At 39.8% G+C, this 288,358-nt stretch overlaps 4 protein-coding genes across 5 annotated transcripts; 3 read left to right on the top strand and 1 right to left on the bottom strand.

The window, feature by feature from the left end:
* The first annotated feature begins 1,234 nt into the window (after window positions 1-1,234).
* Window positions 1,235-44,114, top strand: SLC5A12 (solute carrier family 5 member 12). Its single transcript, XM_080688451.1, has 15 exons — window positions 1,235-1,890; window positions 5,818-5,883; window positions 7,132-7,183; window positions 8,037-8,104; window positions 12,263-12,417; window positions 12,521-12,661; window positions 16,718-16,847; window positions 18,068-18,156; window positions 22,611-22,723; window positions 27,217-27,284; window positions 29,769-29,855; window positions 38,436-38,602; window positions 40,120-40,223; window positions 41,415-41,542; window positions 43,624-44,114. Exons 1-15 carry the CDS (start codon window positions 1,552-1,554, stop codon window positions 43,774-43,776), a joined length of 1,860 nt encoding a protein of 619 aa, XP_080544577.1. The 5' UTR covers window positions 1,235-1,551; the 3' UTR covers window positions 43,777-44,114.
* Window positions 44,115-56,950: 12,836 nt separating this feature from the next.
* ANO3 (anoctamin 3) lies at window positions 56,951-265,329 on the bottom strand. Of its 2 annotated transcripts, XM_080642758.1 has the most exons (27): window positions 265,128-265,329; window positions 217,360-217,554; window positions 216,247-216,318; window positions 205,852-205,970; window positions 170,926-171,084; window positions 165,357-165,457; window positions 160,949-160,993; window positions 158,006-158,137; window positions 154,884-154,990; window positions 154,011-154,066; window positions 150,956-151,077; window positions 148,243-148,377; window positions 142,184-142,280; window positions 132,085-132,145; window positions 97,663-97,745; window positions 97,106-97,246; window positions 96,309-96,473; window positions 85,602-85,638; window positions 82,084-82,195; window positions 81,245-81,302; window positions 77,173-77,270; window positions 71,553-71,686; window positions 70,696-70,848; window positions 70,014-70,161; window positions 63,455-63,535; window positions 63,172-63,277; window positions 56,951-59,644 (listed from the first exon to the last, which is right to left on the bottom strand). In XM_080642758.1, the coding sequence occupies exons 1-27, from the start codon at window positions 265,171-265,173 to the stop codon at window positions 59,462-59,464; spliced, it is 2,946 nt and encodes a 981-aa protein (XP_080498884.1). In that variant the 5' UTR covers window positions 265,174-265,329; the 3' UTR covers window positions 56,951-59,461. The 2 variants fall into 2 exon arrangements, with proteins under 2 accessions (XP_080498884.1, XP_080498885.1); XM_080642759.1 differs by lacking the exons at window positions 205,852-205,970; window positions 216,247-216,318; window positions 217,360-217,554; window positions 265,128-265,329 and adding an exon at window positions 194,549-194,647 and having other exon boundaries at window positions 56,957-59,644.
* Window positions 125,195-130,672, top strand: MUC15 (mucin 15, cell surface associated; the record flags this gene model as incomplete). The annotated part of the gene is made up of 3 exons (XM_080640165.1): window positions 125,195-125,864; window positions 128,176-128,325; window positions 130,512-130,672. The coding sequence occupies 3 exons, from the start codon at window positions 125,195-125,197 to the stop codon at window positions 130,670-130,672; spliced, it is 981 nt and encodes a 326-aa protein (XP_080496291.1).
* Window positions 136,260-139,157, top strand: LOC308258195 (E3 ubiquitin-protein ligase BRE1B-like; the record flags this gene model as incomplete). The annotated part of the gene is made up of 1 exon (XM_080688479.1): window positions 136,260-139,157. The coding sequence occupies exon 1, from the start codon at window positions 136,347-136,349 to the stop codon at window positions 139,155-139,157; it is 2,811 nt and encodes a 936-aa protein (XP_080544605.1). The 5' UTR covers window positions 136,260-136,346.
* Window positions 265,330-288,358: the final 23,029 nt, after the last annotated feature.

The following is a 288,358-nucleotide window of genomic DNA, read 5'->3' as shown; positions in this document are numbered from 1 at the left end:
AGACTAAACAAATAATCAAAGGTTTGTTCAGTTACCTGGATGTCAAAAGCAAAAATAGAGTTTCTTATGTTTGATAGGAAATGTTTCTGGCCTTGGGCATAATCGGTAATTTTTTTTCTTCTTTTGCTTTTTAAATTATTGTTTTAATTTTCTACAATGGCTGTTATTCATTACACTCTATTGACCAGGACTTGTGCCTCTGTCTTCAATGTCTTCACACAGACATACATATAGAGATTCTTTAAAATAGGTGTGGGTACTTGTAGATTACAAAGTGAGTACCAAGGAAGGTTGCATCCTACAGGAGTTGGGTGGAGGAGCAAGAAGTGTGAGTCAGGAAAGGCTTCCAGGAGCACAGGAGACATGAACTAAATCTTGTGGCATCGATAGGCTTTGCTGAGGTGGGGCTGGGAAAGACCATTGAGAAGGAAAGAGAAGCAGAAACAACATTGAGCAATTGCCACCAACGGCTTGCTGAGGGTACTTCAGAGCAATCAACAGAATTTATCAACAGAGCAGAAACAAGTATTGATAACCGGATTTCCACCTTCTCTCATTTGTCTTGGCCCTAATTCTAACTAAGCCTTTAGGTGCAAGTATTGTAAATTGGTCAAAATGAAGGAGAGATGGAGATCAAGCTGAGGACTACAAATAATTTATTAATTTTTGGTAAGTCTATTTTTTGAAGCCTAGGCTCAAGAGGGAATCAATTGTTAAGTTCAGTATGCTTTGCAGTAAGCCAATAAGGTAAATATTATTTTTTCATTTTAAAGATCAGATAAAAAAGGAAGAGGAAATTTGAGACACGTAAAGACTCATAATAACCTTGTAGGAGCATTATTCTCTTGATCACATGAGTCTCAGAAAGGTTAAATGATTTGTTAACAACATCAGAGCTCACTGAAGCTTCAGCCAACTTGAGCAAAGGTCTCCTGATTCCTCGGTCTTTGCTCCTTTCCCTCCACACTCACTGCCTCAGGCAATTGCAGGTTCACATCCTCCACCCTTCCTCACTCAGGACTAAGACACCACTGAGGGGGTTGTGTTTGCATTTTACAGATTCCATTTAACTAATTTAAAATGCTGAGGTGGTCAACCTGTATCACCTCTGTTTCCCAGTAATGTTTAACCTTAAGTTTTTTTTTTTAATCTAGGAGATAAAAGAGCATGTTATCTGGCAAGTCCATTCCACCTCCAATCCCCCACCCCCACCTCCCACTAGGTTATTAATTTCAGAACACATCTGAATTCTTTCTCTGTGGCATATGCTTGAGTAGAGGAACAGACAGCTCCCGGTCAGGGGCAGATTTCAAGTTCTCATCTGTTGGTACCTACACCATTACCAGATTCCTCTCTGTAGTCAACCTTTGAGATCTTCCCTGAGTACAACTTGATGTCTGAAGATCCACAAAGGTGTCTCTGGTCATCGTTCTCTTCACAGAATTAGTCTGCTCTCTCAGCAAAGCATCTGCTGTACTGAGCTTTGCTTCTGGAAGCAACTTTTCCCTGAGACCTGGTTGAAAGCAATTCTCTGGTGTCAAACTTCCCGGCATGGAGGTGAAGAACTTTGCGGTTTGGGATTATGTCGTATTTGCAGCCCTCTTTATCATTTCTTCTGGAATTGGGGTGTTCTTTGCTATTAAGGAGAGAAAGAAGGCGACTTCAAGGGAGTTCCTGGTTGGGGGAAGACAAATGAGCTGTGGTCCCGTGGCGTTGTCTCTGACCGCCAGCTTCATGTCAGCTGTCACTGTCCTGGGGGCCCCTTCCGAGGTCTACCGCTTTGGGGCCTCCTTCACACTCTTCTTCATTGCGTATACTTTTGTCATCATCTTCACATCAGAGCTCTTTCTGCCTGTGTTCTACAGATCTGGCATCACCAGCACTTATGAGGTAAGACAACTCTCCCCTTATTCTTTGTTTTGGGAGGAGGTGCTATTTTCTCTCCACTTGATCAATCTTTTGTTGTTTTTGCTTTTTTCTCTAATAATACACATCCTCTTAATGATAATATGTGGTAATTGAAGAATACTCACTTATTTTTAGGAAAAAATATTACAGTGCTATTGGGAAAATCTTAAGCTTTGGATACAGACACACCTGTCCTTTCTTCTGTAGAACGAAGTCATGGAGTCAACCCCAGGAGGCTATTTCAATGATGAAATGAGAACCTGTGTATGACTACTGAATGCATTGCCTAACTTTTAAGAGCTTCTCAGTGAGAGAGCTAAAGTTGTTATTTGTATTATTATTAACATATTCTGAAAAGCACGCAGAACGTATATCATGAATATTGTCATTTTCCGTGGGAAAGCAGAGGTAGTACAGGTGAATGACTTATGTATAGTGAGTAAAGCCTACTGTGAACCCATTTTGTCCGTATCTCTTTCCATCAGATAGTAGAGTTGAGCACTCTAATACAAATTATTACTATGCTCCAGTTTTTAATGGGGAAATGAGAATGTTTCTAAAAATTAGAAAGTATTTTAATGAGAAAGAATTGCTCAATTGTACAAATATGGGGATTATTTTAATGAGAGGAAATGAGGTAGTCATGTTTTGACTTTGCAATAATTCTTAAGAAAAATATCAAATTAAAAATTGAATTTGCACATCCAATATTTGTGATAAATATTAGTTTCTATGAAAAAAGTGTTTATTTTCCTTATCAAACATCCTTACTAAGTCACAGCAGAGGACTCTTAACAGAAGAGGAATGTTTTTCTTTTTTTTTTCAATTTTGTAAGCTAAATGATTATTAAATTAGTATAGAAATAGAAAAATATTTACAATATTAGTGCCTCCATGGGACAAACATGGGTTGAAGAAGCTAATTACTTCTTGTTTTAAAATATATTTACATATGGGAATGCTTATAGGATTATAGTATATAAACTTAATTTACAAAGTTTGTTGCCCTCTACATATTTTTAAATTCTCCAGTAGTAAGAAATCAAGGTTATGTAAAGTACATATAAAGTTATTTTGGGATTGTCTCTTGCTCTGTAAGAACTGGCAGTATGGCATAGGGATTTAGAGTATGGACTCCAGACTCAAGTCTATTTGGCTTTGAATACTAGCTCTGCCACGACTTTGGGAAAATGACTTAATTTCTCTGTACTTGATTTTTACATATGTGAAATAGTGATGATAAAATCACCTATCTCAAAGGACATCTCTGAGGAGTAAATGCAAAACCTTTATTATTTTTTTTATTTTTTCAATTACAGTTGATATTCATACGCAAATACTTTTAATACATCCTGGCAAACAGTAAATGCCACATAAAAGTTTTGTATTATTATTGTTGTTGTTGGTACTGTCCCCACATTTATATTATGACTTAGTCTATCTATTGAAGCTTGAATTTGTTTCTTTGTTCATCATCCATTCCCTGTTCCTGACCCATAAATATTCTTTCTGGGATCTTTTAAAGCACTAAATATGGGAGGGGGTAGAGTCTATTTCCCCAGCTCTTGGTCTTGTGATTTGTTTTGACCAACAGGATGTGGCAGAAATGATGTGTGTAGCTTAGGCTTCATTAGGCTCAGAGTTTCTGCCTTTGTTTTCCTGGAATGCTGTCTTGACATTGCTATGCCAGGAAGCTGTTGCAGCTGGTCTATCTTCTGGAGCATGAGTGGGAACACAGATGGAAAAAGACACCCTAATCACCAGCCACTGCCAACTAACAACCAGAGGCTTTAGTGAGGCCATCTTGAATCTTCTCACCCAGCTGATCTTCCAGTTGATTTCAACGCCATGAGAGCCCAGGGGAAACAAGTAGAGGAATCACTCAACAGATATTCAAAATTATGAGAAATAATAAATCCTTGATTTTTAAGCCCATGAGTTTTGGGGTGGGTATTAGATGGCAGTAGCCAACTGATTTAAATGCTTTGATATACAGTGGGATTTCAAGACTAAGATATGCCATCTGTGCTACTTTATCACAATCCTGAGCCCTGTCAAAGCATAAGGAATTGTTCTCACCCTCAAGTTATATGTTAGGTTCCACTCATTTGCAATATCATACATTTTCATCATCTCCACTTAGTTTATAATTTGTCTCATCATACTGTCTCCTCTTCAATTAATGTTATTTTTTTTCTTTTTTTATCACACACTAATATATCCAGTTTGTTATTATTTACATTTAACACTAGTTTAGAGACTGGTGTCTGGTTTACATACTTTCTCATTTTTTTTGGACTTATCAAACTAAATGGCTTCTAAACTCCTTTCTCTTCAATTCAAACTTTTTTGTTGTAAGAATACACAGGATATTACTTCTGTATATCTTCTTTTATAGTGGTTTTAATCATTATAGATTACTTTTTTAGTAATTTTTTTTCCTTTTTATTTCTCTTTAAGTTAAATTTGTGGTATCATAGCAATTATATTTAAATTTTGAGAAATTAGATGGACAAGTATATGATATCACCATTGAATCTTATTTTAGCATAGTAAATGATATTACAAAATCTTTGTTGTGAAATAGATATTTAGGGTCTGATAGGGTCTTAACCAATGTTATGAAGCCTTTTAGGTCATTGTAAGGATTGACTTTTACTGTGATACGGGTCATTACCATATTTGTGCAGAGGAGTGAGATGATGGGATTTGTATTTTGAGTGTTACACTACCTGGATGTTGAGAATTATTATAGGGTTTTAACTGCTGAAGTAGGGGGTCTAATTAGTAGGGTATTGCTATAATCTAGGCAAGAGATGATGGTATTATAGTGGCAGCAGAGTAGATAATGCAAATAACTGTTTTGAAATTGGGGCGTAGGCCCATGATTATCTTATGAACTGGATGTAGACAGTGAGAGGGAGTGAGGAGTAACCATGCTCCATGTTATGTGGGCTTGAACCAACATGGAAAGTTGACTTGCTATTTCCTGAGATGGAAAAGAATCTGACCAAATCAGGTTTGGGGTTTTGAAAATAATCAAACATGATGTTAAATGTTACCTCTGCAAACCCAAAGCATGCAACTTTTCTGTTGAACTTTCATTTCACTTTTGACTGCAGGAATAGCTACAGACACAGCAAAGATGGCCATTGAATGCTCTGAATAAGTCAATACATTCTTTCATATGTGAAATTATACAGTTGGAACAGTTTCTCTTATTTCATGGATGAGAAACCAGATGCTTAGATCAATGAGTGAGGTAGTGACAAAGCTCAAAGTAGAATTCAAGGAATCTTTATTTATCTAGTTATTTTTTTTCATGTATCTTTTTCTCCATAGTGTCTTTATAGTTTTACTAAGATAAGAAAAGCATGGATCAGACAATAGAGGGTTTGGAATATAAAGCATCCACAATGCAGAATAAAGATTTTGAGAAAAAGAGGGACATAAGCAGAGTTCCATTAAGAGAAGCAATGTGGCTTGATGTGTGGTTGATAGAATGCTGGGAAGGATTGGAATTCAGATCAGTTATGGAGCTACTACTCTAGTCTGTAAAAGATGAAATAAAGACCTGAAGTGAATTTTGGAGCAATGGGTACATAAAAGGTGACGATGGCTTTAGTATATCCAGTAGGAAAATCCTGAGTAGTAAGCCAGAATGCTCATATTTTTTTTTTCTTTTTAAGCAACCTACTTATCTTCCCTGACTATCTTGAGAAGCTTGAACAAGTATTGAGCTTTAATATATATTTGACTTTAAAGAATCCATATTTTTTCTTGTTCTGCCATGTATATAGCATAAAAACACACAATAAATCCAAAGCACTAAACTCAAAGGAATAACAAAAAAAGAAACTTCTCTATGTAAGACTCACTGACTCTTTGCACTTTCTTTATTCTCTCTAGTACTTACAACTACGATTCAACAAAGGAGTTCGCTATGCAGCAACAGTCATCTACATTGTGCAGACGGTAAGGATAAGGGCGGCTACAAATGTGGAATTGTGGGTGAAAAGATGCAGGTTAGTTTACTTCAGGGCATAGTTAACTCAATTAAGAGAGAAATTTGATACTAAGAAGAAACTAATTTCTCTTAAGGTTAACACTTTTGAGATATGTGATTACATGTAGTTATCCATTGCATATACCCCATATATACATACAAATAACAGCAAACCAATGTATATCATGAACAACAAAGAAAAAATAAAGTATTTTCTTAATATTTACTTCAACTATTTTTTTTTTAAATCTGAATACGTTGCTTTGGATATGAAGATATGAAATGGTCTGTTAATTGATTAAGAAAAAAACCTAGTTAACTGATTTGAATCAGAAATACTCGTTTTGTTGAAAATTATTTGAAGACAATATTTCCAAACCAGTACTCCCACTTTCCCCTTCTGGACTGCTCTCCTCCCTCCCAGGCTCTGGGGTGCCCTCATGCAGCCTCAGCTTGCATGTGGCACACCTTTGGTGAGTTTCCTACTACTCACCAAGCATGTTCTGCTGAAAGATAACCTTCTTCCTGTTTCTTAATCAAAAGTCCCATTCACACAGGCTGAAGGATTTGAGAGAAATAAAAGGATGAAAAGAATGATCTACGATCTGTTCATAGGTGTTTGCCTTTTACAGCCCTCACATAAATCTCTAGCTGGTGAGATTTCATTTAAAATGAAATGGCACTGCGCCCACTTCCATCAGTGCAGTGGTCGCAGTTCTGGGAGTTAGGAGCTATACTCATTGTGCAAATGACCCACGTCATTAGTCTTCTCTGCACAGTACTTCCTCCTCACAGATGCTTTCCATCTTCCTAAAATCCATACTTTACAAACTGCTAAAACATATTTGTGTCATTGTGATATGTGCAGGAGGGAAGAGGGGGAGACGGGGAGAGGGGGAGAGAGGGAGAGTGAATAAAAAACTTAACTTGAAGCCCATTTTTCTACCCTTTAGAAACACACCAGATCTAGCTATGAAATCCCAAAATCTGCAACAATCTTAAAAAGCCCAACCCTATTATTCTTCCACCTAGCACTTATATCCCTTCTGCAAACAAGTTACAGTGGTCAGCAACTTTCAAATTAGAGTGGATGGGAATGAAATGCTTGGTGAACAAGTTGAAGGAAATTCATTTCTAAGGTCGATAAAGGACTTTCTAGGCAGCTATTCTTCCCATGTCACCTCCCAGTGTTTGCCTCATGCTTGTTTCTCCATCAGATTCTCTACACAGGAGTGGTGGTGTATGCTCCTGCTCTGGCTCTCAATCAAGGTGAGTTATCAACATTTCCCTGGGTACATTCCCCCGCTGTTGTGCCTGCATTCTGGCCTTGAGAAATATGCATAAAACATCCTGGGAAGACATGCCTGTGTTTGGGGTGCCCTGAATTACTGTGGGAGTCACAATATAAACCTCTAACAGTTGAACATTGAAAGTAATGCAAACAATGAGTTACCTGATTTTGCCCACATGGTCCAGAACACACAGTTTAATTGATTGTTTGTAATCACTATAATGATGGGAGCTTTGGTATTATACACGCACAACCACTACGTAAGATCATCCATAATACGGGGTGATTTCTCAGTGGTTTCATGAAGCAGATAATCTGAGTATAATAATAAACGGTGCTTGTAGGAATTACTTCAATATTTATTCTTGACCTTTGTTGAGAGAATAGAATCGCAGAAACAAAAAGGAAAAAGAAAGTAAAATCAATTTTATAATGGCATCTATGATATTTGGAAGTTCTCAGTATTCAATTTAATCATGCTATCTGCTTATATTCAGAAATATCAGTTCATGGCTGATGTTTATTTGGTTTCGAAGTACTCAGAGTAACTTAGAAACAAAATACAAATCCTTGCTGCATATCAGAAGCTTCAGAATTTTAGGAAGAAAAAGTTGGCTTTTAACATTACTTGAAATTTATGGACTCAATGAAAGTATAAGAATGTAATAAAATAATCTTTGTCAAAGTGAGAACATTCAAGAGAAAACTCTAATTTGCTTTTCCTTAGCCCACAAAGAACACTGACAAAAATATTGTTACTTTTTACTTGTAAAGCTTACTCTTCTGCTTTTCTCAGAAAAACTTCTTTCAATATTCTTTCTCCTTTTGTAGTGACTGGGTTTGATCTCTGGGGCTCTGTGTTTGCAACAGGAATTGTTTGCACATTCTACTGCACTCTGGTAAGTATCTAGCTATGAAAAAGGATTTAGCGCTATCTCCTAACACAGGATAAGGGCAAATCTCCAGCAGCAGGACATCTAAATATAGAAATTTCTATTCTAAAATTAAGTGCAAGTATGCTTGCTTATCTGTTACCGTTTCCTGAGGAAAGTGCTGATGTTTTATTTAAAACTATTTTTGGTACAACCATTAGTGGAATTTAAGCTCTGAGCTCCTTTGAGAAAGCCACAGCTAAGAGGAGATTCATTGATTAGGTGACCAAATGCAATTTCTTTTTTATTTCTTAATACTTTTTATTGATTTCAGAGAAGAAGGGAGAGGGAGAGAGAGATAGACATATCAATGATGAGAGAGAACCATTGATCGGCTGCTCCTGCATGCCCCCTACTGGGGGTGAGCCTGCAACCGGGGTATGTGCCCTTGACCAAAATCGAACCCAGGATCCTTCAGTCCGTAGGCCCATGCTCTATCCACTGAGCCAAACTGTCTAGGGCCCAAATGCAATTTCTGAGAAAAACACAAATTGCTCAATTATAGTGATTATATACCATGGTTAGAGTTTATAATTCACTGTGTAATGGTTGAGAAATACAAAATGCATATATGAGTAAGCAAGGATGGCTGGTATTTTGTAAACATGAGCATTCCACAGCTTGCTTTTATCTCTTATTCGTGGAGCTACTATGATAACATTTAACATTTAGCTTTACACATGCTCAGTCTTTAACCAAGAAACCTGGTTGTTATTGGCAACATTTATATAATTGCTATAATGTATTTAGTTCAACAAACTTTCATTGAGCACCTATTATTTGCTATGCCCTGCCATGGGAACCTTTTTTCTTCTAAGCCATTGACATCATATACAGAGGCTATAAGTATCCAGCTAAGAATGCAACAATGGGTCCTAGGTAGCTGGATTCTCTTTCCTCCTTTTTGTAGAGAACAGTAAAGTACTTGTTATATTATCGCATAGCAGACCTACATGTATTTTGGCATTATGTGCATACCACATACTCTTTTAACATATATCATGAGAATATGCAACTTTTAAATTAATTTATTTTTATTGTGGAAAGTATTATAGATGTCCCCCTTTTTCCCTCCTATTGAGCCCCTCCTCCCTGCTCCCACTCTTTCCCCAGAATATACTATTTTAAAATGCCCTTATCTCTCTTTTATCATATTTGCAAATCTCACCAGTTGTTTACACTACAAAGTTTCCATTCTGTTCTTTCTACCTTCCATTCCAGACACATTTCTCCCTAAGTTAAAAATAGACTCCTGCTCCTTAAGCATCTGGCTTTATCTGAGATTAGTTGCTCTGAGGTACCTGCCTATACAATGATGAGGAGATACAGTGCTAGGGATGCTAAAGAATGACTTCTTAGCAACAACAGTGGAAGACAGAAAGAGTGGAATAACATCTTCAAAGCAGTGAAATAAAACAATTATCAACCTATAGCTGTGTATTTAGCAAAATGATATCTCAAGAGCTGACTATCAAGAACCAAGAAAATTTACCACCCCCCAGCCAGTGTGGCTCAGTGGTTGGGCATTGACCTATGAACCAGGAGGTCATGGTTCGATTCCCAGTCAGGGCACATGCAGAGGGTTGCAGGCTCTATCCCCAGTGTGGGGAGTGCAAAAATCAGCTGATCAATGATTCTCTCTCATCACTGATGTTTCTAGCTCTCTCTCCTCTCCTCTCCCTTCCTCTCTGAAATCAATAAAAATTTACTTAAAATAAAAATTCATGGCAAAATTTCAAGGGAACTCATTTAAATAAAATGATCAAAGTGGAAAAATGGAATTCAAACAAAGCAAAACCTCAACTGATTTAAGCAAGAGAAGAAAAGAGAAAAAAAAAAAAAAACACAGAAAAAGTAGAACAAATAGAAACCAAAAAGTAAGATGTCAGGAACAAGTCAGGATAGTTTAATCATCACCGTAAATTAAAATGAACTAACTGGACTACTAAATTGGTGTCAGTTCTTCCCTCTATCCTGCAAGCTTCTGGAAGATTAAAACATCCATTTCTTCATGCCACTTGACTGACCTAATTCTCCCCAATGTTTACAGGATCAAGCATAAGCTTCTTAGCCTAGTGTTGAAAGTCTTTCCTTATGTGAATAAATCCGCCCTTCTAATCTCTTCCCACCACACCTCTGTCCCTTCGCCACACTGTGGCCAGGTTAGCGGCTCCAGCGTCTAAATGATGGGTTCTTTAACACGTTTGCTAATGCATATCGCAGTCTCTTTACACTGCTGATCCCATGGCTGCATAGCAACCGGGGAAGATATTAAAAGACTAAGAAGTGATTCCTGCTGCCCAGGGGCATGCCCTCTAGTAACATAAGCACTGGTTGCAGTCTGGTAAAAGCCATCTAGCAAAGTAAGCAACACAGGCTGACTGAATATTTAAGAGACACTCATGGTACAATGATGAAGCCTGTCATCTTTTCACAGAAGTTCTTGCCACTCTGGAGGAGTAACAGGGGAAGATAATTCTATTTTTTTATTGTTAAAAATACCACATGCTTTCATGATCATAGTGCTATTCATTTTCAAAGCTCTTTTATTTTTATTTATCTATTTTTTATATCTTTATTATTGAAAGTATTACATATACCCCCCCTTTCCCCCCATTAACCCCTTCTAGCCTGCCCCCACCCCCAGTCTCAGGCTTCAACACCCTATTGTCTGTGTCCATGGGTTATGCATGTATGCATACAAGTTCTTTGGTTGATCTCTTCCTGCCCACTTACCCCTGCCTTCCACTTCATTCAATCTTTCCTAATTTGCTTGTTCCACCTTCACCATTGTTCTGAAGGACTTTATACCTAGATAATTCCAGCAGCCTCTTTCTTTCCTGTTTTCTTCTGGTCCACATGTTCTCAACTAGATAAGTACATTAGATTCACTTGGGGATTGTTCAAAAAACACTGAGGACTGATTTCTACCCCAGACCTCAATCCCCCCCACCCCCGGGGATGGGGCTCAGACATTGTTTTTTGTTTGTTTGTTTTTAGTTTCTCCAAGTGACTCTAAAGAGGAGCCAGGTTTGGTAATCCCCTTTCTAACCTCTTGTCCAATCACACTGTGTTAGATGCATCTTCCTGACACTCTAGTTTGCTCACCTCACTATTTGACCTGCCTCCTGCTCTTAAAATTCCTTTCTCCATTAATATCCAGATTCTATCATTCCTTCCTAGTTCTTCTTTTCTTTCTAACTATTCTACCATCTCGGCTTTCCAAAATGTATTCACTGTCACTACAAAAGAAAAGAAATCTCAGATTGCACAGGTCAGACATGGGTGATCATCCTCAATTTCCTCCCTTTCTCCTCACATGTATTCAATTAATCACAAGCTATGTTGGTTGTACCTCCCAAATATCCTTGTAATCAACTTCTACTTCTTCAATTTTAGTCATTTTGCACATGGACTACTGAAATAAACTCTGAGTTGGTCTCTCAACTCCTTTTCTCCTGTGGTCCTTGCAATCTCTTGTCCACACAATCATCACCGCAACTACTGTGAAACAAACAAAAGCTTTCATTATATAAATCTATTTAATGTTCTCTTATTGCTCTTGAGAAATCATTTAAGTGGCCTTGTCAAAATCTGGCCTCTAGCAGATTCAGCAACCTCCCTTTGGGCATTCTATATATTCCTCAATCTGTGCATTCTAGCTGTCTTACTTCTTCAGGCAGCTTCTCCTTGCTTCACACATGCTGCTCCCCTCTCCTCATTGTCCTCTGTCCTGATAAATTCCTACTCACTCTTCAGAATTTACCTCTAATGACACTTTCACAAGACCAGGTCAGAACTCCCTGCTCTATGCTTTAATAGGAACCCTTCCTTTTTAATTGCACTTTCCACAATTTTAAGTAAAATGTTGCATTATTGTCTAGTATCTGCTTCTCCCACTGGACCCTAAACTCTGAAATTAATGAAGAAATCTGTCTCTCTTCATACCATGCATAACATCAAAGTTGGCACATAGAAGGGGCTCAGCAACTGTGCTGAAAAAAAGAAAGAAGAAAAAGGAGGAAGGAAGAGAGAAGAAAGAAAAAAATGTGGATCATATTTACATATTTGGTGGAAGGTTGCAGGCTTCATTTTTAGAACTGTCACCCATTCTCTCCATTTCAGGGAGGACTGAAGGCGGTGGTGTGGACAGATGCATTCCAGATGGTGGTCATGATTGTGGGCTTCTTAACAGTCCTCATTCAAGGATCGGCTCAAGCTGGTGGATTTCACAATGTGTTAGAGCAATCAACAAATGGGTCTCGTCTACATATAATTGAGTATGTCCAATGCTACTTTTTCCATGTTTTATAAAGATTTAGTTGCATGACCTAATCCCCTAAAAAAAAAATCTTTGTTCACTCACTTCTCTCTGCCTCGTAGCTTTGATGTCGATCCTCTGAGGCGGCACACTTTTTGGACCATCTCAGTGGGAGGAACTTTTACGTGGCTCGGGATCTATGGAGTTAATCAGTCAACCATCCAGCGATGCATTTCTTGCAAAACAGAGAAGCATGCCAAGCTGTAAGTTATGAATAAAGAAACATCTCTGTGTTTTCTCTGGCCTTATTGGGTACTCATCATATGCTTCCTAATGCTGTGTGTGTAGAAAAGAAACAGAGAAACAGAAAGATTCATTTACTCCTTCCAACAATATTTTGGAGCATGCATTACTATTCCCATCTCAGCAAGGAAGTGGTAGAGCTAGAGTTTGACTGTAATAGTCTGTCTGCCTTTGCTCTCCATCATTTTCTGCCTCCATTTATTGAGAAATTACTAGGTTAAATTAGGTGTGGGTAGTGGGTAATGCAGAGGTAAACAGCACAGAGGTAAACTGTATTTCTTACAGTTTCTGTGATGAGTTGACCCTTACCACTGATTTGATTCAGCATGGATATACCTTTAACATTTCCAAGGAGACACTGAAAAAGAAGACAACCCCAGGTAATGAGGCAGGTCAGAATGGGGCTCTCAGTGCTCCAAGTCCTGCCAGGATATCCCTGCCAGGCCTGCTCACTCCGAAGGACTCCAGCAGGCACACAGCTTGTCACGCCTTTTCCAGGCCCTGAGAGCCAGCTCCCTGCTCTCCAGTGGGGACCAAAGAAAGGTACACACTGATGTGAAACTGGAACTAGCATAGCTTCGGAAAGATACATTTCATCCCCATTGCTGCTGTCCAAGGTTCCAGACTCCCCGGGCTTGTCAGGATGCTCTCAACTTTTCTTAGAGTGAGAAACAGTCACTATGAATATTCCTGCAACTGATTTGAAAGTACTTTCAGTGCACAGTTTCTTCTGTAGACTGAAAAAAAGATAAAATTGCCTGGGCATGGTTTACCATGTTGTGACTTGCATTCTAAAAGGGAATATACCGCTTTACATATCTCACACATTCTCAGAAGTGAAAGTATTATCTAGTGTTTCAGCAATTCACTAGTAAGATATTTATATCCTACTAGAGGCCCGGTGCACAAAATTCATGCACGGGGGAGGGGGGTGTCCCTCAGCCAAGCCTGCACCCTCTCCAATCTGGGACCCCTCGAGGGATGTCCGACAGCCCGTTTACCGGGATTGGGCCTAAACGGGCAGTCGGACATCACTCTCACAATCCAGGACTGCTGGCTCCCAACTGCTCGCCTGCCTGCCTTCCTGATTGCCCCTAACCGCTTCTGCCTGCCAGCCTGATCACCCCCTAAACACTCCCCTACCAGCCTGATTGATGCCTAACTGCTCCTCTGCTAGCCTGTTTGCCCCTAACTGCCCTCCCCTGCAGGCCTGGTCCCCCCCAACTGCTCTCCCCTGCAAGCCTGAGTCTCCCCAACTGCCCTCCCCTGCAGGCCTGTTCACCCCTAACTGCCCTCCCCTGTAGGCCTGGTCCCCCCAACTGCTCTCCCCTGTAGGCCTGGGTCCCTCCCAACTGCCTTTCCCTGCAGGCCTGGTCGCCCCCACTTCCCTCCTCTGCTGGCTTGGTCACCCCTAACTGCCCTCCCCTCCAGGCTTAATTGCCCCCAACTGCCCTCCCTTGCAGGCCTGGTCCCTCCCAACTGCCCTTCCCTGCTGGCCTGATCATCCACAACTGCCCTCCCTTGCAGGCCTGGTCCCTCCCAACTGCCCTCCCTTGCTGGCCATCTTGTGGTGGCTATCTTGTGTCCACATGGGGGCAGGATCTTTGACCACATGGGGGCAGCCATCTTGTGTGTTGGAGTGATGGTCAATCTGCATATTACTCTTTTATTAGATAGGATAGATGCCTGGTGCATGGGTGGGGGCCAGCTGATTTGCCCTGAAGGGTGTCCTGGATCATGGTGGGGGTTCCCTTGGGGTGTGAGGCGGCCTGGGAGAGGGGCCTGTGGTGGTTTGCAGGCCTAGCCATGCCCCCTGGTGACCCAAGCAGAGGCCCTGGTATCTGGGATTTATTTATCTTCTACAATTGAAACTTTGTAGCCTGGAGCAGAGCCAAGCCTTCTGCTTGCTCCGTGGCGGCAGCCATTTCTATTGGGATTTATGTATCTTCTATAATTGAAACTTTGTAGCCTTAAGTGGAGGCCTGGGCTGGCCAGGGTGTGCAGAAAGCTTAGCTTCCTCTATCGTTGGGGGCAACCCTAGCCTCCTGCTCTTTACAGCTCCGTGGCTGCCACCATTTGTGTTTGGATTTATGTATCTTTTATCATTGAAACTTTGTAGCCTTGAGTGGAGGCCTAGGCCGGCAAGGGCAGGCGGAAAGCTTGGCTTCCTCCATTGCCGGGGAAACCCAAGCCTCCCTCCTGCTCTCTGTGGCCGTAGCCATCTTGGTTGGGTTTATTTGCATATTCGCTCCTGATTGGCTTGTGGGCGTGGCTTGTGGGTGTAGCGGGGTGATGGTTAATTTGCATATTACTCTTTTATTATATGGGATGATAATAAATAGTATTAACAAATCCTCTACACACATGATCATCACTTTATCAAATAGCTGATATTCTGAAAATGTATTTAAGATCAAATGTGTCTTTGATCTTGATATTCACATAAAATTAACAGTTGTTTAAAATTCTGCTTTAAATTGAACTAGAATTGAAGGTATAGTTTATCTGTTAACACTACTAGTAGGAAGTGGTGCTCTGAGGGTAGGAGGAGTTGATGTAGGTTATCAGAACCCTTCCCAATACCATCCCATCTCCCAGCTAAGATGAGCACATCCAAGCACAGTCACTTATTTTCCATTCCCATTGCCTTTGTTTACTTTCTTTATATTTCTTATCACATCAAAGATAACCTCATTTATTTAATTGATGTCAGCAGTTATTACTTGCCTCCAGTCCCAGAATATCTTGTTCCGTGAGGGTGGTTTCTGTGTGCTCACTGCTCTATCCCAAGTACTCAGAAGAAGCTGGCACACCAAGTTGCCTGGATAGAGGAATAGTGAGAGCACAACCAGTGCAATTCCTAAGTATTGGTCACCTTATGTATCAATTGTATCTCCAAAAGGCTATCTCTAATTCAAGCCCAGACCAACAAGAACAAACAAATAAAACTGAAAGGTAAGGTAAACATTGTTAGATTACTCCCAAAGAAGCAACTTTTGAGATAAGACCCTTTGCTAATGTAAATCATGTAAAATAAAAAATCTTCAATGGGATAATTATTTAACATATTTGCTAAATAAATTTAGCAAATTTATTCACAAATATATATTTTGATCTAAGGGTTTTGTGAAAGTCAGGTGTAGCTGTACAGCACAGGTTTTAGGGGACTTTGAAATGAATGTGTGTCCTTACAGTTCAAAGTGGATGGATTTAATTCCCTTCAAACAATGAGTGGTTCCAAGAAAAGGCTCAGTGTTGCTCTCCTGGTCCCTGCAACTAGAGACAGATTGAGATTTATTTTCTCAGACCAATGTAAGGTTAGCCTACCTTCAAGTCTCCTCTGAGATTAAGAAAATGAATAATTGACTTTCAAAGGTCAGTAATAAACACAAAATAACCACAGAATGCTGCAAAATTATATGCATAATTATCATTAAACATATCTGTGCATCACAGAATAAAACAAATTGCTCCAAAAAAACATAGGTAAAATGACCCTGGGCTTTTCATACTTTCTGTTGTCTCTTTAAAAAACACTTCCAACTTTCATCTGAATTAATTTCCAAAGTGTGTATTTCCAAAACTTGTCTATGCCTACATTTATCCTCTTATCCCTCTGGAAGGAAATATGTTAAAATGTAAGTTGACTTTTTGACAGTTTTGTTAATTGAGTGGAAGGAACATCACTTGAAGCTATATATGAGTGATTGTTATGTGAAATTTCTTCTAAGAAAATAGATCTCACACCACACATTGAGGTCTTGCAGAAAAACTCCCAATTACAAAAGAAAATCCATCAAAAAGCTATTTCATTCAACTTTTGTAATCAGTCTAAAAAATGTAATGTTCTCAAACACACAGAAAAGCAAAAATATAAGATGTAATCATTTTTGAAGACTGTAGAATTTTATTTTTAAGCAAAAAGGTACCCCAAAGTTCTACTGTGAGTGTGTGGTGATGACCTTCCCAATGATATAGCATAGAGACTACCAATAGGCCTATTTGTTCTTTTCTAGAGCCTTGTACTTCAACCTGTTGGGTCTCTGGATTATTCTGGTGTGTGCTGTCTTCTCTGGCTTGATCATGTATACCTACTTCAAAGACTGTGACCCTTGGACTTCTGGCATTATCTCAGCGCCAGACCAGGTACATGTTCCCTTGGGCTGTGGCAATGGCCGAAATGAGCCTATTTCTAACCATTGGTGGGTAATGTGAGGTCTTTCTCTTTTTCACCTGGATCTATAGCCACTTTCCACACCCCAAAAACTAGATGCCTTTCCTCTCCTTTTGGGTGATATTACCACATATGAGGTTCTAATATAAAGGAATAAACATATAAAAAGAAGGTACCTCACCTTGCCCTTGAAGACAAGGCCATGAACTAGGACAAGGCTGAGGAGAAGAGGAAGGTGGGATTAATGAACGGGTTTGGTTGTCAATGCTACCAAAAGGTTGTGGGTTCAATTCCCAGGCAGGGAACATGCCTAGTTTGCAGGTTCAGTTCTGGCTAGGGCATGTGTGGGAAGCAACAGATAGATGTCTCTCTCTCTCTTTCTATCTCTTTCTCTCCCCCTTCTTCTCCCTGAAGTCAATAAACATATCCTCAAGTGATGATTAAAAAATTATTCAAAAATATTTTTAAAAACCTCCCTTTGTGGACAATATGATCCCTTAAATATTCAACTGTCTTACTGTATCCTATACAGGCTTCTCTCTTACAAATCTAGCTACAGAGTAGAACCATAACACCTAGATTCTCTGAAGACCTGGGGTTTTTGTTTTTTGTTTTAAAATATATTTTTATTAATTTCATAGAGGAAGGAAGAGGGAGAGAGAGATAGAAACATCAATGATGAGAGAGAATCATTGATCGGCTGCCTCCTGCATGTCCCCCACTGGGGATAGAGCTCACAACTGGGGCATGTGCCTGGGAACCGAACCATGATCTTCTAGTTCATAGGTCATTCCTCAACGACTGAGCTATGCCAGCCAGGATAAAGACCTGTTTTAAGCATTTGTTTCTAGGGTTTAATTGCTAACTTTAATAGTAAACAGAAAATATCATACTTTTCAAAAAAAAAGAAAAAAAAATTAAGTTTGTGAACCTTCTAAATTTTGTCCAGCCCTTTTTCCTAATACTGTCTCTTTTCTACCCCTTCCCCACCCATATAGCTGAACCTCAGGTACAAGGAGTTGGATGGATCATAACCTCATTTGCTAGTATGCAGCTACCTTAGTCCAGGCAAACTCCTCTATTATTATTACTTTTGCATTTTTTTCACCTTCTTTTGCTAAAAAGCTACATTCTCACATTTCAGACACTGCTGATGAGACCACTAATCCTATCTTGTTTGCTTCCTCTTCAGCTGATGCCATACTTTGTCATGGAGATATTTGCCACAATGCCTGGGCTACCAGGACTTTTTGTGGCTTGTGCCTTCAGTGGAACTCTGAGGTTAGTGCTGTGATGATAATGACGGTGACTGCGAGGATGATAAGGGGATGGTGGTAGTGATCACTAGTATTTACTGAATACTTACTGTGTGCTAACTGCCTGGCTAAATGCTTTATTTGTATTTGCTCATTAGTTGCCACACTTTACATGCAACTGAAACTACTCTTTTTTTTATATATATTTTATTGATTTTTTACAGAGAGGAAGGGAGAAGGAGAGAGAGTTAGAAACATCGATGAGAGAGAAACATCGATCAGCTGCCTCCTGCACACCCCCCACTGGGGATGTACCCACAACCAAGGTACATGCCCTTGACCGGAATCGAACCTGGGACCCTTCGGTCCGCAGGCCGACGCTCTATCCACTGAGCCACACTGGTGAGGGCGAAACTTTACTCTTATTATCCTCAGTTTATAGATAAGAAACTGAAATTTAGCAAGGTAGCTAAAACTTACCCAAAGGGTCCTAGTAAACTGCAGAGGCAAGATGTGAGGCTAGGTCTGAGCCCACACTAGACCTCTCTGGTTATTTTCTCAATCATGTCTGATGCCACTCTCCCACAATTTCACATCACCTTATCACAAGGCAGCTCACTCGGTGGCATTTATCATTCAGCAGATCTATCCTTTGCAATCTATTCTCCCCATTTTCAATAGCACACTCAGGCAGCTAATAACTCCCATCCTCCACATGTAGACATTGTTCTAAATACAAAATTATTCATACATTTATTCAGACACATATTTTAGAAGGTTTATACCAGGTATTATACCTGACACAGTTGAAGACTGTGGAGATGTAGGGATACTGCACAGAAACAAGACTGACATTGCCCTTATATGGAGTTTGCATTCTAATTGACGTGGAAGATAGACAATATAAAAGTGAGCAAAATAAACTAGATATAGTTTGATAATGACAAATAATTTAAAGGAAATAACAGAGTGATATCTGAGAGAGAGGTGAGGCCTGGGGGTTCTATTTTTAATAGGGTCTTTAGGGATCTCCCCTTTGAGTCGGTGACTTTTGTGTTGAGATCTAAAGCATGTGAAAAAGCCAGCTATTGAAGAGCATGGGCAGGAACCTGTACAGGCAGGTAGAAGAGTGAATTCCAAAGTCCCTCCCCATCCCCTGAAGAGAAACTGCATGAAATATTTTAGGAATGAAGAGAAGAGTTAAAGCATGAGACACTGGGAGGAGAGGAGAGCAGATAGGGATGAGTTTGAATTGATGAACAGGCATCAGATCATGGAGAACCTTCATGAAATGGTAGAGTTGGCATTTCAAATGAAATGGGAAGGCATTAGGTTTGAAGCAAGGGAGTGAGTGATGTCACACAGTTAAGACTCAGTTTTCCTTGTGGGGAAGGGACTATAATAAAAGCATGAGTGGTGCAAGTGAGTGACCTGTTAGGAGGCATTTGTCTTAATTCACATGAGAGATGATAATGATTTGGAGGGGCAACCGTGTTAGGAGCAGTACTCTAAAACAGTCAGATAGTGTCATTACTTTCCTTTGAGCCAGACCCACTGCCTTCCTCCACATGTAGACATTATTCTAAATACAAAATTATTCAGACAAATATTTTAGAAGGTTTATATTATATCCCTTTATGAATCAGAGACTCAGCTGGTGGGAAAAGTCTTGTTTTTTTTTTTTTTCTTGGAGCTCAATTGCAAAGAATCAATTACAGGATTGTTAAAGGCCAATTTTAACATAGTTAATTTATCAGGGTCAAAATTCTAGCAGTATCAGATCATAAAAGTAAAAATTTTATATCTTATACCTCAAACCCCTTGTCACAACTATATTAACTACATCACTATATTAATCAGTGTTAATGATTTCTTATTAACAAATCAGAATTTTTTTACTTATGTGAACATATATACCTTTTAGTGTACAAAAAAAGAGATCATATTGTATATACTGTTTCTTTTTTCAGAACATTTAAAAATATTTATTGAATTTATTGGGGTGACAATGGTTAATACAATTATATAGGTTCAAGTGTACTATTTTTTTTTGGCAAGCTGTTACTTTCATTTATTTTTTTAAATAAAAAAATAAATTATTCGCCACCACTGGGGCTCCAGGGAAGTTGTCAGGCCCGCACCACACTCACTAGGCACCTGCAAAAACCCACTGTCAGTGGCAAACTGGCTTTTATTAATTAAAAAGTTTTAACGTTGACATTATTTCAGATGATACCCTTCCCCTCACCCCCTTTTCCTACCTCCACCCACCCTTCCTCTCCCTCTCTTGGCCTTCACCCAACTATTGCCCTTTCTTTTTCACAGCCAAGTAGTATTCCATGGTGTAAATGTACCACAGCTTTTAAAAAATATGTTTTTATTAATTTCAGAGAGGAAGATAGAGATAGAAATATCAACAATGAGAGAGAATCATTGATTGACTGCCTCCTGCATGCCACCCACTGGGGATCGAGCCCGCAACCCAGGCATGTGCCCTGATCAGAAGTAAACCCTGACCTCCTGGTTCATGGGTCAACACTCAACCAATGAGCCACACCAGCCGGGCTACCACACCACAGCTTTTTTATCCACTCATCTACTAATGGGCACTTGGGCTGCCTCCAGATCTTGGCTATTATAAATAACACTGCATGAACATAGGGGTGCATATGTTCTTTCTGATTGGTGTTTTGAGGTTCTTTGGATATATTCCCAGAAGTGGTATCCCTGGGTCCAAAAGCAGTCCCATTTTTAATTTTTTGAGGACCTAGAACTATTCAAATTGAAATGAGTGGCTCTATTATTCTTCATTATCAAAGAAGAAAAAGGTTGAATTTTCTTTCATACCTTTGGCGCAGCTATAGCAAGTCTTCAAATGTGCAATGGAGGATAACAAAATAACTACTCATGAACGTCCATGGAAAACTGAAAATAGCTGGCCAGGCTTCATTCATCAGCTTGTTTCTGTTCCAGAACTTTGGTTCGTGGTTGTGATTTTGCACCATGTGAATGTAATATGGTTATCTATTCTCTGGCCAAGATATTCCTGGTCTCTATAAGGAATTCAATAAGATTCCATGTTATTCCAAAAGAAAACCACAACTTTCAGGTCCTCTGTCATCTAAGTGCGTTTTAGGGCCATACAGCTGAATTCTGATTGGAAAGCCAGAGCTTTCATGAGTTTAGGTCTTTGGCTCCACCCCAGTCTTACCCTTTGTCTTTTATTTATTTTTTTTTAAATTTCTTTATTGATTAAGGTATCACATATTTGTACTCATCCCCCCATTCCCTTCCCAAACCCTTCCCCACCCATGCCCCCACCCCTCCCCGGTTAGCCTTATATGCGTGCATACAAGTCCTTTGGTTGATTTCTCCCCCTTACCCCCACCCTCCCCTACCTTCCCTGAGGTTTGACAGTCTGATCGATGCTTCCCTGTCTCCGGGTCTGTTTTTGTTCATCAGTGTATGTTGTTCATTATGTCCCCTGACCCTTTGCCTTTTACTCCCTTACTAATTAATGTGAGCCACTCTCATGGCTCCAGATAGTTGAATGCAAGAAGCTTTTAGGAATTTAAATGTAATTTTCTTTTTGTTTTAGAACATCATTTCCCTAATTTGCATGGGTTTCTTCAGTGCTTACCTTAACCATCAATTCCTAAGGGGAGAATTTCCTAATTTCATATTGTTTCATTTGTAACAGTTTTTACAGTTGTTATCAATTACTTAATTGGTTGTTAAACTTCCCAGTGGCCAAATGAAGTGGGAGATCTTTGTCTTTCTTGTTCACTATTGTATGCCTAGTACCCACCATGAATAAACAGATGCATGAACGGTATATATATTTTTTAATATATTTTATTGCTTTTTTACAGAGAGGAAGGGAGAGGGATAGAGAGTTAGAAACATCGATGAGAGAGAAACATCGATCAGCTGCCTCCTGCACACCTCCTACTGGGAATGTGCCCGCAACCAAGGTACATGCCCTTGACCGGAATTGAACCTGGGACCCTTGAGTCCTCAGGCCGACGCTCTATCCACTGAGCCAAACCGGTTAGGGCTGCATGAACGGTATTGATAATTGAATTAATTATTACTGAACGGCAAAGTGAACTGACACCTGGGTTAGGGTAGTCACCACTCCTTGCTTTAAATCCAATCTAAGCTGTCCCCACCGTGCCATACCCAAGCAAACACCCACATGCACAATCTCTGTTACTCTCTGCTAACTCGTTTAATATCTTGTTAAAAGAAATTAGTGGGAGTTAAAACATGGAAACCTCGCTTTTTCAGTGGACTTTGTGGGAGGATTAAAAGAGCATTAAGCACAGAAGCCGCGTTGAAGAGTGAGTAGATAGGCCATGTGGTTCCCCTGGAGTCCTGTTTTCCTAGAGCCCTTGTCTGTTTGCCCTGGAAAACAGGGCACGCTGGTGGCTTAGCTTTATTTACTTGGACTCTGTTCTCGCTTTTCTCTCCCTGTAGCACTGTGGCTGCCAGCATCAATGCCTTAGCAACAGTGACCTTTGAGGATTTTGTCAAGAGCTGTTTTCCCCATCTCTCCGACAAGCTGAGCACCTGGATCAGTAAAGGCTTATGTAGGTATAGCCAGGGGATCTTCATTCCATGTCACGAAATGTACATGTGGTACATGTCAAAATCCTGCACATGCTATTCAGGACACATGAGAAATCTCACATATAGATTCTTATACTTGCAAAGAGACTGGGAGGGTACCAGCTAGCTTACCTTTCACCATCCTTATTTTTGACCTTCCTTTGTGTTTAGCCTACATTTCAGATTCACCACATCAACACCTTTTGATTATGCTATGCATTGTTCATATTAGTTCCTCTACATGGGAAGATATTCTGCTCACTGTGGCCAGTCCCTCTCTAAAATCAAATTCTTTTCTAAAGAATCCTTTATTACTCAACTCCCAGTAACCTCACCTTAAATAAGAATTTCTCTTTGTTTAATTGTAAAATTGCATATTACATTTTTAATCACAATAACACTTATTATCTTGAATATAGTTTTATACATTTTACTTCTAAGTATAAACAAGCTATTTGCTTATTTACTTATAAAAAATGTAGGTATTTTGGAAAACATATGAACTTAAAAAGTTATAGCTACCTAATTGTGTCACCATTTTTTAGCTTAAAATTTAAAAATGTTTCTATTGTTATTATTTTTTAAACAAAAACAGTGGCTCTTCGTGTGTAGTTTTTCTTTCAGATTAACATTAAAATAATATATTACATGTTACCTAACTGCACTCTACCCCATGGTATTGCATTAAACCTGAAAATGTATTTGGGAAGAATTGACATTTTTGTAAATTTTACATCTAAATAATAATTTATTTTTTCCATTTAATAATATAACAATTTTGATCCCAGATATTAATTATACCCATGTCTTTTTCCCTCCTGCTTGACCCCCTCTCCTCTCCTCTTCCTCTTCTTCTTCTTCCTCCACCTCCTCTTTCTCTTCTTCCTTCTTTTTTTCTTCTTTCATTGATGTTATCAATGAGATGCTTTTCCCATATTTCCTAAACTGCTTATGATCAATGTGGAAAAGCTATAGCTTTTTGTTTTTTTTTATAAAGCATATATATTGCCATTTCCCCAACTATTATTGATTTTCAAAATTTCAATTGGTTTTCTAGTAAGTATGGTAATTGCCTGCTAATATTGGTAGTTTAATCATCTCCTTCTTCTCAAATGTTCTTCTCATTTGGGTTGTTTGTTCTCTATTTCCTTCAGTGTTTCTTCTACTTCCAAAACATGGCTCTTTTCCTCTGCACACTTAAAGAAATCAAGTTTTTTTCTGTCAATTTTGAGTTCTCCACAAAATAAAGTTTAACAATAATAATTTTAATTGTGCTATTTGTGTTTGTTCCTTACATTTTACTTTCTTATTTTTAATAAGAATTAAGTCATGCAGCAAGGTTTGGATACTTTTACCATGAATTCCCAATATATATGCCACCTGAATTCTCCATTAATACGTTTCCAAACTTACTTTTTCACATATCCATCTAGATCTTTAACCATTCATTAATCAGCATGTTAAAATACATTTCCCCTAAAATTTTGTATTCATATTATTAACTAGAATTCAATAACTGCTTAAAGTTATCTTTAATGCAAAATATATCTTTCATTCTACAATGAAATGGACACACGTTAAGTATATGTTTGCTAAGTTTTGACATATTCATACACCTGTGCGATCCAGCCATTAAAGATGTAAAGCATTAGCAGAACCCTGGAAAGTCTTCTTTTGCTCATTCCAGTCAATCCCTGCTCCCATTCCCCTCCAGAGGCAGCCATTATTCTGATACTTCCTCTTCTAGAATTTCACATAAATGGAATCACACAGTCCACACACTTTTTGTAAGACTCCTTTCGCTCAACATAATATTTCTGAGTTTAATCCATATTTTGTTTGTGTACCCATGGTCCATCCCTTTCCATGCTGAGTAGTTTGAAATTGTATGGATGTACCACAGGTTTTAAAACTTCTACTTCTATTGGTGGACCTGGGCTATTTTAGTTTGAGGTTATAGTAAATAAAGCTGCTATGAATACTTTTGCACAATCTTTTTTTTGTTGTTTTGTTTTGTAAATACCTAAGGGTGGAAGTGCTTGATCAACTATCATGGTTTCTATTTTCTTGTGTTCCTTCTTTATCACTCCTGGATCCATCTTCACCTATATGTATTGATGTTGCACCCTGTCTTGATTTTTTTTTTCATCTCATTTGTTTCCTCTTGCCTTTTTCTTATTTGCTTCATTGAGTTTACATATTTTTGCATCATATTGAAATTGCAAAACAGTTTCTAAATACTTTTCTTTCCTGGTTCTTAAGGTAAATTATTTCCATAAAGCATAGTCTTTACTTGAGTACTTAGATTAATATATTTATTCCCTTGTTTGACAATATTTGTGATGAATCGCATATATTTTGTTTCTTTTTACTTATGCTTGAACAAGGAGAGATCAACACTGGTCAGACACTTTTATCTGGTTAGTTGAATTGCTTGGCTCTATTTACTATCTTGCATAATGAATTAGATATAATAACAGGTGTGTGGGCATTGCTCCCAGTATGATCCCAATTTCTAGCAGACATTTATGAGTGTGCTGGATTGAGGTACAAGTTTCTTTAGGCCCATGGTTTATTGTCTGATCCTCTGGGCTGATGCAGTACTGGGAAAACCCACAGCATTTGCTGCAACTGTGGAGTTTTCTTTCCCTCTCACATTTGCTGCTTTGTCTGTGGGTCCATGTACTCCAGGTCTCTACAGAAACCCCAATTTCCCTAAACTCCCTGAGTTGCAGGTTGCTATTGATTGCAATCTGGTGGAAGTATAAAGATTTTTGAGATAGGAGGCTGGATCAATTCTCTAGTCAGCACAAAATTGCAGAACTCTTGGGTTGAGGGGTAGCTGCCTAGATTCTCACTTGAACACGTAACTGTTGGTCTAGCAAAAGGGTATTGATTAATAGTCGAGAGGAAACATATCTTTGGTTATTTTCCTCAGGAAGATAATATTGTCCTCATTCATAAAACAACACAGAATCAGGGCACACATTGTTTTCTCCAATCTAATCTATAATCTTTAATGATAACAGAAACAATTTTAGAATTTTGAAATGTGTTTATTGATCAAATTTGGTTTTAGTGTTTTGTGACTTTCCTTATTTTTCTGTGTCAGATTGAGAAGTTGGGAAATACAGCATAAAAGTTGCCAATCTGATTTAATTTTGAGTGAGTTTCTGATCATAGCTATCATGTACTAAACCTGAATATACTAGTTATAACAATAAGTAATAATAATGGCAAACACATAGTACTTGCCTATGTATCAGACACTATTAGATATATATTAATGTATTTACATGTAGTCCCTTTTTAGAATGAGAGATCCTTAGGGCAGGTGTCAAGTTCTGACTGTATAGTTCTGGCTTCTAGTAAAGTGCCTGACAAAATTGAATTAATAGTCACATTGGAAACTGAGCTAGATATTTAGCTGAGAGAGAATTTGAAACAGAATGAGCAAAATCATTTTCTCGCTGTTGCTGTCATTGTGTTTCCCTCCAGGTCTATCTCCAACTCTGTGTCTCTCTCCCTCTCTTTTTTAGTTTATGGGATTCAAATCTACTTTTAAGGTGATTTTTAAACAAAGATGCACTAAAAATATATTTTTAAAAGATGATTTAAAAGAATACATCTTCTTTAAAAGATGACGAAGACGTATATGCCGATTCATTCAGCAAGACCCTATGATGCTAGAGGCACCGTTGAAGGAGTTTCAGAGCATGGTACCCGATGGCCTTTACAGTTCTCCAACATAGATATGCAAAACAATAATTCATTATGCAATATAGCATTACCCTTACCCAGAAGTTTTGACTTCAAGTTAAAGACATTAATACATTATTAAAATGTTTTTTAAATGTTTTTCCCTAAGGCAGTGGTCGGCAAACTCAGTCAACAGAGCGGCAAACCGCGGCTCGTGAGCCACATGTGGCTCGCGAGCTGCAGTTTGCCAACCACTGCAATATACCATAAGGACAGTATGCATAAATCCTATTGGGAAATAGACCAGAAAACTTTCCAGATTTGTAAAACCTCTGAGGTAAAATATATAGATATTTAGTGATTTTCAAGTTGAAAAACTATCAGAATCCCAGAGAGGTTAGTAACTTCTTCAGGTGATTGCTGGTTGGTCAAACTGAAATTAGTTCCCACTAATTTAGTCTGGATTAGCCTCTGTGAGCGCCCTTTGCACAGTTTCATGTTGCTTTCACATGACAGTTTTCTTCTTGAGTCCTGGATAGAAAAGTACTTGACACTAGTTAGGTTCTAGCTCTTTGTGCCTGACCTAGGAGAGCTAGTTCTGGGGAGAAAAATCTCCTCAATGCCCCTCCTGGGGCTTGTGAAGCCTGAGAAGGGAGGATGGTTCTCACTGGCATCCCTTCCGATAGGGCCTGGTCAGAGGGACTCCTGGGCAGGAGCTAAAGGAACCCCTCAAAGCCAGTTTGGATGATGGTAACGAGGTGTTTTTTCCTTTCAGGTATCTTATTTGGCGTGATGTGTACCTCCATGGCTGTGGCCGCGTCCTTCATGGGCAGTGTTGTGCAGGTAATGAAAGAGGGAAAAGACACATTTATTTCATAGCAACATTTAACCCACGTCTTTGCTAATGTTTTGCCTATTCCTCCAAGCCGCTCTCTGAGGCCGGGTCCAAATTAGACATGCATGTAAAATTTCAACCAAAATTACCTGCAGAAGAGGAAACTATTGAAAACTAATAATGGACTCAGGTACACAGCTGTGTGTGTGTGCACATGCTCACTGCCGGCATGATAGTGCCTGTGTATGTTCAACAAAGCCAGGGAACAAGGCTGTAGGTTGACAGCAAATTGATTTAATGAAAATCTTTTGCCAGTTCTCTGGGCTCAATACCTTAGAGACTAAGAGATGTGGAAATGCATTTGTCAAATCCCCTTAGTCTGCAAAAGGGAGCCATAAAAGTGGGATATGGGATATGAGTGAATAATGGCTTCCCCACCATACCCCAACTTAGTGCTTTAACATTCTTGAGGTGTTCTGGATGAGAGGTCAGAGGTGGGGTAACAGACAATCATTATCAAAATACAATTGCGCCTGGCCACTGTGATTCAGTGGTTCATCGTCAACCCATGCATGGTTTCATTCTGGTCAGCGCACATGCTTAGGTTAGGAGCTCGATCCCCAGTAGGGGCCATGCAGGAGGCAGCTGATCAATGATTTTCTCTCATTGTTGATGTTTCTATCTCTCTTTCTCCCTTCCGCTCTCTGAAATCAAGAAAAAATATATTTTTTAAAAATTTAATACAATTGCTCAAACAGCTGATCAACTATGTAAGATATAAAATATGTTTTAGGTGTATTTATTTGGTACATTATATAAAAACTTTTTGGTAAGATAGAAAATACAAACAAATCAATGAGTTCTTAGCTTGAGAAAATCTATTTCTACAAATCAAAGTTAACTGTGCATACACACACACACACACACACACACACACAGGTCTTTTTGCATGTAATTTTATTTTTAACAAAATCCAACAACTTTTATTGTTTAAAGTGTTACATGTCTCCTTTTTTTCTGATTAACCCACCACTCCTATCCCCGAGGGCAAGCCCCCACTGCCCCAGTGTCTGTGTCCATTGGTCATGCTAATATGCATGCATACAAGTCCTTTGGTTGATCTCTAACACCCCTAGCCCCCCGCCTTCTCTCTGAGTTTGGATGGTTTGCTCAGTGCCACCTTGTCTCTGGATCCATTTTTGTTCATTAGTTTATGTTGATCATTATATCCCACATATGAGTGAGATCATGTGATATTTATCTTTCTCTGTCTGGCTTATTTCACTTAGCATCATGCTCTCCAGTTCCATCCATGTTATTGCAAATGGTAAAAGTTCCTTCTTTTTTATAGCAGTGTAGTATTCCATTGTGTAGATCTACCAGTTTTTTCAATCCACTCATCTGCTGATGGGCACTTAGGCTGTTTCCAAATCTAAGCTATTGTAAATTGTGTTGCTATGAACATAGGGGTGCATATATCCTTTCTGATTGGTGTTTCTAGTTTCTTGGGATATATTCCTAGAAGTGGGATCACTGGCTCAAATGGGAGTTCCATTTTTAACTTTTTGAGGAAACCCCATACTGTTTTCCACAGTGGCTGCATCAGTCTGCATTCCCACCAGCAGTGCACGATGGTTCATTTTTCTCCACATCCTCACCAGCATTTGTCATTTGTAGATTTGTTGATGATAGCCATTCTGACAGGTGTGAGATGGTACCTCATTGTCGTTTTGATTTGCATCTCTCAGATGATTAGTCACTTTGAGCATGTTTTCATATGTCTCCTGGCCTTCTGTATGTCCTCTTCTGAAATGTGTCTACTTAGGTCCTTTGCCCATTTTTTGATTGGATTGCTTATCTTCCTTTTGTTAAGTTGTATGATTTTCCTATAAATTTTGGAGATTAAACCCTTATTGGAGATAACATAGGCAAATATGTTCTCCCATTCAGTGGGCTTTCTTGTTATTTTGTTGATAGTTTCTTTTGCTGTACAGAAGATTTTTATTTTGATGTAGTCCCATTTGCTTATTTTCTCCTTAGTTTCCATTGCCCTAGGAGCTGTATCAGTAAAGATATTCCTACGACATATGTCTGTATTTTTATTTTTTTTACACAATGTTTATCATTGAGTCCAGACGGGAGAAATTATTTCCAGAAAGCATGTGATTAATGAATGGCACGTCAAGACTAGGACTGAATTTGTTTTACATATATTTTTTATTGATTTCAGAGAGGAAGGGAGAGGGAGAGATGGAAACATCAATGATAAGAGAGAGTCATTGATCGGCTGCCTTCTGCATGTCTCTTACTGGGGATTAAGTCCACAACCCTGGCATGTGCCCTGACTGGCAATCCAACTGGTCATAGTCCAATGGTCTACCACGGAGCCACACTGGCGGGGCAAGACTAGGACTGTATTTTATTCCAAGTTCAAGAAAAAGGTGGTCCCCCATGGTATATGAAGTCATGATTTTGATGTGCTTTCTCCACAGGCTGCGCTCAGCATCCACGGCATGTGTGGGGGGCCGATGCTGGGCTTGTTCACCTTGGGAATCGTCTTTCCTTTTGTGAACTGGAAGGTAAGGATCCTGCACTTCTCTCTTCTCTCAAATTATCCTAGTAATTTGTCTTTGCCAGGAAAAACAAAACAAAACACAACACAGTGGCTTCTTTCCATGGAGCTAAACAAAACCAGAGCTCTCCTATCTCTGACTTCAGTGAAGCCATTTAGAAGCAGAAAACAAAGAAAGAGATACTGAAATACCAAATTCATGGCATCAAAGCTGATTATTTTTTAAAATATATTTTTATTTATTTCAGAGAGAAGAAGGGAGAGGGAGAGAGAGATAGAAACATCAATGATGAGAGATAATCATTGATTGGCTGCCTCCTGCACTCCCCTACTGGGGATGGAGCCCACAACCTGGGCATGTGCCCTTAACCAGAATTGAACCCAGGACCCTTCAGTCTGGAGGCTGACACTCTATCCACTGAGAAAAACTGGCTAGGACCCAAGCTGATTCTTTAGGGTTGACATTGTCTTCCCTAAAATAAGGGCTCACCAAATGAAATTTAAAACATACATTAAATTCAGAAATTGTTTTGTTAAAACACAATCTTTAAAACTTCAAAAATACAGGCAGTCCTCCAATTATGTTGGACTCGACTTACATCGTTTCATGGTTACGTCACCATCTCCCATTTATTTATAAAAAAAAAAAAAGTTCTATCATTTCAACATATGTACATATGTGAGCCGCGCCAGCACAGCCAAGGGTTTGGTGAGCCTGAGGGAGGGCGGGCGAAGGATGAAGAAAAGACAGACAAAGAGAATAAGCTGGGTCTAGGTGGATCTTCTGTGCCTGGCTGAGACCACAGAACAGATCCAGACTGCAAGCTGATGCTTTATTTTATAGTCAGAGGTAAACAAGGTAATTTACAATGTTCTTGTAAGTTTCACTTGTTTTGGCAGCACTTGCTGCACCTCCCACAGCCCATTAGCTACCCAGGAAAGATCTAGGGAGCAGTCACAAGGTCAAGCTTAATTATGCTAAGAGGGCTGTGCCCCCTAAGCTGGGACTTGTTTGCTGCTTTGCCAGCAGGTCAGTCCGAGGCTTAACCCTATAACTGCTCCCTATCTCGCCCTTCTTTTAATTTTAAGCTACTAATAATGGAAGTAAAACTTAAACATCAAGAACAAAGTTCTGACTATTAAAATATTAACAAAACAATGCCAATGCAAAACCCAATAACAAAACAATGCAAATGCAAAACCCAGACATGGCTATTAATAAAACAATGCCAATGCAACACTATAATAATAGAGAAATCAAACTATAGTAACATTTTTCTACTAAATGAAAGTTTCTTTTGCTGATTTACTTGGAGTCCTTGGACTTGGCTGCGCAAGAGTTTGCAGAAGTCTGGCAGCTAACCAATGCTAGCATGGCCAGAAACATGATTGAGGGAGTAGCTTCCACTTCTTGCTTTTCTGCCATCTGCTGGGGCTCAGTTGTTAACTTCTTCAGCTGACCCCATGTTGGCACCTTGGTCTTTTGTATAGCCTTCGTCATCTTCCTTTTCCGCTTTGCTGTCATCGGGGCAACTCTCAGTCTTTTGAACGATGGGACAAGGAGCTTCCCTGGGTCCATTGTGGTGACGTACGTAACGCTCTGGCACCCAAATTGGCTGCACTGCTCCTTCTGGAAAGATACAAACACAACCTCTTCCCCACATCATTACTGGATCTGGTCCAAATCATTGTCCAGTTTATGCATCCTTCCATTGGGCTAACCCCGTGGAGGCTATTGTACAGGAGGCCAGATGCCTTTTGGCTGCTGTATGACCCTCTGCATTGCTATTCAAAAAATTTAAAATATAAAGAACATGACTGAGTTTGTTTGGAGGTGACACATAACATCCGTCTCCCCCTTTCTGTTTTAGTAATTGCATTTTAAGAGTACGATTTGCTCTTTCCACTATCGCTTGACCTTGAGGGTTGTAAGGGATACCAGTTTTATGACAAATTTGATATTGCTGACAAAAATGTTGAAAAGCAGAACTAGTGTATGCGGGTCCATTGTCTGTCTTTAGCTCTAAGGGAGGACCTAGTACCGCAAAGGCAGCTAGGCAATGATTAATTACATGCTTGGCACTCTCTCCCGTTTGGGGAGTCGCAAAGATAAAGTGGGAGCAGGTATCTACATTAACATGTACCCATCTATGCTTCCCAACTTCCGGTATGTGGGTGACATCCATTTGCCAAATTTGATTAGGTTTAAGACCCCTAGGATTAACCCCCAACGATTGTACAGGGCAATGAATTACACACTGAGAGTACTGCTTAACAATTTGATGAGCTTGCTCCCTAGAAATATGGAATTGTTTGCGTAAGGCAGCAGCATTTTGATGATGCAAAGCGTGGGAGGACTAGGCAAGAGAAAATGGGGTAGCCTCTTGCATTACAGCAAGGAGGCGATCAATAGCATCATTGCCTATAGCTAATGGACCAGGGATACCTGAATGAGATCGGATATGACCAATAAAGCAGGGAAATTGTCATTCTCTAATGACTTTTTGAAGGTTGAAAAATAAATGAAAGAGTTCCTCTGAATTAGTGTGCCCTATAGTAGCCGTTTCAATCAGTTTGGCCATACTTACCACATAGGCACTATCACTATATAGGTTAATGGGCTCCATAGCAAAATCTGTCAAGGCATAGATAAGAGCTTGTATTTCTACCTGTTGTGCTGAAATATAAAGAGTTTGAAGGACCTTTGCATCTCTGCTGCAGTAGTATCCAGCTTTTTCAGAACTGGATCCATCTGTAAAAATGGTTAATGCCTGAGGTATAGGTTGTGACTTCACTATCTTTGGGAAGCTGAAGATAGTAACTGAGAGAAATTGTAAAACCTTATTTGCTGGATAATGGTTACCAACCTGTCTGGAGAAATTAGCAAGTGCAACTTGCCAATTTGTTGATTGTTTCCAGAGCCAGTCTTGCTGTATAGCTCTAAATGGCACTACAATAAGGTCAGGGTCTTGGCCCACTAATTGGCCTGTTCAAAGGCAGGCTCCAGCTATTAGCTGGGAAACTGAATCATGGACAGGAATTAATAACTTAGTTGGAGAATGAGTCAAATATAGCCATTCAACAACTCCAGGAGCTTGCCAAATAACCCCAGTGGGTGTATGTGTCATAGGGAAAATTAAAACCTGTAAGGGAAGGGAGTAATCAATTCTAGTAAGTTGTGCTGAACTTAAGGCATCCTCAACTTTATGTAAGGCTGTCTTGGCTTCCTCTGTCAAGCAGCATGGGGATGATGGAGATGAATCTCCCCTTAGTATATGAAATAAAGGGCTTAAGTCAGCAGTGGTTAATTTTAAAGCAGGTCGAACTCAGTTAATATCCCCTAATAATTTTTGGAAGTCATTTAATGTAAGTAAAGTGTCAGTCCGAATTTGAATTTTCTGAGGTTTTATTGTTTTCCCCTCAATACTGCTGCTAAGATAAGATGTCCTTTGAACTTTTTCGGGTGCTATGCATAATCCAGCACAATGCAGGGAATCCTGCAAATCTATATAGATATTATTTAGATGCATTTTATTTTTATGAGCTAAGAGAATGTCATCCTTATCCTATATAATAAAAGAGTAATATGCAAATTGACCATACATCTGCCACACCACAAGCCACGCCCACCAGCCAATCAGGAGGGAATATGCAAATAAACCCAACTAAGATGGCTGCAGCCACAGAGAGCAGGAGGGAGGCTTGGGTTTCCCTGGCAATGGAGGAAGCCAAGCTTTCCGCCTGCCCTTGCCAGCCCAGGCCTCCACTCAATGCTACAAAGTTTCAATTATAGAAGATAAATAAAACCCAACAGAAATGGCAGCAGCCACAGAGCTGGAGAGAGCAGGAGGCTAGGGTTGCCCACGGCGATGGAGGAAGCCAAGCTTCTGCAGCCCTGGCCTGCTTTGGCCTCTGCTTAAGGCTACAAAGTTTCAATTATAGAAGATACATAGGTCCCAACAGAAATGGCTGCCACCCCAGAGCGAGCAGAAGGCTTGGCTCCACTCCAGGCCACAAAGTTTCAATTGTAGAAGATAAATAAATCCCAGATACCAGGGCCTCTGCTTGGGTCGCCAGGGGGCATGGCCGGCCTGCAAACCACCACAGGCCCCTTGCCCAGGCCACCCCACACCCCAAGGGAACCCCCACCCTGATCCGGGACACCCTTCAGGGCAAATCAGCTGGCCCCCACCCGTGCACCAGGTCTCTATCCTATCTAATAAAAGAGTAATATGCAGATTGGCCATCACTCCAACACACAAGATGGCTGCCCCCATGTGGTCAAAGATCCTGCCCGTATGTGGACATAAGATGGCCACCACAAGATGGCCAGCAGGGAGGGCAGTTGTGGGTGATTAGGCCAGCAGGGGAGGGCAGTTGGGAGGGACCGGGCCTGCAAGGAAGGGCAGTTGGGGATGATCAAGCCTGCTGGGGAGGACAGTTAGGGGTGACCCGGCCGGCAGAGGAGGGAAGTTGGGAGTGACTGGGTCTGCAGGGAAGGGCAATTGGGGGGGACCCATGCCTGCAAGGGAGAGCAGTTGGGGGGTACCAGGCCTGCAGGGGAGGGCAGTTAGTGGTAACCAGGCCTGCAGGGGAGGGCAGTTAGGGGCAAACAGGCTGGCAGGGGAGCAGTTAGACATCAATCAGGCTGGCAGGGGAGTGGTTAGGGGGTGATCAGGCTGGCAGGCAGAAGCAGTTAGGGGCAATCAGGAAGGCAAGCAGGCAAGCAGTTGGGAGCCAGCAGTCCTGGATTGTGAGAGGGATGTCCAACTGCCCATTTAGGCCCGATCCCCCGGGGATCGGGCCTAAACGGGCAGTCAGACATCCCTCGAGGGGTCCCAAATTGGAGAGGGTGCAGGCCGGGCTGAGGGACACCCCACCCCTGTGCACGAATTTCATGCACCAGGTCTCTAGTAATGAATAATATAAGCCTCGGGATATTTTTTCCTTATAGGATGTATGGCTGCAGCCACAAAATCCTGACATAAGGTAGGACTATTGGCCATGCCCTGGGGCAATACTTTAGCATATCTCCACCCCCATCATCCCAAACCCACCTGTGCTGTTCCCTTCCGTCCTCCAATTCTTGCTCATATTTGGGAGAAAGCACATCGCCCAGAGGGCTCTCTCCCACAGGAGCTGTAGCCCCAGGGACTGGAGGAGGCAGTGGAGACCTTTGGCAACCTTCCCCCATCTGTTCTGATTCCCCTGCCCCATTCCTCCACTCCCCTTCTGGAGTGGGCTCTAGGCAGTCCCGAATCAGGGACCACAGAATGAAAGTAGAGGCAGGCATTTCCTCTGGACCTTCAGCTATATAATGATCGTGAAGTTGTTTTCCTATCTTCTCCCATGCCTCTATATTTACCTTTCCTTCCTCAGAAAACCACGGGCAGGTTTTACTGACAAAGTCCAAAAAACCGAAAAGCTGTTCCTACCTCACAGAACAGCCCCTTGCTTGGAACATAGCCTTAAGCATGGATACGCATACATTCTTTCCCTGCGATCCTGAATTTCCCATGTTTTACACCTAGCTAGTACTACACCAGTACCTTACTTACTGCATGTGCACGCCTTGGGGCCTCCTTTCACCTGACAATTGCAGTTCCCTCACACTCAGGTCCGCGCTGAGTGCCACTAGGGCCGAACTCAGCCCTGTGTTGGGCGCCACTTGTGCTGCGCCAGCACAGCCAAGGGTTCGGCGAGCCTGAGGGAGGGCGGGCGAAGGATGAAGAAAAGACAGACAAAGAGAATAAGCTGAGTCTAGGTGGATCTTCTGTGCCTTGCTGAGTCCACAGAACAGATCCAGACTGCAAAGCTGATGCTTTATTTATAGTCAGGGACAAGCAAGGTAATCTACAATGTTCTTGTAAGTTTCATTTGTTTTGGCAGCACTTGCTGCACCTCCCACAGCCCATTAGCTACCCAGGAAAGATCTAGGGAGCAGTCACAAGATCAAGCTTAATTATGCTAAGAGGGCTGTGCCCTCTAAGCTGGGACTTGTTTGCTGCTTTGCCAGCAGGTCAGTCCAAGGTTTAACCCAGCCATGGGCAAACTACGGCCCGCGGGCTGGATCCAGCCCATTCGGCTGTTCTATCCGGCCCGCGAAGCCAAAAGAGCAGAGGGTTCTCTTGCTCTCCACTCCGCTCCTTTACTTTGAATTTATATTAGTTCACACAAACACTCCATCCATGCTTTTGTTCCGGCCCTCCGGTCCAGTTTAAGAACCCATTGTGGCCCTCGAGTCAAAAAGTTTGCCCACCCGTGGTTTAACCCTATAACTGCTCCCTACACATATGTGCTTTGTGTTTCTTATTATTTACCACAAGTAAAGGTAAGGAATTGTTATCTTTCTTTTAAATTTTTTTTACTGTTTCACTTCATTACTGCTGTGCATGTGCTCCATGTGAGTGACGGAGGTGCTTATGTAGGTGGGTTCCAACTTACAGTGAAAATCGCGTTATGTTGCACAGTAGGAACAGATCTCCAGCGTACCCCGAGGACCTACTGTACATGTAAATGTTTTCTATATTTGTACCTAAATTATAACTAATTTAAGTTAATGCACTAATTTAAGGAGGGAAGAGCCCTGCATACTCTGAGAGCTGAATCTTCTTGTTTTGGCTAGCTGACAAACTAATAGGTTGTCTTTAAGTAAATATTGGTTGAGTGACTGTGTAGTAAATATAACTCAAAATGAACATTTATTTGGAAAAGTAATATAAAATATTTAAAATTTAAAAATATTTAACATATTTTAAATATAATCTTTTCAATGTAGCATGTTACTGTTTTTTTAATTATTATTGCCATTTATTCACATATATATATGAAGTTTTAGAAAGTCTGCAGAAAACCTGACTCTATGCATATTTTTAATATACTATGGGTGCTCAAGAAAACCTGATCAAATGGTATACCTAATTAGATCTTTGTGGCCACCTGACTATTCTAGATAAATCTTTGAGGCTAGGTAAAGAGAGTGGACAGGAAGGAACATTTAGGAATCTGTACTACTTCCCCTTCAGTCTTGTTAGAAGACACTTTGTTTTCGTCAACTTTTCTGATATCGAGGTTGACAAGCATAGGTATGTCCTTGGAGAAACAGGTGGGAAGGCAATTTCTTAGCCACAAAAGAACTAATAACTAGCCACATAACACTTCAATGCATTCTAAACATTAATTTGTTATGTATGTTAGTGAATTATGGTCCTTCTATTTAGTTGGGCAATGACTTTTTGAAGGACCTTCTTTTTACCTTGTTCTAGATAAAAAATAATAAATACTATAAATTGTTATCACCTCTCCCCTCGCCAATGGCCATGGCGGATCCTACCAATCAATCCTGGCTCTCTCTCCACAGAATGTGGATGCAACCTCAGAATTCTTCTCAGCATGGCTTTCAAGACAGCTCCTTTAAGTCAGCCAGGGTTGAACTTTCTATTGAAGTCCATTCACCCTTTACTGGTAGGTCTGATAGGCCTCAGCAAGCTGCACTTTTCAAGCCAAATCCAGCCATCTTCCTGTTTTTGGTGTGGCTTGCAAGCTAAAAATGATTTGACATGTTTAAATTGTTGGAAGGAAATCAAAAGAAGAATGTCTCATGACACATGAATATTACATAAAATTTGAATTCCAGTGCTCATGAATTTTACCAGAACACAGCCAGTCTCCTTTGTTTGCATATTGTCTATGGCTGGTTTTATGCTAAGTGGCAGAACCCAGTGGTTGTTACAGTCCTGCATGGTCCTCAAAGCCTAAAATGCTATTAGCTGGCTTTTTATAATAGAAGTTTGCAGACCTCTAGTCAGACCAAGGCACAACTATTCAAATGGCATACATTACTTTGTTTTCTCAAATAATGGTGAGAGGAACATTTCAGTGCTGTTATTGGAGAAGCTTTATTCTGAGTAAATCAAGAAGCCAGCAAGATGCTTTCTCTTGCAGAGAAGTCTCAGCTATCCAGGAGAGCCAGGAGCACCCAGATTTTGTTTACCAGGGGTGTTGGTCTCTGCTCAATTGCCTCCTTTACAAAAAAAGGTGACTTTTCACTGTTTAGCAAGAAATATAACCCTGCAATGAATGGGCTAGTAAATACACATGCTAGAACTTACACTCAACACTCCAAACCTGGGAATCAGACTCTGCCAGAGACACTTGGAAGAGCATATGGGAGTGGAGCTTCTGTATTCTAGCTCATAATGACTATTAATGATAAATTACTGCAACTGTCTCCATTATCTGAAGTTTTCCAAAACTTCTGAAACTCAGCTACTGGGAACTGAGGTTTCAACAGTGTTTTAAGTGAGTGATAAGTGAGAGGAAGAAGCCAAATGGAGAGAAGCAAATTCCTGCTAGGAATCGAAATATAATAATCACTATAAAATTATCCAGTGTTTTCATTTAAGGAACAAGTTATTTCTAAATAAAGCGGTGTCGAGGGAGTTGGAAGGAAGGCAATTTGAGTGCGTTGTTTCCAGAATGTGTGGCTAAGATTTGGGTGGAAAGCCAGAATCTCCAAAGCACAGTGTTCCTCACCTCATTATGCATTCAATGGCTTTGCCGTTAACTTTTCCTTTCCTTCATCAAGGGTGCACTAGGTGGCCTTCTGACTGGAATCACCTTGGCATTTTGGGTGGCCATAGGGGCCTTCATTTATCCAGCACCAGCCTCCAAGACGTGGCCCTTGCCTTTATCGACAAACCAGTGTGTCCCATCAAATGTGACGGAGTTAGTGCCTCCAGCGCTATCCAGCAGGTATGGTGACTTTGAAGGCAGAGGTAAATCCCAGAGGGTGGGTCACCATGCTAAAAGAAGGAGCAAGACAAGACCAATATGCTTTCCTGTGAGACTCCCCCTGGGCAGCACGCAGCATTGAAATCCATGATTTCTGTAGATATTCATTGCTCTACATTCCAGTGTGGAGCAGTAAAGGTGGCAGAAGGGTTAGCTGGAGTATGAGTGCAAATTAGAAAAAAATAGTGAAAAGTTTGAAAATAGAATATGAAGATCACAGGTATTTTTAAAAGAATAAATGCTCAGAGTAGAATAGGTTTGTGGGCAAGGTGGAGAATGATTGTGGACATACTGAGATAGGAGCAGTGCTGAAAACTTACAGTTTCTAACTCAAACTGTACAGGCGTAGCAAAGGGTTGTCTTCTCTATTTCTAGCTGGGACACGTAATTTAAAATACCAAAATATGGGAGATAATGTAGTGCAGGGAGAGGACCATGGACTTCGAAATCAGAAATATCTGGGTTTGGATTTTGGTTTTATGATTTATCCATGCTGCACAAGTTAGTAATTTGTCATGTCTTGATTTCCCACAGTCCTTAGAGAAGGTAATAATTACTTTACTGGGACTTTGATAGGATTAAACAATATTAAATCACATTACATTTATATCTCTATATTAAATTATATCTGTCTATTAAATTCTAGCTATCATTTATTTATCTATCTATCATCTATCTATTTATATACAGTGAGAGAGAATCAGAGAGGAAGAGAGAGAGAGCCAGGGGCACTGTACCTGGCTCTAGTAAGTGTTCATTCTCAAATCTAACTGTGCTCCTGAGGAGGTGGTCCTTTCTATATAATGTATGAGAACTCCATTATCTTGCTGTTATTTGCCTCTGAGTGTCATCTAGTTTAGAGCTATTCTGTCCACAAATCTTATGGACAAGCAATTTTTATAGTTCCCAGGTCTACCATATTGTTTCTTTCTTCCTGCCTATGCTTATAGTATCCTCTTTTCTTTCCTTAGTTAATTCTTAACCATTCTTTAAAAATAAACTAAGGTGTCATTTCACACACCACCCTGGGTTTTATACCCTTTCTAATGCTCCCAGAATCCTCTGTGTCTATTCTACCAAGGCATTGCCACTCCATTTTATGATTGTTAACTCCTATATATAATATAGACCGTGGCTTGCTCATCTTTTAATCTTTAGTGCCTGTGACAAATTCTGACACTAAATCTGGGTTTAGTAAATGTCTGAAGAATAAATAATAGAAAAGAAATGGAAGGCATAGGTCTCACTGTAATCGTAATCCAGTGGCAATATTTGTAATCCCGGGATAGATGGGATACAAAGCACAACTTGTCTAGCTTTGAGTTTTAAACAAAATAATCAAATGGCAAAAAGTTAAGCTTTGGGGTTTTGAGCGATGCCAGGCCTTAAAATGAACCCTTAGCAGTTCTCTAAGTCACCGTGAATGGTAACTTCAGAACCCACAGAACCGGTGATGTGCTGTTGTCCTTCCTCCACAGGCCTGCGATCGCTGACTCCTGGTATTCGATCTCCTACCTTTACTACAGTGCAGTGGGCTGCCTGGGATGCATTGCTGCTGGAGTAATCATCAGCTTCCTCACAGGTTGGGTACCTGGGGCTTCTCTTTGGGGCCAAGGAAGACATGGCCTAGTTTCATGCATTGGGGGTCTTAGTGGCTGGCTAACTGGTGTGATTTTGGATCCACCACAAAAATCCCCTCTTCCTAGAGAGATATATATCTACTCTCCAGACTAACATGTAAAAAAATCCCTTTTTATATGCATTATTAATCATATGTATCTAATGATTAATAATGATTCATGTATATAACATATATATGATTAGCAATATGTAACATCTATACTAATAAAAGGGTAATATGCTAATTAGACTGGGAGACCTTCCAGACATCCTTCCGGATAAAGCCAGGGTGGCGGGCCTGAGGTAGAGGCAATTAGGGGCGATTAGGCCAGGAGGGGAGGGCAGTTGGGGGTGATCAGGCTGGCAGGGGGGGGCAGTTGGGGGAGATCAGGCCAGCAAGGGGGGGCAGTTGGGGGTGAGGAGGCCAGCTGGGGGGGCAGTTGGGGACAAGCAGACCAGCAGGCAGAGTGGTTAGGGGCGATAAGGAAGACAGGCAGGTGAGCAGTTAGGAGCCAGAGGTCAGGAATTCTGAGAGAGATGTCTGACTGCCAGTTTAGGGTTGGACATCCCCTGAGGGGTCTCAGATTGGAGAGGGTGCAGGCCGGGCTGAGGGACACCCCACCCTGTGCACAAATTTTGTGCACCGGGCCACTAGTCCTATCCTAATATATAAAAACCCTGGGTCCATCACATCTGCAACGACCGGGAGGCTCAAACATTCACCAGGCTGCGCATGCAGCAAGTGATCAGGCTGAACTGCTGACCTCTCAGAGAGAGAGAGAGGTGGGGCTGATCAGCAGTGGCAGCGGCTGCTGGTGAGGCTGGGAGAGAGAAGCAGGGTGATCAGACCCTGCTTCTCTCTCCCTTGCCAGCAGACAAGCCTCTCTCTCCAAAATAACCATTTTAACATAAATGTGTTCTCTCTGTTTAACTCTATAGCCAGGAGCTTACCTGACCTGGCAGCTTGTGGATGTTTAAAAACCAACTCCCACCACTTTGAGCAGTGACTAATGTTTGTCTATTAACTAGTCAGGCCTGATTTTACCTTACACTAAGTCATGACCTGCTTCTCAAGTTGATGACCTGCTCCTCAGTCCTCAAAGGAAGTCCTGGAAGGGCACAACCACCTAATCCATCTCTTCTTCATTTATAGGTCACCAGAGTGGCAAAGATATTCAACCAATGCTAATCAGACCCGTCTGCAATCTATTTTGCTTTTGGTCTAAGGAATATAAAACACTGTGCTGGTGTGGAGTACAGCATGACCGTGGGACAGAGCAGGTGAGCTGATGTTTGAGCTTCTGGAAAATAGACACTGGCTCAAAGGGATTCCCTTTTGCCCCTTTAAACCATCTGCACAGGCAGGCGTGGGGAGGGAAGGCAGTGAGTGTTACAACCTGAAGGAATCTGGGTCTCAACTTCAGTTATCTCAGCCAATTAGCGTTTTTTTTTTTACAGCTTTTATTTATTTACTAGAGGCCCATTGCACGATATTCGTGCACTGGTAGGGTCCCTAGCAGCTGCCGGCTGCCGACCAGGTACTCCCTCCCTTCCCCCGGCTGCAACCGGAGCGTCCCTCCCTTCCCCCAGCCGGCCCTGCCCCCTGGTTGAACTCCCAGACAACTCCTGGTTGAGGGGACAATTTACATACTAGGTTTTTATTATATAGGATTTTTATTGATTTCAGAGAGGAAGGGAGAAGGAGAGATAGATAGAAATATCAATGATGAGAGGGAATCATTGATTGGCTGCTTCCTGCACATCCCCTACTGGGAATTGAGCCCGCAACCCGGGCATGTTCCCTTGACTGGAATCGAACCTGGGACCCTTCTGTCCACAGGCTGACGCTTTGTCCACTGAGCCAAACCAGCTATGGCTCAGCCAATTAGCTTTCAAGCAAGTAATTGTGTTGTAGCTAAATGTGCCTCTGGGCTAAATTGTTGTCTTTGCAAGTGATCTATTTCCAAAATTCCTTTGAACCCTCCTGAGGGTGAATTGTAGGAAAAATATAAAAATGAATGCCAGAAAAGGAATAAAATGGGAGCACCGTCTCATATAGTGGTGAAAAGTATGGGCTTTGGAGTCAGCCCTGGGTTTAACCCTGGTTCCATGTCTTACTTTCCTTGGATAAGTTAACCTCTCTGAACTTCAGCTTTTATCTTAGAACTGGGGTGCACTGTGCAGCACAACCTGGGCACAAACATGGCTAGTTCCATGGAGCGTGAATATAAAGTAAGATTTATTGGGGGCACTTCTTAGGTTCGAGAAGCAGCAGCAGGATACACAACTGCTCTCACCCCACTGAGAACTGTGTTTTGGCCACGCAGGGCTAGAGACACTTTGACAAGTGCAGAATCTTGTCGGGGAGCAATGTTTCCCGTTACATTTGTGGCTGGTCTTATGGGTGTCTGTCCTTTTAGCTTGACTAATGGCAGGCATGTTGTATTTTTTTTTCCTTTTTAGATAGAGCTTATTATCATCCTTTTAGTCCCAGACATTTCATTCTTTCAGCATTCTAGGAGGGGGACTCCTCACCCTTATCACATCACCTAAGGTGTCGCTTGTTCTCCTTTCCCCCAAACACTGTAGTAACATGTCCATGAAGTAAAGCCGAGCTGAATAGTTACCTCAGTAAGGAGCGCACCACCTGGACAGGGGTTACAAATGGGAAGGGAACCTATTCGGCTGAGGAGGCAGCTGGTTGAGCAGTTTATTGTTTGGATGAGTAGATTTTGAATAAGTTCTAGAAGGAAAGAATCAAGTTATCGAGTAGTTTATATATTTATCTTCCTGGGCAAGACTTTCTTGAAATAAATGATAAGTCCTGTTGATGCAGGCAGCTCCTGGTCTCAAGGCTGAGTTAAGAGTGGGAGGGAACATGTAACATGTCACTATTAGGCTCCACTGCCAAAGAGTATCATCGAGCAGCCTCTGTATAGGAGCATCTGTATACAGGTACCCAGTTATGCCCCCACCATACCACTATCCGAGACACAGGTTCTCTCTCCTCGGGAAGTAATGCCACTATGTCACAGGTTTGCTTAATAAGATATATATATATATATATATATATATATATATATATATATGTTTTCACACAACACACGACATATTGTAAATGCTCACTAAATTATTCTTTTTGATTTTATCATCATTAGAAATAGTACCTACATGGATCGAGGCATCAAAGTTATCAATTAGAAAGTGCCTTGGATCAGTTAATTGTGCTACTTTCATATTTACCAATATATATCATTTTTTTTAAATTTTTTTGATCGGGGAGGCCTAAGTAACAGTCCCCTGATTTGCTTCGGAATACATTAAGACGATTTCACTAATATGTGTCTTTTCCCTTTCCGCAGGAAACCCTTGAGAATGGCAGTACCTGGAAACAAGGAACTAAATCTGTCTTACAGAACGGACTCAGGAGAGAAAGCCTGGTCCACAGTCCAGGCTACGATCCCAAGGACAAAAGCTATGACAATGTGGCATTTGAGAAGATTACCCATTTCTAAGGCAACACGTGCATGCGTGTGCACACAAACACACACATACACACACGTGGACCTACGTAGTCCACATACTTCTTTCTTATTGGTTAGTAGACTTGTGTAGTTGCCATTGCTAGAAGACAAGGATGTCTAATGTCTATTTATAACTTATTTATAACCTCAAATAAAATGACTGTTTCCCGGGATATTCTTTGGAAGACCCAAATTTTCAGGTGAGAAAAAACAACCAAGCCTTAAGTGTCCTGGCGACGTCCTTCTTGAATAAATTAAGATTGGATTTCATCATAGTACAAGAAATCATTCTGTTTGCTTTGTGAATATTAAACTCCTCTTTTCTTGGTAGATTTTTAACCATCAAATATCTTGGAGTTTACAGGCAGAATGAGGAAGGGAATATGCATATTAAATGCTTCTCTGTCTCAGATGATAAAACAAGGGCATGGCATCCACCTGAACCCCCATAAGTCACATATACACAGACACATTTCATATACCCCCATCCTGTAGCTTCAGGTGCAACTTATAGCTGCTATTAGCACCCCTGCCACACTCACATTTTTAAGTTCTCTTCCAGTCATCCCTGCTACTACAGCTGTCCTGACCAAGCCTTAAAACAACTGTGGTCAGCCCAGGTGAGATGGGAATGCCTGGCTAGTGAAAGCAATTATAGATATCCTTCTCCCTTTGGGTATTCAGTGTAGTATTTTTTTTTTTTTTTTACTTTTTACCTTTTTTTTTTCTTTTTTACCACCTTACAATGAAAAATTGACTCCGTGCTCAACAAGAAGTGTCTTTCTCCAGAGCTAAAGAAGAAATGTCCAATAGGAAATTGTTAGAACAGTATCGTGTAAGAACCTTGCAAATAGTTTGCCAGCCCACAGGAGATTTCACTAGCCTTAGGTATTTCTTTGATGACAGTTTTTATATCCTGCTCATTTTGCTCACACATGCAAACTCAATGTGTTCCATCAGGCGAGGGTAGTAGAAGCAAAGATCTTAATGGTTGAACTCTAACAAATAATTTTTAAAGTTCTGGAGGAAGAGGGGACTACAAATCAAAAGGTGAATTAATAAATGGAGACACAGTGAAAGCTCTTTGGGAGGAGGAAAAGAAAATCCTTAAAAGGTAAGAAAACAACAACAACAAACCAGTGCCACCGGGGTTAGATCAGAGGAAAGACAGTAGGACACAAATCAACGTCTCAGTATCAGGTATACTGGGGCAGATGTCAGACATTTATTTTGGTGGCCAAGTAAGATCAAGAGGCCTAGAAACAGTATGTCAGCAAAGTAAGAAAAATGGTTCAAATAGGTAATGGTAAGCACTCCCAAAGGCTGTGTTATCTAAATGTTACCCAGGAGAAGGAAACCTTAACAGAAGCATCAGATAGAGAAAATTATGTAACCAGTATTTATTATTAGAGAAGATCAAAAAGGGTGGGGGAAATCAATAGAGGAACAAAACAACAACAACTAGTGTTTATAAGCCACAGCTCAATGTTTGTCTTCTCTTCCTCCACTCTCAAGTAGGCGAGGAGAATAGAGGGAGGCAAAGAGAGAATTGTGCATTAGTTTATAAGAGAGAAGAGAAAAAATACATTTGGAAAAAGGTGGAAGGAAAAAAAGGGGGAGGTATGTTTGGGAAAATATCTGAAAAAGAGAAGGAACTGAATTTCTAGAAACATTTTGAGGTCCAGTAAGCTAATGAATGTGTTGATCTAAAGATCTGCAAATTGAGAGTTGCAATTATTTTCCAAATGACTTAGTTAGAACATTCCTATGAGTTATATCTTAAAAATTTAAGGTGAATGTTGAAATCTGGGCTAAACCTCATTGGGCTATATATTTGGAATATATTTCAAGATTTTGAACTTTCACTTGGAATTGAACAAAAACAAAATGTCCCATGTAGTCTTTCTTTTCACTCACAAATTCTCTCACAACTTTTGCTCACAAATTATCCTACAGATATCTCAGCCCTTTTTAGGTCAGTACTGGAAAATACTAGGTTAGGACTTTCTCAGAAATATTTTGAAGATCCTTTTTTTCAGTAAAAAATTCTCTTACCTGGAATTTTATCAAAGAACAAATTGACTTACAAATGTAAGATAGTATTATATTATTATATACTAGAGGCCCGGTTCACAAATTTGTGCATAGGTGGGGTCCCTCGGCCTGGCCAGTGATTGGGGCCATCGGGGCCGATCTGGGCCATCTCGCCCAGTCCCAATTGGGACTGATCGGGGCTGGCTGGCCGGGGGGAGGGGAGAGGACTGCAGGGAGGGTGGCTGGCTGGCTGGGGGATTGGACCACAGGAGGTTGGCTGTGGGAGCACACTGACCACCAGGGGGAAGCTCTTGCGTTGAGCATCTGCCCACTGATGGTCAACATGCATCATAGCAACCATTAGACTAGTCATTCGACATTGGGATGTTCAGTCGTTCGGTCGCTTATGCTTTTATATATATACTAGAGGCCCGGTACATGAAATTCGTGCATTGGGGCGGGGGGCCCTCAGCCCAGCCTGCACCCTCTCCCATCTGGGACCCCTTGAGGGATGTCCGACTGCCCGTTTAGGCCCGATCCCAGTGGGACATCCCTCTCACAATCCTGGACTGCTGGCTCCCAACTATTCACCTGCTTGCCTTCCTGATTGCCCCTAACTGCTTCTGCCTGCCAGCCTGATCACTCCCTAATCACTCCCCTGCCAGCCTGATTGATGCCTAACTGCTCCCCTGCAAGCCTGTTTGCCCCTAACTGCCCTCCCCTGCAGGCCTGGTACCCCCCAACTGCTCTCCCCTGCAGGCCTGGGTCCCCCCCAACTGCCCTTCCCTGCAGGCCTGGTCCCCCCAACTGCCCTTCCCTGCAGACCCAGTCACTCCAAATTCCCTCCTCTGATGGCCTGGTCATCCTTAACTGCCCTCCCTAGCAGGCTTGATCGCCCCCAACTGCCCGCCCTTGCAGGCCTTGTCCCTCCCAACTGCCCTCCCCTGCTGGCCTGATCGCCCACAACTGCCCTCCCTTGCAGGCCTGGTTCCTCCCAACTGCCCTTCCCTGCTGGCCATCTTGTGGTGGCCATCTTGTGTCCACATAGGGGCAGGATCTTTGACCACAAGGGGGCAGCCATCTTCTGTGTTGGAGTGATGGTCAATCTGCATATTATTCTTTTATTAGATAGGATAGAAGTCTGGTGCATGGGTGGGGGCCAGCTGGTTTGCCTTGAAGGGTGTCCTGGATCAGGGTGGGGGTTCCCTTGGGGCGTGAGGTGGCCTGGGCGAGAGGCCTGTGGTGGTTTGCAGGCCCGGCCATGCCCTGCGGCGACCCAAGCGGAGGCTCTGGTATCTGGGGTTTATTTATCTTCTACAATTGAAACTTTGTAGCCTGGAGTGGAGCCAAGCCTTCTGCTCGCTCTGTGGTGGCAGCCATTTTTGTTGGGATTTATGTATCTTCTATAATTGAAACTTTGTAGCCTTAAGCGGAGGCCAAAGCAGGCCAGGGCTGCAGAAGCCTGGCTTTCTCCATCGCCGCGGGTGACCCTAGCCTTCTTCTCTCTCCAGCTCTGTGGCTGCCGCCATTTCTGTTGGGATTTATCTTCTATAATTGAAACTTTGTAGCATTGAGTGGAGGCCTGGGCCAACAAGGGCAGGCAGAAAGCTTGGCTTCCTCCATTGCCAGGGAAACCCAAGCCATCCCTCTCACAATCCAGGACTGCTGGCTCCCAACTGCTTACCTGCCTGCCTTCCTGATTGCCCCTAACCACTCCCCTGCCAGCCTGATTGATGCCTAACTGCTACCCTGCCAGCCTGTTTGCCCCTAACTGCCCTCCCCTGCAGGCCTGGTCACCCCTAACTGCCCTCCCCTGCAGGCCTGGTCCCCCCCAACTGCTCTCCCTTGCAGGCCTGGGTCCCCCCAATTGCCCTTCCCTACAGGCCCAGTCACCCCTAACTTCCCTCCTCTGCCAGCCTGGTCACCCCAAACTGCCCTCCCCTGCAGATTTGATCTCCCCAAACTGCCCTCCCTTGCAGGCCTGGTCCCTCCCAACTGCCCTCCCCTACTGGCCATCTTGTGGTGGCCATCTTGTGTCCACATGGGGGCAGCCATCTTTGACCACATGGGGGCAGCCATCTTGTGTGTTGGAGTGATGGTCAATTTGCATATTACTCTTTTATTAGATAGGATAATTCTTGGAAAATGTCAATGTCATTATTTTCTCCTCCATTCCAATCTCCTGACCAAATCAGTCTAGATTTGCAAACACCCGTGTAAATAACAAACATAAGCCCACTTTTCTACTCCTCATTTTTTGTGTTTGAAATGTCAGCCCTCTTCAGAAAACATTGTCAAGCTTATAAACAGTTGGCTACTTAATCACAACAGAGTCCTCACTTAGGGTGTGAGTGTATCAATCAGTGCCTCTCTCATTAGACTCTTTGGACAAATTAGAAAAATCCTTCCCTATGCTAGAAAATGTTAGTTGATATTGCTATTTTTGCATATCAATAGGAAATTTAAGATACATAGCTTTTTCATAGAGGACAGGGATACTTCTGAATTTAATGCTATCGATATTAATAAAAGGGTAATATGCTAATTAGACCAGATAGACCAGATGTCTTCCAGCCATCCTTCCAGACAAAGCCATGGTGGCAGGGGCCGAGGCAGAAGTGGTTAGGGGTGATCAGGCCAGCATAGGAGGGCAATTAGGGCAATCAGGCAGGCAGGGGAGCAGTTAGGGGCATCAGGCAGGCAGGCAGAGTGGTTAGGAGCCAGTAGTCCTGGATTACGAGAGAGATCAGGCCTAAACTGGCAGGTGGACATCCCCCAATGGGTCCCGGATTGGAGACGGTGCAGGCTGGACTGAGGGACCCCTCCCACCATGCACAAATTTCGTGCACCAGGCCTCTAGCCTATATATATATAAAGGCAGCTACTGTAATGTCCATAACAACCTAACAACCCGTCACTCTGATGCCCACTGTGGCCAGCGAACCGGCCTGATCAAGGGGTGGGCCGGCGGCCAATCGTGCAGTCCCTCCACCCTGCCGGTCGGCCCCTGATTGAACTCTCCCACCCCAATCAAGAGTGGGGCCTGCCAGCCAAATACCCCCTCCCATACCCACCCTCCCCCCCCCCCCCGCCAGCTACGCCCCAGATCAGCCTGCCCCACCACAATAGGCCAACAGCCCCGCCCCTGATCACAACCCTCCACCTCAATAGGGGGCGAGGCTGGGTGGCTAACCTCCTATAGTCCCTCCCCCTGACTGGCCATGCCCCTGATGGGTCCCCACCATGCTTATTGGCCCTCAGTTCCTCCCCCTGGCCATTCTGCCCCTGATCGCCACCCTTCCTCAATAGAGGGCAGGGCTGGCCAGCCAACCTCCTGCAGCTCCTCCCCCCAAGCTGGCCACTCCCCCAATGAGTCCCCACCACCCTGATCGGCCTTCAACCCCTCCTCCTGCTGGCCTCACCCCTGATCACCCCCCCACACCTATCAGGGGCAGGGCTGGCCAGCCAACCACCCAGGACCTCTCCCCTAGGCCCCTGATCAGCACCCCCACCCACCACATTTGGGGGCAGGGCCAGCCAGCCCACTGCCCACAGCCCCTCCACATGGCTGGCCCTGCCCCCAATCGGACCCCCATCCCCAATCAGGGGCGGGGCCCCTGGCCAATTGCCTGCAGCCCCTTCCCACAGCCAGCTGGGCCTTGATTAAGGGCCCTGATTGGGCCCTAATCCAGGTGGGCCAGCCAGCCAACCTCCTGCCATCTCCTCCTCCCTACAGGCCCAGCCCCTATCTGCCTTGATTGGGGCTGGGCCAGCTGGACCACACCCATGCACGAATTTGTGCACTGGGCCTCTAGTCTATATATATATAAAGCCAGCAACCATAACGCTATAACGATCAGAGTGAACAGTTACTATGACACCCACTATGACCAGTGAACTGGCCAGATCTGGGGGTGGGGCCTGCCAGTCAACAGATGCTCCCCCCATCCGGCCCCACCCCGGACAGCTCCCCCCACCCCAATAGGGGGCTGGCTGGCCAACCTCCTGCAGCCCCTCCACGCATCTGGCCCCACCCCCAATGGACTCCCACCACCCCCATAGGCCCTCAGCCCCTCACCTCGGCCAGCCCCACCCCTGATCAGCCTCTCCCACCCCATTGAGGGCAGGGCAGCCAGCCAACCTCCCCACGGCTGCTCCCCCCAGCTAGCCTCGCCCCTGATAGGCCTCTCCTACCCCCATCTCCCATGGCCCCTCCACCTAGCTGGCCCTGCCTCCACCCCATGAAAGGTGGGGCAGCCAGCCAACTCCCTCATGGCCCTTCCCCCCAGCCAACCCTGACCCTGATTGCCCCCTGCCCCAATATTGGGTGGGGCCAGCTGGCCAACCTCCTGCAGCCCCTCCCCCCAGCTGGCCACACCCCCAATGGGCTCCCAACAGCCCAATCAGCCTGAAGCCCCTCCCCCAGCTGGCCCCATTCCTGATTGGCCTGTCCCACCTCATCAAGTGTGGGGTGGCCGGCCCAACCTCTAACAACCCCTCCCCATGACTGCCCCACCCCAGATGAGCCCACACCACCCTGATAGGCCCTCAGACCCTCCCCCTGGCCAGCCCCACCTCTGATCACTCCCCTACCCCAATAGGGGGCAGGGCCATCTGGTGAACCTCATGCAGCCCCTCTCCCCACATGGCCCCACCCCAGGTATTCCCCCCCCCCACAGCCTGATCAGGTACAGGGCCAGCCGGCCAACCACCCACGGCCCCTGCCCCCCAGCCACTGGCCCCTGATCAGCCCCCTCCACCCTATTAGGGGGCGAGGCTGGCTGGCCCACCACCTACAACCCCTCCCCACAGTTGGCTCCACCCCCAATCAGGCTGCAGCCTCTCCCCACAGTCAACTCTGCCTCCAATCAGTCCCCTCCACACCAACAGGGGATGTGTCTGGCCAGCCAAACTCTCACAGCCCCTCCCCCGGATGCTGACCCCTGATCTCCTCCCCCACCCCATTCAGGGGTGGGGCTGGCCAGCCCACCACCCACAGCTCCTCCCCACAGCTGGCCCTGCCCCCAATTGGTCCTCTCATCCCAATCAGGGCCAGGGCCCACCGGCCAATCACCTGTGGCCCCTCTCCACAGGCAGCCTGGCCAACCTACCATCTCCTCCTCTGGACAGGCCCAGTCCTGATCTGCTGATTGGGGCTGGGCTGGCTGGCCCCACCTGTGCGTGAATTCATGCACTAGGCCTCTAGTATTTATATAAGTAGTCAATTTTAGGAAAAGTGCCTATAGAATGAGCATCCTATATAATAAAATCCTAACATGCAAATCGACTGAATGGCAGAACAACTGGTCGCTATGATGTGCAATGAACACCAGAGGGCAGATGCTCAATGTAGGAGCTGCCCCCTGGTGGTCAGTGCGCTCCCACGGGGGGAGCACTGCTCAGCCAGAAGCCAGGCTCATGGCTGGCGTTCACATTGGCGGTGGCAGGAGTCTCTCCCACTTCTGCAGCAGCACTAAGGACTCCTTGGGGGATGTCCACCTGCTAGCTTAAGCCCACTCTGCGGAGCAGGCCTAAGGCAGCAGGTGGACATCCCCCAAGGGGTCCTGGACTGTGAGAGGGTGCAGGCTGGGCTGAGGGACCCCCCCTCCAGTGCACAAATGTTGTACACTGGGCTTCTAGTAGATATATAACTAAGCTATGAAATTATTTTAAAAGTAAGTTCAGATTGAAGTGCATTCAAATGATCAATGTGAATATTCTTTACAGGATTAGGAGTAGGATGCAAAATAGTTATCCAGGCTAAAATATTTTATATTAACTTAATAGATTAAGGCAGGTCTACCAAGTTACCAAGTAAACATGACAAAATAAGGTTTACTTATTTCTTAGTGTTTTGAATAGTGCCTGTAATATGGGGGCTACCCAGGGCTAAGGACAAATGTGTGTACACACACACAAGCATTTACACAGAAGTTACCATTAAGAGAATTTTATGAGTTAACTAGAAGCCCGGTGCACAAAATTCATGCATGGGGGAGGGTTCCCAAAGCCCAGCCTGCACCCTCTCCAATCCAGGACCCCTCGGGGATGTCCAACTGCCGGTTTAGGCCTAATCCCCAGGATTGGGCCTAAACCGGCAGTCAGACATCCCTCTCACAATCCACGAGTGCTGGCTCCTAACTGCTCACCTTCCTGCCAGCCTGATCACCCCTAACTGCCTCTGCCTGCCGACCTGGTCGCCCCCAACTGCCCCCCCACCAGCCTGGTCACCCCTCACTGCCCCCCTCTGCTGGCCTGGTCACCCCTAACTGCCCCCCCCCCCGCCACCGGCCTGGTTGCCCCTCACTGCCACCTACCCTGCTGGCTGCGATCAGGGCCATCTTTCCCTGCTGCCCACAGCCGGCCCCACCCCACACCACCACCCAACCCCCATTCCCCTTTCATCATCAGGTGATCGGTGCCTGACAACCAGGGGAAGGGACTGAGAGGTTGGTTGTTCCCGCCCGATTGCCAGCTCCGTCCCCATTGCGGGTTGCTCTCTGTATGTGGGGCCACTGGAGGGGTGGGGGCCTTGGCCTGCTCCCTCTACTCACCTCCGGTTCGCCATTTGCCATCAGGCGATTGGAGCCTGCCAGCCAGGGAAAGGGCCCAAGAGGTGGTCAGTGCACCTCAATAGTGACTGGTCCAGCAGTAGTTCTGGTTGTTCCCCCTTTAGGGTCAATATGCATATTACTCTTTGATTATATAGGAATACAAGCCTGGTGCACAGTTGGGGACCCGCTGGCCTGCCCTGATGGGGGCCCCGGATCTGGGTGGGGGTGTCCCCGCTAGGGGACATGGCTGATCTGGGCAAGGGGCACCAGCATTTTGCAGGCCAGCCACGCATCCAATGGGGTTGGGGGTCCTCACTGGGGGTGAAGCCAGCCTGGGTGAGGGGCCGCTTGTGGTTTGCAGGCCAGCCATGCCCCCGATCGGGGTGGGGGACCCGCTGGGGAGGTGAGGCCAGCCTGGGCAAGGGGCCGCGGTTTGACAAATGAAGAAAATAAAACTATTTCTTTTGAATGTTAAAAGACGAAAATTGCGGTTTTGCAGTCAGAAAGAAGACAGGGTGTGTGCACAGCAGATACTGAAACAGAATCTGCAAATCAGATATTTTTTGGGGTAGGAAAGTCCCTATGTCCCTTCCACTATCCCCAAACATTGCTTCCCCAAATCTTGGCCATCAGATTTTTCTGACCAATCTGTCTCTTCTCACTTAGGAAAAATAATAATTAAAAAAAAAGTACATTGTGTTAAAATCAGTGGGGAAAGTCTGCCAATACTACTTGTTAAAATTTGGCCTAAAATGATCACCTAGTACAGTGGTCGGCAAACTCATTTAGTCAACAGAGCCAAATATCAACAGTACAACGACTGAAATTTCTTTTGAGAGCCAGATTTTTTAAACTTAAACTTCTTCTAACGCCACTTCTTCAAAATAGACTCGCCCAGGCCGTGGTATTTTGTGGAAGAGCCACACTCAAGGGGGCAAAGAGCCGCATGTGGCTCGCGAGCTGCAGTTTGCTGACCACGGACCTAGTAGAGGGTGGCATGGACATTGACAAAATAAATATAAAGGTTTTGAGGCAGCTTGAATACCACATGGGGCTAGCCATTCACATGACATTGTTTTTCTGGGGATTATCTAAGTAGGTCTCACTAAATTTATTTTTCAACTAGTATTAGGAAAGTTTCACTTTTTTGAAAAGCAAAGAGCAGAGGCAATGCTTTTCCCTTAGAGATAATGAGAATGGTGAAGGAAATAAATATTCTTAAGACGTCTATACAAGTGGATGCTGACAATCTCACCCCCCTCCTTCCTAGGGAAAGGTACAAAACAGCATCCCCATAGCAGACTATCTAGTGTACTCAAGACTCCCACTCCGGGCCGCTGTACACACAACGGGAGGCTTTCTGGAGGGAGAATTGTGCTAGGTACATACTGGTAGTCATAAAGCAGCAAGATTGGATGTATAAGCTTCGTCTCCCTGGGAGTAGATTTTGATGGTACAAGAAATTGGATCTGTGCGAAATATGAATCTCTTCTCTACCAACCTGTCTGCTTTCATTTTACTTTCCAGAAAAAGATGCCTTAATGTAGATGTGTCTAGGATGCCGTGGCTATAATACTTTGCTCTCTAGAAAGAGAACCATCACATGTGGTCATGGGGGTGGTTTTACAGATGAACCCAGACGGCAAGTTCAATTGATGGTAACATATCACTATAGCAAATACATTCATCCTAGCTAACAGGAACCTAGGCTGGTCACCATTCAAGTAAAAACCCAACCAACCTTCCCTTTGGACTCCGTATTGTTGGCATATTTCACTCTGAATAGAAATGACTGTAGGGAAATGTTTACCTCAGAAGCTGGGTTTCTCAGGGCCTTCCAAAGGTTCTTTTCTGAGCTACTGAGAATACCAAAAATGAGGTAAGATGTTAATGAATTCCCTGGATATAACCTACAACTATTTTCAAAGTCTGTTATAATACTGTGATTTGGGAGGAAATGGAATGGAAATACTTGATGATACTTGAGAGTAAGTGTTCACTGGCTTTACACACGGAAAGATATGCCTAGCAATGTATGTGAATACACACACAAACCACACACCCTGGGCCTATGTCTATCTGCCCCAAATTGACGGACTAATCAATTCGGCTATATAAGTTGAGTAACTCATTAGGCAATTTCAATTTTCAATTTTGAATATCAAGTAAAGAAAAAAAATGGTCAATTTGTTAGCCTGCTGTTGACAGTTGGCGATGGTGCCCTTAAACGCATGCCCTCCTCACTCCGCTTGAACTATATCTGTGCTAAAATTCCTGTCCTGAAGAGATTTTGATGATAATTAGTACAGTGAAAAAGAAGCATTGTTACCCTTGTAAGAACTAAGCAAGCTTCCTCTCCCATCTGTTTCTAGCACACATAAAATAAATTGATCCTTCTATGAGGATCAATATGATACTACACTGCATTTTCATAGGCATATGTCTTGATGATAATGAATTTATCAGAAGACAAAGTTTTTAAGAGGGGAATAAAGAGCTTGCAAGAACAAGAAGCTACTGCCTTGCAGAGCTAAAGAATGAGTAATCCCTTCTCCCCACATATACTCATCAAATCCCAACTTAATATTTAAAGATCAAGTAGAATTAAATTTGACATGCAAATCATAGAAAAAATATCACATGATAATTTATTGAGTGAGAAAGATTCCTTTTCATTCCATTTTACAACTGATTGTGCTGAGAGCTGTTAGGAGAATGTGCAGCACTTGGAAGTTGTACCCCATGCAGTCACTCAGCAGCATTTTGTCTAAAAGCGCATGCACAGGCTCAGACAATTACAAATGATTTCTGTTACAGTCACAACGATTTTCCACACACAGTACTGTGAAAGCACTTGGGCTTTGAACAACTTGTCAAGGTTGATACATGCATATTTGTAATAATTTCCTTGAAAAGACAACAATTTAGAATATGAAAATATATAAGCAGCATTCATGTAATACAGAATTCCTGAGAAGAGTGTGTGCTATATAAATCTTTGAGAAATAATTTGTATTCATATGAAAACCATGATATAAAACATTTCTCTCAACTAAAGCAGAGTGGTCTATAACTAACATACTGGCAGGGCTGTCAACTTGTCAACCATGATGAAGGCATAGCTAGATTTTTACTGCATTGTTTCATAAAAGGAAAATTCCAGATACTTTTTCATTGTTTCTCTAAATTCCCAACATTTTAAAAAAGATCAGAAAAGGCATTTTCTAAATCAATGAATTATATTTTTTATTAAATACTAGAGGCCCAGTTCATGAATTTGTGCACGGGTGGGGTCTGGCCAGCCTGGCCCCAATCTGGGTAGATCAGGGCCGGGCCTGTTGGGAGGAGGAGATGGCGGGAGGTTGGCCAGCCAGCCTGCCCTGATCTGGGTCCGATCAGGGTCTGGTCGGCTGGGGGGAGGGGCTGTGGGTGATTGGCTTGGGGGCCCCACCCCCAATTGGTGTGGGGTGCTGATCAAGAGCCAAGCTGGCTGGGGGTGGGGCCACAGGTTGATCAGGGTGGTGGGGGCTGATCGGGGATGGGGCTGGCTGTGAGGAGGGGCAGTGGGTTGGCCTATCCACCCCCAAATAGGGTGGGGGTAGCTGATTGGGGGCCAGTGGCCTGGAGGAGGGGCCATGGGTGGTTGGCAGGCTGGCCCTGCCCCTGATGGGGTGGGGGGCTGATCTGAGGTGGGGCTGGGTGGGGTGAAGGGCTGCAGGTGGTTGGCTGGCTGGCCTGCCCTGACCAGGGCCCAATCAGGGAGGGGCTGTGGGTGATTGGCTTGTGGGCCCCACTCCCAATTGGTGTGTGGGGGGCTGATGGGGAGTGGAGCTGGCTGGGGGAGGGGCCACAGGTTGATCAGGGTGGTGAGGGCTGATCGGGGATGGGGCTGGCTGTGGGGAGGGGCTATGGGCAGTGGGCCTGCTGGTCCGCCCCTGAATGGGGTGGGGGGAGCTGGTTGGTGGCCAGTGGCCTGGGGGACGGGCCATGGGTGGTTGGCAGGCTGGCCCTGCCCCTGATCAGAGTGTGGGGGGGCCTGATTGTGGGTGGAGCTGGCTGGGGGGGGGAGCCACAGAATGATGGGTGTGGTGGGGACCCATAGGGGGTGGGGCTGGCTGGGAGGAGGGGACGCAGGCAGTTGGCCAGCTGGCCCTGCCCCTGATGGGGTGGGGGGGCCAATCTGGGGTGGGACTGGGTGGGGGGAGGGGCTGCAGGAGGTTGGAAATCTTTTCCCATCCCCTATTGGGGTAGGGGGGGGGCAATCAGGGGAAGGGTCCTCCAGGGCAAGGGGCTGTGGGCCAATTGGTGTGGTGGGGGCCCATCGGGGGTGGGTGGGGGGGAAGGGCCACGGGGGGGTTGGCCAGCCACCCCACCCTCAAGCAGGGTGGGAGAGTCTGATCAGGGGCAGGGCCGGCTGGGGGGAGGGGCCACGGGAGGTTGGCCAGCTGGCCCTACCCCCTGATCAGGCCAGTTCGCTGGCTGCTGTGGGCGTCATAGCAACCAGTTGTTCCAGTCGTTCTGGTGTACTGGTCGCTGTTTTTTTATATATATAGATACCTTTTTATTTTTCATATTTTCTCTCTAGCCAATCAATGTGATTTTAAACTTTTATGGTGTTTATATAAAAACTAGAGGCCCAGTGCACAAAAATTGTGCATGGGTGTGGTCCCTAAGCCTGGCTGGTGATCAGGGCTGATCATGTTCCCTGCCTTCTCACCTCGTGCCCTCCTTTCCTTGCTGCCCACATCCACTGCCACCCATCCCTGGTTCCCCATCCCAGCCCAGAGCCCCGGCCCCAATCAGGTGATTGGGGCCTGTGGGCTGAGGGCAGCTCCTGCATTGAGCATCTGCCCCCTGGTGGTCAGTACGTGTCATAGTGACTGGTCATTCCATAGTAACAATTGCTTAGGCTTTTATATATATAGATAACCCAGAAAGAGAAGAATTCTTAATGGCACGGCTATCAATATTCTTTGCTCTACTATAAGATAAATGTCTTTGTCATGTGTCCCTAATTTGGAAAAGACATTTATGTCTTTAACGGGCATAGAAAGTATTTATTCTCAGGCATGTGTATACATTTAACTAAGAAAGAAGAGGAAATGCAGATGCTATGACAATGGAGGAGTTTAAAACTCCTTTGTGTAGTTAGTGGAGTTAGTTGCTGATAACCAGGCAGCAGAAACAGAACATCTGTGGAATCTGAATGGAAGAGAACCATGTGGCCAAGGGCATGTGAAAGACATTTAGAATCTGAGGCACTTCCTCTTGCTCCAAATCAGAAGACAAGTAAGGAAGTGAACATTTTTGTCAAAAACCAACCAACCAACCAAAAACTATTATCAGCTTTTCCCCAGAGGAAAGAAGAAAAAGTCATTTTTTACAGTGTTAGAATTATAAAAAATAGTTACCTAGTAAGAGAAACTTAATAATTTTCTTATTAGAGAAAACCTAGCATATATACAACATAGCTTTATTTCCATTGTGTTTAATTTGGCCTTTATGAATTTTGGAAAATATTGTGCTCGGTTTAATTGGACAAAAAATTAATTGGACAAATAATAATAATCACATGTATGTATAAATGTGTATGTATTATTCCTCACCTCATTCCCAGGGAAGTAAAACTGAGATTAGCTTTGACTGATTTGCAAGAAAAAGTATCTTGAATTCTACCATACATTTCCTTAATTCAACTCTTCTCTTTCTTCTCTTGGTGCCCCCATAGCTTATACCTTCACCAGACATTCTGTAGTTCAGTGTCCCATCCTTCCAACCTCATCCATCTGTGAGCAGTCACACTCACTGATACAGAGTTGACATTGAAAGAGCAACTCCACAACAAAGCAAATCTTTCACAATTAATTTGTCTTTGTTTCTAGAGTTTTCAAAAATAAACCAAATCAATCTATCAAAGAAATAATATCAGAAAACTCCCTTTAGTAATGAAAAGAGAATAAAACTCAAAAATATGTGTGCCATTTTTACAAATAATATAAATTTATATTCATGCATTGTTTTCATTAGCCCATGAGCAAGAGTGCACATTGTTGGAAAAGCATAAGAGTTGCAAAGCATCTGGCTTCTGTTTTCCTGAATAACAAGTCACAATGGTGTACGATGAAACTGGTCTCAGAGCTGCATAAACTAACTTGCATTACATATTGTCAAGGTGCAAAGGTACAAGGAAAACTAAAATATTTACAGCATTTCAAATTATTCTGTGGGAGTTGATGTCATGAATCAGAAAGGGAAAAATTAAATATACGATAAAATAACCTTCCATGGTTAAATATGAATTAGTATTATTCTAAATGATACGAGAATAAACATCCATATTTTATAAGTATGTGGCTCTTTTGGAATTTAGTAAAAAAGAAATCTAGTGCAACTGATTATGCCAGAGATACAACAGATTTGAATAGAATCTTATTTCAATGAATGGTATTCTTTTTAGAATCTCAGATTTTTGGTTCAATAACTAAAGCTGATGAGCAACTCCTCAACTGCATAGTCAATGTAGAGCAGCATAAATTTCCTGTGGCACAGATCCATAATCTCAGCAAGAAACAAGGGACATTCTTGTGAACCTGTAAACTGAAGGGACATGGATTTCTGGCAACAAAGGCAACCACTGATTTTAGTCATTTCTTAGGAGCATCTCAACTCAAGCTAAGGTTCCAATGTCAGATTAGCATGTGAGCAAAAGCCACACAATACTTTAAGTCATGCCTGGCTTGTGAGCATTTACATGGAAATCTGTCTCTGGAAACCTCACCATCGCCCTTTTGGATTACGCTGGTGGAAGGTGGAGGTCTCCAAACACACAATTCCCTGAGGCTTCTTCTGAGAATTAGATCCTGGCTTCCTACAGTGTCAACCTAATCATTTTTAATGTCCTGAGTCATCTTTTTATTTTCCCTGGAAGCTTGGATACTCTAAATCCAAGAGATGGCTCTGATGCATTTCCAAGTATAATATTAGACACATGTTTTGGCAGGAATGTTTTCCTCCTAGCTCCCACCTAGACTTTGAAGTTGCTATCATTCCCACTGATGGCATTGCCCCCACTTGGCAATAGGTATCTACTAAGGCCATTCATGGTGAACAGGGTGACCACTTTTTCTCCGCTGTTGTTGCAAATGCTCTAGCTCAGCTTCATACATCATTTCTTGGACTAAGTACTTTTCCCGTCGTATTCGGTCATAAAGGTTCTTCGGTACATCTGGAATCAGGTATGCAATGAATGACTTGATCCCAAACACAAGGTGCTGTAAATTGAAGAAGAAAAAGTACACTTTTCAAAGATTCTGAAATGCCAACTATAAATCAGAAAAATCATGAGCAATGTTGCATTTGCCTTACAATCAAGCATCAAAACTCAGTATGTATCATCTAGAATATTAATATTTTAAAAGTTACATTGGGAATACTACTGTTGCCTTATATCCCATAGGTATTAAAAGGAAACAAATTTATTTTCCCTTTTCACTGCCACGGTTGATATCACCTTTTAAACACTGAATAAATCTTAAATTCTTTTATATAAAATCTTTACACACCATGCAATGCTATTATGACATGCATTGTCATACACAGATGAGAAAGATCACATCCAGGGAAAACCCATGTCCCATGGATGGTAATCCACAGCCTTCAGACTGAGAGAATACAGTCTGCCTGTGATGCTGGGATTAGACTAAAACTTCAGCATGTGCATTTTTCAGAGCTTTTACTCTACTAAGTTCTATATCATTATAACAGCTTTAAAATTTTTTATGTCTGTTGCACAATCATTCTATGATAAAAGTATTTTAAAATGAAGACTGACAAAGTATTATATATAAAAATCAGGAGCAAAAATCAAAAGGTAATATGCTGTGGTTAAAAGCACAGATGTTGCTCCAGCTGGTTTGGCTCAGTAGATAGAATGTCAGCCTGTGGATTGAAGGGTCCCAGGTTTGATTCTGGTCAAGGGCACATGCCCAGGTTGCGGGCTCAATCCCCAATAGGAATTATGTAGAAGGCATCCAATCAATGATTCTCTCTCATCATTGAAGTTTATATCCTTACTAGAGGCCCAGTGCATGAAATTTGTGCATGGGGTGGGGTATGTCCCTCAGCCCAGCCTGAATCCTCTCCAATCTGGGACATCCCTCTAACAATCCAGGACTGCTGGCTCCCAACCGCTCGCCTGCCTGCCAGCCTGATTGCCCCTAACTGCTTCTGTTTGCCAGCCTGATCACCCCTTAACCACTCCCTTGCCAGCCTGATCGACGTCTAACTGCTCCCCTGTCGGTCCAACTGCCCCGAACTGCCCTCCCCAGCTGGACTGGTCACCCCTTACTGTCCTCCCCTGCCAGCCTGGTCCCCCTCAACTGCCCTCTCCTGTAGGCCTGGCCCCCCCAACTGCCCTCCCCTGCAGGCCTGGTCCCCCACAACTGCCTTCCCCTGCAGGCCTGGGTCCCCCACCAAATGTCTTCCCCTGCAGGCCTGGTTGCCCCTAACTGCCATCCCCTGTGGCCCGGTCACCCCGAACTGCCCTCCCTTGCTGGTCCAGTCACCCCTAACTTCCCTCCCTTGCTGGACTGGTCACCCCTAACTGCCCTCCCCTGCCAACCCAATTGCCTCTAACTGCCCTCCCCTGCAGGCCTGGACACCCCCAACTGCCCTTCCCTGCAGGCCTGGGTCCCCCACAAATGTCCTCCCTTGCAGGCCTGGTTGCCCCCAACTGCCGTCCCCTGCAGGTCCAGTCGCTCCCAACTGCCCTCCCCTGCCAGCCCGGTTACTCCTAACTGCCCTCCCCTTCTGGCCTGGTCACCCCTAACTGCTCTCCCATGCTGGCCTGGTCACCCCCAACTTCCCTCCCCTAAAGGCCTGGGTCCCCCCTAACTGCCCTCCTCTGCCAACCCAGTCACCCCTAACTGCCCTCCCCTGCAGGCCTGGTCCCTCCCAACTGCCCTCCCCTGCTGGCCATCTTGTGGTGGCCATCTTGTGTTCACATGGGGGTGGCCATCTTTGACCACATGGGGGTGGCCATCTTGTGTGTTGGAGGGATGGTCAATTTGCATATTACCTCTTTATTATATAGGATATCCCTCTCCCTTCCTCTCTCTGAAATCAATAAATATATATTTTAAAAAAAGAGAAATGTGATTTGGGGTTCAAGTCAAGAACCCTGTAAAAAAAAAAAAGTACAGATGCAGAATAAGACTGCCTATGTCTGAACCCTACTCTGACACAGCTGTGCAACTTTCTGCAAATCACCTGTTCTCTGTGTATCACTTCTAAAGCAGTGATAATAACAGCATCTCTTTTTTTTTTTTTTAAAATATATTTTATTGATATTTTACAGAGAGGAAGGGAGAGGGATAGAGAGTTAGAAACATCGACGAGAGAGAAACATCGATCAGCTGCCTCCTGCACACCCCCTACTGAGGATGTGCCCGCAACCAAGGTACATGCCCTTGACTGGAATCGAACCCGGGACCCTTCAGTCCGCAGGCCGACGCTCTACCCACTGAGCCAAACCGGTTTTGGCAATAACAGCATCTCTTAATGGTTTACATAAAGATTAAATGAGTATAAGCACTACTTAAATATAACATACTAGAGGCCCAGCATGTGAAATCATGTGAGACCCAGAACTCCCGGGCCGTGGGACCCCAGACTCCCTTCCACCATTGCTGCAGGACCCTGGACTCCCTCCCTCTAGTGCTGCAGGACTCTGGAGTCCTGCCAGCTGGTGCTGTGGGACCCCAGAGTCCCGCCTGCTGCAGCCACCACGGGACCCATCAATGCACCTCCTGGTGAGTCGGTCATTGGTCGTTAGGGCGTTACGGCCAGAGGCCTTTTATAATATAGATTATTATTATAAATGTATCCTCTTTTTTTTCCCATGAAGAAAAGTAGATCTTTCAGTTTCTCGGGAAAGAAAAAAATCTGATATTGATAGAGTTAGCTCGATCTCTGGAAAAGAACTTCTTTACCTAAATGACTTTGTGGGAAGGAAGAAATCAAGACACTTTTAACTGAGTCCCAGGAAACTGCATTGCACAGTGGGTCATAGTAAGCAGGGTATATTTTCCCATAGAAAAGCAGGTCCTCACTATCCTTTTCTCTCTCTGATTTTGGCCATAGGAAACATATGCATGCAAAATTTGTCCATAGCCCTCAGTGGTACCTTAGAGAATAGATAATATATTCCGGTGCTAAACTCTTCACTGTATTAATTCAGTAGTTGTTTTATACTGAAAAAGGCAATAATTCTGTAGCTTCTCTAAAATTTCTTCATGGGTCTACAATTTAATATTGTTGCATGACTCTGATAATAAAAATACATGCACTTTTTATAAAAGCGTCTTCAGGTATAACTGACTGAATTATGTGATGTCCCTTATAAACTATACAGGATCAACTGTAATTAGAGTTTTTTTGTTCAGAAAATAAGTTTTTCCATACTAATGAATAGATATGAATTATTTTATCAGATGATGAAAACCAACCTTTTCTTTTTAAATTTTGTGCTAGGAGGCTCAAAACTAAGTTTTCAGTTAAGCTATGAGTAGCTTATTTTATCCTAGTTTTCTGGTACACAAACCCTCTAACCCACCTTCTTACATTATTGAGCTCTTGCTGTTTTGTGCTTGTTACAGTGGTTTCATTGTATCTGAACCTTTCACTAAAACATACTCAATTCTCTTTTTGGAAGTCAGTGAGTAACTTACTTCAAAGAGGCAACTAATATATCAGTTGGAAAAGTGTCTACCTATAGTTATTTTACCAGTTTGTGACTAACCTCAAACACGATAATGAAGGCCAGCCGAGCAGCGAGGATATGCCAGTACTGTAAGGTGAACTCATAAGGCTTGGAACTCCAAGGGGGACCTCTGTAGTCTCGGTACCTAAAATCCACAAAAACAAAAATACTTTGAAGAACAGAGATAAAAGTGTGGAGGTCCCAAATGTTCTTGGTTTGCCAAAACTCCAAAATGACAGTTTAAATGAGCTCATCAGCATTTAGGGGGAAGAGATGGAATGGTGAAAGCAAGAATAAAAGTAACTGATTTATAAGTCAGTACCTGCAATAACCAGATTTTCCCAGGCCAAGCTCACTCAGGTCAAAGAAGGATAGGCTATTGTTGACATATCCCTTTAAACAACTGGAAGAAAAGGAAAGCATCCTGTGATTCAGAGATTCATAAACTTCTAGTCCAATTTCAATTACAAATGACAGCATTTAACAGATATCATCATGCCTTTCATTCTAGTTTTAAATTCCTAGTGTCTCAGCTCTGATTCTATTGCCTAACTCCCATCTATACTAATAAAAGAGAAACATGCAAATTGACCACCACTCCGCTACACCCACCAGCCAATCAGGAGGGAGTATGAAAATTAGCTCAACAAAGATGGAAGTGGCCACATAGCTGGAGTGAGCAGGAAGCTTGGGTTGCCCCCAGCAATGGAGGAAGCCAAGCTTCCTGCCCACCCTGGCTAGCCCTGGCCTCCCTCAAGGCTACAAAGTTTCAATTATAGAAGATAAATAAATACCAGATACCTGCTTCCAGCTAGCCCTGGCCTCCACTCAAGGAGGCGCTGAAAAAAAAAAAAAAAAAAAAAAAAAAAGAAAGGAAAAAAGGAGGGGCTGGGAGTCTGGGAGTCAGAGGGCATAGACAGCCTGAAAACAACCCTCAGCTCCTCACCCAGGCTGGCCACACTCCCATGAGGTGAGGGTCCCCACTGGGGGGCTTGGCCAGCCTGCAAACAACCATCATCCCCTCACCCAGGCTGGCCAGGCACCCCAGTGGGGACCCCCACCCTGAAGGGGGTGTGGCCAGCCTGAAAATGGCCATCAGCCCTTCACCCAGGATGGCCAGGCACCCCAGTGGGAGCCCCCACCATGAAGGGGCTGTGGCCAGCCTGCAAGCAGCCATCAGCCCCTCACCCAGGCTGGCCAGGCACCCCAGCAGGGACCCCCACCCTGAAGGGGATGTGGCCAGCCTGCAAACAACCTTTAGCTCCTCACCAGGCTGGCCATGCCCCCCTTGCAGGGATCCTCACCCCCTGGGGGCATGGCCGGCCTGCAAATCACCACAGGCCCCTTGCCCAGGCTGCCCCACACCCCAAGAGAACCCCCACCCTGATCCAGAACACCCTTCAGGGCAAACCAGCTGGCCCCCACCCATGCACCAGGCCTCTATCTATACTAATAAAAGGGTAATATGCTAATTAGACTGGGAGACCTTCCAGGAGAACTTCTGGACGTTCTTCTGGACAAAACCATGGTGATGGTGCCGAGGTAGAGGTGGTTAGAGGCCAAGAGGTGATGGCAGTTGTGGGTAATCAGGCTGGTGGAGGGTGGGTCTGTTGGGGGTAAGCAGATCAGCAGGGGGGCCAGTTGGGGATGAGCAGGCCGTCATGGGGGTCAGTTGGAGGTGATCAGGACAGCAGGGGGGGACTGTTTGGAGTGAGCAGGTCAGCATGGGGGCAGTTGGGGGCGAGAAGGCCGGCAGGGGAGGCAGTTATGAGTGAGCACACTGGCACGGGGGGCCATTGGGGGTGATCAGGCTGGTGGGGGGGCATGTGGGGGCAAGCAGGCTGGTGGCAGGGGGAAGTTGGGGGCGAGCAGGTCAGCAGGCAGAGTGGTTAGGAGGAATCAGGCAGGCAGGTGAGCAGTTAGGAGCCAGCAGTCCCGGATTGCAAGAGGGATGTCCGACTGCCAGTTTAGGCCCAATCCCTGTAAAATGGCAGTAGGAAATCCTTCGAGGGGCCCCAGATTGGAGAGGGTGCAGGCTGGGCTGAGGGAAACCCCCTCGCCATGCATGAATTTATTTCGTGCACTGGGTCTCTAGTCTATAATAATAAAAGTGTAATATGCAAATAGACCAAACAGCCAAACAACCTTCTGGATGACCTTCCAGAAGAAGCCAGGGCTGTGAGGGCTGAGGCAGCCACCATGCTGCAAGGACCAAGCCCCTTGCATGAATTTCATGCACCGGGCCTCTGGTCCTATATAATAAAAGGCTAATATGCAAATCGACCAAATGGTAGAACCATCAGTTGCTATGAGGCGCACTGACCACCAGGGGTCAGATGCTCAATGCAGGAGCTGCCCTCTGGCGGTCAGTGTGCTCCCACAGGGGGAGCATCACTTAGCCAGAAGCTGGGCTCACTGCTAGCAAGTGTAGTGGTGGTGGCAGAAGCCTCTCTCACCTCCACAGCAATGCTAAGGACCCCTCCAGGGATGTCCCCGGGGAGCAGGTCTAAGCCAGCAGGTGGACATCCCCCAAGGGGTCTGAACTGTGAGAGGTTGCAGGCTGGACTGAGGGACCGCCCCCCGCAGTGCACAATTGTCATGCACCAGGCCTCTAGTTACATCTATAATTAATGAGACAGACTAATTTTCCCACCAATAGTTTCTATCTTACACTTTCATTTGGCTTATATTTAGTTAGTGTTTACTATGCACTAGGCATTGTGGTAATTACTTCCTATGGATTGAAACTCTATAAATATGTTTTATAAATATGCCTGTAATACTATTTGGTTAATTATAATTAAGTGGCCAATCAATAAACATGTCTACTTTTGATTTATTTATTAACTCATTCAATACATATTTATTAAAAACTGCATTTTGTTAGAAAAATTCTAGATGCTTGGTATTCAACAGTGAACAAACAGGTAAAAAGCCCTATCTTGGTGGTTAGATATTAAATTGTGGTCAGGGTTTTTAAATAACCTGAGGATATATATATATATAGTCTTAATCTCCATCATGTAAATTAAAGAACTAAGGTTTACAGAGACTAAAAAACTTTATCTAGGTCTGTAATTCTTAAAAAAATTTTGGTCTCAGGTATCCTTTATATTTTTAAACATAAAATCTCAAAGACCTTTTTTTCTTATGGGTATATCTGCTGACTAGAGGCCTGGTGCACGAAATTTGTGCATGGGGTGGTGGGGGGAGTTGTCCCTCAGCCTGTCCTGCATCCTCTTACAATCCAGAACCCTTGGGGGATGTCCAACTGCCAGGTTAGGGCCGATATGAGACTGGGCCTAAACCAGCAGTTGGACATCCCTCTAACAATCTGGGACTGCTGGCTCCTAATTGCTTGTCTGCCTGCCTGCCTGATCACCCCTAACCACTCTGCCTGCCTGCCTGATTGCCCCTAATTGCTCACCTGACTGCCTGCCTGATGGCTCCTACCTGCTCTTCTGCCTGCCTGATCTCCCTTAACCACTCACCTGCCTGCCTCATCGCCCCTAACTGCTTGCCTGCCTGATCACCCGTAACCACTCTGCATGCCTGCCTGATTGCCCCTAACCACTTCTGCCTCAGCCCCCGCCACTGTGGAAGGACGTCTGGAAGGTCGTTCAGCTGTCCAGTGTAATTAGCATATTATGCTTTTATTATTATAGATATTTAACACATTAGAAATTAAAACTGAGAAATTTAGAAAATATGTCTCTAATAATTAATTTAAAATAGCTATCAACTCTATTGTAAGTTAATAGAAATAATACATTTTTAAGAAAAAATAGCTATATTTCCCAAGAGGAAAAATGTAGTGAAAAAAAGGTATTGTTTTACATGTTTATAAATTTCTTTAATGCCTATCTTAATAGAAGACAGCCAGATTCTCATATCTGTTTCTGCAGTTAATCTGTTTCATTATGGTTTGTGGGTTGAAGAGTAAACAGAGAATCTGTCTTCAAAAATATAAATAGTTGGGTAAAGGAGGACTATTTTAATAATACTTCAAATAATTTTCAACATTTTTCTTGGATATTATACCAAAGCTCTACATCTGGTCATTTCTTATAATTTAGTTACACTGTGGAATCTAAACATATCAATAAAGTTTCCATATGTCATTTATATTAAAATCCATAGGTCTATCTTGAACTTTTAATTTTTTACCCATAAATGATTTTGTAACATCCAATATGGTCATTTGGAAAAATTTATTCCCTCAATTATGTAGATCTTCCAAATGTTGATATACTCTTACTATAGGCTATGAAACATCACAACTATTAATACTACCATTGATTTTTATTAGAAAAAAATCTGACTTCTGGGAAGCTTTCAAGATCACAGTGGTAGATAAAAGTTATTCAAAAATCAAATTTTCACTTCAAAGTTTGAACTTTATTAATGGTAACAAATACTGTCAATTATTTTCTTTAAAAGGATAAGATAGTTTTGTGCATTTTATAAAAGAGTGTCTACTAAATACCCACATCTGAGTAATCATAGTTTGGCTATCCTTATTTCATACTAAAAAAAAATTTGTTGAGTTTTTAGCTCTAACAAGCACAGGGTATTTTTCTTTGAGGTGATAATCTCACTTTGATACGTAACAGAAGTGCTTCATGCACACTTTGCATTTTGTCATATAGAATATTGAAAAGAAATTTATTCCAGAGTAGAGATTTGATAAAATTAATAGTTACTACTTTTTCATCAAAGAATTTCTAAAATTTCTCACTGGCACTTTTTTTTAAAAATATATTTTATTGATATTTTACAGAGAGGAAGGGAGAGGGATAGAGAGCTAGAAACATCGATGAGAGAGAAACATCGATCAGCTGCCTCCTGCACACCCCCTACTGGGGATGTGCCCGCAACCCAGGTACATGCCCTTGACCGGAATCGAACCCGGAACCCTTCAGTCTGCAGGCCGACGCTCTATCCACTGAGCCAAACCGGTTTCGGCTCACTGGCACTTTTAAAATGGTGATTATATAGTTGTGAGAAATACCATCTTTACTAGTACTCCTTGGTGCCCCTGCCTTGAGTTAGAAAAATGTATCCCCATTGCTCTTACATCACCAGTGCAAAGATTAATATAGTGAGAAAAGGAAGTTATGTCTTAGTATTATTATTAACATAGTATTGGCCTCATGGAACCTGAAAGAGATCTGCAGAGCCCACATTGAGAGCCACTTTCTCAGGGTAACAGTTGTTAGAACTCAGATTCAAATGCACACCTATCTTATTCCAAACCTGGAATTCTTAATTATAAGGCACACTGGCTTCACTCCCTTACCTATCCTAGACCTCATAATTTATCATTTCTATTGTTATCGGGACAATATCCTCCACTTCATTGCCCTTTTATCCTTTGTCACTTTGTCCTGAAAATTTACAATCTGAAAGAATTTACTCCAATGTAACTGCTAAGCATAGCTAGGAAAAATTAAACAACAGGATGACCCTAAGTATATGTAGTTTCAACTTCACATAAGCTCTCCACATCTCTTGAACTTATTCTACATCCTTAGTAACAGTCAAGATGAAGAAAGGGTCAGGTGCTATCTACTTGAAAGGCAGGTCCTGAAAGTTCACAACCAATCTCATTTTCTTTGCCTCTAGGTGGCAGTAAAGACACCAGCAAATGATGCTTCTAAGAGCTGTTAAACATGTCCACACATTTTAAATCTGCTTCTAGAGCATTTTGAATTAAAAAAAAAAAAGAACATTTTTGGTTTTTCACTATTAATAGTACAACCACTTTATATTTATATAGTGCTTTACAGTACATAAAATGTTACCTTAGACATCATTTCATAATCATAGGTCCAGATTGATGAATAAAAGGTAAAGTTAGAACCTGAACCTAGGGTGTTAGACTTCAAGTTGAAATACCTGGAAAAGGCTCTGAAATATAAAATAAAATCTCATGCCTTTATTACCTTTCTTTGAAAAACTGAACTGTTTATGTTTAGTAAGGCACTGCAGGGTTCTGAGAAAACGTCATCAGTTCATCAGCAGATCTAAGGGCTGATTTTGCGCTAAATCAGGGCTCAGCCTATTGGGGCACATGCCCTGCATCTAGATAAGACACATCCCCCAAACCTCTCCTGAAGGCAGAAGGAGAAATAGCTTCTCCTATCACTACTTTGTCTCCTATCACGACTCCCACACCTAAGGCTAATCTCCTCCTAAAACTCAGTCTCTTTTATTTTCCCCAATACCTGCATTCAAGGAGGACGGAGCTGAACACCCTATAGCCCTTGAAGCACTGGTTCTAAACTGGATGACTTGGTCCCCCAGGGGACATCTAGCAATGCCTGTAGACATTTTTGATTGCCACAACTTGGGGAACAGGGAGGTTGCTACTGTTAACTACTGGGTTAGGGCCAAGGCTGCTGTTAAACATCCTATGATACACAGGACAGCTCTCTGTAAATTACTTTTGAAAAATCTCTAGTCATAGAGCTGACGGTTCCTTCAGCTTCTGTATGTCCCCACCAACTAGCTTTATTCCCTTCAGCAATTTCTTGAACCAGAGTGGGCCTCAATTTCCCCATCCACATAGTCAAAAATTGCACTGGATGATTTCTAAGGTCTCTTCCAGTTCTAAATTTGACTTCTAAATACGCTATAACACTTTAAAACAATAGTTTGATGTGTGATGCATTTATAAGTGAAAAACATAGAGATGCTAAAGTTATTTGCTGTAAAACAGTTGTTCTTTTTATCCCACTTGATTTCATCTAATAAACACATTATAACTGCAATGATCAGAAACATTGCCCCGATGGTCACAGAACAAAACTGCCCAATAAGTTCCCATTTTAATTGCAAACATAAAATATATTAGAAGAATGCATAAATTTCAATCTTACTTTTCACCATATTCAAAATGACCTGCACAGGGGCCATATTTGTATTCATAGACAAAACGTGGGATGTAATCAGATGTAATAGCAATTACAAATGCATTGGTGATCACAGCCAGTATACCAATTCCTTCAAGAATTCCATACCAGATACCTATTTGGAGAAAGATTAAAGATAGTGAATAAAGTAAAATAAAAATAAAACCCTTTCATCAATCTTATTTTGAAAAGAATGTTTTATTTATGTTGGAACCAGAGCTCAGTCTATTATAGCATTTCACTGCAGATTAAATAACTACTGAATGCTTTGGCACAGAGGGAAGGTAGACTCCCATCTTGAAAGATTTGAAAATTAAAATATCATTAGGAATTGGCTCTTGTCTGTAATAATGAGACATAACAGTTGCTTCAGAGCCTAATTAGAACTTACTGAAGGAATACAAATAAACAAAAATCTTTAAGTTCTACAATCATTGGGTAAAGTATGAAATGTGTGTATTCGCTATGGGTTTTGCCTTTATCTTTGTCAAATACCTTTTTAAAGTAAAAATACAAAAATACCTAATTTGGTATCAGTTTTGTTAGGGCTGGAAAGGAGCCCTACCAATAGAAACCTGCGTGGTGTTAAATAAGATCTAGCCACCTCTTGTCTTTGCAATGCCAAAACCATTTAATTCCTGAATCTTACCTATGTCAGTTGCTCTGGCCGGCAGAGGCCTCCGCCACTGGGTGACAAATTTGTATGCATCCAGCCTGATTTCAATGATGTTGTTTAACAAAGCCAAAAGAGGGGCCAGAGGAAAAGCCGCAACAAATATGGTGGTAAAACCAAATTGCAAAACTGTAAAGGGAGAACATTAGAAAATTAGTAATGTAAACAGTGTCATTTATTGAATTCCTTCATTGTGCAATATTAAGTGATTTACATAAATTGCCCTTAATCTTTTCAACATCTCTACAAGGTAAATATGTTTACACCACTTTAGAGCTGAGAAAACTAAAGCTCATATGCGTTCAGTAAATTTGCTAAAGGGTAGATAACTAAACAATGTTAAAACCTGCATTAAAATTCAGATCTCAGTAGACTGAAAATCTATGTTCTTTTCACCTTTGTATACCATGTAGCATAAAGAAGGAGTAATGACAAAAGAAGTGGAAATCAAAGAGGCCTTGAAAAATGCTTAGCTCTAGAAGGGACCCAAAAGACCTAATCTTGCCCTCTCTTTGTATAGATGAGAAAACTGAAGGCCAGAGAAAAAGCAAATGCTCCTTTAAAATATGTGCTCAAAAGCATGTTGATTTACTATGAATCTTCATTTTGGTTAAATATTATGGCTGGCAAATGTTATGAGGACAACATGTGGTAGACTTCCAAGGGCACTACTTTCATATCTTCTCTAGTTCTGTTGAGATAAAGTTGCAGATGTGCTTTAGAATGCTGGGTTAGAAAGGAGAGAGATGGCTTTCTCTCTTGAACAAAGCCTGCGTGAAATAGAAAACTAGTATCAGAAGGCCAAATAGCTCTGTAGAAGGTTCTCTCCTTACCCATTTCTAAGTATTCATCCATTAGTCCGTGAATATTCATGGGCTGCAGATTCCAATCATTTTCCCACTGAGGTATAGAAGCATCTTGTATTCCCCGCCTGATTTTATGTCGTGACCACCAGTTCTGGATCAACCTACACCACAGAGCAGACAAAGGACTTTTGAGCTCTTTTTTTTAAGTATTTGATGAGTAATTTATAGTATACTAGAGGCCCGGAGCATGAAATTCTTGCAGGGGGGAGGGGTGGGGTTCCCTCAGCCCAGCCTGCACCCTCTCCAATCAGACATCCCTCTCCCAATCTGGGACCGCTGGCTCCTAACTGCTCACCTGCCTGCCTGCCTGATTGCCCCTAACCACTCTGCCTGCCTGCCTGATTGCCCCTAACCCCTCTGCCTGCCTGCCTAATTGCCCCTAACTGCATCTGCCTGCCTGCCTGATTGCCCCTAACCACCTCAGCCTGCCTGCCTGATCAACCTTAACTGCTCCCCTGCTGGCCTGGTTGCCCCCAACTGCCCTTCCCTGCCGGCCTGGTTGCCCCCAACTGCCCTCCCCAGCCGGCCTGATTGCCCCTAACCCCTGCTGGCCTGATCTCGCCCCCAACTGCCCTCCCCTGCCTGCCTGATCACCCCTAACTGCCTCTGCCTTGGCCCCCACCACCATGGCTTTGTCCAGAAGGAAGTCAGACGTCTGGAAGATGGCCGGTCGACCCAGTCTAATTAGCATATTACCCTTTTGTTAGTATAGATTATATAGGATAGGATTGCTTAAATGGTGGGGAAAAGCCTTTTTCAGCAGGAGGAGATGCCCTTGGCAGACAAAAACACATAATCCCTGTATCTGGACTGATAGCCAGCCATATGCACTATACTGCCAAACCACTCATTAAAAAATTGAACTGCTTCCTTACACCTTACACCAAACAGCTGTTGCCCCTTAAAACCTCTCCTCAGCCCCAACCTTAGGTTCTGCCTTTACAGTTCACTCAGATTAGGTTCTAATTGGTTGATTTCTATGCCAATCAGCATCAGAAGCTCCACCTCCTAGGCAGCCATTGGCTCCTCACAGTTCACCCAGATTTGGTTCTGATTTGTTGGTTTCTATGCCAGTCAGTGTCTCTGGGCCTATCTCTGGTCCTATTTCTGGGCCTGATCCACAGCCGCCATGGCAGCTATGGATCAGGCCCTGCTTCTCTCTCCAGGCCTCTCTCTGGGCCTGATCCACAGCCTCTCCCTCTCTCTCTCTCTCTCTCTCTCTCTCTCTCTCTCTCTCTCCAGGTCTCTCTCTCTCTCCAGGCCTCGCCAGCAGTCACGGCAGCTGCTGATCAGTCCCCGCCTCTCCTCTCTGGGCCTCGCCAGCAGCTGTGGTGGCTGCAGATCAGGCCTTGCCTCTCTCTCCAGGCCTCTCTCTGGGCCTGATCCTCAGCCGCCATGGCAGAGGCATGGAGGCCTAATGACCTTGCTGTGCCCACCTTGCCCCATCCACCCCTGTGCTGCCCCACCCACCCACTGGCTGTCAGCCTTGCTGTGATAGGAGCCTGTGGGCCATGGGGGAGGGACCTAATGATGCTCTATGCACTTCCTGGTGACCAGTAATCTGTTCGGTTGTTTAGGTCGTGACGGTCCCTGGTCTTTTATAATGTAGACTAGAGACCCAGTGCACAAAATTCATGCATGGGTGGAGTCCCCAGGCCTGGTGGGCGATCAGGGCCAATCAGGGCCAGGCTGATCAGGGCACGAATGCCCCAGCGGGGTCAAGAGGAGGTGACAGTCACTGGGCTGGGTGTGGAAGGAACAGATGCCAGATGCTGATGCTGCCCTGGGCACCCTGCCACCCCATGGTTCCCCGCCTCCCCCCTTCCTCCTTCCCTCAGTGCTGCACTACCACTGGGGGCCTGCTGGCCAGGGGAGGGATGGGGGAAGAGGCCAGGGGAGGTTTTGATCCCCAGTTGGGAACATGCCTGAGGCCGCCAATCAATAATTCTCTATCATTATTGATGTTTCTATCTCTATATCCCTCTCCGAAATCAATCAAATATATATATTTTAAATGCAAGGTTTTTAGAGGAAGAAAGGTAGGGCAAGGGAGCTATTGACAGGGGGGCATTTGAGATCTTGCTCACATTTCAAATAGGATAACATAAGGTGGTCCTCAGGGGGTGACAGGTGAGGAGTGGCAGTGGGTGAAGCAGGGCACTGTGGTCTGAGGAATGGGCTGTAATGACTGGGAATGTCTGTGACAGTGACACTGAGCGTGTATTGGGGCCATCGCTGGGATCATTCATCCCTAAGAGGTTTTGATTCCAGATGGGAGGAGAAACACGGAGATCAACAGGCCTTTCTTAGCCTAGAAGGTGAGGCAGGTGGCAGGAGTGGGCTGCCCTGCTTCCCTACAAATGTAAACACACAGTGTAACTGCACATGGATGTCAGTCAGCAGCCAAACCAATGCCCAGCCAGCCCTGGTGGCTGTGTCCTGCCACACTCTGGCTGTGCTGCAGTGCTATTGGCTGGGAAGGCTGAAGCCACGCCTTCAAGTGTACGTAGTATATGAAGGGGTGGGAAGGAAGCCAGAAGCTGGAAGTCAGAGCTGAGGAGGCCCAGCAGCACTGCCTCCGCCATGGAGATGGAGGGGGAGCAGCTGTCGGTGTGACCGGCTTTAGAGTCGGAGGGGCTGTGCTTCCTGCACATCACCAGTGAGTCTCCATGAGCCCATGGTGTGCCAGCCAGGCTGGGTGGGGCCTGGGGAGGCCTTTCCCTCCTGGAGCCATTCTTCCCAGGGTGGCGGTGTTTTTTTTTATTGGAAAGCAAGCTCTGGGCTTGTGGTTCCTGGGATCCCTGGGCCATCGTGTGCACCTCCAGGCCTCACTGCGCCCCCCTCCTCCTCTTCCTGTGTTGAGCGTCTGGTCCCTGGTGGTCAGTGCACATCATAGTGACTGGTGGCCTGGTCAACTGGTCATTCTGGTCATTCCACCATAATGGTCACTGGGCTTTTATTATATAGGTTAGCATCAATTACCCTAAAACTACACTAAACATTCCTGGGAACTGAAGGTATTTGTATGGTCTCATCTTTCAATTTAGCATGAGAGAATAGGCCTCAGCCTTCCAGAACTCTCCTAGATCCTATAAACATCTACATATTTATCTAGGACTTGATCTTCCATACATTTAGATGCTTTCTGATATTGATTAGACAAACATTTATTTATATGACTGCTTCCCACCCCTCATCTATATAAATAATTAAATTCCTATGTTGCCTGCTGTGATTGCATCTGAGCCCTTCATTTCTCATAACCCCAAATGTTCTGGGCTATGCTTTCTGAACATGAGTAAGAGCATGTTTCACATTAAAAGAAAAAAGAGAGAGAGAGAGAGAGAGAGAGAGAGAGAGAGAGAGAGAGAGACCTAGAGAGAGTTTCAAGACATGCGGTTTCTAGTCCCTATCCTTCAATCATTATGTGGTGAGTTTTAGCAAGTCACTTCACTTCTCTGAATTTATAAGGTGAAGGGTTTGGGCATTAGTGATTACGTTCTGTTACTATAGTGAATGATAATTTACAAACAATTGGTGTGTGTCTGAATTCATTTCTCAGATTTGTAAAGAAAGTAACAATACTCTTTCCTAAGCCCAGGGACAGTCTTGAAATTAAGTGACTCAGAAATATCCCAATATGTACATACTGTGGGCTTTTGGGTAATGAATTATTTTAAATTAGATGAAAATAATCTCTGAGATGAGCTAAATTTCACAGGACTTGGTAAACAGTACACAACTCTCAATTTTCATTAAGTGTGGACCTAGAACTTCAGTGGGAGTTGGAAGAACCACAGGTAGACCCAAACGTCAGGCAATGCTTCAATATGTGCCCCATGGGGGCTGCCTCTGGGAGCCCATGAAGATAAAACAGGGGATGGAGGTTAGAATTGAGGCAGGTCTGCTTGCTTCTTTTATTTATTTCAGTTCTGCTTAAGATTTGACTTGAAAAAAGAGAACTGTGGTTAAAAAGTTTGAAAACCATGCTTTAGTGACTGGTTTACCCCTGTGAAATTTTCTTCAACAATGTCTTTGCCCAACTGTTGGACAAACACCAAATAAGATTTCCCTTGTCATGGTACCTTTGGCGCTTGATATGCATAATCCAGGTTGACAACTGGGCAAGGCCTTGGTAAAAATGTGCTGTTCAAAGTACATGGCTGATACAGAAGTCTAGGACAATGAGTACAATAGAATCATTCTTCATACTAAATTACTACACCACCGTGATGGTGTTTATAAAGTACTCACAGCATGTCAGATCCTGTGCTAGGCAATTAATACCTAAATTTCTCAGGCATTTTAAAATGATACTCCCCAAACCATAGGTTTCAAAGAGATGAGCTAAGGACAGGAAGGGATATGAAGAAAAGACTAGGCTTCCCAATCCTCATCTCCTATTCTGTCTTCATTTAGAAGAGATTCATTTAAATGTGTTATAAAAATCTCTTCACAAAAGGTATGTCACTTATTGACAGTTAATGAGCATTGGGTCATCTCAATTAATCTTCATAAATCCCCTATATTACAAATAAAAATAATAACATCTCAGTAAGGTCAAGTAAGTTATAACTTTAGCAAGGGGCAGAGAAGAAATTTGAACAAGGTCTCAGTAATTTCATACTCCATGCTCTAGGACCACTTGGAATTTAATACAATACTTTATGCTTGATTTCAGGGTTAATATCACCTCTCCAGGCCCAGGGTCTCTGCTGAGAAATGTCCTGATGCCATTTGTGGACCAGCAGGGAGAAAGAATCATGGTATAATTTGATGACTAATCCTCAACTATTTTTATATCATCTATCAGCTAACCAGTTCTTCCCTCATCTTCAGGAAATTCCTCAGAATAATCTTATTTCTAATCTTGATTTACCCAAAGCTTACATACAAAATTGTTTAAGATACACTGTTTCACTGTATTCTGCAGGATAATCTTTAGTAGATGTAAGAGTGGGGATTCAGGATCCTTCCATGTCAGCAATTCAGACAGTTAAAACTTACCTAAAGGGACAAAAAAGTGGTATTGATCAGATGTTATCACAATCAGTCTTGTTCTAATGATGTGTGTGTGTGTGTGTGTGTGTGTGTGTGTGTGTGTAGCAAAGAGTACAAACCTCATCCATCCATGAATTTATCTTTGTTTTACTCATTTTTTGAGGGAGGATGTGTGGAAATGGAGTCTCTATTACACAATAACTGTCTTGGTCTTTTGATAACCAAAATAAATCAGAAAGTTATTTTTGTCCTCAAGAACCTGTACTATCAATAATGTTTTAAGAATAACAAGTGTTTTAATATGTTGCTCAGAGTACCAGTTACTCTATGGTGTATATCTATTTGTATTTCTTTAGTCCTTAAAATTGTTCTTGAGGTAGCTATAGCTGTTGATCCCCTTGTGGAAATCTAGAAACTGAGGCTCAGAAAACTTTACTAACATATACACAGTCACACATTCAGTGAGAAGCACAGTAAGAACTGAACCCTCATCTAACTGCCAAGCCCAAATTCTTAAGAACTGTCCCCACTACCTCCATCTTCTTTGTAACTATATATAAGGCAATTTTAAAAACAAAGTGCTCACGGATATCCCAATTCCATGAAGTTGTTCCATATTTGCTTCAAAAACATGATAACACCCATCTGGAGGCAGAGGTCTATCAAGCAGCCACTAGGATGACACTGAAACAGAACGAGAACAGCAAAGATCTTGCTTTTCCCAGTTGTCTCAAGCATCCCCACCTTCAAATTGTAAAGCAAATTCTTAGGCCAGGTCACACTAACTATCTCAAGATGAAGACACTTGATCGGGGAGATTTTAGGATTTATATTGGGATTTTAATCAAAATTATAACAGCAATAACATCAAATATAACTTTTAATAAGCACATACTATCTGCCAAGCTCTGTGTTAGGCATGATCACCTTCAATAAATGTTCTGGAATACTACCTATCTATTCACAGTCAGGAGATGGACAAATATTTTCTTTTATGGAAAATGCTTATATTCTTTTTAAATAACATTTTTATGTTAGAAAACTTTAAATTTGTCGAACATTTGTAAACATGATACAGAGAGTTCCCTCCATTGTCCCTAATACTACCAAGGTATATTCGTCAAAACTAAGACACCAACATTAGTACAATGCTATTAACTAAACTCTAGACTTGATTTAAATTTTTCCATTTATATCCTATTGACCCAGGATACGCAATGAATTTATTTGTCATGTATTACCCAGTCTCCTCTGATATAGACAGTTTATGAGTTTTTTATCCCTTGATACTTTTAAGGACTGCTAGTATCCTGAGGGAAAATCCCCCAATCTGGGTTTTTCTAATGTTTTCATATGTTGAGACTGTGGTTATGTGTTTCAGGGATGAAGGTAGATCACAAAAGTCAAGTGCCATTTTCATCAAATCCCATTAGCAGCTACATGATTTCCACATGATGTCACTAGTGGTATTTTATTAACCTTAATCACTAGGTTGATGTAATAGTGTTTTTCAGGTGTTTCTACTGTAAAGTTACTCATTTTTTTCTTTTCCCTAATCTTTTCTTTAGAAGTAAGTCACTAAGTCTAGCCCATTCTCAAGATGAGGGAATATCTAAATATATTAGAAACATTTTTAAGTGATAAAAGCATGCCCCAAAATAGTTTGTCAGTATGATCTAGATTTTGCCTTGTGATCCTCTGCATTTTTAGATGTTCAACAAAAGTTAGCATTAGACGAAATTGGGCACATTCAGGGTGGTACTGCATTAACAAAACAGAAACAGATTCATGGCAATAGACTCACGGATACTGCCTGGGTGAAAAACTGAATGGATTAAGCAAAAACCAAACCAAAACAAAAAAAAAACAAAAAACAAACAACAACAAAAAACCATAGACACAGACAACAGTATGGTGATTACCAGAAAGAAAGGAGGGTAAGGGTAGGTAAAAAGGTTAAAAGGGAAATAAATGGGGATGGAAGATTTGACCTTGGGTGGTGAACACACAATTCAATATACAGATGACATGGAATTGCACACTTTGAAACCTATATAAATGTCAGCCCAATAAATTCAATAAAAATTAAAAGAAAATTCTACCTCTTAAAAAAAAGTTAGCATTAGAAACCCACACAAACAAACATGTGATTACAATGAACAGAGCAATCCAGGTGTTATGCTTGAAAACTATGCACTACAGAAGACATTTGGGTAGAAAAACACGAGTCCGTTTCTTTGGAAATGGGTTCATGTCCTGCTCATAAAGATGATAGACTCTACAGCTTTGATCCAGTTTCTATTTCTATCAAGTAGGTACCAGTGGGACTTCAAAGAGAACAAATAATTAGGACAGGAAGAGCCTGCTTTTCCAGTTTCAGCACAGTAATTTAAAACTCCCTATCTGAGTCAGAGATAGGGTTTGCCAGTGGTAATTTTTATTATGTGAAAAAGTCTCAATTTTCCCATCCAAGCATGCCCCTTCTTTCTAGGATGAATTTAGGACCCCCTGAACTCTGCCACATGTATACGATAAGTGGGTAGGTAGAATGTCTGAGGCAGAATAATTACTAAACTACAGAAGCAGATCACAGATCACAGCTGCAGGCTGAAACTTCATTTTTGCAGTTTCAAAGAGGTAAATTAACTTGTCCAAGGTCATGCAGTGGTGACTGGTAGTGTGGGAATAGAAGCCTTAGTCTCATTGCACCCTAATCCACTGCTTTTTTATATAATGCTAAGGGTGAATTCTGTTTACCATATGTGTTTGCTGCCTTGAGGGGCTGGTTTAGAAAAGCCTATATTTAGAAAGAGTAAATGAGCAGGCAGGAGACCCAGGCTTTGATTCACATTGTACCACTCAAATTTCTATGACCATGGACAACCCAAAGAAAGCTGGGTTGCCCTAACCGGTTTGGCTCAGTGGATAGAGCGTCAGTTTGCGGACTGAAGGGTCCCAGGTTTGACTCTGGTCAAGGACGTGCACCTTGGTTGCTGGCACATCCCCAGTAGGGGGTGTGCAGGAGGTATCTGATCAATGATTCTCTCTCATTGATATTTCTAACTCTCTATCCCTCTCCCTTCCTCTCTGTAAAAATCAAGAAAATATATTAAAAAAAAAGAAAGCTGGGTGCCTTCATCAATTTATAAGAATGTTTCTATAATTAGAGGCAAATTATATAACTTCTCTAAGCTTTCTCTAACAGAATTCTTGTGAGAAATAAATGAATTAATGTATGTAGAACACTTGAAAATGATTGCTGGAATGTGCTGGCATATAGTAAGTCCTAAATAAAAGTTAGCCATTATTAACATTTTATGTAGATTTACATAAAATCTTATGTGAGATATTTTATAGCTCTTCATAAATATCCTAAATTGTAGTATAGTACTTTTTCTCTCTCTTTATAATGGCTCCCATTATTTGTGCCAGGGGCTTTACATGCATGATCCAATTTAATCCACTTATCACCAATACTACTAAAATAGCCATTAACATCAAAATTTAAAAAAGAATAAACCTGAGACAGAAATAGTTAAGATCATGCATCTGGGTGGGACAGAATTAGTATGTAGACTGTCAGACTGGAAAGACAAAATATTTATTACATATTATGGTTATGCTCTTTTCTTTGACACTATTAACATCAAAGGAAAGGAACTTCATTTGTATACCCCGTATTACCCAGCAGAGGCCTAGATTAGCATATGTGTCAATAAATGCTTGTATAGCTGAATTCAGAGGGTCAGTTCTTACCTTCCATTATATATACTTTTTATATCTATACTTCTAGGATTTTTAAAGTTTATCACAAACCCCAATTTTTTATTGCACAGATTTTGTTTTTAAAATAAATAATCCTTTGTTGAAAAATATGGCCTCTATCTATGTCATATATTTATATGGTGGAAAATGTCTTGGATGGCTATAAAACATTTTTCCTGACACTAGTATTATAATTATTTCCTTGGGACTCTCAAAGAAGAATAATGGCTTCTAATAATTTCACAAGGATATCTAATTAAACAAAATTATTGGTGGCACCAAACATACAGATCCACCTGCCTATAGCCACTCTATTCCCCACACTACCCTTGCTAACTTCAGTTGGACTCCTGGAAAAAAGTAAGCATTAGTTCCCAAATTGGATAGATGGATAGTCTTTTAGCAGATTTAGTCATTATTCTGAGCTATGAAAGAAAACTGCAGGTTAGATTTGGGGGCTTCCCCAAAACCTGGGATATTGAATAGCCTTAGTCTGCTATTGGCCAATAGAATAATACCTGGGTAGCTATGGAGACAGAGCATTGATAAATATCAACTACAATTTATAGAGTATCTACCACAGGGGTTGTGCTAATTCTGTTACATAAATTATTTCTTATCTATACTAGTAAACAGCTTTGCAACCTAAGTATTACTGTTACCAATTTACAGATAAGGAGAAAGATATTCAGAGAGTTTAAATGAAGGGCAAAGAATTAATAAGTAACAAGGTTAGCATGTGAGCCCAGTTTTCTATAATATACAGCATATGTTCCTAGAAAGTTTTAGGTTTTCTCAATGTAATCCCTTCTACCTTCTCTCTCCTGTCCCTCCCACAGTCATTGGCTCACATCCATGCATATCCCCACACCCACCCTTACAAGGTTACTTACTTCCTCCAGTCTCCACCGGTTAAAAAGTTTATTGTAATTTCCTGGGTGGCCTACAAATCTGTAAAAAGCCATTTTAATTTGTTAGCATTTATGTGGGTTGACTGAAGAACATCTAATGCATCACAAGTGCATGTGTGGGTAGACATAAAGGTTCATTGGTGCAACTTGTTCTTAAGTGGTTGACTTAGGCTAAGCTTACACATCAAAGTACCTGACATGAAAAGGAAAAAGTGATGTGTGAATTCAATACCAATGGGTTGAGAAAGTACAGAGAAACCAACTGAATGGATTTTTCCACTTTCACCTGTAGAGTTTTAATGTCTGGTTGACCGAGTTAAAGAATATTAACATAATGGGCTAAATAATCTAATTTAAAATGTTTCTAGCTTCAGTATGTTTCCTTGGCACTGGCTGGAGTGTTAATCATATGGCAAACCAGAACCAATAATTTAATATGATTTGTTTCCATTTTTTTTTTGCAGCAAAAAATAGAAAAAAAATGTTCACATGATTGGTAGAAGAGGTTTCCACACTAAGGCGCTGTAACCTAGGGTTATTCAAAATTCATATTCTTATTTAACAAAACCATTACTGATGACAGGATAGTCATAATTCAACCCATGTAGGTATATAGGTTTTATTCTTTTATGCCAACTTTAGTTGGTAGCGGCAGCTGGAAGTACTATCCTGAAATCTTTTGACTCAAACATGTGAAGACTGATTAGCCCAGTTTTCCATGGCTGGGGAATCAGAAAGTGTCCCTTTGTTAACAAATTGGAAGTGGAACTGTTGAGAGTCTTTTTCACTCTATAAAGATGATGTATATAAAGCTGACTTACCTCCCCAAAAAGAAAGCGATATAGAAGATAGAACTGTTTAAGTTAACAAACTGGAAGAGGAACATCTTCAGGGCAAAACTGTTTTCCCATTCAGATTCTGTTCGAGGATATTCTAAAAGGAACATAGAGTTTGTTTACACAGATGAGGTGAATGACAAAAAAATGTGGACACAGAATCAGAAGCCCCATGTTTAAGTTCTGGTTCAGTCATTTGCTAGTTCTGTGAGGCACTCCGTAAAATGCCTGTCGAATGTGAATGACAATATATGCTGTACAGAGTTGATGAAAAGGACCAATGAGATCATCTGCAGACTTTCCCCAAAGCTCCAAAAACATGATGCCTGATATTAATATCTACAGGTTTTTAGGATTCTCTCTGTTGTTCTCATTTAACCATAAATATTAAATCAGTCTTTCACCCTGTCTAACTAAATTGTCCATAGAGTTCTTTGAAGGATGAATATTTCCTACGCAGACTTAGTGAATTGTTAAAGAGAAAAAAGAGGGCTACATCCGTCAGAAGAGCTGAGTTCTTATCTCAGCTTTATACCCAACTGCTGGTCATCTCAGGCAGGTCTCTTCATATTTTCTGCAATAAGTTTTATCATCTATGAAATAAGGAATTTACATGAGATGATTTCAAGAACCCTGTCAACTCTCACATGGTATGGATCTAGAGCTCTTAAAACAAAACAAAAGATAATGAGAGAGATTGGATGAAGATGGCAGCATGAACAGTCTCTGCTCCTTCCCAGTATCCAAATATATGACAGAAAACATCCTATCTAATAAAGAGGAAATATGCTAATTGACCCTCACACCATTGCAAAGATGGGGCGCACACAGCCAATAAGGAGAGAATATACTAATTGACTGTCCCACCCTCAAAGATGGTGGCACCCACAGCCAAAAGGAGGGAATATGCTAATTGACTGTCCCGCCCTCAAAGATGACAGTGCCCACAGCCAATAAGGAGGGAATATGCTAATTGACTGCCACACCCTCAAAGATGGAGGTGCCCACAGCCACAAGATGGAGGCACCCAGTCTCCTCAGCCCCCCAGCTGCCCAGGGCCAGCCTGAGGTACAGGCAAGCCTTGGATGGTGGCTGCCCAGCCGCCCAGGGCTGCCCGAGGCTCAGGTAACCAGGGCCGGCGGAGGCTTGCGCTGCCGGCAGTGGAAGCAGCATAGGTGTGATGGGGCATCGCCTTTCCCTGATCACTGGGTCACCTTCCGCCCCTGAGGGCTCCTGGACTGTGAGAGGGAGCAGGCCAGGCTGAGGAACCCCCCCCCCACCCCCGCCGCCTTGCTCTAGTGCATGAATTTTCATGCACCGGGCCTCTAGTATATATATACCTCTAAAATACTATAATATAATTGAAGAATTCAAGAAAGGTAGAAAATTAGATGGGATCTAATTTAAGAAAAAAAATCACGCCAAAATATAGGCAAGAGTCAATCACAGAATAAAGAGGGAATAGGTCCCAGAGAACTTCAAGTCCAAAGGGAGTAGGTTGCAGAAATAGAAGGGTCTGTGTGGCATCCACAGAGTGACTGGTGGTGGGCACTGTGACAGCGCTCAGGAAAGCTGACAGTTCCTCAGAGGAGTATGTACTATGGTATTCCTGATTCTTTGCACAAATACTGTTCTGTTTCATACTATTAATTAAGGTACCCCAAACCACTTCCTTATTTGCTGCCATCCTAGGTATACGTTCTTTAAAAGAAAATGAATATAGGTAATCAGAGCTGGAAGAATGCTTTGAGACAATCCAGTTCAATTGCTTCATTACCCAGCTGAAGATACTTTAGCTCAGATAATGAAATGTTATTCCCATTTATGGAGCACTTGTCATGTATCAGGCAGCCAATCTACAACAATGATGAATAGGATCTGTTCTCATTCTCATTTTCCCAATGAGGAAATTGAGACTCAAAAAGAGGAGGCGGAACAGAGGGAAGAGAAGGAGGGGGAGTAGGAGGAGAAAGAATGGGGAGAGGAGAAAACTTGCTCATAGTCACATAATGTCCTAGTGATATAATCATTTAGCTCTAGAGCATGAACTAGGGCCCAGTTGTCCCCTCTATACAATTTTCTTCTATTATCACTTGTCCTTGTAACTACATTACAGGAGAAGTAATATATTATGGTGGAGTTATATAGTTACTCCACCATAGTTAAGTGGAGTGTGTCACATCTGCATTTACATTCTACTTACTTAATTACCTTGTTTCACAATCCATAAAATAAGGATCCTACTGTCATAGATATATGGTTACAATAAAACAAAATGATGACTGAGAAGTGTTTAGTACAATGCCTGGGATCCGGTGAGTTCTCAAACAATAAAAGATAGCTACTCAAATAGCTCTGTAATAAAAATTCTGCCCCCCAAACTGAAGGATCAAACATCAAGCTAAAACACAGGAGAAAAAAAATAACTTTCTGACATACAAGGTCTCAAGAAATTTAGTTTCCAGGGAGCAAGACAAGGAATAAAGCCAAGACAGATGGTGACATAGGATCCTGAAAGTAGTATCTAACTGAAAAATAAAGGTAAAGGAATTCCCAGAGTGCTGATGAAAGCAAGAGTAGATTTTGCTGACCACAAGCCTAGAGGGTAACCCATTGAGACGGGAGTAGACAGTGGGTTCAGGAAGGATAACTCTAAGAAGAAAATAAAATGAGCAGAATTCTTGATATTTTTTAGTATATTTCGAGGGAATTTAGAGTTGAGGCAGAAAGTTTGGGATAACTAAAGAAAAATATGTAGAAAATTAGGCAAAATGTGCTGTTTTACCATGCCTTACTTAGATAGGAAAACAGAAATATAGACACAATGACGTGAACATCAATAACTAATCTGGCTGAAAATGCTGATGTGTACTTCCTTTGGAAGGAGGAGAAATAACAGTTGTGTATACAGGTGATGGATAGGGAAGTATGTGAAGACAAGACACTGCAGGGAACATTATGACCTAAGTTGTCTTTGTAATTGGAAGGCAATAGCTGCCTAAAGCAGAAAAATCCAAGAATGGCAGTAGAGGCCATGTTATTTAGAAATAGGGTAGGGCATACAAAAGAAACTGATAAAATTGGTAAAATGTGATCTGTTGGGGACATAAAAAATAAGAATGGGTAATGCGGCAAAGGACAGGTTTTCACTATAAATCTTTTAATATTATTTTGCCTTTAAATTGTATACATGAACAATAAATAAATAAATGTATAAATAATGTACATGCTATAAAATATTTTGAAAAAAATAATATTGGGGTGGAAAAACAAAGAACTGAAAAGGTAGAGGAGCAAAACATTTCAATGTAGGAAGAACCAAATTTGCTAATTCTCTATACTTACTCAATATAGTTCAATATCCTATGGCACTTATTTCACTTTTATTGACAATTATATAACTGAAGTTGATATTAAAAATACTAAAGTTCATAAACCATCTATAAGCTGATAGGCCCTAATAAAGTATTCTTCTAGAAAGGAGTGAAGAAAAATAGACTTACCTAAATTAGTGAGAAGATAAGCAATTTTTTCATAAGCCTGTAATAAGAGAACAATAGTTGCTATTATTGTTTTCTTTAGAAAAGACTGTATTTACATAATCAAAGAGTATTCTACAAAGTATCTACATTTTTATTAACTAAAAGCATGTTTTTAGGCTAGTGCTTTACATATACACATACAATGCATGTGACATAAAAGTGTTGTAAATATATGTATATATACAGTCACATTTGATTTCTGAAATAACAAAGTCATTTTTGGTAGCTATTGTTATTCCCATGTTATAAATAAAGGAAATGAGACTGAGGTTTGATTACCAAATTATATGTACTTTTTTTTACTACACTGGCAGACTAAGTGGAAGCTTTAATATTGATAAAACATTTTCCAAACTATGACAAAGACAGTGTGAAAATTTGTATTTCTAAAGAACAAAACTGGTTTGGTAGTTATTTGAAACAAGATTCATAAGTCAAATCTGTTTAATCTATAAGCAAGCCAGACACATGCACAACAGATTTTTATAACATTTTTCATCTTCTGCCACCTTCTCCCTGCCCCGACATGCTTTGTCCATGACTCATGCAGACTCAAGAAAACACCCTATATAATAAAAGCTTAATATGCTAAGTGTTCGGTCATCTGGTTGCCATTCAACCAATCAAAGCATAATATGCTAATGATATACTAAGGCTGCTCAACTGCTCGCTATGACGTGCACTGACCACCAGGGGGCAGACACTCTGACCGGTAGTTAGCTTGCTAATGGGGTTTGGCCGATCAGGACTGAGCGAGATGGGCTGGACATGCCCTGGAGCCCTCCCATGGTCCCTCCCTGGCTGGCCAGCGTCCCGCATCCCTCCCTGGCCCCGATTGTGCACCAGTGGGGTCCCTCAGCCTGGCCTGTGCCTTCTCGCAATCCGGGCTGAGGGAGACCCCCCCCCCCGAAGTGCACGAATTTCGTGCACTGGGCATCTAGTGTTTTATGATAGTCCAAGTAAATATAGTTGGGAAAATACATTTTCTACAGACAGTAGGGTATTATGTGTTTGTGGATATATGTGTTTCCATGTAAATATTACTATGTAACCCTGTAATTCTACAAATTATTCTTTAAATTTCAATAACCCTGCTTGTGGTCATGCAAAATTAAAAGGTAGTTATCTGGACACTTTAAAAGTTGTTCACTTCCCCCTGCCTGTTCTTTCAATAGAACTATTGTGACTATTCATCTTAGTCATGATTCAAACCTACTTTGTCCTAAGATCTAAAGTGTTATGTTGAGATTGAAAGATTATATTGAGTACAATAATCTCATTCTATCTCTTGTGTAGGTGCTTTGTTTTTTTTATTATCTGAAGTATACACACAAGTAAATTTTAGGACAAGATTAGCTTGAATTCATGAGCACCTGATTGCAAAATATTATTTTCCCCACCTTATTTATCAAGTCAAATGATTATAGAAGAATCTCCAAAAAATGTAAGATTTGTCAATCAATAAATACTACCTAAGTGGTATTGTGCCTCTCTCACTGATTTGAGTACCCTCCCTGGGTTTGGAAGAAAATTTTATTTAAATATCTGCCATACAGAGTATTTGCCTGGCGCCAAGCAGTTCTTTATGTATACTATAATTTGCTAGTCCTTATAACAATTTCATCAAATAGGTCTAGTGATCCCATTTTACAGAAGAGGAAACCAAGGTTTCAAATATCAGGTTCCTTGCCTGAGATAACACTACTAAGGAAGTAACAAAGTCAGGATTTGCAAAATGGCTCCCTTGTCCCATCTGTGCTATCTATGCCTAGTCACATAAACTATTTCAGATTTTTGTTCTAATTCTTAGCACATAGAACCTGTCTGCAGGCCTGGGATGGCGATGTCTGAAGCTGATGCCCCAAGGAAGCACAGAAATGTTTGGAAGAATGTAATAAATCACAAAAGATGCTCAGCCACTTCTGGAAATATTGCTCTTGTGAAGCTCTCTGGGGCACTTTGGAACCTGCATCTTCCAAGGCCCAGATGCTATCTGGCTGGCACCAGCATGAGGATGACTCACAAAATCTGGCCATGCAGAGTGACTGGCAAACTCTGAAACCACCACAAAGTGCAGGAAGAGCCATAATGTGAACACATCCAACTGTATGGTGCATGATAGTGTGGTGAAGGCCTGGGATGAGGGGCGAGGGTAGGCTAGAAGGGGTCAATGGGGAAAAGGGGGGGGCATATGTAATACTTTCAATAATAAAGATTTAAAAATAAAATAAATAGTAAACAGTCATTGAACAGTGAAAAAGAAGGAAGAAAGAAAAGAATAAAACAAGTGTAGAACTCCTTAATATGCCACTTCACAACAACCTTGTCCTTTCCTTGTCCAATTGGTCAGGAGATGAACATTACGATAGAAAGATATGAGGGAGTCAAGCAAAGATCGGTACCAAGTTCCTTGGAGACCCAGGAACAGCAGGTGCAAATACCCTGAGACAGGAATGCACTTGGTGTGTTTAATGAAGGGCATGGAAGTTAGAGAACAGCAGTGGAGGCAGTAAAGAAGCAAAGTAGGAAGAGATGAGTCAGAGGATCCTCAGAGGGAAACAGTATTTCAGGGCCTGGGAGGCCATGGTAAGGATTTTCATTTTGAGCTTCCCACTAATGCTTTGTTTTGAAGTGTTATGCACAAATCAGTTGAGAAAAATAAGAATGGCAAAGGCAGGGAAAGGACAAGGTTGTCCTTCTTTCTTTCTTTCTTTCTTCCTTCTTTTTCACTGTTCAATGACTGTTTACTATTTATTTTATTTTTAAATCTTTATTATTGAAAGTATTACATATGCCCACCCTTTTCCCCATTGACTCCTTCTAGCCTACCCTCGCCCCTCATCCCAGGCCTTCACCACACTATCGTCTGTGTCCATGGTTTATGCATAGATGCATACAAGTTCTTTGGTTGATCTCTTCCCACCCACCCACTACACTTGTTTTAGTATTCTTTGTTTCTGAGTTAGAGTCTCACCATCTAACCTTCACTGTGAAAATAAGCTCCAAATAAACTTTCACAAAATCAAAAGGAGATTGCTTTTCCTGAGTAATGCACCTTTTTGAATTTCTAGAAAGTATGGACATAGACATGAACAAATTAAGCAAATACACTTTTTAAAGAGCCAGCCATTTCATTAAAGGAGTCAGTTGGCATCACCTTCTTTCTAGATTAAGATGTGTGGCCCAACTCTTTGATCCACCCTATTCCCTAATAACCTGCATTGTAATTGGTCACCAGTGGTAACCAGGTGTTAAGGAAAATTAGGTACATTTTGAGATCTTCAGTGATTAGGCCCATGAAAGAAACAGGAATGTATGCTCTGGATTCTAGAGATGGAAAGAGATCAATAATGTGGGAGAGTCCAGAACTAGCACAGACTACTTACATTAGCCAAATGTATTTAGGGCTTTTTGTTGTTGCTGTTAGAGTGCACACATTACATGTTACATGCATTCTAAAGGAGCTTATTCTTTTATTGACCATGTTGAAATGGCTTGGTTGGCTTAATCCCAGATATTTCAAACTACAAGAGTACTTCTACTGTGACTACACATTAATCATGAGACCAGACAGCTGTAACCTATTCTTAAGTTAATTAGGGTATAATTGACAAGCAACAAGAATATACATTTTGGAATAATTGCACATTTTAATTTTTCATTAAAATCTTCTTGGAAATATTTTCTGATATGGTAACATTTATGTAACAGTAATCTTGCTACCTTTAAATAACACAGCATTTTCATGGGTGGCAAAATAAAGAAGAAAAAAGATGGGATTAATAAAGAGCAACTCATGGTTTCAAATTCTGCCTTTGTGGGATTTTAACTATATGCCTACTAAAGGGATGTTAAAAATAATAAGAGTTTTGATTATTGTTAAATTATTACCAATTATCTTTGGAAATGCGGTGTCTGACCTTGGCTATGTATCTAAATTACTTAGATCCCTTGAATCATTGATTTTCTAATGCTATTTTAGGGTCAGAATGAATCAGAATCACTTGTATTTTTTAAAATATAGATTGCCTAGCTCCACAAAGGAGATTCTGAATGGAACTTGGGATCTGTCATTTTGCAAGTGACTCAGCTAATTTCAAGCGTAGTAAGAGCAGAAAACGTTCCTTTAGATACTCTCCTGATCTTTAAGATGGACTTGTAATCAAATTTTGATTATTTTAGCCTCTATTTTTATCCCAAATATTTACTTAGGGATACCATCATGTATCTTTCTTAAATCTTAAGATAATGTATATTCTTTGGTTATTAGTTTGAATAAAAATAATGAGTGCTGCAAACTTGGAAGACACTGAAAACATAATTTCAATAATAAATAATTTTGAACACATGAAATATTCAAGATGCTAGGATTTTTGGAGAATAAAATAATTAAAATTTATTCAAAAATATATTTTAAATATAAATTGCCTAGGCCAGTGGTTGGCAAACTGCGGATCGCAAGCCACATGCGGCTCTTTGGCCCCTTGAGTATGGCTCTTCCACAAAATACCACGGCCTGGGTGAGTCTATTTTGAAGAAGTGGCATTAGAAGAAGTTTAAGTTTAAAAAATTTGGCTCTCAAAAGAAATTTCAGTCATTGTATGGTTGATATTTGGCTCTGTTGACTAATGAGTTTGCCGACCACTGGCCTAGGTAGTAGGCAGGGATCTGGAGATACAAAAATGAGGAAGCTACTAAGAAGCTTACACCCTGACAGAGGCAGAGAGGCATGCCTGTAACAGAAGAGTATTCACAAGAGGGATTGTTTCCTTCCACCAGAAGAATCTGATAAGGAGGGAGAATAGGCATGTCCACCCACCTTGAGAGGAGAATGTACACAAAGAGAGATTATTCAGTTCTACACACGAGATTGAAAGAAAACTTTATTGAGGAAGTGATTCTTAACTAGAATTTTCAAAGATGAAGGGGTATTCTTCAAGGAGTCAAAAGAAAAAACACAAAACAGCAGATAGAAGAAACACTGTGAACTAAGAGACAGGGTTGTAAAATAGCAGAATGCCAGGGAGCAAGTAGAGTGGTTTTGTAGCTGTAGTGCAGCCCATGAAAGGGAGGGAGAGACATTCCTTTGGACAAGAAGATAAAGGAAGGATGGCTTTAAATAATGGAGGGACTCGTGTGCCGTGAAAATGAATTTAGAATTTCTATCAGAGGCAATGGCAATCTGTGGATCAGTTTCAATTACAAAATAAAATGATCAAATGCAGTTTAGAAAGAGCCTTCCAACAGTAAAGTGCTAGGGAGAAAGAAAGAGTTGAAAACAGAGACAGGAAGACTAATCAGTTATAAGGCTGTTGCACCAATCCAAGCTAGAAATGTCCCAAGTAGTAGTGAGGATGGTGAGCAGGGAGTAGATAAGAGAGATGCTACAGAAGCAAAATTTACAACAGTCACTGATATGATGAAGGAGACAAAAGAAATGCATGAAGAATGACACAAGGTTTCTGCCTTTGTCCATTAAACATTGAAAGTTCCTTATTTAAAAATAATTGTTTGGTTGATTTAAACTATTTTGCCAAGCCTACATGCCATAATTACATGAATTATAGCTGAAAAGCATATTAGATTAATAAAATATTTTTACTGAGGCCAAGTTCCTCATTTGAGGAATATGGAAGCACAGGGATCACAAAGTCGAGCTATTAAAAAACAAAAAGCTGTATATTTAGTGTTGATTCAAAAATAACAAGTAGCATTTGGTTTTCTAGGTGAATCTTTTTGGTGGTACAAATTTTTAAAGAGTCTGGCATTTTGATATTAATTATTTTAATGTATACATATTTAAGCCCTGAAATTAATCCTGCGTACTCAGGTGAGTCAGAAGGGCTGTTTAGTAATCTGTGAAGTATCTTAACATCCTGAGTAGGGAGGGAATGTATAAATTCAGAAGAGCATTATTGTTTTACACTGATGAAATCTGAGGAATATGACATTCTTTTCACATTTGTTGAGTTGGCATTGAGTTCACTTCTTTTATGCTAAATTCATTTTTAAATCTTCTGAGTTATTTAAGAGCAAAGAAGTATTTATGGTCTATTCCACTTTCAGTCATCTTTTAAACATTGTGCTGAAATGCCTAACAAACATTTAGTAAAAAAAAAAAAAAAAAGAAAAAGAAAAAGACACATGACAATAGTATGGTGATTGCCAGAGGAAGGGGGATGGGAGGTGGGAGGAGGTGGAAAAAGGTAAAGGTGGGGTGGATAAATGGTGATGGAAGGAGACTTGACTTGGGATGGTAAACATACAATACAACATAAAGGTGGTATGTTGTAGAAGTGTATACCTGAAACCTACATACTTTTATTAACCAATGTCACCCCAATAAATTCAATTAAAAAAAAAAAGGAAAGTCAGCCCTGTCTTCTCTTAGCAACTATGGATGATTGTTACAGCACTAGGCAGTTACTCCTATCTTTAATTAAATAGAACTAGTGGAATTTTGAGGATCTGAAAAGATTGTTTTTACAACTATCTTCACCTCCCTATTGAGGTCTTATTTCCACAAGTAGAGATACACTCCATTCAGCTCAGTCTTTGTTATCTGAGAAATGTGATTGGTGATTAAGAAGCAACTGGAATAACATAAAATAAGAGTCTGGAACACAATGGAAACCTCAGCCAAATTTCAATTTTTGCAATAGAAGTGCCTTTTAAATGGAAAATGTTTAAAGATAAAAGTTTCTATTTTTTCAAATTCAGATCTGATCATGACAAGTTCTTCAGTTTAACTGAAAAGAAGTTGGGTGGGAACTAAGGCTTGAACCCTGGATCTGCAGGTTCTGTTCCCAAAGCTGTCATGCTTGCTTTCCCAAGCAAAAGTTAATTAACCACATTTGGCTTCTTGTCTTGTCTGTGAAATATTTTCCTTCTTCAAAAATATTAGGCCAGTTCATTAATTCACTCAAGATGTTTTTGAAGATCAGTAGGTCTTTGGAACAAATTGTCAAACACAGGAACACAGAGTTCTCTTTTGAAGATGGGGAATAAATAGACATGAAACCATTAACATTGATTATCTTCAATGGGTACAATTAGTTTATGGCAGGAAGGGAGGTGAGTGGCATTTTGGATCAAGTCAAGTGACTCCTTAATATTTTTAATGTTTTTGTACTGTTAATAACAATATATCTGTAATCCAAAGTTAAGAAAAGATAAAAATTATAGACTTTAAAAAGGAACAAGTAGGAAGACTAAAAACTAGCATAATAGTTATGCTTCTTATATGAACTAATTACAATTTCAAATTTCCTTATATTTAGACATTTATTTGATAAAGAGACATAATACGACAACTTTTTTGTGCTCTTTTCACAGATCACTCTGAGTGCTTAAAGCTTCATGAATCAGTAATAGATAACATTTAAAGAAATAAGAGTGAGAACTTATATATAAATGCAGAGGTGGTCTGAAGAATTTAAAAAGACCAAAGGAAAAATTATCAGCATTTCTATCTCATGGACTTAAGGGACATAAACTAACTTTATTATTTAAAATGAGAAAAATGGGGAAATAAAGAAAATGTTGGTATTTTGAAAGAAAGGAAATAAGAATACAGACTTAAAAATAAGAATAAATATTTAAAATAATTAAAGGCAACAAATAGAAAGTTAACATTTCTTGATCTATTTTTCTAATATATTCTATAAATATATTCCATAAATATATGTTTCATAGACACTTCTTGCAATTTCAAGACAAACAGCATGTGCTTCTGTGCCTCTTTATATCTGTAGGTTGAATTTCTTCAAATGATGATCCACTTTCTGCAAGTATCCTCTCTTCTTCCCTTTGAGTCTCTGATCCATTATCACAACCCCTGCTGCCCCCGCGCCCCCAATTTCAGATGCAGTTGATGGCTTCCTTCTTATCTTACTTAGGGCCTTTTGTGCTTCAACTGTGAGGCAATCTTCACTGTGCCTTGGTTCCTATTTTTCCACTAGTCAATAAGATAATGGGTAGCAGCACTATGACCAGTCATTTTTATGTCAACCAACTTACTAAGGATAATAAATGGATTCAGGTTAAGATCAGGCTGGCTGACAGCTGGTGTTGCCTAGAAATAAACACATCAGCCACTTAGCTTCCTTTTCCTCAGATAATGGCGCTCTAACCACAATCAGATCTGTCTACTGGAAAACCCTCATAATATACTGATATTGTTAGAAATGAGATCTTTCACATCTACCATAAGAGTATTATCATAAGTATAAGAATCTAAAATGTCTATGCGATGATGAATGGTCCTCCTTCAATGAGGTAACTTTGAGCAATGTACAACCTATACTATCATATAAGCCTCCCAGTCCCAGTACTATATTTTTTTTTCAGTGTTTATTGTTCACTTTATGAGCCAAGGGCAAAAACTAAAATACTATATGATTTGTTTTAAGAAACTGTAAACATTCTCATTTACAAATGAAAATGAACATGAAGAAAGCAGACTCCAGTGGAAGATATTAACTATAACCCTTGTGTTAAAACTTACACATTGATTACAGTGACTAGTCACTTTTCTCTTAAGGCCTTCTCTGATTATTTGTTTTTAATATTTTATTGATTTTTACAGAGAGGAAGGGAGAGGGATAGAGAGTTAGAAACATCGATGAAAGAGAAACATCGATCAGCTGCCTCCTGCACACCCCCTACTGGGGATGTGCCTGCAACCAAGGTACATGCCCTTGACTGGAATCAAACTTGGGACCCTTCATTCCGCAGGCCAATGCTCTATCCACTGAGCCAAACCAGTTAGGCCTTCTCTGATTATTATTATTATTTTTTTTTATATTTTATTGCTTTTTTACAGAGAGGAAGGGAGAGGGATAGAGAGTTAGAAACATCGATGAGAGAGAAACATCGATCAGCTGCCTCCTGCACACCTCCTACTGGGGATGTGCCCGCAACCAAGGTACATGCCCTTGACCGGAATCGAACCCGGGACCCTTCAGTCCGCAGGCCAACGCTCTATCCACTGAGCCAAACCGGTTAGGGCCTTCTCTGATTATTTTTAAGTTAAATAGCAAATGGTCCTAATCCTCTCCAGGCTAAATAAACATGTAATATCAGTGTCAATCCATATTTGGCACTAAATGCTTATTACTGGTATGTAATATCAACATCATTATTGTAGTACTGCTAACCTATTTACACAAATTTACACAATATACTAGCATTGACACTTAATATATGTATGATTTGGAGCAAGTTTTTAAGCTTCCCAAATCTCAGTTTCCTCCCTTACCTAATGGAGAGAATATCGGCCTTATGGTGGTGTTGGATGAATTAAAGATATCCTAAATGTGCCAATCAGTATCTCCTGTCTTCAGACACAGAGAAAATAGAATGCCATCCATAAACCTTGCTAAAGAGGTAGGCCTAGGCCTAATGTTACCCTCTCAGCTATAGACCCTGGTTCACACCTCAAACAGTGTATATAATCCTATTCTATAAAAGCCTAATATGCTAAGTGTCTGGTTGTCTGGTTGACCGTTCAACCAATCAAAGCATAATATGCTAATGGTATGCTAAGGCCACTCAACTGCTCGATATGACATGCACTGACCACCAGGAGGAAGATGCTCTGACCAGCAGGTGAGCTGGCTGCTGGGGTCCTGCCGATTGGGACTGAGCAAGATGGGCTGAACACGCCCTGGAGCCCTCTCGCCCTTCCTGGCTGGCCAACCTCCTGTGTTCCTCCCCGGCTCCAATCATGCACCAATGGGGTCCCTCGGCCTGGCCTGTATCCTCTTGCAATCTGGGACCCCTCAAGGGATGTCGGAGAGCCGGTTTCAGCCCGATCCCACAGGCCAGGCCAAGGGATCCCACTGGTGCATGAATTCGTGCATGAGGCCTCCAGTGTTAAATAAATCAGGTGCTGTCTTTGAGAAAGTAGCACATTGAAATAACTGGATGATCCATGTTAAATAAATTACAGAAAGCTGATCATTATGGTCATGTAGTTAGAGCCAAAGAAGAAAGCATGATGATGCCACAGCACACTGGACTATGAGAGAAAGACAGGGCATGGCTAGGCAAAGACAGTTATCTTCCTGATAGAGCAGAGTAGACATGCAAATAGAAGCATTGACAACAGGAGAGAGAAAAGTGGGGGGGAGAAAAGAGAGGGGAGAGGGGAGAGGGGAGAGAGGGGAGAGAGAGGAGAGAGAGGAGAGAGAAAGAGAGAGAGGAGAGAGAGAGCGGAAAGAGAGGAGAGAGGAGAGAGAGAAAAAGAAAGAAAAATGCTAGTCCCCGAGAAAGAAAAATGGAGTAACCCTTCACTTTCAAGATGTTCCTTTACCTTTCCAATAAATTTTCCTCTGAGTTTGAATCTGTTGGAATGGTTTTCTAATTAAAAAAATTCCTTACTTGAGTGAAAGGAAGATAGTATCTTTCTAGCACACACTAGACATTTAGCATTGATCACCAATTAAACTATAAACTCAAGGGAAAGGAATTTTGATATTACAACTTTTATTTATTTTAATTTAAAGGAATCTGAACCATATGGATAAAATATTTTCTACTAAACTGCATTGTCTTTGCCAGAGATGTGGCTTGCTCTTATTTTGGCTTCCTGTAAATACAATCTAAGTATAAAGGAAACATAGACCTCTATCCTTTTGCACATATTGAAAAATTGTAAACACTTACAAGATTCAGGGCCATGATGATTACAAAATTGATACAGACAGCAGCAGCAGATGTTGCAAACTGCCAGTGTTGTTTGATGAAATTCCACTTGAATGATGCAAACTGTTCCATGACAACCAGGCGATACACCACAACTGCAAACACTGCAGTGATCACCAAAGAAATCTACAACATGGAAGACCAGAAGAGACAACCAAATTTTGCATCATTAACAAAACAAAAGCAAAATCATAGATCCAATACACTGCCCCCAGAGCTAAAGAAATTTATTTTTCTAAAAATGTATATATAAATTTAATTTTTCTTTTAAGGAACTAAGTTACTTGAGCATCAAAATAAGTAGCATAAGATTTAAGTTGTTGTAGTGTAATACAATTACCACACTAAAATGCAAACTTTGTTTTAAATTTCACTATTAAATGGAATATTTCATTTTAAAACAAGATGACTAAATTATCAGGGCAACTCATATAATTTCCATTTTACCTTAGATGATCTCTGTTTTTCCCATAGAGTGTTTTACGTAACACGTTAAGCGCCCAGTCAGTCACCGGTGACTGACACTATACTTTCTATCCGGAAGACAAAACAGGCTGGGTGGTTAACGTGTTAAGAATATGCACAAACTCCCTTTGTGACCTGCTGTAGTTTTATTTTGTTTAATAGTGTGTATTGCCAAAGTATTGAACAGGATGTGGTTTCTTGCAGCATCTGAGTCACAAAATGAGTGGGCATCCTAGAACTTCCTTCTAACCTTGGAATCCCACAACATTCTGATATTAATGGTTATACTTTACCATGAAGAATATTCCTGATATAGAAACAAGAAGACGACTGACTTTGTCTGAAGAAGGCTGATGTGGCTCAGGTTTTCCACTAATGGGATTCACTCTCTCCATCTTGTAATACTTTGCTTCAAACTGGGGACGAAGTGTTTCCTATGAGAGAAACTTACAGTTACCTAAATATCAAAGTGAAAAAATGTCTAAAACTCTGAGTTCATACAACATTCTTGCATTTTGGCCTACTTTTATATCAAGTCTTGGCAAAGAAGCATATTTTGAAAAATAAGATGCAAATGACTTTCCAAATAACCCTAAGTTATATTTTAATTAGCCCAAGTTTCCAGGAATAGAGTTTAAGAAAATATCAAAGAAATGTTTTGAAAAAAATTACATGATCTCATCATTGATCTTTTTTTTCTTCATTAAATAAGAAATCTTGTTAGTCATAAAGCATCAAGGGAAAGTCTAATTGTGTTTAGCTGCTTCCACTTCAGATGTTAAGAGCAATGAACACTTGTCTGCAATATTTGTATCCCAGTTTCCTTATCTTCTGTTTCCTAACATTTTACCTCTTCTTCTTCCCATTCAATAAGGTCCCAAGTATAGGTCAGTGTACTTCTTCTTCTTTTCCAAAACTCCAGGAAGACTGTGGCTATAAATAATAACAACATTATTATAATTATTTACCCAACTGCATTATGTTCTTTCATCAGTGCTCTTCTCCTCTGGACTGATGCATTTTCACCATATTATTGAATTATTAAAATTAATGAAATTCACAGTAAATTCATTCAACTGGAATTTTGTTTTCTCTTGCCCTGTTCTTCCTGTCTCTGTACACTGCATTCCTAGAGAGGAAGTAATTTTTTCATTGGATTAAATAAGTAGATTTTTGTTAGCATGACCTATCAAAGTGATGCTATGAGAGGTCAATATTAGTGAACAAATATTTATTGATCTTTTTGACTTGTACATGCTTATTCAAAATTATCTAAAAGACCTAAATAAAGCCTTCTCCAGGAATGACAATAAAGGCCAGACGCTTCTTCCCCAAGATTCTGAGAGGAGAGGTATAAGATGGGGGAGAGAGAAAAAAAGAACAAGGTTATCATGTCTCAGGCAACTTCTGCTCAACAAGTAGGGTGCTATGCATTAATCTGAGCTTGCAGTTTGGCCAAAAATAGGTATAATTGATACTGACAGCAGGTATGCTTTTAGTGTTACCCATTACATTATTACGCTCTGGAAACAGAGAAATTCTTGACTTCTTCCAGAAAAAAAAAAAAAAAAAAGATAAAAAAACAGTTCTTGCCCTAACCGGTTTTGCTCAGTGGATAGAGCATTGGCCTTCGGACTCAAGGGTCCCAGGTTTGATTCTGGTCAAGGGCATGTACCTTGGTTGTGGGCACATCCCCAGTAGGGAGTGTGCAGGAGGCAGCTGATTGATGTTTCTCTCTCATCGATGTTTCTAACTCTCTCTCCTTCTCCCTTCCTCTCTGTAAAGAAATCAATAAAACATATTTAAAAAAAACCCAGTTCTTACGTTTCAGAACTCTTAAAGGTTATCCAATTAACTACAAATTTATCAAATATAAAAATCTCTGGACATTCAAAGTAAAGGGTAATCACTGGGCTGATATTGCTGCTAAGTTAGCAGCATTAAAACAATTGCATCCCCTAATGAAAACTATGCCACTAGTTGAAACAAGTGGGGATATAAAATACAACATTATGGAAGCATACTATTTAGCTGTTCAACAAAACAGCAAGAAATGGTTAGGAAAAGGCTATAAATTTCACTCTAAAATAGGGGTGGGGAACTTCTGGCCTGTAGGCAGTATAATGCCCACGAAATCATTTGTTCTGGCCTTGTCAAGCCATGAGGGGCGAGTTAATTAAATGTTTGACCAAAAATAGCGGGCTAATTTTTAAGCTGATAATTTTGAATTGCCCATAAATGATGTTATCAAAATCCAAATGGCCCTTGGCAGGGAAAAGGTTCCCTACCCATTCTCTAAAAGAAACTGATGGGTAGGTCCAAATGACCTACCATTCCTCCCTGATTGCATACAATATCATATGTTACAACATGTATATGACTTACTTTATTGGGACACTCAACTGACAAAATGGTTTCTTAGGGAAACAATACTACTGAAAGCCATCGCCAAGATAGCTTCCTAGTTATACAACAAAAGCCAAATCTGGCTAACGTACAACCCGGGAAAGCCCATTCATACCTGTATGGGGCGTTTTCCCTTGTGCTAATGCCCCGTTGAGGACTGGCAAATCAACTTTATTCAAGGATACAAATACATGTTAGTAATGATTTGTACGTTTTCTCTGTGGGTGGAAGCATTCCTATGCTGCAGAGCCATAGCCTTAGTAGTAAGTAAAGTAACTCCTAGGACAGCTTTCCTACTTGGGGAATCCCCTCAGAGCTCCATAGTGACTGGGGAACTCACACTATAGGACACATTATTCAATGTTTGTAAGATCTGGCTGATTTGTAACATTTCCATTGTGCATATCATCACCAGTCCTCCAGTCTCACAGAGTGACTAACTGGGTAATTAAAAGTCATCTGACAAAACTGGTGTACTAGTAGGCTTCCAATCTGCCTTGGCCTAAGGCTTTTCCCTTGGTATTGTTCAACCTAAGATCTACTCTTTTCAGCAAACACAGACTGTCTCCTTTTGAAAGTATTACCGGCAGACTAATGCGATTAGATCAAGGAATGTATGCACTTGAACTGCTTAAAGGAAACCTCCTGATTTACTGTAAAGAATAGCAGGGCCCTTAAGATTAACTCTTATAGGTTACCCAATTAAGTACAAATTTATTAAACATAAAAATCCCTGGACATTCAAAGTAGAGGTAATCACTTAAAGAAAGCTCCTGGAGCCCTAGCCAATTTGGCTCAGTGGATAAAGTGATGGCCTGTGGACCACAGGGTCCTGGGTTCAATTCCAGTCAAGGGCAGGTACCTCAATTGAAGGCTCCTCCCCGACCCAGGCCCTGGTTGAGGCTTATGCAGGAGGCAACCAATTGATGTGTTTTTCTCACATTGATGTTTCTCTCTGCATCAATGTTTCAATATTTCTCTGTGTCTTTCCTCTCTCTTCTATTCTCTCTAAAAATCAATGGAAAAATATCCTCAGAATCTTTCCATTACACACTTCTGGGAGATGGAAATCTGTATCATGATCTCCAACCCAGAGCTTATGTCTATTAAAAATACCATCTCCATAAAGATGTCCTTTAGCCCCGATGGAAAGGGCCATATCAGATATTACTAATTAGCCCATTTGCCACTAAACTTAAGGGTACTGACTTACGGATTCATGTTTCTCATTTAAAAAGTACCCGCACACCTGAGTGGTTATGTCAGCCTACTGGGTATCTTAAACAGAAAATTTTTAAACAATCTAAGACTAACACTAGAATTCTCATTCTGGGATCAAAGCAGATGGCACCTGATATAGATGGTTCTCCCAAGACCCCAGACCAGGCCAGCCATACATGATGCCATCCAACAACTCTTACACTTGGTCTTCCTTTTGATCACTTTTGTTCATTTACTAATACTACTATCACAACCTAATTTTTGCCCGAACAAAACTCCTAAGAAAGCATTATTCATTTTCATAGTTCTTCAGTCTAATTTCAAGATGAACATACTCAGAATCTTATGTCTGCTTACTGCAATGACTATTCTAGTTGCCCTTCAACACCCTTTTGGTTCCACTGTCCAACAATTAACCAACAGTGCCAATTTAACTCACAGTTGGATACGCACCCAAGCTAACCATACTTATGATAAACCAGATCAATGGCTTGGCCCTTATGCCTTGAAAGCGTACAAAACCTAACTGGAAATAACACTGAATTTCAAGTCCTTCTTTATTCTCAATCCTCTGTGGTAGGTAAGTGTGTATGATTTATAGTAAATACAGTGAGAAAAGTTAGAGCCTACCCTCAGGTATGAAGTTCTTGGTCCATCTAAATATACTCAAATTCTAATAACAAAATAAAACATTACACTGCCCTAAGTCATCAGCAAGATTTGTCCCAATTGCTCACATTTTGCTCCTGGATTAAATAGTAGATTCTAATAAATAAGTTAGAGATTCTAGATTTGATATGGAGTGTTAAAAATTTTAAGGCTTCAATTCAGTCATTTTGTTCTCCCAGAAGAGTATCATGAATATAACCCCATTCTTGATAGAAGAGAATGAGAAAAGGTGTTGAACTGGTAGCTCATTGAGTATTGACTAATGGGTTTGGAAATTTCAAGGAGAAAAGAGAATTTGTCAAAAACTCCATGGGTCTGCGACTTAAAAATATGTCTATAAACCATGAAAGTGGCAAGAAAACATATTAATTTTATTATAATTGCTGGTGACAAGTTTTGTATGCATAGTTAACTCTGGGATCCTGGCTGGACAAGATGGTCTCTGAAGCAAGTAGCAGATTGAAAGAATAGAGGAGCATCCAATCAGGTTTCCGCAGGGGTGAGATTGTGGGGAGGGTGGAAGAGCTGGAGAAGTGAAGCAAGATTTACATAGTTTTAACACCACAGAGCTTTAAAAATATCCCAATGCCCATACTACATCTTAGAGCAATTAAATCAGAATCTCAGGACAAAACCCAGCATCAGTTTATTTTTAAAGCTCCCAAAGATTCCCAATGTTCAGCCAATGTTGATAACCACCTCCTAGGAGGAAAAGCAGTCATGATCATGAAAGAGGTGAAAAGGAAATTAGTCATGGTTACTGAAGCAGTAGAACGTTAACACTAACATTGTTTAGAGTCAAGCTGTAAGAAATAATGGCTGTTGTTCTCTTTTGATTTCCAACTATTTATAAAGCATTTTAACACTCATTTTAGATATATTACTTCTAATATCTATCACAGTCATTCTCAAAAACTAACAAAAATATAAATAATAACATGTAACAAGTAAATATGAGATGTGCCATAAAATGGCTATTATTATCCTTAAGATTAATTTAAGATTAAAAATTTGGGGTTTTGAGAGGTTAGCAGATTTGCTAAACTCACACAGCTGATTGGAACCTAAATCATTTTAACTAAAAAATTCATGCCCTTTGTATCATACCACAGTGTCTTCCTGGATGTTCATGGATAGAGTTGAGATTGGAGATGCTAATAGGTGGAATGAGGATTTGAGAGAAAGCTGTGAAAGTCTTCAAGAAATAAGTATCCTGGAGATTGGCAGATGTGAAATGTAGAGAGAGTAGTAGAAATGGAAGAACATGGGGTTCAAAAGATAGAACTATAATATAGTAGTAGGGCAAAGAACAATAGCTCAGAATGAGCATGATGATAGAGACTGTGGGATGGTGAAGAGGAAAGGAAACATATTAAACTTACTTAATATTATTTAAAAATGCTTTAAAAATAAAGTATATAAAGTGAAATTTATTTCACTTACAACGAATGAAGTGTCAATACAGATATAGATGTAGATAAACTAATAGAAATACATACATAATATGTATATATAATCCTAGCTAATAAAAAAGTAAATGCAAATTAACCATCACTCCACTACAACCACAAGCCACACCCACCATCCAATCAGGAGCAAGTATGCAAATTAACCCAACCAAGATAGCTGCAGCCACAGAGAGCAGGAGGCTTGGGTTTCCCTGGCAATGGAGGAAGCCAAGCTTTCCGCACACCCTGGCTACAAAGTTTCAATTATAGAAGATAAATAAATCCCAACAAAATGGCTGCTGCCACGGAGCAAGCAGGAGGCTTGGCTCCACTCAAGGCTACAAAGTTTCAATTGTAGAATATAAATAAATCCCAGATACCAGGGCCTCTGCTTGGGTCGCGGGGGCTTGTGGCCGGACTGCAAACCACCACAGGCCCCTTGCCCAGGCGGCCCCATGCCCCAAGGGAACCCCCACCCTAAACCAGGACACCCTTCAGCAAAAACCAGCCGGCCCCCACCCAAGCACCAGGACTCTATCCTATCTAATAAAAGAGTAATATGCAGATTGACCATCACTCCAACACACAAGATGGCTGCCCCCATGTGGTCAAAGATCCTGCTCCCATGTGGACACAAGATGGCCACCACAAGATGGCCAGCAGGGGAGGGCAGTTGGGAGGGACCAGGCCTGCAAGGGAGGGAAGTTGTGGGTGATCAGGCCAGCAGGGTAGGGCAGCTGGGAGGGACCAGGCCTGCAAGGGAGGGCAGTTGGGGGCAACCAAGCCTGCAGGGGAGGGCAGTTAGGGGTGACCAGGCCAGCAGAGGAGGGAAGTTGGGGGCGACCGGCTGGCAGGGGAACAGTCAGGCATCAATCAGGCTGGCAGTGGAGTGGCTAGGTGGTGATCAGGCTAGCAGGCAGAAGCAGTTAGGGGCAATCAGGAAGGCAGGTGAGCAGTTGGGAGCCAGGAGTCCTGGATTGTGAGAGGGATGTCCGACTGCCCGTTTAAGCCCGATCCTACTTGGATCGGGCCTAAATGGGAAGTTGGACATCCCCTGAGGGGTCCCAGATTGGAGAGGGTGCAGGCTGGGCTGAGGGAGATCCCCCCCTGCCGTGCACAAATTTTGTGCACCAGGCCTCTAGTGTATAATAATAAAAGTGTAATATGCAAATTGACCAAATGACCATGCAGACGTCCTCCCAGATGACCTGCTGGACAAAGCCGGGGCTGTAGCTGTGGGATCGAGACAGCCCCTGCAGCTTCAAGGGAGGGATTGAGGCAGCCGCCGCAGCTGTGAAGGCCTACTCTTGCATGAATTTCAAGCATTGGGCTTCTAGTATATTATATATGATATGTTATCAATATATATAAAAAGCCAGCGACCGTAATGCCATAACGGCCGGTCACTATGATGCCCACTGTGTCCAGGGAACTGGCCTGATCAGGTACATATGTCTCTTTTTTTTCCCCATTGACCCAAGAGCTCTCTACATGGTTAAATGAAGCGGATCCCTGGCCAGCATTGCCGCTTTACTTATTCCTGTGCTCAAACCTGCTCTTTTCCCATTCTTCCCAGCTACTGTTCTCAAAAGAATCCTTTAGTAAGTACTGCCCACTACCAGACTCTCCCACCCTGATCAATGGTGGGGCCAGCTGGCCAAACACCCTACCCCCTTACCCCCACCAGCCCTGCCCCCGATTGGCCCACCACACCATGATAGGCCTGCAGCCCCTCCCCCCGGGTGGCCCCATCCCTGATTGGCCCCCATCCCAATAGGGGGTGGGGCTGGCTGCCCAACCTCCCACAGCCCCTCACCCTGGCTGGCCCAGCTCCCTATGGGCCCCCACCACCCTGATTGGTCTGCCCCTCCTCCCAGCCAGCCCCGCCCCCTATTGGGGTGGGGGGTGATCAGGGGTGGGGCTGGTTGGCCAACCACCCATGGTCCCTCCTCCAGGCCATTGGCCCCCTATCAACACCCCTCACCCCATTCGGGGGTGGGGCTGACCAGACCACTGCCCACAGCTCCTCCTCATGGCCAGCCACACCCCCCAATCGGCCCCCCAACCCCAATCGGGGGTGGGGCCCATGAGCCAATTGCCCGCCATCTCCTCCTCCTGACAGGCCTAGCCCAGATCTGCCCAGATTGGGGCCAGGCTGGCCAAACCCCACCCATACACGAATTCATGCACTGGGCCTCTAGTAATATAATCTATACTAATAAAAGGGTAATATGCTAATTAGACTGAGAGACCTTCCAGGAGACCTTCCAGACGTCTTTCAGGACAAAGCCATGGTGATGGGGCCGAGGCAGAGGCAGTTAGGGGCTATAAGGCCAGGAGGGGAGAGCAGTTGGGTGTTGTGGCGAGCAGGCCAGCAGTGGGGGGGGAAGTTGGGGGCGAGCAGGCTGGCAGGGGGGACAGTTGGGGGCGAGCAGGCCGGCAGGGCAGTTGGGGGTGAGAAGGCTGGCAAGGGGCCACTTGGGGGTGAGCAAGCTGGCAGGCAGAGTCATTAGGGGCGATTGGGCAGGCAGGCAGGTGAGTGGTTAGGAGCCAGTGGTGTCGGATTGCTAGAGGGATGTCCGACTACCACAGGGATCAGGCCTAAACTGGCAGTTGGACATCCTCTGAGGGGTTCCAGATTGGAGAGGGTGCAGGCCAGGCTGAGGGACACACCCTCCCCCATGCACAAATTTCATGCACCAGGCCACTAGTATAATATAATTAATTTAATATAATATAATATAATATAATATAATATAATATATATAATATCATATCTACACTAATAAAAGAGAAACATGCAAATTAACCATCACTCCGCTATGCCCACCAGCCAATCAGGAGGGAATATGCAAATTAGAAGGAGAAAGATGGCAGCCGCCCAGCTGCTCCAGGCATGGAGTGGTGGAGTGACTGGGCGGGGCAGGACGCCTGCTATGAGAGGTAGGGTGCAGGGAGGAGCGAAGGGAGTGGACTCTGGCCTCAGCGAAGATGAAGACTGCAGACTCCAGTTGGAGTCTGCAGTGAAGCAGTGAAGCAGTGAAGACGAAGAAGGCAGACTCTGGCTGGTGTCTACAGCAAAGGTGGCAGACTCCAGCTGGAGTGAAGGCCTGGGTCCCAGGTGCCAGAGGAAAACCGGTGCTGGAAGCCAACGGAAGTAAGGCCTATTGCACAAATCTCTTCATGCAATGGGCCTCTAGTAACATAATATATAGATAGATTAGATATATCATAGTTATAGATACACAATGCCAAAAGGAATATACCAAAGTGTTAATACTGTGATAATTACCTGTGGATTATGGAACACTTTGTATAAAGTATACATTATCCCTGGAGTACCCACTGCCTGTTTTTTTTTTTACCATTCTATGTGGAAAGTTTAGCAACTGTTCCCGTTGGTCCCATGAAACTGGATTGAGGGTGGCGTTGGAGGATAAGAGGCCTCAGTGGGGAAGGACAGTTTGTTATCAGGTGAAAGCCAAGTTTCACATGAGTCATGGAGGTAGAAGGAATATTGTGAAAAGGTTAAAGACGACACTTCTGTTCCTTAGCAACCATACATTGTATTTATTTTTTCATTCCTGCCTTTCTGACTATGACAAACTTTTTTCAACATAAAGAAAAAAAATCCAAAGATGCACATGCTTCATCCATCCAGTCCTTGTACGTCTGTTTCCTCATGTCTATTCCCAGTGGCTTTCCTTTGTGATTAACGTCAGTGGCATAGAGGAACAGAATCATATGGTCATGCATGTAAAAGAGTTCAGATTCCATATGCTGTTTGCTCCAAGTTGTTTATTTAAATTTACAGAAAACAAGGCCCAGAGTGGTTGACATTAATCACTGACCTTGTCCAGAAATCTGCAACACTTCATTACACTTGTTCCCATACTTGCTTTTTCTTACACTGGAAGGTAGGTTTCCTCAAGTGCCTTTTTTCCCTCTAGCATTTCGAGTTGTTGGCACACTGCAAATGCTCAATGAATGTCAGTTCAATCGAACTGATTGACTAAGTCGAATCCAATTACTGTGACTGTAACTCCTGGTCAAGTCTTCTTCCCATTAGTCCAGAGCTTTTCAAGTTAGGCCCCCATAGAATGTCACTGAAGATATACAAAGGGGGCCTCACCAGAGAAGCCCCGTATTTATGTGTTGCATATATTGATGAAGTTCAATTTTACTTGGAAAAATAATGATTAATTTAAAAGCTTGAAAATGAATTCCCCATACTTAGGCATGGGGGGGGGGGTGGTATGTCATGGAGGGATGGTGCAGGGGAAAGAGGTCAATTCCAATTCCAAACACAAATGAATTTAAATATGTTTGAATATGGAGAACAAAAAGGAATTCCAGGTATTGTTTTCATCAGAAGAGATAAAGATTTGAAGTCTTCCCAAAACAAGGCCCAGCTGAATCAACAGTTTCTCAGAGCAACAACTCTGAGACTGCCAATTTGGATAACACCCAGACACTACTAAAGACTCACCTCCATTTCCCGGATTAATTTTCAGCAACATCCTCAAGCATACTTCTGCTTTCCAAAACACATGGTATTGCAACATCACCATACAGGAGGTAAAAATAGAAATCTCACTAAACAGGTTCGACAATTAGCAGGGGGGCTATGAAACTGGAACATTTTAAATTGTCATGCCTGAGGAATGTTACTGTTGATTTTTCTTTTGGGGGGTTAATACCTTACAGGCGTGAAATTAATGGAGTTCTGCACATGATTATAGCATAAGCTAGTCAATATAAGGAGCCTCTAAATATTTGTGAGGCTGCAGGTTTTGAATATTTGAGCTGAACTGTACTTGACAGTCACACATGTCTGGTTAAATTTCCTCTTTTTCTAAGAATATGGGCTCTCTCTCTAACTTTACTTCCAATTTCCTTTCCATCCTTCTTCCTCTGCAACAACATTAAATATGAAACAAATAACTAGCTTCTAAGATCATGGTATCACCAGCATTTGAACCTTAAACACCAAAAATCTTCACCAATTCCTAAAATCAGACTTAACATTTTTCCTCCCTAATAAAATTCACTTAGAAATAACAAGCTACATGTAAACAGCATCATGTTATATTAAAACAATGAGAATTTGCACCACAGTCTTGACCAGAGGAGACTCAAGTTTTATGTGAAGGATCTCACTAAAGCTAACTCTTCCAGTTGTAACCACGCAGAAATTTCATTTCTTCAATATGACCTTTTCTTCTTTCTTTCATTTTGATTCAACCTGGCCATACCCAGCATCATGACTCACCTGCATCCTCCACCCTTGCATGTCCACTCCCTTAACCATTAAGCCCTCAGTACAATGAGATTGTGATCAGTATCAAATAATCTTTAGAATAAAGCCTTGGTTTGTTGACCCCAGTGACAGAATTTCCTTCAAGCTAGAGATAACATCTAGGCTTCAATTGTGTTTCAGCTCCCAACCTAGGAAATCAGCCAAACCAGATGAAGCTACACCATGGCTGACATCAGGACTATTGATCAACTATCCCTACCCTAGCATGATCAATCTGTAGAGACCACAACCCTATGGCAGGTTACTGGTTTAATGTACTTATTCAAAGCAGAGGATTTACAACCACCCCAGTCATTCTTTTTAAAGGTTTTCTCCAGATTCAGCACAAAAGATATTTTTCTGTAGTTACAAACAAATGCTTTCAGTATTCTCTACAAAGTATTTAGGGCTATATAGTCCTTTAAATGGATGTGAAAGCCACTTGTCATTGTTATTTGCTGCCAGTAAACTTGATTTCAAAATCTTCTTCAGGTCATGAAAAAGTTTTCTTTTTCTCTGCCCCAGATTTTGAACCAAGGAACAAATCCAGATTCTTCAGAGTGGAGAGACCTAGCATAGGCATTTCATTCACCCTCCCCTCACTCTGCCCCTCTCCAGGTCATGGCTCAGTGCAGTAAACAATTAGCAAATCAACTCTGTGCACTCTTGCTGCTGAGGTTGTTGTTTAACTATTATAACTTTCTAACCAGAAAGAAACAAATTAGAGATTCTAGAATTTTCTAATAATCTGACTTAATATATATTTTTAGAAAACATTAATAAATCACTTGGATTTTTTCTTAATGGTGGCAAAATAAGTTATAATATTATCAATCTGCTAGTTTTTGTCATCTTTATATTATACTAGAGGCCCGGTGCACGAAATTCATGTACGGGGGAGAGGGGTGTCCCTTAGCCCAGCCTGCACCCTCTCCAATCTGGGACCCCTTGAGGGATGTCCAATTGCCCATTTAGGCCTGATCCCAGTGGGACAGGCAGTCGGACATCCCTCTCACAATCCAGGACTGCTGGCTCCCAACTGCTCGCCCGCTTGCCTTCCTGATTGCCCCTAACTGCTTCTGCCTACCAGCCTGATCACCCCCTAACCACTCCCCTGACAGCCTGATTGATGCCTAACTGCTCCCCTGCCAGCCTGTTTGCCCCTAACTGCCTTCCCCTGCAGGTCTGGTCACCCCTAACTTCCCTCCTCTGCCAGTCGGGTCACCCCTAACTGCCCTCCCCAGGAGGCTTGATCGCCCCCAACTGCCCTCCTTTGCAGGCCTCATCCCTCCCAACTGCCCTCCCTTGCTGGCCTGATCGCTCACAACTGCCCTCCCTTGCAGGCCTGGTTCCTCCCAACTGCCCTCCCCTGCTGGCCATCTTGTGGTGGCCATCTTGTGTCCACATGGGGGCAGGATCTTTGACCACATGGGGGCAGCCATCTTGTGTGTTGGAGTGATGGTCAATCTACATATTACTCTTTTATTAGATAGGATAGAGGCCTGGTGCATGGGTGGGGGCCAGCTGGTTTGCCCTGAAGAGTGTCCCGGATCAGGGTGGGGGTTCCCTTGGGGTGTGACGCAGCCTGGGCGAGGGGCCAGTGGTGGTTTGCAGGCCTGCCATGCCCCCCGGCGACCCAAGCGAAGGCCCTGGGATCTGGGGTTTATTTATCTTCTACAATTGAACTTCGTAGCTTGGAGTGGAGCCAAGACTTCTGTTCGCTCTGCGGTGGCAGCCATTTCTATTGGGATTTATGTATCTTCTATAATTGAAACTTTGTAGCCTTAAGAGGAGGCCAAAGCAGGCCAGGGTTGCAGAAGCTTGGCTTCCTCCATCACTGCGGGCAACCCTAGCCTCCTGCTCTCTCCAGCTTCGTGGCTGCCGCCATTTCTGTTGGAATTTATTTATCTCCTATAATTGAAACTTTGTAGCATTGAGTGGAGGCCTGGGCCGGCAAGGGCAGGCGGAAAGCTTGGCTTCCTCCATTGCCAGGGAAACCCAAGCCTCCCTCCTGCTCTCTGTGGCTGCAGCCATGTTGGTTGGGTTTATTTGCATATTCCCTCCTGATTGGCTGGTGGGCGTGGCTGGTGGGCATGTAGAGAAGGTACGGTCAATTTGAATATTGCTCTTTTATTAGATAGGAGGATTTATGCCTGGTTGTATCTTTAACTTAAGCCCATATAAAACTGATTACATAATTGATAAATTGGTCAACCATAATCTAAAGAGGTTATACTCTGTAACTAAGTTAGGGTTCTAGAATAAGGAAACATGTAACAGTGTACTCCATCATCCAGGAATGAATCAGTCATGTGTAATTCCCACACAACAGAATATCTTGTCTTTGCTAAAGAGAGCAATATTATTTGCTGCTACTTGGGTGATAGGAATAAAAGGCTTCACTTCAGAACTCATCTGTGCAGGAACCCAGAGGAAACCCAGAACTCTCCATCTTGGCAAGATGTCCCCGTACCCATATCCTACACACACCTTTATGTCCTGTCTCACTCACACTTGGATCCACCAATATTAAATCACTGTGCTCTTCAACTGTACTCATATCAGCTACCTCAAGAAGACCAAAATTTTCACATCATCCCTTACCCCTCAGATTTTAATCCTCTAATTCTAGGGAAATGGGGTTTGCCTCTGTGAACATCCCCACTCCTTCCAACACTTTGAGATACTTTCACTATGTCCTCTTTTACTCAGTCATCAATAGCAAAGTCTTTTTTGTCCCCTCACCTTTTTGCTCTAACTGAAACCTGAGATGCTCCTGAAACCCCACTTTCCACGTGGCATTCTTAGCTGGTGGCTATTTGTCTCCCACACTAATAGGTACTGAAGATGAGGTAGTGAATTTCTGGTTCCTCATTGATACTTCAAGATCATTTTTCTCTCTCCTCCTTCAAGATTCAGAGATTTGAGTTCAGACTATGAATCCATACTTCTTACTATCTCTTTTTGTGGAAGTCATCTAATACTTTCTGGGGACACTTCCCAAAACTTTTCTGAAGATTTTTAAACTGTTGACTTACTGCAACTGTTACCAACATGGCTCACAAAATAATTCTTGGCAATTATGATAATATGCAGGTAATCTTTCTAGGACCTTGGCTTCTCAGTTCTTTGATTTCTACCCTCAAAGTTAGTTTCTCCTACTATACATCACTCATGTAATTCTCTGGCATACTTTTGATCAATAACTACACCCCCTGCTCCTACACACATAATATCCAATTACCTTATCACCCTGACTGTAATCAAACCTGGGACCCTTTGGTCTGCAGTCCAACGCTCTATCCACTGAGCCAAACTGGTTAGGGCATGACTGGTCTTATTTTAAACTGATTTGAGTGGATCCTGAGTCTTCCATGATGTCATCCTTTCTCTTATCTCTTAACATCCAGCACCTACAATCCTCTCACTCTCAGTTGCAATTTTGCTATCTATCTCATTAAAAATAAAGCAAAAGAAATATACCCAAACTATATCTACCCACTTATCTGTACTTGTGTCTATTGCCTCTTATTTTCACCTGCTAAAAAAAAAAAAAAAAGATTTATGCATCTCCAGCTAAATTCAGCTCTTCTTATCAACTAGCTTCCCTCTCTTATCACCTGCTAAAGAAAACTGGTCATATAAATATGTCCAAGGAATAGCTTTAAGTAAAGTAAATAAATAAATAAAATAAAAAAGGCAGCTTTCAGATCTGCATGAGCCAAAAATTAGAAGAATATTCTAGGTAGAAGAAAAGTGAGCTAGCAGATGTCTTATCCTTGGTATATTCTTATTATTTTTTGGTTATTATTGTTAAATGTATTTATTTGTTGATATATAAATTCACTCATTTATTCATTCATTTATACATTTATTGAGCATTTAGTCTTTGCCAGGAATTATTCTAGCTCTGTGGATAAAGTAATGAAGAAAACAGGCAGAAAATGCTTGCTTTCATGAGCTTTCTAGTACAGGAACAATAAATAACAAAATAAGAAAGAGAGTATGCCACCTGGCAGTTAAGTGCTGTGGGGAAATTAATGCAGGGGAAAGAGATAAGATAAGCCTTTAAATTTATTTCCATTCTATTTCTACCTCAGAATACTATCCTATATAATAAAAGCCTAATATGCTAAGTGTCTGGTCGTCCAGTTGGCCGTTCAACCAATCAAAGTGTAATATGTTAATGATATGATAAGGCTGCTTAACCACTTGCTATGATGTACACTGATCACCAGGGGGCAGACGCTCTGACTGGTAGGTTAGCTTGCTGCTGGGGTCCGGCTGATCTGGACTGAGCGAGATGGGCCAGACATATGCTGGAGCCCTCCCATGGTCCCTCCCCAGCTGGCCAACCTTCCATGTCCCTCCCCGGCCCTGATCATGCACTTATAGGATCCCTTGGCCTGGCCTGCACCCTCTCGCAACTGGGACCCCTTAGGAATGTCAGAGAGCTGGTTTTGGCCTGATGGCAGAACAACCAGTCACTATGATGTGCACTGACCACCAGGAGGCAGATGCTTAAGGCAGGAGCTGCCCCCTGGTGGTCGGTGAGCTCCCACAGGGGGAGCACCGCTCAGCCAGAAGCCAGGCTCACATCTGGCAAGCACAGCGGCAGTGGTGGGAGCCTCTCCAGTCTCTGTGGCAGCGTGAACGATGTCCAACTGACAGCTTAGACCTGGGGAGCAGGCCTAAGCCATCAGTCAGACATCCCCCAAGGGCTCCCAGACTGCAAGAGGGCAAAGGCCAGGCTGAGGGCTCCCCCCAAGTGCAGAAATTTTGTGCACCGGGCCTCTAGTCTATATATATAGAAGCCTAAGTGACCAGCCAACCGGTCAGTAGCTATGACACGCACTGACCAAGAGGGGGCAGATGCTCAATGCAGGAACTGCTGAGCTGCGGTCACTTGGCAGCAGTGGTTCTCGGGTGACACACCAAGAACCAGAGAGAATGGTGTCCAATTCCGGGGTGTGTCACCTGAGAATTGCCCTCTCACAATCCAGGTCTGCTCAGGAGATGTCAGAGAGCTGGTTTCGGCCCAATCCCCACAGGCCAGGCCAAGGGACCCCACTGGTACAAGAATCCATGCACTGGGCCTCTAGTCCTTTATATTTATGTCTAAAAGTGCTTACTGATTATCTTGTCATACTTCTCTGAAACAAAGACTATAGAGATTAAAATTATTTTTTAAATCTCTTGTGTACATGAGGCTCTTTAAAAAACAATTTGGATATACTTATCATTAAAATCCAATATAATAAAAGCCTAGGTGGCATCACGCCCTCATGTGACTTCCTCACATCATCACAAGATGGCCACCCCATGTCATCACAAGATGGCTGCCACAAGATGGCCACCACAAGTTGGCCATCAGGGGAGGGCAGTTGGGGGCAACCAGGCCGGCAGGGAAAGGCAGTTGGGGGTGAGATCAGGCTGGCAGGGGAGGGCAGTTGGGGGCAACCAGGCCTGAAGGGGAGGGCAGTTGGGGATGACCAGGCTGGCAGGAGAGGGCAGTTGGGGGCGATCGGGCTAGCATGGGAGAGGGCAGTTGGGGGTGATCAAGCCAGCAGGGGAGCAGTTAGGTGTCAATCAGGCCAGCAGGGATCGGGCCTAAACTGGCAATCAGACATCCCCCAAGGGGTCCCAGATTGGAGAGGGTGCAGGCTGGGCTGAGGGACACCCTCACAATGCACGAATTTTGTGCACCGGGCCTCTAGTTAATAATAAAACAATATAATTTATTCTAAAATTTAATAAATATTAAACATAAAATCTAAGATTTTATTATAAAAATATCTCTTAAGGATATCATGTTTGTTTTTCAATTAATTCAGGTATCTTTGGATACCTTTTAGTTCTTATTCCAATGAGATAGGTTTCAGCATCAATTCTATTCTAGTTCATTGTATTTATGAAGACATTTACTAAGAAAACATGTTGATATAAATGTGTTGATAGGAATGCAATAGGTTTTGCTATAATTATGTCATTCACTTCCTTGAACCATGGCTGAATTAAAGTTTGTATGGGATTTAGCAGATTTACAAGATTTCTTTAGCTCCCCATTTGTACCCATGAATATATGTATATTCTATATGACAACGTCTACTTAATAAAGGGCATAGATTTAGAAAGCTTTTAGTGGTAAAAATGGAGTTTTTAACTTTTTCATAAAGTTAGTCAAATGAAGAAGACCATATTATAACACCATGTGACTTAATAGGAAAAATATAAGCTTGTTTGTTGAACAACTATTAGGTGAGAATGACCCCTCTATTTCTCTTCACACAGAATACTGAAACAACTATTATCATCCCTAAAGAAATTTTCTAGTCATCAATTTCCATTGTATTTATAATGAATATCATAAAATATATAACCATTGTTATTTATTTTTTATTAATCAAATATGTCTTTGTTACTTAGGGTCCATGCTCCAATATAGATAAAAAAATATGAATTTAGTTTATATTCTGTTTCAAACTCATCACATGCTATTAATGAATTTGATCTATGGAAACAGATTCCCTGTGTATGACATCAGCATCAGGCATACTATACTACAGGATTTAAAAAAATAAAAATAAAAATAAATACCATCTTAAATATAGAACAATGTTTTGATTTTGAGACATGATCCCAAACTACTCTGGTTCTATTTTCAGACCCATCAGTGACAATATGTGTTTCATGTTCTGGAAAGTCCACTTGCGAGTGGTTCCACCATTTCAGACAAAGAGAAGGTGTTTCTTCTTCCAATATGTATTGTGAGACTTAATTAATGGGTGTGAAGCAGCTGGTGAGTGCCAGATGTAAAGCACCACAGAAGGTAATGACAAAAGAAAATATGTAAGCATTCCACTACATGTCATCTCAGCTGCTTGTGTTAATCTGTCAAAACAAGATCCAACATGGGAATAGTTTTCCTAGAACATGGTATGTATCTGGAAATGTATCGAAGTGAGACTTGTTTGCTTGCTAAGAAAATACTTTTTAACTTCAACTTAGGTGATTTCAAAAAGGTTTCTGATTACAACTAAATGAGCAAAGTAATAACTAAGGCATTAAATTTACCCATAGTTTGCATTTTTAACTTTCTTCCAGTATGCTCATAACAGCAGGGTAAATGGGGTCTATCTCTAGGGTCAGTTCTAATCATTTGGTTATGATTGTCAGGAGGGCAATGATGAAAAGGATTCTGAGGCCATAGGGCAGTGAAGGCAGAAAACTCTAGCAAAATTGCTTTGTAATTTCTATGTTTAGTATAGGCCATAATTAATGGTCAAGTCAGAAAATGGTAATGATATTCATATATGTACCTGGGAAAACTCCTAAGGGGGTGGCACACCCAATCCTGCCACGTCATGTTTGGTTCTTTAAGTACGGACACAAAATATGTTTTCAGTTGAATTTTTTTCCTAGTAACTGACTGATCTGAAAAGAACCAATTGAATTCTATTAAGCCATTGCTTAGTAACCAGCTGTTTGATTAAATTTAATTTGCTTTTATTCATACCAGTGCAGTTACAGCTTAAATATCCTTTGAGTGAACATTTTTTTTAGGGGTTGGCTTAATTTATAATCAAACTCTAAAAGGGCCTTTGGGCTTCAGAAAATTGAAAACTATAGAATTACCTTGTTCTTTCCTGGGGCCAATTAACTGGGCAGATTCTTTGCATTCAACTCGAAGCTCCTGGACCTTAGCTAAAGTTTCATTTTCTCTCTCAGCAACTGGAAACCTATCTCCTTGCACAACAGAAACTAAGCATGAACCTCAGGCATACTGAGTTGAACAGACCTTGGCGCCAGCCCCCAAATATTGATGTGCAGAATATCCCAGAAAGCGCAGTTTCACTCTTCTCCCTTTCATAAGCCTTGAAAGGAAGTGAAGGAAGTGTGCCAGGTTGTTATTCAACTCTCGTATTTAATCAAGCATTACCTGGGCACTTCTGAAACTCTCCAGCTTCTGAATTGAGAGTAAAAGCAGAGAGAACACAGGATGGAAACCACTTAACCGAGAAAGCTCCCAGGATTACTCAGGATCATGTGGCCATTTTGAGACTGGCTCAGGTACTCGCCAGACTTCTGAAAGTCAGCAACAAACCCCATCTCAGTTCTGGTGATTATTTCTAACTTAAAGCTTACAGCTTTCAAAAGGATCCCAGTACACATCAATTCACTTTGTGTGAAGTGTAACTCTCTCTAAAACTGATCTGACGGCACTGCAGACCAGGCTCCTTGCTGCTGAGCCCACTGCGTTTTCTCCACTCAGGTTTTAAGTTCACAAATAAAACATCCTTCCATGGGAAAGAAAGATTTGTTTCTGAGTCAAGAGAACGACATGCAGCCAACACACAGCAACAGGTGTAGGGTGTGACTCCTTTTGGTTTCCTCACCTGCAAAGTGGGAACCCAGCATGGGTCAGAAATTCCTGATACACCAGGGACGTTACCAAAGTCTTTGTCCTTTTTTCACTTAGGGCTAGAAATAAATGCCCCTTGTTTTGCCACCGCTTAAGACAACTAGCCTGCCCTGAAATCAAAACAACCAACCTATGAAAGCTGGAGGGTTGGACTTATTTTTTTTTTTAAGGCCTGAATGGAGGTGGTATCTTCATGCTGACAGCTGAGAAGCAGGTCAGTCAGGTTCTTGGGTGCTGCATTACACAAGCAAGATACAGCCAGCTCCTCCTAATTTTGTTTCTCTGGCACCCTCCTGCTTAGTGGGACGGCGCCACACTTAACCCATCTGCGTTCTCTAATGCACGGCAGACTCATTTTAGCCAGGACAGCTGTGACATTTCAGTTCCTGTTTGTAAACACCTCCTAGACTTGAAGGTAAGTTTGTGCTGGGTGCTGGGTTACACAGAACCCCTCCCTCCCCCAACCCCGTGTCTGTCTGTCTGCCCCTCTCTCTTTCATTGATTTTCCAAAGAGAATAAAAATGAGCTCAACTTTTGTCAGAACAGTCTGGGAGAAGTAGCTACAAAGACCTTTGTAAAGACAGGTAGCTATTTCATTTAGTAATTACCTTCAAAATGAGCATTTGCACTGTCAAGTTAGTTAACTTTAAGAATTACTGCCAAACTTGCTAGATGACAAAACCAACTGAAGAGCAAAATGAAAACATTACTTAAAACATACATGACTAGGAGAGTCTTCAGGTCATATCTTAGTAAAAGTTTTAAAACATTTAAAGTGGAAATTGTAGCAGGAATAGAAATTGAATATTTAGATTTAAATTATGCAGTTGGGCTTCAAGGTTGTTGCTAAAGTGTTAGAATATGATGGTTAAAACAACAATTATCTAATACAATGAATTACATTCCCCAAGATTTTCTTTAAAGACTGGCAAAATATTGTGTATGTACTTTTACTTAGCGTGGTGGGTACACATGTCCACCACTCACTGGAGATAGAAAGGCCAAGTCAGTTGCTACAGAAGGCATCCCAGGGAAGAAAGACGTAAATACAGTTTCTTAAAATTGGTTTCAGTTGTAGCTATGTAAGGTTCCTAAGTGAGATGTCGGTTTACGGTTCACCCACCTTCTATTTGATGCATAGAGGCTGTTTCTCTAGACAGTGAAACGTAACAGAAGGCTGCGAAGCCCGTGCTTGAGAATCTGGGTCCAGAATATTTCTTTTGGAGACATGATCATTCTTTCTTTCTAGGCATGATACTTTTTTACCTAATTATTTCAGTATTGACGTTTATGACTGAGAACACCCAAGTTAGCAGGGAGTATGACAGCCTATATGTTTTTTCTGCATTTGTGCATACCATGGTTTAAATGAGATAATGTTCACAAACGTCTGAAACTTGTTTGTGTGTTTTTTTTCTTTTCTTCTTTTTCCCCCTTTTCTTTTAAAGCAAATAAAAGCAGTGATGTGCCTATAGTTCTCAGGTACAGTCCTACTTTATGCTTAGTTCAGTCTTCTCACCCTTCATAAAAGAGGCATATATAGAGGCATCATTTCTTATGTCCTCATTTATTGTGGCTCTTTCACGTAAGGAAAGTAAAATACTGCCCAAGATTGGAAAAGCCACTCAATAGTGACACTCAAGGTTTGCCTGGGGACACTGGCTACATGTCAGACTGAGTTTCCCATGACAAGGACAAACAAAACCCATCTGTCTTACTTTGTAGCCTGAAAGCTATAACTAGATGTGATCAAGAGCAACTGAGAGAGAAGTAGCACAGTAAATACTCTTCAGTTATTTCACTACAAAAACATGTTTTTATATTATCCCCTCAGTGCACCTGAACTAACGCTTTTATTTAAAATTTCTGTATTTGATTGAGTTTAAAAAGACTGTCATTTCTCTTCCGTTGCCAGGGTTGATTACCTGACACAAAGCAGGATACTTCCTTACTTCCAAAGCTTTGGTATAAAATGGGTATGACTCAGAACAGGGACGCTGGGCAGAATAATGACTTTCTGCATTGAAGGAGAAGCAAAATTATGTACAGAGAGTGTGAATTTGCCTCCCTTAATGGCCACAGTTGCTTTCTCTCTTTCTCTCATCACCCCCTGCAGCCCTCCATGCAAAGTAGTAATGTGAAACTACTTTTGAGTGCCAGCACCAGAGAAAGGAAGAAAATAGTGTTCTTTTTCTCCTGTAAAGGAATTATTTCAAAAACAGTGAAACTCACACTCTCTGAAAGTATATTTTATAAGTTATCAAATACTAGAAATAACACAAACATTTCAATATATATAGAAAGGATTAGAATCTGTGTTTAAGCTATGGCAAAGTGGATGAAAATTCTTTTTCTGTTTCCTTTATGATTGATAATTCTAATCTTAGAAGGTTTTTTTGTGTGTGTTTGTAATGATCTCAGCTTTGTTCCTATGTTACACCCTCAAAATTCCTCTTGGGAATTCCCACCTAGGGGCAAAAAGGGGCAAAGAACAGGAGAGTGAATGATGCTATCTGGTTGGTTGTCCTGAATTTCTAATTTCTCTTCCATGACAACTTCACTTTTCTTTCATTCCACCTTCTGTCTCCCTCTACACTGCACCTGGTTGACAGATGAACTTGAGCACACACAAGCATGCCATCCATCATCAGTCATAACTTAATTTTACATAACAAGTATGCAAAATCCTGTATCTGAATTCTAGAGATGGAGACAAGTAGAGAGGAAAGTGCAAAGAGAAAGAGTAAACTTTTACTTCATTGCCTTCTGGAGTTCCTGTACCACCTCCATTAGCTTTTGCTGCTTACAACACGCTTATTCAATTCAGAATAGATTGAACGTAAATAAAATTGCTTAGTCTTTGCTCCAGCAAAAGTCTGGGGCTAAGATTCAATTCCTGGCTGCTTCTATCCCTTTAAGATGAAGGGACCCGAGGAAGAGTTATAACGTGGTTCTCTTAGAAGCCAGGGAACAGAAGCAAAGTTGTCCCCCATTGCCATGCTTGGACAACATGAATAAATCAATATTCACAAAAGCCTTACCCACACTGGTATTAATTTAGGAATAAACTGCAAATAGTATTTACAGCATTCTTTCTTTTTTTAAAAAATATAATTCTTTATTGATTTCAGAGAGGAAGGGAGAAGGAGAGAGAGATAGAAACATCAATGATGAGAGAGAATCATTGATCAGCTGCCTCTTGCACGCCCCCCACTGGGGATCGAACCCACAACCCAGGCATGTGCCCTTGGCTGGAATCGAACCTGGGACCCTTCAGTCCGCAGGCCGATGCTCTATCCACTGAGCCAAGCCGGCCAGGGCTACAGCATTCTGTCTTATCCTTCTCTGCCCTTTCTTTTCCCTGGAGATAAATTATAGGCAATAACAGAATGCTTAGCCCATTTGGGGTATTCATATCTTAGGTTTTCACATTGCAATCGAAAGCTGGGTGAAGGGCAGTGAGATCCTCTAGGCTGCTCAATGTTACAAGCAAAGGGAAACAGGAACAACAAAACTCACTTTGTTGACTCCTATATGTGGATTCTCATTATGGGAAGGGAACAAGAAAACTCAATGCCATGTTCCTCGTGTAACATTATGAGAAAGTTAGAGGAACAGCTAAGATATATTTTTCCCCTCTAGTGACCACTTCATTAGGAAGATAAAATAACCAGAAAGCTTAGGCACAGAAAACCCAAATCAATAATAATAATGATACATAATAATAATACAGGCCAAGTACAGTCCATAAACTAATCAGATCTCTAGTAGTAGATAACAAAACACACACACACAAAAAAAACACACAAAAAAATATAACATTTGCCACAAACCTGACAGAGTTCACAGGAGAAGGGTGTTTTTGAAAAGGTCCATGTGAGTATTTTTAAACTAAGTGGAATAACATTTTAAATGTGCTAGGTGAGGCATCAGTTTAATGAAATGTTGGTGAGCTTACATAGGTCCGGGGGAAATCACTTGTTTTGTTAATGCTAATCTGTAAACTACACGGTAAAGGTGTCCATATAGAACACATAGAGACAATTGTTAAAATTTTCTTAAATTAGGATAAAAGTGTATTTAGTATGTTTGAGAGGTACTTAAGGTAGAAGGCCCTATTTTTCTAGTATTTAAAAATGGGATTATAAATTGCTCCGATTAAAATAAAATTTGTAAAAGCTGTGCTAAGACAATGTTGATGGGAAGAATTCTATCAAGCAGCTAAGTACCAAATTCTGTATTCCTTTGTAACTTTCCTGACATAGTTGAGTGATTACTAGCTTTAATGCCAAGATTTGAATCCTAACCCTATTTCTTTTTTTTAAAAAATATATTTGTATTGATTTCAGAGAAGAGGGGAGAGGGAGACATAGAAACATCAATAATGAGAGAGGACCATCCTAGCTGGTTTGACTCAGTGGATAGAGGCTCAGCCTGCAGACTGAAGAGTCCCAGGTCTGATTCCAGTCAAGGGCACATGCCCAGGTTGCAGGCTCAATCCCCAATAGGGGGCATGCAGGAGGCAGCCAATCAATGATTCTCTCTCATCACTGATGTTTCTCTTTCTCTCTCCCTTTCCCTTCCTCTCTGAAATCAATAAAAATATATTTTTAAAAAATAGTGAAAGAGGACCACTGATTGGCTGCCTCCTACACACCCCACACTATGGATGAAGCCTACAACATAGATATGTGCCCTGACTGGGAATCAAACCATGACCTCCTGGTTCATAGGTCGACGCTCAACCACTGAGCCATGCCAGCCGGGCCTAACCCTATTTCTTTATTGTGTCCCTAGTTGTGTGTCCTTGGACATATTATTTACATTTTATGCACCATTTAATCATCTGTTAAATAGGATTAATAATCCCTTTCTCATTGTGTTTTTAATAAGAATTAAAAGAAAAAAATGCAAAACATGTGATATAATAAATGCTTAATAGCAATATGTTTCCAGTTATTTTTAGGACCTAAATCCATTTTCTTGGTAATGACAAAGAAGTAAATGAAATGTAAATAAACAGAATTATCACAAATACTGGCACCCATGTAGCCCCTATCAGGTCAAGAAACAGAGCATCCTGAGCACAGAGAAGCCCTTTCCATGCCCACCCAATACTTCCTTTCCACAGTCACCACTTTCCGGACTTCTAACGTTGTAGAGTGTTGCCTATTTTTGAACTTTATATACAGAGAATCACCAGTACAACTGGCATTTCAGCTATGAATTATATTTCTGGTAATCACCCCTATTTCTGTATGTAGCTCTAGTTTAATTTTCACACATGAATCTACACAATTGATTAACCATTCTGTTAGTGATGGATGTTTAGGTTGGAGACATGTATAAGAAACGCCCTTGTGAAAGCTCGTATATGTCTGCTGGCCTTGCTTAAAAGAGGTTTTTCTGAAGTGATTAATATAGGGCAATATCCTAAAACCTCAGGAATCCACAAGTATGGACCTCTTGCTAAAAGCTTTTGAAGAAAAAGGTATAGCAGGATGTATTATAGGTATATTTAAGTTGTACCACTATGCAAGAAATCATTACGCAAGGAGGATGACCAAACCAAAAGATAACCTTAGAAGCTCTTCAGATCCTACTGAAAAATCATGAAGGTTGAAAATAGTTGTAAAAAATTTCTGGGAGAGCTTTAAAAAAATAGCTGGTAATAGTGGAACAAAATAATAGCAGTAGCACCTCTTCCTTTTTCTTCTCAGTCATTTTGGAGAGTTTTAGTGAAAAATAAGCTCTGAGGTTTAATTCAAAGAATATAAAATCAGTTTTCAGACTTTTTAAAAAGGAGAAATAGCCTAATTTTTTAAAAAGAATAACTGTTTTGCCTGGCTGGCATGGCTCAGTACTTGAGGGTTGACCTATGAACCAGGAGGTCACAGTTCGATTCCCTTTCAGCGTATATGCCCAGGTTGCAGGCTTGATCCCCAATGTGGGGCATGCAGGAGGCAGCTGATAAATGATTCTCTCATCATTGACATTTCTATCTCTCGCTTCCTCTCTGAAAAAATAAAAATATATTTGAAAATAAATAAATAAAATAATAATTGTTTCAATGAAAAACACTTTTCATTTTAGCAGCTAATTAGGTTGGAGTCAGTAGACTTGCCTTTCACTGTTGCCTCTTTCATTTACTAGCTTCCATTACTAGCCACTCTGAACCTCAGTTTCTTCATCTGCAAAATGGGGATAATTAATACAAGCTATTCTTTTTGTCTGAAGGGATCATTGTGATGATCAAGTGAGATATTATAAACTCTGTCCAGTGCAAGACACTTAGAGAATATATTTTAACTAGAGGCCCGGTGCACAGATTCATGCACGGGGAGGTCAGGGAGGGGGGGTTGTCCCTCAGCCTGGCCTGCACCCTCTCAGAATCTATGACCCCTCAGGAATGCAGCAGTGTGCCAAGTGGCAGGCGTCCAGGGAGGAGCCTGAGCCGGCGCCGCACTGCTCGCGCTCATCCTGGCCCACTGCCCCTGTCACTGCTGCTTGGTAGCACTGCCGCAGAGTTGGGAGAGGCTCCCACCACTGCAGCTGTGCTTGCCAGCCGTGAGCCTGGCTTCTGGCTGAGCAGTGCTCCCCCTGTGGAAGTGCACTGACCACCAGGGGGCAGCTCCTGCATTGAGTGTCTGCCCTCTGGTGGTCAGTGTACATCATAGCAACTGGCCGACTGGCTGTTCTGGTCCTAATGGTTGCTTAGGCTTTTATATATATAGGCTAGAGGCCCGGTGCATGAAATTCATGCATGGGTGGGGGGGCAGTCCCTCAGCCCGGCCTGCACCCTCTCCAATCCAGGACCCCTCAGGGGATGTCCGACTGCTTGTTTAGGCCCGAACCTGCAGGGATCAAGCCTAAACTGGCAGTCAGACATCCCTATTGCAATCCGGGACCGCTGGTTCCTAACTCACCTGCCTGCCTGCCTGATCGCCCCTAACCGCCTCTGCCTACCTGCCTGATTGCCCCTAACCACCTCTTCTTCAATCCCTGCCACAGTGGCTTTGTCTGGAAGGATGTCTGGAAGACGTCTGGTCTATCCACTCTAATTAGCATATTACCCTTTTATTAGTATAGATAATAAGAAGTGAAGTTAATGTCTATTAACTGCTTATTTTAGGCCAGATAGTGTTTAGTGTGTTTGAGAGGTACTTAAGGTAGAAGGCCCTATTTTTCCAGTGTTTAAAAATGGGATTATAAATTGCTCTAATTATCTGAAATGATTTAGTCAAATCATTCAATTTAGAACAACAATGTGAAGTCAGTGTAATTATGATGATGATGATGATGATAAAACAATTGCTTGTTATGATGATTGTTTTTCAGAGATTATTTATGACAGATTCCTGCATTTTAATATAAATCTAATTTCAAAAACATCTCCAGCTATCCTGCTAGCTATGAATTTGTAGCACTTGCACACTTATAGGCAAAATTATGTGCCTGGGTTAGAGGTCAGGACTATGGTTTCAAATCCCAACTTTGCTACTATCTAGCTAAGTAATTTATTCCACATATACTCCCAACCATATTCTTCATTGATACAATAAGAAAATATAATTTAAAAAATATCCAAAAATCTAAAAGTCTTTCTGATTTCCCTAATCTGAAATTAATAGAATGGAGGGCATCATAAAAAGTATTTTGAAAAACATATTAATTTCAAATTCAAATAACTCAAATTAGGTATAATAAAATCTTTTCAAGTGGGGTCCCTGACTGACTCACTTTAAAGTGGTACATTTAGTGTATATTCAGTAACATCATTTTCATAATATTCAAAATTACATCTTTATAAAGAACACTAGAGGCCCAGTGCACAAAACTCATGCACAGGTGGGGGGGTGTCCCTCAGCCCAGCCTGCACTCTCTCCAATCTGGGACCACTTGGGAGATGTCTGACTGCCGGATATCCCTCTCACAATCCAGGACTGCTGGCTCCTAACCACTCACCTGCCTGCCTGCCTGATTGCCCCTAACCACTCTGCCTGCCAGCCTGATAGCCCCTAACCACTCCCCTGCCAGCCTGATTGATGCCTAACTGCTCCCCTGCCAGCCCGATCACCCCCAACTGCCTTCCCCTGCAGGAGAAGGGATTCTAGCTGGATGAGGTGGGGCTGAGGGGACTGGGGGACTCCGGCTGGATGAGGCAGGGCTGAGGGGACTGGGGACTGAGGCTGGATGAGGCTGGATGCTGTGGGGACTGGGTGAAGTGGGGCTGAGGGGACTGGAGGACTGAGGCTGGATGAGGCGGCGCTGAGGGGACTAGGGGACTGAGGCTGGATGAGGCGGGGCTGAGGGGACTGGTTGCCACCATCTTGTGGCTGTGGGTGCCACCATCTTGTGAGGGTGTGACAGCCAATTAGCATATTCCCTTTGTATTGGCTTTGGGTGCCACCATCTTGTGAGGGTGTGACAGTCAATTAACATATTCCCTCTTTATTAGATAGGATGTTTTCCTAAATAGAAGAAATCAACCAGCTCTGCATACACTATATTTATAATATTAAAAAAATATTTTAAAAATTTTACTTAGCAGTCAATATAGTGTGTGTGTCTGTGTGTGTGTGTGTGTGTGTGTGTGTGTGTGTGTGTGTGTCTGTGTATTTTTAAGTTGGCCCAAGCTAAATAATCCTTGGAATAATGGAATAGTAGTATCTGGCCTGACAAAGTTTCTTCATGGCATTTCCTTAGAGGAAGAAAAAAAATGTTATACAGAATATAGAACTCAGTTATTCTAGTTTTAGTACATAATTCAAAGAAAACAAACTTTTGGAATTGAGAGTATGATATCATCTCAGCATTATGTATCTAAATTTTTTGCCACTTAAAAATGTAGATTTTCATTTAATAATTCAAATGGTTGTATTTTCTTTCAGATTCCCCTATACCAAAGAAGCCTACAATGTTGACCTCAGCCCAAACTCTATTGCTTTCAACCTTGTTTAGTTTACTATTATTTGTAAGCCATGGGAAAGAAAGTCTGGAAGTAAACACAACACAAAACATTGCAGAAGACTTAAAACAAATGGCAAAAGAGTATGTTCCTTGGAAAAGTGGAGCAGATTTCAACTTAGGCAAAGAAAATAGAGAAACTTCCAATTCCAAGACAAGAAATTCCTCTCTTTGGGATCCATCAAATAAAAGCGATGAAACAACAGATTTTGTGGATAATTTGACCACAGACTCCCCCAGGAGTCCAAGACCCACACCTGTATTTTCTGAAAGCACTACCTTGATCCACAGCCTTGTTTCTAAACTGCCTCAGAACTCATCTGCAACAGATGGAAATTCTCTGTCTGTCTCATCACCTCCCAATGCTACATCTGCTGTATCCTCAGTGGGGTCCCTGGCCAATGATACCATGAAAACTGACAACAGTTCCATTACAGTTAGCATCCTCCCCTCGGCACTAACCACCACAAACCCCATGACAACGGAACCAGATGGATGGCTTAACATTACTAATGATAGCTTTGTGGGGTTTACCCCCTATCAGGAAATGACTCTACAGCCCACCTTAAAATTCACCAATAATTCAAAAATCTTTCCAAATACATCAGATCCCCAAGAAGGTAAATATAAACAAATTTAACTTTCCTTTGGTGTGAAAGAATCTCCATGTAAATCATACAGATTACAACTATAGACTATGCAATACTAGCAGGGGCAGGGAATGTCCGGTCAGCAGGCCGTATAAGGCCTGGGAAATTTGGTCTGGCCCTGCTGAAGGCATTAGGGGGAGTTAATTAAATGTTTGACCAAATATAGCAGGCTAATTTTTAAGTTAATAATTTTATATGGCCCTCGAATGATGTTATAAATATCCAAATGGCCCTTGGCAGAGAAAAGGCCCCCACCCCCATGACTAAAGAAAAGGAGGCGATCACAGTAGCACAGGTGGTTCTCCCTTTAAGGGTAACCATGATATTCACTGGAAATAGTGAAGGGATTTTAGAACTTAAGTCAGCATATACGTAAGTGGGACAAAATGAGAAGTAGGGTAGGCTGAAAAGACTGAAGTAGTGATACAGTTTGTAGATACTGTGTAACATTTTTTACTGAATTTTAGAAAGACTACTTGAAATTTCATATGCTTTTAAGAATACGGTACAACTGAACTTTAAAAATATATAAATGTAGGTTTTGAAAATTGAAGTAAATGGATTTATAAGTTATCAGATGCCACATAATCACAGGAAAATAGAACACTGATATTTTTTTAAAAAGTAAATAAATTCAACAAAAGGAAATCCTCAATTTTTAGTTTAGTACTTAATGACCACCACAAGAAAATTGTAATATGGGGACAGTTTTATGTTTCATTCTTAGGGATTATTACATCAACTTTTAACACATAAAGTGAAAAAGATCGCTAATATTTAATGAAAATTCATTATATTTTATTTTTTCAGGTCTAACCATGTTTCTGCTTCCCTGAAACTTAAAAATATACTAGTTTCTCCCTATGAACTCACCAATTTCCAATAGAACTTATTTACAGATTCTATCTATCTATCTATCTATCTATCTATCTATCTATTCCTATTTGCAGTTGTTATTCCTATTTGAAGTTGTTGCCAGTGAACAGGAAAAGTTTTAAATTCTGAAATCTAGGCTTTACTATAGCTCTGCAACCAATGTATTATATGTACATATATTTTCATGATAAATTTAATTAAACAAATTTTAAATGTTTTTTTTAAAATTGATTTCAGAGAGGGAAAGGGAGAGAGGGATAGAAATATCAATGATGAGAATTATTGATCGGCTGCCTCCTGCATGCCCCCTATTGGGAACTGAGCTCAAAACCTGGGCATGTACCCTGAAAGGGAATTAAATCATGACCTCCTGGTTCATGGGTAGACACTCAATCACTGAGTCACACCTGCCGGGCTAGTTTTAATTTAAACATATCAGTTTCATTCATACATACTCTAATATACCATCAGAAATATATTGCTTAAAAAATACTATCACTTTTGTCTCTCTAGACTTAAAATACATATTGAGTACATATTACTTATTCCTACCAGGTAACTGCTTCATTTTTGTTTTAGTAATAATTTTGTTAACTTTCCAGTGTGAAGGTTAATTTTTTAAATATATAGGGTTTCATATAGAACCAGAGATTCTTTAAGACCCTATACCTACCTAATTAGTAAGCTTCTCAAGAAATTAAAAAAAAAACATTAAAAATAAAATACACTAAATTTGAGTTCATGAAGCAGTAAGTAGTTTACTGATGATAGTCTTCAAATAAAGTATTTAGTAAAGGGGATGATAGGGTGAAATTTTGGGTTCTCTTAAACTCAGACCTACACATCTGTTTCCTATGTGCAATGCACTGACAATATATTGCTTTGATCATTATTCTGATTTTTGCTTATAATGCCTTTTCACTTGGAGCTTTGTGGATTCATTTCCTATTCTCCACTTACTCCTATTAGCTTTTTACTTTCAAATTATTATAGGAACAACCTCAAAGTTCATTTTACCATTAAAGTTCATCAGAGACTTAGAATTGATTAAAAGTAATATAGCATTCAACATAGAAATTATGTCCTAATGGAGCACACTCATGGCATTTCAGTACTATTAGTGTTGATGAGTAATGAGCATAGTTATAAAACTAGGACTTAGAAGTAATTCAAAATAATTCAATATTTAAGGTTTGATCTTATCAGGAAATATATTTTGCCAATATATCCAAAATATTCAGTACTTTATAAAATACACACACACACACACACACACACAATCAGCATTATCTAATATTTTTAAAAACGTTAAGTATTCTTTGTGGTACACATGTATATATGTCTGTACTTTGAACAATTGTTTCTATTTCTTGTTTGTAAATTCCTTTTTCTTTTTTCTCTCTAGAGAATAGAAATACAGGAGTAGTATTTGGGGCCATTTTAGGTGCTATTCTGGGTGCTTCCTTGCTTAGTCTTGTTGGCTACTTGTTGTGTGGAAAACGAAAAACGAATTCATTTTCTCATCGGCGACTTTATGATGATAGAAACGAACCAGGTAAAAACAACTTTCGGAACTTCACCTTCAGAACTTACATTAAGTGGGGATTGCTAATGGTCATTACATTGTCTAGACAGGGTTCAGAGATTCATACAATAGAAACAGACCAAAGATTTATTCTGACCTACTCTCTGTTTCTCAAATAGTAATGGGCATGTAAGAAAAAAATTTAAAATTGTTGAAACTGTTGCTCATTGCATAACAATTGATTTTAAGTAATAATCCAAGAACCTAAAATAAATCTATAAAATTGGAAGATAATGGTATGATATTAAGAAAAAATGGGCAGTTTTGTTAGTAAGTGATTGCAAAATCATCCATTGTCGTTGTTGTTTAGTAGCAGTAATTTGAGCAAAGACATATTCTTATAGGAGCTCTTCAAAAGTTTTACAGATATAGTAACCTCATATTAATTATTTTAATGAGTCTCTAAAACAGGATTTCTAATGAGTTGCATATTTGTCTACATAAGTCACAATTTACCTTAATTTGGTAAATTCATGTGGTGAAAAAGAACCATAATACCTATGAATAAAAAATTGAACTCTTATGAATGAAGCACTGAGTAGGACCTTAGTAACACAATGAATAGAACACAAATGAAGTCACTTTGAATGCTTGATTCTTCCCTTTCTTAAACTTCAGGGGAAAAAAATCACAACTGTTTTCTGGTTTATAGGAGGGACTCTTGCTTCCATAAAAAAAAAAAAAAATGACCCTAGTGAGTCCTATTGATAAAGTCTTGTTGATTTTTGAGAACCTCAAATCATAAGTGACATATGCTCCTTTTCAGAACCAAATCCACCACTTATAAATTTGACTGAATTCTGTCTATGGGTTCCTAGCAATACATATTTTAAAAAGTGACATTTTTCAAAATAAAAGGATATGATTTTGAACAACATGGGTTTCCAAACTTTTTTTTTAAAACCTCAGAATTTTTTCTTTATCTGTAATCACTGTAATCATCAGTAAAAATGCTCAGTCTATTAATTTGATATAATTCGATATATTTTGATTGAGGCATCCTATATAATAAAAGGCTAATATGCAAATCAACCCAACAGCAGAATGACCGGTCACTATGACACGCACTGAGCACCAGGGGGCAGACGCTCAACGCAGAAGCTGCCCCTGGTGGTCAGTGCGCTCCCATAGGTGGAGCGCTGCTCAGCCAGTAGCCCCAGGCTCATGGCGAGCACAGCGGAGGTGGTGGGAGCCTCTCCTGCCTCAGGGGCAGCACTAAGGATATCCGACTGCCAGCTTGGGGTGCAGGCCTGGCTGAGGGATGCTCCCCCCCCCCACAAGTGCACAAATCTCGTGCACTGGGCCTCTAGTAAGAAAATAATCATACCACCTACTTTACTCCTTTCAAGACAGATTAGGGACCTTCTCCCAAATCCCTCAGGTTTCTGGGAGACTAGTTTCTGAAGAGATGGCTGAAGAAATTGTTAGGATATGAAAATACCTCACTGAATAGTTAGATTACTAACCTGACCAGTAGTTAATCACTGCTTCAGTATTTAAAAGTACTTCCTTATTTTCTTTGAAAATAAGTTCAAGCTCATTAAGGAAATAATAACTGACTGTTGAAAAAGAAAATAATCCTTTATCATCAGTCTTAAAACCTCAAATACATGATAAGTTGGATCTATCAGCAGGAAACACAAGCTTTTACAAATAGTTTTCTCCTGTCTCCATGTTTAATGGCTCAACCATAAAGACATGGAGACACTGTTTAGAATAATGGCACTGATTTTAAAATTAATGCTCTTCACTGTTTTAAAAAAAGTATTTTTCACACCAGAAGTGAAAATTCTGAACGAATTGATAAGACTGAAATCACGAGATCCAACACAATGAGACATATGTCTATACTTCCTGATACAAAGTATTACTACACGTTTGTTGTGATTGCTCCCTTGATTCCTTTAGTTTTGGTCCACCAGCAGGGAAATTCTGGAGATTAAATCGTTCTCTTAGTCTTAGAAAGAAATGTGGCTTGAAAATATCTACTCATTTAAATTTCAAAACTAGTATCTGAAAAGCCCATGTAAAGGCCAGATGTACTTACCCATCTAGAACAGTTCCTAAGGTCTGGCAGATGCCTGAGCACATATGCATCTTTCAGACTGTGACTGAAATACCTTTTATAAAATACCTTTTTTTGGTTACTTTTTTAGTTCTGCGATTAGACAATGCACCGGAACCTTATGATGTGAGTTTTGGGAATGCTAGTTATTACAACTCAACTGTGAATGATTCATCCATGCCAGCAGGTCAAGAAAATGCACGTGATGGTATTCCAATGGATGACATACCTGCACTCCGTACCTCAATATAAAACTAAGGGGAAAAGGGCTTCAGATGGCAAGTGTTTGCCTACATCCTGGCCTTTTCACCAAGCCACTTTCCAAAAGCTGAAGCAAGATCACTGTCATGTGGCTTGTGCCAAGAAGAACTGTAAAAGCCTGAGCCTAGTAGCAGAAACATAAAGAGATGATAAGTCATCCAAGGGGTTTCTTTTCTTGCCATTTTTGGCTATGCTGGAGCTTATATGGAGTAACCTTCATTTGTATTTTAGTCTGTTTTTTTCTTAGTAAGACATGTTTGTGGAATCACATAAAACTAAAAGATTTTACCTTGATTGCCCTCCTTGGTAATTTAATTTAAAAACTCCTTCAATGAACATAGAGAACCAAAAGTACATTTATACTTTGTTTTGGCCAAAAATCAATCAACGGATTGATTCTTTACTGCTCCCCCTGTAGCCTTAATGCCGTGCATCACAGTTGACATTGTGTTGAAGAAGCATTGGAAGTAAATTTTTTTATTTTTATTTTTTGACTTAAAAGCTAGAAAGACAGATGGCACAGAAATTCTTTTTCTGAGAAATGTAGAGAATGGGAGTGAGAGACCTGTCTTCTAAGTACATTTTACTTTGCTGCCTTAGCACTTACATGGTCAGTCCCTTGAACTGTCAAGTTGACAATTACTTTGCATTCAACAGGGCTGTTAGGAAAGCTGATTGTAACCAGGAAAGTAATTGCTTTTCTTCAAAAGATGGGGATTCCAACCTGTCTGATTTACTTTATGCCTCAATTAACTGGGTAATCTAAAACTCAATGAGAAACTTGTTGAAAATGTCAGCCAAAGCCTGTACCTGTACATAATTTTTACAGTTTTAAGATGTTAGATAGGAACATAATTTATTATGTATTAGACATTATTGATCAATTATATATGGAATAGATTCTGCATCTCTAAATAGATGATGAATGAGATTAAAAATAGATAAATCGAAATGTTAAGCAAATAAAAAAATTTCTGAGCATCAGTTTCAAAAAGTTTAACTTGGATTATGGCATGTTTCAGTTTTTTTTTCATTTTTATTTTTTTTATTATTGTTTAAAGTATTACAAATAATAGCACATATGTCTCCTTTATTTTCCCCAATTGACCTTCCCCTCAGTTTGTTTTTAATTACTATCTGCTTCTGGCAGGAAAAAAAAAATACAACTCTTTAGTATAGGAAAGTTCAAGGCTTTAGGGATTAAAGTATTAGATCAAGAAATACATTCAAAATGAAGCAGTGAATATGTGAAAAGGACAAACAAAGCAATAGACTTTGCTGAATTGATACATGGGGTGTGTGTGTGTGTGTGTGTGTGTGTGTGTGTGTGTGAATGCGTGTATGAAGAAATACAGTAATAGACTCAGAGAATGGGGGATAGGAAGTAATGGAGAATTACTTACCCCATATTGCCATAAAAATAGCAAAGAAGACTGTCCCTCCATTATCAAACAAGTATGTCACCTTAATGGAAAACAAACAAAACTATGATTAGACAATGCACAGTGTTGGTTATAACAATCCAGTGATTGCAAACCCTTCCCCTTGGAATCACATTATTCTATAGTTTGTAAATATAAGATATAGATCACTTCATGGTTGCTGCAACTATTTCATGTAATTTTTCTCTTGGGAAGAGGTAAAGGATCTGCATTTTTTCCTTTTCTTCTCTCTTCCCTTTTATTCCTTTTGGACTCCATCTTCATTTTTGCTTAGAAATTGTTCCAGCATCTCAAGGAAGTATTTGTGAACCACAGAGAGTCAAGCTATAATGTGAACTGTAAGAAGTCAGCCTTTCAGTTTAGGCATACCTAGTTGGACTTCTTGTTAGCAAAACATCCAGGATTGGGAAAGTTGCAAAATGCAGAATCCCACTAGTGAGGCAGACTCTCAAGGGCATGGTATCACAATGCCATCCCTCCTCTCTGATAGCTTTTAGAAAGGCCATGGCCCAGTAGTGGCTATAGGAGGTAATGAATTCCACATTAAGTTGTTTTTCAGAAGTTTCATAAATCACTGACAGTAGGATATAGTCCAAGTGTTTTTGAATCAGACATTACCTGAAGTTTTATAAAAAATAATGTACAGTTATGTGATGTTATTAAATACAATTTTCAGAATTGCAAGAATTGTTTGATTTTAATAAAGTATAAATTTAATTTACCTTTGCTTCCTTTCATTTGCATAATGCCCTCGCTATGTTTATAGTTAGTTATAGAGATTAAATGTATACAGTCCAGACAATACATGTTTGGCAATCAAATACATACTATAGCATATATAGAGAGAATAGAAACACTAATCTCATGGGAGAGAGAGGCTAGTTAGAGACTAAATAACATTACTAGTATTATAAGGGAAGTGGGAGTAAAATTGTATCTTCTTTGCAGTCTATAGTTCAGAGGCTGCTCAACAAAAGATAGGCTTATCCCATGTAATGTAGCAACACTGGAAATATCAGTATACAAAAGATGTGCTAATTTTGGTGGTTTGTGGGTAGGTGCAAGATGTCCTAATAGCTGTAAAACTTCTTTGATTGTTAAGGCTCAGAATTTCTAAAAATGTTATAAAATTTGGTTTTCATAACAATCATTGGTGCATATTATGTACAGGAGAGAAAAGGACCATAAAGAAATTCTCCTGCAGAGCTCATAAAATTACATCTATGAGGAGAATCCAGCTTTTTTGTTTCCAGAGGCATCCCACAGAGACACCTGCTGCTGCCACACAGCTCAACAGCTGTCTGCTCTCCCTTATCAACAGACCTACTGCAGGGAATGGCCTCTTTGAGTGTTAGAACAGAGACTTTACAAAAGGGCACTTAAAGGCACTAATAATGGCTTTTAGAGAAGTGGCAAGTAAAAACCCATACTTAGCAACGACCAGGTTGCATGGCCACCACTTGTCATAGTCTGTACAGTATTTTCTTGAAAAAGCTTTTCATTTATTTTGATAAGTTTGTTTACACATTTCAGATATTTTTTAACTCAATAAATTAAAACAGTAACTTTTTTAGAAATCTATATATACAAAAGCCTAAGCAACCGTCCGACCATCTGACTGGTAGCTATGATGCACACTGACCATCAGGTGGCAGATGCTCAATGCACAGGCATGGAAACATGGAACAGACTGATGAATCTCAGAGGGAAGGGCGGTGGGGAAAGGGTGGGAAGAGATTAACCAAAGATCTTATATGCATACTAGAGGCCTGGTGCACAGATTTGTGCACTGGTGGGGTCCCTTGGCCTGGCCTGCAGGGATTGGGCCGAATCCATGCACCAGGCCCTCAACATCCCCCAAGGGGTCCCAGATTGCAAGAGGGCACAGGCTAGGCCGAGGGATCCCACCAGTGCACAAATCTGGATTCGTGCACTGAGCCTCTAGAATAACCATAAGACATAGTATGGTATACATGCAACATTCATAGAATGTGAGAGTGCATACATGTAATGGGAGGTAAAGGTAGAATGGAAGTTAGGAAAAACTTCAGAACTTGCCCTAAGAAGGACAGTAAAAGTGTAAAATCACTGTGGTAGAGCCACTAAGCTATTACATGTAGGATATATTATCATATGGAAGACAATGGAGACAAAAAGAGCAATTAGAAGCCTGCAGTTAAAGCTTGAAGTGCTAAGAGATTTATTTAGGATGCTGATATAAGACCTGATGAATAAAAATGGGGAAGAGGGAAAAGGAAGCATCAAGTCTAGAGTGGATGGTTCCAGGTTAGAGCATGGGTATTTGGCAGCAGAATAAGGGGGGAAGAGGCCTTATGCCTAATAGGACAGGAATACTTTCTCAATAAAAGAAAACTCCAGATGAAATAAAATGAAAATTCCCAAAGCAACATAATAGACTTTTCTAAAGCAAAAAATAGGCTTGTCCAATCTATAAATTTATATTTACAATGAATTATTTTATCAGAAAAATAGCTTACCTTTATGCATAGAGGGACCTATGGACAAACATTTTATTCAACACTGTTGATGTGAGTGGAAATAATATATGAAGACAGAAGCAAACTAAGCCTTCAAGAAAGCTGTGTTTAAGCACAAATTCTCCATTATCTTTAACATCTTATTTCTCTTAGAGAGCTGAGTGCAAGAAATCAATAAATGTGGGCATTGTTTAAGGAAATAAATTTCACATTAGATTGGAATCGTAAAGTCTATGTCTCCTCTACTGTAATTGCTAGATTTCTCTCTAAAATTGTTTAATGGGTTAAGAATAACAGCAAGTTCTGGAAACTGCCACTTACACCCCAGTACAGGCCCTCTGGGCTGAGAACAAGGTGCCTTCTTGGGCAGATTCAAACCCGTGGGCCAGGCAGGCTATTACAGGAGACGGGGCTGGGGGTAGGGAGTCCGAATTTAGGCTGGAGCTGGGGCTTCTCTGACCTCCTCAGTCCTTAATTCTGAGATAGGGCAAAATCCGTACAGGTACCCACAGCCTTTGGACCTGGGCATAAGCTACATCAAACATGGACACTTCATTATTCCTCTCCCTCCCCCATCCCATGACTTATTTAGGGAAGTATCCTTTTTAAATGTGCTCCTAGGAATCAGAATCACCTGAATTGCTGTTAACATGCATATTTCTAAGCTTTACCCTTGAGGTCCTTAAATGTGCTTTTTAAACAAATGTTCTTGGTGATTCTGCTGCAGAGTCGCATACTGACGCTTCCATAATTTTTTTTTTTTTTTAAGAACAAACAACCTCTGTCCTATTTCTGTGGTAGCCTCACTGTCATATATGATCTGAGGCTCATACTAGGTATTGAATAAATGTTTGTTGCACAAGTTACACACACACACACATGCACAAACTAAGAACTATTATGAATAAAGCCCACTTCAAAGGCTGACTCATTTTTAGAATTATATGATAAAACAATGCAGGACCCTTCTATCTAATGGTTTCACCTTAAAATCCTTGCATAATGGAAATTGACAGTGTGGTGTCAGGTGCTTTTAAATGAGTGTGCAAACATCACAGACTGACTGAATTGCCAACGTTTCTCAAGTCCCATACTTTTAAATGTTAAAAATGAAAACAATCATCAAAGAAAACATTAATTACTTACATATCATTTTTATCACATGAAGGGACCAGTTTTTCATGAAACACATCCTTGAAATTATTAAGGGGATAATTACACGTATACACATATTTTCCAAGAAATAAACATGGCAGATTTACTTTCCTATTACTTGCCACAAGCGAGGGTGAATTCCACGAGGAATTAACAAGTTCCTAGAAGATGTGGCTAAGTGATCATGACCCCACATTGTTTGGCTTGTTTCTTTGATTAAAAAAACACACACACACACACACAAAAGCCTGTTCCCTTATATCTGGCATTGTCCATCAAGTAACTTCTAGGTGTTTAACTATATAAACTAATATTACAAGAGAATGTTGAGGGCGCTGATGTCCGCTGAAGTCCAAGATGGCGGCGCTGGGCTGCTCCTGTTGCCGGTGATGGAAGGGTCGGAAGTGCCTCGGGTGGCCGGAAGTGCCATGTGTAACCGGAAGTGCCGCCATCTGGCCAGCCCACCAACGGTGACTTTCGGGGCCCACAGAGAAGTTGAGCCTCAAGGAGAAGGCCGCAACCGCGCTTAGAGAGCGCATTCATCTTGGGGACATCTCTCTCTCGGAGGAGATGGACCTGAAGGTTTTGAGGTTCAAGAATAAGAAACTAGCGGAGCGGTTGGAACAGCGCCAGGGTTGCGAAGATGAACTCCGAGAACGAATTGAGAAGCTGGAAAAGCGGCAGGCCACAGATGACGCCACACTCCTCATTGTCAATCACTACTGGGCCCAGCTGGATGTAACTGTGGAAGCCCTTCTCCGACACCAGGAGAAGCAGTGGGAGCTGTCTTCAGGAACAGAGGCACGTGGGACCCAGGAGGGGGCGACATCAGAACTGAAGGAGTCCCTGCCAGTGCAGCTACGGCCCCCACTTAGTGAGCCGGCATTGGCTTTCCTGGTGAAACAGGGCGCCAGCAGCAGTGAGGAGGTGGGGCTGCAGGGCCGAATGGAGTTCTCCAAGGCAGCCGTGTCCCGTCTGGTAGAGGCCTCAGACCGCCTACAGCGCCAGGTGGAAGGACTCTGTCAGCGAGTATGCAGTCGAGGGGAAAGGGGGCCAAGTGAGGCGGCTCGGGCACGCACCCGGGAGCTGGGCTGTGAGAACCGGAGACTTCAGGCCTTGGCCACCCAGCTACAGGAGAAGCACCACTGTATCTCCTTGGAGTACTCTGAGCTCCAGGATAAAGTGACATCAGCAGAGACCAAAGTGCTAGAGATGGAGACAACAGTAGAGGACCTGCAGTGGGACATTGAGAAGCTGCACAAGCGTGAGCAAAAGCTCAATAAGCACCTGGCAGAGGCCTTGGAGCAGCTCAACTCTGGCTACTATGTATCTGGTAGCTCCTCAGGTTTCCAGGGAGGCCAGATCACACTCAGCCTGCAGAAATTTGAGATGCTGAATGCGGAGTTAGAGGAAAACCAGTCATTGGCCAACAGCCACATGGCAGAGCTGGAGAAGCTACAGGTCGAACTTCAGGAGGCTGTGCGGACCAATGAGCACCTCAAGGTGGCCCTCCGGAGTCTTCCTGAGGAGGTGGTACAGGAGACAGAGGAGTACCAAATGCTGCAGGCCCAGTTCTCACTGCTTTACAATGAGTCTCTGCAAGTGAAGACCCAGCTAGAGGAAACCCGGGGACTGCTGCTGGCCACCAAGAACTCACACCTGATGCACATTGAGCACATGGAGATCGATGAGTTGGGGCTGCAGAAGAAGTTGCGTACAGAGGTTATCCAGATGGAGGACACACTGGCCCAGGTACGCAAGGAGTATGAGATGCTGCGCATCGAGTTTGAACAGAACCTGGCCGCCAACGAGCAGGCAGGGCCCATCAACCGTGAGATGCGCCATCTGATCAGCAGCCTTCAAAGTCACAACCACCAGCTAAAGGGGGATGCCCAGCGATACAAACGGAAGCTGCGGGAAGTGCAGGCTGAGATTGGCAAGTTCCAGGCCCAGGCCAGTGGCTCTATGCACTCTATCCCCGAGGACTCTGATCTCAGTGCCCCAGACCCAGGGCAAGAAGAGGGTGGGCCAGGCCCTATTGGTGACAACGAAAGCAGAAAGGAGATGGTTTCAATGCCTGGTGCCACCATGACTACCTCCTTAGCAAAGATAGAGGAACTGGTCCTCTTTGAGGAAGATGCCCAGGCCTTAACTCCCGGGGCCCCGGGCCCCTCCTCTTGGGTCCGAGAACCTGAGCCCAGGTCCCAATGGGAGCTTCAGGAGTGGGAAGGGCCTGGCCTGGGACCCCAATCTATGGCCTCCGCATATTCAAGAGCTGATCGGGAGAAGGCCAAGGTGGAGGAGCCCAAGAGGAAAGAGTCAGAATTCCTCAAATGTCTCCGAGCAGAGCTCAAGAAGGCCCAGGAAAGCCAGAAGGAAATGAAGCTGCTGCTGGACATGTACAAAACAGTGCCTAAGGAGCAACGAGATAAGGTGCAGCTTATGGCAGCTGAATGGAAGACCAAGCACGAGGTCAATGAGCTACGGAATCACATCCGGGAATTGGAGGAGAGGGATCAAAGGGAGAGGAAGAAGATTGCAGATGAGGATGCCCTGAGGCGCATTCGGCAGGCAGAGGAGCAGATAGAACATCTGCAGCGCAAGTTGGGTGCCACCAAGCAGGAGGAGGAGGCTCTGCTGTCAGAGATGGATGTGACAGGTCAGGCTTTTGAGGACATGCAAGAGCAAAATAGGCGGCTGCTACAGCTGTTGCGGGAAAAGGATGATGCCAACTTTAAGCTGATGTCAGAGCGGATCAAGGCCAACCAGATTCACAAGCTGCTGCGGGAGGAGAAGGATGAGCTGGGCGAGCAGGTTCTTTGCCTCAAGTCTCAGGTGGATGCCCAGCTGCTGACCATGCAGAAGCTGGAGGAAAAAGAGCAGGCCTTGCAGGGCAGCCTTGGAGGTGTGGAAAAGGAGCTGATGCTATGCAACCAGGCCCTGGAGCTCAATAAGAGGAAGGCTGTGGAAGCAGCCCAGCTGGCCGAAGACCTGAAGGTGCAGCTGGAGCATGTGCAGACACGGCTGCGAGAGAGCCAGCCTTGCTTGGCAGAGAGCCGTGCTGCTCGAGAGAAAGAGAGCTTCAACCTCAAGAGGGCTCAGGAGGACATCTCACGGCTGCGGCGCAAGCTGGAGAAGCAGAGGAAGGTGGAGGTTTATCCAGATGCTGATGAAATCCTCCAGGAGGAGATCAAGGAGTACAAGGCCCGGCTGACCTGCCCCTGCTGTAACATCCGCAAGAAGGATGCAGTGCTTACCAAGTGCTTCCACGTTTTCTGCTTTGAGTGTGTGCAGGGCCGCTATGAGGCCCGCCAGAGGAAGTGCCCCAAGTGCAATGTGGCCTTTGGTGCCCATGACTTCCACCGTATCTACCTCAGTTGAACCTGTAACTCGGAACTCTGGAACACCTATGGACCCTAGGTGCTGTGCCCCAAGTTCCTCCTTTTGTTCTGGACCCTGTGGGCCCAGCCCCTCCCCATCTAGTTGTTTGAGGTTCCTAGTACATGATAGTGGGAGTGAGATCAGCCAAGTTCCACCTTTTTCCCTGTCAGAGCTGAGGCACCTCGGCTGCTGGAAAGATATGCTATGAGATATTAAATTGGCCCAGAGCATCCAACTGAGGAAGCTGGCCCCAACCCTTCTCTGTCTCCACAGGCCCATCCCAGCCCTAAAGGGGAAGTTCCCCAGGCTGTGACCTCCGTGAAAGAGGAGGATGACTACTTGCTTACACACCCACAAGTGAGGATCAGGGCTGGGCCAGGTCCCCAGTCTCTTGCTCTGAGACTAGACCCTGGAACCCAGGGAGTCTTTCTTCACTCCCTGCCCTCCAAGCCTGGGCAAGGTTTCCCTGCCTATGGAGATCCCTGGGCCCTTTGGTCTGGCTCTTGTGATAAGGGCTTATGTTCTATATGGGGGAATTTGGGGGTGGGGTAAGGGTCAGGGGGTATGGTTCTCTTTCTCTGGGAAGCTCTATGGTTGCTGCAGTTACCTAGTCCTTACTTTGGGAGTGCTGAACCAAGATCATCAGTTTCTATTGTAATACCTATCCGAATACCTATTCTCCTAAGCCAATTACCCCCACTTTATGCTTAGCAAGTCTCCAGTGGGTCCCCAGCCCTGACCCTGCTTTCATCCTGGTGGCCTTAACTGCAGTGGAGGCAAACTTTCCAGGAGGGGAAGGGATAGACTAGCAGTTGGGCCAACTTTCAGTCATTCCAGGTAGAAGACCATCTAACCCTGTGACCAAGTCTGTACCCACAATATTTGCTGTGCTGCTTCCCAAGCAAACTCTGGGCTCTGGGGACAGCAGGTGGGACCTGCAAGGTGGAACTGCTGACAAGTTCAAGGGTCCATTCAGACCCACAGCCACTGCTCTAGAGATGTTTTGTATAGGTTATATGTTATAAATGTTCAACCCTAAAAAATGTTTATTTGCATCCAATGAAGGAAGTGTAATTCTGATGTTTAAGGTGTGAAACAAGTAGCTACATTTTATTTTAGCCAGAGAAACAAATACAAGACAAATATTTCATCCCGATGGGTTTTATTTCTGTATTGTTCCACAAGGCAATATCCTCCTCTGCAAGCTCCATTTCCATTTCCACCTTTCTTATAATAGTTATTAAGTGAATTCTTTATGAGTCATACTTGTCCTTAAACATACTTTTTTTCTACCAGGGAAAGGAGGGATATAGATACTGCGTGATGACAAAAGCCCCTTAGTCTTTGGAATGTTTCTTCATTTTATCACTCTGACTTATGTGGATGCTCTTATATGTAGTGCTCAGATAAAGCTAGTGCGTTTCATTAGATCTGTTCAGGTAAAAGTAGAAGTAACCTATATATGAATTTGCTGGTGTCCATAAGTCTGTCATATGTCTTTAAAATGCATGGGCTAAGACATGTGTAAATACATCTAATAATTCTAACACAATTGGTTTTTGCAAAAAAAAATTGAGAAAATGCTTTCCAAAATGAGACATCTTTGTGGAAGATTTAAAATAATTCAAAACCAAGTATATTTTAGAAATTGAGTAGAGTCCACAGAAAGATCTTGCTTTTGCTATGGGAATAGTGTTAGATAGAGCGCTGCTGTATGCCCATGTCACAGATCTTAAAAATCTTCAGATTTGTTTCAAGTAACTAAACTACAAAGAAATATCACTAGACATCTATTAGAACAGTTAAAAGGACAGCCCATCCTAAGGGTTTATGATTATATAGAAAACTGGACCTCTCATACACTGCCGGCAACAATGTAAAATGGTATAAACATGTTGGAAAATAGTTTGGCAGTTTTTAGAGAGTTAAGTATCTACCTATTCTATAAACCAGCTATTTTACTTCTAAGGAGTTACCCAAGAGAAATAATACTTATCTATAAGAATATTTGTAGATAGATAAATGTTCATAGCAGCTTTATTTAAAATGGTAATAACTTAAAACAGTTCCAAGTCCATTGATAGCTTAATGGATAAACAAACTCTGGTATGGACATATAATGCAATACTACTCAGTAGTAAAGAGGAATAATCTGATACATGTTACAAAATGATTGTGCTGTGTGAAAAAAGGCAGAAAAAAATCACACACTGTATGATTCCATCTACCTAAAAGTCTAGAGAATACAAACTTATCTATAACAGAAAGCAGTTGGTTGCCTGAGTACAGGAGTGGAGTTGGTGGCAGGGATTATGAGTGTTTGAAGGAATTTTGGAAGTGATGGATATGTTCTTTATTTCAAGTGTGGTGATGATTTCACAGGTGCATACTAGTACATGTAATTAAAATGTATCCATTTATACACTACAAATATGTACATTTTTATATGTTAATTATAATTTAATAAAACTGTTATACATAAGTAACTGAGATTCAGTTTCTCAAACTTGTATGCATAGTAGAATCACCTGGGAAGCTTTAAATATGCTCATGTCCAGGTTCTAAACCCAAAGATTCTGATTTCTTTGCTCTGGGTGTTATTTGGACTTAAGGAGTTTTAAAAAACCTTCAGTTAACTCTGAGAGGCAACAATTTGAGAATTTTTGGTATGTCATTTCATTTTTTTCCCTGTAAAATTAGAAGTATTTTAATTTCATGAGACTTAATGGAAGATTCAAATGCAATCATTAGTAATAAAAATAATCTTTTCCTAAGAAGAATCTAGACATCATTCCAAGAGAAACTTTGTGTCGATGATGACAATACTTAATTATAAAAACAAAGGAAGACAGTAATATTTAAATTAAAATATACTCATTTTGTAATTGCCAAGACATCTTATTCCATTGTCAATTATATGGACTGTCCAAACTTTTAGAAACATTTAACTTTGATATAAAGCCATTCATTGGAAAACTTTTTCCTACCTAGAGTTCAGGAAGGAGAATGTGAGCGTCCACACTCACCTTGGCATAGATACAGCTTTCGTTGAGTCTCTGTAGTGAGCAGTTCTTTTCACAGAGAGGGCACATGAAGACTTCAGTAGCCTTGCAAATTTCTTTGCTGGAGAAATCAAAGAAGAAAAAAGAAAGCATAAAGCTTCATGTTTAGGAAGATGCTTAGCTCCTACAGTCAATCCTGTGGGAAGCAGCAACACAGAAAAAAAGAAATGGAAATAGTGGGGCTGCAGAAGAACTCAAAACTGTGGCTCCAACTTGAATTTTAGGATATTTGTGATATAGAAGTTTCTGTTTGCTTCTTTATTTTTAATATAATGATCATAGGCCATATTTTTATACTTGGGAGACAGTTGTGGCTTCTTGTTACAAAAACACGTTTACATATGATGTCATGGCACACAGGATAATTTTGTGAGGAACATCCAAGGGAATTTTAACCAAGTTCACAGGCTTGGAAGTGGCTGAGTTGGAATCAAATCTAACTATTCTGATTTCTCAAATCTATCTTTCACTTGGATCTTGCTGCCTTAGAATCACCAAAATGAACAGCATCCATAATTCACACAACTTTATAACATCCACTGCAGTAAATCGGTCCATTGGAAATTTGAGAGAGTTGATTCCCCTTCCCCTTCCCTTCCCTCCCTTCCCCTCTCCTTCCCTTCCCTCCCCTCCCCTCCCTTTCTTTCTGTGTACCTTGACACACACTGTCATGCGGAACTGACAGTTTTTATTTACTGAAATATGTTATATTCTCTCTTAGGATATAACTGTATAATATCTGTCTCCTCAGTTTTATGCCACTACTTTTAAAAACATCTCAGCATACATTATAGATGACTTTGTGACAGGAATAGGGCATCAAGAATAACTTCTCAAAAGTCTCACAGCCTGAGAGTTTACAGCAACCTATTTTTAAGATGTTTTGTGCCTTTATCTGTCATGCATGGTTCTTTCCCACTGAGTATCCCTGAATAAATTGTCTTGAAGTAAATCTGCTCTGGAAATAATGAAAGTAATTTTAAGGCTTTTGAATATATGTCTGAACATAAAAGTTTAGTTGGTGTTTGCAGCAAGAACAGCAATTTTCTAAAATGTCCACACTCAAATGAAGCAAAACAATTAATGTGAATTTCATGTGTGGAATATGTATAATCTCAAGCCATAATAAGAATAAATAGCAAGTACAAATACTATATAGTAATATAGTGCTTTGCCATGAGCAGAGATGAGTTCATGTCCATTACATTTAGTCCTCACTGCAATCTCCTGCCAGGATAATTATCCCCACAACTGAGAGGAAACTGATATTCTCAAGGTCATATAACTAACAATAAGTAGTTCAGGGGACAGACTGTAGTTTTTTTCTGATTTTGGGTCCAATTCTCCATCAACTATAATATATCTAAAAGAAGGATATATTTGCTTTATATTAAAAGGAATTTTCCTTTCAAAACCCATTTATTAGTGATGATGATGATGATGCAATGAGTCTCATATACCTATAATCCTCCCATGATCACACATCATATTTCCAGTAATCAGAATGTCTATATGAAGTAGGAGGAAACAGGTAAAATAAGACATTTTAAAAGCCCCAAAGAACGAGAGGGTTATATCTTCTCTTAGTAATACCACGCATTTGTACAAATAAGAATTAACACATGTCTTTAAGGAAATTTTGATTAAAATGGTCTTGTTATCATAATTCATTGTGTTTCAAGAATGACATGATATGCCCTGCATTAAAATCTCATTCTAAGATGGTATTATAAAGTCTGTTTATACTATGTCATCTTCCTCATCTTCCAAATGGTCAAACAAAAGCACCAAGTCTAAAATCCAAGCCATAAGAATGAATCCTATTTTTAATTCCAGAATCATTAAACTCATTTTCTATAACATGCTCAAGTTAAACTTGATACGTAATAAAAAATATTAAACAATTTGTGACAATGTAATTTGTAGCCTTATTTGAGACTATGGGGAATTTCTTTGATTTTACTTCACCACTAGAGGGAGGAAGAGTGCCAGCATGAGTGTTTCTTAATTTCTTTTGCTGAGCAGGATAATGTAAACCACCCTTTGAATTATGGCTTTCTTTTGTTTAATATCTATTGTCAGATATACTCATAGGAACAGAGAAGAATACTGTTTGCCAAGGGGTGGGGGAGAGGGAAGTGGGAATTGCTGTGCAAGAGTATAGCATTTCAGCTATGCAAGATACATAAGTTCTAGAGATCTGCTCTACAATGTGTGCCCACAGTTAACAATAGTGTAATGTGCACTTAAATATTTTGATTGATGAGAGAGAGAGAGAAACAGAGATACACTGATGTGAGAGAGAATCATTGATCAGTGGCCTCTGGTATGCACCCTGACCAGGAATCGAATCCACAACCTTTTGGTGTATGGGACAATGTTCCAATCAACTAAGCCACCTGGCCAGGGATGCAGTTAAACATTTTTGAAGAGGATAGATCTACAATTTAAAAAATACATTAGATAGAGGTTTGAAAATGAGCTGCCCATTTGAAATAGAACATGCTGTTAAGAGCCTTTAGGGCCAGGGTGACCATTGCCTCCCCTGACCAAGTCATTTACCTCTCTGAGGATCAATATCTTTATCTCTAGTAAGAGATAATATCTCACTGGGATATTACATAAGGGTTATTGGTAATAGACAGTAATTAAATGAAAGAAACCCTTGTTGCTAAGGGTGTTGTCAGGAGACAGATTGAGAAGGCCCTTTAAAACTCAACTGCTTTTGAAAAGCTGGTCAGTACTGAGCCCCAGACACATTTCTTGGTAAATTCTTTTTTTTATTTTTTTATTAAGGTATTATATGTGTACATATCTTACCATTGCCCCCCCCACCCCACTCCCATACATGCCCTCACCCCCCAATGTTTTGCATCCGTTGGTTACTCTTATATGCATGTATATTTGGTAAATTCTAATGCCAAAGAGGAAAGAATGGACTAGACAGTTGGGGTTTTTGTTCTTTGCTCTGGACCTGAAACCCAGGGCTTGAGGCCTTATCCACTTGCTTGCTCATTTTTATATTCTTATAATATGTCCTCTCATATGCATAAATATGATCACATTTCATTCTATAAGAGCAATGAACACATGTAAATATATACATGTACATATATATACAAATACATCTACAACTTGGTTATATAATTCTAACTGCAGGGCAATTAAGAAATACGACTTTAACTTATGTGAACTTAGCTGGTAGAAACATAATAAATACAACCAATTCTCAGCTTTTTGACATTTTAAACAAAAGAGAACTTAAAAATTATACGAAAACAAAGCAATACAAAATAAAAGCCCTGTATTCTCCCACACCCGCAGTGATAACACCTACAACTTAACCACATCTGACACCTTGAATGGAAAATTTCAGCTCTATGAAATTTTGAAAGTCAAGATATTCAGTGAAGCTTATCTTGATTTAGAATAGAAAGTCTGACAGGATCTTAATTACAGTGTGACAGAGGTAGCAGTTACATAATACCATAAAGCACCGAGGAAAAGAGTTTGCTAATGCCTTTTTAAACACTCCTTGTACTAACAGTTAAAGAATACTTACCTCATACAAAAGAGCCTAATTTACCCCAATGGGTACATAAATCAATAGGAACAGCAAATCTATTCCTCTCCTCGCCTTTTGTTCATTTTCAGCTTTGGAGGGGTGGAGGGGGAGTCCACACGGCGTGATAAAACCTTGTGAATGTGTACCCATGGAATCAACTTGAACAGTAGGTCTGTCTAAGAATAATTTTCTTTCTGTGTTAATTCACTTTAAAGACTGTTTTTGTAACGCCATCAAGACTCTACCAGAGAACTGTTAGAACTAATAAGCACATTCAGTAAAGTTGCAGGATACAAAATCAATAATATACAAATAGCACATGTTCCTATATGCTAACAACAAGCTATCAGAAAGAGAAATTAATAAAAAAAATCCCATTTATAACTGCATTAAAAATAATAAAATACTTAGGAATAAATTTAATGTAGGAGGTGAAAGATCTAGCCACAGAAAACTCTAAGATAGTGATTAAATAAATGGAAGGATAGGAAGATGCTGTCTTCTATAGTGCAAACTCTGAAATAAACCTGTGACTAGATGAAATGCTTTGGAACAGTAGGTAATTTTTTGTTGTTTGTTTTGATGCTAATTATCATTTGGATTTCATGCTGAGATACCAAATCAAGGAAGTTGGCTGTGGAGCAGGATTCATCTCTAGAACAAAGAAAGTACTTTGTTTTTTAGGGAAAACAGGTATATATATATATATATATATATATATATATATATATATATATATATATGACTATTATATACATATTTTTAAAAATTCAAGGAAATGAATTGTCATGATTTCCTCAACTGTCCTGATTACTACCCAGTGCCAAAGCCATGGTTAAAAGTTGGAACAACAACAAAAAGTGCTGAGCTTTGGACGGAAGAAGTGTTTTTTCATATTTTGAATTGTACCACACAAGGTTGAATTTAATGATATCCTTGTGATATATGAAGAAGAACATACTGTTGAGAGTCTTTGGTGCCAGGATGACTGTTGCTTCTGCTGAATAATAATGTGCTGATCCTATATCCAAATCTTGCGTCATTCAACTTTAACAAAAGAATCACTATTCTGATACATGTGTGATTTTTGTTGAACTTTATTTCACTTCTATCTTGATATCTTAAGTTGATGCAAAAATACTACAATATCTGTTCCTAGAGAGTAGAAAGCAACTTTCGGTTCTCAGGAGAGCAGGCTGCTTAGAGAAAGGCTTATGTGGGATGAGTATTTTGTTTAGTCATCTTTAAGTATGTAAGATTCCCTCATCAGCAAAAAGGGACACTCACCTCAAAGGCTGATAGAAAAGGGTATATTAAATGAAACAACATATTTGGAAGGTCTTTGTATACTGTAAGTGTTAAAAGAATTGTAACTATATAATTATTTGAACTAATGTATTGAGAGGGCATTCGAGACTTCCAAATGCTATGCAATTATAAATTATATAACTGTCTACTGCATTATTGAATTGTTATGAGGCATATACTAGAAAGAAAAATTTGACATACACAGAAATAATTTTTGGGCTGATGCAAAATAATTTTCATGTAACAATGTTATTGTCATAATTAGCTAGCTAATATTAATAATAGGAAGAAAGCAAAGGGTTGGCCAGACTTTATAAGCATGGTCATCTGGGCAGCTTCACCAGGAAGCTAAAACTTCACACTCCTAGGGAACCATCTGTCCATTCCCTGCAGATCACTGGGGGAAGGAATCAAACAAAGAGATAGATGGGTGCATGTGCAATAAAGTGATGTGTGGAAGGTGCTTTTGCCTGAGAGTCTAACCTGGGAAAAAGATACTTGGCTAAGAGCTAGAGCCACTGCAAGCACGCAAAATCTTGGAAGGTTAAAATCCTCAGACTGAGAATTCTGTCTCTCTTGTTCTGCTCCTAATCTCTTGTGCTCTTGCTCCTTTGCTCCGTGACCCGCACTGGCGTGTGGGTTAGCACACCATGTGGCCTTAGTAGATGTGTGGCCCTTAGCCATGTAGACCCCAAATGCAATGCATTGCAGCTGGGAACACAAGCTAACCTGGCCAAATGCTGGACTGGATTGAGCTTTAATATGGAGTGGAAACTCTGGGCAGTGACTTCAATCCTAGCTCTGCTGAAGATAAGGCTGAGACAGAGGGAAATGGGACCATGGAAGAAACCCCCTTAATTTTATATCATCAAAAAAGCTTTCCATGAGACCCCATCCTTCCAGGGAGGCCTTTTTCCCGTGGCACCCCAAGAAGCCCACAGGAGGCAACCCACCGATAACAATAGTAGAGAAATTACCTTTTTTATTGTGATGCTCCCCTACCAAAAACAAATAAACAAAAAACAAAACCCGACAAAAACAGCAAATAAATGATAGTACCATTACTTGTTTTTATAGTCATCATTATCATAAAGCTTTTGTCCAATCAGAAGAAAGGCTAACAATTTCAACGAGTCTATTAGCAGCTTACCTCACTTGACTTGCATTCATTGTAAATATCCCATAGAAGAAAACACACAAGCCAACCAGTGCTGCAGGAATCAGCATTCCAGTATACCATCCCAGCCACGCAAAGTAGAGCCCAATCTTCTCACCAAAATACAGCCTGCATGAGAAAGCAAATTGTGAGCTTAAGGCAACATAAGGGACACTACACCTCGTCAGAATTTCAGAGGGACACTGTGGCTTCCAGCCCAGTCCCTTGGCAGCTCCACCTGGGTTATCCTAATATCCATGACTGCTAATGATTCTAATAATGGTGACATTGTTTATCTTTAAGTGTTGTCCTCATAGCAACAATTTTATAAAACATATTTCTGTGTCAAACGTAATGTGGTTCATAAAGCTTTTTGCAAGCAAATTCTTGCTTTTCTCCATCCTCCTGGAAGGACCCCTTTTTGTTTTCCACACACATATCTGTGCCACACCATATTGCTGTTGCATAAATTAGAAAAAAGTCTCCTCTGTAGGTGGATGGGGAGAGCAGAAACAATGTCAGTCTCCAACAACACCCTTGGCCACACTCCCTTATGCTACCCACAATCTGCACAATTATGTCACATCTTCCTCAATGAAGTTCAAGTCTGCAGTTCCTGCAGCACATGATTCTTTTCTTGGTTCACGCTTTGGAATATTACATTTTACCTTGGTCCTGTGCCTGGCTTGTACTTACCCTTCACTTTATGTCACTGACTTCCACTCCAACCCTGGGTTAGATGTCCCACCCTCAGCCATGTTTCCGTGTCCTGAATTTATACACTGCATGGCACTGACCCAGCATTCCTCCATTCCTTCCCCTTCCCATGACCGAAAGCTGCTGAGAAGTGGACCGTGTCTTGTTTTACTAGCTCTCACCACAGGAAGGATCAAATGAAGATAAGGGAATGAATGTATTTTATTTCCCTTCAGCCGATGAATACCGTTTACTAGTTATGTGGAAATGGCAGAAGAATAACGTGATTCAAAAACTACTCAATCGCTTTTTTAAAAAAAATATATTTTATTGACTTTTTTTTACAGAGAGGAAGGGAGAGGGATAGAGAGCCAGAAACATTGATGAGAGAGAAACATTGACCAGCTGCCTACTGCACACCCCCTTCTGGGGATGTGCCCGCAACCAGGATACATGCCCTTGACCGGAATCGAACCCAGGACCCTTCAGTCCGCACTGAGCCAAACCGGTTAGGGCTCAATTGCTCTTTCTTCACCAAGTCTACTGTCAATATTAACTGTCACACCATTTCTAAAGCTCTGGTAAGAGATAAAAAATTTTTGAATTCTCTACTATCATTTGGTCTCCATTTTCTAAAAATGGTTACTTAACACACAGCTTTTTTCCCCCAGAAGTAGTTTTAAAGACTGTTGTTTCATAGTTCATTTGGGCAGTGATTCTTGCTGGGAAGAAAATTATCTCGTTATTTTTTATTCCTTAACAAGACTTGTCTTTCTGAAAATTATTCCTTTTCTACTTTATTTTCTATATTGTGCCAACTAAAACTTGTGTATATTCTATCAGGTGTGGACATAAGGTCATCCTCCTTTAAGCATCATTTATCTAATATTTTGATGTTTTTGTACATTTATTTCTCCCTCACAGCCCCAGCTTCATTCGGAAGATTGTCCGGAGGATGTCTGATCTAATTAGCATATTACACTTTTATTATTATAGACTTTTATGTTCTACTTTGAAACAGAAGATTATTTTAATAACATGTATTGCAATAGGGCTTTGTGCCTTTAAACAAGTATTCCTTTGAAGGTTGGAGTCTTACTAATATATTACTAATATATAAGAATATCTTCAGAATATTTATAGAAGACTACACAGATAGACCCCTTATATAGACATTATTATATTGATATTTTTAAACTTCACATTGTTAAAGGTTAAATAAGAGGTAACAATATTATTTGACAGGAGTACATATATCTACCTGAGTTACATCGAAATAAAATAAATCATGAATATGACAGTATTTCAAGACTAATTCAAGTTGAGGATAATTACTCACTAGGATAAACTTCCTGGAATAGAATAGATACTGAATCTTTGTTGAAAGATAAATATATGCATACTAGTAGATGCTTTGTTGGTCATTTTCTTCTTTGCTCTCAAAACCATTTTCTGCTTTCTTTGTTTTGATTTTGATTTGTTTTCACAGGGAAGTAGATTACACAGGTTCCCTCATAAATTGCTCCAGGTTAAGTTGGGCCAGGAGGTACTGGGAGACACCAAGGTGGAAGGAAGGGAGAAGCCAGGAACTTTTCTGCTCTTGTGGTTGTCCTCAGTGCTGTCCCCAGAGCAGCCATGGCTTCTTCATAGCTCTACTCCCTACACTTTCACTTCATTATAGGTAGTTAATCATGGATTGCACAGTCTAAGTTTTAGGCACTGAAATATACTTCATTCTATTTCCCCTTCAGCTTGAAGGTAGTTAGCAATCTTCTACCATTGTTAATCTCTGATTGTCTTATTATTCCTGTTTGATTTCTCAGCTTTCCCATCCTCTGTGTAACCAATTTCCTAAATTAAATTCCTTTTTATTGAAAAGACCCATAGTGGCTTATTTTTTTTTTCTGATTGCATCAATACAGATAATTTGATGAGTAAATAAAATAGTTTCCAATATAAGAAAATGACAATAAAACAACATATATCTTCCATATTGATCCATCCCCAGTACCTGATTAAATCCAGGGGCTGGTGCTTGTACCACATTCCCCAGCGTGCCCAGCGCTCGTATAATAGATGTCTGTTATTCTGAGGTCCATGGGTTTTGATGGGCTGGCTACTCTTGTAGGCTCCCTGAAACAGATGAAATAAGATAAATCGATACCCATTCTCTTACTGGAATTTGAACTACATAAAAATTGTTTTTGCTTTTTTTCCAATATAGAGTAATTTAATAATTTATTGAAAGCTTAAGAAATTGTATATTTAGCTCATCTCTGGAATGATGATGACTTTACATATCTCTTCCTCATTAAAAATATTCTGATAGCTCCTTAAAAATCCTTTGTTAAATTCCTTTTCTTAAAAAAAAAAAGAATAGTTTATTGATTTTCAGAGATAGAGGGAGGGAGGAAAGAGAAACATTGATGGGAGAGCATAACATCAATTGGCTGCCTCCTGCATACCCCCTACAAGGGATTAAGACCACAACCTAGGCATGTGCCCTGACCAGGAATCAAAAGACTTAAATGTAAGACAGGAAACCATAAAAATCTTAGGAGGAATCCACAGGCAGCAAAATATCAGACATATGTCAAAGCAATATGTTTACTGACACATCTCCTAGACAGTGGTCAGCAAACTCAGTAGTCAACAGAGCCAAATATCAACAGTACAATGATTGAAATTTCTTTTAAAGGCCAAATTTTTTAAACTTAAACTTCTTCTAATGCCACTTCTTCAAAATAGACTAACCCAGGCCATGGTATTTTTGTGGAAGAGCCACACTAAAGGGGCCAAAGAGCCGCATGTGGCTCGCGAGCCACAGTTTGCCAAACACTGTCCTAGGACAATGAAAACTAAAGAGAAAATAAACAAATGGGACTACATCAAAATAGAAAGCTTCTGCACAGCAAAAGAAACCATCAAAAAAACAACAAGAAAGCCCACTGCATGGGAGAATATATTTGCCAATGTTATCTCCAATAAGGGTTTAATCTCTAAAATTTATAAGGAACTTGTACAACTTAACAAAAGGAAGATAAATAATCCAATAAAAACATGGGCATAGGACCTAAATGGACACTTCTTGAAAGCAGACATACAGAAGGCCAAGAGACATATGAAAAAATGCTCAAAATCACTAATCATCCAAGCAATGCAAATCAAAGTGACAATGAGGTACCATCTCACACCTGTCATAATGACTATCATCAACAAATCAACAAACAAGTGCTTGCTAGGATGTGGAGAAATGGGAATCCTCAACTCTCGTACACTGCTGGTGGGAATGCAGACTGGTGCAGCCTTTGTGGAAAACAATATGGAGTTTCCTCAAAAAATTAAAAATGGAACTCCCATTTGATCCAGTAATCCCACTCCTAGGACTATACCCCAAGAAGTCAAACACCACTCAGAAAGAACATACACACCCCTATGTTCAGAGCAGCACAATTTACAATAGCTTAGATTTGGAAACAGGCTAAGTGCCCATCAACAAATGAGTGGATTAAAAAACTGTGGTAGATCTACACAATAGAATACTATGCTGCTGTGAAAAAGAAAGAACTCTTACCATTCGCAACAGCATGGATGGACCTGGAGAGCATTATGCTAAGTGAAATAAGCCTGTCAGAGAAGGATAAGTATCACATGACCTCACTCATTTGTGGAATATAATGAACAACATAAACTGATGAACAAAAATAGATTGAGAGACAGAAGATCGAACGGACCATCAAACCTCAGAGGGAAGGCAGGAGAGGATGGACCTTGGTTGGGGGAAGCTGAGGGGCAGGAGTAAGAGATCAACCAAAGAACTTGTATGTATATAAGCATAACCAATGGACACAGACAATGGGGGGGGGGCGGTGAAGGCCAGGGCTGGGGGGCATGGGCAGACTGGGAGAGAGGACAACGGGAAAAGGGGACATATGTAATACTTTCAATAATAAAGAATTAAAAAAAAAAAGAAAAACAAAGAAAAAAGCCATAAAAAAAACCCAAAACCCAGCATCCACTTGGTGCAAGATGACGCCTAACCCACTGAACCATACCAGCAGAGCTTAAATTCCTTTTTAAACCAATGAGGTTCCTTTTAACTTAAAGTAAACTAGACTTTACTGTTTGGAATCTAAGGTCTATTAATAAACACAATAACTTTACCATCATTGAGAGAAAATGGGAGTCTGGCTTCTCGGGCTCAAAACTGTACCTTTGATATGTAACATTTCCATGCCTCAATGACATTTATCAAATGGAGTTAATATCATTGTTTATCTCAAAGATTTTCTGCAAGGATTGAATGAGATGATCCATAAAAGACATTTAGCTCAGTGCCAAGTATTAAGTGCCCAACACATTTTATGTTATGAGTTGTACTGTACTGTGAATTCCTCAGGCACAGGGATTCCTCAGGCAAAGGTTGTAAGTCCTCAGCCTTTGTCCATAGAAGAGTGACTAGTTCTGAAAGAGCTGAAGTGAAACCTCTAATGACCCCATTCTTATATTAAAATGCAAAGTTGCCTTAAAATTAATACAGTGTGTATGTATGGGTGCGTGGGGAGAGGGTTAAAACTAAGTCGAATTTAATTCATGACTCAGCAGGCAAAGCCCACCATAGTGTGAACAGGCTCTCCTACTTAAAACTGGTAGAGAGGTAATAATCAGGCAGAGAATCAAGTACATAATGGGCTGAAGGGTTTTCTGTGGGTTTGTGTTTGATTTTCGGGTATCCCAAAGTAGTTTGCACAAACCAGGGATCTGCCCTGTTTGGGAGTGGTGTGGTTCCCAAATGATCTCTGTGTTGGAGTAGAGGGTAGCAGCCGGAGTGGCCAAGCAATGTCCATGAGTTGTCTCCAAGGCTGGGATTCCTGATGGGGGAAAGTTGCAGGAGGGTTCTGGGCAGGGGAACCAATGTAGAGACAAAATACAATGGGGGTTTCAGAAAAGACCAGGGCCAGTCGCTGATTGAACCCTCCTGGGAGAGGGAAGCCAGATTTAAATAAAATAAAAAAAATGAGATCAAGCATTGAGCTTTTTAAATGGAAATTATATTTTAAAATTACCTCATGTGGGGGGAAAGCTGCTATATATGAGCCATTGTTTATCAGTTTACAGATACCTGAAAAGAGAAGAGATCAACAGTTCTTGAGTTTGTTTAAATGAAGACTTCCTTCTGTAGCAACTTACATACACTTTGAATGTTAAATTAATTTGAAAGCTGAAAATAACCCAAATGCTTTCCATAACCATATCACCTATAAAGACAGTGAGGCTGTGAAAGAGACTGATACTGAGTTGAATTCTGTCTTTACAACATTAATAGATGGGCATTTGCAGGGTGCCAACATACAATTTCACTTTGCTACATCATGAAATGGGGGGAATATTAATATCCACTCACATGGGATCACATGAGCCTAGAGTAACTTTTCTTTTTACTGAAAAAAAATTAGTCAGAAAATTGGAGGAATTCCCTACCTCTTAAAATATCTCAAAAGAATATTTATTAGTATTGCAAAATCTTTGAATTATTTCATTTTTAATAGATGTATTATGTGGATGTAGCCTAATTTATTTGTCAGTTCCTAATGATGGGCAGTTAATGTATATTTAGTTTTATTCTATTATAAAACCACAATGAACAAAGGTCTTTGTATATTGTTATTAAAAGTCTGATTATTTCCTTGGGATACATTTCAAGAATACAATTACTGTTCTAAAGTGTTTGCACAGTTGGCATTTTGATACATATGGCCAAATGTTCTTCAAAGAGTTTGTTTTATTGAAAGGCTGAAAAACAGAATGTTTAGAGTTTGTGCTCAATGTGTTATATATCCATATTTAATGCATGAAGGCAAAACTTCAGTCAAATATTTCTGGGTAATATCAGTAACAGCACATTTGACGCTCTCTACATTTTTCATTGGTGTTCTTACCCACTTTTGATATTCCATTTTCATACTTGGTGTGCTGAAGCATGTGGTAGACTATCCTGCTTCGAGTAGCATTGCTGAAGAAGGTGTCCTTATTGTTTATTATGAAGCTGTTGAGATAAGGGGATCCGTTTTAGTATTTGGGGCAGAGCACAGAATCCAACAACAGCAACGACTTCCTGGGAAGTCACCCACATGTTTTCTCCTTTAAACTAATGCATGTGAAGTAGAGTAAATCAGAAGAGAAACCACCTTCTTAAAAAAAAATCAATTGGCAGAGAAAAATAAACATAAATCATACAGAGCATTATCAAATACGCATTTTAATATCGTTTGGTTTATAAGAGAGCCTGGATGTTCTCATATTAGTTGTTCGGCATTGAACGAGGAGAGAACAGAGTTTCCATGGGCCCCCATCTACTTTAATTATGCAATGTAATTCCAAACAGAGCACATTAAAAATTCATGTAACTCCCCATGCCACACTTTCCAAGCTAGCTTTTTTGTTTATAAAACATTAGCAGTGAGCAATAGTCCTTCCCTCCCTTCATGCCCTATTCTGTCCCTACAAAGGGAGAGTTGCCAGGAGAAACTACCTAAGAGTCAGTGATGAAAAGAGAAAAAGGGCCATTCAAGGAGGAAAGGAAGGGAAGGGTCTGTTTTAGCATTTACTTTATGATATCCTGGGAGTCTCAAAAAAATCGAAGTGTCCCAGTCCTCACTCAACTGCTGACAATTTTTGTTTCTAGTTGCTTTTTTTTTGTGAACGATAAACCACCATTTTCTCAGACTCTTAGATCTGAAGTATTGGGTCTTCTATGATCCTTGATTTCTTTTCATCTATATTCAAACAGTTGCCAAACAAAGTAACTTTTATAACTAAACTGAGTCTCTCTTGGTTTCCATACACTTCTTATTCTGGATCTCATAGCCTCTTGCGTGGGTTATGAAAAGAATGCCCTCTTTACCCCTAATCAGCCAATCAATTTCTTACCTGATTTTTAATGCACAGCTCTGACCCCTAGAAGGCTTCTACTATTAATCTGTCAGCAGCTCTCCAATACTATTTTTTTCAGAGGCTCTCTATTCTTGCATTTCAACCTCCCCCTTGGTCTTACTTCTTATAGATCTGGCTTCTTGTATCTGTTAGTCTGTCAAAGTGTAGAACTTATCACCTTGGACTCCCATCCTTTTTTACCTTGAGATTTTGCTCTGTTTCTCATATCTGTTCCTCTACCTCTCACCACCTCCCTCCACATATTTAGTGGCTTGAAAAGAACTAGCTTTTCATAAAAGTTTCCTGTGTCTTCTCCTTGGATGTAGCTTCTCCCTCTCTTACAAAAATGTGCATTTCACTTGTCTTTCCTAATGCATTACTTTTACTCTGCCCTGTTTTATGGTAATCTGTATACCTGTCCAGGTTATTAGACCCAGAGCCCCTCCAATATTCTGCTATTGTGCGTTTTATTTTTGTACTTAGATGCACCAAGTTAACAGTTCTGTGTCCTGTTAATGATAAAAATTGGAAGAAATATCCACCAAATATTTTACCATCAGATTGATTCAGAATTCCCTGAACAAATATTTCTTTAGCAGATAAATTCCTTTTCTATGAAGTTACATTACAAAGAAAGGAAACAGATACTATATAAGTAAATAAATCACTTACATAATTTCAGAAGTTGCTATGAAGAAAAATGAAACTGCCTAATGGCATAGAGAGTGACTGGGGCAAGGAGACAATAGATAATATTTTCAGAGACGGTCTCTCTGAGCTGGTGACTTTTGAGTGACAGGTGAATGATAAGAAGGAATAGTCCATGTGAAGATCTGGGAGAAGAGCATCTTAGCAAGGAGAACAGCAAGAACAAAGACTCTAAGATAGAATTAAGGTTAAGCTTCTGATGGGTGACCCTGAAGTCAGTAAATGGTGTGGAAATTGTAGAAGATGAGGTGATAGTGTTGGGCAGGGACCACAGCATACATGGTCACATGGTAAGAATTTGCAATTTATGATAAGTGTAAATGGGAGGCCATTGGGAGTGGTATTAAGCAAGACAGTTTCATGATCTGATTGAGATTTTTCAAAGATCACCTTAGTTTCTCGGGTTCAAAGAGAAATAGCAGACATTTTGTTGTTGTTTTGATTTTTATATCACAGAGCCTGAAAAAGTATGGCAAAAAGCTAAAAGTACAATGTCTTTCTAAATTTGGAATTCATTTGAATTTATACTGCTTCCTCCACTTCTTAGCTGGAATGAAAAAGAATGCTTCTAAATCTGCCTCTGGAGTAAATAATAACATAAATATTTGGAAAGAGGTATTTCCCATTGATTACTGGTTCTGTTACATGTTTGGTGGTCAGGAATTCTGGTTCATCCTGCTCTCACAATATCCTACATCCCAGAAGATGTCAGTCCAAAACTGCATATAGCAAATTGACCTTGCAGCTATAGACCTATTGTATACTGTGCATTTCTCCATCTTTATGTTTATACTATTGTTTAATTATTAACTTAAGATTTTTGTTTGACCCAGTAGCCTGGAAGAACCGTGAAAGCAGGGACTGTATCATAACCTCATTCTGTGTCATGTTGAAACTTAATAATTGAATAAATAAATGAGTAGAGATATGTTGGTAGACAAATAGATAGGCTTGTAAAAATTGCTAAAAATTTCTTATTCACCTTAGTTTAATAAAATTATACAATGGATTAAATTAATTATATACAATTAAGTGTAATTATAAATATAATTTAATTAGAAAAATCCATTATTCAAGGATGTTATTTAATAGCAATTCTATTATTATCATCATCATTATTTTTGTTACTTTAACTGAGTGACTTACTACCATAATAATTATTTTAAAAGAATTGGGAGCTAGTTCAATCCAGGAGTTTACAATTAATCATTCATTACTGGAATATCTCTACAGCAGAGTTGAGAATTAATTAATCATGTTCACTGAGTTTTATTCTAAGTGTGCATTTTAATAAAATGATACATGCTTTGACTTATTTGGAAAACATGGAACTGGTCCCAGCTATGTTTATTCTATCAACAACTTCCAGATAATGACAGATACCAAGGCCGGTTATGGGAGAAAACAGGTGGGGACTCACTGGTGAATCCGCGCACGGCTGAAGGGGCCAGTGTAGCAGTCTGACTCCTCCAGGTCTGGAAAAGCTGACTTGTCCAGAACCATTGGGTTTTGGGACATCCATTTTTTGAGTCTTCTAAAATAATTGTGCATACTGGAACAAAGCCACATTTCAGAATTAGATTAGGTTGCATTCCAGAGTAATGCCTACCTTCCACTGCCATTCCAAAAACGAGTTCCCGGAAGACATAAACACACTGACACTCACAACCACAGGCATGCAGGAAAGAAATCTGAATTAAAAGGTCAAAAGAACTTGGTCCGAGCCCCAACTGTACCACACCAGCTGCGAAGGCTGGGGGATGAGGCATGGGTGGTGGGGAGCAGTGACGACGGAGTCACTGATTTTTCCTGAAGTCTCTGAAAGACAGATGCCTGTTTGTCAGAAAACCCACAATGTGTTCTGCTGCCCTGAAGGGTCATTTTGAAGATGCTTTATTAATTGAATGTGAAAGTGCATTGCCAAATGATAAATAGCAGCAATAATAAAACTATAACTATTGCCTACCAACCTGTCTGGAGAAATGATGAACTTCAAAAGCTGGATAAGTGCCTGTATATTAATTATCCCCTCATGTTTATTGGCTAGAATATCTTTGCACAAAACACCTTTCCCACTTCAAGAAAGAATAAGCACAATTGAATCGAAGTGTACATGATTGATTTTTCCCCTCTTTCCAACTATCCACAAATTGGTTTTGTAATTTTGTAACAATGATGATCACCCGCCCCCTCAAAACACACACACATCTTAATTTTCTTCTCCAAAGGTATTTTTAAAAAAATCAAGATCATTCATTTTCTCAATTGAAAGTCTAAATTAAAGCAAATAACATGATATTCTTTTTTCAGTTTAAAATGTAATATATTTTCATAATCACCTTTACTATTTATTAGCTACCTACCCCATATGCATCCACAAAGTAAAGGAATATAGAGAAAATTTGTAAAAAGTAAATTGTAAAGAGGTTTGACTATGGTAATGCTTAAAGGGATTTAATAATCATTTGAAATAACTGATAACTGAATTTTCATTTCATGAAATAAAAAAATACAAAGATAATAAAACATAGGACACACAGTATTGTTTTCATTTTTCTAGGTTACTTTTAAATTTGACCAAAAATAGGAAAAAAATTTTTTCTCACTACTAAAAATGTTGTGTCCTGGTTGGGTCCTTGGTTGGTTGGAACTTTGTCCTGTACACCAAGAGGTGGTGGTTTGGATCTGGTCAGGGCATATACCCAGGTTGTGGGTTCAAACCTGTCTAGGCGTGTGCAGGAGGCAACCAGCAGATGTTTCTCTTGCACATCTATGTTTCTCTCCCCCTCTCTTTCTCTCCCTTCCTCCCTCTAATAAACCTCCAATAAAATATTATAAAAAATAAAATGTTTCTTTAGGATTTAATATACACAGATTTATTAGCCATTCTAAACCCATTTATGCTAAAACTAAATTATGACAGTACTACATAAATAGACATCTGTTGCTATTTTAACATGCATCATTTTACCCTTCTGCAAGTCTCTGAAAAAAAGATGCCTGTTTATCAGAAAACCCACTAATTACACAGCAGCAAAATCTCACTAATTCAATAGAGCACATGAAAACGAACCCAGACATTTAGCAACATGTCTATCATTGAGCAGGCACATGCAGAAAAAAAAGAAAAACCTGCAGTTGTAAATTTATAAATTACAATATTCCAATGCCTTTGGCTTTATTATGCAAAAATAATTTTGGAAATTTGCTACATAGACCAGGACCAAATAGGAACAAGGGCAATGATCAAAGCCCATTCTACATCCAAGCATGCTAACTGGACAACAAAAATCTGACTTGGCTGAAGATCATCATTAACAACAGTTTTTAAAAAGAGTGATTTGAATACTGATTCCTTTTGTACTTGTTTAATATTAAGTCTCCACCCCCCGCCATGATTTACTTATCTTGTTACCAATCCTGACCACATCTAAAAGACACCAATATTCCCCTATTTTAAAACTAATTTTTTTTCTATTGTAAAGTTCTAAATTATATTCAGCCATTTTCTTGGTAAAAGAACTAGGTTTACTGAATCCTTTCCTAAAATGGACTGATATTTGCACTATATGCTTCTGGTTTCTGTCATTCTGACTTGTAATCCTGCAATACTATTTAATAGAGCATACTCTACCACATTCACATTTTGTTTTTGGTAATTGATTCTTTTGCAACGAGCAGAAAAACAGCCCAGTGTAAAAAGCCTTTTGTTTTAGTATCAGTAAAGGCAAAATCATTTCCTCTAGTGAAACAGGGTCAGGCATTCAGGTGGGATAATTTCTTCTTTTCCAGGCTTGTAGTGTGATTAATTCCTTTGTCATAGCTACTGTTACCCAAACAGGCAAGAGATGAAACACTCTTGAAAAGAAGTTTGTTTTCAATGCTAGGATAAGGATTCAGGTGGTGGAATAAGAGTAGGTCATTGATTCAAAAGGTGCTGCATGGTGATTCATCGCTGTGAATGCTCCTCTTTCCTTTACCACCTGTCATATAAGAGATTTGGATCAACTGATCCAGAAGGTCTCTATTGGGTCTGTTCTATTACTCTACTGGGTCAACATTTACCTATAAATCTGGTTTTATAACTATTTCTAAAATGAAAATCTCCTAAAATGGGAGATATAATTGCAATTATGTCAAGTGAGGATTGCAAGAATGTCGATGGTGCATAAAAAAACATTTACCTGTTTTTAAATATTGTTAAATTTGACACAAGTCATTTTTGAAACCTCTTAAATAAATCAATCAAGTGTATTTTTTCCCTACAATTTACAACTGCTGATAAGGATAATTGAATGTATTTCTGTCCTCCCCCTCCCAAATTACAAATTAGTCATAAACAAATTAGGCATCACCCACCAACCTGCCCGTTGATTTGCTCCGTGGGTCAGTGTAATAGGATCTTTTCCTGAAAAATAATAAACATCAGCTGGGGAAAGTCAAAGGAAAATAGTCAAACCAGTGAATGACAACATTCAATCATATTGAGCATTTCAATACTCCAACTTCCAAATGCTTAAGAAAGACATAAAATCAGCCAGTATAGTAGGACAGACTGTGGAATCTCAGAGAGAAGGCAGAGGTGGGTGGATGGGTGGGAAAAGAGTAACCGAAGAATTTATATGCATATATACATAACCCATGGACACAGACAACAGTGTGTTGAAGGCCTGGGGCAGAGGATGGACTAGAAGAGGTCAACGGTGGGGGGAGGGGCGGGGAGGGAGAGAAGGTAACATCTGTAATACTTTCAACAATAACAATAAAATTTTTTAAAAGTAGAAATAATTCTGAATTTACATTGTTTTAATTTCAGAATCTAAGTTACTAACAACAAAGTCACTTTTATAAATCAATACATCACTTTTGAATTCTGATTTTTAATTCTATTTTTAAAGGTTTCACTTCTGCTACACAATGCATATTAACTGGATCATTTGTTATATGAAGTCATCCATCCATCCATCTATACAAACATATATGTAATGAATATTTCTGATTTTGCAAGGAATGATAAGGTATAAACCTTTAAAGATTTGGAAAATAAAGGGGGTCTTTTCCCTCAAAGAGCTTCCTTTACCACTGAGGAGACAAGTGGTAGTTACAATGAAATGTGACCATGCAGGATAACAGAGAGAGCTGTGGAAGTTCCCAGGAAGGGGTCCCAATTGGTTCTGTAGGTGGAGGAGAAAGGAGACAGGGAAGCCTTCCTGGAGGATGGGTTATCTCTGTGGAATCTTGAAGCATGAGTGGGAATAGTCCTCTGAGGGAGTACTTGGGGCACGGCATTCTGGACTGCCTATGAAATGGTTTTGGGAGCAAGATCAAACGTTGTTAAGGTTCAGGAACTGCAACTAGTTTGGTAATCACTGGAGTATAAATTGCAAGTTGAGGATCATTTATTGACTGTACTATTTGGGTACAGAACTTTATTTTTCCTTTGAAAAGAGTCTGCTAATTTACACCCTGCATCAGGGCAGCATTTATCTACCTATTGACCCACCTATGACAACAACCACTCAAAATTAACCATAAATAATTATCTCAATACTGTTTTCAACCAGTGTTTCACAGAGCCAGGTGGCCACATGCGGAGATGACTGTGGGGCCGAGTGAGGAGGGCAGTCACATGGCTGGAACCCAGGATCCCCTTCTCTGTCAAGCAGAACTACTCCACTTTGATCTATTCTACATATTGGGCTTCCTATACGTTTTTATGTTATTTTATTTTTTGAGTAAAGAATCTTTTGCATTCAAAAAGTGATCAGAATTTAATCCTAATTGTGATTAAAAAGGAAGATTGTTGTTTTAGCTAGAAAGAAAAGATTGTTCTTAATAATCTTTAAGTATTCCCCCAAATTTGCTATATTTAAAATATTTGTGGGAGGAGAAGCTTGAGGAAAAATGGAAGGTTGGCCCCATCTGAGAACTCACCCTGAGAAGCTACAGGATGACTGAATCATCCTAAAATATATTTGACACTTTTAATGTGAAAGTGGGCTAAGAATGAATAGGAAACACCTCTGAATCAAGAGAAAAATAATGAAAGCAGGACTTGATATTTCTAGACTATAGAGACAGATTAAGTCCTTCCTGATAGAATAAAAAATGTAGATTATTTTAATTCTCTGAAATATTCTTGGTTAGTTTTAAAACATTAAATCTGATATGTAGGCCATATTTACTTTGGACAAATAATCAAGCAAAGAATTATCTAGAAAATATAGTACATACAATTCTGTACATATATACAAGCTGAAAATTAGATAAATTTCTCAAAATTCATGTTTATTCAATAAGTTAGCTGAAAAATTTGCAGACAGGTTTATAATTCTATTACCATTTTCCTAAATAAATTTGCAGCTTTTCTTTGTGGAATGTAATATGTATACTTCAACACTGAATAAATACATAGATTAGCCAAACATAGGTAACATTTTTATGCATAAATCCTTAAAAAGAGATATGCATTTTTCCTATTAGTTCTTTGTTATTCTTATATATTTTAATTTTAAGATAGTATATATGTTCTCAAATGTGAGAACACTTGCCTAGCCATTGTAGTTCAGTGGTTGAGCATCGACCTATGAACCAAGAGGTCATGGTTCTATTCCTGTTCAGGGCACATGCCCAGGTTGTGTGTTTGATCCCCATTGGGGACATGCAGGAGGCAGCCAATGATACTCTCTCATCATTGATGTTTCTATCTCTCTCTCCCTCTCCATTTCATAGAAATCAATACAAACATATAAAAATATTTTTAAAAATGTGAAAACACTTGACAGTTGGAAACTGAATTGGCCATCATGAAAACACTTGGCTGTGTAGTTCATGCTTGAATAGCATTCTCTTTTTAGAAGCTGAGAACTATCCTAAATTTCAGGAGTATCATAAATAAATGAGTGGTTAGTTACTAAAGAATTAGTTAATGCTGTATCTATTATTTAAACTGATCTGGAATGATATTTCCAAAGAATGCTGTGTTCCAGCATTTCTCCAGCTATTTTCCCAAGAACACCATGGAAATTTGGGAAATATTGCTCTATATAACTGGTTTTTGAAATTTATAAAAAGTATATAGCTGTTAAAATATTAAAATCTCTGAGACATTTCTTTCTCACCTGTATCAGAATCCTTTGAGATATTTGTTACAAATGTATATACCCGATCATATCCTAGACTTAATACACCAGAACTCTGGTGTGGGTTCCACGAACATTTATTTTTACAATTTCCCAGGTGATTTTGAGGAACTCTGACTAAGAATGAGAACCAGTTCTCTAAAAAATTCCTACAGTGAAGAAACATTGTATAGCTCAGAAACTCAGAAGCATATTTGGTCACAGGATATTTTTCTACTAAGAGCCTGTGGTACACTTTGATGACACTTTGGGAAATGTTGCATATTTTCTAATATATTATTATTAAATCATGAGAATTTCAATAGCACTTTCCAAAAGTTTCACAATGCAGTATTATTTTGAAAAACATTATAAAAGATGAAAATTTCAGCTGGACCAGCATTACTCAGTGGTTGAGAGTCGACCCATGAACCAGGAGATCATGGTTCAATTCCCTGTTGGGGCACATGCCTGGATTGTGGGCTTGATCTCCAGTAGGGGGCATGCAGGAGGCAGCCGATCAATGATTCTCTCTCATCATTGATGTTTCGCTGTCTTTCTCCCTCTCCCTTCCTCTCTGAAATCATTAAAATTATATTTAAAAAAAGATGAAAAATTCAGACACAACATCAAGAAAAAGAGATGGTAAACTGCATAGGTTTTATGGTTTTTATATTTCTTTCTTCAGATGTATCAGAACTCTTCTTTCAAATGCACCCTTGCCAGGAAATAAAAAAATGAATATCATTTTTAAAAAGTGAATAGCATAAGACTTAAAGATGTCAGCACTCTTAACAGAGTTGGCCTCTTTCATGCTATCAGGTATGAGAAATATCTCCATGTTTATGACTTGCACTCTTGCTGTTCTTTCATTTTCATTATCTAGATGCCTGTTTTAATGGTACCTTGTTACTGTGAACCTTTTAAAACATTCTTAGCAGCTGATAAAGCACATTGAGCTCCAAATAAATGTAAATGTTTCTATCTCCAATGTGAGTTAACACTTTGTGCATAGTAGGAACAATGTTAAATTTTATTTTGAGAAATGATGAAGGAAGGCGAAACATTCTGCATATAATACAAGATACACAATACCATAAAACATGTCTGTTCAATATTTGCTTACCTGTAGGAAGGACTGAAAAATCTTTGAACTGAGCAGGCATCTCATTACTATTTTCCACTGATACTAAGGGTAGAGCTAAGAAACCATCCGGATGAATTGCACCTAAGGGATGATTCTTGCTAACCAATATCCAGAGAAGAACACTGCATTTGTATACATAAGGATGGTACATTTCACACTGCCTTCCTTCCACAAAAACAATAAGAGTTCTATCTCCCCACGTGAAATAGGAAGTGAGATTGATCTTGGGAATTATGTTATCCGTTAAAATTTGAAAATGACTGTTTTTCTCTCCCTCTAGGCAAGTCCACCGAGCAATGATATAAAGTATCTAAGGAAGCAGAAAGTTTACCACATTAGAGAAAGAAACCAGAAGAGAGAAAAAGTGTCCAAGATTACCCAGCCTTTGGAAGAAAAAGTATTTCCCTTGTCGAAATGGTTACATTTATTGCCCTAAGGTTTTGCAAAATGTCTAGACCAATCCTAATATACACTTAGAGAGATGAAATAAAATTAGAAAGTACCTGAAGGGCATCCTGATATTCAGCCTCTCTGCATACTTGCACAACGTGTCCCATGGAATGTGAATTTTAATAAACATGATATCAGCATTTGCAACAGCTGGCTGCAAAGGACAGCAGGACAGGCACCATTATTGAGATCAGAGCAGGTGATGTTATGGGACAATTTGATTTGAGAGAAAAGAGCATTGTCCTCTTGTCTATACATGTATACATTGTCACTAATTTAAAAGTAATTTATAGGAATAAAACTTCTTAATGCATAAAAATCTTAAATAAAAATTTAATAATGAATCATATACAAGGAATAATCATGATATGAGTTAGTACATTTTCTCATGTTAATCATTATCAAGATCCAGGGTCCCCAATGAGAAAAATTAGGAGACAATTAGGATCCTAAATTATTCTTGTTGGATACTTTGTCAAGGCCCTCTCCTTCTTGCTTACCAGTCATTCATTAATTCATTCACTGATTCTTTGAGCATATTTTATTGAGTTATCACTACTTGCTCGGTACTATAGAAATCCTGGTGGGGGAGGGGGGTGAGTATAAATCATATAAGTCCATTACCTTACAAAGCTGTCAAATTTGCAGACTTACTCTAACCTTTCAGCCTACTTTTTCCCATATCAAGATGTCATAAGAAGTTGAGTGTCTTTGATCTAGACAAGAGTTTTTAAAGTAGAGTCAGGTATGCATCAGATTTCTCTAAGAAACTTTTAATAAAAATGTATACCTTGGCCTAATTCTTCAGAAATCTCAAAATTGGATCCCATTGTTCTGAATACTTTGCTCATATCATTAACAAAGAATCAGATACCTCTTTGAGCCCAATAGTCATCAAGATTCTTAGATATGGTCCAGTAGTCTAAAATAAGTCTATTAATAATTCACTACTTTGGTATTATATATTATTTACTTTCATATTCTGCTTTAGAAATTAAATCTAGACAGTTATTTTCTGAAGCTCCTACCGTATCTGAAGACCACAGAGCTCAGAAGAAGTTTGCCCAGGTGAGCAGTGAATCCCACAGGGCTTCTCCTCCATGTGATTAGAGGAGCTGAACATAGATAAAGGAAGAACTGCGATCTGTTCCCATTTAGACACAACTGCCAGGTAAGACACAGTGGGATTCTATTTGCAAGCACTGTTCATTTGAATTTCAACGAGATGGAACTTCTCAAGAAACATACCAATCTTAAAACCTCTAAAGTATGGAAGAAATTTATTGGTTTAATTTAAAATCATATAGCTCTTAAAATGAAACTGTAAAATTTTATATTCAACTATTCACAAAGCCCTCTATTTTAGATACGGCTAATTTCACAAGTTTGCCAGAACGATATTTCCAATTTATATTAGCAACATTTTTAAACAGGATTATTAAAAAGCAATGAGACATTCACTGGATTAACACTGATGCAGAAGGCAGCCTCACCACTGATGGCATAGGGCAGGCACTGTCACAGACTAGCATTTGCCAAAGTTTGTTCCAAAGAGTAGAGTGTTATGAAAAAAGAGTTGTTTGGGGAATGTATCCAATGGTCAAGTTCATTCTGGGTTTCTCACTAGAAAACTTGTGAGACAATTTAATATGCATGTACTTGCTAAAAATATACAAGAAGTTGAAAAAAGTAATCTGAATGTCCAAAACTGTGGACCGTGATTGTTTTTTTCTCTCTCATAGCTTATTGAGGTATTTTGCAAAGCACCATGGGAAAAGCGGTAAAAAAATGCTTTCACATGAGTACAATTTCCAAAGACCTTCCCTACTTGGAATATGTTTATTTTAAATAAAAGGTAAATAATGAGAAAAATACTAATTTATAAATGTTTAATAAATGAATGGATGTAACTTATTTTGAGTACATTCCTTATCACTTGTACCTAAGCAAGAGATAGTGGAGATAAGAACGCAATTAAGCCAGAATGATTCTGGAAGAGGTGCTATGTGAGGAATCAAATTAGCATCATGAATAGATGGCTTAGCACTGATTATTAATTTATTCCAATCAACCTTTAAATGTGAAATAATCTAATGCACCTAAAGGGGTGCTTTAGAAGGATGTTTCTACATGAACTCTCACCGATGCGTAAAATGTCAAGCTAACTGCACACAGAGCAAGAATATTTCTAATTTTGTATGTCTTAATTTTAAATGTAGATCTTTTCAAGCAGCATGAACTGTCTTTCTTTTATAATTCCCTCAGCATAATTTCTCTTTTTTATACCTTTATTTTAAAAAAAGGATTTTATTTTCTTGTACTAGTAGCTACTGAGCAGGGTTTGGTGAAGGGATGTGGTTGACATGGTAAAATATTACTTTCTCTCTTGCAATCAAAAGCTCCCAATCCGGCACTATTCTGTGTAGCTCTGGGGAAGGCAGGCTTTTCTGAAGGAACAAAACACCAACTGCCTTCACACTTCACATTATTATTTAATTTATTCCATCCAAAATTCCCAGGAGGTAGAGCATTCACTCTTGGGAGAGGAGGAAATTTAAAAATTGTTATTACAAAGTCACTGTGGCAAGTTGGTGGCAGATAACTAAAATAAAATAGAATGGGGTTGCTCATGGTATTCAGTCCAAGATAAAGACAAATTGCTGATATATTCTGGGAATGTATTTGGATAACAAAGCACCTACCCTACAGGTACCGATCACGTACCTATTTATTTATGTGGCCTTCAAATATGCATCATTATCTGTTCATGATGTGACTATCTAACAACTGTTCACATCAACATATAATCTTATGAGGATTTGAGACCTACTCGGTGCCAGGCTCTACGCTTAGCTCTATTAAATATAAATTTAAAAAATGAGGACTGTTCACTAAGAAATACTCCCATTTTTTAGCTAAAAACCCAATCTTGCTGACATTTTCACCACTTCAGTGTCCCATTTTTGCCTATCACAAGCCCTAAATACTTTCAATAATATTGATTAAAGTTAAGTTGCCACCAAAGGCCATAGCTTTTAATAGTAGAAACTTTGACAGAAAAAAAATGTTTATGGTAATGCAAAATGTTCAGTTTGGTAGTTCAAATAGCTGTATTTACAAAACAGTTAGTCATCAGTGAAAATAATAAGCTTTAAACTGAAAATATACTTAGATTCTATCATGTCATCATAGAGGTAGTTTCTTTCTAAGTCTGTTTGCTTAGAAGGGCAGTATACTTCACGATGCTGCTGTTTTTTAATAGTGTGGCTGGCAGAATTCTAATATGTTCTCCAAGATCCTTGTCCTCTGTAGCTGTCCTTATCCTGTACAATTCTGGGGACATGTGAATAGGATAGGCTATTCACTCCCATAATTGGGTTTGTTAAATGTCACACTTGCTGTTAATAAAAATAGAGTATCCTCCATGGCAGATGAACTCCTAAAAGGAACTGAACTCTTCCTGGCGAGAAAGACTCAAAATAGGAGAGGGACACAATGAAGATTCTCCATCATTGGTTTTGAAAATGGAGGTGGGGAGCCATGACAAAAGGAATGAGAATGGGTTCTAGGAGCTGAGAACAGTCCCTGGCTGACAGCCAGCAAGGAAATGAGAACCTCAGTTGTACAATCACAAGGAATTAGATTCTACCACAACCACATAAGCTTGAGAATGCCTGGAGCTCCAGGTGTGAATACAGGCTAACACACTGATTTAAGTCTTGTGAGAAACTGAACTATCCCATCTAATAAAGAGGCAATATGCTAATTGACCCTCACACCGTTGTAAAGATGGCAGCGCTCACAGCCAATAAGGAAGGGATATGCTAATTGACTACCCCACCCTCAAAGATGGTAGCACCCACAGCCAATAAGGAGGGAATATGCTAATTGACCATCCCACCCTGAAAGATGGTGACACCCACAGCCAATAAGGAGGAAACATGCTAATTGACTGCCACGCCCTCAAAGATGGCAGCGTTGAGTCCCCTCAGCCCCCCAGCTACCCAAGCCAGCCCGAGGCTCAGGAAACCAGGGCCAGCTGAGGCTTGCACTACTGGCATTGGCAGCAGCAGAGGTATAATGGGGTGGTCGCCTTCCTCTGATCATCAGGTTGCCTCCCTGAGGGCTCTCAGACAGTGAGAGGGGGCAGGCCGGGCTGAGGGACCCCCCCCTCCAGTGCATGAATTTTCATGCACCAGGCCTCTGGTGTGTTAATAAATGACTTTTGTTTTAAGCTGCTAAATGGGTGGTAATTTGTTAAGCAGCAATAGGAACTCAATACAAAGAGTATTAAAATATTTTAAATTGAAACATTAAGCCAATCATTTGTATGATATAATGTTAAAATGCTTTTTATAGAAATACATTTTTGTTCACTCAAAGTGCGTTTGTCACAACAGGCTGATTTTACACACTAACATTGAAATAATTCATCTAGTCCTACTTAACCCAACCATTAAAAAATTAATGTTATTACTTTTAGAATTAGAAACATAAGTAAAGATAAACCTTTTGCAAAAATATCTTTAACAAGAAATAGTTGTAGAAAATTGACTTTAAAATATAATTCAGAAATCTTGATTTCCCTTGTATTATACTTGATATTATAACTATTACTAAGATCTTCCCAAAGACCTTTAATTTTTTTTAATCTCATCTCTCTCCTGTTTCCTTAATCTTTCTCTCCCTTCCCTTACCTCCTGCCTCCCAGACAATGGAATAGTATTCCACACTAAAAAGAAAGGAGCTATAAAGCCATGAAAAGACATGAAGGAAACGTAAATGTGTACAACTCTGTGAAAAATGCTACCTGAAAAGGCTATGCACTGTGATTGCACTACATGACATTCTGGAGAAGGCAAAACTATGCAGAGTAAAAAGATTAAAGGTCATGAGTGTAGAAGAACTGCATAGGTGGAGCACAGAGAGGTTTTAGAGCAGTAAAATACTCTGTATGATGCTACAATATGGATGCATTTTGCACAATTGGCCAAACCCATAGAATGTGCAACATCAAATGGGAGCATTATGCAAACTATGGACTCTGAGTGATAATGCTGTGTCAATGTAGGTTTATCAATGGTAAGAAATGCATCACTTTGGTAGAATATGTTAATAATGGGGGAAGCTACACATGGGTAGGGGTAGGAGGTATATAGGAAATCTCTGTGCCTTCATCTCAGTTGTGCTGTGATCCTAAAATTGCTCCAAAAATAGGCTTTAAAAATAGCATAAAGGAAAAGGATTAGGAAGAAAATCACCATAGTTTCAATATTAAAACCCAGACACTAATAGGTTAGCAAACTCTCTTCTTTCAACATTTCATTTTTCCTTTCATAGCGGTTTGTACTTTGTATAGGTATAATTATTTGTCCTTCAATTTAAAAAAATGTAATAACTGTTATGCACTTTGAAAAAAATTAAATTTACAGAAAGGCACAGAATAAAAAAGGAATACAAATTTAACTGGACCATACATAGTATGCATTTCTTTTTCATTTGGGAGAAAATAACTATACATTTTATAAAGCCATGTGCTACACACTTTCCATACTATAACCTAAAAGAACATCTTTCTTCCAGCATATTATATCACATAATTAAGATTATTAAAACACCTACCTCCTTTTCCAACATCAAGCCTTCTGCCCTGAGGTTCTTTTCAAATGTATTTCTTTTGTCAAACTGTACATTTGACTTTCTATAAACCAGAATGTAGTCAATCCGCTTTTTGCCATCTTTGAATAGAAGTCCACTGGATGCTATGTAATTCATGTCATTCTGCAAATAAAACAATGATTGGTAATAATGTGGGTTAGACAAGCACCCACATTTTGATTTCAGTCATTTCTGTTTATATACTAGCAATCTACACTAATAAAAGAGAAACATGCAAATTGACCATACCTTCACGACACCCACCAGCCAATCAGGAGTGGGTATGCAAAGTAACCTCATCGCCTCTGACAGCAGGGAAGAGACAGTTCCCAGAATGGCCTGCTTGGCTGTTGCCATGGTGACCCGGGAGCAGGCAAGCCTGGCCTGCAGGCAGCTCCCAGCACAGCCTCAGCGACCCGGGAGCAGTGAAGTGCAGCCTGCAGGCAGCACCCAGCATGGCCTGCTTGGCAGTCGCTGCAGTGTGGAGCAGGCAGGCCCCGCAGAGAGCAGAGAACCATGGGGAGCAGGCCTAAGCCATCAGTAGGACATCCCCTGAGGGCTCCCAGATTGGAGAGGGTGCAGGTCAGGCTGAGGAATAAGCCCCCCCCCCCCCATGCATGAATTTCGTGCACTGGGCCTCTAGTGCAATATAAAAAAAATGTGTTTTTACATTCCAGTTATAAGATAGGTAAAGATTATTTTAAACATTTGCAATCTACTGAAGGAGATAAGATAGGAAGTGATGAAACAGGATTTCGAACTGAGCAGTCTAATACCAGAACATGGGTTCTCTGATGCTGGCATCAGAATGCACATATCTTATTCAGTATAGCCCTGTATTATCTTATGTAACATTCACAACTTGCATTTCAAAGATAAAGGTACTATGGCTTAAAAAGCATAAGTACTGAGAACTGAAACCAACATTATTTCCTTTATTAAATGATATGTAGACCAGACATTATTTTCCTAAACCTCTATTCAACAACACTAAACCGAACAATAGTTTCTGAGCTGCCTGCACCAAGAAATATTTGCTCCCAGAACATAAGGTTGTGATCCAACTAAAATAGCTGACTTATCAACACCACTTTAAGGCCTGCACCTTGCTTTGCCCACCCGCTTCAGCGATTTTTCACAGACTGCCCAATTTTCTACCCAATTTCTGATGTGAGACTTACCTTAAGGTCCTGGAACTGTTTGAAAACTCCTCTCTGACTTCACCTTTTAAAATGCTACCAAGTCTATCCAGGTGGTATCCTTATTTACTGTAACTTTAATAAAGTCAGCCTTATTGATTACAAGATTCTCCTGATAGTCTTCAAAGAGTGGGGGCTTGACCAGTATATTGCCCAGATCACTGAAGAGCCAGGACTTAAATCCAATTTTGACTCCAGCTCCATGTTCTTAGCTGTTATGTATGTTGGCCTTCTTTCTCCATCTTTCCCATCAAACTACTTAAACATTGTACCAACTCTCTATTCCATTTTTCCATAAAGGCATCTCTGAGATTCAAAAAATTTCCTAACAGTTCGAGAGCTATCTGATAATTTCTACTTAAGTCAAGAAACAGAATTTCACCAATTCTTACAGAAGCTCTCCCTTATAGCCTCTTATCCATGATGCCCTGGACATATCCCTTCCCAAGGTAATAAAAATCCTATAATTTATGGCACTACTTTATTACTTTTCTTAGTTTTATCACCAAAAAATATATCCTTAAACACTTTACTTAGTTCTGTCTGCTATAAAACTTCATGTAAATGCAAATTATACAATGAATATTTTGTGTTTGGGCTGTTTTTATTTAATATTATGAGCATGAAATCCATTCCTAATTTTCATATATTTATAGTTCACATTTTCACTGTTATAAGATCATATGAGCACAACAAAACTTATTTATGCTTTCTACTAATTGTGGATATTTGGGCTGTTTCCAGTGTTGGCTATTACAAATAAAGCCACAATAAACATTTATAAATGTATCTTGCAATACACATGTGTATCTATTTCTACCAAGTCTGTAACCTAGGAGCAAAATTGCTAATTCACAGGAAATGCTTACTTTCTACTTTGTTAGATAATGTCAAACATTCTATCAACTTAAAAGTTACCAGTAGTACTGAAGTTTCCCCTGCTCCATAACTTTTTCAGTCTTTAAAAAATATACATAAATTATGTTTAGTCATTTTGTGGTGTGGTGCTTAGTCATAATTTGCTGGAATTTAATTTGTGCCTCCATAATTACTGATGCCATTCCTAATGATTTGTTCATCTATTCTGAATGAGCCCTTTGACATTAATATATATTCACATTTCAAATGTTTGTGGCTGAACTTTACACAATTAGATGATGTTTTGAATTATTCAGAAATTCTTAATTTTAATGCAGTCAGATTGATTGTTAGTGTTTTTCCATAGTTTATGTTTTTGTTCCTTTCAAAAAAACTTTTCCCTATTCCTACATCATGAAAAATTTCTCCTCCATTATCTTCCAGAAGATTTATCATTTGTCTTTTGGCATTTAGATTCAAAGTCTACTGGAATTGATTTTGTTTCATAAGGTGTGTGGCAGAGGTCACATTTTATTTATTATTTCTATGTGCTTATTCAATTGTTCTAGCACCTGTACCAAAAGATTTTTCTCCCCATTGCTGCAATCTTCCTTTGTCCTAAATCTAACTTCTATATATGAAAATATTGAATATTACAAAAATATTTCCCATACAAATGTATTTGTGGAATATGTATAGTTCATTCACTGACTCTTTGATTGTTGAGATTCTATTGGCTATTATAAATAAAATGCTAATAAACATTAACCTGTATATTTGTAGTACACATGTACATACATTTCTATCAGTTATGTACCTAAGGAGAAAAAAATGCTGATTCACAGAAAATGCTTATTTTCAACTTTAGTAGTATGTTGATCTTCACGTGGAGTACAGCTTGCTGTGATAGGCCCTGATCCAATTTCTGGTGACTTATAAAATTTCATGGAACATGGCTTTATATAGATGGAAATGTCTAGATTATTGATTCCTGGTCTATTCTTTAAAAAATGACATTTTAACATAGTATATAGCATGAAAAACTATACTTTTTCTCAATACACAAAGGTCTCAGCTGCTGCCAATATCTGCTCCCACATACAATACTCATTGTATCCAAATTTGGTATTCAGAATGAAACGAACGATTGCCATGCCAATCTACTGAGTCTCTTTCTGAGAGAGAGGCACAGGTGAGGCTGAGCAGAAGGAGCAGGAACGACTCCGGCTTGCTCCGAAGACTGCTCTTGCTGAGGAGGGCACTGCAGTTTAGTTTCCCTGACCTGGAGGCTCTGCTGCCCAACGATGAGGACAAATAATGGGCCAGTCTACACCGCTCCTTTGAAATCACACACTGATTTCAGCTAATAAGGCCAAGTGTCTGTGTTCTAGGATTGTGTTTATTACTCTTATCCTACCCAATCTTCAAATAATGAAAACCTTCTTTATTCGTTTCCATTGGTATTTGTGTGTGTGTGTGTGTGTGTGTGTGTGTGTGTTTCTGTATCTTCTTTTGGCACATCTTTAAGGGAAAATTAGGAGATAGCAGGCCAATACTGTTAGTCCAATGTCATTTTAGCCAGAAATTCTAGCGTAGTCTTCTTAATTAGAGAAAAATACAAACAGGCCTGGTATGTAACTATATATTTTTTTCAGAGTTAAAACCATTCCTCAAAAATACTTTTGCTATTACAGAAAAAAAAGGTCTTTCTTTCATTTTAGACAAATGAGAAGGTTTTGTCAAGAAAATCAGATATATTTGACAACAAAAATAATCCCTATTAAAAACAAACTGAGAACACATCATATGCTGTATATCTGAAGAAATTCCATACATGAGTGGAACTTAAGTGCTACTGAATGAATTAAATGCCTGTTTGCTCTTTTCTCAGATAATTTTTTTAAAAAATATATTTTATTGCTTTTTTACAGAGTGGAAGGGAGAGGGATAGAGGGTTAGAAACATCGATGAGAGAGAAACATCGATCAGCTGCCTCCTGCACACCTCCTACTGGGGATGTGCCCGCAACCAAGGTACATGCCCTTGACTGGAATCGAACCTGGGACCTTTCAGTCTGCAAGCTGACGCTCTATCCACTGAGCCAAGCCGGTTAGGGCTCAGATAATTTTTTATTTTAAAATTAGAGGCCCAATGAATGAGATTTGTGCACTCAGGGTGGGGAGAGGGGATCCCTCAGGCCGGCCTGCACCCTCTTGCAGTCCGGGAGCCTTCCGGGCATGTCTGACATCCTTAGCGCTGCCACAGAGGTGGAGAGGGTCCTGCCACTGCCACTGTGCTCGCCAGCCATGAGCCTGACTTCTGGCTGAGCGGCACTGACCACCAGGGGGCAGCTGCTGCATTGAGCGTCTGCCCCCTGATGGTCAGTGCATGTCACAGCAACCGGTCATTCCGCAGTTCAGTTTATTTGCATATTAGCCTTTTATTATATAGGATAGCACTTATAGAAGAAGAATGTTTTAATTTTCTGTGTCTGGGGGAATAAAAAAGTATATTAATACATATATATTTTAATGCACCTAGCTTAACATAAATATGACTGAAATGTAATTACTATGCACATTTCCTAGGCAAATCATATTTAATTATGAGCCTTAATATATATATATATATATATATATATATATATATATATATATATGACCACAGTGCTATCCAGATGTGGCCTTCACTGTTGATAACCAATTGGCTGGTTTTATTGCTTCCTTAACAGAACATCAATCCTACCTCTAGTTCACATAGAAAAACAAATCCTCCTCAATCAGTAACCCTGGAGTTCTCTTATCCTAGAGCAGAATCTCTAAGTGATTATATTTCAGCTTATTACAATATGGCAGAGAAAACTTATATTAAGAAAATAATAACTAATAAAATAATATTCAAAGAAATAATCATATTAACATAAGCTAAGCAGAAACCAAGTACTTTTCAACACACTTTGCATATATGGATACATTTCATGTTCACAAAAACTGAGCCATAAATACTATTTCTTCCACTTCACAGATGCTGGAATTGAGGCTGACTTTAAAACAGATGAAAATTCTCTACATTTCAACTATTGCTGAGGTATAATACCAAAGGGCACTGGAAAGCGTAATACATTTTACATTGCTGTTATGGTTACCACTGAAATGGCTGTTTGTGGAAAAATAACATCTTTAATAAAATTATAAAAATTTCTATAAGGATAACTCATTTGCCTAATTGGCTTTCTAACCTAGTACTACTAGCCACTGATACATATATGTATATGTATATCCAATCTAATAAAAGAGTAATATGCAAATTGATCATCACTCCAAGACACAAGATGGCTGCCCCCATGTGGACACAAGATGGCTGCCCCATGTGGACACAAGATGGCCACCACAAGATGGCCACCACAAGATGGCCGCCACAAGATGGCCTTCAGGGGAGGGCAGTTGGGAGGGACCAGGCCTGCAAGGGAGGGCAGTTGGTGGTGGTCAAGACTGCAGGGGAGGGAAGTTGGGGGCAACCAGGCCTGCAGGGAAGGGCAGTTGGGGGAGACCCAGGCCTGCAGGGGAGAGCAGTTGGGGGAATCAGGCCTGCAAGGGAAGGCAGTTGTGGGTGATCAGGCCAGCAGGGGAGTGCAGTTGGGAGGGACCAGGCCTTCAAGGGAGGGCAGTTGGGGGCGATTGGGCCTACAGGGAAGTGCAGTTGGGGGTGACTCAGGCCTGTAGGGGAGAGCAGTTGGGGGGACAAGACCTGCAGGGGAGGGCAGTTAGGGGCAAACAGGCTGGCAGGGGAGCAGTTAGGCATCAATCAGGCTGGCAGGGGAGTGGTTAGGGGCAATCAGGAAGGCAGGCAGGTGAGCAGTTGGGAGCCAGCAGTCCTGGATTGTGCCTACTGGAAGTGGGCCTAAAGGGGCAGTTGGACATCCCTCGAGGGGTCCAGATTGGAAAGGGTGCAGGCTGGGCTGAGGGACACCCCCACCCCCATGCATGAATTTCGTGCACCGGGCCTCTAGTGTGTGTATATATATATATATATATATATATATATATATACCACTATACTTGATTCAATAGTCATAACTGTAGCTAACGTTTATCAAAGGTTTTCTATATGCTAAGCATTTAGCCAAGCTATTTTACATATCAACTAATTTAATGTTTATAAGAACCTGGTATGTGAGCTCTATCATTAGCCCAGCGACTTATACAAGACAACGGTGCCCAAGGCCAGCCAGCCAATCAGAGGTGAAGTGTGGAGCAGAATGCAGGGAGTCTGCTTCGAAGCAGCAGCTCTTAAGCATTGTGTTCTACAGTCCTTCTGCATTCAATGGGAGGCTTTTACTATTTTCAATTTACTATCTTCTCCCCTGACTCTTGCTCTGTCTTACATGTGTATGTTTCATAAGTGGGACATGCTACTGATTAAAAATCATTACTGACCATGGAATCAATCATTTTACAATTAACAAGGTATTGATTTCATTTTCTCCCAGAGACAACTTGTGATATCTTGGCAACGAGTTCTCCATAAGGCGATCTGCTTACTATTCAGGACGCAATGACACACTGACTTTGAAAAATAAAGTCAGATTCACAAACTAGTACAATCACCAAAGGAACCCAAACAGTGCCTTGTCATAGGGCCACAGAAGGCCCAGCAGGATAACAGCATACATGGGGCTTAGGGCGCAGAAGAGAGACGTTGCTGATTGATGTTCTTTCAGCACAACAAGGTGAGCCAAAAGCAGAATTCCTAAATCTGACATGAAGCGTTTTCACTGGTAGTGGGCTACTAGCAACTTGTCCCACCTGGGATTTTCATAGGCATTTGTTCCTCTCCCTTTTACTCGACATGCAGAGGATGTGCAAGCTGTGTAGCTGTGTAACCCCCAGATTAAGGAGGTTCTGAAGAAGCAGGGCTGCACCTCTTGTCTCACTGCTTATGTTTTTGGGGATGCAGGGGAGGAAACGAGCCACTGCCCCCTCCCCTGACTCGGAGGCAGGTGCTTGCTTGTGGATTCTGCAGCCCCACCGGCCCACAGGATATGGAATTGATGGGACAAAGCTGTTTGCACCAGGTGGCAGCTTCAAAATAGCATATATTTTGAAACAAAGCAGTAACAGCACCGCAGACATTCCAGACTCAAGCCAATCTTGACTTCCATCTCATTCTTGAGTTTCACTCTCCCAGGAAGAAGATTTTTTTTTTTTTAAATTGTCTAAAGTTTACATACGTCTTCTTTTTCCCCAATTGACCCCCTGCCCCGAGCCATTCCCATCCCGGGCAAGCCCCCACCGTCCCAGTGTCTGTGTCCATTGGTTATGCTAATATGCATGCATACAAGTCCTTTGGTTGCTCTCTAACCCCCCACCCCGCCCCTACCATTTGTCTTTGGATCTATTCTTGTTCATTAAATTATGTTGATCATTATATCCCACATATGAGTGAGATCATGTGATATTATTCTTCCTCTGACTAACTTATTTCACTTAGCATAATGCTCTCCAGTTCCATCTATGCTGTTGTAAATAGTAAAAGTTCCTTCTTTTTTATAGCGGCGGAGTATTCCATTGTGTAGATGTACCACAGTTTTTTAATCCACTCATCTGCTGATGGGCATTCAGGCTGTTTCCAAATCTTAGCTATTGTAAATTGTGCTGCCATGAACATAGGGGTGCATATATCCTTTCTTATTAGTGTTTCTGGTTTCTTCGGAAGAAGACTTTTAGAAGAGAGACATTTGGGAATGAGTAGTACATAAGTTGTCTCTTCTTCCTGGTATTTGATAACTTCACAGCATTTAGAGCTTCATCGTTTATTTTTAAATCATTTTGAAATTTTAAGCACTTTAAAAATGACTGCGCTGCTAAGAGAAAGAAGCCAGTCTGAATACCAGAGGGCAGAGATCATTGAGGTCATCTTACAGTCTATCACAGTAAGATTTATGAATTAATTAAAAGTAAAGAACTCGTTTAAAATATTAAAAAGTTAGTTCAGATGATTAGAGCATCATATGGATATGCCAAGGTTGTGGGTTTGATCTCTGGTCCAGGCACATACAAGAAGTAACCAATTAACGTGTACATAAATGGAACAACAAATCATTGTCTCCCTGTTTCTCTCTAAAATCAATAAATAAAAGGTTAAAATAAATGAATTTTTTAAAAGATTAAAAGTTCGATTTAAAAAAGAAATCTTGAGAAATGCCACATGAGGGGGGGAAAGCTATGGTCTCTCATTCATCAAATTCCTCGACAGAACTACTGGGGGGTAACTTCACAGTATGGGAAATGTCATCACAGAAGAAAGAAAAAAGAAAAAAAGAAAATCAAAGGGTCTGGGTTTTACTCCTGATTCTATCCCCGCTGAAATGTATTTAGACAACTGGCATTTCCTACTGTTGCTCGATTCCTCTACCATGAAATAAAGTGTGGGTGTTATTATAAGTAAAGGCCTTTGTAGCTCTGACATTCCATGATGCTCTTCTTCTCCCGAAATGCTTCTCCAAGGGGCTGTTTTCTCAGATCTCTCACATCTTTCCACTGACTCTGGCTAGGGTTTTTATTTCTGTAAAGAATGATGCTCACATAAATATCTGGCAGCTGAATTCACTCTCTGACGTGATCCAAAGGTCTTCTCAGGGAAACTGGTAAATGACATTTGAGATCTGTTTTACTTCTACCTGAGTAAGCACCTTTAACATCATGAAGGAGAAAACAGGAGGCTAGGGCTTCTCTTATTGCAAAATGAAAAGCAGTCTCCGAGCTAATTCAATGTCATCAAATTTCACAAATCAACTGGAATACGAAGCACATACTTCAGAATGTGGTGCTCTATTTTTCCGACCGCTGAAAGGAAGTCTGAGGGGAAAATGGGAAGATGTAAAATCCTCCTAGTAAAAAGAGGCACCAAGTTGGGCAGGGCATAAGAAACAAAGGCAGGGCTGTGGTTCCAGCAATATGTCAAACAACATTTCAAAACCCTCCTGCAATGAACACTGAAAGTGATTGATCAGGTAAAACATACATATTTTGAAATTCTTAGAGAAATTAGCAGGGAGGTATGTAAAACTCTGGTTTCCAGGCATGAAAGAGGAGGGAAAAGCCATGAAACATGCAGGCAGGTTCACAGTGTGGCTGCTCTGCATAGGATCTGAAATTCAGTAACAAAAATAACAAGAGTGAAAACAAACATTTGTAAATTTAAAAATAAAACGTATATAAGTAATAAGCTAAAGAAATAAAATTCAATGAGAACTAGAAAATATTGAAAGCTAAATTGCGGTCTCTTTATTAAAGTATGCTGATCCAGATGTACTAGATATCCATATAAAAACATTAGTTTGACTCCTTTATGCTTTATTCAAACACCAATTCTAGGCTAGAAATATACCTGTACATTTATGGTAAATTGACTTTCAATAAGAGAACTAGGGAAATTCAAAAGGAAAAATGGTCTTTTCAACAAAATGATAGACAGCTGTATATCTATGTGCAAAAAAATTGGACCCCTATTTAAACCACATACAAAAATTTAATCAAAATGGGTCATAGACCTAAATGTAATAGAACAAACCTATAAATTAAACTAAAACATCGTAAGTAAATATCTGGGATCCTGGGATAGGTAATGATTTCAAATACAACACCAAAAGTACAAGTAACAAACAAACAAACAGATACCCAACACAGATAATTAGGACTACATAAAAATTAAACATGTTTGTGCTGCAAAAATACCATGAATATAGTGAAAAGACAAAGTACAGAATGGAAAAAATACTCAAAAACCACATATCTGATAATGGACTATATCCACAATATACAAATAATAAAAACACAAAAAGCTATTTGAATAGAGATTTCTCCAAAAAGATATAAAACTGTCCAACAAGCACATTAAAGTTTCTCAACATAATGAAAATCTTTGGGGGAATGCAAGTCAAAACCACAGTGAGATACCACTTCTCACCTATTAGGATGGCTATAATCAAGAAGACAAAATTAAGCTAGCACTGGCAAGGATGTAGATAAATAGGAAGCCTCATGCACTACTAGTCATGATGTAATATGGTGCAGAAGCTTTGGAAAATAGTTTGGCGATTACTAATAATGTTAAATACAGAGTTACCACATCATCAGTTTAAGTTCTACATATATAAAGAAAATAACTGACAGTATTTATTGCTAACCATAAAACTTGAAGATGATGTCAGCATGATGGCCACATAGAAGTTTCCAGTGTATATATCCAGGAGAAATGAAAACACACAGACACACAAAAACATGTACATGAAAATTCATAATAGCAGTCTTCATAATGTAAAAAAGAGGAAACAATGCAATGTCTAACCTATGAAACACATAAATAAAATTAGGTGTATGTGTGCAATAGAATATTATTTGGCATTAAAAAGGAATTAAATATTCATACATACTGCAACATAGATGAGCCTTGTAAATATACTAAATGACAGAAGCTAATCACTAAAGACCTTATATGATTCATTTATATTAAGTTCAATAGTAGGCAAATATATAGAGAAGGAATATAGGTTAATTCTACCTTAGAGATGGAGGAGGGGGTATAGAAATTAACTAGGGGTACAGGAAATTTCTAATGGGTACAGGATTTTTTTGGGGGGAGACAAAATGTTTTTAAATTAATTTTGTGGTGATGGTTGCATAATCTTATGAATATACTAAAAACATTGAATTGTATAAATGGGTGATGGATTCTATGGTAAGTGAATTTTATCTCAATAAACCTCTAAATATCAATAACATTAAAATTATTAATTGTGAAATGCACAAAATATTGCTTTTAGAAGCTAACATAGGAACTCAGTTGAGTAGCTCTTAAGTAGAACACAAAAATAAAAAGATGGATAAATTTGCCTATAATACTTGTAAAAACATCTGTTTATCACAGGAAGAGTCATTATTATAAATACCACATTCATCCTATAAAGCTGAAATAATTTAAATTAAAATCTCGAGTTTTATGTGTATGTTAGCAATTTAACATGCTAATCTTAATATTTATATGGAAGATCAAATGTAAAAAGAGTTTGAGAAAATGAACTTTGTACAGACTTTGAAAAAAATGAGTAACACTGCTTGAATGCCATATTAATAACCTGTAACATCGGTGTAATTACTGGTGACATCAACGCATGAATGTCATACTCTCTTTTACAGAGCTCTCAAAACAAAACAAAAGGGTGTTTAGGATAAAGGGGCACTTGGTGATCAACATGCATTTAGGAAACTAATTTAGAATATCGGTAATCTCACACATCCGATGACTATATTCCTAAAAAGTAAAGCAGTTATTCAGATCAATCTTTTCCAAGAACAAGGAACATTATGCAAAGCAAATTATCAAAGAATCACAAGATAGTGAGGAATTGCTAGGTCAAGTCCAGGGCACAGTAGAAATCAGAAATGGGAAGTAAACTGCATACCTGAGCACTTAGGTAGGATTTACCCCCAGGACATGTGCACATCGTGTAAATAGGGGCTTTTCTAGAAGCACTTTTCTGGGGGCTGGGTGCCAGGAATATGAGTGGTGAGTGAGCCAAACAGCCCAGTCTGCCCAAGATATTTTTAGGGTAACTCAGTAGTAAGTGTGCCTGATATATTAATATATTCACTTTATTTGGCTCTAGATTCAATAACAGATGAATGAAATGTAGATACCTAAAAAGAGGAGGCAACTCAAGTCAGAAAGGTCAAATTCTATAAGGGCAGGTTAAATTCATCGGCATTTCTGCAAATGCAAATAAAATTGTCAAGTCAGAAATACAGAACATGGAAAACATGTCTCTGAAACACGGGAATGGCCCAGAAAGTCACTCTGATCAAGGGCTATGGTTTCACTTGAATATTTATCTTAAAATGGCAGACCTTCAGATTAGAGGATCAAAGTTTCTGGCAATAAATAGTTGCTTAGTTTCATCATCCGTGTCCTTGACCCTGTGTGGAAATTAGGATAATTCACCTATGCACCAAGGTAAACTATTTTAACCTCTTGGGTGTTTATCACTAATTACAGTCTAAGAAAGCAGAGAATCAAGTCTCCCGTAACCTTCACACCAAGATGGATTTGATCTGATGAGAACTGTATTGGCTTCTGCAGTAAAGATGAGCCCTAGGCTGTGTTCCTTACATTTGCAGAAAATTTTCATGACCCAGCAGTCCTATGTTCCTCTTTCTTTCTCCCTAAAAGCTCTATCAATAAGGTAAGAAACTCTTGAGATCAAGCAAGAGGAAGACGGATTATCAAACAATGACTTTTGCTAAAATCATAAACAGAGGAGCTCATCACATTGGCTACAAATAATCTACTCATCATAAAAATGTATCAGGTCATGTTGGAAACTTGGGAAAGTTGGCCTTGGAAATGTACACTACAATATCGACGTCCGTTTTACCAGAAGCTTAGTTCATTCCAGTTCCAGAATTCCTCTTGTTGTTTAAAGTTAGCTATTTCGTAAAGAGATAGAGAGAAAGATGAACTCCATGAGGTCTCCATAGGTACCATTTGAGACCATGGCCCTGGCTGTTTGTACTTGTATAGGCTTCTCCAGTGGTGACTGTTTCATTTCCTAAACTGTAGGAGGATGGGTTGAAACAAAAACCAGCAGTTTTTAATTCTTCTTTGGAACTAGGAAATATTCTGAGAAAAAAAAACCCCACATACAGACATATTCCTGTAACTATGCATACAACTTCAGAGAGTCTGTGGATCCCCGGGAGCTCATGTGGGAGCCCTGGAGAGCTTCCTGGGCACCAGGATAAGAACTGGATCAGACAGGCTCAGAACCCTCCCGGTCTGAGAACACCTGCCTCTGTAACTCAGCTCCCCTCGCCAGCCTTACGAGGAAGGAGTCGAATCTCTTACAGCAAACCCTCTAAACACTTTGGAGCCCATGCAGCTAAATAAACAGTGTATCAATTTGAATGTATAAGAAAAGGGGGCTTAAGTGAAGGTAGCCAGCATTTCCTTTGCACCCACCAGTCATTCCTTTTTGGGGACCGTGAACAACCAGCACACAAGGCCTCATGTCTGAAACCGAGTTAAGTAGAGGCATTTGTATTTCATGTTGTGGAGACAGCATGACTTGCAGTTGGGGTACCAGAGGTGACGACCCACTTCTACCTCTTATCTCATGTTACTGTGCACGAATACATCTTTATCTATAAAATGATAATAGACCTATTTACTTCTCTCAGGAAATTGTGAAGGTGGTGGCTGATGTGTGTAACATAAGCAGCAGGAGTCTCAGACTTCTTAGGCTCTAGACAAATGACAACTGTCACCTGGAAAGTGATTAGACAAGGTACAGTATGCCATGGTTTCTCAAACTCTAACATATCTGTATATGTTGCCATAGCCACAGATCACGTATTGAATATCTTTTCTTTAGAGTGCACCCTTCCTTTAAAAAAACAGCCTTTGCCAAAATAATGTTAACCTAGAAAGAACCTGCTTAGTGTGTGTTATGTTTTTCTAATACACATTCAAATAAAGTCATATTTACTAAAAATTGTTTCAATTGTTACGGTGTAGCTTAAAAATTTATTTTGAAAACTATGCTTTGGCAAACATGTGGCTATAACAGCCATTAAACCTTAGCTTAAATTAAACCTAATTTGGGTCTCTCTTCCCTGTCCAGGTGAAAGACCCGAGACAGGTGGAAAGGGAATGCCCTAAAGAGACCAGATGGACGTGCCTTGGGAACTTGATGTTCAGCCAGTGAGTTACAGTCCCTGAGGACTGTGAGCAAAGAAGGAAGAGGCCAGGAGGCCAGGACAGAAGTAGCTCTTCAATCTCCTGCTATTCAGAAGCACCATGGTGTAGGAATGAAGAATGCATGGGTGTCTGCACTGAACGATGGCTGTGACTAATTTCCTGGAAGCTTTGGAAGCCAAACAATTGTAACTCACCAACGAGTCCTTGCAAATCACATTGGGGTGTACAGGGCCGTGGCAATCACGTTAAGTACTGCTGAACTAGGAGCACACAGCATTACAGATGATTTTCGATAACAGTACGCAACAAATACTTAGATAATGCTATTTTTCCACTAAAATCCTACCCTCCTGTCTGCCTGTTTTGACCCAATATCACTTTAAGACCCCATCAAACAGAGATGACAGGTTTCAAGGTCCAAGTTCATCAAAAGTAGTCATTTCTCTAATCTTGTCCCTGCCCCAGAATCCCTTTCCTTTTTTGCAAATGACTTATTTATGTTCAGTAATGAAAAACATTTTACTTTGATGTCAAAAATGCCAGTAGCCTCTGCTAAACTCCCAAGATCTCATGTCAGGAGGAGAAATCTCTTGAAGACAGTATCCCAAATACTTTCTTGTTATCAAAGGAGGAGAAGATTACCTAAGAAGGACTAAGATGAAAATTTACATGTATAAACACACAAACATTTTGAGCACTCTGGCAAGCATTTACAGTTTTGAAAATATTGCTTTCCAATGTAGTGACACCACAAAAAAAGCAAACACACACACACAATAACCCATAAACTTAATTCTAGATAATGTGAGTCCAGAGGCCTCTATTTCGGAATCCTAAAAACATTCTCTTCTAACCACTTAATCCCCCTTATGATTTTTTTTGGATAAATTTTCTAAATAATATTTGCTTTATTGATGCATGCATGTCTTTTAAAACACATTAAATATATTTTTAGAAGATACACGGAATAAATACAAATGGAGTTTCATATGCATATATAAATTTTCCTTATATACAGATATAAAAACATCTGAAGTCAGATAATTTCTCAGTAGAAAGTTTTCCTAGACACACATACAAAATATCTATATTCACCTTCTAAGTACCTGGGCTGCTGCACGTACATGATCTAGTCCCGACTGTGCTTTTGTTTATGCTGCTCCTCCAGTTGTCCAAACCCTTCCTCTGTTCTTAATTATGGCATTTTTTCAACTCGCTATTTTACTTTTCCCAACTCTGCTTTTGTTTTCCCAATAATGCATGATCAATACAAAATAAAGAGTGCAAGTATATATAGAGAAAACATCTCAGAGATAATTGCTATTACAAGTTCAGTTTTCTTTCTCTCATTTTCTTCCCTCCCCAAAATATAGACATAAATATATGTGTATATGCATATATATTGTATATTATGTTTAAAATTCAGTATAGAATGCAGACACACATGGAAACATATATATTAGGGGCCCGGTGCATGAAGATTCATACACGGGGGGCGGGTCCCTCAGCCTGACCTGCACCCTCTCCAATCTGGGAGCCCTCAGGGGAGCCCTCTCCAATCCAGGAGTTTCTGTCTGTCTTTGCAATCATATGAGCGAATTGTCTGAGACCCCGACCCAGTTTGGTTTGTTGCTCACAGAATAATAGAGGCTTTTTTTTTACTCTTTGCTTCATTGGTGGCAATTTCCTGGAAGTTTTAGGATAGCTTCCCTTTAATTTTTCCCAGACACTCTGATTTTACTTATGTCTCTCACCTTTGCTTTCCCTCCATCCCCCACCGCAACAGTAACTTGCTCCAGGCTCACTTTGCTAGACTCTCGATTCCAATAATTACAGCTGTTGTTGTTCCTTGTGATTAAGCCCCTAGCATCCAGGAGAGCCGTCTGCCACCAGAACTATGATTCCCAGAATTCCTGGTGCTTCCCATGTTCTTGGTTTTCCCTTCCTGCTCTGTCTCCATCCCACGGCCTCCGCTCTGCCAAGTCCTCCAAGCCACCAGCTCTCCCTCTCTGCTCTCTATCTGACAGCTTGTGGAGTCAAGTTCCCCAAGCCGCTCCACTCTCCATCGGCTCTCCTGTTCTGCTCTCCGCCTGACACCTGTGTATGCAAATTAACCCACCATCTTTGTCAGGTTAATTTGCATACTCACTCCTGATTTGCTGGTGAGCGTAGCGGAGGTACATGTTTCTCTTTTATTATATAGGATACTAGAGACCCAGTGCACGAAATTTGTGCATGGGTAGGGTCCCTAGGCCCGGCTGGCGATCAGAGCCAATTGGGGCCTTCTGGCTGCTGGCCGGGGCCTTCCTTCTGGCTGCTGGCCCAGGCCTTCTTTCATTTCGTGCCGCCCCCTGGTGGTCAGCACATGTCATAGAGAGTGATAGAACTCCCAGTCTCATGGTCGAACTCCTGCAAGGACACTTTGCATATTAGCCTTTTACATATATAGATGGATATAAAATCTGTTCTTATTTACCTGTATGTTATAAGTATCTGTATTAATCAGGACTCCTTCACCTCCAAATGATAGAAATCCAATGCAAGTCAATCATAACTTCCCCCAACCCTCAAAGGCTTCTTCTGTTCATACAGTAAAAGTTATTCAGCTCTCTACCTCTAAAAGGTCCAGAAATAGAGCTAGAAAGCTTCCACAACAGCAGGTTTTAGAAATTATTCAAATACAGCCTTCAGGACTCTCACTATCTCAACTATTAAATCTTTACCTCTTAATTCTGTTTTTGTTTGTTTGTTTTTCTGTTTGCCTCATTGCTTCCTTCTAAAAATAATGTTTTCCTTGTATCTGGGGAAGGAATATCTTTCCCCATTGTTCAGAAGAACATCCCAGAGTGGAATTTAGCCTAGACACTTTGTCCAAAACTATATCTGTCATTATAGATGGAGAGTTCTATTGGCTATCTTCGGGTAAGGAAAGATGGTCAGTTCCACTTGAACACCCAAGAAACTTTTCCTGGGTAAAACAACAAGAAAAGTTCATTATACATCTCTACATTAATACATAAAGTTTTATCTTGTCTCATTTAAGTTAGGCAGATAACAAAGGCTGTTCCAAGTGAGAGTGAGGAGTTATTTTTATCTTATTTATGTGCAAGAAATACACGAGATCAAGGATACATGATACTGGGCTTCCCTAAACCTTTACTTGCTTTTTAGGGAGGAGTGTCTGAGGTTTGATGGTCTCAGCAGCTCAGGTGGAGTAGATCTGCTGGATCAGAGCATCCCAGAACCAGGGCTGGAAATTGTATATTCCAATACCTTATTTCTTGTTGTGCCATTGGCCCACTAGAGGATTAGTGGTGCAGGTGGGCTATGTCCTTATCGCACTTTGAAATAGCTGAACACCGTTATTTTCCTTTTTTAAATTTTCATTAATTTCAGAGAGGAAGGGAGAGGGAGAGAGATAGAATCATCAATGATGAGAGAGAATCATTGATTGGCTACCTCGTGCACGTGCCCCACTGGGGTTCAAGCCCACAATCTGGGATGTGCCCTGACTGGGGATCAAACCGTGACCTCTTGGTTCATAGATGCCCAACCACGGAGCCACCATGGCCAGGCTGAGCACCTTTCTTTTTATGATTATGTCATTATGTATTTACCTTCTACTAAAGGATATTTAGGATTGTTTGGCTAAATTATTCTTTGCTGTAATTCATAACAATGCAATGAATATCATTTTTCATACATGTATGTTAAGTTCTCTGGTTTTATGGATACAAATTCCTAGAAGTAAAATTACTCAAAAATTATTCCTTTTTAAACACAAGCTTAAATGCCTTAGATCTTGAAGGCCACACTCATCACTCTATTCCACCTAAAACTGCAATGTTTCCCCAATATTCTCTTCCACGTTTACTCATTTAACAAGTTCACTGTGAGTCCCTATTATGAGTCAGGCTTTGGGCAAGGTGCTAATGTAATTACAAAGAAAAATAACCCATGGTCATCATCCTTCAAGAGAGTAATTTAGTCAGGTAGAAAGATAGGAGGACAAGTAATTTCAATTTGGTGTGATTTGTGCCATCAGAGGATTGAGTGCAGGTGTTTTGAGAGCAAAGCTATACTGACTGTCCAGAGAAAGAAGTCTTCATTCAGAAGTGTTATGTCCTCATCAGCAAATGGTGATGGAATTGGAAATCCAAATGCAAAAAATAAATCTAGAAACAGACTTTACATTTCACAAAAATTAATACAAAATGGATCACAGACCTAAATGTGAAATGTAAAACTATAAAACTCCTATAAATAACATAGGAGAAAACATAGATGCCCTTGGATATGGTGATACATTTAAGATGTAATACTGAAGACGTGCTCCATGAGAGAAATAATTCCTGAGCAGGACTTCATTAAAATCCTACTCTGTGAATCCTACTCAATATCAAGAGAATTAGAAACTAACCACAAACTGGGGGGAATATTTGCAAAATAGACATCGTCTAGAGGACTGTTATTCAATATATAGAAAGAACTCTTAAAACTCAGATATACACAAAAACAAAGCAGCAATCTGATTAAATATTGGGCTAAAGGCCTTAGCAGAGAAGACATACATATGACAAATAAACATATGAAAAGATGCTCCACCATATGTCATCAGGGAAATACAAATTAAAATAACAATATTTATTAGAATGGCCCAAATCTAGAACACTAACATCTCCAAATGCTGGTGAGGGTGTGGAGCAACAGAGACTTTCACACATTACTGGTGGGGAAAAAAATAAAGGTACAGCCATTTTGTAAGACAGTTTGGGGTTTCTTAAAATCTACACATTTTCTTACCATATGATCAACAATTGTGATTCTTGGTGTTTACCCAAAAAAGTAAAAAAAGCTATGTCAATACAAAAACCTGCACAAGATGTTTACAGCAGCTTTATTCATAACTGCCAAACTGAATCAACCAAGATGTCCTTTAGTATGTGAATGAATAAACTGTGGTACATCCCAGACAGTGGAATATTATTCAGCACTAAAAATTAATGAGTTATTAGGCCCTGTAAAGACATGGAGAAACCTTAAATGCATATTACTAATTGAAAGAAGCCAATCTGAAAGGCTACATACTTCATGATTCCAATTGTATGACATTCTGGAAAAGGCAAAACTACAAAGAGTATGAAAATCAGTGACTACTGAAAGGAGTAGAGGGATCAAGAGATAAATAAGCAGATCACAAAGGATTTTTACAACAGTAAAATTCTGTGTATGACACTATAATGATTGGTATATGTTATTATACATTTGTTCAAACCCATAGAATGTAAAACACCAAGAGTGAATTCTAAAATAAATTATAGACTTTGGGTGTAAGTTCATCCTTGGTAAAAAAAAAAAAAAAAAATGTACCATTCTGGTAAGGGATGTTCATAATGGGGGAGGATGTGCATGTGTGAGGGTAGGAGGAATATGGAAAATCTTGGTACCTCCTTCTTAATTTTATTGTAATCCTAAAATTGCTCGAAAATAGTCTTTAAAAAAGTGATGCATGATTTCTGAAAAATGAATTGGGGGAGGGGGTATGAGCATTCCTAAGTAGAGGAAACACTACAAGCAAAGGCAGGGGGCATGGAAAAGGGAGAGTGTATTCAAGATCTATTAGGTTTGGTTGTGATAGGAGCAACTGGTACCGGGAAGGGCTGTCAGATAAAGATAATTTTTAACATTTGAGACCCACTGCTCTTACGTCCCTATTGCTTATGCTCATCAATAAACTGAAAACTTTTTTGAGGACAGGAACAATATTTTATTCATTTTGCATCTACTATACTTTGTATAGTTTCTGAAATGTAAATGCGAGCCCACACACACAAATTCACACACAAGCGAATGACATTCAAATTGTGGTTGTCTTCTCAAAGTCACAGTTTTTTCTTTTCAGTAAAATATTTCAATTTAGGAATTCTATAATAACCTACATTTTTCTTATCTATAATAATAAAGGGTAATATGCTAATTAGACTGGACATCTTCTGGACGTCCATCCGGACAAAGCTACAGCGGCTGCGAGGGCCGAGGGGTGCGGGAGAGGCGGGGCGGTGTGGGAGAGGAGTCTGCGCTGCTGCAGGAGAGGAGGTGGCACCACCGCTGCTGCCGCCACCGCCCCTTTCACAGAGGCGGTGCAGGAGAGGCAGCAGCATGGAAGAGGCCGAGGTGCAGGCTGGTCCAGCGCCACTGTCCCTTCTGCAGAGGCAGCAGGAGAGGGGGCTGTGCGGTCCCGGTCCCAGTGCTGTCCCTTCTGCAGAGGCAGCCACAGAAGCAGTGGTGTGGGCCTGGGCCTGGTGCCACGCCTCCGCAGAGGCTGGATGGGGTGTGAACTGCTTTGCCTCAACCTCCCACAGCCCCTCCTCCAGCTGGCCTGGCCCCAGATCACCCCCCACCTACCTGTGGGGTGGGGGGTGGGGTTGGCAGTTGTGGTGGCTGGCAGTGGCAGTAGCAGCAGGGTGATGGGGCTGGCACCTTCCCATGATTGGCCTGGTCGCCTCCCACAGGGGGAGGCCAGACTGCATCCCTCAGAGAGAGGCCAGACTGCAAAATTGTGGCATTATGGCCACTGGCCTTTTATTAAAATAGATAACTGCTACCTCTGTGGTTAGCAGGACATCAGTAGGACATCCCCTAAGCTGTCAGTAGGACATCCCTTGAGGGCTCCTGGATTGTGTGAGGGGGCAGGCCGGGCTAAGGGATCCCCCCAGCGCACAAATTTTCACGCACCAAGCTTCTAGTTGCATATAAAAAGGAATAAAAATCACCTAAAAACTACTACTATAATCGGTCTCTCTCTCTCTCTCGCTCTCTCTCTTTCTCTCTGTCTCTCTCACACACACACATACAATTATAACTTTGCTATTTTCTTTATTTTTCCACTTCCTTGACATGCCATGTTCCCATATAATTTTAATCAATCCCACTGTTATTTTTAAACTAGAGGCCCAGCGCGCAAAATTGCACGAGACCCAGACCCGCCATGCCGGCGGGACCTAGACTCCCTCCCGCCACGCTGGCGGGACCCAGACTGACTCCCACTGTGCTGCGAGACCCATCAATGCACCTCCTGGTGACTGGTCATTTGGTTGTTCCGGCGTTCCGGCGTTACAGCCACTGGCCTTTTATAATATAGATAACTGCTACCTCTGTGGTTAGATAGCCAAGTGATTTCCACAATTTGATGTTGGAAACTGATGTAACCAACTCAACTGCACCATTCCTGGCTGAATGACCATCATTTTTTCAGCTGAAATGCTATAAAGCCATCCATCTTCTACCACTGGTCCTGCACTCTCATATACAGGTGATCTTATAAAAACAAAAACCTATTCAAAATCCTTTAAACTTAGAATAAAATGCAAACCCCCCATAATAGTCCCCCTGCAACATTGTGCTTGCTTACCTCTCTCTCTCTTCTCGTTTCAGCCATCCTGGTGGTGAGTCTCTGTGTTCCTGCCTCACAGGCCACTCATCAGTTTCTCAAATACACCAAGCTCTTTCCACCCCAGCTCTCTCATAGGACAAACTCTATGCCTGGAATGCCTCTTTCTCCCACTCTTTCCTCGGCTGACTTCTCATTTTTCAGAGGCTGCTTGCTTGTCTCCCTGAGTAGACTCTTCTTCCACTACTAATGACACATTTATTGACAACTGGCAAATAAAAGATTTATGTGTTGTTTTACTTATTTATTTATGCCTCCTCCACTGGATTATGAGCAGTGCAAGAGTAGGGACTTTGCCTATTTTATTCATCATACATATCGAGACCGAGTATAGATTTTGTCACATGGTAAGCTCTCAAAATGCAGTGTACAATGGAGACATTAAGGGGAATTTTAAGGCAGTGATTCTCAAATGCGGTACCAGCACCAGCAGCATCAAGCATCAACATCATCTGAGAATTTGTTAGAGATGGACCTGCAGAGTATTTTGCTAAGTGAAATAAACCCTACAGATGATTCTGATATTCACAGTGGACAACCACTGTTGTAAAGTATCTGTTTGAAAACAAATCATACATACTTTAAAAATCGCCACAGCGTAAATTTCTTAGAATGTGAGATTTGAAACTTAAATATCACTGAAATTAATCTACCATTTTTAATGACAAAAAATTTTGTTCAAAAATAATTTTTAAAATATTTTAATATCATAATTTGTGATAGTTGTTTTTAAGTTTGCTTTTGACATTCTAAAACATACATATTTCTTATAAACATTAAGTATAATTTTGCAGCACATATTTTCTCTGAAAAGAGTCCTCAAATGTAAAGTTACTTTTATACTGATGGCTGGGTTTTAATTCAGCTAAAATCAGGTAGAATTATGAAAAATTGTATTTTTCTCTCAAGTATGTTCAAACATTGAATGGATCTGGATGACTTATCAGACACTTTGCCCTTGATAAGAATTTTTCTCAAAGTGATTTTAGTTGTTTTATTTAAGAGGAATCATTCATTTTGCACATTTGGAATATCCCATGAAAAGAGATAGTTCATTGGGCAACACTCTCAATGGGATTACAAAGAAGATAGAAAATTCATTGAAGATAAGACTTCAGACTGGATCCAAAACACCTGAGTTACCTGACCTACATTAAGTGGATCAAGTGTGACTACGGATACCATCGAATAAAACATATATGCATGGAAAGAATAAAAATTCTCTTAAAACATTAAATGGGAACTAAAAAGAGAGAAAATATATTGGTTGAATTTCTGTAATGTAAAATACTAAGTACTGTATTTTAAACTTATATTGTTCTCTCTACTATCATTTTTATTTACTGCAATGCAAGGGTTTTCTGGTTTGCCTAATGAAAACTAAAGCCAAACCTTTCAAAATCGAATCATATACGGTGGGGCATACACTGGTTTCCTGTTGGGTTCTCACTGAAATAAACATTTTAAAAAAATATATGAGCTTTACAAATCCTTTTAGTGGAAGTAACTTATAGAGAATAAATATGAGTATATCTTCCCTGCTCACTGATTTTTATGTTTTAAGTAATATATAAGAAATATTTTAAATACTTATTTTTTTAAAAGAAAAGGACACATTTCCATGCCAGCGATTATCCATATCTAACTTTGAATACATGATTAGAAATTAAAACTCTCATTTCCAAAGGAAAGCAGTTGACATTTTTAAACAAAAAAATAAAAATAAAGCTTTCAGAATGGGACAAAGTTAATTTTCTTATCACCTTTAAAACCATGAGAAAATAAAGACGGCATGTTGAAAACCTTTTGTTCCCTGGCTTAAATCAGTTAATTTCATAGTTGTATTATTTGTTTATTTTAACATTTAGTGGCATGAGATATGCTTTAAGTTCAGATTTTTTCTCAGATTTTCTACTTTGACTGAAATTATTTACTAAAACATCTTGCATAAAAATAATTTCTTAAGAACATTTCAAAAATAAGTACTTCCACAAGCAATTGCATTACATATATATTTGAATCAAGAACTAATTTTAGAGTACAATTTGTGAATAACTATTTCAATGAAAGTAATAATATTCAAATGAATTTAAAAACAGTCAAAACTGGAGAGGCATCATTTGTTTTACATGCAAGACAAACTGATGCTTAAAATATAGATCATATATTTCTTATTTTTAAAGATAAATTTCTAATATTTGAAATAACATACACTCATTACCAATTCTGAAATCAGTATCAATTATTCTTAAACGGTTTCTCTACATATTTTTAAGAAAACAGAAAAGTAATGTAGAATTCCCAGATTGATGTACTTGAAACATACCAGAGTCAGAATTCTGGGTTCAGCCTCATTGGGAATCCTTCATTGCTGACAACAGTCTCAAGTGACAGTCTTCTCTAAAGCACTGTTCAGCATGACAACAGAAAGTTCTCTCTTCCACGCCCGTCTTTTCCCTCAGCTGGAGTGTTACATATTGAATGCTGCGCAAAGCTTATGACTGGAGGGTTTTTAGACAACTCTTTAAACTCCTGAGTCTGAATAATGAATTTTTAAAAGACAACTCATCTCTTTAGAAGAATATCTGTATTGTTTTTTATTACCTTATTTTAAGAGGGTTGTAATGGGGTGTCGGAGGGGAGCTGCCTTCATGTGTCATTGGTTATTAGTGTCTACGTATGATTCACCGAGGTGACATTTAGCCATACAATTGTCAGCGACATTTTGATAATTTTATTGTCAATTTTTAATAATTTATTGCACTTTCTTATGTTATTTGAATGAGCTGTGCAGGTTAATATAGAAGTAGGAGGTATGCTTCAGTCTGAATAATAGTGGACTGACAAACAAGACTTTTTTTTATTGGTGAGCCAGGTAATGCTATATGATAGCTGAGTGGGGTTCAGTAGGAATTCTTAGGTATTTTCCAGCTTTTCATGGAAATGATCTCATTTTCTTGTTTGTTAGAGAAAAGTACAATACAAGCCTTTGCAATTTCTGAAAAACCCTGCATCTGTTAAACTTGGCATTGCATTATATTGGCTCTGGCCTGAATATAATGAAGTGACTGTGATCTGAAAATGAGTGGGTAATTGTTATGTAAAAATGAATAAACAAATAAATGAAATTGAACTTTCCCCCCTTCCTCCTCCCTCCTTATGGTTAACATGCACTTGATGAGATGCAATGGAGAATTACACTTATTTCTGTCAAGAAAGCCTCCACAGGACAACCTGAAATTGGCACTGACAAGACACTTAATGGCTATGGCTTTGAGTTAATCACCAGACTTAAATACTGATTTTCTAGTAAGCTCACAAAATAGAAAAATGTAACTTCACACAACACTTCAAAACTCTTCAATGAATGGTCCATTACTGAAATCCCTGTTTTTAAATTGTCTGTGGCATTAAGGGATTAATAAAACCATATAGGTTTCCATGACAGGGACCCTCATCTAGAATCTTGATTGGTATCTTGCAAAAACCTCAACAGCAATAATTTTTTTAATTCCACAAGCATCAGAAATTATTTAATGAATAAGTGCTTAATTTTTATTTTTTAAAATATATTTTTATTGATTTTAGAGAGAGAGGAAGGAAAAGGGATAGAGAGATAGAAACATCAGTGAGAGAGAAACATCAATCAGCTGCCTCCTGCATGTCCCCTACTGGGGATTGAGCCCACAACCTGGCATGTGCCCTGACCAGGAAGCGCACCAGTGACCTCTTGGTGCAAGGGACAATGATCAACCAACTGAGCCATACTGGCCAGGCAAGAGTACTTTAGTTTTGTTGACATTATTTTCCTTTAAGATTAGTGATAGCTGCTCAAAATATTCATTTTTTAAAATATATTTTTATTGATTTCAGAGAGGAAGAGAGAGAGAGAATCATTAATCGGCTGCCTCCTGCACACCTCCTACTAGGGATTGAGCCTGCAAACCAGGCATACGCCCTGACAGGAAATCAAACCATGACCTCCTGGTTCATATATTAATGCTCAAGCACTGAACCACACCAGCTGGGCAAAATATTCATATTTTGATGGACTCATGTGGTGAGACTAAGAAGTGTGCCTGGCAAGGTGAGGGGAGGAAAAGGACATGGACAGGGGAAGGACTATAAGCAGCAGAGAAAGGGTATTTTACAGTTGATCAGGATCTGAACATAGGAGTCTCAATTTTATTATATTTTCTCTTGAGTATAAAACATAAAGGAAAGCATAATATGCATAGTCCCTAATGTACATGATCATTCCCCAGTAACGCACACAGGTTCTCTAACTACCTAATATACTTGTCTTGTCATTTCTATAGCCCTTGTGCATCCCTCCATTATATGCACAGCACGGCACAATGCTTAACACTGCGGTGGCTTCTATATAATTCCTGGTACTGCTTATCTAACTGTATGATACCAGGGAGGTCACTTTGCCATGATAAGCCTCCATTTCCTCACCTACAAAATGGGGGTAAAAATCAACCATACCTTTTTTGAGTAGCTGTGAGGCTAAAAAAATATAGGTCATCAATAAAATCCCTGACGGGTCCTTAATAAATGTTACCTGCTGTATCTATTTAAGAGTATCATTATTATTAACTAGAGGCCTGGTGCATGAATTCGTGCACATTGAAAGGAAATTAATTAGAAGAAATATATTTTTTTCAAATTCAGTCATTTGGTATTAAATTTCATTTTTTTATATTTTATTGATATTTTACAGAGAGGAAGGGAGAGGTATAGAGAGTTAGAAATATCAATGAGAGAGAAACATCAATCAGCTGCCTCCTGCACACATACTGGGGATGTGCCCACAACCAAGGTACATGCCCTTGACCGGAATAGAACCTGGGGCCCTTCAGCCTGCAAGCCGATGCTCTATCCACTGAGCAAAACCAGCTAGGGCAGAAGATATATATTTATATCGCTATTCGCCCTTTCTTTATAATAGAAGTGTCAACCAAATTCACAATCAACAATGACAAATCAAAACACATGCCTGCAATTGGTGCCAGGGGAGCTTTATATGTATTGTGCATGAGAAAGTCAACTTAGCCTATTATATAGAGAGAATAAAGTTGCTTAATTAGACCTGCTTTCTGATTTAGCTAAACTTTTTCCAGCCCAGTGAAGCATCCCAACTTCTCTTTCAAGGTAATTGTCAGCAACACAGCAGTAAATATCAATACAAAACAGATTATCGCTGTAGATCACGCAGGGAGAACAAAGGGTAAAATATTTAACTGCAGCAGTGTTTGACTATATTCTGCGCAGTGAGAAAACCTGAAGTCATTTTCAAGATCCACCATTTCTTACTTCTTTTCAGTCAGGTCAAGTTTCTAAATATCCATTTTCTGGCTAATGAAAAGAAAATAGGATTCCACTGAGTCTCCTATCTACCTACTCCAGGACTTCTGTGAGGATCAAATGCAATGAGGCATGGGAAAATGCTTCACAGGCATTTGGTTAAAATGTGAAATATTTCCACCTGGCTATAAAGCAAGTGGTGTTCCTGGGATGAAGAAACTGCAAGGAGACTAGTTGTTAGTCACTGGGGAGAGGAAGCCGGGAGTTTCTACATGACATCATTACCCGGCGCCCACAGCCACCATTTCCTGGCTGGGCTGGGCTGGGCTGTGGGCTGCATTTTGCACCATGGGGGTCTCAGCAGCATCAGCTGCAATTTGGTGGGCTGTTGCTCCGGGGTGGTGACGGGGCCTGTGTCCCACTTGGGGGAAGCTGAGTGTTCTTTTGTGGATGGCAGGTCTGTGGTGCCATTTCTCTGTGCGTGTCATGGCAGCTCCTTTGTTGAGTGTCTGCCCCCTGGTGGTCATTGCACGCCATAGCAACCGGTCAGATGGTTGGACACTTAGCATATTAGCCTTTTATATATATAGATGCTCCAACTCTCAATCCTGTGATCCTTCTGATATATGCATAACCTGAAGGGTCTGGTTACCAGGTTAGCTCCATAATCTAGAGGTGGCAGGTTAATGAGGTAGCTTTGACTTTTAATGTCTTCAAATGACATTAGTTTTGATCTGACTTCTCTAGCTGTTTTCATGTCTAAGCAGTTAGAGAATTAGTTTAATGTGAACCTATCATTGATCAAATGTATACATAGCAACTATAACAATTATCTGTACAATTTTTTTTTTTTAATATATTTTATTGATTTTTTACAGAGCGGAAGGGAGAGGAGGGATAGAGAGTTAGAAACATCGATGAGAGAGAAACATCGATCAGCTGCCTCTTGCACGCCCCCCACTGGGGATGTGCCCGCAACCAAGGTACATGCCCTTAACCGGAATCGAACCTGGGACCCTTGAGTCCGCAGGCCGACGCTCTATCCACTGAGCCAAACCGGTTTTGGCTATCTGTACAATTTAATTGGTATGCTCACACACTAATATATTGAATTTACTTTTACATGATATAAAATATATGTAAAATTTCTGCAGACACGTTATTGCAGCTCTCATTTTAGAGTAAAAATCCTCCAGGGAGGCTTAGGAGATAGATTTCCCAAAAGGAGCTCTTAAGCACTCATGGGGAAAACACACAAATTGGTGTTTGGGGGAGCCTGCTGTGTGTCTAATTACCAAGATATTAGTTTCAGGAGAGAGAAAACATGTATGGCATCTTGTTTGTTTCCTGTATTTGTTATGAAATAAGACTTCCCTAAGCAGACAGGTACATTTTTCCTCTATAGTTTTGGAGAGAACTAAAGATCTGCCCCAGCATATTCATCCCTCACCTAAATCTACTCTAATAATTCAAATGTCTCATACCTTGATATCCTAGTGTTCTGATCTAGACATAACTCTTGGCAGCTGTGAGGGCTTTTGTGGAAGAAGTGGGTGGACTGTTTTTTATTTTTTTCTTCTGATTGACAAGGAGAGTTCCCATACTGTGCAGCAGATGCAGTTGAAAATATTTAGTGCGGTGATTATTATGTAATCCCAAGGAATACACACCTTTTCCCTTCTCACTATTTTTGCTGAGGTTTAATATTAAGTTTGTAACAGATTCCTGGTCTACTTTTATTTGTTTATTGATACAAGGGTGAATTAAAAACAGGTCAAACCACTCCCAGGATATTGTGCGTTAGCCTCACAATTATTAGAATGCAGAGCTGCTTATTTTGGGGCAATTTGTAGGGCTTTAGGAAGGTATGATTAATACATGTGAGTGGTTAGTTCTTTCAGTTAACTATTGAAATGGAGTCAGAGAAGCAGAGGGTTCTGGAGTTGGAGAGACGTGATACAAGCCAGCTCTCTTCCTACCTAGCTCAGAAACTGGCCTCAAGATTTGCCTTTTTACCGTAAATTTATTTCCTTCATTGGTAAAATGAGACCTCTACTATCTACTCTCATTGAGTTATTATGACAATTACATGAGATGTGGCATACAGAGTGCTTACCATACCCTCTGGTGTGTAGGTGATCAATATATATTAGGGGGACTAACTGAAATTCTACCTACGATGGTTACCACTAAGGAAGTAAACTCCTGAATTGCTCTTGTCTTGCCAGTGTAGCAAAGTAGAAAAATACTTTTGGGAAACAGGATCATCTTAGTTTAAATCTTAACTCAGTCATTTACTAGCCATGTAAAACATAAAAATAGAAATAAGAATATGATAATACATGTAGCCTAAAATTAAGAATAGATGAAATAAACTTATGTCATTTGAATTTTGCCATCCAGTGATAAACACTATAAAAATTTGTTGTATATAATTCTAAGCATTTTCACCCTAGCTGGTTTGGCTCAGTGGACTGAAGGGTCCTGGGTTCAATTCCAGTCAAGGGCACATGCCCATGTTGTAATCTTGATCCTTAGTAGGGAGTGTGCAGGAGGCAGCTGATCAATGATTCTCTCTCATCATTTATGTTTCTATCTCTCTCCCTCTCCCTTCCTTGCTGAAATCAATAAATTTATATTTTAAAAAACAAGTCCAAGCATTTTCTCAATAAAAATGAACTAGACATTATTATATAACTAGAGGCCCAGTGCATGGATTTGTGTACTGGTGACGTCTCTTGGCCTGGCCTACGGGGATCGAGCTGAAACCGGCTCTCTGACATCCCCTGAGGGATCCTGGATTGCAAGAGGGTGGTTCTTGGGTAATGCACCCCAGAATTGGGCACCCTCCTCTCTGGTTCTGGATACATCACCCGAGAACTGCAGCTGCCAAGTCACCGCAGCTCAGCACATCTTGCGTTGAGTTTCTACCCCCTGGTGGTCAGTGTGCATCATAGCTACCGGTTGGCACATTTGCCCCCTGGTGGTCATTGTGTGTCATAGCTACCAGTCGGATGATCAAATGGTTGGATGGTCACTTAGGCTTTTATATATATAGATTGGTATTGTTCACATATTGTTTTTTGTAACCACTTTCTCATGTAACCATACTGGGGGGGGAGGTCTTTTTTCAATTGCCTGATTTGAGGGTATTTCTATTTTTAATTTCATCTTTTATTCTTGAATATTTAAGTGCTTTATTCCCTCTCATTCCTCACAAATTACAGTGTGAGAACATTATTAAACATAATTATTTGGGCTAACATGGAATTATATTCCCCAGTTAAATTCCTACTGTGGGTCAAAGAGCAAGATTATTTTAAGGATTTTAATGCTTACTGTCAAAATGTTTTCCAGAAGATTTGGATAAATATACATATCTACCAGCAAGAACTAACACTGAAAGTTTATAGTATCAATTTTGGGTTTTATTTTGTTTTAAAATGTTTTCTAATTTGGTTTAAAAGAATATTACTTACATTTGCATTTCTTCAATTATTAGTATTGCTAATCATTTTACATGTTAAAATTATATTGTTTTTCAATACTTTTTACTCTTACATTTATTAATTATATTATTATTATATCTTTGCATATTAAGAATATTAACCATCATTATACACTGAGTGGCCAGATTATTATGGTCTCTGAATGCATAATAATCTGGCCACTCAGTGTGTGTGTGTGTGTGTGTGTGTGTGATTTTTTGTCAAGCAGACATGTGTGTGTGTGTACCTTCAAGTACTATTCACAGTGCTCTGTATGTTAATATGACAGAGAAAGGCAATATTTACTCAAATTATGCTAAAAACAATCCCTCTCTACTTAAGAACTTTGCTTGCTGACAGCCCAGGTACTCCAATCTATGAATTTATAAAATTATCCCTTTTCTTACATTACAAATTCGTTTCCTGGATTTCTTATCCACACAGGTGTGACAGAACATGCTTGTCAAAATGTTCAAAGGAATAAACTTGCCTTTAAAAAATTAGTTTACTCTTTTTATTGGGTGTTTGTGACTGTTGCTAACTATGCAAAGATAATTCAATTAAAAGTAATCTTGGAATTTTCCCCTGATTTAATGTTACCACAAAGAAAGAAGTTTTGCAAATAGAGTTTTTAAAAAAGATAATTTCAGAAAGTTTTAGATAGATTGTCTAGATACCATGCAATTTAGGTTTAATGGATAGTATGAGGATGCTGTGAAAAACTCAGAGACAATTTTGCAAATATTCCCAGGAACTGATAAATAATTCACCTTTTCTTAGCAATCATTTGTACCAGCAAGGGGTGTACCTTTTAACATTTATCATTGTCTCCATTTGCTATTGCTGAGAAACAAACCATTAAAAACTTCTTTTTATTTAGCTCATGATTCTGTGGGTAGACAGGGTTAAGTTGGATAATTGATTTCATAGAGAGAACATCAATGATGAGAGAGAATCATTGATTGGCTGCCTCGTGCATGCCCCACACTGGGGATTGAGCCTGCAACTTGGGTATGTGCCCTGTCTGGGAATCAAACCTTGACTTCCCAGTTCATAGGTCAACGCTCAACCACTGAGCCATGCTGGCTGGTGCCACTGAATTTTCTCACATGTCTGCTTGAGTTGGGCAGCTGAGCTCACTAGGCGCTGGTCCACATGGTCTCATTCTCCTTCAGACTGGCACTGACTTATTCACATGGTGGAGGCAGAGTCCCAAGGAAAGAATGGGAATGCAAGGTATTTAGAGTATAAATTTCAGCACTGGCACATTTCACTTTCACAGCAGTCTACTGGGTAAAACAAGACCCAAGACCAGTCCAACAGTTTTCCACATTTTGATGGGAGTTGCTGCAAAGTCTCATTAAAAATAGAGTGGATACAGCAAAAAATGAACTATGGCCAATTTCTCTTTTATTTATATGGTAAATACTCTCCCTCACTAAAAAATAATGACATTTGTCTTTCAACCTTTCTTTCAAGCTTAACTAGAAAATTCATGTATTTTTAAAAAATATATGTTGAAATGATATAGATGCAGGGTACAAAAATCAACTTAATGGGCACTATTAAATAATTTCATACAGATGTTGAGTCTTGATAAATGGTTAAATTATAGATGAATATTAGATGTGGAGACATACATATTCTGTATACAACAATGAACTGAATGGAAGATGTATTTGCACTGATTTTTAGTAATCAGCTTGCTTTCTGTGAATCTTCAAAATACCCAATTCCAATTCCAAAGCTTGCTTTCTCGTTTGAATTTTCTCTATTTTTTTTTCTAGCTGTTTTCTAGTTGCTGCTTATTTCTTCAGATTTTTTAAAAATTGTTTTCAGTTCTTCACGTGCTTGATTTTTTTTTTAATCTAGCTCAGGGCCTTATGGTCAATTTTCTATCTATCACAATGCCTCTGAAATATTGAAATATGGCTTCTATTATAAAGTTTCAGGCTAGCTAAATCTTGATTTATCCCATATTTAGTGTCATTTCTTAATTTCCAGACTCTTAGCTTTCTCCACTTATAAGTATGCACTAGAGGCCCGGTACACAAAATTTGTGCATGGGGGAAGGGGGTGTCCCTCAGCCCAACCTGCACCCTCTCCAATCTGGGACCCCCCGATGGGATCAGGCCTAAACGGGCAGTCGGACATCCCTCTCACAGTCCAGGACTGCTGGCTCCCAACTGCTCGCCTGCCTGCCTTCCTGATTGCCCCTAACTGCTTCTGCCTGCCAGCCTGATCACCCCCTAACCACTCCCCTGTCAGCCTGATTGATGCCTAACTGCTCCCTGCCAGCCTGTTTGCCCTGAACTGCCCTTCCCTGTAGGCCTGGTCACCCCTAACTGCCTTCCCCTGCAGGCCTTGCCCCCCCCTCCAACTGCCCTCCCCTGCAGGCCTGTTCACCCCTAACTGCCCTCCCCTGCAGGCCTGGTCCCCCTCAACTGCTCTCCCCTGAAGGCCTGGGTCCCTCCCAACTGCCTTTCCCTGCAGGCCTGCTTGCCCCCAACTTCCCTCTTCTGCCGGCTTGGTCACCCCTAACTGCCTTCCCCTGCAGGCTTGATCGCCCTCAACTGCCCTCCCTTGCAGGCCTGGTCCCTCCCAACTGCCCTCCCCTGCTGGCCTGATCACCCACAACTGCCTTCACTTGCAGGCCTGGTCCCTTCCAACTGCCCTCCCTTGCTGGCTATCTTGTGGTGGCCATCTTGTGTCCACATGGGGGCAGGATCTTTGACCACATGGGGGCAGCCATCTTGTGTGTTGGAGTGATGGTCAATCTGCATATTACTCTTTTATTAGATAGGATTCTGAACTGCATCCAAGCACTTGGCCAGCAAAACCTGTCTGTGTTTGTCATAATTCTCTGTCCTACAGTACCACGCTTGGCATATAGTAGCTTCCAAATAAATAAAAAATATGTCCTATTACTTTATCAATATCACTTCATATATTAGATCTCAATATTACAAATGTTTTTCATGACTAAAATATCAAAGAATTTCAGTATAAATAAATAACACATGCTAAAAGTTTATGACATGAAGCAAAATATTCTAAAGATACAATTCACTATTCTTAAGATTAATTGGTATAATGCCTTACCAATATACTTAGCTTACTAAATTATCATAAGCAGTAGGTAGATGACCAAAAAAAAATTATCACGCTAACTCAAAATCATTCAGGACATGTTTACACAATGGTTGACAAACCAAATTCTCAAACAGATGTAATGTCACAATGCCCAGAAACTAGTCAGATGTAGTTCTAGAAGTACAATAGCAGATTATGCAATTAGATAGTTTCAGTAAGATACTAGACTACAATTTCTTGAATTGAACAACTGTGGCCTGTTACCATCAACATACACCATCTCCTATTTTAATGTCAAAACCAAAATATGCATGCAGGTTTAACTATTTCTTCTTAATTTTATATTCTGAAGTTCAAGTTTAGTCAGTGAGATTTGGGAAATGACTACTGTGGAGTAGAAATGAAATGGAGGGGATCGTTGATGGCTGTAAATCCCAGAGAAGCAGATCTACACATTTCATTTAATCTTAGTTCATTTTCTAATGCTTTGAAGTATACTGTGTCTGTCTTTCTGTTGAGGATATAGGTATCTTAAGAAACAACATGTCTTTTTACTCAGTTTTTCTTATAATCTCTCCTGTCAAACTACTTGGAACAATGCTTTACAGATAATAGAAACTTTCTGAACACCCATTGTGTTAATCAGACACAGAGACAGATGAAGTAAACACAAGGAGAACAACCCCTGGCTTGTGAATAATCTAAGAATTACTGGCACAAAATAATGACTTCTTTAAACAAAATCAAATAGGACTGAAGGAATTTGGTGCAAGCATATATTTATTAAAGTTTAGTCTCTTTTGTAACAGCAATATTTAAATTCTGCCATATTTCTTCACTAATGTTTTGGTGGTGACTAAAAAGGGATTTGCAAAATTAATCCAAGCCAAACCAAAGCCAACATCACAGAGAAAGATGTATTCACAAATATGATTATTAGCCATGCAGTGACAATGAAAGCTATGATTCCTTGTGTTAAACTGAAGATTTCTTTTTCAAAAGCAGTCATATTTTAATCAGTAAAAATAAAAAATAAGAAGATAAAAATAAACTTGGACTGAGTCAGGATTTGTCTTGGGACACATGAAAAGGGTGTTGAACAACCACACTCAGATGCTTTGAAGAGTCTGATTTTGAGGGATGGTGCAACTGTTGGAGCCGGGGTTTTTAAAACTGAGCTCTACCCAGTTACCCATTTGTTAATGATCTAAGCTTCAGTGAGGTTATACAAACCAACAATATAGACAGCTTTTACTATGCCCCAGGTACTTGCATATGATTATCTCACATAGTCATCAAAGATTTTTTGTCAAGCAGACATGATTCTGATTTTACAGACAGAGAAAAAAGGCTAAGTGAGTGTAACCTGCTCAAGTTAACACAAATATTAAGTAGTGGAGGTGGAATTCAAATCTTAGTCCATTTGATACTAAAATTCATATATTCATTAAACCCATACTGCCTTTCAAAAAACATGAAAAAAATGATGGACTAACCCCCTAAAGAAGATATTACTGAATAATTTTATATTTCAGATTATTTTATAAAATTGTTTTGGATAATAAAATAAATATGATGTCTACACATTATTTTTCAATTTTAAGTCCTTAGATATGTGCATTAGACTTTGTGCTTTCTTACACCTTCCAGCACAGTATAGATTACTACTGAAAAAAATTGAAAGTTTTTAGATGTTATGATCTCCAAATGGCTTTATTAATAGCTTAATTTACCTTACCTTAGACAATCTTTTCTTGGATTCAGAATCATCTTTGGGAACAAAATCTTTAATTAGCCGAGATCGGTCATAATTAGCATGTTCTGATTCATCCAGGTAATCCTTATCTTTTCCTAGGGCTAGAAAAGAGACAAAGATGATTAAATCCATGTTTTATCCTTTTTCTTTTTCTCTCTCTTTACATGGACTAATTTTTCTTTTTTCCCCCCAAATTTTCCCAAGGCTCAGCCAAGTATAATTTTCTTATAATCCATCCATTTAATAAGTAAACAAAACAAAAAAATTAATAACATGAGACCTCACCTGTTAATGGATTAATACTGACACTAAAGTATCTTTCATAAGAATTAAATGCATTTCTGCTACTTAATGCACTTCAACTTTTTAAAAATAGAATTATGCAAATTTTATTGGATACCACCTCTCTTCCACCTGAATGTAGAGATATTTGTAAGAATTCAATATCAAGAGATATTTTATACAAATACAGATATTTGTAAGAATTTAAGATTCCTAAGCAGGTGTTGCTCCAAAGGGTCAACACTCTAACCATACAGCCACACAGGCCATAGCAATAGGTACTGTTGATTTTAGGCTACAGGCAAAGTCTCTGTCCTCTGGAAACAGTGAGAAAAATAAATCACATAATCTCAGTTGATACTTAAGTATTACAAATACAAATAAATCAAGATTAGGAGACACAAAATGAAGCTAGTATGAAATCTCTATCTGGGCTTTGGGAAAGGAGAAAGGTCATTATGAACAAGGAACAAAAATGTTAGAATTGGCTGCAGCATTCATTGTTAGTAAAAGTAAGCATTAGGGAATGTCCTAGAGTGGCCACGCCCAGGTATCTTTTAGGGCCTCAGAAGCCATAATAAGAAGTTTATATTTTAAATGTAATAGGAAATATGGAGGAATTTGAGTAGAGGAAGAATGATATTTAATTTCCTTTTTATTAAAACCTTCTATAACTGATATCAGGAGGTAAGAGTTGGAGCAGAGACCAATTAGGAGGTATTATACTACTCTGCCCAGAGATGATGCAGACTGGATCGAGGTGTAGTAGTGAGCACAGCACCTATAGCAGAAAGTGGTGCAATGTCAGATTCTGACTATAATTTCATAACTGAGCCCAGAGAACTTATTTAATGTCTTTAACAAACAATTGAAAAGATTTACAGCGACTGTAAGGCTGTCACAACTGGAAAAACAATATGTTCTTTCAGTGCAATTTTCTTATTTCTACAATTATTAAATAGATTGGCAACATTAGTAGAAAGTTCTTTTTATACCATATTAATAAGAAACACTGTTCAAAAAAAATAAACAAAAGTTGGTGGGAATTATCTAAGATTATAGAACAAAAGCAAAATCACCAAGTACTCATTTGACTACAACTGTTTTAAGAAGATCAATGAAGCTCCACCACGCTAAACTATTATGCTAATAAAAAGCAACAGTGCCTTAACTGTCTCATATAAACCACTTCCTGAGGGAGTTGTTTTATAACATTAGCAAAATGTTGATTTCACAAGATTAGACAGATATATATTTTGGTTCCTTGGACTCAAATTATGTTGCTCTTAATGAGCCCTATTTATTTCATTTCAAAGTTATCTGATTTTACAGCACCACAAGTATGGGCAGAATCAAGCATCTCTTAATATGAATTGCTCTGTCCTGCATACTAACAAGAAAAACGGGTGGGTGATAGTACCAGGGTTTCTAGGGTTGATGAACAAGATTATTGTCACACAGGATTTCAAATTGATTATCACATGGAGTAGCACTTTCCAAAATGACTGTGTGTGTATGTGTGTGTGTGAGTGATTGTGTGTGTGCTTGTGTCTGTGCGGCTGGGGGCACAGGGTGAAGTGGTGCCTGGCTTCATGAGCTGCTCTATGAAAAGAATTAAAGGCTCAGAGGTGGCAATAAAAAGAATGAAAACACACACACACACAAAACAAACAAACAAACAAACAAAAAACACCACCACCAACAACCAAACAACAAAAGTCTAAATCTATCAATCTGATTAGCTTTTTAAAATCAATGATCTCCGATGTATATTTAACATGCAATGTTAACCCCGTCCCAGTCTTTCACAGCTTCCATCCTTATACTTATTAACATCTTGCAGAGCTAGTGTTCTATGGGCATTACTAAGCACTTTTCACCTTAGAGGCCTCTGTTCCTATTGTGGTAATGAAGAGAGAAGGCAGGGGATTAAAACTTCCTGAGTTGGAATCTCAGTTCTCCATTGGCTAGCTATGGCGTTTGGCAAATTATTTTATCTTTCAATGAATCAGGTTCCTCATGTAAAAATAGACTGATAATTCTACCTGACCTAAATTATAGTTATGAGAATTGAGATAAAGCAGGTAGGGAGTTGTGCAGTAAGAGTTCAGTAAATTATTGTTATTCCACTCTGCCATTTGGGTGATAAGAGGAACAGCTGATTTGTGAAGATATCTTTGAGCTCAGTAGAATTGGTGTTGAAAGATAAACCTAATTACTACATAAAGCAAAGAACATATATTTTTTAAACCTCTACGATGATGTGCCATGTCTGTTCACTTAACTCAGCAATCTTGCAAAGTATGGATAATTAATCCCAATTTACAAATGTAATTACTGAGGCTCAGAGAGGTTAATGATATGCCACAGTCACACAGCTAGTAGGTACAAGAATGGAGATTTGACCAAAGTCTGGGTGGGAAAAGAGCATTGCATCTATATTATCCTAAAAGTCCTGTTGGATAACTTAAGTGGAAATTCCCAGCCTTGAACCAACAAACTGTTAATATTTCTTCCTCTATATCTCTAATGTTGAACAATGAGAAATATCAATCCTCAGTGACCACGCACAGTTCACTCTGCCACAGCATTAATATTCTCATAGGGCAGTTCAAAGTAGTTCACTGTAAAAAAGAAAAGCCATTACTTAGATGCATCAGTCAGGTTCCAAAAATTATATCAGAGCCTGTTAGTGCTTGGAAATTCCCATGCATTAGCCAACCCAATGCTAGAAGCTAATAGTCTGAGCTCTAAAAGAAAAATTAGAGAATGTAACTTTGTTGAATTTAAAAGTGAGCATGTATTCCTAAAATACTCATGTTTTATTTAATTACACTCTTGTTATAGTTGATGTCATTTTGCTTGGCCTCTTCTTAAAGATGACTTTAAAAATATAAATTATACATATGACTCTAAAATAGCATTTCCCAGCCAGGTGTTATAGCCAGATGGATTCCTAGAATACTTGGTGATATACTACCGTCAGCCAGAGCTTCATTCTCACTTTCATTATGAAGGCCAGCACCTCGTGTGTACATGTTTTAAACCCTTAAGGAGCTGTGATGCTTCTCTAAATTGAATAAATGATAGAATGATGCTGGGAAATTCCAAAATAGTGAGTATGAGGTACAATGCCTGGGGAGATATAAATACAAGTCAAGTGTGTCAAATGATTGAGATCTATTGAACAAAAAAGAAAAAAAAAAACATGGGGATAGGGCATCCAATTATGTTAAACATTTAGAGAAAATTTTAATATTTGTGATAGTAAGCTATTAAAACAAGAAGCATGGAATGGAATAGACAGGTTTGCATGATTAAAGTGACAGGTTATTAACTATTACTAATTTGGGAGAATTATTAGTGAAAGGTGATGTACAAACTCTACCACCTATATGGATATTCTGGACAAGGATTTTTTGGGATTATTTTCTTTATTGATTAAGGTATTACATATGTGTCCCTGTCCCCCCATTGCCCCTCCACCCCCACCTCCCACTCATGCCCTCACCCCTCTGGTGTCTGTGTCCATTGGTTAGGCTTATATGCATGCATACAAGTCCTTTGGTTGATCTCTCCCCCTTACCCCCACCCTCCCCTACCTTCCCTCTGAGTTTGATGGTCTGATCAATGCTTCTCTGTCTCTGGATCTGTTTTTGTTCTTGTTTTTGTTTTCTTATCAGAAAATAACTAGCACTAGTAACCTCTTTCAGAATTAATTACTATAAAAAAGACCTTTGTACTCTGAACATATTTGTTTTGATGAATGTTATTTTTGACATTGTATATGAGATGAATCTGCTGGTGACTATCTTCCTTTAATTAGGGAGCTTAATAAGCCAGCACTGTTTCTATGCCACACACACAAAAACAGTATCATAAGAAACACAAGTAATCTGCAGTCATTTAGAATGCTGTTATAAATAACTCCGCTCATCATTAAAAAATTATAAAAAAGTATCTTAACAATGTACTCAGAGATACAAATTTTAAGCTACACATCATTTAATATTTACATGGGGAATAGTTATGAGTATGGCTACAGACTGCATACCCAAAGCATTTAAACTGATTCTCTGGAGGTGGGACCCAGGGGGTTTTAAAAGCTCCTGACTCTATTGTGGAACCAGGGTAGAGAACCGCTGATGTAGACAACAGAGCTGAGTCACCAGTGTGGTTACTAATGGGAACTCAGAGCTTAATGGCTGCAGGTTATAAATAAATTAATTTTGAGGTTATAAAATAAGAATTGGGTTAGATTATTAACACTTTTTGTTAATTCTGGCTTTATTTGGATTTAATTTATAATTAAGAAAAGCCCCAGTTCAAAGGCATTGATCACAGGCAATTCCAGCAAGCCAACAGATTTAAAAGGAAATCTTGCTCAAAGAAAATATAGGTACCAAACTTATGCACCTGGGTGGTAGAGAACATTTTATGGACTTGACCCCAAAGGAAAGGGAGGTAAAAGAAAAAACAAATGAATGGGATTGTATCAAACTGAAGAGTTCTGCACAGCAAAATAAACGGACAATAAAACAAATAGGTAGTCAACCAAATGGGAGATGCTACTTGCAAACAGTAGCTCCAACAAAAGTTTAGTTTCCAAAATATATAAAGAACTCATAAAACTTAACACCAAACAAACAATCCCATCAAAAAGTGGGCAGAGGACCTGAAAACACACCTCTCCCAAGAAGACATAACAACAGCCAATAGATATATGAAAAGATGTTCAACCTCACTAGCAATTAGGGAAATGCAAATTAAAACTACAATGAGATACCACCTTACACCTGGTAGAGTGGCCATTATCAATAAGACAAGCAACAACAAGCGTTGGAGAGGTTGTGGAAAAGAGGGAACCCTCATTCACTGCTGGTGGGAATATAGACTATTACAACCACTATGAAAGCAGTCTGGCGACTCCTCAAAAAATTAAGAATAGAGCTACCATATGACCCAGCAACCCCACTCCTGGGTATATACCCGAAAAAACTCAAAATCATTTATGCAAAGATAAAAGCACCCCTATTTTCATTTTTTCATTGCAGCATTATTCAGAGTGGCAAGACATGGAAACAACCAAAGCACCCTATGATAGAGGACCAGAAAAAGAAGATGTGGTACATATACATAATGGAATACTACTCAGCCATAAGAAAAGATGAAATAGCATCATTTACAACAACAGGGATGGACCTTGAGAACATTATGCTAAGTGAAATAAGTCAGACAGAAAAATCTAAGAACCATATGATTTTACTCATATGTGTAATATAAAACTGAAACACATGAACACAAACAGCAGTGTGGTGGTTGCCTGAGGGAGGTGGGTGGTGGGAGAAGGGGATCCTAATATGAGGTGACAAGAGAGGATCTTACTTTGGGTGGTGGGCACATGGTCCTATATACAGATTTTGTAACTTAGAAATCCATACACGTAACCTATATGTTCATGTTCAGCAATGTCACCCCAATAAATTTAATTTAAAAAATAATAAAGAAAACTTAGCGTGATAACAGAGAAAGGCCAAAGAGGAAGTTGAGTAAACTTGTAACTGTTATAGGAAAAATAAATAAAAAATTAGATTGCTTATGAATGGAGGGTCAGAATTGATAGAATCTTTCAGTATCAATATTATTCCAAGTACTAGGTGACTAAAAACTAGTTTTACATTTCAGTTTTTGAAAACTATTGATAGAAATGTATGCTATTTTGACTGAAATATGAGCTTTTTTCCCTATTTAACAAAAAATTCTAATGTGAATATTTTTCTCTACACATTCTATAATATTTGCATATGTTAGAAAGAAAGAAAGAAGAAACAGACAGCAAGAAGACTGTAACAGCCACAGATAATCTTACCACATGAAAATACTATTAGCTAGAATATTGTATATTTCTTTTTCTAAACACTTTTTATTGATTTCAGAAAGAAAGGGAGAGGGAGAGAAAGATAGAAACATCAATGATGAGAGAGAATCATTGATTGGCTGCCTCCTGCATGCCCCTCACTGGGGATCGAGCCCACAACCTGGGCACAACCATGTGCCCTTGACCGGAACTGAACCCGGGACCCTTCAGTCCGCTGGCCGGTACTCTGTCCACTTAGCCAAACCGGGTAAGGCTTATATATTTCTTTCTAGCTCTTTTCTAATACATGTTAAGTTAATAACTAACATGAGAGGAGGTTGACATTTATATTTAACTATTTTTCCTCACATAGCAACATGCACTAAATGTTCAATAAATTTATTAATACCTCTGTGTTATTCTAGCCTATAGATGCTTTACAATTATTTTAACTGCTCCCTAATACTAGAGTAATCAATTTGCTTCCCTTTCTATGTTTGATAATTACTGTAAACAACACTGTGAGGAAATAAGTATGTTTTGGGGGTTTTGATATTATTATTATTAGATTTTTATATTATTTTTCTTGGAATAGATTTCTAGATGTAAAAATAAATGCCCCTATATTTCATGGTTCCTCACTTTGTCCATAGAGTAAAATATCTCATCAAAGAGCAGTTATTAACTCATTGATACAGAAGCAGAGTTTAAACTGGATGAATAAATTTCAAGTGTGTTTGTTTGTTGTTCCTTCCTCTAGAGCAGTGGTCTCAACCTTTCTAATGCCACGACCCTTTAGTACAGTTCCTCATGCTGTGGTGACCCCCAACCATAAAATTATTTTCATTGCTACTTCATAACTGTAATTTTGCTACTGTTAATGAATCGCGACCCACAGGTTGAGAACCGCTGCTGTAGAGCCTAAGACCATTGGAAAACACAGATATTTACATTATGATTCATTAACAGTAGCAAAATTACAGTTATGAAGTAGCAACGAAAATAATTTTATGGTTGGGGGTCACCACACCATGAGGAACTGTACTAAAGGGTCGCGGCATTAGAAAGGTTGAGAACCACTGCCTAGAGACTTCATTAACATGATGTTACAATCCTACAACACTTTCCTAGAGGCACAATTCTGACTGATGGGAGAGTGCTGGCAGATGGAGTAGCTTAGTCTAGAATGTATGAAGAGACAGGGAGAGTAAGTCTCCTTAGCCAAATCCTAGAGATGTCTGGACTCAAAGCTGGCAAAAGAAACAGAGGACAGAGTGAGAACCAAAGGTGAAACATGAAGAAAACTGAAGGTCTGATAACAGAACATGCAAACACCAACCTTTTCTCCAAAGAAATTCAAAATAAGAGAGCAGTAAAGTTGGGAATTGCACTTTTAGAGTAAGGTTCTCAATCTGACCTTGAGGGGTCACCTATGTAGTGGCTTCTTAGCCATTCATTTAAAAGTGAAGTTTTGCTTGGGCTGGTGTGGATCAATGGTCAGAGTGTTGGCCCTCACACTGAAAGGTTGCAGGTTTGATTCCCAGTCAAGGACACATACCTGGGTTGCAGGTTTGAACCCTGGCCCCACACAGGGTGAGTGCAGGAGGCAACCTGTAACCAATCAATATGTCTCACCTCTCTTTCTCTTTCTCTCTCTCTCTCTCCTCTTCCCTCCCCCCTCCATTCCACCCTCTCTAAAAATCAGTGGGGAAAAAATCCTTGAGTAAGGATTAACAACAACAACAGAAAGTGAAGTCTTTCAGTTTCTAAGATATCTCCATGTATCCAGAACTCTGAGTCAGCCTTCCAGTTCTTTTATTCTTAAGTGTAAATAGGCAATCAAAGACCAGAAATTTTGGAAAATTCTACAGCCTAAAAGAGAATGACTAATTTAAACAAGCATAAGAACTGATCCTTAGAAAAACAGACTAAAATTTAAGAAGCAAAGAAAAACTTAAGGTAATTGCAAATGGTACTAGAGAGATTAGGGATATTGTATTTAAAAAATAAGATAGCATGCTCTGAAAATGTTCCATTCTAAGAATAAAAAAACTTTTGGAAATTAAATAACAAAATTATTTTATTCCCACCTATATACACACAGATGAAAAGACATTTGGAAGAAAGATTCAGGGAATCTCCCAGAACTGAGACAGAAGTCAAAACCACAAGAGAAAAGAAAATGTTTAACTTTTAATTGGACTTCCAGAAAGAGGGGAAGAAACAAACAAATTGGCATAAATTGTGGAAAAATTATACAGAAGTTGAAAGGAGGTAGGAGACAAACTAAAAGAACTACAATCTCTAGGGCAGGTTGAATTAAAACACAAATGTGCACACACCCATGCACTTAAACACTAGGTTGTAGAGTTTTATAACACAAAAAGGAAAGACAGCCCAGCTGGTGTGGCTCAGTGGTTGAGCATTGACCTTTGATTCCAGGTCAGGGCACATGCCCCAGTTGCAGGCTCAACCCCAGTAGGGATCATGTAAGAGGCAGCCAATCAATGATTTTCTTTCTCTCTCATTGTTGATGTTACTCTCTCTCTCTCCCTCTCCCTTCCTCTCTGAAATAAATTTCATATATATATATATATATATATATATATATATATATATATGTGTGTGTATATATATATATATATATATACACACACACACACACACACACACACACACACACACACACACACACACACACTAGAGGCCTGATGCACAAAATTCGTGCATGGGTAGCGTCCCTAGGCCTGGCCAGCGATCAGGGCCGATCTGTGGGGTGACCAGCAGGGCAATCAGGAGGGCCCCCGCTGGCACCCGCCTTGGCTGGCCTGGGGCCTACGGACTGCGGGCAGCTCCTGCATTAAGCATCTGCCCCTGGTGGTTAGTGCACATCATAGTGACCGGTCGTTCCACTGGTTGTTCTGCCGTTTGGTTGATTTGCATATTAGGCTTTTATTATATAGGATATATACATATATATGTATATAATATATATAATATATAATATATATAATATATATATAACATATATAATATATATATAATATATATAATAAAAATGTACAGAGAGAAAAAGTATTAATTGCAAAGGAATAAGAATCAGACAGCAGTAACAACAGATGTTAGATGACAGTCTCCAAATTCAAGAAAAATAATTTTTAATCTAAAATTTTACGACCAAATACCAATCAATAGTAAGAGCAAACTGAAGTCATTACAGATATACAATTATTTAGAAAATTTGCACATTAATCAACTTTCAAAGGTAGTTGTTTAAGGATTTACCCTGAAACAAATAAAACAAGAATGGAAACTAACAAAGAATAATAAGTGTGACATTAGAAACTGGAATTATTCAGTAGTCCAATGAAACATCAGTGGAACCAAAAATTTCTTAAAGAAGAATGAGATGAACGATATAAAAACAAGAAACTGAAACATGATAAAAGTATTTAGAAAAAGAGGTATTTTTGTTCTCCCGAGGAGAAAAAATATCACATAATCTAGGAAAATAAAACTATCAAAAGCTTGTGGTATAAACAATGAAGTAAGTATAATGTTGTGTGATTTTGACTATTTGATGGATGGTTGGATAGGGGAATCTATTTGAGTTTGATTCTAGGAATACTCAAAAGAGGACAGAGGTGCTGGTAGCTTGGCACTGTAGCAAAGAAAGTGATATTGCATCTGCAGAAAGTATTCTTTTTACAGTTGTAATGTATATGCCAAGTGAGGAGTTAAGATATAGTGTTGAAATGTAATAGAGCATGATGTATAGGTGCAAATATACTATTTAAAGTTAACAAATTTAGTTGGTAGAAAGATTTAAATTTAAAATGGCAATATAACTATGAAAAATTAAAAGGTTATACAAATGAGCTAAACTTTCATTTAGCACAACAGAAAAATCAACAACAGATAATGCTAAACATAGTAATATAAATGTACTCATTCATAGAGAATTGCAAGAAATTTCCAAATGAATAATAGCAGAAAATATTTATTATTTTTTCAGTTATAGGACTGTCATTCATTACAAGTTTTCAAATATTATTTGACTGTCACACTGCATATAAAACACCTTAGTAATTTAATCTCAGAATATTCCACATACCCAACAAATATTAAGGACCAAACATGAATATTTTTTCTAAAAAAAAATAATGTTCTAGGTTTGAAAAAGACAGTTTACCTTAGAGAGGGGGGAAAGATAAGGGAAATATTAGCAATCAACTCACCTAAGCAAAAATCACTGAGGTCAGCAAAAGAGCATTTAAGTACAGAGCCTTTTTTATCCTCCTCAGGGTTAACTGAAAAGAAAAAAAGAGAGAGAAAGAGAGAAATAAAAACACAGTAACAGTTTTAATAAATGACCACAGTGACTGATATCTGATGATAGCCAAATATAAATATTTTTAGTTACTGAGTTGAAATTAGGTATTTCACTCAGTAAGGGAAGTAAACATCTGTACTATATTTTATAACACATTTATCCTCTGGACAATTAGCCATTTTCCTTATTGGACATGGATTGTAAGAAAACCATTTATTAATAGATAGTGATTTCACAGTATTATTAAAAAGATAATATTGGTATTTGCAAGTTATCTAAAGGAAGCAGCAACCCTAAGAAATATAGTCTAATAAGACACAAGCTTTTTAGAAAGGGATGGGAAAATAAAAATGCCAGTACACCCTACCCACTGAAGGACATGGTAGCCGGGTTGTATTTTGACTCCTGACTCCTGTGAACATAATGGTGTGCCTCAGACTGGCAGATTTACTAGTATGTGTAGAAAGTGCCTAAGGGCAGCCACAAAGCCTGTTTGATGTGGCATCTGGCGGATGCTTCCCTATATTTCAGCCCTTCTATTATGCAAGGCTTCCGTGCCAACATTTGGTTGGCAACACTTGTCCAACCACATGTTCATACAACCAAATCCTCACTGCTTATTGTCAATATTATTTAAAGTCTTTAGTCTTTTTAGGAAATTAAATTCATTATTGATGACATATTCTACTCAATTTCTGTTTTCTGTTTATAAATTTTCACCAAGAATGGTAATAAGCCAATGATTCAGATGAGCTGGTCTGTCTTCCCCTGCAAACAGCAAGGACTAGGTCTAGGTTTGCATGGGGTTGGTGACTTTCAAGGCAAGACCAGAATTGAAAACACATCTGGCTAACAAAGGCCTTTCCTCTAACTGGCATGGGGTACTGTTCCTCCTAGGCCATCCTCCTCCTAAAGAGCTTTATAAATACTAGTGAAATGGATGAAAATATGAAAGAAGAGGTGGTTTTGGGGGAAAATAACATCGTCTTTACAATTTGAACAAGAAAATAGAGCTCACCTTGCTCTACTTTGTCGGCGGAGATTGAGGTCACAGATGTGGGAGCCTGGGGTTCACTCTCGGTGGACTGGAAGAGTGAGGTGGACTGGCTCAGGCTCTTTGAGTAGGCAAAGCTCTGGGCCAGACAAGGAAGGGACCTCCGAGAAGGTTTTAAGGGAGTTTCTTTTGCTATCTCACTCTTGCTTACATTCATACCTAAAAATCCAAATAGGTGCGTGTTAGCAACAAGAAATAACCGGAAGAGGTCAACAAGTAATTTTAATTCTTATGAAGGCTGCTTCTGGAAAAGACTCTGAAATAACACCATTTAGGAATGAGAACGAATTGAATTAGTTTTGTTTGTATTTTGCCAGGCAAACTGTTTAGAAATTTTTGTCAAATAGTTCTGAGAAATAAACAGTTCCTCGTTCAGTTTAGCCTTTCACCATGTTTAAAGGTTCTGTATAAAAGAAATGAATGTTTAAGTTCACTGAGGGAGTTATGAGAACAATGATTTGGATTGTCTTTGGATAAATCTAACTAACCACTTAGGTTTTCAAGTAGAACAATAAATAAAACCTAATTCATAAACATTCAAATTACTATGAATACTCGGAGCCCTTCTTTCTATACTCTACCTAGCTTCCCTTAAACACATGTATGTATACACATTAATGGTGACTAATGGTGATGGAGAAGCTGGAGTCAGCATGGTGTAGTCCAAAAACTGGCCAGCAAGTAGAAGTCAAAAGAGAGCAATCATGTGCTCAGTGTAACAGTCCCTCCCCTCATGCAGAGAGAGCTGATTTGCTAGAAGAATGCCACTCCACAGGACTCTGACTCCATAAGGGGAAGCCAATTAACTGTATGCTACAGCAAAGAAAGATCACCTCAGATAGGAAATGAAACAGAATAGTTAAGAAATTTACTTATTAAAAGTCATGAATCTAGCAACTGACAGAACTGCATGTTAAAACTACAGCATTGGATCCCAAAGCCTATGAACTTTCCAGAAAACTCCATGGCTCCTCATGAACCCGAATCTCAGATGGCTTATTACTATTGTTTGGCTTAGTATATATGTCACACAAATTTTAAGCAGAGTGCTCTGAATGTAGAAACCACAGAGCTAAAGCAAACCTCGGAGCCTCTGATAATTCTATATCTGCAATCTTGGTGAACTGTGGAATATATTTGATGAAAAAGGAACATGTGCTTCTTGGTAATGTCTACCCACCACATATCAAACTGTATTTCTTCTATTTTAAACTGCCCTATAAAATAACAGATATGAATAATAATCTGCTATGAGGTAACAATGTAACTGAGTTATACAAAATGAAAATCAATATTTTAATATTATTCAGTTTTACATTATTTATTTAATAATTTCAAACAATTTTTGAGTTCTTTCTCTGAGCCAGGCCTTAACTCAGTGTTGGGAATAAAATGGTGTGCACTCAGAGGGGAAACAGATACATAAAAGCAAATCTTTGTATTAAAAACCATTAAAATAATATGCATAGACCATTACAAAATCATCCAAGAGGAACTTCTAATCCAGATGGTGGTACCAGTGTAGTCTTATCAGTGAAGGTCATCTAAACCTATTCATTTGGGCATATTTCTTCTCTTGAGTTTTTATTATTTATAATTATTGGGTTTAACACATTTTCTTCAAAGGAATGTATACACAGAAAGAAATTCTGTAGAAAATTCTTCATGAACACATAAATACTAAAATATTTGTCAAATGAACACAAAGAAAATTGAGAACATAATGTTGAAGACAAAATCTCATTAATGCAAATGCAGTTTTCTCATCTTCTGAACTATTGTTTCCAAAGATATTATACTGATCATCAAACTGAAAGTCAGATATCCTGTGTATAAAAGAGTACAAAGTTTCTTTTTCAAGTTCCCCATCAAATGTCATCACATTCTGCTTGGCATAACCAGCAATTCTGTCCTTTGCTTGGCGTGATTAACATTAACTTCCCCAGAGGAAATTCAGCCTTTTTTCTTCTATATTCCAAAGTTCCATTTCTCTTCTTATATGGCTTTACATGGTACCTTTAAATAATACTTGATAACTACCCATTTAAAGTTAATAACTAGGAAGCAGACCACGGTAATGTCAGGATAGGTAAGCATATTCAGCTCTTGAGTTCAAAGATAAACCTGTAGAACTGGCAGAAAATGTGTCATTTCCTATATTTAGAACAGATTTTTCTAAAGAACAATTAGTACCAGTTCCAACTGTTCTAAGAGCACTTCATAAATGCCCCAAATTTTTAAAAGAATATAATAAAATGACAATTTCAGTTGGGTATACAAAAAGATCCAAGGGGTATAATTGCAAAAAAATGCATTTTCTAAAAATGCATTTGCATAAGACATCAGAAGAGAAAAGATTGCTATTCATGATACTGTATATAGAGAACTCTAAAGATTTTACCAAAAATTTCTAGAACTGATTGTAAGGTTTGAGGGGCAGGAAATGGGAGTCAGAGACCAAGACATATTAAAGAGGAAGTTTATTCCACACTAACGAGTGAGATTCATTACAGAGGAGGTAGAGAAACCAGGATTAGAGGAGGGGGAGGAGGAGAAGGAAGGACCCAACAGGGCTGACTTGCAGACTGGGAGAACAGCAACATGTGGAGCGGTGAAGACGCCTTTTGAGGGTACAGGAAGGGGTGGGACCCAGGGCGGAATGGAAAGGGGTGGGCACCAGAGCACTGGGCATGCGCTGATGCTGATTGGTGATTGAATGTCTCAGGGATGTCCCAGCGGCAGATCAAGTTACGTCATAACTCCGCCCACCAGTTGGAGGGAGGGACGACCTATTACTGATAAATGAATTCAGTTATGTAGCAGGATACAAAATAAATATCCAGAAATAAGTTGCATTTCTGTACATCAATTATAAACTATCATAAAAGAGAAACTAATAAGACAATCCCCAATTACAAATGCATAAAAAACAGCCTTGGAATAAATTTAACCAAGGATGTAAAAGATCTGTACTAAAAAAAATTTAAGACACTGAAGAAAGAAACTAAAGAAGATACAAATAAGTGGAAACAAATACCGTATTTATAGACAGGAAGAATTAATATCGTTAAAAGGTACATACTACCCAAAGCAATCTATAGATTCAACGCAATGCCTCTCAAGATACCAATGGTGCCGCAGTCTTTCCACAGCTAAGGTTCAGGAACCTGGAGAAGGGCTGTGCATAAATGAATTAGACTAGACAAGAAATATAAATTTGGAAGGCATTGGGGGAGACAGATGGAAACTTAGCTCTAGTGACTAAGCTCCCTGAATCTCTGGACCCATGGCTTTCTATTTACTGGAAAACACATTTGGCCCTTTAGGAATGCAAACAGGCATATCAAAGGTAAGGTTTGGTAAACAGGAAAAGATTATCAGGTTAGGGGAAATGCCTACAGCTGTTTAGCAGCAGGTAATAACATGCAGATTATCAGCCCCAAGGTCCATCAGCTTTCTGATGAACTTCTTGCATAATTATGACCTGCTGGAAATTGCCTTCAGCACAATGGTGTACTTTACAGATCTTGAAAAAATATTCCAAAATTTTATATGAAGTATAAAAGACTCCAAATAGCCACCTCAATCTTGAGAAAGAAGAACAAAATTAGAGGAATCAAGCTTCCTGATATCAAAATATACTACACGGCCATATTAATCAAAACAGCATTATTCTTGCATTAAAAAAAAAACAAAACAAAAAAACAAAACAAAACAAAAAAAAACAAACAGGCATAAAGATCAATGGAACAGAATAGAAAGCCCAGAAAAAAAGCCCATACTTTCATGGTCAATTAATATTTGACAAAGGAGACAAGAACATACAATGGAGTAAAATTAGTCTATTCAATAAATGGTGTGAGGGAAATTGGAGAGATACATTGAAAAAAATGAAACTAGATCACTTTCTTATACCATACACAAGAATAAACTAAGAATGGATTAAAGTCTTAATGTTAGACTCAAAACCATAAATGTTCTAGAAGAAAACATAGGCAGTAAATCTTGGACATTTCTCATAGCAATATTTTTTCTAATATATCTCCTTAGGCAAGGGAAACAAAAGACAATTACAGCACCTATGTGCTTAGAGGAATGTAGCCACTGCCAAACCACAGACTGGCATGGAGGGAGCCAGGGAAATAAAATACCCCAACTTCTCTTTTGTCAACTTCTGGTCTGCCGTTGCTGTCTCCCACTGGTTAAATTTAAACAGTGGCTAGAGGTCCTGTAAACCCCTGGACCATAGATACCTGATTTGGAGGGATAGACAGAGATTATCCACTACACATGAAAGATTTATAACTGCAATGGAGCTTTCAGCATAACCTTTGGGTGCAGAAATCCACATACAAACTTCTTTTTTTTTTTCTTTTTTCTTTTACCATTAGAGACTAAAATTAAATGTTTTGGTCATAAACTTTTAGTATTCTAAGATGCTTATAAATTAATATGGGAAAAGCAACATGACTTTAAAATACTTTTGAGTTTGCTTGCTATGTACGTGACTCTATGTAAGAGAAAAAGGTACATAAAGCACACTCAGCCTTTAAATAAGTAACTAGCAAAATCAAAATTTATCTCATATAATTAAAAATATATTAGGATAAATAAGAAAAGCTCTAAGTTTAATGCAAGACAGAATACTGTAAGAAAGGCACTACGTTATGAAGGGGTTTGTAAATTAGTGAAAATACATTTTAAAAGTCCTGAAGGTGACATAAGTGACCTCGTGTTTACTTTTATCTTTGTGTCCTGTTTTCTAAGTCATACAGCCCACTCCAAATAGGTTAATTTCTTTTGTTATATGTCCCCTTAGACACATGTTCTTTGCTTTAATAGGACTTACCATGTTTGCATGTATTTATTCACTAGAGGCCCGGTGCACGAAAATTGTGCATTGGAGGGGGGGTCCCTCAGCCTGGACTGCACCCTCTCGCAGTCTGGGACCCCTCGTGGGATGTCCGCCTGCTGGCTTAGGCCCAATTCCCGGGGGTATTGGGCGTAAGCTTGCAGGCAGATATCCCTCTTGCAATCAGGGATCCCTCGCTCCTTACTGCCAGCCTGCTCACTCCTTACTGCCAGCCTGGTCGCTCCTTACTGCTCAGCTCACTGCTCCATAGTGCTGCCACGGAGATGGAAGAGGCTCCTGACACCACCGCTGCACTCCTTAGCCATGAGCCCAGCTTCTGGCTGAGTGGTGCTCCCCCTGTGGAAGCGCACAAACCACCAGGGGGCATCTCCTGTGTTGAGCGTCGGCCCCCTGGTGGTCAGTGCATGTCATAGCAACTGGTCATTGTGGTCGTTCCACTATAACAGTCGCTTAGGCTTTTATTATATAGAATAGGTTATTATTCATCATACTAGAGGCCTGGTGAATGAAATTCGTGAACAGGGGTGTGTGTCCCTTAGCCCAGCCTGCACCCTCTCCAATCTGGGACCCCTCAAGGGATGTCCGACTGCCCGTTTAAGCCCGATCCCGGCAGTCAGACATCCCTCTCACAATCCAGGACTGCTGGCTCCCAACTGCTCGCCTGCCTGCCTGCCTGACTGCCCCTAACTGCTTCTGCCTGCCAGCCTGATCACCCCTAACCACTCCCCTGCCAGCCTGTTTGCCCCTAACTGCCCTCCCCTGCAGGCCTTGTCCCCCCCAACTGCTCTCCCCTGTAGGCCTGGGTCCCTCCCAATGGCCTTTCCCTGCAGGCCTGGTCACCCCCAACTTCCCTCCTCTGCCGGCTTGGTCACCCCTAAATGCCCTCCCCTGCAAGCTTGATCGCCCCCAACTGCCCTCCCTTGCAGGCCTGGTCCCCCCCAACAGCCCTCCCCTGCTGGCCATCTTGTGGCGGCCATCTTGTGCCCACATGGGGGCAGGATCTTTGACCACATGGGGGCAGCCATCTTGTGTGTTGGAGTGATGGTCAATCTGCATATTATTCTTTTATTAGATAATAGAGGCCTGGTGCATGGGTGGGGGCCAGCTGGTTTGCCCTGAAGGGTGTCCCGGATCAGGGTGGGGGTTCCCTTGGGGCATGGGGTGGTCTGGGTGAGGGGCCTGTGGTGGTTTGCAGGCCGGCCACACCCCCCTGGCGACCCAAGTGGAGGCTCTGGTATCTGGGGTTTATTTATCTTCTACAATTGAAACTTTGTAGCCTGGAGCAGAGCCAAGCCTCCTGCTTGCTCCATGGCGGCAGCCATTTCTATTGGGATTTATGTATCATCTATAATTGAAACTTTGTAGCCTTAAGTGGAGGCCTGGGCTGGCCAGGGTGTGCAGAAAGCTTGGTTTCCTCCATCACCAGGGGCAACCCTAGCCTCTTGCTCTCTCCAGCTCTGTGGCTGCCGCCATTTCTGTTTGGATTTATGTATCTTCTATCATTGAAACTTTGTAGCCTTGAGTGGAGGCCTAGGCCAGCAAGGTCAGGTGGAAAGCTTGGCTTCCTCCATTGCCGGGGAAACCCAAGCCTCCCTCCTGATCTCTGTGGCCGTAGCCATCTTGGTTGGGTTTATTTGCATATTTGCTCCTGATTGGCTGGTGAGTGTGGCTGGTGGGCATGGCTTGTGAGTGTAGTGGAGTGATGGTTAATTTGCATATTACTCTTTTATTAGACAGGATAGTCTCTCTAGCTATAAGGGCAGTTTCCTGACATAATAGGTCTAAAGCAATCTCAATCAAAACATCTTCAGGCTTTTTTTGGGGGGGGGGCTATAAACTGACAAATGATTCTAAACTTCAGATGGGAATGCAGAGGACATAGCCAAAAGAACTTGGAAAAGGCAAAACTAAGTTAGAGGACTAAGGCTATCTGACTTCAAGATAGTTTAAAGCTTAGTAAACAAGACAGTGTAGTGTTCATGTGGCTCTGTGTGTCTTTTCTTTTAGAATTGTTCAGTGTCCCTGTATTCTTGCACTCTCTATATCTACATCTGTATCTCTATGTGCCTAATGTAAAAAATGTTTTTATTGAGATTACATTAAATTACAAAACTACTTCAAGGAGAATTTACATTTTTGGATTTTTTTTTTTTTTTTTTTTTTTTTGCTTTTCCGGTTGAGTGTTTTTTGTTTCTTTGTATTTCAAGTCTTTGACTTGATTCTTGCGACCCTCTAGTCTGCTGTTAGATCTCTGTATAATATTTTTTATTTCAGTCAATGTATGCTTAATTTCTAGTTGGTCCTTTTTCATATCCTCGAGGGTCTCGCTAAATTTATCAGCCTTTTCTAGAAAATTCTTGAAAAACCTTATAACCGTGGTTTTGAACTCTATCTCCAGTCATTTGCTTTCATCCATTTCTTTCATTTGTGATCTGTTTCTTTGTCTCCGCATTTTGGTTGCTTCCCTGAGTTGATAGAGTGGCTTTGTGTGCTAGGTTTCCTATATGGCCCAGTGGCTTAGCCTCCCCATTTAACCTGAGGTGGACACTTTTGGTGCACCCCTTTGTGGGCTGTCTGCACAGTGTTGTTGTAGTTAAGCCTTGATTGTTGTTGGTATCACTGGGAGGAATTGACCTCCAGGCCAATTGGCTGTGAGGATCAGCTGTGCCTATGCTGGGAGAACTTCTGTGCTGGAGACACCCTTATGAGACAAGATTTGCAAAAGCCTCTGTGCTCAGCTTGGATGGGGCGGAGACTCAGGGAAGAGCAGACAGCATTGGTTTCCCGTCAGCCCTGCTCTAATAGGCCCCTGTGTCTCAGTGTCCCGTGGTAATTGCTGCAAGCACTTCTGAAAGAAAGCCGCCCTCGAGTTTCGCCCACTACCAGACAGTCCAGTTTCTCCCCGAATGAGTCTGGGTCCCAAGAGTCTCGGCCGGAACTGGAATTCAGTGCAGTTGGGAGCTTTTGTCTCCCTCCCGCTTGAGAAAGCCAGCCGTACTCATTGCCAGTCCTCTCCACACACGCATCTCAGTACCTCTGCCTCCTGCAGCTCCTCTGAGTCTTGGTGTGCTTTTCTCTTTCCTTCTAGTTGTAGAATTTCCACTCAGCCAGCCTTCCTGTGGTTCTGGATGATGTCCATTTGGTCTTTTAGTTGTAGTTTTAAAATTGTTGTGCGAGGCAGCCGTTTAGGTGTTTACCTATGCCACCATCTTGGTTTCTCTAATAATTGATTTTTGAGTGCTGAACCAACCTTTCATTTTTAGGTGATATTTGATATATTTAATTCTCACAAACAAAGCTTTAATTATGACTATTTAACAGTAAGAAAACTAAAGTTAACTAACTTAAGGACATTCAACCCCATTACTGACAAACCTATGAACTGAACTCAAGACCATGGGATCTCCAAGCTATGTTCCTCTTACTACATAGCACCTGTCTTTCACAGACATGCAAGAAGAAGTATTTTGATGGTCTCCAGTGCAACCAAAAAGCCTTTCTCTTCCTATTGAAAGGGAAAATAAGACATTTCCGGGGGCTAGCTATCTGAATCTATGCCAGTAACCTGCATTCTGATGCACACTCTTGCTAGCCTATAATTAACTCCATTTTTATCTGTGATGTCTGTCCTGCCTTGCAGAACCTGTTTCCCAGAATACTCCCATTTTACAGAGGCCATAAACCATGAACCATATACAATCCCTGGAGGGGGTTGGCAGTGCTGGCACCAGACAGGCCAAGACTCTGAGTGTAATCTCACTTCCCCCATCCCAAAAGTCTGCAAAGCCCGTAAAAAGTCTGGAAGCCTGATCCATATTTGGGGGACAAAGAAATTACGGGTATAAAGGGAAAGCTTCGTCCATATTCATCACTCAGGATTTGGAGACTGAGTCCCCTGAGTCATGGCACTAGTGCATCTGCAATAAGGGCTACTTTCCTGAATACTCTGAGTGCCCAGCTCATTAACCTCCTGCGCTGCCTGGCAGCTTCTCTGCAACACTCTATTCCACTTCCAATGTAAAGAGGCTCTGGCAAGCTTTTAGGAAATGGATACTTTTATTCCATTCAAGCAGAGCCCAGTTCAGTGGAGCCAATACTTTCACCTAGAATTTTTTAGGCCAACGCCTTAGTTAGATAAAACCAAAACAACAAAATGCTGTTATTTTGCCAGAATGTTTTCTTCTCTATATTTCTTTCTCATGAAAGAAATAGTTAAGATTTGAAAATAAATCTCCTGTGTCTCAACTAAATCTTTGTTTTAACAAAAGAAATTCTTACAGATCTTTAGGAATTCTATGCTTACAATATTTGTCTAGTTCAGCAGCGTTATTGGAGCTTATCTACTGAAGAGACATAAGATCATTCAAATAATGTCTAAGGGATAACAAAAAAGTTTTTACCAGTATACACATCTATACATATTTTTATATAAGAAAAATAGTTTGAATAATCTTATCAGGAATATTATTAGAGAATCTAGAGCAAGGGCAGTTGTTACATAAAATGGAAATCAATAGGAAAACAATTGCTAACCTACATAAAATCAATGCTGAGCACTTCAATCATTATAACAGAAGGAAATATAAGAATAATTCATTTAACTCAGTCAAAGTCTAATGTCAAAAACCTCCAGGGAGTTTCATCGCCTCCTAATTTTCTTTTAAAAGCTACCTGATTATAAATGTTCTAATCTTGTCATCATAGAATGAATAATGTATTCAAAATTGACAGATTGACATTGTAGAAAAGAATGATTTCAAAGTCACTCACGTTGTGCAGAGATTTAGCATCCAGTTCAAAGATAAAGAAAAAGAGAACATGTGCCTTTATTTCACTGTTTTCCAAGTAATCACTAGTCCTTGGTAGGTTTCCTTCCAAAGTGCCACACAAAGGAACAAAAAAAAAAATGCCCTAGAATTTTCTTTTCTATTCCTTGGAAAGAAAATGAGCTGGTGGATAAAGAAGTGCCACTTTTTGCAATGAGAACAATGAAAAGTAAAGAAATGCAAAGTTGAGCAGATTCGAAAGGAGCCCACTAGCTGTTTTGTCTCCTTTAGCAGAAACTCTACTCATAATCCCTGATTCAGATATACATTTTCAGTGACAGTTTCCTCCTCTCTTTTTAGCTCAGTGACTGGAATACAGGCCCTTTGCAGTCAAAGAGGCAGCAGTGGTCAAACAGACGACTCTGAATTCAGGGTAGGTCACAAACCCAGTTCAGGGTACAGCACAGAAGCTCTGAGCTTACCATCTTCAGTTAGGCTCCACAAGGCCTTTCTGAGTACACACTGTTATGTAAATGAATAAGTTAAAAGGAATGCGATCTTCCAGAAATTCCTATCAGATCAAGCCTATGGTATGTTTCCATATACCAACTGGTACAATAGCCTTAGAGCAGTTCTAGGAATATCCAAGAACTTCTAAAGAGATTCTAAGTAAACCTGGAAATATAAAGGCCTTAACGTAGCTTGTATGACTTCCAAACACACACACACGTTTCTTCTCTCACACCTACCCCAAATAGTATTTGGTCATGATAGGGGCAGAAATAGAATATTGGGAACCAGCTAAAATAGTAAGAAATATTAATCATGCTCTGTTAATCGTGACTGTTTTATTCTGATTAAAGAAGGCACATTCTAACATGGCTGGGAGCTCACCTGGAAATGCAGCCCACCCTTCCAATTTGGAGCTGCCTATTATCATGGAAAGATTAACAACCTTGTTTCAGAAACCAGAGTTGCCAGACCTTTGAAGACTCCCAGCCCTTTGCATATCACTAGCCCTTTGAAGACCCCCAGCCTTTGCACACGCAGACCTTGGCAAATCTCCAGCCCCCAAGACCTGTAAACTGCCCATTTTGCATACCTTTTGCCTACTTCCCCATGGAATCTTTATCCTTCTACTCAGTATAAGCAGCTGGCTTATGGTGGTGTGCAGAGCAGATTTTTGTGGATGACCTGCTGCTCTCCCATACTGCAGGCAGTTTTAGAATAAACGCTCATAATGATTCAACCCTGTCTCTCTTTAATTGGCTCAAGCAGTGACAGGCAGCACGAACCCAATGATAGTCCAGTTATAACCAGTCTGGCTCTGCCTTGTTACCTGTGGCTACTTCTTTATGACCACAAATGTGTACAGTGGGGTTAAAAGTGTGCTTTCAGAATGAAAGAAATCACTCCTCTAAATCATAAACAATTTTCCCCAAATCAAAACAAATTGGCTGGACCAGAATAGTCATCAACAGTTCTGAGGAAGTGTACTGCATATTACAAAGAAGAAAAAAATCCCAAGTCATGAGGTTACTCTAACATTAAATTTCAATTAATTTCCAAGTTCTGGACCATAGTCTATGGTTAACTTCAGTAGTTAACGTTTGTCATGCTGTTTCTAAAAGAAGTCTGGAGGCCTTTATATCAAAATTGCTTCTACTTATTTTTGTCTCCACTTTAATCTCTTTTCAAATTAAACCTCTTCTACTGTAAAGCTGCCAGTAAATGTAAGAGGATTTGGGCTGGAGCCATTGTGGGTAAATTCTCTCCACCAACTCAGTCCCTTTGTTCGATTTTTAAAGGAAATAACAACAACAACAATTTAAAGATTTGAAAGGGGTACATAAGTACAGTATATGACATTAGTGCTTCTTCCTAAATTAAGAAGTTAGTTTCATATTATATTTATTTTAAATGACATTTAAACGGGTTAAAATAATATTTTCCCCTGCAAAAATAGACAGTAATTATACTGAAATTGAAAATATTAAACAACTTCTAGGAATTGCATTTAAGTCATCTTCAGATAATAGTTTTCTTTAAAATGCATGTCATATTTGCCTTGAGATATTCTTATTTAGGGATTTAAAAAATATACTGTACAATTTAATTATTATGTCTAGTTAAAAAAATTGAAGGGATGTCTTAAGTAGCTATGGTAAAGATAGTTTGGGATGATAGGATGACAATTTGCAAATACGTGTGACTCAACCAGACACAACTTCTTTTATTTCCTCTTCCTGCTTTTATGAGCACCTTGGGAAACATAGTGCCAAAGCAGGACTCATCACTGATGAGTGAATATAGTTCATGGCTGCCATGGGATTGTAGGGTGAATTGAGTGTTCTCACCATTCTCATTGTAAGGCACGCAAGCAAAATATTCTGTCTTATGAATCACAGAACAATAGTGACTGGAACAATAGTGACTGCCCACAACATTCATTTTCAGAAATATGGGGAGACTTTTCTGTCTCCATGTATGACATTAGAGGTAAATAAGGAGCAAAATGGACCAGGTTTTAATTTCAGACTAAAGAGGAATGTGGTTCTGTGCTTCTGTTGGTTAATATACCCAATAGTGCATCCATAAATATCCATGCATTTATATGAGCTTTATTTATTCTGCCCTTAAAAGTAAAGTCTCTTTCTTCTGAATATTAATAGCACTTAATCTGTTTAATGAATAATAGTAATTTCTATTGCATTATAGTTTGTGTGAGCAAGCTATATCTCTACCATTGGACTCAGCTCCTTGAGGTGAGAGACCAGAGATTTGTTCATTTCCTACATAGTAGCCTGCTCAGTGCTTTACATTTGTGGGGCAACTTGAAGCATTATGCAGATGTCAGTACACCAAGGGCCAGTCATACCCCTTAAAATATAGCTTCACAGGCCCCTAGCCAGTTTCGCTCAATGTATAGTGTTCACAGAAATAGTTGAACTGATGTTCCAATCCAGATTTGTATTTCTTTAAATCCCATGAGATCTTCACAATAACTTTCATCTCTGTAACTTTTTTAAAAATTTAAATGATAATTTAAGGAAATATTTGCTTTTGAGAGCATATTAAAATTAACAGATATATACATAATTTATTTCATTGATTTTTCAATTAAAACACTTCCAATTTTCAGGATCAATCACTTATATTGGGAAGTGTCCACTTCACTCATTATTTTGAAAAATGACTTTACAAAGCCTGTCTATTGCCTTTTTGCATCTACGATAATAAGCCTTTGGAATGTCAGAGTAATCCATTTTTAACAGATCCTCAGAGTACACCCACAGAACCAAAGCACCACACCACAGAACCCCTCATTGTTATCTTTTACCCCAAATACCATCTCTATGTATTGTAAATGTTAAGTGTTAACTGTCCTATACCCACCAATGTAAAAGAGGTATTAGTCTCTCCTTTTCACTCTTTATCCAATCTCAGAGATTTCCTGCTTTGCTTTCTCCCGCCTCCCTAATCTACCACCAGTGGATTTCATGTAATCCCCCTTCCATAGTAACTGAACAATCAATGGTCCGTGCTGCCTGTCACTACTTGAGCCAATTAAGCAGAGACAGGGTTGCATTATATATGAGCATTTATTCCAATACTGCCAGCAGTATGGGAGACCAGCAGGTCATCCACAAAAAATCGGCTCTGCCCCCCCACCATAATCCAGCTGTTTATATTGGGTAGAAGGACAAAGATTACATGGGAAAGTAGGCAAAAGGTATGCCAAATGGTCAGTTTACAGGTAATGCAGCCGGGATATTTATAAAGGCCTATAGATATGCAAAGGGCTGGGGATCTGGTTTCTGCAACAAAGTTGTTAATCTTTCCATGATAATAGACAGCTTCTGGATGGAGAGGATGGGATGCATTTTGAGGTGAGCTCCAAAGTCCCACATGCAACTCCCAGTCTGTTAGAATTGTGCCTTCATTAATTAGAATAAAACAATCATGTTTAACAGAGCATGATTAATATTTCTTACAATTCTAGCTGGTCCCCAATATTCCATTTCTGCCCCTATCAACATCTCCTCGTTTGATTGTAATGTATATTTAGTAAACTGCAAAACTGCCATTCTCTGGAGCATTTTCTCAATCTGTTGAGATTTTGCTTCCCTGCAATTGTTGTCAATTTGGCTCAAATAAACTCATAAAAAAAAATCTCTACATGTTTGGACATTTTTTATGTTGACAATATATTTGAAACTCTCAAATATATATATCTTTGGTCAAGGTCCATATATTATGCAACATAAATATGCTAAAATTTGTTATAAGTGATTTTTATTTCAAAATGTTTTTCAGAATTGTTTTACATTTTCAGAACACCAAAAATAAATTAGAGTGTTTTTCAGAATAATCTCTTCCTTTTGCATGCTGTCATTTTTTTCATGCCCTGTACACATGGACTTGCCTTATGTCTGTGCTAGCTTACATGATCAGTTGAGTGCTTCCTTAGAATTAAGATTTGATTATGAAAGTGCCCCAGCAATCCACTGTAAGCTCATAACCAGTAAAAAGCAGAAACTGTTTCTCCTGATGACCTTGCATATTAAAGTTTCTTTAACTGCTGGGTTAATGCCCCAGATTAAGAGCACAAAGGCAAAATAATATCTGCTTTGTAGAATTACTATTTGTAGAAACATAGACCTTACCACAAGGGTGTCCCTGTGGCAATAAGTACAAGAGCAATAAAAATGAGGAAGTTATTCAATCTCTATGTGGTTAGCAGAATTGTATGCATTTTTTAAGCCTTCCTAAATCATGAGTTTGGTCTTTGCAGACTACAGGAAGTAAATAATTTAAATCCAGAAGCCAATATAACATATCTCAGATTCCAGGAAGGCAGTTGATACCATGAAGAGGAGAAACACAAAAGAAGAGACTAAGAAAAATGTCTTATTTTCAGTGTGGTAAGGGCAGAATAAAATGTGTCAGGTAAACCCATTAAGAATAGGGGGTCAGCCGAAACCGGTTTGGCTCAGTGGATAAGCGTCGGCCTGTGCACTGAAGGGTCCCGGGTTTGATTCCGGTCAAGGGCATGTACCTTGGCTGCGGGCACATCCCCAGTGGGGGGTGTGCAGGAGGCAGCTCATCGATGTTTCTCTCTCATCAATGTTTCTAGCTTTCTATCCCTCTCCCTTCCTCTCTGTAAAAATATCAATAAAATATATTAAAAAAAAAAAAAAGAATAGGGGGTCAAATATTTAGTGATGGAAGATTTGACTCTGGGTGGTGGGCACACAATGCAATATGCAGATGATATATCAGAGAATTGTACACATGAAACCTATATAATCTGATTAACCTATGTCATCCCAATAACATATATATAATGTACTTGGGTTATGAGGACAGGAGAGAAAGGGGAAGGACTGAATCCATTCAAAAATCAACAAAAGTAAAGGACTCCATTCAAAGATGAATGAGACCACAAGGAAATAACCTTGTTGAGAGTTTGATATCTCTAGAAAATCTCCTAAGCACTTTACATCTACTTCATTTAAATATAATGATCACTCTGAACACTATTTTTATCTCATTTGCAAATGAAGAACCAAAGATCCCTGAGGAAATAATTTGTCTAAAATTAAAACTGCCAGTAAATGGTGAAGCCTATAATTGAGCTCCATTTGCATTTAAGGCCTGGACTCCAGCAATAAGTGCCTCTCAGGAAGACAAAAGAAAATGCAGGTGCTCAGGGTGGCTGTAGCACATGGAGAGGAGAGAACTTGGTGGAATGATGCAGATAATTAGGGGGCAGAAAGTCATGCTGTGGAGTTTCACTTGTGTATTTGATGGGAGAAATCTGAAGTCTCTTAAATAAAGTGGGTGTTACTTTAGAAAGGTTACTCTGGTGAGGGTGCTCTGTCATTAAAAGCACCTTCACGAAAGTCCTGTTTTCAAAGGCAAATGGCCCTAGAAGAAGTAATATCTATAGTTTGAAGACTTCAGTGCAAAAAGACTCATTGAAGCTCACAGAAAGAGACTGGTGGATGGAAGAAGGTAAAACTGTGCTCCAGAGCAGAGCATAGAATGTGACTGGACACAGTTTCGTCTCTACAGATTTTTGAGTTCTTCCAGGTAACTATCTGGATTGGACAAATCTGAGCTGGAGGAATGTACACATATCTTATATTTGCAACTCTATAACTTTGCCTTTACCAGTCCCTCTTCCTCGAATGACCTATCTCCCTGCTGTACCCCACCACCTACCCAAATTCTAGTCATCTTTCTAGACTGAGCTCAAAAGTCACCACATTCATGAAACCAATCCTTTCTGGTTAGTTCACTTCAGTTTCTTAATGACACATTGGCTATTTGTGATCCTCTCTCTCTCTCATCCAAAGACTGATGAATAGGACACATCAGGATACACAAGTCTTAGGATAATCCACAAGAAGAGCATCCCTGGGATTCTGCAGGGCACATCCTGCCTGGCTCTCTGAGGGAGGCCTCCCTCTCTACCAGATAATGAAAGTTTTACTTATGTTTCATTCATGCCTACTCAGTCACTTTCACATAGTCCCAACAACAGTCATCCATGCTGCAACACACCACATGATCTTACTTGAAAATCAATTAAAATTATAAATTATATCCGATATACAAAAAGGATAGAGTATAATACAGTGAACATCCATCTATCAAGTAAAACTTCCTAGTTGTTAGACATTAACATTTTGTTAAATTTGCTTTGGGTCATGTTTTTTAAGTCATAAAATATTGCCCATACACAAGGAATTTATTTTACCTCTTTCCAGCTTTTCCCTCCATTTCTCTCCAAACTCACAGAAGTCTTTTGAAAATTCAAAGCCGGTCGCCTTGATTATACACTGGCTGAGAGTTCTTTATTTTCCTGCACAAACTCACTCTAGATTTCTTTAAAAATGACTTAACACCTTTTGGCTTTTTAAACTTTTACTGTGCCCAGAACCCTGAGTAGAATGTGAATCTGGGTATACTCTTCCTTAATGGATTATAAGTCGGAGCTTCCATTTGGCACTGCACCCGGGTATTTTTAGAATGCTCTTTTCCTAAATATTTATTGAATTCTGCAGGGCTTTATCACAAGCTTCTTATGCAATACAATACTGTTGTACAGCATCTTTTATTTTCAAGGGCTTTTTTTCACCCATCCTCATAACAATTGAGAAAAATTACAGAGAACAGGTTTTCTTCACCATTTTAGAGCTGAAACAAACCAAGGAATAGAGAATGTAAGAGACAAGCTGAAGGCATTATAATCCACAAGAGACTGAACAAAAAAATCATTTTAATATTTTACAATGTGTCTTCAGAGAACTTCATTTCCACTGCGTGAAACAAATAGCGCACTTAGAGTAATCTTCAGATCCTTTGCTATTTCAATGTTTTGATTTTTTTTCAATTCCAGATATGCTAGATCTTCTTCATCACATGTTGTTTTTTTTTTAATTTACAAAAACTATTCAATCAAAAGCATACAAATTAAAGCACCACTGAGGATTCTAATAACAAAATCTAATAAACATTCAAAAACACCAAAACCCAGATCTGATAAGATAGCTGAGAAACTGGTAACATTACATACCACTTTTAGCCTAGAAAACTTGTCCAATCACTGCGGAAATTAATATGGCCCTAGCCAGTTTGGCTCAGTTGATAGGGCGTGGGCCTGTGGGCTGAAGGGTTTGATTCTGGTCAAGGGCACATGCCTGGGTTGTGGGCTTGATCCCAGTAGGGAGCATGCTGGAGGCAGCTGATCAATGATTCTCTCTCATCATTGGTGTTTCTATCTCTCTCTCCCTCTCCCTTCCTCTCTGAAATCAACAAAAATAAATTAAAAAATAATATGGGAAGACATAGCAAGAATATAATGTTTATCCTTATGAATGTGTTTAATCCTAGGAAATAACTGAAGGGGGAAGTAATGAATAAGTTTCAAAAAAAAGTTTCAAGTACTTTCAGTGGAGTTCTAAGGCAAATTTTCATGATTCATGAAAGATAGATACTGGATTTCTTCCTTTTTAACTAAGTAGTTTAAAATTTACAAAGCATTTTGCAGGGTTTTAAATTGCCCAATAATGCATTTGGTTGAGTGCCTTGATTCCCATTTGAATGATGAGGTAGAGTCATCATTATCCAAGGTTATAGAGTTAGTGTGTGACAGGACTAGGGATTGAGCCCAGGCCAAAACAAACCAGTTCACAGTTTAAAGAGGGATTACAAATCACCTAACCTTTTCAATTAATTCAGTCTCTCTCTCTCCTTCTTCCCTCTTCCCCCTGCTACCACCCTCCCCCCCGCCCCACATACACATACACAGAGCATAATGCCAATTCCTACAAAATTCAAGGTAAAGGCAGTTTCCCAGTAGGTCTTTGGATCCCTTTCTTATCTCATTAGCACTTTTATAACCTTATTGTAATAACCTTCTCAATGTGTCTCTCACTTGGCTGTCTGTTGTTCTCTCCCACCTATAATTCACACTGTACACAACCACACAAAAAATCATCTTTTGAATAATCCAGACCTTGATGTCCATCCAATACTAAAGAAAACTTAGGGACTAATCTGAGTGCACAGTTCTATAAAGCTTCACGAAAAGGAGTTTTAAAGACACTCCTAGTGATATCCCAAGAGCTTGGCAGACTACTCTGCCAACCACAAAACCACTTACTATGTATTTGAACAGTTTGAAGACACTTAACAAAACCATCATAAGACAGGAAACAGTGAGTGGTTTATTGATTATTGATTGCCTTCTTTTTTCCTTCTTACTTAACTTTTATATCTGCTTTTGAGTGTAACCTCTTAATGTAACACTCACTGTTTCCCAATATTACACACACACTGAGCTTCCCCAAATAGCTTAGTACATACTTGAATTAGGCAGCAGAAGCATATAATGCCTTTTCATTATAATTTTTTAAAAATAGGAAAGTTTATTATAAAACTCTTTTAAATTCTAGAATTCTGCAGAGCACATACAAAATTAGAATTCAATGTTCCTAAGAGCTTTTTATTCAAGAAAAAATAGTACCTTTTCACTATGAATAATGAAAAGATAAAGCACTATAAAAAGTATCTTGAGATATTCAACTTTTAGACAAAATTAGCAAACATGTGTGACTTAATACATATTTATGATTATAGTGTATGACTATTAATAGGAATCAGAAATTTCTTTTCCAATGGTAGTCAAAGTTCACAAGGTCTCTAAAGAATGGTATCTATAATTATCAATTTGCATAGCGCCCATTTGAAAATGAGCAGGTCAGCTTGGCTAAGGTTGGAGAAATATAATTTAAAAAATCATACCATACATTGTGCTAATTATGTGTCAGTCCCTTGAGACATTTATTTATTCAATCACATAGCTATATTTGCTCACATTTAAATTTCACAAAATCCTTACAAGATAGGTAAGATGTTAATATTCACATTATATTCAGAGGCACTGAGAGGTTAAGTTAGCCCAAGACCACAGGGTAAGTGATAGAGTTGGGAATTGAACCCAGGCTGTCTCAGTACATGTTTTTGTACCTTGTTGTACCATTTTGTTCCTATGCTTTGTTTTCCTAATAAAGTGTGTGTGGGGGGGATTTCTATTTGGAGTAGTGCTAGTATCTCTCTGACTCTGGCTTAATCTTGTTGCCATGGAAATAGAAAATAAATCAATATACACGAGTTTACAACTTAATTTAACATATCAAACAAAGTTGCCCTAAAGTTTCATTGCTTAGAAAGAAATTCTGTGGGGCTTATCTCTAAGCACCAAATTTGCATTCTAAATACAAAACACCTATAGGTTTGTAACTCTTCTCAAATATAAAATGTTCCCCAATATTCCTTTCTGCTAACATTGTACAGAATGCTCCAACATTACTCTATTTGGGTAAAGTTTAAAGTTCAGAATCCTACAAATAAAATCTAAGAAAGAAGCTATACAGAAAGGTTTGGTGTACAGAATGCATGCATGTGAAAGCATATTTAAATATTTTTATGTTTGTTTATGATTTAATCCCCCTTTATGTAGATGCTGGCCTTCTCTCAATGAGGGTCATAAGCAGTGCCTTCAAGAGGCACTATGACCAGAGGCATTAAAATTATGTAAATTCCTAGAAACATACAACTGTCCAAAACTAAATCAGGAAGAATTAGATAATCTGAATAGACAGATTACACTAGTGAAATTGAAATAGTAATAAAAAAACTTCCAACAAATAAAAGCCCTGTACCAGATGATTTTACAGGTAATTTTATCAAATATACAAAAAAGAAAGAAAGAAAGAAAGAAAGAAAGAAAGAAAGAAAGAAAGAAAGAAAGAAAAAGAAGCAAAACTAACACCTATACTTCCCAAACTAAACTATTCCAAAAAATTCAAGAGGAGGGAAGACTCCCAAGCTCATTTTACAAGGCAAGCATTATTCTAATTCCAAAACCAGATAAAGACAAGACATAGAAAGAAAATTATGGGCCAATATCCTTGAAGAACATAGATGCTAAAATCCTCAACAAAATATTAGCAAACCAAATCCAGTAATACATTAAAAAGATCATTTAGCATGATCAAGTGGAATTTATTGCGGGAATGCAAGGATGGTACAATATCCACAAATTCTAAAGACTTAAATGTTAGATCAAAACCATAAAAATCCTAGAAGAGAACATAGGCTGTAAAATCTCGGACAGTTCTCATAGCAATATTTTTTTCTGTTATATCTCCTTGAGCAAGGAAAACAAAAGAAAAAATAAACAACTGGGACTATATCAAACTAAAGAGTTTTTGCACAGCAAAGGAAACCACCAACAAAATTAAAAGGCAACCCACTGGATGGGAAAACATGTTTGTCAATGATATATCTGATAAGGGGTTAATATGCAAAATTTACAATTAACTTATAAAACTCAACACCAAGAATACAAACAATCCCAAGTAAAAAGTAGACAAAAGACCTGAATATACACTTCTCCAAAGAGGACATACAGACGGCCAACAGACATACGATAGTAATATTCTCAGTATCACTAATCATCAGGAAAATGTAAAATAAAACCATATTGAGATATCTGCTCACACCTGTTAGAGTAACTATCATCAATAAACCAACAAACAAGTTGACAAGGATATGGAGGAAAAGGAACCCTCCTTCACTGTTGGTAGGAATGAAGATTGGTGCAGCCACTGTGGAAGCAGTATGGAGTTACCTCAAAAAATTAAAAAATAGATAAAAACAAATCAAAAATAAAACTGCCTTATGACTCAGTGATTCCACTTTGGAGAATTTATCCAAAGAAACTCCAAACACTAATTTGAAAGAATATATGAACCCTAATGTTCACTGCAGTGTTATTTACAAGAGCCAAGGTTTGGAAGCAGCCCAAGTGCCTATCAGTAGATGAGGGGATAAGAAAGCTGTGGTACATTTACACAATGGAATACTACTCAGCAGTAAAAAAGAAGGAAATCTTACCCTTTGCAACAGCATGGATGGACCTGGAGAACATTATGCTAAGTGAAATAAGTCAGTCAGAAAATGACAAGTACCATATAATTTCACTCATATGTGGAATTTAATGAACAAATTGAACTCCAAGCAAAATAGAGACAAACTCATAGAGAGAGAATAGGGAGACAGCTCTGGTGGGGGAGGGTGTTTGAGGGGGTGGAAGGATTAAAATAAATAAATTAGTTAATTCATTTTCAACTATGATTATGCTACTTTATGGCTCATTTTCCTTCTTTAATTTTCTACTTGGGACCAGTCACCATTTGTTTGATACAGTATGCATTTTTCTCATTCATATTGTCTCTATCTCCCAGTAGAGTATCAACTCCCTGAAATAAAAAATTTTACTGGTTCTGTTTATTGCTGGAACTAGAACATTGTCTGATGCCTTGTATAAAATCAACCAGTATTTGATGAATAAAAAAATGTAATTGAAATTGTATAAAAAGTACAATTAAGTATTCATACTTGAATTAAAAGGAAAATGTATCCATTGATGATACTTTATATTTTTTGCATACGTTTTTATTGATTTTCAAGATAAAAGAAAGGAGGGAGAGATGGATGATGCTCACCATGGATGATGCTCTGGATGAACCACACCAGTCAGGGCCATTGATGACACTTTATAAATGCATAGTAACCTCTTTTATAAAAAGAACATTTATTTGTTTAAGTTCATTTATCCAGGTCTGACTTTTCAAATGAAGAAAACAGAAAAGCTAGCAATCAAGCAATTTTTAAGGGTTTCAGTTATCCCTAGTGCATATGCTGTTCTAAATAGAACAGGTTAATATTCGTCCACAAATAGACTTATCCCTTACATCAAAGAATAGCCTGAGTTCATAGAGCCAGAGGAAGGATGAAGAGGGTGTTAATCTGTGCACTTTAATTTTCTCTTTGGGCAATCAGCAGGGCACAGGAGGTAAAACGATGTTCATAAACTGAAATTGGCTTCATCATCCAAGGATAACTCCCACATAATGATTCCATGATGCACCAAAGTAGGATAATTTTAATTTAGAAAACAACAGTAAGCAAGAGAGTAGGCAATATTGTTTGAAGAGAAAATGGAAGAAGATGCTTTTTCATGCAGGGATATGGTAGAGAAAATGAGGATAAAGTTAGAGAAAGAAATTGTGTTGAGTATAGAAATTAAAATTGTTAAGAAACAAAATTAGACCCTGTTGAAAATAAGAACTAATATTGGAGGAGTATCTTAAAGGTTGCCAGGGGCATTTGGACAACTGTTTAAAACAAACAAACAAACAAAAAAACAATAAAAGAATTAAAAAAAAAACCCTGCTAATTGACAAGGTGTTGTTGCTTGCTATTTAAAAATATCAAAGCATAAAAAAAATCAGCTTTATGTTATACCTGTTAGCCTCAGAGCTCTCAAATGGCAACATTTTTTAAAGGAGGAGGAAGACGTGAGAGAAGAGGAAGAAACCAAAAATTAGAAAATGCCAAAGGGAAATGGTATAGTTTATTTGACATTCAAATGTATCCAGTAGCACAGATTTTGAAAGATTTCCTAGATTCATTTCTGAAATCTGATATTTCAGATTAGGCTTCTGCTTCTTTTGCCACCTTTACTATCACTCCTCCACACTTCCAACATGCCCGCACACACACACATCATTTGAAAAACTATTCTGTTACTTTAGTGCCATACTTAGCTGACTTAGAACAATAAACAAGAACTTATTTTCTATGAATAGAAAGGGAGAAAAAATAACCTATGCCATGACTGTAGATATTTGTGCTTTTTTGAACCACAAAGTATCATATACAAAGGCACATTCTTTAAAGGGGTTCTCTTCCTCTCCCCTTTTCCCCTTTTCTTCTCCGTCTCTCTTCCTCTTCTTTCCATCTTCTACCAGTCCTTCCTTCCTTTCACATATGGCAATGACCAAGGTAACATTTCAAACAAAATTAGGTAAGATAAAGAAAACTGAATGTTGCCAATTTTATTTCTAGAAAATGTATAATTTTATTTTAAAATAGGTTTATTCATATTGAGGTTCTTGCCATAAACTTTGATACAAAGATCATTCAGAAACTGATATTAGAGCTACTTTTAAATCTTGTGGCAAAGTCACAGCTCACAGATTCTTCTGGCTCGCTTTCCAAAACCCACAAGATTTCTGTCATTAATATTTGTATTCATGGTGATGGGGCACAGAGAGGTCTCTCAGCACTTTTGGACAAGAGTTCTTTGTCACCAGGATTTGTTGCCCACTCAGTTGGAATTTAATACTTGTAGAATTCAGGATTTCAACATGAGAGATTATCAATAGAGATTTTGCTGTCTCTAAATGATAGCCTTGCAGGCATGAACAGAGAAGATTCAGAGAGATGCCTTTTTAACCTTTGGCAATGGTGTTTTAGAATTACTGCAGAAATTACTGAAAATATTAAATACTAGAGGCCCGGTGCATGAGAATTCATGCACTGGAGGGGGGTCCCTCAGCCCAACCTGCTCCCTCTCACAGTCTGGGAGCCCTCAGGGGTGGGAGGCGGCCTGGGGATCAGGGGAAGGTGATGCCCCATCACACCTCTGCTGCTGCCACTGCCACTGCCACTGCTGGCAGTGCAAGCCTCAGCTGGCCCTAGTTACCTGAGCCTTGGGCAGCCCTGGGTGGCTGAGCAGCTGACATCTGAGGTTGGCCTGTGCCTCAGGCTGGCCCTGGGCAGCTGGGGGGCTGAGGAAACTGGGGGACTCTGAAGGCAGGTGCCCCGGCAGGGCTGAGGGGACTGGGTGCCGCCATCTTTGAGGGCATGGCAGTCAATTAGCATAGTACCTCTTTATTGGCTGTGGGTGCTGCCATCTTTGAGGAAGGGGCAGCCAATTAGCATATTCCCTCCTTATTGGCTGTGGGTGCCGCCATCTTTGAGGGCGGGGCAGTCAATTAGCATATTCCCTCCATATTGGCTGTGGGCGCTTCCATCTTTGCGACAGTGTGAGGGTCAATTAGCATATTCCCTCTTTATTAGATAGGATCACAAGGGGTGCACTGTTGAACCAGAGAAGTTCTCAAATGCTATGAGAAGATGTAAGCCACATGCTTCTGAATGATCCTCAACACAAACACTGTCCAGACATGCAGCAATGGCACTGTTTGCCAACAGACCCATTCTGTGTGGAAGACAACAAATGAAAATCTCTTCTAAACTTGCTGGATTTGGAAGAGTACCCAGGACTCTGGAGCTATGTGGACCCACATAAGGTGGCCCATGACGTGCTGTCATGTTGAAACTGCGCAAAAATGATGTGGTTAAAAATCTTATTGCAGATGTTAATAATAGTATCTATTAGCCCATCTCTTTTTCTAAGGAATATTACAAATGAATATACACTGAACCCTACTATAAAAGCAGCCTTCAAGGACTGTCCTGGTCACCGTTGAATGGGCCTAATGTAGGCACTGGAACTATGAAATGGCAATCTAGGCAATCTCTTGTCTTCTCAGAGACCTATGGTATCTTCTTCCTTTGAGAGACAGGTTAGGCCAGTTGGTTTCATCTCTTTCTTTCTTTTTACAACTTATATTAAGGAACATCAGAAAATATCGTTATCAGTGAGAACTTAAGCTGACAGGACACTTGAAGAAAAGAGAAATTCATTAAGAAAGGGTGTAGGTTGCCTCAATAATATGAAAACAAATCAAGGACATGTCCTCAGAAAGCATAGACTTGGCATTCCAGTAGACAGGATTGTGTTTGCCAAAATTCAGTTAGAAATTCCTAAGCCCAATGTGGTTGTATTTGGAGATAAAGCCTAGAGAGATGTAATTAAGGTTCAATGAATGAGGTCATATGGATGGGGCACTATTTTGATAAGACCAGTGCCCTTCCAAGAAGAGGAAGAGAGACTAAAGTTGCATGCACACAGATAAAAGAGTCCATGTGAGGACACAGCATCTTCAAGCCAAGGAGAGAGGCTGCAGGAGAAACCAAATCTGCATCACCTTATCTTGGACTTCCAGCCTCCATAACTATGAAGTCTCAATTTCTTTTGTTCAAGCCATCCAGTCTGTGCTATTTTTTGTTATGGCAGTGCTAAAAAGAACCCTAATACAGACCTTAACAGTGGACATCAATCAATTAATATTTGCACATGGATTACCTGATGAGTTTGTGTCTTGCCATTAACAGCATCATTTATGGAAAGTTATTTAATGTCTCTAGGTCACAACTTTCATATCTGGATGATGAGAGACTTGATCTCTAAGATATTCATAAATTTAAATTTAATGGGAATGGCACATCCTTACCTATGCCATTCCACCTAGGTTTCTCATTCTCTTAGCAAATGTATTTAACATATTACATTACTCATGGTAGTACAAATATCTAGTTACATTATTTTTTCTTGACTGATACATGCATATTTTAGTTCCACCAAGTAAGATGTAAGAGTCTTCAGAGAAGATTCCAGATCATACATTTATCTAGTCATTTAGAAAATATTTATTAAACATATCCATTAGTGCTAAGAATAACAGAGGATGCACATGAGACCTTTCCTCATAGGAGAACTAACAATCAAAATCATGCAATTTGTAAAAATATGTTATTAGTTTCTGTAGCAATCTAAGTAATATTTGCTTAATAAATATCTGCAAAAAAAAACCACCACAGTGTAATGTTATACTGAAATTCACAGGAAAGTAATTCCTTTCTCTAAAGATATAATTAATTTAGGATATGGACTGATAATCTGAGGCATATACCAGAAGCACAATTTGTCCATGCATTTAAAATCGGTAGTGGAATTCCTCTGGTTAGGTCAGCCCTACCTGGCATGATTTCATAATTGCCACAAGCCATCTGCTCAAAAATCTGCAGCCTTTGCTTGCCACCAGCCATTCATTTAAGATAAATTGTCTTGCTTAATGGAAGAAGAGGGATTTCAGGGTCAGATATAGTTGTTTTAGAGATCATCAAGAACTATATAAACTTAACTTACTTAAACTCTCAAAGCTTCAATTTACATGACTGAATGATGGCAAAACACAATCCACCTTATATAGTTAATAAGAATTAGAGATCATGTACACAGAACTCTAAGCAGACTATTTGACATGCAGTAGGTACACAGTGTTTATCATTATTATTTTATTTCAAAGCAAAAATTACAAAATAACGTTTAAGGATTGATTGTGGCTTCCTGGATCACTATTATGAGAATAATACAAGTGAGATTTGATTCAAGACCCATGGCCATGGTCAATGAGAAATTTCAACCATGGCCATCAGTAAGAGAAGCTTCAATCTGGTCACATTTAATTGTCATCCTCATATTGAAAACTCCTTTTTGAAAGAGGGAATGGTAAATGAAGACAGTAATGTTCAGTTCCAATAACTCTCCTGCATCCATGAATCAGGCACTAAGTCCAAAGAAATAGCAGCTGCTCTGCAAAATTCTAATGGATACATGTGGGGAGGGGTGGGAGTTATTTTACAAAAATCTGGAACAGGATTCACCACCCACAGGCAGAGCCAAACAACAACTAGCTATGAAGAGGAGATGAAAATCTTAAAGAAACAGGAGGCATTGCAAAAAGAAATCGAATTTTAAAGTACTAAAGAATAGTTATTGACAATTATGTAAGTCCTTTCCACTGAACTACCTGGAGCATACTTAAAGGAGAAGGCATAATATTTTCAGAAATACTACATTCTCAATCACCAGGGCAGCAAGCACAAAGTTGTCAACTGAAACTAGAAGCCTAATTACCATCCTTTTGCTTTCCCTTAAGAATAAACATATTTATTGCAAATAATCTCTAATCTTTTTGCCTGATAATCATAAAAGAGAAGCATAAATAACAATGGTTCAACTAAATCATTACAATTACACCATCATTATAAAAGGCAATTAGGTCACATTTCTGTTAAATGCAATTATGTTTTATTACAATAAAGCAGCGATTTTCAACCTTTTTCATCTCATGGCACACATAATCTAATTACTAAGATTCTGTGGCACACCAAAAACATATTTTTTGTCAATCTGACAAAAAATAGGTATAATTTTGATTGATTTACAAAAAAAAATAATAATAGTAATTACCTACCCTTTTTGCTCCAAAGTGACTTTTAAAAAAATCAGGTGCCTATACTTTTATATAAGTATTTCTGATACTGAGCATTAACCAATAGGCTGCAACCTTATTATGCGACATGACCAATAAGATGCAACTCCATTATATGACCTATATCTTTATGGTTCAAGACAGGGCATTAATACTGGCCAGCTATTATTGTGTTGGCTGTTATCATTTTTTTTAAAATATATTTTATTGATATTTCACAGAGAGGAAGGGAGAGGGATAGAGAGCTAGAAACATCGATGAGAGAGAAACATCGATCAGCTGCCTCCTGCACACCTCCCACTGGGGATGTGCCCGCAACCAAGGTACATGCCCTTGACCGGAATCGAACCCGGGACCTTTCAGTCTGCAGGCCGACGCTCTATCCACTGAGCCAAACCGGTTTCGGCTGTTATCATTTTTTATTTGACAATTTAAGGGAAAAGAGGTCAGTGCCCCTGACTAAATAGTCAGGTATTGCATGTTTTAAAAATTCTTGTGGCACACTGGTAGAAAACTGCTGTAATAAAGGATAAATCTCTTCAAAATACAGTTTCCTTTTGTTCTGCTGTGATGCAGGACAAAGTCTGAAACAATGAAAAGTCACAGGTATTTGAAATGAAAAATAAATCTAATTAGTCCCAAAACTTCCTAAATACTAAACACTTCCAAAAGCACCCATGAACCTTTTCTCCCAAGACAATGGAACTCTTAACAAACACTCATTTCAAACACCACTCTTTATTATCCAGGGTATAAACACTGACCTCTAATATGGTTAAACTTGCTCTCAAATTAAATTAGACTAGCCTTTCCTGACTTCTAGCAGACAAGTAGAAAGTATAGTCACATACTGACTATGAAGCTTATAGGATAAATTTAGGGATGAAGTTGCATTTATACACCTAATATAGGTCCTTCTCTCTCTTTTACTGAGCTATAACTGACATATAACATTATATTAGTTTTAGTTATTCAACATGATTTTTATTTGTATATATTGCTAAATGATCACCACAATAAGTCGTTAACATGTCACCATACATATTTACAAAATCTTTCTTTTTACATATATATATATATATATATATATATATATATATATATATATAATTGTTGCTGTTATTACAGATGTTTCCCATTCCCATTCTCCTTTACTCTCCTCCTTCCAATCCCCCAATTCCCCCAACCCCAGGTCTTCACCACCATATTGCCCATGTCCATGGGCTATGCATAGCTATAATAATAAAAGCATAATATGTAAATTGACTGAACAACCGAACAGCAGAACAACCATCTGGATGACCTTCCAGATGACCCCGCTGTGACACGCACTGTCGCCAGGCCAGCCAAGGCAGGTGTGATGCAATTGGTCAGGGGGGGGCCCGCCATTACCCCACGATTGCCTTGCAGAGGGAGGCCCAGGCCACCCTCTGAGGAGCAATCAATCGGCGGGGGGGGGGGGGAAAGGGGGGATCTGCGATCAATTGCCCCAATGAGGGAGGACCAGGCCACCTTCTGCGTGGTGATTGATCACAGAGCCCCAGCTAGGTGGGTGGGCCTATCTCTTTGGGGTGATTGATCTGGGGCCCCACGATCGATTGCCCCACAGAGGGAGGCCCAGGCCCAGCCAAGTGATCACACCCCACACCTGTTGCCAGCAGAGGGAGGCGACTGGTGGTGGGGGAGGAGGGCAGCACCACACAGATGGCAAGCAGTGGCAGTGACAGAGGCGGGGGTGAGGCCAACTGCTGGCAGCTGGGGGAAGGAAAACCCCGATAGGCCCTGATTGCCAGCCAGGCCTAGGGACTCTAACTGAGGGGTCCTGGATTGGGAGAGGGCACAGGCTGGACTGAAGGACCCCCTCCTCACCGCCCCAGTCCCCGTGCATGAATTTTGTGCACCAAGGCCTCCAGTAAGTATATAAATTCTTTTGGTTTATCTCTTCTTGTTCCTCCATCCCAAAATTGAAGTATGTCAGTCTGTTCCATGCTTCCATTTTTGGGGTCTTATTTTGTTGGTCAATTCTTTTATTCATTAGATTCCATAAATAAGTGAGATCATGTGATACTTGCCTTTCTCAGATTGGCTTATTTCACTTAGCATAATATTCTTGAGGTCCATTCATGCTGTCCCAAAGGGTAAGAGATCCCTCTTTTTTTTTTTTACAGCTGCATAGTATTCCATTGTGTAAATGACCACCAAAATCTTTCTTTCTTGTGATGGGAATCTATTTCCTTAGCAACTTTCAAATATGCAATACAGTATTAATTGTACTCAGCATGTTTTACATTACATCCCCATGACTTACTTATTTTATAACTGGAAGTTTCTACCTTTTGACCCTCTTCACTGGTTTTGCCCACTCCCTAACGCCCTACCTCTGGCAACAACCAATCTGTTCTCTTTATCTATGTGCTTGACATTTTTGTTTACTTAGAATTTTCAATATTCTACAAATAAATGAGATCACATGGGGGCTAAGCCAGTGTGGCTCAGTGGTTGAGTGTCAACTCATGAACCAAGAGGTCAGCAGTTTAATTTCTTGTCAGGGCAGTGGGGATGTGGAGGAGGCAGCCAATTAATGCTTCTCTCTCATAAATGTTTCTATCTCTCTATCCCTCTCCCTTCCTCTCTCTCCAAAAAAATATATTAAAAAACACAACTTTTTAAAAAGGTCATATGGCATTTATCTCTCTGTCTGACTTATTTCACTTAGCCCTTTGCATTGATCCATGTTCTTACAAATGCAAGATTTTTTCATGGTTAAATAATATTTGTATGTGTGTGTGTGTATACACATACATATATATCTATATATAATATATGTAATCAAGATGGGGGAAAGGTGTGAATTGAATGATCTAATATTTATTGAACATCAGGCATATAATGTATGCCTTCCAAATCATTGAAAAGGTTGAAAACCAACTACACACATATACATACAAACTCAAATATATATAATCACACTTTCTTTATATCTTAATTTATTGATGGACGCTTAGGTTGCTTCCATGGCTTAACTAATGTGACTAATGCTATAATGAACATGGGACACATGTAGATTTTTGAGTTGATATTTTCATTTTCATTTAAATACCCAGAAGTAGAATTAGTATATCATGTGGTAGTTCTATTTTTACTTTTTAAAAAAATATATATTTTATTGATTTTTACAGAGAGGAAGGGAGAGGGATAGAGAGTTAGAAACATCGATCAGCTGCCTCCTGCACACCCCCTACTGGGTATGTGCCCTCAATCAAGGTACATGCCCTTGACTGGGATTGAACCTGGGACCCTTGAGTCTGCAGGCCAACGCTCTGTCCACTGAGCCAAACCGGTTAGGGCTATTTTTATTTTTTAAGGAAACTTCATACTGGTTTCCGTAGTGGCAGCACCAATTTACATTCCCACCACCAAACAGTGCAGGAGGGTTCCCTTTTCTCCATATCCTCACCAACACTTACTACTTATCTTTTTTAAAAGAGACATTTTAACAGGTTTGAGATGGTATTTCACTGTGATTTTCATTTGTATTTATTTCCCTGATGATTAGTGATGTTTACCAACTTTTCACATACCTGTTGGCCATCTTATATCTTCTTTGGAAAAGTGTCTATTTAGATCCTCTGCCCACTTTCATTTTTTGTGTGCTATTGAGTTCTCTAAGTTCTTTATATATATTTGAGTGTTAACTCCTTATCAGATGTATCATTTGCAAATATTTTCTCCCATTAATTAGGTAGGGTTTTCATTTTGTTGATGGTTTCCTTTGCTTTGCAGAAGCCTCTTAGCTTAATGTTGTCCTGCTTATTTATTTGACTTTCAGTGTCAAATCCAAAAAATCATTGCCAAGACTAACGTCAATACAGGACACTCTCTGGATTTGCAACTGCCACATAATCAAAGTTGTCACTGCTACAAGGTTTTCAGATTATCCAATTAATTTCAGAAGATTTATTGGAAACATATTTATCACTTATCCATCTACCCCCAAAACTTCGCTAAAATAAGAATCAAATAATACGAATAGTTTTTAACCTACAAAACCAAGAAAAACATGATTAGATAACATTAACTAAGAGCTAGGAATAAACTTTTATTATCCAGTAATCAGTTGACAGAGGAAACTAATGAAGTAGAGAAAGCTTCCAATAAAAACATGCAGAAGGAGGGAAGGCAGGAGAGAGTGGCTGAGGGGTTGGTAATCAACCAAAGATTGTACGCATATATGCATAACCCATGGATATAGACAATAGGGTGGTAAAGGCCTGGGACAGGGGGTGGGACAAGCTGGAGGGGTAATGGGGCAAAAAAAATGGGGTCATATGTAATACTTTCAACAATAAAGATTTTTAAAAAATGCAGAAAGGATTCAATGAGACCTTCATTAAGAGATTCAGCATATTGATGGATTTCTTATTGTGGAAAGCTGGATGATTCCTAAAGCTAAAATACTAGTAGATTGGCTTCCTGAGAGGTTCGTTCTCCAGGTCTCCTCCCCTACTGCAGAGGGACAACTGAGACACAAGGATAAACTAGGTGAGATTAAATGAGATTGTACCTAATAAAAATTATAGCCTCAGTCTCCTCTCATTGTTCCACCCCTAAAATGCCAGCACCTCTTTGTATTTGGCATATCCACCACTATCTTAGCCTGGGGATTGAATGTATCTCCTCTACTACCTGATCTCCCTACAATGAAGAAAATCAGGAGTCTGGCCCAGTCAACAGACATTCTGGGTGGCTTTTTTAGGGCCTCAGATCCAGCCAGGGATTTTTTGATATCTAAGTTAGCAAAGTGAAAGAAAGAAAACAGAGCTAAACCCTATATAGTTAAAAAAAAAAAAAAAAAGGCAGGAGGCAACAAAAGCAATGTGGTATGCTAAAAGAGAGATGGAGCAGGGGAAGAAAGGGAAAATCTTACAGAAAGCAAAAAACAGTCACAATTAAAATTTTCAGAGAGGTTAAAAAATATTAAGGAGGTTTTGTGTTCATAAATCAAGGATAGGATGCTGGGAAAAATAAAGAGACTAATAAATAGATATTAGCATTTAAATTATATGATTTACACTTTATTACTTTATACATAATTAAATATAAAATTTATATATTCATTTATATATATTTATAAGCATTTATATATATTCATGCACATACACACATTAAGAGTATAGTTCCACTATGACCAAGAAAGAATATTGGGGATTGGTATACCTTCCCATCTGAAACAATGGTTAACAGGAATCTAGAGGTTAGGCATTAGGGACAGTAACTCTTGAGAAATAAGTAACATTGAGGTAAGCCCTATAATTCTGCCAGTTTATTGTCTTGAGAGAGTTTCTAAAACATTGCACCAAGAAAACCCAATCAGAGGTGTGGGGTTTTGTTTGTTTGTTTGTTTGTTTTCTGGGCAGAGGACATGGGGAGTGCAAAGGAGTGAGATATGATATCGCTGTGTTGTTTCTTTTTTAAGTAACTTGTCACTATTCCAGTCTTTTAAAAACCACGGACATATATTGCTTTAATTTTTTGAAAATGTTTCATAAGAAATCAGCAACTGTAGTCTTAGCAACACGTCCTAATTAGTGCAGCTCTGCACAAGTGCTATTCACATGTGGAATCATTTATCTTCACACTTATGGTCAAAAGGAAAAATAACTGAATAATGTCATTTTTCATGGAAGCCTGGATTTCATCACCCTTGCATAACAATTTTTCTAAAATAAAATAAAATTAATATTTACTGTGTTATGCAATTATTTCAATGTTGGTGATAAGTAATGAGAAACTGATCTCAACAGATTACTGTTTATCTGTGGGTGGTAGTGGAAGCAAGCAAACATACAATGAGAATTCACTGTGATTATGCTCGAGGAAGTGGGGAAGGTGGCTGGGTTTAATTATGAAGAAATGTCAAAACTGGGATTGTGTCCAAGTTTATAAAAAAACTTCTTGGATGGACAAATATAACCAAGTTAATTAAGAGAGAAAGGTATGAATGATCTAATATTTATTGAACAGCAGGGACAAGCCAGATTGTTAGTATAATTTGAAGCAGTATATATACCTTCCAAAATATTGAAAAAGTTGAAAACTTACCAAGTTTAATATAGCAAAGAGAGAAAGCAAAGTAAATAGTAAAGAATCTTAAAATCCGGGAATCATTAAAACAAAATTTAAAAGGGAAAATATATCCATTTTGAGAATATAATTTATCTATTGGTAAAGTTCTTCAGTTAAATTTCTAAAATGAGAATTCTGGCCCTACCTGGTTTGGCTCAATGGATAGAGTGTCCGCCTGGGGACTGAAGGGTCCTGGGTTCAATTCCAGTCAAGAGCACATGCCTGGGTTGTGGGCTCAATCCCCAGTGCAGGGTGTGCAGGAGGCAGCTGATCAATGATTTTCTCTCATCATTGATGTTTCTATCTTTCTATCCCTCTCTTCCTCTCTGAAATCAATAAATATATATATATTTTTAAAAAGATAATTCTGGGCAAGTTGCTTTTTAAGGGAAAGCATCTAATTCCCTCTACTTGGAATTCTAAATGAAATGACCAAAGAAATGAAAGAGAGGAAGAGGGAGAGGGAAAGAGAAAGTAAATGAGTAAATCTTTATTGCTATTTCAAGGCTACAAGTAGAACAGAGTTTTGGAATAGACAAAGCAGATTAAATTAAGATCTTTTGTGTTGTATTGATGGAAGAAAGTTGAAGGGGTTCTGGTTTGAGTTTGCTAATATCCTTTGGTTGGAAAAACAAGAATAAGTAGACAAGGCAGATTAAAGAGACTTTTGCCATCCCTTGATCTCTAGATATTAATGACTTAGAAGCAGTAGTTTAGGGCTTGTCCATCCCAAACTGATAAACAATTGGAAGTGGAGTTGTTCATTGGTCATACTAGGTTTACATGATACAGTAGGAAACAGAAATATAAATAAATTAGACAAAAACACACAATTTCCCTGAAGTAGAAACAAGGCCAAAAGAATATTTCATTAGTAAATGTGGCTGGAGGCATAGCTGACTGAACAAACATAAGAAAACATGGCCCCTAGAGAGACTGTCCAGGGACCCAAGATCCCAACTTTTCTCAAGATTCTAGGTCACTGAACTGAAAAATGAACTGAGAGCCAAGTCAGCCACCTTAAGATATGACTGGAGAGTGTAATATAATTCTCTCAGAATGCTTTAGGTCAAACACCTGGATTTTATAAGGCCTCTTTTTTTTTTTTTTTCAATAGGAGAGGCTATAATATGTCTCAAAAGTTGCAGACAAATAAAACTTGGAACAAAAGATGCTACAATAAACAGACTATAGACAGTACCTGCAATTTCCTCTTAAATAAAAATAGTACTCTCAAAAATATTGTCACAACACATTAAAATGAAAAAAAGCTAGGTAAACTGAAAACATAATTTAGAGTCACTAATAATTGCTAAGTAGACATTTAAAATGCTTTCTGAAGAAATAAAGAACAGAATCTACTTATGGAAAAACTGAACCATTGATAGAGAATACAATGTTAAGCAACACTACCAGAATGTGTGTGTGTGTGGCGGGGCGGGGGAGGGCGAGAGACAAAAAAAAATGTGATAATAACAAGAGAGAAGATAAATTTGGATATCCCTGAGTTTATACAATTAATTTTGATGGTGGAAGAGCCAAGAATAAAATAATCAGAAATAATAATAAACACATTGCTGCAATAAATTCCCTGGACTGAAAAAGATACATTCTGCAGTTCAAAGGGGCCCCCTCACACATCAGTCAAAATCAACAGAAAGCGATTCAACAGACATAGTTGTTGAAAATTTGGATTTTATTGACAATGAGAAAATCTATAAGAATTTATGTAGAAAAGGGCAGCTTACCCCAAATAAAGAAAATATTGGCCTGCAATTAGATAGCTCTATGTTAAAACACCATGAGTTCTGATGGAAAAGGACATACATTTTAGCAAAGCTTCTTCAGCAGATGTCAAGTTTTATAAACTTGTCTTTTCAAGGTTTAGCATAGTGTCTGGAATACAATAGGTATTCAATAATTTGCAGAAACACACAGTCCTGGGACTTAGAATAAGCCACATCATGGTTTCTGGTGCCCTGTCATTTCCCATCCCAGTACACATAAACTTCACACTCAGGATTGGTATCCAGAGGAAATTACATAACAAATACCAAGTCCAGATTTGAAAGTGTGGGTAAAGGATATGTGACTAAAGGGGACTGGGTATTTGAGGAGAAAGGGGTTTAGAATAGCATGAGATTGGGAAAGAATCTTTTTGAGGTGGTAAGAACGTATTCATAGATTATGATTATCCTGTAAAAAGTGAGAAATAAGCTGTAACAGAAAGTCTGAAAGATTCTTTGTTGGTATTTCTGCTGTACCTTGTAACTGTCTAAATTTCATAAGGGCCATAACTTTCCCACTTTGTATGACATACAAAGATCATATCCTGGAGTGGCCATCATGACTATTTATCAATAAACTTGTTTCCTAATCCAGTTTTTTCAGAGTTAACATATGACAGAAACAAACTATTCTTTTTTCCTCTTTTTAAATATACTTTTATTGATTTCAGAAAGGAAGGGAGAGGGATAGAGAGATAGAAACACCAATGATGACAGAGAATTGCATGCCCCATTCTGGGGATCGAGCCAGCAGCCAGACATGTTCCCTGACCAGGAATCGAACCCTGACCTCCTGGTCCATAGGTAGATACTCAACCACTGAGCAACACCGGCCAGGTCAAACTACTCTTCCTAAACATAATGTATCTCTTGGTGCACATCCATGAGACTTATTCCCAGGGCTGCCTCATATTAGCAATATGTCTGGGTGCAACTTACGTCTCAGTCTGTTGCCTTTATTTGCAAAACAGATTTGTGCCTCAAAGTGTTAATATAAAAATTATGTGATGTAATATGTGTACAATGGACAGCACATTGATAGACACACAGTAGACCCAGATCTATCATCATCAGCTATTTTCAGCCACCTTGATAAGCCTTTTATAGTGTTTCAGAGAACAAGTTTTACAGCCATATTGTGCTTTCAATTCCAGCTCTGCTAAACCTTTATTTTATGTTACTGGGGTAAACTATTTGTTGCACTGCAGTCAATTTCCTTATTTGGAAAGTAGAGCCGATAGAGCCTTCTTTGTTTTTTTTTGTTTGTTTGTTTTTGTTTTTTTTTGAGAGAGAGAGAATTAGAGGAATTAATGCACACCACACACACAGGGATGCGTGGCACACAGTAAATCCATTACAAGTCCTCCATGGCTTTACGATGGGTATTTTTAAAAGTGTTCAATAAACACCTGATAACATCTTTTCATTTAAAGAAGTTGAAAAAGAGATTTAAATCTGACAAAAACCTTTAGGCAGAAATAAAATTGAAATATATTAAACTTTGTATCTGTTGGGCACCATTCATATTAAGGATTTTATCTTAGTGGAAGGAAGGAATATTCGGTAATTTCAAAGGAAGCCTTGATTGTCACATTTCCAGTGACTATGGAAGGTTTTTTCAGGACTAGGTCTGAAACAAAGAAAGGCACAGAATCTCCCCATCCCTTTTTTACATTTTAATATCAAATCATGCCATTCTCAAAGACAATGAGGTGCTCAAGGACCATACAGGTCTCAGATTATAAGAGGAACATTATAAGAATTATGTCTTGAACATTATATATAGACAGAATTTCCTTGTGTATAACACATTGTTCAATTACATTATTATTTAGTGTTTCTAGAGCACAGAAAAATGAATTTATCAAAACATGAATTTATATACCAAAGCAACTGCTCTCCATGATTTGAATTCTAGTACTATTGTCTAAATGGGCATAAGTGCTTCTGAGTGGGTGATTTCTTCAAATCTGGGAAGAGTTATAACTAATTGCAAGCTGTTCAATGTGGTCTGAACCATCAACTCACTCATCTTGGAGCAACATTGGAAAAGGGGAGAATCATCTTTCAAATATATGGGCCCAATGGAGGCATTATCAAAGACAGTATGCTAAAAATCAGTGAGGAAACTAGAATTTACTGTTTTACCCCCAATTTTTGTCTATTTTTAGTAACTGACATCATATTATAACAGGCATACAGTGCAATGAAGAGAAAGATGTAATTTGAACCCTACCTGAATAAAATTCTGTTTAGTTGCTATTTTCCACACTCATAGCCCATGAATAATACTGCTCTATACTTTACATAGGCATAATAACTGATCATAAATAATCAGAAATTACTAATGTTATATAAGAAATAAGTGTGAATTGAGAGATTAACAATATATGGGGATTATTTTTAGATAATTTTGTTTTCTAAATGTAAACACTTGTTACATTAAAATTCATTGAAATGCCATGATTTAATAGAAATCAGCCTAAGTACTGAACTGTAAGAAAAGTGTTAAATTTGACTTTTCCTGATCTGTTTTGTAGAAACATTTAGACTGTAAGCATAGGTCATCCTGGGATGTCTTAGAAATTTTTAAGATTAGAAGAAATAGCAAAAAAGGGGAGAGGTAGATTGGCCAATGTCTTTTTTTTTTTAGTATACACTATAAAAAGCCATCCTCAAAAAAAAAAACAACAAAAAAAAACAAACAAAAAAAAACACAAAATCCTATTGGTCCCAGTTTATATGGAAGAAAATGAAAAACTTAGAGAAAACGATGGCAAAGGTCAATCATTCATACATAGCATATCATGTATCATTTGAACCCAAGCTGCTTGACTCTTGCACTCAAGTTCTTGACCATATTTATCACCTAATTCTAAATCTTGTGTTTATATGTTTAGTCTGTACTCAAAGTTATTTTAGGCAAGTAGACTAACAAATCCTTGTTAGGTCTAAATATAAGTGTACATATATAATGGTACACTTAAACTGGTGGCGAGTGTACCATTATATGTGTAAAAACCACTACTTCACAGACAAAATATATATTTTAAGTCTTTAGAATAGGCCTAAATTTTAGCCAATGTTAGTAAATGAAACTCACTTACCTAAACAGAAGAAGTTGAATCTTTGCAATCAGATACACTTTGGGAGAATTATTTGAAAAATAAATTGGGAAATGCTGGTGTAACCAAGTGGATAAATAGGGGTTATACAGGTAAAATGCCTGTGCTGAGTAATGGACAATATTTAATCTCCTTGATTTGGAGTTGGGGTAAAGAGTATTGGTGTTTAATGAAAATACTAGTTATCAAGTATTGTACCTAATATATAGCAATCCCTGTAAGAGGAACTTACCATACACAATTACTAACTCATAACATTTCTACCTGACAGGTATCTTAGCTCCACTACTCCTTGTTGTGACCTTGAATACTTACTTAACTTTTCTGTCTTTCAGAAAAAAATATATAAATACAAATTAAAAATGAAATGATATTAATATAAATTTCTTTTTATGAAGAATAATAAGTGCTATTAGTTAGTAGATTACTATAAATAAAAGAGTTTAAACAGTGTCTGGCAAAGAAGAAGCATTTAATAATAGCACTTATTATTCTGATCTCATACATAAGGAAATTGAAACCCACTGAAATTACTTAGCTTGCCAGGATCACTCACTATGTAAAAGTCTTAAGATTCAAACACAATTAATTTTATGTGACTCTATATCACCACTTCTTATTACACACCTTGCCTTTCTTGGAATGACTTTAAATTATAACAGTGAATTATAAGATAATACGAACATAAAAGATACTTTCTCTTTACATAAATCAAGGAGAGCTATAAAATGTTTCCAGGTATTTGATTTGAAAAAGACATTCTGAGATATTTTGTTATGAAAAACTATTCACCAAAGCCCCTTGTTTTGCCAAAAGATATACAGCAAAAAATTGGAACTAAAATACTTTTAGCAAAGATAAAGGCTTGACAGTGTTTGGGGTATTTACAAGGGTCATGGTAGAACAACTGAAGACAACATCTGAGGGCTCTTGCCTCCAAGTTTCCTCACTCCTTAGAGGTGGGTGTGGCTACCCCATAACTATACACACAAGGTCTGGTGTAAATGTGGCAAGACAAAAGCTCCTCTTTGGGAACCTCATCAAACCTTAAAAAGGAAGGACTGGGTTATACAGTTATATGAGAAACACACTGAACTTCTATTTTCATATTACTGCCAATTTGTACATAGCTTAGTGTCTCTGGCATCTATATAGTTTGCTTCTACAAATAACAGGGAGCATCTATTTACAACTTACTATATCCTACTCACTCAAGTTCATTAACTCACTTAGTGCTTCCATGGTTATCTTATTTTACAAAATTGCTTTTCAAAATGGTCTCAATTGTAGAATCCTGTAGGATGTATTTTTGTTAAGAGAGCAGAGTCTCCCTTGGAGATGAGATGTTGTCAGGAGTGACTGAACATTTTGTATTTTAATAGGAACTCCAGGTGATTCTTTAGATTTTGCAAATTTGGGAAACCTTAATTTTATAGTTGAGGGAAATGGTCTAAGGTAGATGAATCAAATTGCTCAAGATACCAGTCAGTGATGGAAAGTGTGTTTAAACCAGACCTTGTGTGTGTGTTTGCAGAGTAGCCACACCTTACCTCAAAAGTGCTGTTAGTAGTGCTTCAAAGCCAGACATAAAATATGATAAGTCCAGTTTTAGAAGTTATTTTGGGCAGTTGCCTTTTAGGTAGCTGATTGACTTTGAACCACAACTAATGCAGTGCATTTGCAAAATACTTTCAGCAATGCACTTTCACATCCACCCAATTTCACCTCTAGACACATCCTCTCCTCCACAGCCAACTGCATTTCAGTTACAGGGAGGATGTGAATATATGACTCATGTTTTGGTGAACTTGGATCCTGCAGCTGGTGCAAGGCATCTTACATGCCAGTTGGGTTGAAACCAAACAGAGTATAAAGTAATTGCCACTTTGAAAAAAGTTATAGAGTGCAGTTCAGGAGGAAAGGCAATGACAGAAGGGACAGCTGGGCTGGTTGTACTAATGCACTGCCAGGTTTGGAATATGACGTCACACCTCCGTAACCTCTGATGAACTGTAGCATCAGAAGGGAGGGTTGGGTTATCCCTTCTGAAGTTTTCATTTTACTAAGGCTGCAGAAGGAACACTGAGTTATCCATGATCAAGCTTGAAAATCATAGAACTCCGCCTTGAACTCTAATATTTTTACAGAGAAGAGGTAGAGCAATGGATGAAGCTAAAGACTGGTGGGAGTCAGCTGGGAGTGAGATACCCTCCAGCTGCTTAAATTTTGTTTTTCTCCAAAAGACCTGCAGCAACTAGGCTTCCTGTTAGAATGAAGAGCAGGTACAAAGGTGGACATTGGAGTTAGGAAAGACTGTGTTCAAACTCCACGGGGAAACTCATATATCTAACTAACGACTAAAGCTTTAATGAGTAGGAAATCCTGCAGTGTTCTTTCAAGCTGTTGGGACAGTTGGCAGTAAATAGTATTCACACAATATTAACTGCTGCTGCTGTTTTTGTTGCTGTGATGATTATTATTTCTTCACTACAATCCGGAGAGGTAGGGATTATAATTCCAAAATTTTGGATAAGAAACATATGGCTCAGAAAAGGTAAATGCCCAAAGCTACAGGATTTGTTCACAGGGAACTTTGAGTCAGTGCGCTTTGCATCAGTGTACAAGTATTTGACACTTACCCACAAATTTTACACTAATAGTTTCTAAACATTTGCACAATTATAAAATAATAATAAACAGAAAAAGGTTGATTTGTGTGTGTGTTTTTAAGTTTGGGCTTGTTTTGGTAACTTGATTTATATAATCATGTCGCCCCAGATTTTTTTTTTTTCACTAACATCCATGTAAAGAGTATAATTTTAAATTCTAACTGAAATTCTAGATGGCTTTAAAACACTCATATTTTTACATTATAATTACTTGGGATCAAGTTTCTTTTCAATTTGACCATTTCTCTTCCTCCTAAGTAGAGGGTAGGTATATATATATATATATATATATATATATATATATATATATATATATTCATTCAAATAATGAATACAATTTTTGCTAACTCAAAGTCATCCTTTTAAATATCAATGTTCTTACTTAAAAAATAACAACATAGTATTTTGAGATATGCAGGAGCTTTTAAGAAATGTCCCAGATATATGTAGTTTCTTTGGGGATTGAAATACCTCTACAATCTTTTCATAGTTTGGCTTGCCCATAAATACCTGGAAAATCTCCTATGGAAGGAAAGAAAGGGTCAAAATTAAGGACAGGGCAGAAGATCTGAGGGGCTCTAAATTAGACATTCGATCCTTTCTAATGATCCAGGTTAATATTGAGTAAAAGCTAAGAAAAATAGAATTACTGATTCTAAAATATCTACTCAACTTTTTTTCCTTTATGTCCAAAAATATTATAACAAGAAACAAAGCTTTCTCTCCATTAGTCATAAATGGAACAAACTGCCAAAATTACAGGGAGAGTTGATACATGCCTGAAGGAATGTCATTAATGGCTTCAGATTTGTTTGTTGGTTTCACCAGGGTAAGAGTATATGAAGGTTCTAGATCCTAAAGATATCAATGAGGAGCAAAGGAGGCTTAAAAGTGGGTACCAGGGCCTCTGAAACTAGGTCTTTCTCCCAACACTGTCTTCTGGGTACTATGAAGTAGGAACTGGGCACAGAGCAGGATGGTTGCTAAGGAGCTTTACAGGTGTGCACCTGCAACAGTAAATGATTTATTTGGAGAAAAAGGGAATGGAAATGCTTTACCTAGCTGGTGCAGCTCAGTGGTTGAACGCTGACCTATGAACCAGGAGGTCACAGTTCGATTCCCAATCAGGGTGCATGCCCAGGTTTCGGGCTTGATCTCCATCCAGTATGGGGCATGCAGGAGGCAGCTGATCAATGATTCTCATCATTGATGTTTCTATCTCTCTCTCCCTTTCTGAAACCAAGAAAATATATATATTTTAAAAAGAACATGCTTTATGGTCTATACATCCTATGTAAGTGTAAAGATTATTATTATTAAACAATTTATTTGAGTACGAAGTGTTTGATTCTGTGGAATCATTAAATCACCCTTTTCATGCTCAAATAAATGTCCTTCAGGATAATGATGAATCACCCGACAGCTTCAGCTGATCCCATTAAGCCCCAACATTTAGGGACAGGCTGTGTTTTATGTGACCTATGCTTTCACTGAAACTCAAGGTAGATATCCTGGTAAATAACAGCTACCAGAAGCCAAAACTGGTATTGTCCTTTTCTCGATCACTCTTGTGTGACACATGAATCCATCATAAATCAAGTGAAACAGAGCAAGCCAGGCTGGGAAGCACAGTTGGACTTTCACCAGAAATCACTGATGATTTGCCAGCTAATGTGTTCCTCCCACATGTGCTGAGGCAGAGGCAAACATACACTCCCAGTTGTCTCTAAGCATAATACACTCTATTGCCTCCCCCCACCCACCCATCCACCGAAGATTCTCACCCTTTACTTCCTGGCTTATTAGTAAGCCTCTTATTAAAACAATCTAGAATTTGATTAAAGTGTAATAAAAATTCAAAAATATACAGGGTAGAACAAAAGTAGGTTTACAGTTGTATGTGAAACACAGAGTTTATTCTTGTATTATTATTTATTATTATATTATTTTTCATATGAACAACTGTAAACCTACTTTTCCCCCTCTCTGTGTGTAGATTTCCTCTTCAGAAAACATAACTGGCGTTGCCAAGAAACAAAATGTCACCATCTTTCTAGAAAAATGTAGAATTGCCCACAATTCTCATAAAGGTTGTGTCTAGAAAAGCTCTCAGACTTCCTGTTTACAAAATTCTCTGAAGAAGGAGGCTTTGGTAGCAATAGGTTTGGGAATGACATGTTCTTGATAATGCCATCACAAAGCACAATGCCTGGCACACAGCAAAAGCTTGGCAAATTGAGTTGTGTGGAGAGTGAATAAGTACCTTTTATTTGCAATGAAAGTTTAAAATTATATAATTAACTGAACATCTAAATTTACTCTATGGGAATTTTGGAAGTTTTCCTGAGGAATGGGCATATAATTTGGGTAGTTTGTGATTGAGACTCAAGAATATTGTGACTATCTTTTGGTGGTCTGTAGTCTACTGTTTTCCTTAAGATAAACCCCAAATAAATTAAATGGAGGAAAAAAGTAAATGAAAGGCAGAAAATTACAAGGAAACTATTAAGGATTTATTTCACTCCTGAGGAGGAGGAGGAGAAAGAGGAAGAGAAGGCAGAGAAGAAGGAGGAGGAGGAGGAGAAGTCGGGGGGAACTATTGCCTGGCCTGTGTGGCTCATGAGGTCAAAGTTGATTTCTGGTCAGGGCACATACCTGGGTTGCAGGCTCAAGTGTAGGAGGCAGCAATCAACACTTTATCTCATCATTGATTTTTCTATCTCTCCCTCTCCCTTCCTCTCTGAAATCAATCCTATCTAATAAAGAGGGAATATGCTAATTAACCATCACTCCATCACAAAGATGGCTGCACCCACAGCTGAGGCCAAGTTTCCATAAGGAGCCTTAACAAGCAATCAGCAGGGACCTGAGGCTATGGCCTCTCCCGCCCCGTGGGGCTTGACAGGGGACATCAGGCTGGCAGGGCTTGACAGGGGACCTCAGGCCATGCCCCCCAGCAGGTGGGGCTTGACAGGGGACTTCAGGCCATGCCCCCCCACCCCAGCACCGAGCCAGGGGACCTGAGGCTGTGCCCCCCTGCCTGGTGGGGTTTGACAGGGGACCTCAAGGTGCACTCCCAGTGCTGGGTCGGGGGAACTCAGGCCGAGCCCCCTGCCCAGGGGGGACCTGAGGCTGCACCCCCCTGCTGATGGGGCTTGACAGGGGACCTGAGGCTGTTCCCCCCTCCTGGTGCAGGGCCAGGGGACCTGAGGCTGCGCCCGCTCCCCCTCCCCGCCTGGCAGGGCTTGATAGGGGACCTCAGGCCATGTCCCCCACCTGGCAGGGCTTGATGGAGGACCTCAAGGCATGCCCCCCACCCCGGTCTAGGCTGGGGAACCTCAGGCCATGCCCCCCGTCCTGGCACCAGGCCAGGGGACCTGAGGCTACGTTCCCTTCCCTGCCTGGCGGGGCTTGACAAGGGTGGGACTAGCCTGGTCTGGATCTATCCCAATGAGGGGGCGGATGCGGCTGGGTCTGGGTCTCTCGCGATTTTAGGGCACATGTGGGTGGGTGGGGGCTTGACTCTGGGTCCCGTGGTGTGTCCCAGACTCTGACAGGAGGAAGGTTTTCATATACATTTTACTAATTTTCTTTCATCTCTGACACTTCTATTATAGAGAAAGGGCAAATAGCAATATTAAATTATTTCCTCTTATTAATCCCCTTTTAATGTGCACAAATTTTGTGCACCAGGCCACTAGTAAAAATATATTTTTAAAAAGAACAGCGGTTGTTATTATTAACTAATTTTTGAGTCCCTACTGTGTGCAAGAAAAACTGCTAAGTATATTACAAATCAGCAACATAAATATTATCTTCATTTCACAGAAGTGGTAACCGAGGCTTAGAGATATTAAGGGATGTAACTTGCAAACAGGACATGGAGGATTAAAATCCAGGACTGGAAATGAGGACCATGGATTAAATTATTGGACAAATTTGGCTTTATATACAGTATTTAGTTTTACAGATAACTATACTGACATCTACACTGATGTGTTAAAAAAGATTGAGTAATATCAGTCAGGGAGGGTTGGATCAGGGTTGGACTACACATGTATATAAAAATCTCCATGCCTTCAGTGAGATTAAATACAGTGTGGTTTGTTTTTAAAGTGAGGTTGAAAATTTTTCAAGCCTTATAATAAGGGTGTTTATTGGATCTCATGCTATTTCTAGGTGTTATAAATATAAAATAAAAATAAAAAAAAATAATCGAGCCCTGGCCAGAGGGCTGAGGTGGTTGAAGTGTAGTCCCATGCACCAAAAGGTTGCAGGTTCCATTCCCCGTCAGGGCACATACCTAGGTGCTGGTTCAATCCCAGGTCAAGGTGCATATAGGAGGCAACTGATCAATGTTTCTCTCTCATATTGTTGTCTACCATTCTCTCTCTCCCTTCCTGTCTTTAAGATCAATTAAAAAAAAACACACACATCTTTGGATGAAGATTTTAAAAAAAAATGCATTGACTCCACTTGACTAAAGCAAAAATAATCTCCATAAACTGGATTACTCCATTAATTTATTTCCTAAAAGTGAACTAAAAGCAGTGATTTTCTCTTTATCTGACCCAGGAAGAAATCATCTGCACTGTCACACTGCCACCTGCTCCTCCCCATAGAACAGAGGAAGAGAGAGAGAAAAGGCCAAAGGGTCAGTAGTTAAATCTTTTCATATTATATATGAGCCAAAGTCCAAAGAAGTTAAACACTTTTAAGCTGGTTATAAAGGCAAGCCTAGAATTTAGGATTCCAGAATTCCAGCACCGAACTGTCTTCACCTTTGCCGTGTAGATTTCAGGTTAATGTTATGGTGAAAAGCACAAGTGTTTTGTCTCATGCCTCTTGGGTCAGAAAGCAGTTAGAAACAATATCATTTTGTTTCTTTCTCTTGGAAAAATTAAAATAGTTAATCTTCAGTTTGGTCTAATCCTTACGTGTGTCTGTTTCGAGTGCCCATCTAGAGTTAAAAAGGAATTAAGCAGAACCACTTTAATGGTATGTGGTTCCTATCCCTCCTCCTCCCCATATTATCCTTCCGTTAATCTTGCCTTTTGTGCCAAAAAGTAAAGACAGACTTGAAAATAAATAGCTCATAATGATCATAAAGGAAACAATATGAAGTGCCAAGACTAGCAGATTTTGTTATCACTCACACTGAGCAATGACCATTGGTTCTAAAGTTGGCAATTGTTTGCTTTTAAAAACACAATATATATCAATACATAATAAATTTTGTGGGGGCCATTTCAAGGTTCCAGGTCCCAGAAATGAATCACCCACAGTTATGTATTAAAGAAAGTTATTAATTGTATGAAGCTGGTGCAAAGTCCCTTTAATCTTTGTCTTTATTTTGAAAGTTTCTTTCTGTTTAAGATAATAATGAAAGAAAACACAACTTCTTGAAGCAAAGGAACATTTAGATTTGAAATGGAATTATATATTAGCTGAAATTTTTGTCTACCTGGGCAGTCTCTCACCCCACTCTCACCCACTGTCAACTTCATCATATAATTTTTAAAGAACCTAGAGGTCTGGAACAGAGTATAACATGTGGAATTCAAAGCTCTCTTATTCGAATGTTCTGCTCAACACAAAAATTCCTTCTAAATTTGTTCACCAGTGTTTGCTTTCATTGCTTTCTAAAAAAAAGGAAAATATCTATGTAGGAACAACTGTTGACATATGTATGTATGTATTTAAGTATAGTTGGTATATAATACTATATGTTTCAGGTATAGGATATAATGATTTATATACCTTAGGATTTGATCACCACATTAAGTCTAGTAATCATGTCATCATGCAAAGTTTATATATATATATATATATATATATATATATATATGGAATCTGGGGCAAAGTAGGGATATTTAAGTAAATATTTACTTCATTTTGAATGAGCAAATTTACCGTTCCAGAATTCACATATCTCAGATAACATAGGGTCAACTATGGCATTATTGTCATTATTAATGCAATAAAAAGGCAATGTTGCTGTTTAATATATGTTTTCAGGCAAACTCCAGAAAACTTGGAATATGCCTCAATATAAATGCACCCTACAAATTCCTTTTAAACAACACAAGAAACAAAGAGTGAGGGGATAACTTGGACAAACTATTGATTTGACTGTGAACATATGGACTGTTCTGACTGCATCTATGGAGAAACATGAACTAGAAGCTAAGAGAGAAAATATAAAGCTCCTACACACAGAACCTACCAACCATTACAAAAACCTGAAACCCAGAATCAAGCAGAGGACAAGGACAAAATAAAGTTTCCAAGAAAGTTTCCGAGCCCCTTAAACAGGCCAACTTCCTGAACTCTCTAAAAGTTAATGTATTCTGTCAAAGATTCTCAATTAAGACATCTGCTTGCATGAAGCTTATGAGACATTTGAATCACAGATGGGCAAACATGGTCCAATTCCTCTGTCTTCAAATCTCAGAATGCTGGTAGGACAAACCCCACTAAGCTGGTTTACTGCAATGTATTGAACTAGTCTTAGCAGAAATTCACATTAAATCAGGTCCCCGAGATGACGAATTCCATTTCTCCCACAGACCGTGCGGAGGCTCAGAATTCAGACTCATCTGGAATGCAGAGTGAAGAGGCATTAAAACAAAGAATAATTAAAAAAAAAAAAAAAAAAAACTTCACAGAGTTCTCCACCTCTGCATCGCATTAGCCTGCAAAGGATGCTCCTACACACTGCAAGGGCACACAGAGGGGACGTGACAATCACAGGGAGGGAGACCAATTCCAACTGACCTTTTTGCTGTTTAAAGGATTGAATGGAGCCTGAATGATGGACCATTTTCACTCTGTGCGTCCCCGCCGGGTTAGGAAGCAGTCCGAGAGGGAGGCTGGGGAACAGTCGCCAGACTTTGAGAGCGACTCCTTGTCTGCACGAAATACCGGAGCCCGCGCGAGCGCGCTGCAATCCCACACTTGCTTTAGGGAGCGCATCACTCCCAAGGCTGCATGCCCAGCGTTGTCAAGGCAACGTAGGAGGGCGGGCCAGCGTCCGGCTCCCCTTAGTGGCTACTCGCGGAATAACCCCGCATCCCCTGCCTCTAGTGCCGCAGTGTGGGTGGGAGTCGCGCGGGGTTTGCTGGGACAGGCAGGGGAGGACCTGTTTTAGTGACCATAACTAGGACCCAGCAAATCTCCAGAGCTGCTGTTCATTACCTCTTTTGCAAGTTTTGAGGCTGGTTAATATCCGGACACAAGCATTGATTTTCTAAAAGTTGGTCTGTAAACACTGGTACTTATGGAAGGGCAAAGTTGGGCTCTTTGAGAGGAATGCAAACGCAGATGCAGAAACGTTTTTTTTCATCTTAAACTTCAATATGGATAGCTTCCATTTATCCAGAAGAATGGGTTTATTAGATGAGCAATGTTAACGTTTAGCACATTACACTGGAGTTCTCTGCTTGTGCTGCAGCTGTAGAGACCTTGAATCATATATGATAGTGACATTGGACCATTTATTCCAGATGCTGGGGGTGGGGGGGACCTGCTCTCCATTATACTTCATTTAATCTTCATAGAAGTTCTATAAAGTAGGTAGAATATTATGATTCTAATAATTATAAAATAAACAAGGCCCAGTGCAACCAAGAATTCTCAAGATCACATAAAACAACACGTAATTTGAAAGAGAAGGCACCTGATACCCAGGATTAGGAGTTAACTCAACATGTTTTCAGTACGGTCTCTTTTCCTCTTATCACTGCTGCCTTATTCAAACCTCCTAAGTTCCCCCTGAAAGATGGAACATTGTTACTGAACAGACACATAGCAAAAGAATATAGTTTCTTGAGTTTCAAAGGTTTGTGAGATCAACTCAGACCCAGGTGAAGGATCCAAATAAAGGCAGATGAGAAAGAGAAAGAAGCAGAGATTCAAAATTTTCAGAACCTGACATAGGCTAATCTATGGGATGGTCTTTTATTTCACCTGTGGGCAGCAAAGGGAATATGGCTTTGAACGAGCAGATGTTCCATATTTATATGGCTGCATAACAAACCACCATGAAACTAGAAGCTCAGATCTGCAGTTTATTATCTCTCATGATATTCTATACATTGACGAGGCTTAGTCTGGTGGTTGTGATTCAGAGTCTCTTGAATTTTCTGTGGAAAGGATTCTACTCTCAGTGGAAAGTGTAGCGGAGAATGTGCAGCCTTCTTTAATGAAGGATACTGGTCCTTTCAGAAGGAAAATACTGAACAATCAGTAAGAGCTCAGTATGTAGGCACTGAAGAAGTACTTGGTTATGAAAAATGAACTCCTTGTGAGTTTATCTGCAACTGAAGATCTAGAACAAACCTCAGAGACTTTACAGATATTTTAAAGCAGAGGGCACTGAAATCCAGAGCAATAACTAACTTTCCTGGGGGTCTTTTTGTAGTTTTGTTAATTTGCAATTAATAAAATTCTTGCCCTGACTGGTTTGGCTCAGTGGATAGAGCGTCGGCCTGCGGACTGAAGGGTCCCAGGTTCGATTCCGGTCAAGGGCATGTACCTTGGTTGCGGGCACATCCCCAGTAGGAGGTGTGCAGGAGGCGGCTGATTGATGTTTCTCTCCCATCAATGTTTCTAACTCTCTATCCCTCTGCCTTCCTCTCTGTAAAAAATCAATAAAATATATTTTAAAAAAATAAAATAAAATTCTAATACAACTCAACAACTCATTGTATTCTAGTACAACCCAATCCTCATAGGGGAGGGTTAAATTTGATTATGTATTTAAGGAGTAGTTCATAGCAGAAAATTAATGCCCAATAAATGTTAGATATTGTAATTATAACCAATGAGGATCTTACCTTTTTTAAACCCTTTTAAATCAGAGGGATTAGAATAAATACTTTTGAAACATGAATATTAATTCAATTCTTGATCAGGAGGAACAGGGGAAAGAATCTACTCGACACTCCCAAGCAGAGGTACCATCTTCAGTTTTCTAGAACCTCTTCTCAACCATCTCCCTTACCCATAACCCAGCAGGAGGCACAGCTGTGTGAGCTGGAGCTAGAAATGAGTTAAGAATTTGAACCACTTTAAAAATTAATTCCCTCTCCCAAAGAAAAGTAGTTTTGCATTATTTCTAACATGATTGCCCCCTACCCTTTGCACTTATGATTACATCATCTTCCCATAAAGTTTATTAATATTAACTAGAAACATTTTAGGCTGGGCTGACAGATTGCTAGCAGGCGATTCAAGGAACATCTTTACTTGTTTTAAAATAAGTGTTTTAGGGAAGGTTGCTAGAGGAACAGCTTTATGAGGGACCTAGGAATTTCAAGCACCATCTGCTTTATAGGAAAGACAAATGCAAAGATTAGGAAAAGTTGTGTATGTGTGTGTAAACAGACATAGTGCATGTTTTGGAAGTGGGAGTGCAGAAAGAGAGATATGAGCAAAGACCTTCCTGAAATCAAATCCTCCTCTGATCTGATAAAAGGAAATATTTGTATACTGACATCTCCATTGTAGAAAGATTAGGAATGAATGTTAAATAGCTTCATTATGGAAGGCTAACCTGATTGTTGGGTTCATTTTCTTACTATTTTTGGTTTCAAACATCTTCAAATATTAGTGAGAAAATGATAAGTATTGATTTTATATTCATTATATACATATCTTTAAACTCCCTCCATAACTATCTTTCCACAATTCCAATTTTGCTTTTCTTTTTCAGTTTTGAACCCTGGCTTTTTATTTCCTTGTGGAGGTTTCTGGTGCATTCGCCCTCCCACAGCTCAACACCTGCCTCCTGTCCTCCTAAGTAATTAATTATCAGGCTCCATGCTAACTTTTGTTTCCAAAAGAGGTAAGGACTCTGTTCTTTACATCACCAGGAGGCTTCTTATTTCTTTAATAGGTGAAAAGGTGGAGTTGAATCCTATATAATAAAACCCTAATATGCAAATAGACCCAACGGCAGAACAACCAGTCACTATGGCGCACACTGATGACCAGGGGTAGACGCTCAACACAGGAGCACCACTCAGCCAGAAGCCAGGCTCATGGCTGGCGAGCACATTGCTAAGGACCCCTTGGGGGATGTCCACCTGCCGGCTTATGCCTGCTCTAGCAGGCAGACATCCCCCAAGGGGTTTAGGACTGCGAGAGGGCACAGGCCCTGCTGAGGACTCCCCCCCGCCCTGTGCACAAATGTCGTGCACTGGGCCTCTAGTCAATAATAATGTGATACTTTGCATGGTGACATTACTGGACTTAGTGATCACATTGTAAAGTATATAAATGTCAAATCACTATGTTGTACACCTATAATTAACATATTGTATACCAAATATAATTACATAAAAATAATAATATTTTAAATGAATTCTGATATATGAGCCTCAGATCAGGCAATTGTGGGCTTCCCTGTATTGTTTTCTATCATAGGTACGCAGTGAATTCTGTCAGAACCACTTTGTATCTTGAATCTCTGACTTAATTGAAATTGCCAGGTCTGCTTTTCATTGCCTAAGTGGAGACAGAAATAGAGATAGAAATTCTCTTTGCAGTGATTTCCTTTTTAGAACCCAGTTATGTAAGGTATTAATGGGTGAAGTGAAATAGCCAAGTCATGTTGGCAATGGGTTTATCTGCGAAGAGTAAGGAACAGGGGATAGAGAAATATCCCTGGGAGAGATTATTAAGGGAAACTATGGTTTCCTGAAAGGATATTAAGTGTAGAGTATCTATTTCTTCAGAGATTAGTATAGTTCCTGCCACACAAGCTTAATAAATGCTTACTATTGAATAGGTAATTAAGGGAATGAAGTTAAAATGTTTAAATGACTTCCACAGAAATGCTTATTTAGTGCCCTGAACAGTTGTCTTCTTTCTTCTGTAAAGTCAAGAAACATACATTTTATATGCTTAACATTTATTTATAGCTTATATATTTATATTAATATATTGAGCACTTTCTTGGTTTTAGTTGCTATCCATACCATATTAAAGACACATACAAGCTCTGGAAACAAATAACAACAACAGAACTCACACACATGCTGTGCTAAATGGGAGGGTGGAGTACACTTTAACAACTGCTTCCTAAGAAGTCTGTTTCCTGGCCACGTGTAACAGTACAAGTACAGAATTAAGCAGATCAGTCCCGCTGGTATCCAGACTGTATGTTCAGAGAAACCTTCAGCAATAACATTCCTGATGGCTATAAGGCTTAGAGAAAGCAATGGAGTGAAACAGCAGTCTGTACCTTCTTTGAATCCAGCCTGATGTGATATTACTACATAGTATTTGGAATAGACAGGAACACAAAATGATTTGCTTAAGAAGACACCATCAAGAAAAGACAGATGGTGTGGGACAAAGTAGGTGATGATGGATTAAACAACAGCTTATATCTTATGTCCCTGCTAAAATCTTACAATTACTTCTTCAAGTTGCCTTAGAATAAAGTCCATTTTATTGTTCTACCAGTCAGGGAGCTCCATCTCAACATTTTTCAATCTTATTTCTAGGTCTCTACAAATTCTTCTGATCCTGCAATGTTTTTCTTCCTCAGAGGCCTCTCTGCCTTTGCTGCTGCTGTTTCTTCCACTTGGAATCCTCATGCTAAAACCTTTATTATTCTCATAATTTTTTTCTCAACCCATACTCATCCTTCAAGGCTCCAGAGCAATGCCATTTCCAGGATGAAGCCTTCCTTTATCCACACACACCCACTGTAAAGTCAGTTATACAGTGATTTATCCTCCTCTAATAACCATGGGTTATAAATAACCACATTTCATGGCATTTTTACCATAATTCTCCCAATGCCTTATACATACAGGGTGGGGCAAAATCGGTTTAAAGTTGTTCATATGGAAAGTAATATGATAATTAATAAATAATAATACAAGGATAAATTCAAAACTGTAAAACTACTTTCGTCTCCCCATATATAAGCTTTTGAAAGTAGTCTCATAATTTTCTCCTACTTCAGAAGAAATACTTTAAGGAAGACTTTGTGTTGACTCATTTTTATATTTCTCACAGTTCCAAAAAGATGATTTGACCCAGAAAAGCTAATTAAATACACATTTACTGAATAAATGGTTTCCGTGATCCTCAATTACTATTTTTTATTTGTCAAAGGAGTCTAATAATAAGAGTTTCAAATATAAGTCCAGTATGTTAATTGCCTTTCAAGGTTTATTTGCAAGACTGTGGCTTTCCATTGCTTTGTGAGTTTATTTCTTCTAGGCAGATAATTTCATAAAAATTGGTTTTGCTGAGATTTTTTTGAAACTCTAAGAATGTAATGACTATTGATTCATTTTCTATGTCTGCTCAGTTTGGAGTCTGGGAAGTAAGCACTTAAACTGATACTCTGGTCATACCAACCACTGTACCACATGTGGGTGAACTGCCATGCTTTTGAGCAAAGCTGATACTCAGCTGATACTCTGGGTGAGTGCTACTAGTTGTTTAAGGCCAGTATCTTCTGACACCTGACACCTCTGGCTGACTGGTCTAGGACTGTGCTGTATTGATTGTTTGGGTGTTTGCCAATAGGAAGGTGGAGATGAAGGTAGCTTTTGTAGTAACCTATTTACTTTTCAGAGATAATATATTCGTGACTCCGGGGAAGCAGGAGTGACTGGCTGTGAATACATTGGGGTATCTATTTGAACATAACCAGTCCATCTGGAGCAAGGTATGAGTTTGTTGACTTGTCATTCTTCCAAAGAGATTAACAATGTAATGCTTAGCAATGCTTTAAAAAGAAAGTGTGCATGGATTTTGTTTACTGGAATAAAGGTTCCTTATGCATTGTTTATTAATAAAAGCAGACTGCAAAAATATTTCAGTGTGAGATCAATTTTTGCAAAACATTATATAGCCTAGATATATCTATAATGATAAAACTCAAAATATAGCTAAGTGTGCATGGAGGAGATATTGACTTTTTTTTCATTTTGCTTACCAACATTTTAACTATTCTGCATACATTCCTAAAGGGACCTTATATTCTAGGTTGTTTTTTCTTTTGTCACAGTGTAAATGATAGCCTGAAATTTAAAAAGTGGCCTGGTTTAGCCTCACAATGATGGCTCAGTGGTTGAGTGTCCACCCATGAACCAGGAGGTCATGGTTTGATTCCCAGTCAGGGTACATGCCTGAGTTGTGGCTCTAGCCCTAGTAGAAGGCATGAAGGAGGCAGCTGATCAATTATTCTCTCTCATCATTGATATTTCTCTCCCTCTCCCATCCTCTCTGAACTAAAAGAAAAACAACAAAAATCAACCACCATATTGTTTTTAAAAAGTGTCCTGGTTTGGATAGGAAATTATGTGATCAAATGTGTATTACTTATGTTAGGAAAATAAATGTAAAAATCAAAGTGGAAAATAATAACTGCATACAAAATGTCAGTATGACATTTTAATAAAATGATAGCTCAGACTTAAAATTGTAAAAACATCAGCACTTTGCCATGGAGGCTTCCTTTTTAACCCAGCAGGGAATGCAAAAGGAAGACATTGCTTTGGGAGTCTAGAGCCTACACACTTAGGCCAGCGTGTAAATTGGCATGCTGTCAACCATGGATTCAATAGTCCTTAAGGTCTGTTCCCCCCCTCATGTTTTAGGATTCTTGTCTGCTGGAAGAGAATTTCACTTCCACTTCATAAATATAATCCTTATGGGTGGTTTGACCAGGGTTATTACTATCTCTCCTGAAGGAAAATAGTGGAAACAGTACAGAAAATCCCCTTGATTCAATCTACAAAGAGAAGCTTTGTGGGAATCTGAACTTGAGTAGAGTCTGAAATTAGACATTATAATATGATAAAGAGAAAAAAGTTGGACAAAACAAAAGTTACAGGAGGAAGTCATTATTGAATTAATGATTTAACTAATGAGACAGCATTACCATTACTTTAAAAATCAGTTTTGGCAACTTGAAATGATTTATAGATCAATAACCAATATATCAATTATAGACTTTGTATTTATTAAAGTAAAAAAATCTAGGCAAGTCTCATTGAATAATTAAAAAACTTTCAGCAACTCAACTTTATATCATACTGGGTGGGGCAAAGGTAGGTATATAGTTGTAAGTACACAAAACACAGGGTTTATTCTTGTATTATTAATTATTGCATTATTTTCATATGAACAACTATAAACTTACTTTTGCCCCACCCTTTATAATGTTCTTCTTCCTCCCCTCATATAATTTCTACAGGTAGTAGAATAAAACTACATGTTTTCCTTTCTGTACATTTAACAAATATATACTTGGAATCTATGTGCCAAATTCAGTCAGAATATATATTTTTAGTCCTTGCAAGCTTTATACCAGAAGAAACAGTACATCTTTGTAATTGCTTAATAATAGAAAGCAAATGGTTATATAAGCCCAGTTCTAAGTCTTCTAATTTTGGGGTGTTTTATTGTAAAACAATGGTTGAACATTTGGAAAAAAATTTATAGCATTACATTATGCTATAAAAACAAGATTTGCATATGGTCCTTTTCAGGCAATTTTGCCTGTTAACTATAGTGATTATATTTTCCAATTCCCAAATTAGATATTTGTAGCTTGGGAGTCAGTAAAATATTGGCTAAGGAAAACAGAAAAGATACTGACATCAGATTTTTTAATATGCAATGCTGGAATCTAGAATAGCATTTTCAGATTGATAAAAATGATTTCATCCCAGAATCACATACCTAGACATGTTATAATTTATTCTCAAGTATAGGAAGACAGCTGAGGATCTGCAATAATTTAACAAATATATAACTTACATAATCTGTATTATTAAACTTTTAAGAAAAGATTCAACTAAAAAACGATCAATCAGGAGAGTGAGAACTCAAGATAAAATAGGAAGAGTAACATATCTATCTATATAAAACCCTAATATGCAAATAGACCGAAAGGCAGAACAACTGAACAATGCTGTCACTATGATGTACACTGACCACCAGGGGGAGCATGTGAATCATGGTGGGCGGTGGTCATGGTGGGATGGTGGAGGTGAGATGGGGTGCCAGACCAAGGCGGGGCACTGGTTGCTGTCATCTGGGCAAGCCTCTGGTAGTTACTAAAAATTCTTTGCTCCCCTGCGCTGCGGTCCTGCTCAGCACTTGCACCCGCTGCTGGTGCTGGTGCTGGCCCTGGCCTCAATTGCCCCTGAGGGCTTCCCCACTTCCCCCTGCTCCTGAGGGGTGATTGGGGTGGCAGATGCCGCTCACACCCACTGACAGCATCGTCGGCCCAGGGCAGGCCCCAATCACTCCACACTGTCAGTGGGTGCAAGCTGGGCCAGCTCCATCAGCACGTGGGAGTAGTGGTGGTGGGAGCAGGGCTGCTGGCAGACTGGGGACCAGGCAGGGGAGCAGAGGATGGGCTGAGACCCACCCCTGTGCCCACAGTTCCTTTCAAGGTGCATGAATTCATGCACTGGGCCCCTAGAAATAGTATAAAATGTTTATCTATTTGATTACATTCAAATGGATAATAATACACTTGAATACTTATTATCCTATCTAATACAAGAGTAATATGCAAATTGACCATACTTCCGATAAACCCACCAGCCACATCCACCAGCCACGCCCACCAGCCAATCAGGAGTGAATATGTAAATAAACCCAACCAAGATGGCTGTGGCCACAGAGAGCAGGAGGGAGGCTTGGCAATGGAGGAAGCCTCCTGGCAATGGAGGAAGCCAAGCTTTCTGCCTGCCCTTGCAGGCCCAGGCCTCCACTCCAGGCTACAAAGTTTCAATTATAGAAGATAAATAAATCCCAACAAAAATGGCGGCAGCCACAGAGCTGGAGAGAGCAGGAGGCTAGGGTTTCCCCAGGCGATGGAGGAAGCCAAGCTTCTGCAGCCCTGGCCTTCCTTGGCCTCCACTTAAGGCTACAAAGTTTCAATTATAGAAGATAAATAAATCCCAACAGAAATGGCTGCCACCACGGAGCCAGCAGAAGGCTTGGCTCCGCTCCAGGCTACAAAGTTTCAATTGTAGAAGATAAATAAATCCCAGATTCAATGGCCTCCACTTGGGTCGCCGGGGGGTGTGGCCAGCCTGCAAACCACCATAGGTCCCTTGCCCAGGCTGCCCCACGCCCCAAGGGAACCCCCACCCTGATCCAGGACACCCTTTAGGGCAAACCAGCTGGCCCCCACCCGTGCACCAGACCTCTATCCTATCTAATAAAAGAGTAATATGCAGATTGACCATCACTCCAAAACGCAAGATGGCTGCCCCCATGTGCTCAAAGTTCCTGCCCTCATGTGGACATAAGATGGCCACCACAAGATGGCCAGCAGGGGAGGGCAATTGGGAGGGACCAGGCCTGCAAAGGAGGACAGTTGGGGGTGATCAAGCCTGCAGGGGAGGGCAGTTAGGAGTGACCAGGCCAGCAGAGGAGGGAAGTTGGGGGTGACCGGGCCTGCAGGGAAGGGCAATTGTGGGGGACCCAGGCCTGCAGGGGAGAACAGATGGGGGGTACCAGGCCTGCAGGGGAGGGCAGTTAGGGGCAAACAGGCTGGCAGGGGAGCAGTTAGGCATTAATCAGGCTGGCAGGGGAGTGGTTAGGGGGTGATCAGGCTGGCAGGCAGAAGCGGTTAGGGGCAATCAGGAAGGCAGGCAGGTGAGCAGTTGGGAGCCAGCAGTCCTGGATTGTGACTGGGATGTCCGACTGCCCATTTAGGATCAGGCCTAAATGAGCAGTCGGACATCCCTCAAGGGGTCCCAGATTGAAGAGGGTGCAGGTTTGGCTGAGGGACACCCCCTCCACGTGCATGAATTTCGTGCACTGGGCCTCTAGTAAGAACTGTAAAAAGATATTGAAAAGAAAGGAAACACTATAAAATAAATTCTTATTATCAATTATTTCAACAAATCTAAGTAGTTGGAAGTGGGGTGGGGTTGGGGGTGGAGAAAAATGTTACAGGAGTATAATGAAGAATCAAAGAATGAGAAAGGAAAAGTGGAAAACTAAAACAATATTAAGACCTTCTTTTATTGGGGAGGAGGTAAAATAAGAGGCAAATATAAGAATGTACTTTAATAGACAAAACAATTTATTTTAAAACATATGATTATGAGCACAAGAAAAAACTGAATGTAATATTAATCAATGGGAAAATAACTGTAATATATCCAAGGAGAAAATAAATGAAATATATTGCACCTTGATCAAACCAGGCAAAATAAGAAAAAGGAAAATGTATATTCAACAGTGAACATAAAAAGTGGGTTCAAAAAATAGGTTCAAAGCAAAATGGAATGAATAAATTCAAGTATGTCAACCAATATTTCCAATATAAAAAGACTTATTTTTTTTTCACAAAAGACAGAGACTTACTAGTAAATGTGATTCAAATAAAAATGTGTACTTTGTAAAGAATAAAAATATGTAGGGCAAAGTAAAAAAGCATTGGTCAAAGTGGTCCCAGTTAAATGAAAATTAAAAAGTAAGCAAGTCTAACAATATTAATATAGTCAAGATAGAATTTCATGTTAGAAGGATAAATATTAAAGAGGCACATTAGGTAAAGGTACAGTTTATAAATAAGATATACAACAGTCATATATTTTATGCATTAAACCATATGGCTTTGAATACAAAAGTAAAATTATTAGATAATCAAGAAATTAATAGCCTTGCAATTGTAATGGAAGACAGTATATGTCTCTAAAATTTTAATATAATTGATTAAAGTAAACAAAAGTGCAATAAAAGATCTATATAACTTACTGCAGCCAATGAACTTAATTTAACAGAAGTTTATAAGTACATATATTAGCTTTGTATTTTGTGTACATTTATTTACTTACATTGATCGTGTGCTTCATCACGTCTGTTTTCTGTTCACTTTGCTAGGCTACAACTATGTCTTCAGAATTTCCTTTCCTGTGTGGTCCCAGGTTAAAGCTGAACAAAAGAGAAGTTTGTGCAGGACTAGGAATACTGAGAAGCAGCAGCCACTGCACTCTGAAGGTCATTGTGTTTAGGAGCAATGACAGAACGACACAGAGGTGCCAGTGGATCTAAAGTAGCCCTTGTTCTTCCTGGTACCACGTCCAGCTCTTTTTTCCCATGGAAATGCCAGGCCGCCAGCAGATATGGAGACAGCAGCCTTTCCATAGGCTGCTTCACCGGGACTCCATCCTGGTCCCACTTCCAATTCCCTAACTAGCTCTGAAGTGTCTGCCACACCAGTGCTTCAGTAGGGCTGGTCAGTGCCTTCACCCTGATCCCCCCCATCCCATCTTGGACCATTATTCTCTAATAACTCCTATAATTGTGTAAGTTTTTATTCCTGTAATAAAAGCGTATTCCATAATATTTAATGAATTTCTCATTCTGCTTTCCTGACTGATGAAAAACAGCCAAAAAGAAGAAAAAATAAAATAAAAGCAAAAAGAGAGAGAGAAACATGTAGAGTATTTATAGACCACATTATCAGATCCTAATATAAAAGAATTACATTATTTAAAATGGGAAAGATATTTTCTCTGGTAATCAGGGATATATAAATCAAAATTACATGGCATACAGTTAAGCTTTTCACACTAGCAAAAATGGAAAGAAGCCATGATATCTATTTTTATAGGGGATATTGGGAAAAGCCTTCTTTCATACATGGTTTTGGAACTGTGAAGCATTTAAACTATTTTAACCAATAATCTAGCTTGCAGAAGTCTATCCAAACAACACAGTTATAAATAATGGCCTATATGTCAGGATGCATATTGCATTATTGATCTTGGTATCAAAACACTAAAAACAAAACTTATACCCAGCAATATGGAAATTATGATTTATCCTACTATAAAGTCTGATTACTTGAACAGGAGGGAAAAATATAGAAAGCTACAGACTAGGTTGTTAACATGAGTGGGTGGGTTAACATGGCTGGATAGAAGAGGAAATGAAGAGAAGAAAGACAAAAAAGGGAAAAAGGACTATATATTCCAAAGCTAGCGTATTACCACATTTATGCATTTATAAAGTTATGTAGATGTATGGGTAAAACAAAATTAAACATTTAAAAAATTCTAATCTTGCCAAAACTAATTTATCTACCCGATTTCTCTCTCTTCCCCAGTACATTTCCTCAGCTTGGTTCAGAATGTATCCCTTTACCTGCCTCACAAAAATAACCAAAGTACTTCTCTCCATTACCTCTTTTAGGAATGTTTTCCACCTGCTGTTCATCATCCAAGTCTTCTGAGGCCTAGGTATGCCCTACCTCTTCTCTAAATACACCTGCCCACACCAAATCTCTTCTGAGCTTCTTTATCCTTGCTAGATAATTCAGCACTTAATTATATAGAACTGTGGGTTGTTCTCTGATTATTATATGCCAGTTGGTCGTGTCTCCCCAACTATTAGTCTTATTCTAAGTTTTATTTCCTTTTTCTTTTTCTAACAGATGCATCACCAAATTGTACCTTCAGTCTGGTGATTGTTATGCATAGCATAATACTCGGTCTTTGGTTTCCAAACAGGGAGACAGCTAAGAAAGTATGCAGCCTTCACCTCAGAAGATTTCAGTTAGAGTTTATGCTCTGTTACTTCCTAAGGGTGTGCCTGAATACATTTTATTCCTCTGAACCTTAGTTATAGGTCTCTGATATTTAATGCAATAATATTTTTAAATAGCCTTAGTTGTGAAAAGAGTGCTAATTTTAGAGTCACCCAATCTGGCCTTGAATGTGGATGGGGTCAAATCAGCTAGCAATTAAAATACGTCTAATTATGATTTCTACAGTAGGTAGAAATTTTTTGTGTTACTGGTGTTTAGGATCAAGCCAATATCTATGAATGGTCGAGAGTTCTGTCTCTTCAGAAGACAGACCAGGTTGCAAATCCTGGTTCAGCCCCCTATGAGGGCAGAAGTAGCGAGACCACAGACAAGTCACATCACGTGCATAATCTTCATTCACTTTGCCTGTATATGATAGTAGTGCTGGCCTCATAGAGTTGGGAGGAATCAATGAACCCACACAAAAAATCTTAACACAGTACTTGGCACATAAAATAATTCAGTAAATACAAGCCTCCTAATATTCTTACTGTCATAAATATTATCTAAGAGTTTGCTTTTATACCTGCGATTATTCATTAATTTACCATTTCTCCTTGCTAATTTCCATTTTGTAATATTACTTTTGGGTGTGTAGAAACTTCTGATAATTTCTCTATATACCACCTGCAGAAATTGGAGAAAATATTTTCAAACAATCTACCTGATAAGGGATTAACATAAAAATATATAAAATATATACAACTCAAAAGCAAAACAAACAAGTAATACAATTAAAATACGGGCAAGCAACTGAATAAACAAGCCTTTCCAAAGGCTTACAAGTGGCCAACAGGTACATAAGAAGATTCTCAACATCACTAGTCATCAGGGAAATGCAAATCAAAATCACAATGAGATATCACCTTACACCTGTCAGAATGGCTATTATTAAAAAGACAATACTTCTTACCATTTGTAACAGCATGGAGGGAACTGGAGAGCATTATGCTAAGCGAAATAAGCCAGTCAGAGAAAGATAAATATCACATGATTTCACTCACTTGTGGAATATAATGAACAACATAAACTGATGAACAGGGACAGATCCAGAGACAGAGAAGCATCAATCAGACTGTCAAACCTCAGAGGGAAGGTAGGGCAGGGGAGGGTGGGGGTTAGGGGAGGAGATCAATCAAAGGACTTGTATGCATGCATATAAGCCTATTCAATGGACACAGACACCAGGGGGGTGAGGGCATGAGTGGGGTTTGGGAGCAATGGGGGGATAAGGACACATATGTAATACCTTAATCAATAAAGAAAAAAAGACAATAGGGAAAAAGTATTGGAGACTAGAGAAAAGAAAACCCTTGTGAGCTGTTGGTGGGAATGTAAATTGGCATAATTACTATTAGCGAAAGTATGGAGGTTCCTCATTTTTTTTTAAATAGTAGAAATACCATATGATCCAGCAATCCCACTTTTGGGTATATATCAAAATGAAATAAAAAACAGATTATCAAAGAGACACTTGCTCTCTGTGTTCATTGCAGCATTGTTCAAAATAGCCAAGACATGGAAACACTTAAGCTAACGAGTGGATGAAGGGATAAAGTAATGTGTACAATATAATGTTATTCAATGTCAAAAAAGAAGAAAACCCTGTCCTTTGTGACAACATGGATGGACCTTGAGGGCATTATGCTAAGTGAATTGAGTCAGAGAGAGAAAGACAAGTTCTTTATGTTCTTACTTATATATGTAACCTACAAAAACCAAACTCAGTAGAAACAGAGTAAAATAATGATACCAGGAACTGGTGGTGGTGGTGGTGGGAAATGGAGAGATGCTGGTCAAAGGGTACAAACTTCCAACTATAAGATGAATGGCATTCTGGGGGGCCTAATGTACAGTATGGTGGCTATAATGAAAAAAACTGTATTATATACTTGAAAGTTGTTAAGAGAGTAAATCTTAAAAGTCATCATCACTAAAAAAGCTAATTATGTGAGGGGATGGAGGTGTTAACCAACTTTAGTATAAAACCTTATTGAATACATATGTGTATTATATGCCATGTTATACATATGTAGTAGATCATCACATTGTATACCTTAAACTTACATATATTATATGTCAATAATATCTCAATAAACCTATAATAAAATAATACCAATAAATACTGATAAAATTATGATTACGTTAGGGGAAAAAGTTCTGCTTTGAGGACTAGCAGTCATAGCACATATTTAGCACATACATTCTACGAAACACACACTTCCACACCACATGCACTGGAAAATAGATTCTGTAAATCTAAGGCAAGGCAATGATCTGAAAGATTAATAGCATTAGGCTATGATGGCTCAATGTACTCATCTCAGTTTGGTGTTGGGACGGGGATCTCTTGGGCCAGAGTTAATTCTTCCATGAACAGTTCTCTAACAAGTATTGCCAATGTTTGCTTCTCTGTTTTTATGTTCTCTTGCTTGAACTATCTACCTTCTGAATGATTTAATCTCTGTTTACTCTTAAAATGTAATTATTAGCCAATTACCAATCATTTGGTTAACCAATAGGCTTATTCTCTTTATGACTGGACCTCAAAAAGTAGTTGATTGGTAAGTATATTTTGGATTTATCTGATTTTGTCTATTGTGCCGGTTTATTATTATTATTGTTATTATTTGTATGTGTGTTTACTAAATTTTAAAGGCTTTTAGGGCATTTTTCTCTTTTATATATACACTAGAGGCCTGTTGCATGAAGATTCATGCAATAGGCCTTCCTTTCCCTGGCTGTGGCACTGGTTTTCCTCTGGCACCCGGGACCCAGGCCTTCGCTCCGGCCACAGCAGAGAAGCCAAGCCTCTTCAGTCTTCAGTCTTCAGTCTTCAGTCTTTGCTCAGGCCAGAGACTTCAGTCTTCACTCTGCACCCACGTATGCAAATTAACCTGCCATCTTTGTTGGGTTAATTTGCATACCCACTCCTGATTGGCTGGTGGGTGCCATGGAGGTACAGTCAATTGGCATATTTCTCTTTTATTAGCGTAGATATGTGTGTATTCCTATCTATATAAATTAAATAGTTACTAAACAAAATTTACATTAAATATCTTATATCAAAAGTTATAGGAAAATGTATATTAAATGATTTGCACAGTGGTCTTTTGCTGATTAATTTATTAATACTTACTATGAGATTACCAAGTTATTATCTTTTAATGTAAATACATTTCTTAAAACAAGTGGTGCAAAGGTCTTTGTATGTAAGCTCTTATATTAGACATTTGTAAGGCAAAGCAATTTCACGAGAAGCTTAGGATGAAATGAAATAAATTACAGATGTGAATGTGCTCTGCAAACTGCATGGTGAGCTACATTGATAATTAATAATATGATACTGAAAATTTGTGTTAAATTTTCACAGCCCACAAAGACTCTGAAGTTGTTAATTCATTATACTGAAGAGCAAAGTTGGCAGGATTGCCTGAAACTCCATCCTCACCTTCATTATATATGCCATTGGCAGCCCACACACCCTTCTCAAGACCATGATGAGATGAGTACTTTTGCAGGCCTGTGAGAGGGAACAAAAGAACATTTGCTTAGAAACTCAGTAGACCAGAAAGAAAGACAGCCGAAAATTATTAAAAAGAGTTTTTCATGTTGACTATCACTGCTGTAAAAATGCTATGTGGTATAGATCACATTAGTTATGAAAAAGTATGTAGGAGGACATAACTTTCAGTTAATTGCATTAGAAACTAAGCAGGTGGGTAGGCTCTATTTGCCGTTATGCAAGCTGATTTAGCTGTCATCTTTGAAAGAGCTTAGAATGGTTAGATTTTCCAATTACATTTTCCCAGGGTGAGTAACACGGTCTTTTAATATCCTGCCCACCCAACCTTAAAAGCTGTATCTGACAATCGTATGTAGAAAATTATGAAAAAGTCATAGATAGATCCTCATAGATCATCCAGGAATTCCTAATGTTAAGTGGAAGCTCCAATTAAGGTTGTGGCAGTAGAAAGCAAAATATATAAGTAACATTACAAAAGAAACATCAGGATTCTACAGCTGGCTGAAGAGTGTAGAAAAGGGAGAGATAGAAATTAAAAAAAAAATTGTAGTTTGGGCTAATTTTGCAAACACTAGGAGACCTGAACATGACAAACGTTTTCCATTTACCAAGTCAGCTGAAAATTCAGGCTGGTGTGAGGTACCATAGGCTGTTTCAGACATAACTTTGGTTTAAGTTTGGAGCAATTCAGTACATGATATAATTTACATAAATAACCATTCTGTAATTTGTAATGTATCAGGAGCCTGAGAGAGAGGTAAGAGTGGGAGACATAATTGAGATGTTGTTCACACAGAGGTCAGGACTTAACTTATATAAACAGTAGGCTCTTGGAAGAGAAGGATAGGAAGAAAAAAGTACAGGAGGTCAAGACAGATGCTTAGCCAATATTTTCAACTGGTTGGCAGAAGGAAACCAGTGAGGAAGTGAAGAGCCTTAAGTGAAGAGTTTTTGGGAAAAAACAACTACGATAGTTTCAGCTCTATATTGCAAAAACTCTATATTCCAAATGTAGATGTCCACTATGTATCACTTTCAAAATGCTAGTCAGTGTCAGGATATATATCTGGCCAAATGTTTCATGTCATGTATGAAAAACAGTTATAAAAAGTTCAATAAAGAATTTTTTAAATTAATTTATTTTTTAATTGTTTGAAGTATTACAAATAGCAGTACATATGTCTCTTTTTTTCCCCATTGACCTCTCCCCAGCCTCTCCTTCCCCCCAGTACATGCCTTTACCTGCCCCTCCCCCCAGTGTCTTTCATCCATTAGTTATGCTTATATGCATGCGTACAAGTCCTTCAGTTGATCTCTTACAGCCCTCCCCCCCCCAAAAAAAAAACAACTCCTCTGCCTTCCCGCTGTAGTTTGACAGTCTGTTCAATGCTTCTTTGCCTCTGTATCTATTTTTCCCCTTTTCTTTCCTTTAAAAAATCTTGCCTCTGCAGACTCCAAGAATACTATACCCAGCAAGGCTATCATTCAAAATTGAAGGTGGAATCAGGAGCTTCACAGACAAAAAAAGGGCTAAGAGAGTTTATCACTATCAATAAAGAATTTTGAAAGAAGATAATTACATTTGACTAGTTCATCCTCAGAAACACAAAAATGAATTGAAATATTTCACTAAAATTTTTGTTTTTAAGTAAAAGTCTCTCCAGACTACTTGTTAAATATTAGATATTAAATTAGCTATTGATGGGAAACCCCTACTTTTATAGGCTTCATGACTAAGGCAAAAATTGTTTGTAGTCTGACTCTGTGGAAGAACTTACATTAGTCTTATTAAACCCCTTAAATAAACTGGCCAATATGGACACCAAAATCATTGGAGCTACTTATAATCTTGAAAGAGGTGGGGAAGGGAGGACATCCAGTGCCAGAAGTTGTTTATTTTAAAACTAGAGGCCTAGAAATTCGTGCATGGAGGAAGGGGGTGTCCCTCAGCTTAGCCTGCACCCTCTTCAATCTGGGACCCCTCGAGGGATGTCCAATTGCCCATTTAAGACCGATCCCACCGGGATCGGGCTTAAACGGGCACTCAGACATCCTTCTCACAATCCAGGACTGCTGGCTCCCAACTGCTTGCCTTCCTGCCTTCCTGATTGTCCCTAACTGCTTCTGCCTGCCAGCCTGATCACCCCCTAACTACTCCCCTGTGAGCATGATTGATGCCTAACTGCTCCCCTGCCAGCCTGTTTGCCCCTAACTGCCCTCCCCTGCAGGCCTGGTCACCCCTAACTGCCCTCCCCTGCAGGCCTGGTCACCCCTACCTGCCCTCCCCTGCAGGCCTGATACCCCCCAATCGCTCTCCCCTGCAGGCCTGGGTCTCCCCCAACTGCCCTCACCTGCAGGCCTGGTCACCCCTAACTGCCCTCCCCTGCAGGCCTGGTCACCCCGAACTGCTCTCCCCTTCAGGCCTGTGTCCCTCCCAACTGCCTTTCCCTGCAGGCCTGGTCGCCCCCAACTTCCCTCCTCTGCTGGCTTGGTCACCCCTAACTTCCCTCCCCTGCAGGCTTGATCACCCCCAACTGCCCTCCCTTGAGGGCTGGTCCCTCCCAACTGCCCTCCCCTGCAAGCCTGGTCACCCCTAACTGCCCTCTCCTGCAGTCCTGGTCACCCTAACTGCCCTCCCTTGCAGGCTTGGGTCCCTTCCAACTGCCCTTCCCTGCAGACCCGGTCACCCCCAACTGCCCTCCCCTGCTGGCCTGATTGCTCACAACTGCCCTCCCTGCTGGCCTGATCCCTCCAAACTGCTCTCCCCTGCTGGCCATCTTGTGGTGGCCATCTTGTGTCCACATGGGGGCAGGATCTTTGACCACATGTGGGCAGCCATCTTGTGTGTTGGAGTGATGGTCAATCTGCATATTACTCTTTTATTAGATAGGATAGAGACCTGGTGTACAGGTGGGGGCCAGCTGGTTTGCCCTCAAGGGTGTCCCGGATCAGGGTGGGGGTTCCCTTGGGGCGTGGGGCAGCCTGGTTGAGGGGCCTGTGGTGGTTTACAGGCCGGCCACGGCCCCTGACTACCCAAGCGGAGGCTCTGGTATCTGGGGTTTATTTATCTTCTACAATTGAAACTTTGTAGCCTGGAGTGGAGCCAAGCCTTCTGCTTGCTCCGTGGTGGCAGCCATTATTTTTGGGATTTATGTATCTTCTATAATTGAAACTTTGTAGCCTTAAGTGGAGGCCTGGGCCAGCCAGGGTGTGCGGACAGCTTGGCTTCCTCCATCACCGGGGGCAACCCTAGCCTCCTGCTCTCTCCAGCTCTGTGGCTGCTGCTATTTCTGTTTGGGTTTATGTATCTTCTATCATTGGAACTTTGTAGCCTTGAGTGGAGGCCTAGGCTGGCAAGGGCAGGTGGAAAGCTTGGTTTCCTCCATTGCTGGGGAAACCCAAGCCTCCCTCCTGCTCTCTGTGGCCATAGGCATCTTGGTTGGGTTTATGTGCATATTCACTCCTGATTGGCTGGTGGGCGTGGCTGGTGGGTGTAGCTGAGTGATGGTTAATTTGCATATTACTCTTTTATTATATAGGATTATATAGGATGCTGAGACTATTCAATGATGCTTACAACCACTAACTGATTCAAGGAATGATGATTTCTAAACTTGACTGAATCTAAATCACATACTATCAATGCTGAGACACAACATAATTTACAATTATTTTCTTGATTAGGATCAAAGTTGTGTGGAATACTGTTATTTTTTGGTTTATTTATTTATTTTTTCTTTTCAAAGAAATAATGAAGCAGTTCAGGATGATACTAAGTCCAGACCAATGAACTGGATAACCTTGGGAAGTTCACTCTTCCTTAATTTCTCTTTCTGTATCTGAGGGGATTGAACTGAGTGATCTAAACTCCCTTTCCTCTTTAAAATATTAAGTTTCCCACTTACTTAACTAGAGTTATAATAAATTTCTTATCAACCTGATGTAACCTGACCATTCACATAGTTGTAACATAAATATGGATATGGGTATGATATCTGCAATGTAGTGTGATATGACCTGTAAGCATCAGTTTTGAGTGAAATAGATTTTTTAGAAAAGTTACTTTATGGGAGGTTTAAAGGAAAATATAATATGAGCCATGTGGGAAATAAATAGAACACTTTATGAAATATAAGAAAGCAAGAGTTTTGCTTCTAGGCGGAAAAGCTTTTTAGGATATGGGGAGAGAAGAGTAGATGGTTGTTTAGCTCAAAGACAGTAGTGTGTGTGTGTGTGTGTGTGTGTGTGTGTGTGTGTGTGTGTGTGTGTGTATTTGCTATTGTGAAATATTATATAGAAATGTGAACACAACATATAAACACAGAGGCTTTTAAGCACTTATGAAACAAATACTCAGAAACGAGTATTTTGTTGTTGATTGGACCAAAATAGCAACTCAGTTCATAGCAACACAAGGTCACAGCAAGTACTCAAAATGTCAGTACAAACCAGGGTACATCACCAGGCTGAGAGAAGGAGACAACCATAGGATTTCACTTTCATGGGGCCAAATAAGAGTGTTTCTGAGCATATTCTGTGACTACAATCCAGTAACATTAGAAATTAATTGTAAAAGTTTCTAAAAAGCTAATCTTAACAATTGAATGAAGGAGGAAATCAAAACCCCATTACAGATGGCAGTCATCTCTTAGGAAGGCCCGACGGTACTAAGAGAGTGGCCAGCTGAGCCGGGCTAGCTCTAATTTAAATAAAAACCCAATTCACTTCACTTTTCTTTCTCATCCAGCCTGGATGCCACCACTTTAAAAATATTCAAACCACCGATTACGGACATTTTATTCATCTGCTAGGTTAAGAAACTGTAGGCCCAGAAAGCCCAGTTACTTGACCAATGTTACAAGGCTACGAATGGCAGAGGGCAAGGATCCACGTGCCTAGACCCGTGGTCGGCAAACTGCGGCTCGCGAGCCCCATGCAGCTCTTTGGCCCCTTGAGTGTGGCTCTTCCACAAAATACCACGGCCTGGGCGAGTCTATTTTGAAGAAGTGGCGTTAGAAGAAGTTTAAGTTTAAAAAATTTGGCTCTCAAAAGAAATTTCAATCGTTGTACTGTTGATATTTGGCTCTGTTGACTAATGAGTTTGCTGACCACTGGCCCTAGAGTCTCTAGACTGTTAAAGTTCCAAAAGGAAATTAGAAAGCTAATAGCAGGGGTAATTCTGGATTTTCTATTGGGTTGCTTTATCTTATGAAACTTAACATTATGAAGAGGTAATTAAGTAGTGTCATTTTCCTAACAATGATATGAGGTATATGATGCAAGGATTAGTTACTTTTGCTCAGCCGAGCTCTTGAGTATATATGAAAAGACAGGTTTGGCACCTGCTTGGAATTAGCACAAAACTTTTTAAACACACCTGTTCTGCAGAAGACTATCATCATGAAAGCTCCCAGCTGGTTGTTCTTGTATGACTGCCAAAACCTGAACAAGTAACACCCCCTGGTCCTATAATAACGTAAGGCAAAGTCTGATTTGTGATCTGGCTCTAAAGAGAACAAATAAGGTAAAGTGTAACCAGAAAATTCCATGGATAGAACTGTACAAATCTTGCGCACTATGGACCAATCTCTCTCCTCTGGGCTTTAGTTTCCCTATGTGCAGTGACAGGGAGGGGGTTGATTGTTAAAATCACTTTCAATCCTTCCTATATAATAAAGACGTAATATGCAAATGGTCGTTGCGCCTTGAAGCATAACGACCAAACGCACAACAACCGGATCACGGATCAGCAGGAGGGTGGGGCAGCGAGCAACAAGCCGGGGGCAGAGAGCTACAAGAGGGGGCAGGGCAGCAAGCTATGAGGGGGGTAGGGGACAGAGGGAGCTACAGGAGGGCAGGGCAGTGGGCGGAGAGCTACAGGAGGGTAGCAGCGAGCTACTGGCTACAAGTGGGTGGCAGAGAGCTTCAAGAGGGGGCAGGGCAGCAAGCTATGAGGGGGATGCAGAGGGCAGGGGGAGCTACAGGAGGGCAGGGCAGTGGGCGGAGAGCTAATGGAGGGTGGCAGTGAGCTACTGGCACACGAATTCGTGCGCAGGGCTACTACCATGTTTCCCGAAAATAAAACATCCTCCGAAAATAAGACCTACTTACAGGTTTCCTTCTGAGTGAAATATAAGGCATCCCCCGAAAATAAGGCTCCCAGGCTCTGTCTCAGAATGAAAACTAATTTACCATAAACTGGTCACTGGGGCCGCCCCGACTGGCATCTAGCAACCAGTGACGTTACGCGGAGTCCTGACGTCACTGCTTTGTGGAGGCGGAGCGGAGGTCGGAGTGAGCGGTGAGCGTGGGGTGGGAGAGAGGAGGAGACTTTCACAGATGCGTGTAGAAGAACAGGAGGATTAGAGCGGACGGGACGTGGCGAAGGTGGTGAGTGCTGGTCTGTCTCTGGTGACACTACCTGATGCTCGCGGCCGCCTTCATGATGACTGAAGGTTCTCAGTCAGTGTCAGACCCTGCTCCAGCCCAGATCCAGGCCCCAGCAAGCCCAGTGACAGTCCCCAGGCAGGCCCCAGGGGGTAAATGTCCTATAAAGGGGTAGGGGGGATGTCTGATGAAGGTGTTCAGTGGCACAGGGGTGGGGGGAGGGGGATCACTTAAAATGACACAGGAGGATCAGAGGGGGCAATCAAAATGACACAGGAGGATCAAAAGGGGTTACTAAAATGGTAATCCCCCCTCTGATTCTCCTGTGCCATTTTGATCCCCCCTGTGTCATTTTGAATGATCCCCCTCCCCCCACCTTGATACCCCAATTCCTTTTTTTTTACCCCTAGAAATGAGCGCAAAAAGAAAAAGCTACTACGTGGAGTACAAGAAAAGAATCGTGGAAGACTCTTGGGGCCAAAATCTTACTGCTTTCTACAA

The sequence above is a fragment of the Plecotus auritus genome (assembly GCF_963455305.1).
Source record: "Plecotus auritus genome assembly, chromosome: 9".
Lineage (NCBI taxonomy): Eukaryota > Metazoa > Chordata > Mammalia > Chiroptera > Vespertilionidae > Plecotus > Plecotus auritus.
Note: the sequence above shows the minus strand (reverse complement) of the source record. Positions and strands in the feature narration are given on the sequence as shown.

What these genes read in the sequence shown, in the direction of transcription:
- SLC5A12 (XM_080688451.1), top strand. Translation starts at nt 1,552, where the DNA reads ATGGAGGTGAAGAACTTTGCGGTTTGGGATTATGTCGTATTTGCAGCC. An exon ending in TCATGGGCAGTGTTGTGCAG is followed by an intron (nt 27,285 to 29,768) that starts GTAATGAAAGAG and finishes CTTTCTCCACAG; the next exon opens with GCTGCGCTCAGCATCCACGG. An exon ending in AATCATCAGCTTCCTCACAG is followed by an intron (nt 40,224 to 41,414) that starts GTTGGGTACCTG and finishes CTTCATTTATAG; the next exon opens with GTCACCAGAGTGGCAAAGAT.
- ANO3 (XM_080642758.1), bottom strand. Translation starts at nt 265,173, where the DNA reads ATGGTCCATCATTCAGGCTCCATTCAATCCTTTAAACAGCAAAAAG. An exon ending in TTATCTTCTCACTAATTTAG is followed by an intron (nt 82,196 to 85,601) that starts GTAAGTCTATTT and finishes TGTTCCTTTTAG; the next exon opens with AATATCCTCGAACAGAATCT. An exon ending in GGAAAATCTGGTTATTGCAG is followed by an intron (nt 63,278 to 63,454) that starts GTACTGACTTAT and finishes TGTGGATTTTAG; the next exon opens with GTACCGAGACTACAGAGGTC.